Source organism: Ictalurus punctatus, chromosome 10, assembly GCF_001660625.3.
Source record: "Ictalurus punctatus breed USDA103 chromosome 10, Coco_2.0, whole genome shotgun sequence".
Lineage (NCBI taxonomy): Eukaryota > Metazoa > Chordata > Actinopteri > Siluriformes > Ictaluridae > Ictalurus > Ictalurus punctatus.
This window is the reverse complement of record NC_030425.2, coordinates 21,872,630-22,160,987: the sequence shown is the minus strand read 5'-3', so window position 1 is coordinate 22,160,987 and position 288,358 is coordinate 21,872,630. Positions and strand designations below refer to the sequence as shown.

Below are 288,358 nucleotides of genomic sequence, written 5' to 3'. Positions count from 1 at the left end.
CTATAGTAACAACTAACACAATCTAATCCTAACAATTAACTGATTAAAATGCCCTGCTCATTCAATAGAAGAAAAGTGTCTAATCAATGATATGGTGAAGTTTTCTGTAAAAAGATGCTTAGTTAACATTTATGGAAGGAGTCTTCAGTATCAGCACTTTGAAACAGTTTTTTGCCACAGGATGGTCTTCAAGACAGAGGACTATGCACTTTATCTATAACATGACAAACTGCATTTTTGTCTTATTAATTTGAAGGCTGAGAACGCCTTGAACTTTGTCATGTTCCTTAAACATTCCTGAACAATTTTTGCAGTGTGGCAGGGTGCATTATCCTGCTGAAAGAGGACACTGCCATTAGGGAATACCGTAGTGATGAAGGAGTGTACTCGGTCTGCAACAATGTTTAGGAAGGTGGCACGTGTCAACGGTACCGGTTGCTGCTGGTTCACCGGTTGTCCTTCCTTAGACCACTTTTGTTGGGTACTAACCATTACATACCATGAACATCCCACAAGATCGTTTTGGAAATGCTCTGACCCAGTGGTCTAGCCATCACAATTTGACCCTTGTAAAAGTTGCTCCGATCCTTATGCTTGCCTATTTGTCCTGCTTACAACACATTAACTTCAAGAACTGACTGTACTAAATGGTTCCAGAAATTAAAACAAAATCTAAGAAAAAACAGTGTCAACCAGAGTACACACAAAATACAGTTTTTAAATGATAATGTTATTTATTGAAGCAAAAAATTTATCCAATACCAACTGGGCCTGTGTGAAAATGTATTTGCCCCCGTAGTTACTAATTCCCCAAATCTATGAAACTGCATTCGTAATGGGGTTCATCTGGACTAGATGTAACCAGACCTGATTACTACAAACCCTGTTCAATCAAATCAACACTTAAATAGAACTTTTTAACCGCATGAAGTTGGTTAAAAGATCTTACCCAGTAACACACTGTGCCAAAATTGAAAGAAATTATGAGGAACAAGGTGATTGAAATATATCAGTCTGGGAAGGCATACAAAGCTCTGTCAAAGACTCTGGGACTCCAAAGAACCACAGTGAGAGCCATTATCACCAAATGGCACAGTGGTGAACCTTCCCAGAAGTGGCCAGCCTTCCAAAATTCCTCCAAGGGAAGAGCAACTTACTCATCCAGCAAGTCACAAAAGAGCCAAGGACAACATCAAAGGACCTTCAGTCCTCTCTTGCATCAATAAAGGTCACTGTTCATGACTCCACAATCAGAAAGGAACTGGGCAAAAACAGCATCCATGGAAGAGTGGCGAGGTGAAAACCACCGCTAACCCAGAAGAACATTAAGGCTCGTCTGAATTTTGCCAAAACACACCTTGATGATCCTCAAACCTTTTGGGAAAATGTTCTGTGGATTGATGAGTTGAAAGTGGAACCGTTTGGAAGACAGGCATCCCGTTACATCTGGTGTAAACCAAACACAGAAGTCAACAAAAAGACATATCTACGGTCAAAGGTGGTGGAAGTGTGATGGTGTGTGATGGGATGCTTTTTTGCTTCAGGGCCTGGGCAACTTGCAATATTTGAGAAAAACATGTATTCTGCTCTCCACCAGAAAATCCTACCAGAAAATCCTGTAAGTTGAAACTCAAGCGCAACTGAATCATGCAGCAAGAAAATGATCCAAAGCATAGGAGTAAGTTTCGCTGTAAAGCCAGTAGCTAGCAAATCTCTCATGCTAGCAAGGTGTTAATTGCTAAATAATGTACAATTAATTGATAAATTAATGTTGTCATCTATTTGTCAAACAAATGTAAACCATTTGTCTCATAGGTTATTGGTACAGGTAATTGTTCAGTAACATTTTCATATGCTAATACCCAAAATGCACTGCATTTAAAAAACAAAACAACTGGTAGCCTCACAACAAGCATGTGAGTGGAGTATATTGTAAATTATCAATCATGTTCTTGTTCAACAATTAATTTGAGATGTATTTCAATTTGATCAGTTGTAATATCTTAGGTCATTGCTATCAACTTAGCAGGCTACATGAAGGTTGAACCATTATTTGTGGCTTTGTTGTAGCCTTAAGACAAAAGATTTAAAATGTAAGATTCTAAATCTTTTTCGTACATGATGCTACAACATAATTAACTTTCAAAATAATAGCTGGGCTCATGGGAAAATGCCTGGTCCTGAAATGGTACTCCTCCCCTGTGTGTCCTCTGTCCTTTGAAATGACATGAGCTGTTGGCTCTGTTCCTGCATATTTCCTCTATCATGCATTATACGGGGAATTCAGACATGTTCCTGCAGTGGCTCACTTCATGCTCTGATCTGCTCTCACACTCCCATTCTTCTGAGCAGTGAATAGATTTGTCAGCATTAATAATTTCCCTAGACTCATTTCTTTGACTCTTCAGTAATGTCTGCATAGTGACTGCACGGAATCTATCACACAGTAGAAGAAGAAACGGGGAAAAAAACGTTGCCCTGGCGATTCCTGTGACAGATCTGTCAGATTTGCAGTACTTTTTTCATTTCCAGAAAGTCACATTTGTCCTGCTATCTATCATAAATGACAATCTGGCACATATAAGGCATATGGATGAATTATGAATAACACACTCTCTTGTATTATAGTTAGACTTAATACTTTAGACCATCATATACTGCTGCAAAAGATACTTGTTGGTGTTAGTTGCTGGATGACTGATTAGCTTACTGTATAAGGTTCTATGTGGTTATATTATATACATTATGTATATTTGTTATAAACAACCAACTTTGCATTGTCTAAATTTATTCAGGTTTGTTGAGGTCTGAAAATGAGTAAGGGCTTTTAAAGGACTAGAATGGCCAACTTTAGGCATAAAAGAAATCAGACTCCACAGTGACAGGGAAAGCAAGCAGCGAATGAAGGAGCGAGCAAGTACACAAGGGTGTAAACAGAAGTCAGAATGAGAGTGAATACGATACTATATGAGCAGTCAGAAGTTTTAGCATTTTTTCTACTTAACAGGTAAGTCATTTATTTGCTTGCTAATTTGCCGGGAAGCTACTGAATGATGATGCCAAGTTATCCTCATTGTGACATTTGTATCATTCACCGTTTGTGAAATTGTTAAAGTAGAGCAGTCTTTTTCAATTCTGGTCCTGGAGTACCACTGCAGTTTTAAATGAACTGTATCATTGTTTAATCCAATCAAGAACATTGTAAATAAATGGACTTCAGTGTCAAATTATGAGCTTTTAATAGACATAGTAAAGGTAGAAAAGGTAGCGATTATAAGATTATTCCTTAAACACCCACATTGTGTGTTAAAATAATATACTTCTGTTAGAAAAAAGGGGGGCCTGATCTATAGGCTGATCAGAGTCCTCAACACATGATTTCAAAATACTTACAAATAATCTCTGTAGAGGTTTTAAAGGAAATAAATTTCTTCCAGGGGAGGAAATAAGTAAGTCTATTTGAAATTCAGTTTGAGGTGGGTGTGTGATGATTTAAGCATGCAGTCTGAACGAGGTTAGGCCAGGTTTTACAGACTTCCATTACTTGTAAGCAATATTATCCTTGCAGCATCAGTGCAAAACTGAAGAAGCAAAGTTTAGAAAGCAAACATTGACTAAACTTGGGGCTAGGAGAAAACTGTACATTTTCTTTTTAAGACTGAAATATTAATTTAACGGACCAGGATGCTGTCAGCCATGTACAAACAGTAATACAGACAAAATATTGCGGCTGTAATGCTAAGAAGAGTGGATTTTGTTTCTCTCCTCCATCCACTATCTGAATATTGAATGTGTTGAAGAATGAGATTTCTCTGTCTGAAATTTCAGCCCATAAGCCAGGCCTGTCAAAAGCTGAATTGACTTTTGGCATGTTCTAACCTGCAATGGGGAATTTGCTTTTCTTAGTCTAAATTTAAGCACATCCTGCACTTTGCCCTCATCAAATCCATCTTCAGAGAACAAACTGACCATTCCATCTGCAGGCAGCATTGAGCTTACGGCCCACAGAAATAAAAGAGCATTGCTAGAGGGATGATGTAGGCTCTATTGACGGAGCACTATTTTAGTGATCACACAAAAAGAAGGCGTAAGATTTATGCATCGTGAAGTCTTGGATTTTTTGTTGCCACTGCTGAATGAGGTAAGGTGAAGGGGAGCAAATGTAAAAATGATCCTGAACAAATACATTTTAAAAACAAATATAATTAAGTGCCACTTTTGGCTATTTTCATCTGCAATATGGTTGATGTTAACTGTTAACTGAGTATATGGTACCAGATGTTAACCTAATGTTAGCTAAGTTGAACAGAGATACACTATATGGCCAAATGTATGTGGACAACTGACCAATCACACCCATGAGTACTGGTTGAATAACCTATTCCAGATTAAGGCACCCTTTCCTGCAATAACAGCCTCCACACTCTGGGAAGTGTTTCCAGTACACACTCTCCAGTAAATTTTGGAAAGTGGTTGTAGGGTTTTGCCTAATCAGCCATAATCAGCCCAATCAGCATTAGTGAGGTCACGCACTGATGTCTGTAGAGGAGGTCTGGAACAAAGTAATTCCAGTAAATTCCAAAGTTGTTTATTGGGGTTGAGGTCACGGCTCTGAGCAGGCAACTCATGTTTGTCCACAAAACCATGGCAAACCATGTCCACAAAACCTTGTCTACAAAACCTTGTCCACAAAAAATTGTCCACAAAACCTTGGCAAACCATGTCTTCATGGACCTCACTTTGTGCACAGGGACATTGTCATACTGGAACAGGTTTGGGACCTTGAAAGCAAATCTTAACAATACAGCATACAAAGACATTCTAGACAATTGTGTGCTTTTAAATGGATGGCAACAGTGATGAGAGCTTACAGGGGGTCAATTAATATTGGAGTCTTACATAACTGTAAATTTGTGTCATTTGACATTTTTTATTGGGGAAAAAAAGAAGACTCTTTTGGTATATTTTTGAGTCATAACTTACATACAATATATATAAAATGTGGCGTTCCTATGCGAAACAAAATCAAAATGTACTTGCTTTAGCTCAAATTTTAGACAGACCCTAATGACAGGATCTGTCAAACTATAGGTCAATATTAAACCTTCCCTTTAACTCCAAGATCCTAGAAAAGGCTCTAGTTCAGCAGCTGAGCTCATAGTTACATAGGAACTGGGTTTAGGCCTCATCACAGTACTGAGATAGCACTGGGTAAAGTAGTAAATGACCGACTGCTGGCTTCTGATCAGGGTTGTTTCTGCTTGCTTGTTTTTCTCAAACTCAGTGCAGCTTTTCATACCACAGTTCACAATATTCTTCAGAGAAGATTTTTTTTATTGGAGTTAAGGGAAGAGCTACAGGAGTTCCTGGTTCAGGTCTTATCTCACTGACTGTTATCAGCTTGTAAATGTTGATCGTGAATTTATGGCAACACAGAGCGACATCTCTTTTTTTTCTTCTTCCCCAATTGTGTTTCAATACTGATTTTATAAAGACTCTGACTTTTTCCAACAAGTTCAGAGATGTTACATAAGGTTACACAACACTTACAGTATATACAAGGTGAACCATACATTTTTTTTATATAACATTTCAAGTTTTATTGTCATTCCTCCATACACTGTAACTTGTGTATATATATGAAATGAAAAGGTTTTTTTTTGTTGTTTCTTTTTTTTGTTGTTGTTAAAGACAACACAGGACTATGTACACAATCATGTAAGATGAGTACAAAACACACAGTAAGTATGTATAACACACCGAAATTGGACAGTTGAAGATCGAAAAAGCTAAAAAAAAAAATCAAAAAGATGTCCCATTGTAACTCAGATCCCTGTTCTTGGATGACAGCAGTGGAATTCATGAGACCTCCTCAACATCTCAGGTAGGCTACAGATCACGTTCCACCTTCTAAACATTCTTTCAAAAATACCAAAAATCATAAAGATTGTTTGGTTCTTGACATTTCAGACTGGCTGGGAGGTGACAAGGAATTTGGGTACTGCAGTAGATATTAATATATATTGCAGCAAGTATTGTCGTAACTCTGTTTCTTTAAGATACTTTTTTTTTTTTTTTGTATACCCAGTCATGTTATTGACCTATTGCCAATTAACATAATTTGCAAAATGTTCCTCCAGCTGTTTCTATTTAGTGACACTTACTTTTCCAGCCTTTTGTTGCCCCTATCCCAACTTTTTTTGAGACGTGTTGCGGCCATCAAATTCTAAATTACCTTATTTGCTTCCCTTAAAATGGGACATTTACTCAGTTTAAACATTTGATATGTTTTCTATGTTCTCTACTGTGAATATCATATGGGTTTATGAGATTTACAAAACATTGCATTCTCTTTATTTACATTTATTTACATTTTACACAGCGTACCAACTTTTTTTGGAATTGGGGTTGTATCACTGAAAAGAGGAGAAATTAGGCTTATTTCATGAGCTATATAAACCTAATCCTATAATAATTATAATTGAAAAAAGCACCAAATTACTCATGAAGTAGGCTGCCCTCATTATTTTGTATACAACCAAGGTAACCATATTTATCATGTGCTATCATTCTTGTTAAATTAACATAGTGGAGATGTGGGAGTTGCTAAATTATGGTGCACAATGTGACCTACAGAGCAGACTAGTAAAAGCTTGAAATGGGTTTTCTTTACATAGCATTTTTTCTGTGAGCCTGGGTTGCGAAAATCACAGCAATGACTACCTAGAAAACCTACATCAGAAAACAAAGATTCAAAGCAAGCTAGGGCTGAACACTCCAACTGAAAGTTAGGATGAATAGGTAAATGTTACTTGATCCACTAATCGTCATAAATGTGTTATTCCTTTTTTTTTTTTTTTTTAAACCTCTGATATTATAGCGTAACCTATTACCTCCTGAGAGATGGTACATTTGGGAACTGTGAGGTTTTTGAAGAAGACCTTAATGCCTTAAAGAGTCGTGCCAATTAGAGAAGCAGAAGTCGATCTAGTCAATGGGGCTGCAGCTCCAATCAGACTCTTTGACAAATAGAAACTGCAAAAAAGTGCCACATTGTAATCATAATATATCTATTTCTTCACCACCCCCCCCCTGCCTCAATTGCACCTGCTGATTCAAGCTCAGTGTAACCGAAAAAGCAGGAACAGGCTGACTTTCTCTTGATAAACTGCAAAGCAAGAAGTACTCAGGTGTCCTGGCTGCCACATTTTACCCATTTAGCAGTAAAGAACATCATGCTAAGGTTTTCAGTCCAACTGTGATTTTAGTAATAGTTGATCCATATAAAAGATGATACTGCTATACTGATGACGTGCTGAAGCTGAGGGAAAGAATAGGGCATTATAGCTGGACTGCAGATGATTTAGGTATGGAGAGGTGTGGAATGGCATAAAAAATTCATGGTATGATAAATGTATAGCAAAATGTTGCAGTTTTAGTGCATCATGGGATCCTGTTACATCTTCACATTTGCAAAGAAGATGACATTAAACCACACATAACACAACAATAGCACTCCAAATATTGGATCTTTTGATTTGGGAAATTGTTAGTATATAATGATAATGAGTCTTTATTGATCACGTATACCTTACAGCACAGTGAAATTCTTTTCTTCGCATACCTGAGCATGCCAGGAGGTTGGGGTCAGAGCACAGGGTCCGCCATGATACAGCGCCCCTGCAGCAGAGAGGGTTAAGGGCCTTGCAGTGGCAGCCCCGCATTGAATACCCGACCAGTAACCCAGAGCCTTAACCGCTAAGCCTCCACTGCCCTATATATCACATATTTGCAGAGTTTGTTTCAGTATTTTTAGAATTTTAGTCCAAATTTAGTGCAGGAAGATTTAATTGAATCAACCAGTGCGAAGTCTGGACAACTTGGCATAGTGTTGTTTTCCCTTAAATGGCAAAAATGTGGAGAGTCTGATACCAGACTATAAATCAATCTATACTGATATCATAATGTTAATGCACAACTATTTTAGTTGTCATTATTTTATACAGTCACACCACTCTTCTGGGAAGGCTTTCTTTTAGATTTTGGGGTGTGGCTATGGGGATTTGTGTTCATTCAACCACAAGAGCATTACAGAAGTCAGGCACTGATGTTGGGTGAGGAGGCCAGTCGATGTTCCAGTTCATCCCAAAGGTGATCAGTAGGGTTGAGGTTGAGGTCAGGGATCTGTTCAAGAAACTTGAGTACTCTGCACTATTTCAAAACAGATATGTGTCATAGAACTGAATGCAAGGAGTCCATGGATCCCACCTCCTCTGCTGAAACTAGGTATACTCTTTTAAGGGGCTGGGTCTTTCTCTGTGGGTTACTAAGTTCAAGCCTCAAAATATAAACAGAAGTCTGAAATGAAGAAAGAAGCGATTTACCTTGCACTGCACTATTGCAAATCACAGATTTTTATAAGGTGTCTTTGAAGTTATATATATAGTTATTATAGATTTAGAGAAACTTTTAACACTACAAAACTACTGCACTTTTAATTGCCTTTTTTTCTCCTGACAAAATCCTAGTAGCAGGAGTCCATCATCTGGGATTAAGTACTTGACCCTGTCTTCCAGTTCTTTTTTTGTGAGCATCTCTTTGAACGTTTTATTGGTTTGTAAAATGGACTAGGTATTACAGGAAGCCTTTCGATCTCTCATCGCTTGCATTAGGATAACTTTGCTGCTTTCTCACGCCAGTATAGCAGATGAGCTCTGCTGAACAGCAAACCACCTGAACACTATTAAAAACATATTGTAAATCACAGTAATGGCCTTCTAAATGTAATGTACTGTATTTATTACAAGAATATTGTCTCATTTCACTCAGCAAAACACATTACTCACAAATCCAGTCATAGTTGCAAATCCCTCGCCTGTGTTATAGCTGTTGGACATTACAGTGCTTGATAAATAACTTCATCATTTTGTGAACTGAACCAGTAAGCTTGCTAAAAAAATCATTCATTAAGACATGTTGGAATGAAATATACTTGTTTATTGACAAATGAAGCAATTTCTGAACCAAGTAATAGGCTAACTGCTGTTAGGAATTAGCAAAAATGTCATGTAAATACATATATAGATGCCATACTTACATACAGCAAGTAAAACCAACTTAAAGTGCTTTAGTATGGTGTGTGGTGACCATGAGCTGCCAGATCAGCTTTCAGTTAAAATATAAAAGTCTATGGAGCTATGGAGTACTGGATGGATGAACAACTTTATTCCAAAATATGTTCCTTTAAGATTACTGCACATTAATATAATGACTTAAAATCCCTATATTATGCATGAGCTCTAACTTTATAAGGCATAATGCAAAAATATTTTAAAAAATACATCTAAGAAGAAAAATATAAAGAACTATGAACAGCCCAGATAAATGTACATTTATAAGATAATTGAATAATCATTTGACATTATTTCTACTGTAGTTTCTGGACAAAAGACGTAGTTTGCAAATGTAAAATAGGATCTCACAAACCTTGTATCTAAATTAACGTTTTCTATTCCAAATGTTGATAAAAGCAGTTATTAAAACATCTATGATTAGGCTCATATTTATGCTAATCACCTCCTGCTAAAAGAAACATAATGCACGTTTTGTGTTTGTAATTCCACGACAGCTTCCCCGGCCACAGCTTGTATAATGAGTTTCATCGTCTGGGACATTTCATTATGCATTTACCACAAAATCAGCGTCAAGTGACTAAACAAATGAATACAGTTGGGGTTAGTTTTGTAGATATAAACTAAGACTAGGATTTAACGGAAGACATATTTGCATTTACAGTATTCATTTTGCAGATGGCTATATATCAGATATATAGACAACATGTCAGCGCAAATAATCCCAAACATCAAGCAAAAAATCAAAGTGAAATAGCCAAGCAAAGTTCAAAAAGAACTCGGTGCTAAAAAAAGAAGGGAAAAAACACACAGCATCAGTACAAAGGGCCAAAAAACACAAACAAACAAACAAAAAAAACCCACACACAAAAACTGAGACGTAGTGATTGCTGAATGAGGTCCAGCTGAGTGTGATTAGTACATGGGCGAACTTGATAGGAGAGTGTGTCACTCAGATTCTGAAAGTTGGAGTCCCAGAAGATGTAACACTTTGCCAAATATATCGTACCAAAGCAAAACAAGATTTTACAACTGTGTTTCAATGAAGCTATATTAAAACAAAGTTTTTATATTGCTGAAATCATAAAGCTCTTAAAACGGTCTTGGGTTAGTTGATATTTTTCCACACCTATGAAAATGCATAAACCAATTTGATGATTTACAAAACATAAATAGGTAGCCTATTTATTTTTCAATTTTATGTGTTAACTTATTCATACTAATATAGCGCATGCTAATTTAGTACATTTAAATCATAAACACAGTGCACAAAATAGTTTTCACTTACTATTTTCATAAAAAATAAAATTATTCATCTTCATTAAGCAGTTTATCCTGAGACAGGGCAGAGCATATAGAGTGTCCCAAAAGTCTCCATACAAATTGGAAATGAACACTTTTTAACAAAATTTTTCAGAATTTTTCATACTGAGTAAATATATACAAAAAAGATAAATATTCTCTCAGATTCAATTGGTTTTATTTCCATTAAATTTCTTAACATGTGTAAATATTTGTATTAGCATAAAAGCATTCAACAACTGAGACATAAAGTGAACAAGTTTCACAGACATTTAACGAACAGAAATTGAATAATGATTCCTTGAACGGTAACTGGTGTCCTCCAGCTGCTTTAAGTACTACAGTGCATCTCATCCTCATGGACTGCACCAGATTGATCAGTTCTTGCTGTGAGATGTTACCCCACTCTTCCACCAGGGCATTTTCATGTCTCCATCATGTCTGGGGGGGACACATGGTTACATGTAATTTTCCACTTCAAGGACGATCAGCTGTCCTTCCTGTCTCCCTGTAGCACTGTCTTAAGTGTCTTACATTACAGACATTGCAGTTTATTGCTCTGGACACATCTGCAGTCCTCATGCCTCCCTGCAGCAGGTCTATGGCATGTTCACGCAGGTGAGCAGGAACCCTAGGCATCTTTCTTCTGGTGTTTTTCAGAGTCAGTAGAAAGGTCTGTTTAGTGTCCAAGTTATTGTAACTGTGACCTTAATTACCTACCGCCTGTAAACTGTTCGTGTCTTAAGGAAAGGACTGTTCCACAGGTGCATGTGTAATTATTGTTTATAGTTTATTGAACAAGCATGAAAAACAATGTTTCAACCATTTCCAATAAAGATCTTTAAAGTGTTTTTTGATTTTACAAAATTATCTTTAAAATACAGTCTCCTGAAATTTATATATATATATATATATATATATATATATATATATATATATATATATATATATATATATATATATATATATATATAATAAAATGCCTTGGACAAAAGAAGAATGTATTGAAATCACTCTCACAGCTGTCGCAAGGTTGCGACTCTCTCTCTCTCTCTCTCTCTCTCTCTCTCTCTCTCTCTCTCTCTCTCTATATATATATATATATATATATATATATATATATATATATATATATATATATATATGCATATATATATATATATATGCATATATAATGTGCACTTATGCTTCACGATTGTCACTTGGCTGTAAGACATGCAGAAGTCACAATCCACGCCTGTCTTTGCCTTCTGTATGATGAAAGTATGATGTCCAGTAAGGATTGGGGACACATGTGGACTCTGGTGTTCCCTACTTATGGAGTGTGATTCACTGTGGAAGTGCACATAGGATTCTCTGTCCATCCCCCAACACATGCACACCTCCTTTGATGCATATTAACAGCAAGTTCTGCCATCTGCACCAATTTCCCCAGTGAAGGTCTAAGCATATGGCAGACAGAGCTGGCACAAAAGGCTCAAGAGCATATTATCACATCAAACTAGCTCACTTGTCGCTCCAGGGAGTTAACCCTGCCACCTATACCTTCATAAACGGACTCCATTACCATGATCAAACGCTGCTGCAGCACCTTCCACTCACACCATAGACTCTCAGAAGATGGAGAGTTTTGTGAAAAATTGACAACAGGCCATCAGTGAATCTTTCATCTTGTCTCACTTTTTTGGCCCCTTGAGCATGAAATTCAATTGCCTCACTTTTTGCAACATGATCAGAAATGCATGAAAATATCGCATGGATATCATTTACATATGATTTTATTAATGAAATAATTTGGCGAAAAATTAAATTTACACAATTTTCCACTTACCCCAAATGCAGTCAATCAGCCAATATTATTTGCTGTCAGAATTTTGCCTGTTTCATTTTTCACTGAAGACAAAAGCATCTAACAAGTAATTTAAGTCCATGTCAGCAAAAATCTTATAAACATCTGCTTCACACCACATTCAGTTCTTCAGTAATGACACACAAACATGCTGAGGTGGTTCAGTAAGACTGAAGATTGCTGTAGCATTGTGGTACAATCACTTGTGTCTTAGTTTGGGGTCATTTTTTACACTGCTGTTTGAATTCACAGAACAAATCCACACAGTAGGCTGACATACAATACGGTGTAATAATACAATATACAATATGTGACATAAAAGATGGTGTAATAATACACAGAAAAATCAACCAAAATCTATAGTTTAAATTACAGTATTTACACCATTAATAAACCAATGTTAATGTACAAGACAACTTTGTTCTATCATTCCCACAAGTGTGAAGGTGGAACTGTTACTGTATATAGTTGATAATATGATCACTTCGAACATAGATTTGCACATATACAGGGTGTCCCAAAAGTCTCCATACATAGGGGAAATGAATCATTTTAGCAAATTGTAACCTTATTTACAAAACATCCAAATGCCATTTCTTTTTAAACAGAAATGGACCCGACTCTCCCACTAATGATGAACTGGTGTTAACACATCTGGTGTTATGCATGTAATTGCATGTCCATCGCAACCTTGTGACAGCTTCCAGAACCAGCCATGAGAATGATTTCAATACATTCTTCTTTTGCCAAAGGCATTCTTCAAGGCTATCTCCATTCATTTTCTATACCGCTTTATCCTTTTCAGGGTCACGGGGAAACCTGGAGTGTATCCCAGGGAGCACTGGGCACAAGGTGGGGTACACCCTGGACAGGGTGCCAATCTATCGCAGGGCACACATACACATTCACACACCCATTCATACACTACAGACACTTTGGACCTGCCAGTCAGCCTACCATGCATGTCTTTGGACTGGAGGAGGAAACCGGAGTACCCAGAGGAAACCCCCACAGCATGGGGAGAACATGCAAACTCCGCACACGCAGAGCCGCGGTGGGAATCAAACCCCCAACCCTGGAGGTGTGAGGCGAACGTGCTAACTACTAAGCCCCCATGTGCCCTCTTAAAGGCTATCTGAAAAAAAAGAATTATATATATAAACCAAGAATGAAAATTTTTGGAAGACATTTTGCTAAAAAGTGTTAATTTCCACTATGTATGGAGATTTTTGGGTTTCCTGTAGTTTCTCTCTGCTATTTTACAAAAATTTACATTGTGAAAATCTTAACTTACTTGTTAGATACATTAAAAGGAAAATATGAATGCCAGACAACAAACAATTCTTGGCCAGTTAACTGAATTAGGGGAAAGTAAAGTTTTATGTGAAGTTTTTTTTTCATCACTTTTACATTTTTTTCCATTTTGATTTAATGGCTCAGACTTGTGTGTGTGTGTGTATATATATATATATATATATATATATATATATATATATATATATATATATATATATATATATATATTTTTTTTTTTTTTTCAATAACTTTCTTTTTTATCTCTTCCAGAATTTTGCTTGATTGCAGCATAGCCTGCTGCTTGTTTAGACCTTTTAGCCTACGTTACACTGCTGGAAGGTCATATTTAAGTGGTAAAATAAATGGCACACTTATATTAAAGGGTTTTATACTGTGTCTCATTCACACACCAATGGTTGTAAAGCTGCCATGCAAGGTGCTAACTTGCCATCGGGAGCAACTTGGGGTTCAGTGTCTTGCCCAAGACACTTTGGTATGTGGAGTCATTTGGGCTGGAATTGAACCCCAACTCTACGATTTGTGGACAACCCGCTCTACCACCTGAGCCACAACCACCCATGTTTAATGATGTTTAAATTCAACAATGGCTGCCAGTAATCTAGTCTGAACATCAGATAGTCAGGTCACTAGATCACTTCCAGACATTTTACGTTTGATTCAGAGCTTTCATACTGTTAAGTTCAGGGGTGTTCAATCCTATCTGCAAAGGGCCGATGTGGGTGCAAGTTTTCATTCCAATCAAGCAGAAGCCACAGCTGTTTCCACCTGTTTAATCAGTTGAGCTTGGCTTTCAGTAGACTCAGGTGTGGCTTCTGCTTGGTTGGAATGAAAACCTGTACACACACTGGTCCTTTGTGGATCTGATTGGACACCCCTGATCTAGCTAGTCTAGCTCACTCATCTAGCTATTGGCTTATCTGTGCATATTTCCACAGGTTGAATTTTGAGCAGTGAAGTACCAATATCTCCACAGGTTTTGGCTAACATAATTTGCATATCATTATCACTCTGTTTCCTTTGGAGCATTTAAAACTGAAAATACCTGAAAAATTCCATTGTCTCAGACAGTGCTCCAGGGTTAAATTAGGTGTTTTTTGTTGTTGTTGTTTTTTTTTTAAACTCTGTAACAGTGATCGCAAAAATATGTAGTGATGTTGAATATTTTATTGGTTAAAGTAATAGTACTAGTAGGGTTGTCAAGTCGGGTTTTTGCAAGCTCTGGACTAATATATTTCTGTGGAGTGCAGCCCTCTTTGCTTCAGTCACAGACTATATTTTTGGATCAGCTAATTGAGTGGACAACAGGTTTCTTTTCAAGAGAGTCCCTTCTCCAAATGACAGGGTTCTGAAGGATTTGGGAACTGGTCATGCAGAGAGATCAGGGGATTGGGAATGTATTTTCTGGCCTTGATCCACATTATACTTGAACTTGCCCTGAAAGGCACAAGGTACAGCTTCCAGTCATGTTATGCGTAAGTATCTGTTTATTGCCCTTTAAACTACTGTTAGTTCTGGTCCACTAATTTGATTGGTTGAGCGGTGTCCCAAGAGTGCTTATATTTCCTATAACCGCACTGCGACGTTTCACTGTGTATATCACTCCAATTCATATGTGTTCTACATGTAAAATTCCACTTCGTAGTTTTAAACTGTAACTAAAGTAGTGTTAGTGACATCATCTGCAAACGTGACAAACAGTACATTTCAGGAATATAACTTTTGACTTAAAATATGAAAGCTTGTCCGATGCAGATGAAAGGAGGAAGGGATGGCTATTTTACTATAAGCTTCTTTAATAAGAATGTACAAATCATTGTGAGCTAGCTAGCGAGAGTGTAGTTTTTGCAGGATCTGTTTCTGCTAGCGTAGCAAAAATAAACAGAATATTTGCCCATGTTGTATCCAAAATGTCACTTAGTAGATATAAATTTCTTGTTTATAGAACTGTTGTATAAAAGCAATATCACATTCACAATCGTGCGGTCCAGCATGCAGCTTCATTCTGCAAAACCTTGCTAGTGGAATATTGCTTAATTGTATTACTACATAAGTCATTACGCAATATTTCTTGATGTACCTTCTCAAACACAAAGAGAAGCTGTGGCCAGAAAGTGGGGTCAGTCTCTTAAGTGCTTCTGAAAAAGCTAGAGGTTATAAAATTTTCTCTAAAACATCATGTTGCTGAGCTGTTCTGAGCCACCATGGAAATTGTCATGGAAATACCTAATTGTCATTCACAGTAAGAGCTGTTGAGTCAGATATGGTGGGGGGTTCAGATACATACATCTTACACCTTCTCAGATACTGTACATCACCAGTCATTTTGCATCAGCCTTAAATGTCAAGCTTCACACAGAGCTAATAGCCACTCAAACATCAGCTAATTAGCTAAATAACGACAACAACAACAACGACAACAACATATTGTATCTGAATACAAAATATACAGATTACATAACAGAGGTTTGTATATTCGGTTTATTCATTTGTATAGTGCTTTTAACGATGGACTTTGTCCCAAAGCAGCTTTACAGAAATATAAAAATATAAAAATAGATTTTAAATGTATGAATTTATCCCTAATGAGCAAGCCAGAGGCGAAAAAGTCCTTGAGACAGTATGAGGAAGAAACCTTGAGAGGACTCAGACTCAAAGGGAGCCCATCCTTGTCTGGGTGACACCTGATGGGAATTAGTTATTTATAATTGCACTTTCTACAAATGTGCTTATACTATATGGTCAAATAGTGCAATTGTGTGACCAGGAAAATTCCTTCCAGTTTTTACATTAAGTCTGTTTTATTGAACTTCTCCACTATTCACTGATGGAGGCTTGAGTGCAAAACTGCTTGTGGCAATTGCAGTCCTAAAGCTATCATAGCTATTGTAGTCCTAAGCCATCATAGCATAACTGTTCATATCCATTGAGGTCCGAAGCCATCTTTATGGTTTTTAAATGATACCATCCTCAGTAATCTCAGTGATCTTTAGGCTGAACCATGTTATAATGTACAAGCTAGCTAACATTAACCAGCTAGCTCATTATCATTGTCCTCACTGCTGTATGAAATATTGAGGAGTGCAAATAAAATAAGTGTTTAGGTTAAATAGGTAAGTAGCTAGCTTGCTCTGTTGATTCTGTGCTGCTTTGAGATGGCCCTGAAAGAGCAATTTAGCAAAGTGTGAACAGACTGCTGACATCAATAGAAATAAACATTAATTTGCTAGTTAAAAGACAAGCTCTTGTTTGAGATGTGAGAGGCTTTGCTTCTTCACTTAGTACTCAGTAAGTGGAATGGTCACAGTGATGTGCATTAAAGTTGTTTTTCTTTTAAAACTTCTGTACAACAAAGGAGATTACAGCAGCAGCAGAGGTGTCAACATTGCTAAAAAGAACATGATAGCAGACGGGTTAACCTTGTACCACAATATCCCTAGTGTATGTCAGTAGATGAGAAGGCTCAGTGCTCACAGCATTAATGATGAACTGCACTATAGCCCCACCCTCTTATCTTCTGTTGGTTCACAAAACTAAATTTAGCAAATCAAGCCAAAAAAGATTGATTTTGCTGTGGCTTTCTTCAGATTTTGCAATGCAACTATGCTTTTTTTGTTGCAGTTTACTACTTGAATTTGGCGAAAATTGCATTTGCACAAATTTTTTTTGCACAATCTTTCTCAGTGATGTTTGTTGGTAAATGAGACCATTTAGCTGTACTCATGTTCGAAGCACGTGAATCGAAGAGGGCTTTGACTGAATGCACATTGTGATGATGTCACACGATGTGTCTTGGCCCAGATCTGCAGAAAATCTGTGGTGATTTTGAAAAAAATGCAAGCTGCTCCGAATATTGTGGAGTTTGTTTGATTTTGGGTTAATTTATGTGATCGCAAAATAGCAAAATCGCAAAATCTTGCAGGGACTGATAAATGCTAAATGCTAAATCATAAGTCATATGCAACAGATAGCAGGAGCAGGAGAACAGGTGCACCTTTCATGTCCCACATCTTTTCCCCTTCAGTGAATTGCCTTTTCCACTGGGTAAAATTTATTTGTGTTTACTCAGACCAATAATATATTTTATTTATTATTAGTCTGAGTGTTGCAGGTTGTCTTTTTTTCTGAAAATGTATATTTTTCAGATTCCTCCCATATTGTCATAGTAAGGGCTCAAAAATTGTTAAACACTACTGTTAGATCATTTTTACCTTAAGTATCTAGTCTAGCATAATTTTGCACAGAAAAGAGTCAAATAACCTCGGTCAGGATTGAATCCTTTTAATGACAAAAGCTTTTGGTGACAAGAGCAAATTTCCTCATTTGAGTTATCCTAACATAGTCGCAAAGCCATCCCTTATCCTGCAAAGAGCCAGTCCTGAACATAGAAATTGTTTGTCCAGTCAGCAAAAGTCTAAAAAGCGAATATATATATATATATATATATGAGACAGAGAGAGAGAGAGAGAGAGAGAGAGAGAGAGAGAGAGAGAGAGAGAGAGAGAGAGAGTTGTTTTCCACGGAGTCACTCTCTCAAATGAGGAAACTGCTAAAAGGACAAAATGTTGCAGACAGTTTAAACATTGGTTTACAGGAGTTAAAGAAGAACATAAAGTTTTCTAAAAAGGCACAGCATAATAGAAATGTTTCCATCACTACAGTTAAAGCATAGCTCTTGGCACCTCTGCAACAGATAGTTGTATCCGCCAAGTTGTGGATACTTGGGCGGCATCCCAAACGACATACTACTAAATACTGTGTCAGTATACAAATGGTGTCATTACCATTTAGACATAATATTTAGTGTGTATTATGTGGTTTGGGACCAGTTAAATTCTAATTGAACATATTAACTTGTCACTTGCAGCTGTCTGATTAAGCCACGCAGTGCAGCAGAAGGGTGCAGCATAACCCACATTATGAAATTTTTTTGTTTTTGTTTTTGTTTTTATGCTTTTTTTTCTGCAAGCTGCTTGCATCACTAAGGAAGCTAATACTAAAATCTCTCAACCTTACATCCAGAAGATTTTAAGACAGGACACGCTCATCCCTGACATTGATAAGGCTATAAATAAACTGGTTTAGCTGGTCAGGTTTCTCTGAAGTTCAGTCCTCTTTGTTTACTGCAGAGCACTAATTATCTGGACCACAGTACATCTTTCACACAAAAGGATTCTCCGAAGCAATGGTCTGAACTTAGCTCTCTTGAGAATGAAGCAAAGGAAGGGCCAAATCCATTTGTACCCATCAATACAAGCCTCAATCCTCACTCAAGGCTAACTTGAACCTACCTTTTAGTTTTACCTGCAGCAAGGGAGAAAAGCACTGATTCTGTCGCTAAGATGATCTTTTGGGACTTTGCCCACATTAGAGGATGCCACCTTTCCCTAATAAATGATAAGAGGCTTCGATAAGAAGTGCTGCCCCCAAATCACTCCTCAAAGCATTATACCTCCATCTCTGACTGACGTCCTTGTGTGTCCTTTGAGTCTCAGTGAATGACTGCAGAGCTGTTACACTGGAACTGTTGCCAAAAAAAACTTCACATAAGCATCAGAAAATGAGTTTTTAATCTCACTCCAAGGCCTCTGGGTCACTTTTGAACATGCATTTGAAAAAGAAACTGTAGGGTTTAGACAACATTTTGAGCTTTTGCAAATGTCAGAATGGGTATCTCAGATTAGTGCAGGTGCAGGGGGAATAATGAGTTTGCATTTACTTGGTTGCTGCTGAGGCAAAAATATCATAGCTGGATACATGATGGAATATATACTGGGCTTCAGTGCGTTAGATGTTGTTTATTAATGATACAGTGTACTGTATGATAAAATCACATATGGATCTAGTCAGCTAGTCCACTGGGCAAGTCAAAGCTCCAGTGTGCTGCCCAGTCCTGTGTTATGTTTACCCAGAAGTCAAATTAACTATGCTAAAAAGTGTCAAAATAATGTTATTTAACTAAAAAAAAAAACCTGAAGTACTAATTATGGAATTTAATAAAGACTTGAAAATGAGCAGGTACTTGAATTCTTGGTGTGAACCCAAAGTCTTTATCCTTTCTTGATAATGTCCGTGGTGATGAAGCTTTGTGGTTGCATTTTCAACAAAAAGGCAGAAATTCTTTGGCTATCATTTTGGCTATGAGCGGTGTTCTCTCATTGAGGTCATTTGAGTTAGGATATACATTTTTGCTGGATGTGAGGTGATTGTGTTTTTCATAAGCATTAGAGCTACACAAGTTCGTACTGCAGTGTACTGTATTTTACACATTTGTCATTGTTTCTACATCCTGGTAGAAGATTTGATGTGTCTCAATCAGCTCCCTAGGGGGTGAATCAGTATATCGTGTACACGAGTTTGGTCACTGGTTAGAAGTGGCTCATTACACATTGGGACACTGTTAACTGAATTTCTGACAACACGACTACGTACTCGCATTGTAAAATGTCATCCTCGGCATTTATCAACAACAGGTAGGACCGATATCTTCAGACATTATTTGTTTTTACGTTGTTTAAAGTACATTATATGAAAAATACTTTGATTGTTCTGTTACATATACATGCAACATTTCAAATGAATATTAATTATAAATGTTAACTAGATTGTATTCACTACCTATCTAGCAATGTGTTTATGCTCATGTTGAAATATAAAGGTTTGTCTTTTCAAGCAGTCTTCACTTCAAGCAGGATCATAGGCTAGCTAGTGGATTTTTAAAAATCATTAAACACTTAAAAGTCATTAGAATCAAACATACCGTATATAGAATGTCAAAGTTTTAAAAAAATCACTAACATGAGTAATCATTTGAGAGCTCCAACGATAACAAGGCTTCAGAAAACATGGTCATTTCTAGTAAGGGAACATAGTGAGCATCGATGCTCCTTGTTTTTTGTGGTGCATTGAGGGATTTTTTAGGGAGCGAAACATTCCAGTGCACTGAATGGATTTTGTGATTGAGACTGCCCTTAAAATGGCTGACTCCCTAAATAGTGTCCTGACTACTGAACTAGGGAGCTGATAGAGATGCATCCATTGTATAGCATCTGTTCAAGCTAATTAATTTACCTAGTAATAATAGGTCCTACCCACAGCCTGATCACATCCTTGACTTGTTTGTGTAGTACAGCAGGTGGCGATTTCAAGGAAAAAGTAGGTGCTTTTTGCAACACTGAGAAATATGTAACCCAATTGGAGTTTGTTATATTACAAGTCAATAAGAAGAGTTTTCTTTCTCAGGTTGTTGGACCTGTGATTAAAAAAAAAGATGAAATACCGGATTTTAACTGAATCAATACACGCTAAGAAGCACATACTTAGATATTTGTGATGCACTTTCTCTGAGAGGACAACCGCATGACCCATATCCAGTTTTGGCCTCTTGTTTGATGCAATATGCAGTAATGATATTGCCTTAATCTCATGGGACATGACATTATTAGCAGTGGTAATTGGTTGCAGTTGTGCTGTTGCTCTTTCTATGAACACCCCCCCCTTCCCAATTTGGTCTATTGAAATACTAGGACACATAAATAATGAGATCATTTAGCTGTTTTTAGTCATTTCCTGCTAATATTTCCCAGTTGTAAATAAAAGAGAAAGTGTGATAATTGTATGTGATTGGAGTCGCCCTTTGAACTGTTAGTAGTTGGAGAAACACAAACACAAATAGTGTTGATACCAAACCAGAGAGCTCTTGAATACATTTGCATTTGATTTCTTAGACACTGAATTATTTAAATGAATTATTGGTGCTTTTCACTGTCATAAGAAAACATCAAATACTCAACATTTTGATGTAGTTATCAGCTCATGGACACAAATAGCAGAGAAGCTGAATTAACATTTAAAATACAAAACTGGGAACCTGATTTGAATATAATTGTGAGTGCACATTTAAAGAAACAAAAACAGAGGTTGTACAATATATAAGGAATGGAATCCAGAGAATAATTTGTATGTAACCCATCCATCCATCCATGTTCAACCGCTTACTCCTTTTCAGGGTCACAGGGGAACCTGGAGCCTATCCCAGGAAGCATCGGGCACAAGGCGGGGTGCACCCTGGACACGGTGCCAGTCCATCGCAGGGCACAAATTTGTGTAATTTCATTCTGAAATGCAAACTTTTTAAGAAAACTTGAGAACTTCCACAGATACTGTCATAAAAAAAAAGAGGTCGTTAGAAATGATATAATTTTGTATCATCCCTTTGTGCTATTGTAGCTGTTTCAGTAGCTAGATAATAGCAAACTGATCTATATAAATCAGAAGAGCTGACAGTGCACAGAGAACCTTAAAAAATAAATAAAAATATATATCTTTACGGCATCATTTCAATCTATATTTGGTCGCCAACACACTCCATCCATTTTCCAGTGGTAAAACTTGTTGCATTGCATTATGGGTAAAAAATAGTCACTCAGCCAATGAGAATAACAATATTCTCACAAACAATGAAAAAAAAATATTTGATTTATTATTTGAACCTTTTCATTCATGAACATTTGTAACTAAAGTGTAGCAGTGTTAACAAATGCACAAGTGATTGCAAATGGTTCTGTACTTTATTTCCTATTACTTCTAGCTGAAGTGGGTATTTGGAGGTGTCTGAACACTTAGCACAGGGTTGTCTAATCTTCTCTGCAAAGGACCGGTGTGGGTGCAGGCTTTCATTCCAATCAAACAGGAACCACAATAACTGCTGTGGCAACAGTTTGGGGAAGGCTCCCATATGGGTATGAAGGTCAGGTGTCAACATACTTTTGATCATAAAGTATATGAATTCCATTGACAATAACAATGAAAACTTCATCATCTCTTTGTACAAGCTTCAAGCGCTGATTTCGGCTTTATTTTCATAGACATCAGCAAAGAACCAAAACAAATCCCAAAAAACTTTTTTCTGTTTGCTTTTATAGGATGTCTTGTTTATACAGCTGGTTCTCATTTGGACTACATATTCACAACTAAGTTGCCTACTAGGCTTCCTGTGCAGGGTAACCACCCCTGTTTCAGCACAGACAACCATGACAACCATGCACAGACAACCATGGTATTCATTCATTCATTCATTCATTCATTCATTTCGAGTTACCACTTTATCCTGGTCAGGGCCCTGGTGAATCTTCCATGGTGAAACCGAGAACCCCGAGGAAACCCACATGGACACAGGATAACATCCACACAGACAGTAACCTAAACTCATGATCAAACCAGGAAGCTGTGAGGCAGCAATGCTGCAGGTTATATCGCTATGCCACCCCTTTAAAATATTTGGTCCAACATACACTATTTGGCCAAAAGTATGCGGATAAAAGCATTACAAATTCCCTTCACAGGAACTAAGAGACTGTTGTGTGATAGAGAACTAGAAATGTAAGTTCAAGTTGTATACAGTATACTGTATATCATTCGAATGTTAATAGCACTCAAATACAATGAAATATAATGAAATGCTACAGCAGCAGGTGGAGGAGGAGGAGGTATTATACATACTTTTACATATTACACATACAGTGGTGCTGGAAAGTTTGTGAACCCTTTAGAATTTTCTATATTTCTGCATAAATATGACCTAAAACTTCATCAGATTTTCACACAAGTCTTAAAAGTAGATAAAGCGAACCCAATTAAACAAATGAGGAAAGATATTATACTTGGTCATTTATTTATTGACGAAAATTGTCTAATATTACATATCTGTGAGTGCCAAAAGTATGTGCACCTCTAGGATTAGCAGTTAATTTGAAGGTGAAATTAGAGTCAGGTGTTTTCAATCAATGGGATGACCATCAGGTGTGAGTGAGCGCCCTGTTTTATTTAAAGAACAGGGATCTATCAGAGTCTGATCTTCACAAGACATGTTTGTGGAAGTGAATCATGGCACGAATATAGGAGATTTCTGAGGACAGACTCAGAAAAAGAGTTGTTGATGCTCATCAGGCGAGAAAAGGTTACAAAACCATCTCTAAAAAGTTTGGACTTCACCAATCCACATTCAGACAGGCTGTGTACAAATGGAGGAAATTCAACACCATTGTTACCGTTTCCAGGAGTGGTTGGTCAACAGAGATCACTCCAAGAGCAAGATGTGTAATAGTCTGTGAGGTCACAAAATTAACCCAGGGTAACTTCTAAGCAACTAAAGGCCTCTCTCACGTTGGCTAATGTTAATGTTCACAAGTTCACCATCAGGTGAACACTTAACAACAATGGTATGCAAGAAGAAAGCCATTGCTCTCCAAAAAGAACATTGCTGCCGTCTGCAGTTTGCTAAAGATCATGTGGACAAGCCAGAAGGCCACTGGAAAAATGTTTTGTGGACAGATGAGACCAAAATAGAATTTTTTTGGTGTAAATGAGAAGGGTTATGTTTCGAGAAAGGAAACACTACATTCCAGTATAAGAACCCTATCCCATCTGTGAAACATGATGGTGGTAGTATTATGGTTTGGGCCTGTTTTGCTGCATCTGGGTCAGGATGACTTGTCATCATTGATGGAACAATGAATTCTGAATTATACCAGTGAATTCAAAAGTAAAATGTCAGAACATCTGTCTGTGAACTGAATCTCAAGAGAAAGTGGGTCATTCAGCAAGACAAATACCCTAAACACACAGGTTATTCTACCAAAGAATGGCAAAGTTAATGTTTTAGAATGGCCAAGTCAAAGTCCTGACCTTACTTCAATAGAAATGTTGTGGAAGAACCTGAAGCAAGCAGTTCATGTGAGGAAACCCACCAACATCCCAGAGTTGAAGCTGCTCTGTACTGAGGAATGGGCTAAAATTCCTCCAAGCGGATGTGCAGGACTGATCAACAGTTACCAGAAATGTTTAGTTGCAGTTATTGCTGCACAAGGGGGTCACTCCAGATACTGAATGCAAAGGTTCACATACTTTTGCCACTTAGAGATATGTAATATTGTATCATTTTCCTCAATAAGTAAATGACCAAGTATAATATTTTTGTCTTATTTGTTTAATTGGATTCTCTTTATCTATTTTTAGGACTTGTGTAAAGATGACGTTTTAGGTCCTATTTATGCAGAAATATAGAAAATTCTAAAGGGTTCACAAACTTCCAAGCACCACTGTAGTTTAGAACACAACAAGCAACAAATAATTAAGATAATCACCAAACAAAGTCTGATAAGTGGCGCAATGGCGGGTATAGCCTAAACCACACCGCATGCTTTCGATACGACATGTTGAGCATTTTAATTTATGAAACATCTCAATAAAAAAAAACTTCAAATGTAGTAACTATGGTTGACCTAGACTCTAATATTTAGGCTGTATATTGTAACAGGTTTTCAATAGCAATCAATACAAAGAAATAAAACCTAAAGTCTTGTTTTGTAGAGATTAGAGACTAAAAGATTTGCAATAATTCACAGCATGTAGTAAGTAATAGTAGTAAGTAGGTGACTGGTGTGCCATCTCTGTCCTACTCATTATTGTTTTTAATAATGTTTACGTAAATTAAAGATAAAATACAATTTATTTTTAAACCCAAGAAAATCATAATTTACAGCAACCGGTGTGCATATTTCTGACAAATAACTTCAAACATGAATAAAACCTCCACAGCAATTAGAAACATTTTTCCTGCATTAGCCCTCCGTGACTATACTTTACCTTCACACAAAATCATTAAAATATTTTAAAAAATCTTGTTGTGTGAATCCATTTAACACCTCCTTAAACATTCTTTCACACAAGTTATCCATTAAGTTAAGAAAAATGCTTAACATTTCTTGTTTAACATTCACTGTTACATGAATACATTCATCCCTATGAAATATTTACTCAACACATTTAACAGGAGGATAATCATCTGAATTTCCTGAAAATCCTTACAGTCCTCCCATTACCCTGAACCCCCCACCCAAATACATTCATTTGCTAATTATATGCAAAAAGAACCCTCAACCCTGTTATTTTCAACCCTGTAACTCATGTAAGAGCAAAATGCAGCCATTAATAGCAACAAAAAACTTGATGTAAAAATGATATTGTTGTCTGAGATGGGTTAACAGTAAATAATCCATCCATCCATCCATCCATCCATCCATTTTATATGGGGAGCCTGGAGCCTATCCAAGGGAGCATAGGGCACAAGGTGTGGTACACCCTGGACAGGGTTACAGTACATAATAGTTAAATCCATGGTTTAAATTTCAATGTTGAAAAGAGTTACTAGGGATAAATGGCATCCCAATCATAGAATCACCATACAAGTACATACAATAGAGTACAATGCAGTAATAATGAGTCTGGCGGAACCCATTATTAAAATTTACTGTATTAATATTTACCGTAATATACAGTTCTAAGAAGATGGGTGAGTATTTATCTTAAAATTTAGTATTATTCCAAATTCCAATTATATTGATGGAAAAATATTCATTTAGGCTGCCAACCAAACACCTATCTATCCCAGAGCATCGTACACACACACAACCTGGGGCAATTAAATGGTAAATGGCACACTTATATAGCGCTTTTATCCAAAGCACTTTACATTGTGTCTCATTCACCCATTCACACACCAATGGTAGCAGAGCTGCCATGCAAGGTGCTAACTTGCCATCGGGAGCAACTTGGGGTTCAGTGTCTTGCCCAAGGACACTTTGGCATGTGGAGTCATGTGGGCCAGGAATAGAACCACCAACCCTACGATTAGTGGACAACCCTCTCTACCACCTGAGCCACAGCCACCCGCAAGTGCCCTGTGGATTGGCAATTAACATAGCCAATCCACCTATCTGCATGTTTTTCGATAGTGGAAAGAAACTAGTGAACCTGGAGTAAACCCAATGAGCATGGGAGAAACTCTGCAAAGACAGTAATTTCAGTTAAGGATCAAATCAAACCAATTAAATTTTATTTGTAATACACTTATCACAATGGACATTGTCACAAAACAGCTTTACAGAAATAAATACATTCAGGATATACATTTTATATGTATGAATTTATTCCTAATAAGCAAGCCTGATGCGCCGGTGGCAATGAAAAACTCCCTGAGACGATATGAGGAATAAACCTGAAGAGGAACCAGCCTCAAAAGGGAACATGGTCAAAAAATGCAATTGTGTAAACAGGAAATTCATTACAGTTTTCACATGAAGGCTGTTTCATGTGAAAACATGAATCAGGGACCCTGGATCCGTGAGCTGACAATGCAACCAACTGCAAAACTGTGCAAGATAAGATGTATAACCACAAGGCTTGGACAGTAGTTTCTTCAGTAACTTGAACAATAGGTTTATATTAACACGCTCATTCTAATACATTATTGTTTCTATAGTAACAGCTCATACACAGGGACTTGTATGCTGAATGTCCTCCATTTTACGTTGTAAAGTTAACCAGCCTTCAGGACAGAGTTCACACTTTCAAATTTCTGACAAGCTGCGCTTTTTTTTTTGTCTCATTAACGTTAAGAGAGAAAAAGGGAGATGCTGGTGAGAGAACATGGACAGGGGACAAACACACTGCAGGGCACAATCACACACACTACAGACAATTTGGAAATGGCAGCCTACATCAGCCTACAATGCATGTCTTTGGAGTGAGGAAACCAGAGTACCCATAGAAAACCCCCAAAGCACAGGGAGAACATGAAAACTCCACTCACACAGGGTGGAGGTGGGATTTGAACCCCCAACCCCCAAGGTGTAAGGCAAATGTACTAACCACTAAGCCATCATAATGAGACATGATTTTTTTTATCATTTAGAGAAGATGAGACACACAACTTCAGTTCAGTTTGTCTCCTGTGGTCACCATTCTGCTCCAGCCCCCACACTGCACTGTCTTCACTATCACTATGTCTAATCAAAATCGTAATTGCTTTCTACTAACACTCCTTTGAGCAGGTTGGAGAAACTACGACAACTTAATCACGCCTACTGTTGTTCGATGGTTGTCCGATGGTTGTCCGATGAGCCGCAGCCTCAAAGTGCCACTTTGTTCAAGTAGCTCGGTTTTAGAAAACTTCACCATGAATGCAGTATTACAAATGTTAAAGTATAGAGAAAGCCTATACTTTCAAGAAAGCCTGTCCAATACCATATATCACTGTTCTTTAAATGATAATCAAGAGGTGCAAACCCAATAACATCCACTTAGCACAATGCAGAAGGTCGTGCGAACAGACTTCCCGACACGTTCTTCCATCATTAGCTTCATTTGCATGGTTTTTCAATGTACATCTAAAGATAGTCATCTAGCACTTGCAAAAAAAGGTGCTTACAGTGTTAAAAATAAGTCTTCATGTTCCTGCTAATTTAGAGTCACAATCAAGCATTTGCAAGCTCATTACTCTTAAAATTACAGACTGAATCATTTATAATCAATGCAGATTGTTTTGACTTGTTCTGTACAGCTGAAAAAGAAAATGATGCACTTAAAATCGACATGCTCTAGATATGGAAACAACACTGGCATGCAGGCCATCAGGAGGGGAAAAAACCCTCTCACCGTTTTTTTTTAGAATGTGAAGGAATAAAGACATGGTAAAGTGGATAATCATGTTATGTGAGATAGCATTATGTAACAACCTCTTTTCTTTTTTTAAATTCAATCTTAGGTGCATAATGTATAGTAGCAGTTGGCCTGAAAATGGCAGATTAACCTTAGCTTTTAGGTTGAAAATACATGAGTGCTTGTTAGATGTGCAAAGAAAGAAGCAGGACGCTGTCAGTTCATCGCAGGGCGCCGTGCATGTGAACACACACACACACACACATACACACACACACACACACACTTTCACTCTCTCTCTCTCTCTCTCTCTCTCTCTAAATCGTAATTGCTTTTTACTAATGTGACTGTGCATATTAATAGCCAACAACTGGAGGTGACAACAGTGACTTTCTGTTTGCCTTCAAAACATACATCAGCATACAATGTTCCTAATTGTTTTGTGTTTGTTTTTAAAGCTGATCATAAATATACCATAAAGAGTCAATATTCTATCAATACAAGCATCCTCGTAGTGCAAAGCAAGCTCCGAAATATCAAACTAAAGTAGCATTGTGCTTAGTGGCTTTCTGTTCAGATTCTAGCCTGCACTATAGGAGGCCATAACTCAGCCATTACAGTCTTACCCTGGAGCTGCTTACTCTGAAAGCCACACTGCCGCATCTATCTATTTGACCTTACCCATGAGTCAAAAAGCAAAAGAAAGAAAAACACCAGCTGTCCAGATTTCTTTTATTTAGCGCTGGGAGGAGAAATATGACTCAATCGAAGCGCAGGGATCTGGAGAGCTGAGCCGTGCTGAGATGGCACGATGGACTGTGGCCATCCAGCCCGAGACAGTGACACAGTGTCGAGGTCTCAGCAGTCAGAGCCAGGCAGGTGTATGACAAATGGCACAAGCAATCAAGAAACATCTGTTATTCATCATTCCTCCTCACCATAGATCCATCCCTCTGGTTCAGTGCCAGCCAGCTTTAAAGATAGAGGTCAGGTCTGCAGGGGTATAGGGCATGGAGGTTAACACGAGCCATGTCCAAAGAGAAAGTCTGAGTCCCAATGAATAGATTTACATGAAATCTAAAGGAGTATTTCAGTGTTTGAAAATACTGTCTTTACTCTACAGCTAAATATGGCTGTTAATCCATTGTACTTAATACATCAGCATTTTATTTTCTTACAACTATATTCCAAAATAATTTTACACCTATTATAATGGTCAGTAGTATGAGTAAAAATAAAACTATGGCTATTTGTGGATGCTTTAAAAATATGTAAGCATGCAATAAATGAGGCTTTGATTGAGGAGCTTTTGTATGTTGCACCATTTCCCCCAAGTTTAGTTACCAATTTACTCTTAGCATGATCTCCCCTATTGTACAAGCTACCAGCTTAGCAGGGTAAAAACCAAAACAAAACACACAATGCTTTTTACAACACACATGAAGCTTGATGAGCTGCCCATGCAATGGAGAGCACTAACCGCACAAGCTTGTATGCATGAGCTAACAGATGCCTGTGCTAATCTAGCATCTCGTTGATTGACCAAAATACAGCAAGGTCACTAAGAGATCAGGAGCAGTTAGATTTTAATTTTACTAGCTAAACAGTAGCGATACACTATTAAAAACAAACAAACATGTTTTGACAAGGAACACATGAAAAAAAGGCAGTCAACAACATTAAATATAACAATAAATGTATAAAAAGTACAATGTGTTGCTTAATTGATAAATTAAAAAGTGTAATCATTGGCAAATTTCTGTGACATAAAAGAAATGAAGCACTTCGGGATGTGCTGTTACTGGAAAATAACCAACTTTGGCGTGTTAACAGTAACTCAGCTTCGTGTTGGATCTCAGTCGATCATTGATTACGTTCCTTTAACGGCACAGCTTCATTGTGTTTTATTCCAGCATTTGGAAAGCACTTCAGGATTAGGTTTGGTTTCTTACATACATTTGTTACATCTAATCTTCCATGACGCACAAACAGTTTAGAAGCAACTGCTCATAATTTCCTCTGGGAAACCTCAAAAGATGCGACAAATACGAACATGGTGTTTTTTTTTTAACATTTAAAACTGTGCCAAAAGCAATTTCAGCTCTCCACAGAAAGAAACAAAAAGCCCCATGAGCCAGAACACTTTGTTTGTCTGTCACAGTGCAGCACTTCTGCATTAAGCAAAGGTTAAAATCTCTTTATCTTGACTTGAGATCAGTAAGTCAGCAGCTGACATTCAGTACAGCAGTGTCGAGATGTCCTTAACAACATCTGAGGACCACTGCTGATCATGCAATTACAATTACACCCACATGTCCTCGGAGAGCCCCACTGCTACCCATGGATGCATCGTAATTAATTGTATAATAATGTAGGATTATTACTCCAGACAATGAAGGCTCTGTTTATACAAAGAACTACTGTATAAATCCTCACTAGATGGGGTGTAAAGAAAACAATGTGTATTTACAGAAAACTAGTATACAGGAGTTATAGTTTCCTCTCACCTCATGGTGTATAGACTCTTTTCACCTGAAGTCATGCAACTTCCATTCGGACCATTTTTATGTTGTCCAGCCCAGGACAGCGGAGGAGTTAGGATAACGGTAGTTCTTAGCTTTCTCTTGTGCAAATAGAAAGTCTTTAAGTCCTTATTCTTGATTAATTTACTATAATACAGATTGCAACCTCTTGTTGCAATCGTGTTTCCATTTTACTGACGTTACAGGTGCATCAAAACAAGGACTAGTAGATTTAAGAATAGTTTCTTCCCAAAAGCTATTACCATGATAAACAAACACATGTACTGAGTCCACAGCATATTTATATATTGTCTCAAACTGTGCATTTCATAGTACCTCCGCCATCCGCCCTAATATCTATCTATCGTGCATATATCTTGCATATATTGTATATCTTGTTTATTTATTTTGTTTATTTATCTTATTTATTTATCTGTGTATTATCTGTTTATTCTTCTTGTGTATTGAATGTATATGTTTGCACGGAACAAAAAGGAGTGGCTCTTAATTTCATTGTACATGTGTATAGTGACAATAAAAGGCATTCATTCATTCATTACTGATGTTACCTATAGATTGTGTATTGTTAGATAAAAGTCAGTAATGTATTCATGGTTAATGTTGTGCTCTTTCACCAAAACATTGCATTGGAATACAGTTTTGAATGTAGTTGTCGATGAGGTGACAGTGAGAGGACTTTTGTCACAGGTCCATGAGGGAAAATGAGGAGGCTCATTACCTTCAGGTTTTTCTGATTGCTGTGTTCTGCTGTGGATGCAGAGGTGAGCGATTATACATTAATATAAAACGTAAACACTTCACACTTGTTAGTAAACTTGTGGCAACACCGGCTGAGAGCGATGCATATTTTTCTTGTTGCTGCTAGCTAGTCTACTTTCCCATCCAAGGCAGTTATACATTAAAGAATGGTAATCTGGAAATGATCATTAACGTTATTAGAGGGAATCAAAATATCCTGTAAATACATAAACATTATCATTATTCTAAACTTTACCTTTCATGTTGTTAGTTAGCGCGTTCCTGCATTTTCCTGAAATATCCACAGCTTTGCAGAAAGGTGGAAGTTTTCTGAGGTTATTGTGAAAAGGGCCTATTGGCCACTATATATTGCCTTTAGGTATGAATGTTTGTGTGTGAGAGAGAGAGAGAGAGAGAGAGAGAGAGAGAGAGAGAGAGAGAGAGAGAGAGAGAGAGAGAGAGAGAGAGAGAGAGAAGTAATACACCCTCCCAGGGTGTTTTATATGATTACCTTGTTTTATATGATTCACCACAACCCTTAACAGCAGTTAGTAAAGATGAATGGATGGAATAATCTACTTTCTTCAAGTAGAACAAGGATTAAAATCAATTCTTAGTTAAAAATTAAGGCCACTTAAGTCCAAATGGACGATGCATAGACAATGTAGCATAGACAAAGCATAGAACTTTAGCTCATCTCTATGCTTAGATAGATAAAAATATGAAAAAAGAAAGTCCTTATTTAAATAACACAGAGCACAATGCTTTAGCTCTTTGTAAAACAGCATTTTGTTTTTGTGAAAGGGCCCAGTGAACATTAGTTAATTACAAACCATGTGACTGTCAGTGGCGGAGGGGGTCAAAAGACTACTAAAAATTATGAATAAAAAAATATTTTAAAAAATATAGAACAAAATATAGAACAAAATATAAATATATGTGATGAATATTTGCAGTGTTGCGGTTTAATGTGAATGGCAGAAAGAGACATTGTTAATAATTGTCTCTTGACTCGGTCACAGCAGGCAGAATTGGACCCACACTCCTCGGTGGTGGAGTAGCCTCCAGAGACCAGAGTAGCTTTCATCAGTTACAGAAATAGGTATCGTCTAGCTGTCTTATCCCAGGTAGGTTAACTAACAAAAAACTTGAAAGAATAAATGCCATTATTCCGCTAACGTTAGCTGAAGTAATCCAAGTGTTTCCCCCTTAGACTAGTTAAGGCTAGACTAAATAACAGCATTCAGTTATTTACTGTTATACTTAAACAAACAATCATTATCTGATCCACTTACCACTGTCTTGCTTTCTTTTTTCCTCATTCTCTTTTTTTTATCTTTCTTTTTTCACTTCCTGATGGAACAGTCCTCTTCATTTTCCTTCATTGATGCTGTTTTCTGAAAATATTACCGCCAAAAAGTCGAAAGGAATGACATGGCCTCCTTTCAGGAGGTTTCCAACTGTCGTGTCATTGCAAGTCATCCATTGTCACTGCGGATGCCACATTTTGAGACATAACAGTCTGGGGTCTCAAGCAGTTCCCTGCCTTACCTGTTGAAATCCTGTGTGCACAACGTTTGCATGTTCTCCCTGTGCTTCGCAGGTTTCCTCTGGATACTTATAATGTGCACATCAGGCTACTTATCAGTTTAAAATGACAATCATGCTCACCTCTATACGCATCCTTAAAGTTGTGCTTGAACTCTTGGATGTAGTTTTATAATCGAAGTATTGAACGAAGTATTTTAAACTTTGTTTTAACAAAGATTACATGTAAAGGTGTAAGATTTATTATTTGATTCCTTTAAATCACATGAACTTCAACAAATAAGGCCACGGGTAATTGGGTTTCGTATTATCACCATCCACCGCTCCATCATGGATAATATAGATGAGTCAAACTTGATTAACTGACATATCAATAATAATGCATGTAATGATAAATTATTATTATTATTATTTTTATTATTATTATTATCATTATTATTATTATTATTATTATTATTATTATTATTGTTGTTATTGTTATTGTTAGTGGTAGTGGTAGTAGTAGTATTATATATTTTATTATAATTAATGAATCATGGAAATAATATATAATAAATACCATAAGTTAAGATATGAATTTTTTCTCAATCAGATTGTTGTATTTAGAACATAAAATAAATCCCTCTGCATGCACTCTTTGTAAGTAAATGTAAACACTGTGTTGTGGTGCCTATTAACAACAAAGCACCAGTAATATTCTCTATATTATCAGAGAATAAACTCCAGTGCTAATTAATTATGGTATTATCATTTACTTGGTTCCACAAAAATCCCAAACAATCTAAGTTAAGACATTTGTTAACAGCAAATAATCTAATGTTGATGCCAAAAATGACATTAAATTGGTGTCTTTCTATCTTTGAAAAACAGTGAGGGCTAAGCCCTGCTAGGTAATTTATGCTAGCTGTCCCTGAGTTGTTTGTTCGCATAGCTAGATACTCTTAGCTTAGCACTGCACTGCTTATATAGCTCAAAACGTTAGGTAGCTTCAAATAAAAAAGTACTAGTGACTTTTCTTCACAGAGAGAGTACATACTTTTAGCTCATACGTAGGAGTCATATAAGTAGGAGAATTGAGACGCAACATATCAGTCTTGTTGAAATGATTAAACTAATGTTGAAAGAACTACAGCTGTAACATTTGCTCTGAATCAAGGGTTTTGTCCAGAACTATCACGCAGTTCCACACAATAACTTATCTTTGAGATATACCAAAAAAGGAAATTTGGCTCTGGAATGGGAGAAGTAGAAGAGCCATGAGATTGTGTTCTACAGGCATGTGTTCAGCAGTCTAAAGAGGAGCTAATGTCTTTTTGAGCCTGGCAGGCAGTTTTTTTTTCCCTGTTGAAACAGACTGTGCATTTCTGGAGATAGAAACAGGCCATGAAACAGTTTACTGTGAACAAAGAACAAGCCACACAGAGAGGTTTTACATGCCTCAGGTGACAGAGCCTAAGCCAGCCCTAACTGCTGACGCGCATGCACAAAATGAGCAATAAAAAAATCCCACATCTCACATGAAGAGACCTACAGGTAATAGTACAACAGTCGGGCAGTTTAGAAACTGCTGGGTCGAGTTCAGCTGCCTGAAACATGGTCTGGAATCCATATTTGGAAGGACATAATAGCCGTGTCAGTGTATCTACATCAGAGAAGCACATAATTTTCAAGCTACATTATCCTGTGCCAAAACAGCACAATGTTTCAGTATTTTTAAGTAAAAGTGGCAAATGAGCATTGATGAGAAACAAACTGCAGGCTAAACCTAGAAAGCCTACTTTGCATTGCTTCTTCATTAGCAATTGCATTCGCTAGGTGTAACTTCACCAGACTTTATAGTGAGGATTCACAATTCGCCTTGGAAAGTCAGTTTTCCATAAGGCAAAGCTCCAGCCAAATGAGATTCAACTTCTGTCTGTGAAGATGCAGTAAAATAGTTCTATCATGGCATAAGTAGCCCAGCAGTAGAACTGCATTAATCACTCCAAAACAGTCAGCTGAACATTTCATGCAATAACCCGGATTGTATATCAACCAGAAAGGAGGTATGCAATCCAGACCAGATGGTCTCATTATAAAACCATTAAGAACACAGTATGGCTTTTCTGTCTCCAAGTATCTGGCACCCATGCAAATCAGGTTATGTGCATGCGATTTATAATATTCTACGCATTAGCCGTCAATACCTAAAAAATGCTCTGTCACTGCAAAAAGCTTGGTGGTGAGATGAAAAGCAAGCTAATATGTCAGGTCGTTATTATTATATAAAATCAGACATTAGAACAAGACGAATATTTTAGTTTGTCACAATATTACATCTAATAATCATTCACATGCAGTGTAATGGAAGTTTTGGCATGTATAATTCCTATTTAGTTATTTAGTAGGATTTTCAAAGTCAAGAAATTATCCAACTTATAACCTTCTGATTTAAAGAAATTGTGTGGCAAAACAATTTACATTTCCATAACATTGTTAGTGAGTGTAAAACTCAACAGAAGAAGTAACTTTGCCTCTTTAGATGTGGTTTGGGATGCATACCAATTAATTGCAGCTCTGAGAATATAATTATCTGCTGTGTTTCCTTAGTGTTACAGATGCATTACGAGAGTAAAATCTTTAGCATTTTTTGGCATATTTGTACAAGCAAACATTTGATCCTCTTTGAAAGAGTGTCTATTAATAAAGTGGCTACACTCTGTCAAATAACACATAAAATTGACATTTTGTAGTAATTTTCACAATTTAAATTAATAACAACAACAACAACAACAAAAAACAGATCAGACACATGGAAAAAGTAAGTACATGCCTATATTTATCACACTTTCAAATTCATAAAATTAGAATCAGGTGTTGAAGATTGGGTGCCAGTGATTAGAACCTGCTTAAGGGAGTGCAGGTAGAACCTGTCTTGTTTATACCCCTCTCATATCTAGTGTCTGGTGTCTCCTTTGTTAATAAGGTGTGTGGTGTCATCATGCCAAGGTTCTAAAGAGTTCTGTAAGGCCTTCAGAAAAAAGGTTACTTTTCGGGATTGAAAAAGAATTATTTGAAATACAGCATTCCACTATAAAGAAGATAATCTTCAAATGGTACAGATTTCAAATGACTGCCAATTTGTCCAGGACTGACTGTCCCTGCAAATTTAACCCAAGAGCAGACCGAGGGAATCAAATTGAAGTCTCCAAGAACCCAAAATTTCATCACAGAATCTGTTAATAAGTCTTGCAACTTTTTTTTTGTCAAAGTGCATGCTTCTACAATCAGAAAGAGATTGACTTGCATGGAAGGTGTAGCAGGAAAAAAAGCCTTTAAAAAAGTACAGTTTGCCAGTGAGCATATAGGCAAAGACCAGGCCTTTTGGAATAATGCACTCTGGACAGATGAATCAATGATAGACATATAGATGCATATGAAGATCTGAACTTTTTGCTTTCCAGACAGTATTTTTATAAGAGGCTGTTTTCAGTTTATGTAATGTTTTCAGTGTATGTAGTTTATTCATAATGAACAATCAAACTTCCATGCTATTAAGATTTTGTGCAAGCCCCCTCTTTTAAAAATGCAGGCAATTCGGCTTCTTTTATTAAATTATTTGTAATAATGTTATGCCTGTTGTGATTTATTGTGCACTTTTTGCTTCTGCTTATTATTAAATTCTTGACCTTTTACCACTTTTTTTCCTAAATTCTTTTTTGAAGGTCCTGTGCAAAGTTTTCATCCAACAGCAAGCCGAAAGGTGGTCCATAATTGGACGCATAAGGCGTTGGGGTCAAAGCAGGCTCGTATTTATGCATCCCAAAGCATCCATTCTCATTAATGAAGGGATACATGTGTTGTCGCAATCATTACAAATTCCACAGGACAAGCTCATACAGAGACAGCCGAGCCTCCGGATGAGAATATTACCAGGAGTCAGTGGTTGTGGATTGGAATACTAAATGCTTGATTGTCATAATTCTCACAAAAGTATCTGATGAGTGCTTTCATTAGAATTTATCCAGATACAGTCATCACGCTGATGACGTGACTTGCCTGTGTGAGACGGTATGTGGTCGAGCTTTTAGTTTAATTCACAAATAATTCACCTCGGACAATAAAGGTGACTGCAGCCTGCCTTGTTTCATGAATTATGCACTCAAAATGGAAAAAAATATGGCAGCAGTGTTGTGTGTGATGTGCTTGCCATGTTTCCTGTTCAAGTCCATCACAACCTTGCAACAGCTTCCCGATCCAGCCATGAGAATGATTTCAATACCTTCTTCTTTTATCAAAGGCATTCTGAAAGGCTATCTGAGAAAAATATATACAATAATATGATAAATGTTGTGTATGATATGATAAAACTGTATGATAAATGCTGTAAGTATGAAATATTTTATAAGACATTTTGCTAAAAAGTGTTAATTTTTATGGAAATTAAAAATAATTGAATGGAGACTTGCGTTACACCATGTAGTTTAAATAATTGTTGGTAAGTTATAGCCTCATGCTGTTAGTCCGTCCTAATTGGCAGAGCAAATTTGCACCCTGGAAACACCTAAGCCCACTGAGTCTGTGCACCAAAAGTTTGAATTCTTGTCTTGATTTTGTTGGGATCTCGTCTAGTTTTACACACTAGAAAGCGGATAATCAATTCTAACAAGACTTCTTGATGGTCGTTATTTTCAAATGTTCATAGAGTGAATTATTCAGTATACATACATTGTTGAATTATTTATTGAAATTGCAAACATCATTATTCAGACATCATATACAACTGGAATTACAGTCGTAAGTACTACTTGGACAGTTGTGTGGGAAACACATGAAAATAATTTTCATAATCTGAATAGGGCTGTAAGAATATTAGCTCAAGTATGTGTGTAAACTCACTGTGAATATGAGGAACTTTCCCCATGTAAAAACTTGCATAAAATTAACATAACTCTTGAACTGAAATCGCCAACTTTGAATAATGTATGTATCAGTCTATGTATCAGTTTAGTGAGCATGCTGACTGAAAAATGTCTCTTAATTGGTTCACAAATTCAGAGAAACATTCAAATATTGTCCCAAATCGTATTTGTTGCCTTTTAAGAAAAGCCACACTTGCACTTTAAAACATTCAAGATGTGACTATGATAAATGCTATAAATGTAAATATGTAGCAGCATATACAGTATACAGTAAATATTATATAAAATGTTCTCAGAACTATGGGACACTAAATGTAAAAGGTTTAAAACAGTTTTTTTTTCACTGATACATTCAGATAGCGATTTATATAAAATAACAGCTTTAAGTTTCAGTGTAATGTTCTGCTAGAAGGAAAGCACAGATATGTAGTAGATAATATAGATACATGAAAAATACATGTACGAAACAGTGAACTTATTTCCTATTCAGAGGCTGAGAAAAATAAGAAAAATATATCTCCCTTTTCTAATGCCTGATTTTTTGGGCTAGTTTCAGGTCTTTTGTGTGGTTTTTGAATAGTAGGGCTGGAAATTTTGCTGAATCCTGGATAACTTGGGTAATGATATAAGCTTTTCTGTGTGCACCTCGCACACTATAACAATGCAGAGAGGAACACACTTGATGGTAGAATTTAGGTACATCTAAAACCCCGCAATACAGTATGAGCTGCCAGATTCTATGCTGGATGACCATTTGTTATTAACTCTCAAATATGGGTTTACTCGGAAAATTCACTATATAGGAACTTATAGCATCAGTCAAGTGTGATAGCCTATTGGCTTAAGTTTGTTTGAGGCTGCGTTGTTATTAATGTTGTCCTACTTCACCAAAATTTATGGTAATGAGCCACTGTTGAATTCAGCTAAAATGTAATGAATTGCTCTTGCTGCCTTTAAGCCAAGCTTTATGTCCTGTTTTCAGGGCTGATCTGTTCCAGGAATACAGTCCAACCAGGGCTGAAAATGCTCTGCTGCAGACTGAGAGTGAGGAAATGAGTTGAGCCTGGAAGTGCAGCCCAGTGTGTGTCAGAGAACAGAGGGTAGTAAGGCTCCACTGAGCGCTGCCTAAAACACCTGTCAGCGATGACAAATCACCTATAATGTCTGGCTGCGTTTCCAAGGGAGGTACAGACAGAACATTGCCTTCATTTCTAGATGTCAGAAGTGCAGCCGAGGCTTTATTGTGATGGATCTCGTCAAAGAGATGGCAGTCTGAATAGCACAATGGTTGAAAAACTGACATTCGTACATTCATTTGAACAGACAATCACATATTTCTCTGAAACTTTAGGATTCATGTTTTAAAAGACCTTCCTTCTATGGTGTGTTTGAAATATTGGCACCCTAAGCCAGTATGTGTTATGAAATATTAGTATGTAAAGCTAAAAAAAAAGTGTTAAGTTATTGCACATGCTTTTTCGGTTTGATCAGTGTGTCTTAATGTATCTCGTTTTATACCTAGCCTAACACAGCTGACTGATTATACACCTCAAATCCAATATTCCAGCAATATTTCCAAACGGAAATCATGGAATACGTATGTGCTTGAATAATAATGTTGCCGGTTAATATTCACTGCTTGAAGCTAGATTCACAGCACATCTATTCTGCTATAGAGCTAAAGCTGAAAAGCATTGTTCCTTTACAAACAGTCCTGAAGGTTAAGCAGTGTGCAAAGTGTCAGAGTTAATCAGTTCCACTGAGCGCACCCGGCAAAGGTGACACATAATTATCATTCTTTAAGATGACACAAATAGCCCATAGCACAATACTAATTAGATAAAGGGAACTCTTGTGCCCTGCTCTTGTGAGCACCAAGCTGGGGTGATCATTAAGAGATGGGAAAAGAACTATTTTCGTTATTGCGAATAAAATCGCTCTGAATAGCAGCACACACTGTAATTCCATTATACTTATATCCTTAACACTGGTTTTTGTCTGGTTTGGTATTATGTATAAAGTTATTATCTTTGAATTATGGCTTTGTGTTGTGTTAACACTTGTTTTCAGCTGTGACATACTTATATTTAATTTGATAAGCCAACGTCAAGTGTCCACCAGAACAGTTTCTTAATGCTGCAATGTGCAGTGAGTAGAGGTGCGTTTGCTGAAACTCAGAGTGTGGTGTAGAGTCTATAGTGGAGATCAAAATGCAGATAAAGTTAAACAACGATATTGCAACGATGACACACAGAAGATATACAAATGCAAACTAATCCACAGCTAATACAAAACAGGTGAACACAATCAGGCAACACACCAGTGGCAGGACATAGGCAGACAAAGGAGCACAGTCACATGGTATTTGCTGGCAATGGACCCAATATGAGAAGGGGAAAACATGACAGTCATAGATTCTACAAACCTCTGGAACTGTACTGGAGGAATTAACACTGTTCTTCCTAAAGATATTCCCTCAGTTTTGATGATGGTGGTGGAGAGTTCTGTCTACCATATGGGTGGTGGGGTCATCCTAGAAGAGACCACTCCTAGCATGACAGAAATGTTTCATCATAGGATAAAAGTGATTATATATATATATATATATATATATATATATATATATATATATATATATATATATATATATATATATATATATTTTTTTTTTTTTTTAATTGTTCACAGTTTTGAATGGTTACATCTTCAGTGTTGCCAACTAGATTTGGTGATATTTTGCGACTCCTTTAGTGACATTATTTCAAAAACGAGCCTAGTGACTAATCTAGTGATCAACTGTTGTGCAGTCTGTATGGTGAGTTGGGAGATCAGGTTCAGTCAACTCACCACAAGTGTATAAAGGCTGTTTAACAACTTAACAGCTTGTATGAGCCTATGTTTCCAATGACCAATCACTGATCACCATTATTGACGTGGGCCAGACACTGGTCACAACTATTCCCAAGGGCCAATCATTGATCACCATTATTTACAATGACAATGACAATGTTTCCAATGATCACCCACTACCTGCCTTTTGTCCTGAGCAACCTGAGCAAAGTAAAAAGTGATTGTGGTTCTCCAAGATGACTTCCTTCATAACATTAGCATTCGTGGCATGATGATGCTTTGTTCATTTTAACAGATTACAGCAAGTCAAAGTCCTAAGCCACATCTGAAAATTATGACATTAATAAAATGGAGGGCAGAAATTTATGGAAAATATGGCTAACTATGTTAGCAAACATGTCTAGGATAAATAGTTATATTTGTTTTCACCAAAAATAAAATAAAATAAAATAAAATAAATAAAATAAAGTATATGTGTTAGTATAAAGTTCTGTGTCTCATAATATTCCATATTCGGTAGGCATTGCAGACCTTGTGTACACACCATGCGCATGTGTAGTCCACTCCTGTCTGTGGTCACAGGAGCTTTGTTATCTCCAATGCCTCAGGCAGTCCAAAAACTCCATCAACACTACTGACAGTCAAAGGGACCGCTAAAAAAGTGTCAGAAGAGCACCACAGGGATAAATTCAAAGTGTGTAAAAGATTCATTTATCTCTCACTGTGTCTCAGCGCTGGCTAGGGACACTTTCAGTCGTTCATAAATTAACAGCACTGTATAAGCCTTTTTTCATTATTAAACAGTTTACATAAAACAATAATATACTTACTAAACTGGTAGAGTAGCCTGTAGGTCATTTCTCAATATGTACCATTTTCTTACTTGCTACAAAAAGAGTCAATTTGAAGTAAATGTGAGCTGTGAAAGGGATTATTATAAAACCTGGAACAATATGATTACCAAAGAACACAGTAGAAATATATTTACACATATGATATATGTTCAAACAGATCAGGTTCCTATACCTCCATCCTCAGTCAATGCCTTTGTACAGTGTCATCTTGTAGACTGCTAACTTGCCGAGCTGAGTCTCTGCTGTAACACAGCACAACTGCTTTGTATAATTGCATTGCATTCTGGAGTCCAGCATTTGTTGTCTCCACTACTTCTATTTCTCATTAAAATGATGCTGAACAAAATGGTGAGTGAAAAATAAACTCTTACTCTTTCGTTTTTAGTAGCTAAATTTACATTTACATTCATGGCATTTGGCAGACGCCCTGCTTCAGAGCAATTTACAGAAGTGTTTTAAAGTCTTTTTAATAAATACATCCTCATAATGGTTCACGAGGTCATGGACTACCAGCGTACTATCAGTCTAAAAACTCTATTGGAGGGGTTAGTATAGTATGTAGAAACATTTAGACATTTAGATGCTTCATGAAGATGTACTGTAGGTCTTTAGCAGTCATTTGAAGACAGCCAGTGACTCAGGCGCAAGAACAGAGAAGAGCCTTGATGCATGTCTAACTTGTACCCTGAAAGAAGGCAGGTTCCAAGACAGCAGTGCTAGAGGACTGGAGGGAGTGTGGTGCAGTGTGATGTGTGAAAAGTGCTTTAAGGTAGATAGGTCTTGGCCCTTTTTTGGCTTTGTAGGCAAGCATCAGTGTCTGAAGCTACACGAAGCCAGTGGAGGGAATGTAGCAATGGGAGAACTTGGGAAGGTTGAAAACAAGTTGTTAAGTTGCATTCTTGATCAGTTGCAGAGGTTGAATGCTGTACAGAGGCAGATCTGCCAGGAGCAAGTTGCAGTAGTCCAGTCTCAGAATGACAAGTAAATGGCAAACTTATGTAGTGCTTTTATCCAAAGAACTTTACACTGTGTCTCATTCACCCACACACAAATGGTAGCAGAGCCACCATGCAAGGCGCTTGCCATCTTGCCATCGGGAGCTTGGGGTTCAGTGTCTTGCCCAAGGACACTTCGGTATGTTACTTCGGACAATTGATTATCCATGGTTACCCCAAGGTTGTGTGAAAGTAAGAAACTCTACTGGCTTTGCATAGAAATATAGCAAATCACAGTTGAAATTTCGCAATTATTACACTTAAACAAACTTAAAATTACAAACAGCACCTGGCATGATGGATAAGAGTGTGATATCCTCTTGTGGCTTATTGAGAGTACTGGTGATACTGAATATTGATTAAATAACCATTTCATTTACCACATTGCTTTTCAGGATTTGATTCTGATTGGGCAGGAGGTTGTTTCAACAGCATCTCTAACAATAGTTCCAGCTGTAAGGTAAATTACATGTTTATTAAAATGATCGTTGTAATGCATTGTCTCTATACCAGCTCATACACAAGGACTGCTTGATAATCTAAGCCTAAAAATAGCTAATGGATTAAAATGTGTTGTTTAAGGAAGGAAAATTTCTAATTGTTTATATAGTGAAGCTTTCTATAAGGGGATATTTAGATATTTATTTTCCTTTAGAAGGAGTACAGTGTCAGCACTTTGTAACAGCCAGAAGTAAAGCTGTTTTCCACCACAGGAAAGTCTTCAGGACAGACGATGACTTCCCTGTAAGGTTTCTCTGTAACTTGACAATCTGCGATTTTGAACAAACTTGTTTTGTGGATGTTCCACAACAATGAATGTAACTAAACATGGATTAAATTAAAACATGCAATCATTTGCAAATTACCGTTGTTTAAGAGGAATACAAAACTTCAGGATATGGTGTAGGAAATTCTCAGTGACAGCACATAACACCGCACACCCCATCATGTTTTATTCCTTACATGATTATTGAACCACTATGTGCCAACTTGAATGCTATTTTGAACATGAAATGTCTAGCTATAGGCCGAGACCGTCAGCCATCTCGAGAACGCTTTTTTCACAGCTACTCAGACCTTTGGTCTTAAACTGCTGTTCATACAATCTTATCAACGCAATGAGCTCCAATTTGTTTCGACTAAACACAGTCGAGGTTGAAAGTGCCTTAGTTGTCTTCTGAAGAAGTTTAATCTGTGCGATTTCTTGTTGCTCACCCCCGCGGCAATGTCTGCAGGTGTGACACCTCGCTAATGAGACACTCGGAGACTTATTTTGAGGATTCAGTGTGGTGTGAAAACACAATCTGTTTGGGGTACGTCTGGCTATCAGCAGAAAGAGCAGGTTAGTATGTTACTGCTCATTTCAAACCAGAAAGCACACACTTCATCACAATGCATGTATAGTTATGTAAATGTATACATTTTGCCTGTATAATTACATAGGACTGCCTGTGTTGAGGTCTTGAGGAAGGCCTTTAACCTTAACTGCTCAGCTGTGAGTGGGTAAAAAAAAAGTATCTGACTAATGCAAACACAAACTAGACTAGCTTTAAGATGAAGATATATTGATGTAGATAGTCATCTTTGATATACCAAAGTCTGTTACTGTAGATTTTATTTTAAAGTTTGAGTGAAAAGAATTATTTGATCTGTTATCATTTTTTTCGCATGTCACAGTGCTAACAAGAATTGAAGTATATAGCATATAGTGTCAGATGGCTCAAAAGACTATATTTTTAACAAGCCTTTTTCCAGATTCCATCCCCATTTTATTCTCCCAGGAAATTCAGACACTTAGAAAAAAAGAAGCTTTCTCAAATGTGAGTATAGAAGCAATACTTCTAAAAGTTCTAAAAGACATTTTTTTCATCTCTGCAACCACTCTGACATGACTTATTGAAGACTCCCAACCGGAGGCACCATTAATGGTTTACAGCATGAGCTATTTTGAATACTTTTATGTTCACACACTTCCTGACACTGACAAGGTGGCATTACCATCTGAATTTGGAAGAGAAAAATGTGCGTTTCGCATATCAAAATGGATTCAGTTGGGTACCACTGACAACATGCAAAATATATAATATATCCCAAGAGTATTTGCAAAGTCCAGAGTTCTTTCCATTTTCCACAAACAAACATAATAATATACGTCTTCTTTTAGTCCGTAATAAGTTTGGAGTCTTTGTATATTATCAAATCACGTGAACGTCATTTGTATCATGAAATAAGTTCATCATGTAGAGCTACGGTTCTACATATCTGGACAATGTTTTCATTTTCATACTCATTTGGCAGACGCTTACTGGGATGCTCTCGATACAAGTTTATTTTCCACCAATTTACTAGAAACAAGTGTGAAATAGTTAGCAGGAAGAACATAAGGAGCCACAGCTGGTTCGGGTAAGTGCTGGTGCTCAGGAGAGCTACACACACTCAATACAAAGCAGTCGGTCAATCTACACATGTTTCAGTCTTGTGAATTGAAATATAATCATTAAAATATTTCAAAATATTTGTGCGACTCTATTTAACATCTCATGCTTGAAACATTATTTTTCATCATTATATGTTATGAAAAATGCAATACATTTTATTTGCATCCAAGAAAATTCACTTATCACTGTTTCCTGAATTCACGTCTATAAAGTATTTGGAATATTCCACATGTACTGTGTTTGAATGTGTACAGGAATACTTTGTGAAAATTTGGAAATGTACATTATTTGAACATGAATTTTCATGAGAATGTGAAGAAGAAAAGTGCTTTCAAAAGTTCTCTCATTGTTTTTTTTTCCTTATTTCAATGATACTGTGATATCAGTTGATGACAGATGTACAGCCCTCTTGCCCATATTATAGACTGAAACTAAATGCTTAATTAAAAAAAAAAAAAATGTCCTCAATGTCCTCATGCCATCAGCATGGGTGATAACCACATTTTGTATATTTGCTAATTAAATGCTTAAAAAACCAAGCCCTGTTACTTTAAACTTATTTAAGAGCAAAATTAAGCTTTTTTTTTTTTTTTTTTTTTTTTTTTTTTTTTAAATAAAGAAACCTTGTAAAAATTCAGATTGCTGCTTGTTACAACATTTTAAGTGCACCTTTTCTTAGATTCACTGTTAAAAGATCAAAAGAAATAAATTCTTTTTATGAGTTCCAATTGCTAATGGCACACCAACTGTGGAATCAGCCAGTTGTACTAGGTTCATGTCAACCACTGGAGCTACTGACAAGGTCACACAGCACTGCCTTTTCAATAGACCACTGAATCGAGCAACTTCAGATCATATGTCAAATCCAATGCTTTCACATTGTTCTCTCCTCTCTGTTGGAGTTCTTCGTGACAAGTCACACATTCTCCTGTGCGCTTTAATGGTGCAATTTAGAAACCTTTGGGCTGCTGACAAAGCACCTGCAATCCACAGGGCAACATTTAACATGTACACCATTCCAACAACAATGGTTTCCAAATAATTTCATTAATACAGTATGTAGGGTTCTTTTCATTGCGATCATGATAGAGGATAGATCAAAAAGACTGCATTATTTATTATCTACAGAACTTTATTTATAGAAATAGTGAAATATATAGTATATTCCATATTTTTGTAGAAACTGAAATTGCATCATCCATTTTTGGATTACATAAGAAGTGTATTATGGAATATGTAATATTCCTCACTACAGGGTGTAAGATTATGATGAAGAATGGAAAAGATTTTTTTCCCATTCGCAGCTCTGCAAATTTTTTTTCCACATTCGCAGCTCTGTGGCATATAGGTAAGAGCAGAAAGACATCAATATAAAGTTTCATCATTGGTACCCGCGTGAGATTATTTGCTATTAATTGGTGGATTATTCTGGATTTTTTTTGGAACCAATCATGACAGTGGTCATATGAAGTGAGGCTGGGGTTGATTTCCTTTCAGCCCAGATTGTATATTTATGCAGCATCAGTGACTACGTTTACATGGACAGCAATAATCTAATTACTGACCTTATTCTGAATAAGATAATATTGTGAATAAGGTGTTTACATGAGTTCCTTTTAGAATACTCCTTTCATGTTCCCGTTTTACATGTTATAAAACATAGATCGATTAATGGCACAAGTCATTACGTCCCCACGCTACGCCATCTGACGTCCCTCCAGAATTTCACGCATCGACATACAGGTAATCATCTGTACTGTGCACAGTTTTTTGGTGTTTCATTTTTAATTTTACGTAAGATTCAAGTGCAATTAATTATTTGTCATGCTGTATGTGCAAATAGACAACTGCTTGAAGCTATGGGCTGCGCCAGAAACCACGTACTTACCTACTATATAGTAGCCGAAACACATGTATTTTTCCTACTATATATGTGTATTTCACCCACTATATAGTAGGTAAGTACATGGTTTCGGACGCAGCCGTGCTCTCCTGTTTGCCGTAAAACGGTTGAACACTGCCGTGTGTTTACGTGTCCTGTCACAAAATGCGGTGAAAATTCACACACGACGTTAATAATGTGATCACGGTGTGTACCTGTCTGTAACGCACATCGATAATGTGACTAAAACAGGAATACTCCACATGTCTTAATTTGATTTGTGTTTACTTCGAGTATGACTTTAATCGGATTAAGGTTATAAAAAATTGCTGTTTACATGCTAGTTTCTTAATCAGAGTATTGTCTTAATCGGGTTAATATTGGATTATTGTCCATGTAAACGTACTGAGTGACAGTCGTGTCAGGTGATTTCATTGAGTGAAACTCCCCCTACAGAGAGTCAATCTCTGTTTGGGCTGATATTTTTCAGCTCGCTTCACTGACACATCATAACATGTCAGTGACTGAGACATTGCATGTGAAATACAGTCCCATGTGCAATGAACATAAACAAGGTGGATTATTTATTCAGTCATCCTTTTATCCAATGAAAGTAAATGATAATTACAGCAGGGTGCATACACACATTCAGCACTTGCCCAGCTAATAAGTAAATGAACATGACAGGACTGATTACAATCTGGACTTTATAGTCAGCAGATAGAGGAATATCTAATGATGTATAAAGGATGTCCATGCTTTAATCCCCCACAATGCTCTCCATGTCGTTACTGGAAAATAAGTTGTTGGGTAACGTCAAACTTGATAATCAGTTTTTTAGCCCCTTGCAATATTGAAAAAGTTTTTAAAAAAACAGTATTGGAATCTATAAGTGTCTAGGGAGCATTGCAGCAGGGAGTAAGCATGGCCCATGTTTGCTTTGGTGCCAGTTTATTCAAAATAGCATTTTCAGCATCATATCTGTAAAGTGAATTGTGCAAAACAAAAATCCCAGTCTAATTAATCATGTGCTCATCTTAGTGTGAAATTAGTGGGAAAAGTAATCATTTACAAACCTTCCACAGGTCAATTAGTGCAGGTGCCTGCAACACATTAACGGCTTCCAGCAACAATATGAGGTGGATGGAGTGATCGATTGGGTGGCGGCAGATGAGTGATATTCGTCTTTGAGGTGGGGAAATCCAGACGCTTGCCTTGGGTTCTAATTAACAAAGTCAGTCAAGTGTAGTGCGCTAAATACTGATGGCATGGCAAAGAAGCCCAGTGTATTTCCGTTGTCAGAACCTCCTCTCATTAAAGTCATTATGCTGTGAGATGTACACTTGGTAAGTGCAGCTGAGGACTCTGAGCGTATAGGTCAATGAGAGAACTAGTCAAGTGTGCACATTTATTTACCTGTAGGAGTTTTAAGGGAGCACAGTAAAACTTTTGTACATCATCAGCAGGATGGTTGTGAGGCAGGACGTACAAAGTGGGGTTTTGCAAAAAAGTATCTGACTTTCCAGACTTTCAAAAACACTCCGGACTACTTAGTGAGTCATGACACATTAGAAGCACTATGCCTCTGTGAAAAATAGGAATGTAATGTTTTATTAGAAGAAATGCATTTGTGGGGGTATCATTTATTCAGGCTTCTGTCAGTGGAAGAACATGGAAAAGCGCTTTTGCGATCGAGCCCGAGCTAACGGTGTGCTCTACCCATCAGGCCGATAATGAAAAATGACTCGGCCTACAGTGAGGGCTACTCGCACATATAGGGAGGGGCAAGAGACACCGAGTTGCAGTCAAGGCCGATTGCATATTGCTACCTCCTGCTGCATGCTGACACCAGTGTCAAGGTGATGGGTCTCTAAAGAGCCACACCATCTTTTTACCATGCCAAGTTACCTGGTGAAGTTCAGAAAAATGTCAGTGAGCTTCAGAATGCTCAGAAACTGTGTGTATAGAATGAAACAGGACCTAAGCAAAAATAATCAAAAGCTGTGTTGTGGTGTAGTGGTTGTACTATTTTTTTTATAGTGTTGGTCAGTTCACTGAGGTGATCCTGAGGGTACCTTTATTTTAGATGTACGATATATATATCACTGTAATGCTTTAACATCCTGACACCCTGATAAAAAAAAAAAATACTCTTGATAAAACAAAGGCAACCTGAGTAAAGACAAAATACAGTTTTTAAATGATGTTGTTTATTGAAGCAAAAAAAGTCATCCAGTACAAACTGGGCCTTTGTATAAATGTATTTGCCCCTGTAATTATTAAATTCCCAAAATCTATGAAACTCCATTCACAATGGGGTTCAGCTGGACTAGACACAACCAGGCCTGTTTACTGCAAAACCTGTTCAATCAAATCAACACTTAAATAGAACTTGTTAAACCGCATGAAATTGGTTCAAAGGTCTTTATATATAAGTGCACCTTCCCAGAAGTGGCGGACCTTCCATAATTCCTCCAAGAGCACAGCAACTACTTATCCAGGAAGTCACAAAAGAGCCAAGGACAACATTAAAGGAACTACAGGCCTCTCTTGCATCAATAAAGGTCACTGTTCATGACTCCACTATCAGAAAGGAACTGGGCAAAAACAGCATCCATGGAAGTGTGGTGAGATGAAAACCATTACTAACCCAGAAGAACATTAAGGCTCGTCTGAATTTTGCCAAAACACACCTTGATGATCCTCAAACCTTTTGGGAGAATGTTCTTTGGATTGATGAACCAAACACAGAATTCCACAAAAAGAAAATAATGCCTATGATCAAGCATGGTGGTGGGAGTGTGATGGTGTGGGGATGCTTTGCTGATTCAGGGACTGGGCAACTTGCTGTAATTAAGGGAAATTATCATTCAATTACTATTATTAATTACTATTATTAATCGCTCCTCCCATCCTCACCTCCTTCTAAAGAGGGATGATAGAGAGCATCCTGACCAGCTGTCTCACTGTGTGGTACAAGAACTGCAAGACCCTGCAGTGAATTTTGAGGACAGCTGAAAAGATCATTGGAGTCTCTCTACCCACCATTAACACTTCCTCTTTCACCCTCCTGTCATCTGGCAGAAGGTACAGGAGCATCTGTGACACCACCAGCAGACTCCGTAACAGTTTATTCCCTGAGGCAGTCAGATTACTCAACACCCTGCTACCTCCCAACACTCACCTGGGCTAACCGAACACCTAACCCAGTAAGACTCAAACCACTGCACATGCAGTACACATGCAGTGCACATGCAATAACCCAGTAAGACTCACTACTACTGCAGCCAATTATTTGACAGCAGTGCAATGCAGAAAACCATATACTGTAGAAACAGGCCTCGAGCTTTAGTAAATATTCACATGAACATCAGAATGCATTAAAATGTAATCTCTACAACTTTGACCATGGCATGGTAATTGGTGCCAGATGGGTTGGTTTGAGTATTTCAAAAAACTGCTGATCTCCTGGGATTTTCATACCAAACAGAATAGTGCAAAAATAATGATTAAAAAACACACAGTGAGCAGCAGTTCTGTGGGCAGAAATGCATTGTTAATGAGAGAGGTCAGAGGAGAATGTCCAGATTGGTTTGAGCTGACAGGGATGCTACAGTAACTTAAATAACCACTCTTTACAACCATAGTCTACAGAAAAGCTTCTCAGAATGCACCAAATATTGAAGCTTGAGGCAGATGGGCTATAACAGCAGAGGACACATTGGGTTCCACTCCTCCCAGCCAAGAGCAGGAATATGTAGCTACAGTGGGCACAGACTCACACTTGGTATCTGCATGATTTTATGCGTTCTGCTCCTGCCACATGATTGTCTGATTGGAAAATTGCATGAATGTGTAGGTGTACAAGTGTTCCTAATAAACTGGACGGCGATTGTTTACTGAGTGCAGAATTTGGCACTATATAGACTCTGGATCCACAAGCCACCCTGAACAAGATGAATGAATGCAAGATAAAGGTTTAACACAATATTTGTCATGTCACTGTACCTTTTGCACACATCCTGTGCAACGCGACATTAGACACAGACAAAGATCCCTACTGCACACTCATACTCGTCATTCCAATCACGACACACTGACATCTACAACATTACCACATTCCAAAAAACAGACAAGGCAGCTCACCAGGCTTGTGTACTAACCAATTCTGTATTTCTGCTCAGCTGTCTGTTTTCTGAACCTCTGCAGGAAGATGTGACCTTCACAGAGAAGCTTCTGATTGACAGTCAACATAAAGGCAAGGCTGCCTAATTAGATTAGGAAACACGGCTCCGTGGGGGCTGCAGATGTGAACAGCACGCTGATCAGTTGAGCAGGTGCCTTTGTTCGTGTCTGCAGGTATCTGCACTTTCCCACTGCTAAGATACACACACACACACACACACACACACACACACACACACACACACACACACACACACACACTCAGATGCATGAACATATCAGTTGTACTCACAGTATCCATAAATATCTGGTGAGGTTTGCACAGTAGCCTTGTGTGAGAAAGAGAACCATTGTGCCATGCTAAAGATGTACAAAACTAATCATTTCATATTTCCTCTGATTTTAAAAAACGCTATTGATACTGATTGCTATGGAAATACTCATTAACAGAAAAAGCAAAAGCATGAATGCACATCATTAATGTGCAGTGAAACTTAATAGACAATGACAATTTTTAAGCAAATGGTGTTACATTTTGTATGCCTAATTGATGCTGAAATGGACACATTGCCGATAACGATGACGAATGTGATGATGAAATGACGATGTTAAGCTTCGCTTTGATCAAAAGGCCAATTAAGTGATCACAGAGCCACAGTCAGGCTGCGTTGTTTGTATAATGCAGCTTTAAAGGGCACCATGAATCTTCTTGACAACTAATGATGCCATAGTCAAGCCTTGATCAGGTAGGGGGCACCGTACATATTCCTGTGGAGTGGTGCATATAAAGGGCTGGGTGGCTTTTTGTGTGAATGGATTGTGCAATTGACAAAATTTCCCCTACATATCATGTTTGATAAATGTAATCTAATAATCAATAGAATGTATATTACCAAATGGCTCCACAGCTGCTCACTTTTATCACCCTTCATTGGTAAGGAACTGACAAGCACATTGCCCCTATTCCCAACAGGAACAAAATTACTCCCCTGAGACAGCACAGGACAGAGTGGGTAGAGGTGAAAGGCCAATGAGACGCCCTTGCAATCCCCACATGCCCACTTAACTGACACACCGCAAGCACACACAAACTGCCCAGATGAGCTGTCTCACTTACACGCAGCCAGAAAACACACAGCGCGCTTACAGTGAGCTGTCTCACACACACAGCGAGCAGAGACCCCGAGTGCTACAGCCCACCTGTGCAGCTCTCATCTCCAGTGCATTGTGAATTCTAATAAGCTTCCAGCAACAGCGACTCTGCAAGCCAAGGTTAATCTAAGTAGCATCACCTAGTGCTGCAAAATGGATGTTGTGCCGCAGTGACAGCAACAAGCACAACAATCCACATGCAGCTCATCCCACGCACTCTCCCAGCTCAGTGTGTGTGTTCGCTGCATAGTGTGTTTCTTATAATTCAAGTCAGATATGATTTCTTTTTGGGTTGTATTTAATTCATACTGTGAATTTCTTAATGGCATCTTACATTGATAATGCTCCATTCTGTAATTTGGGAAATCTGGGTACGTGAAAATACCTTGTGATTTTTTTTCTGGTGGTCATGTTCATTTTCCAATTCATGCTTTTTATTCCTCAATTTTTCATTAACTAAACAATACAATGTGTCACTTTTTATCCACTGGGTTGTGTGGCCACCTCACAGGGTCCCTGGCTCTATTGTGAGCTTGGGTTACTGTCTCTGTGGAGTTATGTAATATTCTCCTTCTCTCGATTCCTCATGGTTCTTTGGTTTCCTTCCACCTCCCAATAACAAGTAGGTTGCCTATGCAAACCTGGTCAGAATAAAAATGATTACTGAGCAAATATGAAGGAATGAGTTCTGTTTAATGTTGTGGAATGACCATGATATGGGATAAATTCTGTAATAATTGATGTTATTACAGTTACAAACAGATTCTCCAACTAACCTCTCTATTTCTCTCTCTCTTGAAATTGACAAGACAAATAAATGCAGCCAGTTACCAAGAAATTGCAAAGTGTAAAGTTCTCTGTCATGAAGACTCTCCCATGTCATGAAAAAAAAACCCCATAAAAATTACAGCTCACCCTTACCGTTTAACTATTACAAAGCATTGACATTGGAAACTCCTTCCAAAATATGGAAAATAAACCTCACCTCACAGAAAATGTCACCATATCAACAATTATATATATATATTTTTTTTTTAAATAGGATTATTTTAATGAATCTGATTATGTAGAGTCTAAGTTGTTACTATAGAATGTATGTATTAATATACTGTAATCTTGCCTTGCAGCCAGAGCTACTGTCAAAGCTGATGTTAAAGAAAATTAATCAAAACCTTCTGAACAATCACAAATCAAAAACAGCACTGTAGTATAAACCATCCATCCATCCATCATGGACATACAGCTTATCCTACACAGGTTCACAAGGAGCTACAGGGCACAAGGCGAAGGACACCCTGGATGGGGTGCCAACCCATCACAGGGCACAATCACACACACACACACACACACACACACACACACACACACACACACACACACACATATACACACACACACACACACACACACTTTGTAAATGCCTGTCAGCATACAGTGCATGTCTTTGAACCGGAGAAGGAAACTGGATTACCTAGAAGAAACCCCCAAAGCACAGGGAGAACATGCAAACTCTGCACATACAGTGTTACACGCCTTGTGGTATAAACCATTTCAAGGCAGTAGCTCAGCTATGTACGATATGCTAGTGGAGAAATATTGCTATTTTCTATTTCTAAATATTTCTAATATTTTCTAATATTTAGAAATATTCACACAAACTTTCCCCATACTGTTCATTTCATTTACTGAAGCAACAGTACATTCAAGTCATACCTTCCATGCTTGAGCCAGTCAGATGTCACTGACCACATGAATGTAAACTCAGCATAGTGTCCATTCTGACCATTTTCCAGTCCTTTTAATATTATGTCAAAATATTACATAATATTAACTCATCATCAATTCCTAAAATTAATCACAATCATTGGTTACTTCAGTCAGCTTTAGAATCTCTAAATATATCTGTGTTATGAGACTCTTGCAGATCGTCAGCAAGCTTTTTAATCATAATAGCTCCATGAGACAGAAAACATCCTGTTTTGCCTGATGTAGCAGTCTTACTCATTTCCCTTTGAATTTCCGTGACCAAAGACATAAGATTCTGTCGTTTTAAGGAGCATCACAGATGTCATTCAAAAGGGTCATTAAAGAAACATAGGATTCGTGACACTCAAACAAAAATGGTGGCAGAAAATCATTACTGAGAGAAAGCTGCTCCAATTTTGTGTAATTTTCTGCTCGGCATCAAAACTTTCATCAATGCATGTAATACACACAGGTGGCATCTCTCAACTTTTTACCTTTTTATCAAAATTAAATGCATTTTGAATGAGGTCTGATTCATATACACACACACACACACACACACACACACACACACACACACACACACACATATACAGTACTGTGCAAAATTCTTAGGCACATGTGAAGAAATTAAATGTTTCAGAAGAAACCAGCATATTAAGTTTTTGGAATTTGCTGCAAAAATAAGAAGCAATTGCGATAGTTAAAGTCTCCAGAAGAACCGTGGCTGGTTCTGCAAGATGCTCATTTCCTTATAAAACTACGCTAATTCTACCTGAGACTACTTTTTTTTTTCTTTAATGCAAAGGCTTACCACACCAAATATTGCCTTTGTTTCATTTATTACTGTTTACTTCTCTTTATAGTATTTTTTTTTTTTAATGGAGAAACATTTAATTTCATGATTTTTGAAGGCATCTTTAATCTACAGTATTTTATGCTGGAAAAGACATCTAAAATGTTTTTGTACTGACTTTTGTACTGATAATGCCCATCCATCCATCCATCCATTTTCTATCCCGCTTATCCTACAGGGTCGTGTGGAACCTGGTGCTTATCCCAGGGAGCATCGGGCACAAAGCAGGGTACACCCTGGACGACAAAGGCACAAACCAGCAAAAACAAACGAGATTATTTGGGGTGAATTTGGAGCATATGGGGGGCTGAGTAACCTCAGAACGACCAATAAATATTCTTTTAATATCTCAAAAGCTGAAGCAGCACAAAAAAAAAAATTACGGCTAAAACCAACACAAACAGAGCACAAACGATTGAAACTATTTTGCCGATATTTTGCTTTGGGCAGGGGGGCCAACTTCACACAGTGCCAAACCATCACAGGGCTAATGTAGAACTCAAAAGATAAAAATCTTTAACAAAGTTTGTACTAAAAAAAATAAGGTGCCTAACACTTTTGCACAGTACTGTGTATAATGTGTGTGTATATATATATATATATATATATATATATATAGATATATATATATAGATATAGATATAGATATATATAGATATAGATATATATAGATATATATATATATATATATAGATGTGGGTTTGTTTTTTAACATATCTTACATAATGATATGATCTTTCAAACTTGTCACACTCCTTTCTGTTTTCTTCAGTTCATGCTCCAGCTCTGCCCTGACTCTCTCCTGTATATAGGGTAGTTTAGCAGTGACTTGTTCTGTTGTTGTAGTCTTTCTAGTTATTTATATTTCATACGTGTGTCTCTCTTGTGAGTTTGGGCATGAAAAACTTGCTCATACTACAGCTGCAATTCTGAGCCATGTTTCAGATGCAGCTCCAGTTGCCAGTCTTCAATTCACCTAGTTCCATATCTCTAGTCTCTTACTGACCTACTGTTTGGCTTTTTACATATGGATATGTAATCAAATAATCAACAGAAGGCATATAGCAAAAATGGCTCTAGATGCTGCCTGATTTCAACCGTTGTGGGTTAGGAACAGAAAATGGTTTCACTCTTCCGTTTCCAATAGAAACCGCTGAGGGCTAATTGTGCACAATGGCTCTCGATCGGTGGATAGAGGTCAAAGGCCAACAAGATGACCCCTGAAAGGCTCACATATTCACTTAGCTGATACACACTGGGTATTTGGTTGAGCTCACTCAAAAACAGAGCCAGAGTGGAGTATGGATTTACATTTCATAAGCTAATATCTACCCTGTCTGTGGATTCTGTGAGTTTTGGACATAACTAAATAGAGCCTCTTTCCCAAAATCTCACTGTTACATTATATATAAACATATAATTACATACATATGAGGGGCTTTTGCATCAAAAAATATTAAATTATTACATATATTACATCAAATTAATTTATATCTGTAGTTCAGGCATTGGTAAAAATGAGATTTTCAGGAACCAGTGATATTTTTGTCACTGATATGTAGTTTGCAAAATTTAAAGTATTTTCAGAAATGTTGCAAATCCTATCAAATCCTAACAAATTCAAAATAGGTTTGTTCTCATTGAACACTGATTAGCACAAAGCCTTATGGGTAACACTTTACAGTAAGGTTCCTTAATAACTCAGTAACTACGTAAGAGCACATGATATAGTATGGAATATAGAAACTGTTTGAAATGAATGATGTTACACTTCATTACTAATAAAATGAAGGAGAGTTTACCATTTCGCTATGGGAATCAAATTGGACTGTAATAATGAAGTGTTTTAATAAGTCATTATTCCTGTTAATGACTCGTGTACGTATGCTGAGGTTTCACTATTAGTAATTTAACCCCAAAATAAAAATAGCAGTTTTCTGTTTAAGTGGATAACTCTACATGTACAGTTTTTAATAAATAAATAAATAAATAAATAAATAAATAAATAAAGCAGTTTCTTGCCAAAAATCTACAAGGGCAAATGCTTTAGTACAGTAAGCAGTAATGTCTTAGACAGTAGAGGTAAACAAGCATCCCTGGCCCAATTTATCAGGTATCTTCAGTTTCAAATTCTTTAAAGAATACAACATAATAATAATCTGCAATTTGTGCAAGCCAAAACCCATCAGCATTTCACTGCTCAAAATCCAACCTGCGAAAACATGTACAGGTAGGACATTAATTAGCTGAGTGAGCTACAGTAGACTAGCTAGTCAGATCTTTTACAGTATAAAGCTCTATATTAAACTTAAGTTGTCACAGATATTCATTAGTGATTACATATTGTGTTAAATATAAATGTCGCTACGGCCTTTAGGTAAAGCTCAGGATAATGTGGAATGGACAGCTACATATCGAACTATGTAACTCAAAACATGTATAAAATAACATGAGCTAGCTAGCTAGCTAACAAACCTAGCAAGGTACTGAAATCCTAACAATAATTTAGCTAAGTTAGCTAGTGTAAAGTTTCTTTATGTCTTTATATACTGAGGTCATGTTCAGCATTGCGTATGTAATTAGTTAGCATAATTGTGCAAATATGCTATCCTCAGATATAGAACATTTTAGATTAGTTGTGATTATTGTAGACATGTAAAAAGAAACATTACCTGTGCTTTGTTTTGGGCTGCATCATACCACCCCATCATCTTTTCTTCCTTACTTAGTAGCTAGCCTGCTCTGAATTCTTAGTGTATGTTTAGACTTTCTTAACATTTGAACAAACAAACAAACAAACAAAGTTTTACTTTATTGGTAACAATTTGTATGTTGGATGCTCTACATAGGCTAATAAAAAATGGATCTAAAACAAAAAACCAACAAACAAAAAAAATGTTGTTACTTGTGTTTCGCAGACATGCCACAATGTTAAATGAATACATAATGTAGATGGTTATAAAACACAATGTGTCATTTGTTGGTAAGTGAAAAAAAAAAAAATTGCTGTGTTATAAGCAGAATAACACACTTCGGGCCAACAACAATGGAAACATTAACTGTGGTTTGTGTTGGGCTCCATCATACCACCCCATCATCTTTTCTTCCTTACTTAGTATTCTACTTCTACTTAGCCTATTCTGTAATTGAATATTTTCATCATTAGTTACATTGTTACATTTTAGACTTGTTTTATACATTAGTATGGCTGTCTCTGGTTTCTATTTTCTGCATATCTGTTCATTCCTTAAGAATGTCAATGAAGATACAAACAATCTGTTCTTATGTTTAATCATTATTCATTTTAAACAGTTGCTACATTCATTCATGATTTGCTCTTACAAAGTTCCTGGGTTAATAAGGAACCCTATTTTACAGTGCAGGGGTGTTCAACTAAAAATTTGTGAGGCTCCAGCTACATACATTTTCTTACTTACGGAGGTCCAGATAAACAACTGACCTAGCTAGATGGTGACAAGTGTTACCTTTTAATGTGTAACCATTCATGATTAGTTCATGACTGTTTTTAGGAGAATTCGAAGTGGTTATGTTTTGTTTCATAATGGTTGACTAGAGCCACAGACACTGACTGTGGTTTTAACTTGAAGCAGAGAGTAAGCACATACTTCTCTGTCCAGTTGTCTATAAACCTTCTGTTTTCACAGTTTGCTTTATTAAATAAGCTATTTTATCATTTCACTAATCAGACCGGAGAGGCTAAATGAAATGGAAATCTATACTGCCAAAAAAAGAGAGTAATCTTAGCAAGTGAAAATACCTTGAATATAATCAAATTTATCTAGTTTTTCTTATTACAAGAAATAGAAGATCATTAAACCTTTTTCTCATTTCAATCTTGTAATTTTCTTATTCTATTGGCAGATAATTTTACAAATTTAAATGCCGAGAATGAGCAAAAATGATCTGCTAATAGAACAAGACTATTTTAAGCTTGAAATAACAACTATCGTGAAATAGGTTTAATAATCTTATATTTGGTTCGTTGTGATCTTATAATAAGAAATACTAGATAAATTTGACTATATTCAAGGTATTTCCACTTGATAAGATGTCATTTTTTGCAGTATATGAAAGTCTCTGAAAACTCTTTACTTTCTGAATGAGCTGCCTTCAGCTAAATAATTCTGCTACAGTATGATTTGCACTAGTATTTTTTGCAAGATTGGTTTGATCCTATGAAATACTTTGCTGGGTCTGCCAGTTGATGACCCCTGATATAATTACTACCATATGTTTATTAGCATTTAAAAAAAAAAAATCAAAATGCAACTTCTTATTCAATGTACTCACATGACAGCTTTGATAAATCTTTACTCTCTTTGAGCCGAGTCTCTCTGTTAATCCCTTTTGTACTCTTCCTACTGTAATCCTACTATCCGGTGTTCAGTTGATTGTCCATTCCTCCCAGGATTTCTTCCTAATGTTCTTATGGAGTTTTTCCTCACCATTGTCAGCTTCAGGCTCACTCATTAGGGCACAACCGTGGATTTCTGTAAAGCTGCATTGTTAAGAAATGCTGCATAAATATGGAAATGGAAATTATTTAGAAATTAATAACCTCAGGAAATGTCCAAGTTGAAACCAAATGTTGTTCAGCATACAGCATGGCAAGAAATAAAAGTCTTTCCAACTGACCATATTTGAATATTTATTTAATACATCTTCTAAACATACATTTTTCATTTGTGTTTAGCAAACCTTTGCGGGTACTGCAAAGAGGCAAGAGAATCGGACGTTGTCAAAACGGTGACGCTGTGAAAGATTTGGTGTAAAATAACTACAAACACTCCCATTGCAAAAGAACACAGAATTGTTTGGCTACAGACAACAAACACCATGAGATTGTTAACTTCAAAAGCAATGGCACTGATATCACGTACTATGAAGATTCGCAAAAACATTGCTTCGGTCAGTGTCATTATAGAATAGTGACACAAAGCTTGCACTGTAGTTTATGTTTTTGGCAAGTTCGAAAGTAAAGCAGTTTACCATTGAATATGATTCTGCAGAGAGCTGACATTTCCTCCACAAACATTCACTTGCCTTTGACTGTCTTACAGCAGATGTAAATGATTTGACTGTAGAGCGCGCGATTAAAGTGATACAATAGTGGTCACATTGAACAATATTTATGCCCTCTCATGGCTGTGTTTAGAAAATCGGTGCTACCAACCAAAGATCAAAACAAAAACAAACATAAAGAAAAATAATAATAATTTAAGCTGACTGGTATAGAAATTTACAGTATGTACAATCACATACAATTAAAATATACCTATATTTTAGTATTCTAAAGAGTTTTTATCCCACTCAAGCACTCATCACTTACAAATCAAAATGGCAGAGTATAAAAAGAATAAAGGGGGAAAAGCAATAAAACAAAACAAAAAAACAAAACAAAACAAAACAAAACAAAACACATGCTAACCAGAGTAACGGAAATTTAGTAAGGCTTTGCCGACTATGTGCCAGAGAAAACAACATCAGAAGTCCATCTTGAAATGAAGATCTATCAACAGTGCTGAACACAACAGGCACCCATACAACAAGAATGAAACTAAATAAATAAAAAATATATTCATATATGTATATATACGTTTATAAAATGAAACACTGGAAAGCTTTGTTCATTAGATACGTGGTTGCCATATCAAAGGCAACATATCTTTTACACAACTTTGCTGTCTTTTATTGATCAGTTTTTAGGAAAATGTTTAGCTTTGTAGAATTCTGTACACTATATACTGTACGAGTAAAGAAAATGTAAAAGTTTTTCTTTAAATATTTTGTACTTTTTATTCGTATATTGAAAAAAAATGGTGTTGCAGGCACTTAAGTCCATCCCCGATGCGTAGGTGATTTTACAGTGGCGCAGTAAGGTTAGGGGCCGTTTGGTTTCTCCTGGATTGTGTTGGCCTCAGGCCTGATGAAGCGCACCAGTGTTAGCCAAGGATGTCCAAGTAGACCGGGGCGGCTTTGCCCAAGGCATACAGGACTTTCTGAATGTCTTTGATGTTCAGTCGCTGCTGCGGTTCTCTCTGCCAACAGCCTAGCATGAGGTCGTAAACTTCCTTGGGACAAAGACGAGGCCGGTCCAGAACGCGCCCTTGTGTGATGCACTCAATCACCTGTAGGAGGAAAAGGAGTTGGTAAGTTCAGTTTGTACTTATTACTTTCTAAACCACCTAAAATTTTGTAAAGGATACATAAAATTCCTTAGAAAAGTCTGGATAAGTAACTAACTGAATGAATAGTGACAACAGTTACTTTTTAATGCTTAAAATATGCTATAAATAAGACAATTCAAAATGGTTGTTTTGTTTCATAGTGCTTCACGTCACTGCTTTTGACTAATGCCAGGGACTCGGAAGAATAAACTTCTCCACCCATTCTTGTGCAAACATTATGTTTTCATCATCATCATCATATCTTTTTCAAGCCATGTTGTCAATTTGCAGATTAGAGACAGTAAATCAAATGAAAAATCTATCTATAAAAATTCTTGTTTCATGAGCTGTCTTCAGCTAGATAATTTACATAAATGCATGTGACTTGCTTGATAAACCACAATAGAGGATCTGCTAAGGATGCTGGTTCATGTTTAGAAAACTGGAACTGCTGAACTACAGCCAGTTTTTAATACATTCATCAGTTTGGTCTGCTGAAATATTTTGATGGGTCCACCAGTTGACGATCCATAATCTAAACTGTTAAGAATATTATATAAACTATTGCTGTATGAAAAGCTGTATATATTCATCTAAAGACAACTCTTTTAATTTAATGCACATTACACAATAAAGTTGACACAAAGTTGAGCCGACCTTTTTAAAAAAAAAAAAAAAAAAAAAAATTCTTGAGATTTTGAGTATTGTTATAAAACAGTGGTAGTTAAAATTCCCATTAGAGAATCTAAGTTTGTACTGAGCATATGCTATTGTTATTGCATCATCAAATAGATGATCCAATCACATTGCAGTATGCAAATCACTTCTGTTATTACACTGCTTTACCAGGGAAGGATAGTGGGTACAAGTAGGTTTGGGGCCATTTTTAATTTGTATATTCACAGTATCAGGATTTCTTGAAGAGGATCAAAGTGATGCAATTCTGTGCCCTTTTCACTTTTCTAATGATTTAATGTGGAACTGCCATAACTTGAAATGTATTATTCAATAAAACTACAGACTTCAAAAGTTTAGGATGAATTTGAATGACTAAGAATTCTGACGGCCCTGTGGCAGCCTTTAGTTATGTTTGTTCTCGTCTTCTTCAGATGTCACACTCAGGTTCTAAATATGCCTGCATGCGTGAAATTCTCCAGCACCTCGTTATTAGACAGCTGAAACCATGGCTGCTTGCCGTAGGTGAAGATCTCCCACATGATGACGCCGAAGCTCCACACGTCACTCTCTGTGCTGAACTTCCGGTACATGATGCTCTCGGGTGGCATCCAGCGAATGGGCAGCATGGTGTGACCACCCACCTGGAGGAGAACAGATTACACACTCCACGGTTAGTCAGCCAGCACGTGTCACACTCGCTAACAGCATGATAAGCCATGTCCTGGACTGATTGTTGCTGTAAACAACAGATAGAATCTGATACTGGCTGATTAGAGGTGACATTCGAAGGTGCAGCTGAGAGAAGAAGAATGATGAAAGGTTGCGTAAGAATTGCGCTTTTTAGCAAAAGAACTCATTTGAGCCTCATCCATATAAACTCTCTGGACTAAATAAATAAATAAATAACAAATCATCCACCACTGGCAATGCCTTATTGTACAGTGTTGATAGGTTTCACACCTGGATGAATGTAACTTAACACTGACACTTCCAGCCACAAGGGCCGGATCTGTAATGAAACAGCAGGTTCCATACTGCATTAATCACGCTAACACTCTGCTTTCATCAGGCGGGAATATTCTCAAATCTCAAATGGCTATTACTGGACCACGATATGTTTCCGTTCTAATTCCCATCCCTCCAGCTGTCTGTTCGTTACTTCAGGCTACTCAAACTGTTGTGCGGACAAACGTGAACTTGCTTTGTAAATATCTCCCTATGACAGATTTAATTAGGTGCTTTCATCATAATTCTGGAACCATATTGTTCAAACATAGTGTTCATTTACATGCCATCACGCAGCGCTCCCTATAGCACGTCTCCTCACCTTAGTAAAAGTGTGAGCTTTCTTCAGCATGGCGTCTGTGGGTCGTGTCTCACTGAATTAAGCAAACTAATTAAGTTAGGGTGGTGATTTTAAATGACCTTTCGGTGGCACACACACACTAGCATCACCACATGTGCAAACGAATCTGAATCCCTCTTTAAGGAAGGCGAATTAAAACCGGTTAAACAGGCGTGCAAATGATAGCGCTATCACCTAGGGCTTTGTGGCTGAGTCCAAAGCAATTAGCCCAGCAGGGTAGGAAATTAATACAACAACCCCCCCCCCCCCCCCCCCCCACCACCACCACCACCACCTGAAAAAATAAATGATACAAATATATGTTGGGTGGAAAAAAATCATCATCTCACTTGCAATTTCTCATACATTTCCTTTCAGTGACATTCTAGAGTGCTTTCCCTTTCACTGGTGTGTAAACTGGATTACAGGCCAGTCGTGGCTGCATGGTGGAAGGTGAGATTGGATTAGTGGCGTGGAAAGTGGTGCAGCATGGCAGAGGATGGATTACAGTTCCTCAAGGGCTACTCACCAGGCATTTACACTTTTAAGTAAAGATGAAGCAGATTGGATTGAGCCAATAGGCTTTATTTTTTTAATTCCAGAAGAAGGGGGAAAGCAGCAAAACAAGTTTATACGTTGTACAATGCTTGTTCTATAAACACTATAGGACAGGTAGAACATTGGGTCCAGCTTGCAAGATATTTATTGATTTTTCTTTGCAATATGACTGACATGGCTGAGCTGTGAAGTTTGCTTGTTTATCAACAGCCGCCACAGGCAGTCCAAAGCCTGAGCAACAATCATCCAGCCAACATTTGCAAAACTAAACTTGTACTGTCATTTTCTGGGGTCGCTGATTTTGCAAATACAGGACGTGATGCAAGCTTAAATCATGAATGTGCCTGTGTGTGAATTTGTCACAGTAGCTCTCTTTTTACACTCTGTTTTACTGCTTCCTGCCTTTCTGGTTCTTGACAATTTTTGGGTTCTCACTCCTGAGTTCTTAAGTGTGTGCCCCGAAATCAATTTAAGTCCACCACCATCATTATCGTCATCAGTATATATTCTATAAATGCATACTTATGGAGTTGTGTAGTGAGGAATACCGAATACCAAATTTGCATAGATCAATATTCAGTCCACAGATGTATCAACACATAATTGGCAAACTCAAAGTAGCGAATTAAAAGCATAATCCATCCATCCATTTTCTATACTGCCTATCCTACAGGGTCACGGGGAACCTGGAGCCTATCCCAGGGAGCATCGGGCACAAGGCGGGGGACACCCTGGACGGGGTGCCATTCCATCGCAGGGCAAACTCACATACACAGTAACACACCCATTCATACACTACAGACACTTTGGACATGCCAATCAGCCTACCATGCATGTCTTTGGACTGGAGCACCCGGAGGAAATTCTCGCAACACAAGGAGAACAGGCAAACTCCACACATACAGGGAAGTGGCGGGAACCGAACCCCCAATGCTGGCAGTGTGAGGTGAACGTGCTAACTACTAAACTGTGCATCTCAAAAGCATAATAATAGCCTAAATCCTGCACACATATTATGAATTCATGACTTCCTTAAGATGTGTGCAATGAACTATCAGCGCATTCGTTCTAATGCTCTAAATTTTTAATTGATTAATATGATAATTAAAACTAATCCTAGAGCAATATATTGCCAATATAATAGATGTCTGTTAGATATCATTATATTATTTCAATGCTTGTAATCTTTTCATCCTTATATCATTGTATTAAAAGCTATTTTCTTCTTCAGTCTGCATTTTCTATTCGTATTTCTAAGAATTGTTTCAATTTTTTTTCTTCTTCAGTTTAAAGGCAAGTGTTTGCATTTAAAGGTGGTGGCCTAGCTTCTATTGGAAAATCCTGTCTAGGATGATTCGACTCAAGAATATTCTGAATAATTGGAATGGGGCTGCATAAGTCATCTCTGAAAAAGCATGACTTTCCCCACGTATATATTGATGTAACTTTTGGACTTAAGTCTCCGACTGTGAATACAGCCCTATACTTTGATCAAGCAAATTGAACCTGATTCATGGCGTAAAAGCACTGTGCATTATTACTTCAACACTCTAATTATCAAAAGACCTCAGATATTGGATACTTGACACACTGTTAAACAGGAGGGAATCAATGCAGCACAAAAGCGTTTGGATTGTCTGTTGGTGAAAAGGCCACTATCTTTTTCCTCCCTCCGCCTTTCACTAGTTTCTGTTGGCCAGGTGCTCGAGCCCTGCAGGAGCGCCAATGTCAATATGACTAGTGGTGTGTGGATTGTGTGCTTGGCAGAACCCCTGTTTATAATCACTCAATGTAGTGAATATGTCTAGTGTGGTTATGATTTTCTAATCTTTCAGCTGTGTCAATATCGCAGCATGTGTGTGCCGGAGAGATGCTATCGGCTGGTGCAATATGAGCTTTCCACTTCCCGCTTGGCCTACATACAGGCCTACTTCACATAATAAGGACAGAAGGTTTCACAAACATAATATGTGTGCAAGTAAATGAACTCTGAGATTTAAATCCAAATTAATTAGGTATATTAATGCTAATTAAAAACACAAGGTTTGATCTAAGGTTTGAGCAGGTGTATTAATACTAATTGAGAATTCAACACAAAATAATTAGATGTAATAACACAAATTAATTATGCTATTTAATATATAATATAGTAAATTACAATTTAATTATAGGCCAAACATTTGTTCCCCATGTGACTCCTGCTTGGTTTAATAGTCTCACATAAATCATTGCCAGCTGCGATGACAAGCAAACCTGAATGAATTCATTCTAACAACAGATTCCAAAGAAACAGTTTAGATATTTACTCTAAACCTGGCTAAATTCATTTACGTTTTATTTAATCTAAACTAAATTGACACACATGTGAAGAGCAGCATTTTATTTAATGTTACCATGGCATGAGAATCTTACAATTCTGTCATCAGCTAGCTAACACCAGCTCAGTATATTAACCAGATATTTTTTTTAATCTCATTTGAGTTTTAACTCATGACTCAAGTCATGACCTTAGTATTATAACGTTCTATCTCTCATTCTTTTTTAAACCAATCAGAACCTTGTAATACTACGATCACAATGTGGTCTCAGTGAAATGTCCTGCAAATATCCTTACTGAACAGAAGGTGATAGGAAGAATTTGCATTAATTGAAAGGTTCTTGGATGCCCTCCAAATTCTCAAGTAATTTTAAATTATTTAAAATGCGTAACTCGATCTCTCTGACACAGCAACAGTTTTTTCACCTGCTGCAGAATGTATGCCAGGATTCAGGTTTTTGAAGCCATGATTCTTGCATTGAATACATTCACTTGAATGAATTTATTGACATTTACATGAATGTAAATGAATTTATTCCCATTTATTCCCAGTTTCTTGTACTATCAAGATTATTAACACACTATCTGACACTATATGTAAAAGTTGCACCCTCACATAGGTTCATATTCATTAACTTAAGCACAAAATGTATGTCAATATTTATGCATTTACTCATATTCAGACTCAGGTTACACAGCTGCTTAAGTTGACTTTCCCATTCAGTTTACGCAAATCACTTGCATGTAGTTCAAGCCTCCGAGGCTGCCACGTTTTTCTTGAGTATAAGCGTGTGGGAGAGGGTGTATCAATAGCATCTAGAGAACTAGCTTCAGACACAAGCACCTGTTCTATGGACAAAAAAATTGGGGGACAGAAAATGCAGATTGAAAAAGAAACTAGCTGGGGATCACACTGACAGGGGGAAATTATATGCAAGTTATTTTTATCATGCTTTTATTTCACTATTTTGACTTAAATTAATAATGCTTTTGTTATAACATTGGTTTTGTTTATTTGATTAACAAATTATGTCCTGTAAAAAAATTATAATTATAAATCATGCCCATCGTTTGTAGGATAAACTGACCAACACCCATCTAGTACTGTTGCTTTAAACTAATTCATAATTTTATTCATTTAAAAATGGGTCCTTGAGACAAGCAGTGTCTCTGATTAAAGATGCTCCTCTGATGTCCTTCATGCAGGAAAAAAAAATGTTTTTGTTGACTTTAAAAGGAGGGAACTATTCATTAATTCATTCATTATTTACACCTACAAAAAATGCCATACATCAAGAACTGTACACAAATGTGACAAGCCTCTGTTTTCAGCTATCTCCACCCTGTGTGTACAACTCTAGCTTGACTCTGTAAGTAGTGCTTTAGTGAGCTGTTTGGTCTAAGGTCTGAATACTAATGTGCGGTGTAATCTCAGTATCTTCACTGTGCTATCTTCTGAATACAGCCCCTTAAAAGCAGCTGTGAAACTGATACACACCCGATAGTAGTCCATGCTGTAGATGTCCCTGGACATGCCGAAGTCTCCGATCTTCACCAGGAGGCCATTTCCTACCAGGCAGTTGCGTGTGGCCAGGTCACGGTGCACAAAGTGCTGTGACGACAGATACACCATGCCAGCTGCAATCTGTGTGGCAATGTGCAACATCTGAGAGAGACCAAGTTCGCCGTTGCTCTGCATCGGATGGCCATCCACCAAGATGGTGGCATCTGGACCATGAGCCCTGGGGAACCGAGGAAGAAAACAGAAACAGAATGAGTCTCATTCTACTTGGTACAGATTCATCAATGCTGGTGTTTTTTTCGGCTTTTCTATAAAAAGAGTAAGTAAGTGTAAGAAGCTTGTCCTGGATTGCCGCGAAAGGTCAGTCTATGCAAAAAAGTTGCCCTAGAGTCGCTGCAACCCCTTGAATCTGTGGACGTGCTATAACTTTTGAAGTAGCTCAATGTGAAGCAAAATCTCACATTTCATTTCCCTCTTTTTCTTCTAAAGAGAACCCGTGTGTTGTTTAGGGTCTGGGACTTTGTTGATTTGCCGGGCCCTTTTTCATTCTTGCTGAATAGCTCTGATGATTGCAGACGGATTTGCATAAGGTGTCTGCTTAAATGTGCTCCAGTGTAATTTCTGTCTTGCTGATAGCCCTAGTGGGGGAAACGCCCCCTCGCCAATGTGCTGGAGATCTAACAATCAAGCAGTCTTCAAGTCGGAGAAGCTATTTTGCATGTAAAACACACTCCTGCTTGTCTTGTGAGCTGGAAAGTGAATTCTCTTCAGGCTAGCTTTATTCCACACACGCAGCGTCTGGGTAAGACCTAATTGGAGTCAGCGACCAGCATCACACTATTCTTTTACAGTATGCCCAGAAAAACTGACTGAAAAAAAAAAATGCTTATTATTTGGCGAATCGATAGGAAGCCTTTGTGTGAGAGATGAAATGTATCCTGTTTAATTCACAATTGAATTATCTCATTTAACAATAATCATTTAATTCCAAAGAGCAAATCTCTAGATTCGATCAGCTGAGAATTGTAGCATGGATATGTTCACTCCATCGACACAAAGGAATTAGCCTGTACCCTACATGTACAGTGAATATTTATGACTGGATATTTCAGACTTAGCACAGTGTGAGCTGCACAATACCTCACAGTTGAAATATCACGCAAAAGCAAAGTAATAAAAACCTTAATTTTTTTTTTAAAGGATTTCTCCAGACATACTACACAGGATGTGGGCCATGAGTAGCAATTACTCTATGTGTATGCCATATGCAATCTTCCTTACACTTGCATCGTAACCTGGCAAGCTGACATGTCACGGTAAATTACTCAGGACAGATGCAATCATCAAAATGCACTTCTGGCACAAGTGGCAGCATCCCGCTGGTGTGATAAACAGCACTTTGCTTCAGCAATATCGAGCATCTCATTGATGGGAAGTTTCATTGCTGCTTTAGCACTGCCTGTTCCCGATGCTCGTTTACTAAAGGAAGGCATCTCACCTCAGAAACTTATTAAGGTCTCCATGCTTCATATACTCGAACACCATGATGAGCGGGTCGCCGTCCACACACACGCCGTAAAACTTCACGATGTGCTCATGCTGCAGGTTGGTGAGTAGCTCGGCTTCTCTCTGGAAGTCTTTTCTGGCGGCCAGAGTCGGATCTTTCAAGGTCTGTGAAAGAGAAACAACTGAATTAAATTTATGAAAAATGGAACAAAAAACTTCACTCTGATGCCTATCCTCAGGAAACACAGCAGAAGAGGCTGGAAAGCCTACAATAACTGCAGAGATTGTTCCCTGTGATTGTCTACAAACATAACTCACATTTTCACATGATGGGAGGCCAAATGAAAAAAATTAAACAGTATAAAATAATTGTGTTTCGTTGAATGTACATCTATGAGTCTAATTAATCTAATACAATTTTTAAAAATCACAGTAAAATAATTCCCCTTAGGCGAAATGTTCTTGCTCAGACATGCTAGCTAATGAGTTATAATTTTTGTAATAAAGGCATAATTATGTCAGTTTAATTTTGGGCAATTCGTGGGTGCAGAAGGACTGTCAAATGCAATGCTGACTTTGTTCAGACAAGTGGCTCGAATTAGATTTTTTGTCATATCCAATTTCTGTCTAAATAGCAAGAAAACCTATATGAAAAGTGGCGTAGTTAAGGGGTGGATTACAGGCTCCCTGAAATATTTTCCCGTTCCAAATACTCATTCGTGGATACAGTGTACATACAGTGTACAGCATCACTCAGATTCCATATGTAACCTCCCCAAACATCAAACGAACGCATTCCTGAGTTTGTTTAGTCACATTTTATTAGTTACCAGCTACTCTTGTGAGGAAAAGCATTAACCAAACAGAATCATGCATTTTTCCTGTTCCGGTTTGAACACCAGACCAGAACAGAGGGATATTGAGGTGACAGCCGATGAAGTTTGAGGGCTTTACTGCAGAACTAGAAAAAGAATTGCAGTCTGGTTTTATAAGATAAAATGTCATTTTGAATTCGGTCACTTGCAATGTGCAATGCGGACACTCGGTGTATGCATCAGATTTATGAATCAAATCATCTTCTTGTTTCTTGCTCTGCATACCTCACACTGTTTAAGAAAGAGAATGGCACAACCTAACTGTAACAGGAACACTCCACATTATCAACTGTGCATTCAGTTGATAATTTATTGATTACACCAGATTGCAAAGAATCTTTGGACAATAGTCCAGGTCATAGTGCTTTATGGATCCTATACATTTGGGCAGCAATAAATGTAAAAATACATCAGTGTAAGGTTTTATTTTTGGCATCTACATCAGACGATTTGCTTTGAACAAATGTTTTAAGATGGATAAATTTGTAGTTTTGGTATGAAGAAGCGAGACTGGGGCTAATTTCTTTCTAGCTCAGACTGTAGATTCATGAAGCATATCATTAATAGCCATGTCAGGTGATCACACAGAGTCAAACTCCCTCTAGTCTAGATATGACGTCCTCATCATGTCATGATATGAAGGCTGATATTTTTTTATCCCACTTCGCTGACACATCCGTAACACTTCATCAGCAGTGACTGAGAATGCGCATGTGACATACAGTCATGGGTGTAATGGTGTTAATGTAATAGTGCTTTTGTTTGAGCAAAAGGGTTACTTTCCTATTTACTGTGTTTGATATTGGGAGGAAACACAGCAGAACCTAGTAAAACATTAAGAATTTGGAAGATTTTTAAATTAGAACTCATGACTGTATTTGCCGTTAAGTGTGTGTGTGTGTGTGTGTGTGTGTGTGTGTGTGTGTGTGTGTGTGTAATAGTTTGCCCCACATCATTATTATTATTCCATCAGGATACAATGTACTGCGCAATCCTAATACTTTCATTGTTGAGATATTGATAGATATTACATGTAAGCCTTCCCATGTAGCATCATATTACTCCTCACTCACAGATAAACTCAACATTTTAATGTGACCCAACATGTATTCAATCTGGTCATAATCTGCTAAAGTAGGTTTAATATTCAGCACCTTAATACTCAAAGCACATGCATGATGTTATCACAGATCTGTGAAATAGCATCAGACACGGATATGCTGTTTTAATGACGCACCGCTATGCTTAGCATGAGTGCTCTGATTGGCTGCGAAGATCCTTAATAATCACCCAACCCTCCGATTTTCCCACTGCATTGCAGTGCTCATATGAATGAAATCTGAATGTGCCTTTTGAATTCTCTTTAATGACCTTGCAACATGTAGCAGTTACTGCGTAGGTTGATACGATTGCCTGATGAAGATAGGGTCCTCATGCTGCCACAAATGTTCCACCGATCCTCTGCAGACATTTAGTGAGACTCCTCAGTATAGCCTGCAGCTTCCTCCCACGCTCCATTACTCTGGGTATTGGATATTTCTTTCTGAGATATAATCCAATCAATTACACCATCCTTAAAAAATAGCTGGAGCTCAAACAGCACATGGGCCGATCTGACTGCTCGACGAGAAACTCTCTGAAATACGCCACGTGGATGTTCAGATGGAGAGTAGCGCTAACACTACAGATGGCTCACCACCCCCCCTGTCAGCGAATCTGTTAGCTTCCTGTAGCTCAGTGCCATGTCCTTAACAGTGTTCCTGCCCTGCATAACAGACACCCCATCAACGGTGACACTGCGGTGTGTACTGTCTGTCTGTAAATCTGTCTCACCCTCACGCCACAGTAAAGTACCTCGGAGGCAGAAGAGCACTCGTCTGTGAGTTTATCTTCATGCTATAATGGTTTTAATTCACTCAATTGAATCAAAAGAAAGAGTTCAGATACTGAGAGTGTGTGTTCAACATCATTACAGGTCCTAAAAAGCAGCCTGAAACCATATTATTGCTGGCACAACAAAATATAACCGTTAAGAAAACAGGACATCTGATGATATAACTTAGGTAATGGAAAGGATCGGCCCTGAAGGCTTCATTTTGACATGCAACTAAATTCACTGTATGGTCTACAAGACAAAGTAGTGATGCTTGACGAGATACTGTAGACTTGGACAAAGACACATGTCCCCTAAAACATGCAAAAATCAATATGACCAACAGACCTCTGTGCCTTCTAAAAAAGGCTAACGACCCAACATCCATCAAAATGCCTGAGCTATAAATTGGGGTGAAGTCTGACAGAAATGGTCCAGCGTTTCAGATACTCAGCCATTCCACAGTGAAAAATGAATTTGAATAGCTGCCACACAAGCTTTTACAGTCCCAAATTGAGGGCAAAATTGTGACCCACTCCTGAACACTGTAGAGCAAAAGGAAGTGTTCAAGTAAAGTGCCCAAGAGACCTGATATGTCACAACTAAAAACAACAGCCACTTCCTTCAACTGTTCTATTCAAATCTTTTTTAGCACTCACTTTTCATCCAGTCATTGGCTACCAATTCCCAATACCCACTGCTTTCCCAGTATGGAAGGATGAAGGCTAACTCATCCTATACCGAGTCAAGTGAAGCCAGCCAATGCATTTTTTTTTTCATTGATGTATCTCATTCAATGTCATAGAGTGGCTAAACACTCTTGGAGGAGAGTACTCTTTTGAATACATGACCTAATAGATGCCTGTGATTGGTGTTTTTGATTGTGACTCATGCCTACTTCTGTTCTGTATGTTCTGACAATGTTTTTAGATAACATTTGTAAACACTACTGCACCATATGTAAGTATTAATGCTAACATTTCCATTAGGCTTGTTTTTGTCTAACCTTTTTTTTAATATTGAGGGAACATTATTTTTGAATACTTACGGAACACTGTAATAACATTTTCTGTTAGCTGTAAAGAGGGCAAAACCTTAGACTGTGGAATCCCGTAGCAGTCCAACTGTACTATTAAATAATATCAAAATAAACTGTTGAAGATATGATAGAGACACAAAAAGGCTTGTGCTTTAAAAAAGAAAGAAAGAAGGAAGGAAAGAAAGAAACACCAGCTTTAGCATTGCTCCATTCATTAATTCATCTTCAGTGCTTTATCCTGCTCAGGGTCATGGTAGATCTGGAGGACACTGGGTGTAAAGTAGGAAAAGGCTGCTTTATGAATAAATATATTATTAAAAGCACCATGCAAATAAAATTCAAGTCGATATACTATGAGTTCAATGCAGGCAAACATTCACACCTGGGGTCAATTTACAGCCTCTATCTACCGACATGTTTTTGGGAGGTGGATGGAAACTGGAGTACCCAGCAGAAACTCACCCAGACATGGGGAAGTATTTGCTCTACTTTTAGGAAAAAAATAAAATAGCTCATTATAAACTGAGGTGAACAGAACAGGGTTGACTGAATAAGACGCTATGCACCTTGACGGCTACCAGCATCTTCTCCTTGGTAGGACTGAGGTTGTAGCACTCGGCCAGGAAGACTTTGCCAAAAGCACCTTCTCCTAGCTCCCGTTTAAGAACAATGTCCCTCCGCTTTACATGCTGGACATCTAGGAGAGAGAAAAAGTGAGGCAGAGACAATGTTTAATGAAAGATGTGTAGTCTTATGCCAGTAAAGAAACATATAACCTTATGCAGGAAGATAGAGGGACAGACAGACAGACAGAGAGACAAATTCGGATTCCAAGACTGACCATAATACCAAAGAACATTGCAGAATTTTACCAGCTTTGTTATCAATATCCATTTAAGAGCTCTTGCTAAGAATATTCACTGTTTACAAATTAGTAGTTGCCAATTCAAGCATGAGTATCTATGCATGTGTGTGATAGTGAGAATATGATGTATATGTGTGGGTGTGTTTTTCATGGTGTGTGAAAGGTCACTTCCTGTGCAGATGGAGCTCTGGAGGTTTCATTCACTCTTACAACTGGATGTGTTTTCTGCATTCCTCTGAGCTCCCTCAAAAAAAAAACCCTAAATGCAAATGAGAGTCAATTGTAAAAAGCCTCTTTAAACCATCTGTGAAAATTCACTTGGGGCCATTTAAGCATCGGCACTCAGTCATTTTCATCATATTGTTGGATATTAGCATTTCTAAGAAATGCACAACTATCCTCATGCATATGATCGACGCCTCTGGATATAAACATGTCCTCAAATATGACCTTCATTTATGAAACTGAAATGTGATGTCAAATTTTTGTTGTTTATTGTTTTTTTCTTCAGTTTCACCATAAGTAATGTAACTTTTCTCATTTTCTAGAAGTGATCTAAATCTATATTCAGTTGTTTCTAATCTGGAAATACCATGGGCAAGGGGGGCGGGGGCATGGTGGCTTAGTGGTTTGCACATTTGCCTCACAACTCCAGGGTTGGGGGCTCAATTCCCACCTCTGCCCTGTGTGTGTGGAGTTTGCATTTTCTCCCCATGCTTCTGGGATTTCCTCCAGGTACACCATTTTCCTCCCCCAGTGCAAAGACGTGTAGTAAGCTGATTGGCATCTCTAAATAGTCCATAGTGTGTGGGTGTGTGATTGTGCCCTGTGATGGCTTGGCACCCCATCCAGGGTGTTGCCTGCCTTGTGCCCCAAGTCCCCTAGGATAGGCTTCAAGTTCCCTGCAACCCTGTGTAGGAGAAGGAGTATGGAAAATGGATGGATGTATTAAACCACTATATATAATTCACTACACCATTTCCACAAACTGCTCATTTTAAATAACTACAAATCTTTATTTTGTGTGTCCAAAAAGCACAATATGTGCTGTTAAGAGTCTTCACACCAGAGCTGCCCGGCCCATTCACACACCATTTCCAAATTTAGATCAACCCGACAGATGGACTGTTTCCTTATAATATGTAGTATGAAGTACTTTGCCAAAAATCTTGCTCTGCATCTTAAGTCCATCACAAACTCCCTGTCCCTCTACATTATTCATTAAAATTCAATGCAATGTGTGAGTTTCCTGAAACTCTTTGTACGTAACCTTTTAAGCCAGTCATTAAGGCCTTAATTGTTGTCTGTATGACCTATTTCATCTCAGAACCAGCCAGAAGTTTTTCCTATCTGCCAGAAAATACTGTTCTTCACTGTTTTTTTCTGTATCAAAGCCAATAAAAAACATCTGCCACTTTCATGCACATGAATAATACCCATTTTTCCAATAGCGGGGCAATCTAACATAGCAGAAAGCCTCAGAAACAGATCTATATGAAATAACAATACAAACAATGCACCAGACAGCAGGACATAGTTGTTATTTTTATAAATGACTTCTGGAAATTTCTAAAAATTTGGAAGTTTATTGACAAACTGATGTAATGTACTGTAGTTAGCAGATGTCTCTAGAAAACATATCTTTTGAACACAAAGACCATGACCCAGTGATGATCTAAAGACAGCGGTAATCATGTTAAGGGGCTAAAATAGCAAGTTATTTATGTTGTTACAGTATCCGATGAAATGTCATTATAATACATATAGTGTATGACAGTCAGGGAAAACCTGTGGCTGAATTCTGGGAAACAGCTAAAATGTACAAACACAATTAAATACCTCAAATTGAAGAAAACATAAATATCTTTTCACTAAAACAACATGGAAATGTTTTTGCTTTACTTCACATTTGACTCGGCTTTGCTCCTGTAAAGATCATGTTAGGTAAGGAGTCAGTATCTAAAACCTTACTAGCTAAGTGTGATTTCCTTACATAGTGGACCTTCTACATTCTGACTGAGATATGTGCAAAACAAAAAAAAAAAACATACATATTTCAGATCAGGAAAATCATTAGAACTATACTGTATATTTCTACTATATACTGTAGAAGAAAGTGTCAAAATTGGACCAGGTGAAGGGTATTTCCAGGCTGTCACACATATATGATTACCAAGTACATGAATGTAGATGACTTTTGTTAGTTGCTGATTATCTTTGTATGTCTGTGCATCTGTATCCTACACAATATAGCTCATCATTAAAAATTCAGTGTAAGTTCAAACTCCTGAATTGGTAAAAAAAAAAAAAAAAAAGAGTCAGTGTTGTGACCTTCTCAGCTCTGTGCTTAGACTCTATTCTGTCTCACATGTAAAGCACTTTGGATAATAGCCTACTGGTTGCCAAATGCATAAAAATGTAAATGAGGCATTTCACATGAGATAAATGTACAATTGCTTTGTCCAATTCTGTGACAGATAATAAAGGTTATTGTTGTTGCTATTATAATTATAAAATTGATCTGGTTTTTATTAACATTTTAATTACCTTAATGATCGTCATGTCCTCACAAAAGTAACCAAAACTGCCACCAATTTCTTCGTTTTTGAATGTTTTATTAATGTTAATGTTCGCCAATGTTTTTGGCCCAGCAACATGCTGGGAAATTAACAAAGAAGGACTGTGAATTCTTCTGGCTTGTAAAATCAACAGTTACAGAGACTTTTGGAATATGCTCGCAAAAGTAACACATTTTCTTCACACCTCCACCTCCAAGTGGCTCATTAAAGTCTAAAATTGATCAATATTGGAAAATGAGTCTAGTTCAGACTTCAGTGTTAAATTAACACTTACCGAACACTCACAAATAGCTAGTATGGATGAAGATACTGTATAAACATGTACTGTATAGAATATATCATATGTGTGGTGACCTTGGACATTGCTGCATCAGATTTTATAATTCTATCACTACTTCTGGCTAAGACACATGCAAAAGAGAATAATATTTCTGATCAGGATGGATTGTAGTTTTCAGAAAAACAGTCATGTGAAAAAATAAGTACACCCCATGGAAATTGTTGTCTTTTTTGACATATTTGGAAAGCAAACATTTGATACTCTTTGAAACAGTGGCTATTAATAAAGTTGATACACTTTATCAAATGACACATAAAATTGACATTTTGTAGTAATTTTCATAATTTAAATGAACAAAAAACAACAACAAAACAAATCAATCACATGGAAAAAGTAAGTACACCCCTACATTTATCACACCATCATATCCATAAAATTAGAATCAGGTGTTGAAGATTGGGTGCCAGTGATTAGAACCTGCTTAGGGAGTGCAGGTGGAACCTGTCTTATTTATACCCCTCTCATATCTAGTGTCTGGTGTTCCCTTTGCTATTACGGTGTGTGGTGTCATCATATCAAGATCTAAAGAGTTCTATAAGGCCTTCAGAAAAAAAGGTTGTGGATTCCTATTAGTCTGACAAGAGATCTAAAATGATCTCAAATTATTTGAAATATGTCATTCCACTGTAAGGAAAATCATCTACAAGTGGTGCAGATTCCAGGACTGACTGTCCCAGCAAATTCAGCCCAAGAGCAGACCATCTGATGCAAAAAGAAGTCTCCAAGAACCCCAAAGTTTTATCACAGGATCTACTAGTAAGTCTTGCAACTGTTGTTGTCAAAGTGCATGCTTCTACAATCAGAAAGAGATTGCACAAATTTGACCTGTATGGGATGTGTGCCCTGAAAAAGCCTTTGCTGTCTAAAAAAACATTAAAGCAAGACTACAGTTTGCCAACGAGCATATGGGAAAAGACCAGGCCTTTTGGAATAATGTGCTCTGGACAGATGAATAGAGTTGTTTGGCCACAGTAACAGCAGACATGTTTGGTGCAGACCAAAGACAGCTTTTTAGGAGAACCACCTCATACCAACTGTGAAGCACGGTGGAAATGTTATGGTTTGGGGTTGCTTCACTGCCTCAGGGACTGGAGAGCTTGCATTCATTGATTCAACTATGAATTCTGCAACATATCAAAGAGTGCTTGAAGATAATGTGAGGCCATCTGTTCAAAAGTTGAAGTTGAACTGAAAGTGGACCTTTCAACAGGATAATGATCCCAAGCACACTAACAAATCCACCAAGGTATGGCTCAAAAAGAAGAAATGTAGGGTTATGTAATGGCCTAGTCAAAGCGCGGATTTGAATCCCATTGAACTGTTGTAGGGGGGGTTGAAAAGGCAGTACATGCGAGAAAGGCCTCAAACATTTTACAACTGCAATAATGTTGCATGGAAGAGTGGTCAAATATTCCAGCAAGCAGATGTCAGAGACTGGTGGACAATTATGCAAAACACCTACAAGAAGTTATTTCTGCTAAAGGGGGAAATACTAGCTTCTGAGGCCAAGGATGTACTTACCTTTTCCACAGAAGAATATCACATCTATTGATATTTCTGTTGAAGAAATGATTGAAAAAGCCGATTTTCCTTGTGGTTTTGTTCAAGTATATCAACTTAATTAATAGGCACTGTTTCAAAGATGATCAAATGTTTGCTTGTCCAAATATGTATTAAAAAAAAGCCAACAATATCGTTTTTTTTCCACACGACTGTACACATTGTACAAAATTGAAGGCCTCAGATTCCTGTTCTTGGCTAACAGGACTGGAACCCAATGTGGTCCTCTGCTGTTATAGCCCATCTGCCTCAAGGTTTAATGTGTGCATTCGGAAATTCTTTTCCTGCTCAACACAGTTATATAAGTGGGTATTTGAGTTACTATAGTCTTCCAGTCAGCATGAACCTGCTGTGCAACATTCTGTATAAATTCTAGAGAATTTTGTGCATGAAAAGACCATGAGATCATCAGTTTCTGAAATACTCAAACCATCCTGTCTGACACTAACATCCATGCCACGGTTAAAGTCACTGAGATCACATTTTTTCCTAATTCTGATGTTTGATGTGAACGTTAACTGAAGCTCTTGATTTGTATCTGCATGATTTTATGTATTGCACTGATGCCACAAGATTGGCGAATCGGATAATTGCATTCTTAAAAGTGTATAGCAGATGTACTTGTGTTCCTAATAAAGTTATTGGTGAGTGTAATGTGCGTCTATATACATTCACCGTCCACTTTATTAGGAACACCTGTGCACCCGCACATTCATACAATTATTTAAGCGGCCAATCATGTGGTAGCATTGCAATGTATAAAATCATGCAAGTACAGGTCAAGAACTTCAGCTAATGTTCACATCAAACATTAGAATGGGGAAAAAATGTGACTGTCACCATGGCATGGTTGTTGACACCAGACCGGCTGGTTTGACTATTTCAGAAACTGCTGATCTCCTGGGATTTTCACACGCAACAGTCTCTTGATTTTATATGCTAAAATGGCTGATTCCTCAAAACACATAAATTCTTTTCCTATACAGTAAAAAGCCATGCATTATTAATGAGAGAAGACAGAAACGTATCACAGCTGGGATTTTATCACAGCACAAAATCACCAAACTTTTGCACCAGACTAGTCCATCCTCAGCCAGAAACCCTACATGACTCGTCTCTCACGCCACCCTGTCAGAATTCTGACTTCCGCCCACAAATCTTTGACAACAGAGGGCGAACGCACTCGAGCTGTGAATAGCATCTCATAGCCGCTGTTATTGTGTTCATCATTCATGCACGGAGGATGTATGAGTCTAAGCAGAGAGACGCGAGGACGGGTCAAACCTCCACTTCTGCCTCAAATACCTAATTTATATTCACTTATTTGATCATTAAGTGGTCGACTGGCTTTGTCCCGTCCTCTGAAAGAGCCATTTTACAACACACCTGACAGCACAGAGCTGGAATGGTGGCCTTAACCTTCCTTTCTGGCATCCCTGATCCCGTTCAGAACACACACTGCACACTTCCAAAGATTTGAAGGCAATATAATACCCGAATCAGTATAATAATTACACCAAATTAGATGATAAAACACATTTTTTTTGTACTGTATGTGTGCTGTTTATTAAAGAACAACTCATCACAGCACCATTACTGACTGGATGTTATCACTTTCTTATTTTGTTCACTGTGTAGCTGTAATGAGGTCAAGTGCACTCTAGATCATAGCAGTTGTACAATTATAATTCCTAACAGTAGACTTTCTGTGGCGAGGTCCACATTTATTTGGATTCAATTCATCCACATGTACTGATGTCTTTGTCCTCTTGTCTTTACTAATAGTCCTTCTGAAATGTTACCTTGAATAACAGGTTGAGAATAACAGACAGTCCATATGGACAGGCCGGTTATCATGAAAACAAAAATAATCACTGTGTACCAAATTATCTCCATTCAACGATTGGGATGTGGTGAATTTTATTAAGTTTGATTTTTTTTTTTTTAAATTTAAATCATATTCTTCTTATCAGGTCAACTCTGTCTGTAAACTCAGTTTCGCAGAACATGCAGGATTTTCTTTGAGAACTGAGTTTCCGAGTTGTCAGTAAGAAAACATGACGGAATCAAAGTATACAATGTGCGTAATTGAAGGTAAATTTGTTGAAATCGAAAGATTACACATTTCAGAAGCTGATTTCAGTTATTATGTGTTTGGTATATGCAGCAAGTTATTGAAATACAAGCAAATTGCTTAATGTCTTTGTCAGGCATTTTTGTTTACAATAAAACAAGCGAACTTCCTGCACAAAATATGATTGCATTGTACAATTACTATATAATATGTAATTTTTGTAGTTAATTAAGAGAAGATACACCGCCACCAAAGTGACTTGAACGCGTCTGATGTCGTAATTACCGTATGACTTCCCAACTCATAAATACGAACTTCCCATGAGGACTTGAATGCACCATTACTCACAAATATCTTGCGACATAATGCTCAGTTGTGCATACTCTGAACTTACCAAGCCTGTTTGTTCACATTATCACTACTCTGGTTTTTGACTTTGATTGTTTCCTGGGTTCTATATTTTGGTTTTGCTACATTTGTGCTGTTAGCTGATTTCCTGACCTCTGCCTGTTTTGTCTGCTGATTGTTTAATAAACCTCTCTAATTGCATCTGCATCCATCTCAGCCACTTATCTCTGAAACTTCTAGATAAAAGGCAACAAGGATATAAAGAATATAATGAAACAACATTTCCAAAGGTTCCTTTCCAAAACATTCGTTTTTATCTTGGGCTTCAATTAATGGCAGAAAGCCTGTTAGTCTGATTTTAATCCTTTTTTTTTTTTTTTTTTTCTTTTCAAAATTGTCTACTTTTAAAGTGATTTCTGATCTTCAGCCTTCTAATCTTCTTCCAGAATGAAAAGTCCTCCTGGTATTTTTAAACCTACTTGGGCTTTATAGTGTGAGATGGTAAGTGATGTAATTGGATGACTGATTCAGGCAACAGATGGGAGGGGAAAAAAGCCAAGAGAGATACAAGCACTTTACTTGACTGTATAGATGGAGGGTGAGCTTGTGGACCTCTGACAAATGCAAAAATGCTTTCATAATGTAACATGTACAAATGACTACAACTGGAATGACGGAGAAAAGATTCCTGTCTGTTGGCTTCCTCAAGTGTCAGCTAATTGCAATATGTCCAAATGTCTTTGTGTCACATGATAATGACATTTTTTCATTGGCTAGGAGTTAGGGTTGCACAGTATACTGGTATTACGGTAGTATTGAGATACTAAAGCTTCAAAATACCACCGATGCCACTGTATTTTTTAAACGGTAGTATCTTTAATACGGTAGTACCATAAGTAATGTTGCATGTACACTTAATTTAACCTAAATTCTTTACCTTAATCTTTAAAGAAATCCTGTTTGCTAGTAAGTGAGCTAACGTTATGCTAACCATTGTGTGTAAATAATAAAATTAGCCAAAGCGAACTAACATTATGCTAACCACTGCGTGTAAATATTTAAATTAGTCGAAGCAAGCTAGCGTTATTCTAACCGCTGTGTGTAAATACTCAAATTAGACATGTTTGGTAGTAAGCAAGCTAACGTTTACAATTTTATGAATCTTTTTGTAGTTAATTTACAAATTCAGTTATTTATCCCTAATGATGTGTTCATTCTTAGTAATTTGTGGACACTTTCCATGTGCATAATTTCATTGCTCTATGGAACAATATGTAGATGAAATCTGAGGCACATTGAATTAGTTGCTTGCCAATTGTATGATTGTTCTTTCCATTTGCATGAGTTTTTTCCAATAGCCAGTTATTCATTCTCATGTTTATGGTATCGTGACAACCCTGCTAGGAGTAAAACAGCTTAGGATGTATGGACACTTCCAATAAAAAAAATTACATGTGATTAGCTTTGTTTTCAAAATCTGCCATAAAGTTGCATCATGTCTGTTTATACTCCTTGAATAGTCTTATGAAAATCAATCCAGTTTATTTTAATGCTACTTTCTTATAATACGCCCTCAAATGCTGATTGATTCCTAGCAACATTAACAATTAATAATTAACACTTATTAAATATTCGGTCTGTTATAGAAGGTCCCATATGACACACAGTTGAGCCCCTCGGGTCTGGCCTCAGGCAAAACATGAAAAATGAAGCTCCACACAGATGCAGAGAACTCAGTGCCTGGATCTTGGCAGTGCTGTTTCTCTCTCTCTCTCTCTCTCTCTCTCTCTCTCTCACTCTTTCTTTTTTATATTTATTATATTTATTTTCTACAGGTGTGAAATGGAAATGGCTAAAATTAATGGCAAACTTCCATGTTTTTTTAGTACTGTGTTTTTGTAGTATATTTCCCAGAAGCTGTTGTGTCTATATTCCACCTCTGCCTGTTTATGATTTGACCATGAATATAAACATGCCTCTTTTACCCATGTCTGTCTGTGCATTGATGTTTGCAAGGGATCCTGACAATGGTTCTTGGATAAGCCCAAATAAACCAGTTACATTTAGAGAAGTCTATACAAATTTTTCACGTCAGGTGGTATGTTATGTCTGTTCTGAAAACATCAAAGAAAAATTAATGACTGTTTACTGTTTTCTAATTTGTCTGGACTGAAGAGATGAAAACGGCCATATCTGTAATGAGAAAGCTGTGTCTAAGGAAACCAGACATCCAGAACAAAAATTCATTTCAACTTTGTACCATGGAGACTCAGTATGGAGTCAAATAAATGACACCTGACTGACAAGTTGGAAATATTTTTTGCTCAAAGAAGCTTGCTACAGCATATAAGTGTGTTTATGACACATCCTGATGATGTTTTGACTAGTGCATTCATGACAGCTGGGAACTCTATATTTTCAGAACTTCTTATTTCCCACCTCACAGTGTTCCTGAAACCTCACAGTACACTAGTGCTTTTTTGGCCCTTGTATGAATATAAAAAGCTCCTGAGTAGATTTTAAAATGCCAGAAAATACCTGTTAGTACTTTATTTAAGGAATAAAACATGATGGGGTGCGCTGTCATAGGAAAATAATCAATGACAGAGTGGTTTGATGCTGTTTTCACCCTGAAGTTGATTATTTTCAGCACCTATAACAGCACATCTTGATTGGTTTTATTCTTTTTACACCACAGCAATTTTCCAACGCTAAGGTGTTTTTTTTCCTACTTATTAAAGGCCAAAGCATCATACTTTTTTATCCATTTATAGTTACATCGAATGCCATGGAATACCACAAAACAAATTGTTAGCAACCTGTTTTTACTTGTGCTTTACATAGCCTCTCCGTTTTTCTCTTGAAGTGAATACGGGAACAAAAATGCAGCTTGTGTTGTTGTAGAGAAACCACAAACCCCTGCAACCTGAAGAAATTTAGATATCGGAAAAGTTATAGCTTTACAAAAGAATAATGACACATCATACTTTTTATCTATTTATAGTAACATCTAAGTTCCTCTTCCCTCATCAGCCTCTTTTAAAATAATAATAATAATAATAATAATAATAATAATAATAATAATAATAAGACCAAAATGCAGTTTGTTACAAAGAAATCACAAAGCCACCTTGAAGCATTCCTTGTATCAACCCTAAAGTTACAGCTTTCCCTCTGACTGTTTCGACACTAGAGATTCCTTCTAATAATAATGAATAAAATAATAAACATCTCTTTATGTCACCATATAAATTATTGCACATTTAACTCCATTTATACGGAGCGTCCACCATATAAGTCCATGTGTTAGTTGCTGCTATAGAAATGATAATGTTAGAATCAGCAGATTAATATAAACCATGTTAAGCTGTGTTGTTTTAGAAAATTAATTAAAGAGAATCTATTATGGCCCTTTTTTCCAAGATGTAATATAAGTCTCAGGTGTCCCCAGAAAGTGCCTGTGAAGTTTCAGCTCACAGTACACCATGTATCATTTATTATACCATGCTGTAAATGCCCCTTTTTTGGTGGAAGCAAAAACATGCTTTTTTCATGTGTGTCTCTTTAAATGTAAGTGAGCTGCTGCTCCCCGCCCCCTTTCCAGAAGAGGGCTGTGCCTTTACAGCTCGTGCTTCAGATACTAAGGCAACAATATAGTTGGGTCAAAGTACACCTTGTTTGCAAGCAATCAATGAAGACCAGAGACGGGGGTTTGTGCAGGAAGTAAGTCTGGAATTACTGACGACTCATTTCAGGCTGTTCAGAATTGGTTCCTTCATTTGGGAGACAATAACTGTGAACTTTGAGTTTTAAGAATTTGCAGACATTTTACATTCACAAACGGCTATATAACACTACATGAAAGGTAATATTTGAAAAACGCATTAAAGGGGCACTTTTTGACCACATTTGACCACAGAGAATGAAGAATTAAATGGAATTAAATTAGCTGTGCTATAATTATTTTCAAAAAGGGGATGTAGACTGTAGCTTACAGTAATTCCCCATTAATAGCACGTTAATGCTCTGACATCCTGACTAGGAATTATTCTTAGCTGGTGGGCTATTTGGCAGTTGGAAACTTCTGTTTTGACTTTCTCATAAGATTACTTATTAGAAGTCCTTTTTCAAAGCCACAATACATACAACATAGGTGCATACAACTACATCCATAATGTTATTTCTTGCCAAACATGGAATATCACATGGGCAAAATTCTTTGTGAAACTCTTATAAAAGAAGATCTTATTACAAGAAAACCGGAACATGAATTTTAGAACATTAAAACCTAACCTTCTAATAATGAAGAAATTCTAATGATGTTTTCTGTTGGAAAAACATAAGGAGTTTGTGATATGCTGTCAGGTGAACCCTGGAATTGACAAGAAACTCAGCTTCCCAGGACAGCTTCCCAGGAATGCAAATATGGCCACCATGGACTACACTTCCCAATACCCAAGGACTTTGTCACGTTCACATTCATCTGATTTCTAATCACACCCATCTGAACACAATCAACTCCACACAGTATATAAGGACTCCAGTTCCACACTCACACTGCAATTAATGCTTGGTGTGTAGATACTTGAACTTACCAAGCCTTTAAGTCTGTGTACTGTTATTCTGGTTTTGACTGGCTTTTGCCCAAGTATTGATGTTTTGTTTATCTCCTGGCCATTTCCTGTTTTCAGATAACATTTTGAACACCATTTTGGATTTGTTTGCCAGCCCCTATAAAAAAACCTCAAACTGTATTTGCATCTGTCTTCACCTAGATCTCAAGACGTATGCTTTCTACTGGCTTTAGTACTAACAGCTTGGTTAACCAGTTAGATGCTAGCTAGCTAGTTTAATTAACTGGGATTGTATGTACCAAATGACCACCAATGCCTTACCTCTTCTGTTTGGAATAATATTTTAACATGCTGTTTATTTCAAATAAAAGTATTGAAATCTTACAGTTCTCAGGAACTACTGTTATGTTGTTTCAATGAATTATAGCTCATTCAGCAGTGTGTTTATTACATCCATCCATCCATTTTCTGTACCGCCTATCCTTACTGGGTCACGGGAACCTGGAGTCTATCCCAGGAAGCATGGGGCACAAGGTGGGGAACACCCTGTACAGGATGCTAATCCATCACAGGGCACAATCCACAAACATTCACACACCCACTCATGCACTATGGATACTTTTATGGACACGCCAATCAGCCTACAATGCATGTCTTTGGACTTTAGGAGGAAACCGGAGTACCCGTTGGAACCCCCGAAGCACGAGGAGAACATGCCGGGCTGTGGCAGGAATCGAACCCCAACCCTGGAGGTGTGAGGCAAACGTGTTAACCACTAAGCCACTGTGCCCCCAGGTGTTTATTCTTACAAGGTAATTTGGCAAGAGCACTCTCTCTAGGAAAAAACAAACAGCTTTAGTCTAAAAGAATGATCATCATAGATAGAGCTCCAAGTAAAAAAAAAAACTTGTCCCACAAAATCCGGATGAAAATATTGCTTCACAGATAACGCACTTTATCACCATATGAAACATATTGTGTGTTTTGAGCCAAGTCAAAAAACAGATTGAACCAAATGTGTTTCTAATTTTAAACAGCAGTCTAACAGACCTTCTGAAATCAAGAGACAGAAGACTAAAAATGTGTGCATTCCTTTTAAGAAAGTGTCATTGAAATATCACACCCTCATTTTGATGAGGGTTTACATGCAATGGCCAGGAGCCATAAAGTATTTATACAATGTATAATGAATAGTGTGTTAATTTATTCATGAGAGCTTAATCTGAATTTCTCTTCCTTCTCTCCGAGATCTCCACATGGCCATCACAGTGCTCACAGTGAACAGACCGCTGCAGTGTGCTGGGAATATCAATGTGTGTGTGTGTGTGTGTGTGTGTGTGTGTGTGTGTGTGTGTGTGTTGTTTGCAAGAAAAAAGGAATGTGTCTCTGTCAATGAACAGACTTCCTTTTACTGTTTGTATTTGTGACAAACATCAAAAAAGGATTTATGTGGCAATAGGACAACGTGTTCTGATTTATTTGAAAGGATTTAAATGAAGAATCTACATTAGAATCAGGACTACAGATGCGTAGGCCACTGGGACTCAGCAAAGCAAAAAATAAATCTTAGCAACGCCACTGATCAAAAGAGCAGCCAAGAACCTCCATTTGGACAACAATAGGGCGGTATTTGTGTCAGTACAATTTGCACTGAGAGCAGGACTGTGCCATCCATGAGGCATCTATTTTCAATAGGAGAGACTTCAGCTTATCGAAGCCAAGCTTCCTCCATGTCCTACATATGGTAGTTTAGTAATGACACTATACATTGGTGTAATAACTAGGGCAAATGCCCACAAATGTCTACATCGAGGCGTGTTTTTTGACCTTTAGAAAGCCAAATGCAAACAGCAGCTGTGTGCAGATTTTAGTGGAAGGGAATAATGAAGATTAAAGTATTCTCCTACAGTACTGTGCAAAAGACTTGAGTCACATGGAAAGAAATGCTGTAAAGTGAATGTGCCTTCAAAAATAATGAAATGTATTTAAAAAAAAAAAACAAATCAGCAATGAACTGAACGTCAATATTTTTATCTTTAAAAATGCATCAGTAGTCTCAGGTACACCTAATAAAGTTTTATGAAAACATTGCCTGTTATATTTTAAGCACCTTGGAGAACCTTCCATAGTTCTTCTGGAGACTTGCTTCTGGCCATACTTGCTTCTGTTTTTTTTTTTTTTTTTTTTTTTTTTCAGGTAATCCCGGACAGCCAGCATTCCCAGAATAACAAAATAAACAAAGGGACAAATGATAGAAGAGTACATTTTGCATTGTTTGAACAAAAGGTCTAGTTAATGGCAAGTGCAGCAGTTCTGTTTATGATGCTTGCTATTCAGAGAGATGATTACAGTCTTGAAACAACTACAACCCCAATTCCGAAAAGTTGGGACAGTATGGAAAATGCTAATAAAAACAAAGAGGAGTGAGTTGTAAATGTACTTTGACTTGTATTTTAACAACAACAAAAAAAAAACATATAAAGACAAGTTATTTGATATTTTACCTGAGTAACTGCATAATTTTTTGAGGGTAAACATTTATTTTGAAATTGATGCATGCAATATGTTCCACAAAGATGGGACAGGGGCAATTTAGGACTAATAGCAATGTGATAAGTTGAAATAAGAAGTTGGTGTGAAACAGTTGAGGCAATCGTCTAATCATTGTATATAAGGAGCCTCCAAAAAGGCCTAGTCCTTCAAGCGCAAGGATGGGTCCATGCTCATCAATCTGCCAACAGATGAGTCAGAGAATAATCCAACACTTTGAGAACAACATTCCCCAAAGAGAAATCGGTAGGATTTTGGGCATTTCACCTTCTACTGTGTAAAATATCATTAAAAGATTCAAGGAATCCGGTCAAATCTCAGTGCGTAAAGGGCAAGGCCCAAAACCATTTCTGAATGCACGTGATCTCTGATCCCTCAGATGTCACTGTCTTAAAAACCGTCATGAGTCTGTAATGGATATCCTGACATTCGCTCAGGAATACTTTGGTAAACCTTTTTCAGTCAACACCATTCGCCGCTGCATCCACAGATGCAAGTTAAGACTTTACTATGCACAGCAGAAGCCATACATCAACACTGTCCAGAAGCACTGTGTTGCATCTGAGATGGACAGTAGCACAGTGGAATGGTGTTTTGTGGTCTGACGCGTCAACATTTCAAATAGTTTTTGGATAAAACAGCCGTCACATTCTCTGGGCCAAAGAGGAAAAGGACCACCCAAGCTGTTATTAACGTCGGATCCAAAAGCCAGCGTCTGTCATGGTATAGGGCTGTGTCAGTGCCCATGGCATGGGTAACTTGCACATCTGTGAGGGCAGAAAGATATGTACACATTTTGGAACAACATATGCTGCCATCCAGAGCAGGACAATGCCAAACCACATTCTGTCTGGATTAGGAGCACATGGTTGCATAAGCAGAGAGTGCAGGTGCGAGCATGGCCTGCATGCAGTCCTGACCTGTCTCCAATTGAGAATGTGTGGTGCAATATGAAGCTCAAAATAAGGCAATGAAGCCTTACAGTACAGTTGCGCAGCTGAAGAAATGCATAATGGATGAATGGGGGAAAATTCCGCTGGCTAAACTGAACCAACTGGTGTCTTCACTCAGTGACCAAACACTTAATGAGTGTTATTAAAAGTTATTACACAGTGGTAAACAGTCGACTGTCCCAAATTTTTTGGAGAGTGTTGCAGTCCTCAGATTTGATATGAGTGTATATTTTCAAAAATAAATGAAATCCACAAAGTAAAACATTAAATAATGTGTTTGTAATGTGTTTTCAGTATAGTTCCGGGTGAATAGAATTTTCAAATGAGTCTTTATTTATTTATTTTTTTGCATTTTCCATACTGTTCCACCTTTTTCAGAAGTGGGGTTATAAATAAAAATATAGGAAGCATGAATAGTGTTGCCTTAATGTCTTTCAATAAAAGATAAATGAAGTGTGTCTGTTCCTGACATACATACTGTAGTAGTTTTATGAATACACTATGAGACCTCCTGAAGTAGAATTTGTTTTGGCCGCATCATTCAGTATCATGACCAGCCATGACCATCACTTAACAGTAGCAAAAACTTTTAATGACCTGAAGATGTTCTCTGTAATGTGTTTGTACACTGGAAATTTAGCACTTCACTCAGAATTAACTGAGTTATACATTTGGACAGAGAAATGAAATTGCTGTGTAGCTGACTTACGGGTGGTCGGTTTGTTACAGTTGTGTCCATGCCGGAAGTACTGATGGTTCTCCAGCACAGGAATACGGCTCATTCCGATCACCACAGCATCAGGACCAGCGTCCAGAGTACAGGGCGTGATGATTCCATGATTAACGTGATGAAGTGGACTGGCAGAGTCTTCCTCCCCACTGATCACTGCTACAGGACCTGCAGGCAGAAGGCAGAAGAGTTAAAACAAATTTCAGAAGGACACTGAAGACAATAAAGTATGTGATAGTGGCAAGCAAAGAATAAAATATGATGTTGCATGTCTCTATAGGAAAATAATTAACAATGGAATGGAGTGACAGTTTGACACAATTTGACAGTCATTACAATTTTTTATTTATTAATGAAGAACATCATACATGCTGTATTTTCCCTTTATAATTACATTTAATCTTGTGGAATAGCCACGAAATAAATTAGTATCACTTTTTAGTATTACATATTAGTATCAGCAGCTACAAATACCCTAACTAGCCTTTCTTTTCTCTGTCTCGTGTAGTTAATAAGATGAAACACAGCTGGTCATGTTACAAAGAAAACCTCAAAGGAAAATCCTTCATCCTTCCAGCTTCTGCAAACCTAAAGCTACAGCTTTACATTTAACTAGTACAAAGTACTGACACTCGAGACTCTTTCCAAAATGCACCTTCTAAATCCAATACGCACATTTTTAAATCCATTGATTTAGACTTTAGATTTTATTGTCACATCACAATTTACAAAGTTTACCCATTTTTAAAAAAGTACATATAAAAAATGAGTGAAATTCTAATGTTACAAATAAAGCAGTCAGTTAAAATAGATCTAGGTAATATTATGCATGGTAGAGAAGTGTGTATAATAAATAAAATACAATGTGTGTATAATGTATAAAATATAAGATACACACACACACACACACACACACACACACACACACACACACACACATATATATATATATATATATATATATATATATATATATATATATATATATATATATATATATATATTTCAGTATATAATAATAGTAATAATAATAATACAATTTATTATTTTTTATTGTTATTATTACTACTATTATTAATAATAATTATTATTGTTGTTATTATTAACATTAAGTGTGTATTGTAGAAATTATAGAATGAAGACGTTAATATAAAGTCTTTCGGATTAGACATTAAACTGAGGTCCTGTCTCTCTGTGGTCATTAAAAATCCCAGGACACTTATAGTAAAAGAGTAGGCATATAACCCCAGTGTCCTGGCCAAATTCCTTAATTGGCTTTTCTATCATGGTCCCCTAATAATCTCCATCCCTGAATTGGCTATATCACTCTCCTCTCCTCTCCACTAAGAGCTGGTGTGTGGTGGGTGTTCTGGCACACTATGGCTGCTGTCGCATCATCGAGGTGGATGCTACACACTGGAGGTGATTGACAAGATCCCCCCATACAATGTAAAGCATTTTGAGTGCCTAGAAAAGCGCTATATAAATCTAAGGAATTATTATTATTATTATTATTACAAAGCTTGCAGCCAGAACTGCTGACAGGACTGTAAATTAATTTAAATCTTCTGACCAATCAGAATCAAAAATTCAACACTACTGTGATATAATCTGAAATATTCTATGGTTAGGTTATGATGGTACACTCTCTCTCTCTCTCTCTCTCTCTCTCTCTCTCTCTCTCTCTCTCTCTCTCTTACAAATATTCTTCAAGATGGCTGTTTTTTCAGAGAGAAAATCAGAGTTGATTTACAAAAAATGTCCCAGAAGATAAATAATGCAATGCCTGCATACACTGCTGCATATGTTGTTTAACTGTTGTTGATTTTGTTATGTGTTGTGTTTAATGTTGTTGTTTTTCAAAAAAATATGAAATCCCCTGATTTTTTTATTCTCTTCCAGCCTTTTATACAGTAGCTGTTAAGCAGCTTTAACCTCAAGTGAAATTTGGACCTGGTCCTTGTAAGCTGACAGTTTTCCCTCAAAAACATACTGCAGTGATTTGACTGCCTAGTTGGTTGACTATCTTTTTCATGGACCACACTGAGATTGAGAGTGAGTTTAAATGGAAAGTCCTCTACTCCTTTGCCACACTTATTCTGTGGCCTTTATAGCACCAAAAGCCTTCAAACCATTTGAAAGATTTCCATGCAATCTGTAGCCAAGAGGCACATGTTGATTCGTGCAAACCCACTGGTTCTCATCTATGTTTACTGCTAAGCACAACTGTAAATTGCAGCTTCTTCACAGGGGACAATATAACCATGGTGAGGCAAACCAATTACAGAAACATAACTGGAGAATAAAAATTTTTTAATCAATTTTGCCCACTGACTTTTTGTTGCCTGCTTTGCTTTATGAAAAAAAAAGATGGTATAAATTGATACAGATGAAAAAAAAACAACTGGATATTAATAAGTGGTATAAGGCAATATTCAATGGCTCTTACAGTGTACAGTAAGTACTTTTAATTTGTTAGGGATCTTCAGGAACCTCATCTCAGGAAATTGCAAGCCTACCATTTCCTGCTTTGTTTACATTATCCGTGATGCCGCATGGCTGCAGCCTGAGGAATAGAGGATAGTCCAAGTTCTCAAATGGGCTCTACAACACTCTGACCTTGTCCCAGTGAAATGGCAGTTCTACAGCACTTGCCCTCGCACAGGTCACTGCCCTCGAGAAAACCACTTAACCCGGGTAACTCCAGGAGTGAAGTAACTTCGCACTCAATGTTCCTCTCTGCTCTCATCAGGGTGGCCTTAAAATTGAGAATCCAGTTCGCAGTGGACTCACCCTTAATTAAATGGGGGAAGCAAATGACATGTATTGGTATTCATAGCAACTCAGGTCATTAATAAGTAAAAACTCAGTGGTGAATTCCTGGCGTTAATAATGGTGCCAGACAGCAAGGGGAACAAATAAACCATTCTAGTGTTATTAGTTCCATTGTGCTTTAAAATCTATACCATAGGCATTCATGAGAATACTCACTTTTGATTGGAATGTAACTATGCATAAAAAACTACCCAAATAAAACAAAGAACATATTTCTAAAAAGCCTGTTTTGAAAAAGAAAAAAAGAAAAAAATCTGGTAGTAAGTAGCCATAGTATAAGCGAGATCAGAAAGGTCCGCTCTGCAGTGTGTTATTCTTTGGCTCTGCCTCTTCTGTCAATTAGGACACATTGTTGGCCGTTATTTGTTTTGAGTCTCAATTAGCTTGAAAATTTTATAGTAACTTACTACACCAGCTCTAACAAAGTAAAAACAACAAATTAATTTATAGTGTCCTGGTGAATTTGTGGTCATGTTAGAGTACATGCAAGCTAGTGCATTGTATCATTTGTTTCCTAATAGTGCCATCCAATCAAAAGCCTCACCCTTAAATCAATTAAGAAAGTAAATAACCCTTTTCAGTAAATCTGGCCAAAGGTTTGCTTAGAATTGATTCATTCAAGGTTATTTGCATAGTTTATGGGAATCCCATTCTCTAAGGTAACAGAGGTGTTAATTAATTAATTTATTTTTTAATTTAAGTGTTCACAATTGAACTAGTTGGTGGTGTAAATTCACTGCCAGTGGTTTAAACTCATAATTCATAAACTGGGGTCTGTAAAGCATAACCAGGGAGTCTGTGATTTCTTAATGTTGTTACACTGATGGACGCCACAACCCACTATTATTAGAGTTATTATGACTATAAATTAAGGGGATCTGTATTCAGATTATAATCTGAGGTCTGTATGGCCTGACTTGTAAGGATCCTACTGTACCACTATGCCCCCCACTGAACCATGATGTAGTTCGTATTGTTTGTGGAAACACTGCATACTGTCTGATGTGATTGGTTCAATTTAATTTTAATTATATAAGATGAACAGACGGCCCTTGTTGGTCTTCCTAGTAATTATGGATCTTAGTAAACAAAAAGTCATTTGTGACAAAATTATTTTTGTTGGTTTATTCTAGTATTATATTTCCCTGAAGATACAGCACATTCCTTGGCATTGCAGAATCAGGGCAGTTGAGTGTTCTTTCCTACCTGGGATGTAAATATCAAAGTAAACATCTAGGTCATATATTATAGTATACAGTATTTTTCAGTTTACCGTTATACTAACTGTTCCTCTGTTTACGGTTAGACGACTTGGGAGGACATCAATATTTATGATCCTTCATGAAAGAGGCCTCAAAAAATTTATGTTTTGTCCATCAGTGCAATTGTTCAATTGTGTTTATGGGGGTGTAAAATGCATCAGAGACATAAGGGAGGGCAAGGAACACATATCTGTTCATATAAAATCTAAATCTAAATCTGGCATGCATACATTTCAGCTATTACTGGTTTGTCTCAGCAGTGTTGCGCAATCGCCTTATGGGTGCCATGTAAATTAGATGAATAAAACCAAAGGTGAAAATATATATACCTATCATCAGAGGGAATAAGGACAAAAGAATTCACAATGGCATATACATGTGTTACACTACTCAAGTGGCATAGTTAAAAACCGGCTGTAGATCATAATATGATAATGAGAGAGTGAAGTCAAGCAGAAATAAAAGGAGTCGAATGTAACTAAAAATGGTTAAATATAAGTATATACTGTATGCAAAATCACACGCAATGTACAGTAAATTCCATGAAAGTATATCGAGTTGCTAGAAAGCAAGAACTTTTTCTTTGGTAGAAGTGTGACTCGAGTCTTCCGTCTCTGCCGGCATTAAAGTGATGGAGGTTATGTTCAGGTGTCATCAGTCACTCGGCGGCCAGCAGAACAGAAAGGTGCTAGAAACCTGATAATACAGCATCACTCTAGGCAGCTGGGTGGTGTATGCCGATTGAGCTCAGGGCATTAAACATTTACCTTTTATTACCAGCTCGGAGGGAAAGAGAGAGAAAATGAATGAGATAGTTGTGCAGGCCACTGTAAAGCCACCATCGATCAGACCTTGGAAATGCCCTGAAACTCAGCTGCTCCAGCAGAGCGGAGCAAACTCCCTTCACTGAGTCACACTCAAAGGCCACAATACAAGGTCCACAACAATACACGCACAGGTTTAGGAGATTGTGTGCTTAAACTGTAGACAAATATGGTGCCAATGGAGCTATTTCTACAAATAGCAGGGAGGAAATCATGCATCAGGATTTTACATTGCACATTCCAGAGGCATAGTCAGGCTCATTCAATCAGAAAGCTCATTTTCACTGGTATTATCATTGGAATGTGTATTTGATCTGTAGGCAGGAAAGAGCGTCATTTCAAATCAAGAATCATATCCTGTGAAATAATAAGAGGACTTATTATTACAGGAATTTTTATTTTTTTTTTAAGCAGTGATGAGAACAGGATGTATTTAAAAAACCAAAACGGGCACTTTCTCTCTCTTAGCACTAGAGATACTCTGAGTTTATTTGATGATTTGACCAAAAATGATTTCATTCAGTTGATTTCTTTAGTTGCCGCTGCTTCATAAAAGTTTGTTATTGCTTTATCCTTTCAGTAAATCAAATATTTATTCATCACATATCAGGAACTCATGTGTTTATCCAATATACAAATATGCTGTAATAGTAGCATACATGATCTCAGAATTGTTACTGTATGATCCAACTTATTGGTGACAATTGCACACTGGAACTGTCACATTTTTCAAAATGTAGGTACATGATTCCATTGTGAGACAGTGCAAGTGCTGGCAGTTTTCATATTATTTATTGTTTGTTCTTGCATCAGCTCTCTTTATGAATTTTAAGAATGCAAAATGTACAAAAACTCTGTCTTCAGCAGTTCGGAACACTTAGTGCCAGGGGCTGATACTTTGTTTCTCTGAAAATCCAGCAATTTCAAAACCTAGGCAAACTTATTTGCAAGTTTTATTTTTTTATTTTATTTTGCAGGCTGAGAGCTTAAGGCAGGTTCATTCTGCATGTAGCACTCATTTGGCATGAAATAAATCTGACTGCCATGCCAATGCCAATCAAAATGTATTTGGATGCTGTTGTCATCTTTAAAATTGCCATGATCTTGGATGAGGTGCACATCTAAAGCGAGAAGGTGTTGTAATGCTCCATCTGAACCAGCAGGATGGTATGATATGCGCATTTCATGCTGTTATTTCCTCTGACTATAAATATTGCTTGAGGTTTTTAGAAATGTGAGCGTATGTTGCAGTCTTCTGTTGCCATGCAGGCCAAGCAGAGTATTTGTTCACTATGTTTTCTAAATGTTTTAGCTTTGCATTCTGGCTGCTATTTGGGCAAATAATCATCTCTTTAATGATTAGAAAGGGACATCTTGGAACGCTGTGTTTCTAACACCCTCTGAGGAAGGCTGTATGCCGAAAAGCATCAGTGTGGCTTTTAATTTTTGTATGTCCTAATGTGACTATCCAAATAACAATAAAGGCCTTTTAACTTTTGTACCGGAAGAAGTGCCTTGGATTTTTCCTTCTTTGCATTTTTAATCATCTCTTTAATGTTAATTAAGGTAACAATGTAGCAGAATAACAAATGATATACATTTACAGTCCATATGCCGTAGGACTATATAAATAATTCATGTTTCATATAAGACAGATATTCAAATGTGAAAGTGAGTCAGGATTGAGTAGTTTTAAAGCTATTTTCTATACATTAAGTTATAAAACAATCCCATGCATTATTTAATGTTATATCATTAGCTTTGTTAGCTGCACTCTAGGCCATTCAACCGCATAAAACCCAAGTTATAACACTATAAACACGTGAATTTTAGTCTGAAGATTTACACTGAAGACAAATGTTCTGGATTCAAATCCTGTTTTCCCAGTAGCCCATAAACAACAATGTGGACATCAATGTGGACCAGGACCAACCACCATAATCAATGCACCTCTATTTATGGGCTGATATACAGTATGTCAGGCCAGTGTGGATCAGTATTAGACATCTTTGGATAAGTGCTGTGAGATAACTAGTTTAGAGTGGAGTTTTTTGTCCAATCACAGGCAAGAAAGCACGTAACTTATATGACATCCTTTAACAGCTATAGATGCTTGAACATGGATTCAGCGTCTAAGTCGATTTTGATCAAAGTTCTGCTAAATATGTTGTCTGTAGTATGAGATCAGTATCACATCTGGGAGAACATTAAACAGTCTTGTATAACTTCCAGGACTCCATCTCCAACAAAAGCTTAAGTCTGTGGCTTTTTATTGTCCTTACATTGTTTGACTGTTTGGTATTCCACTGGCAATTAACCTTCTGACACAGTTTGGCAGTATTCACTTAATCAAGATCCTCACCAATGTGTAGTTAATTGAATCATGTGCAGTCATGTGAATCATGTCTGTGGTAAAAGAAAATGCTTCAGGTAGGAGGACCTGAAGACACTGGTGCAAATTCCATTGAAGAGATAGGGGAATTTAATTACTTATCATTTAATTGTACTAGGCTTTTTAAACTTTTAGTACTATTAAAATATTCTTTAAAAAAAAATTAAGGGTAAATACTTCTCCTAGGCTATTTAATCCTAGTCAGGTATGCACCCATTCACTCTGATGCTCATACTTGCATATGTGTGAGCCAGTTACACTTTTAATTAAAACTGACTGCAGCAAGTTTCTTCCAGAACTGCAAATATTTCCAGATCAATACCAGGTACCGCAAATTCATTTACCATTTAAACCTGTATTGCACAGAATAAATATGGCATCCATACTTACTCTGTATGTGTATTTTAATTTGCCATGTGCCCACTGTTTCTGGGTGCAGGATCTCACTAGGTTGGCGGCTGAGATGGCTTTTGAATGGTGTGCTATCCTTTATCTGCTATCCAGTTATTTGCATGCTGATTAATTTAGTTCTATGGATGATGTATATTCACACACTACATACAAGCTACATTCCATCAGCCTTGGACCCACACAGAGTTTCAGATGACCTTGGCTAGTGCCACAACCAGGAGTATGTAAGTGGTTTATTTCAATTCAATTATATTATATTTGTTTATATATGTCACTTTTAACAATAGATACTGTAACCAAATAGCTTTATAGAACCCAATCCTTGGTCTTCTTGAAAATGGTGGTCTGTGGCTCACTTCCATGAACCATGACGCAATCCATTGTCTGTGGAAACTATCTGCTCTCAGCACTGCATGCTGTCTAATGTGATTGGTTCAACTTGTCACATTGCTTCCTTGTCACAATGTTTCGTGATGGTGCGGAAAGGGTTGTTATGGTCAGCTTACTGATACATAAAGGTACACTTTCATAGGACTGGAGTGCTGTAATTAGCTGACCATTGTGGTGTCAGTGCTTGCACTGACAATATCACAAAAAAACAACAAAACAAACAAACAACTTTTATCCAGAAAGTGCTGCTCCTCATTGCTTGGGGGCTGGTACCAAATGGAACAGCCAATAGATTAACCTAGTGCCTACTATTTGTCAAATCTGTATCACAAAAGTGACATCTGGATTGTCGATCAATGGTTTGGAAGAAATTCTCCAATGTGAAAACATCCACACTCCAGAATCGGGCCTGGGTTCAGACACCTGTATTCAAGTCAAGTGTAAAAATGCCCTTAGACACACTTCTTCCTCATTTAATGCCCTCTCAAATACAATCATGTTCTATAAATCAGACATACTGTATTAGGTCAATTGAATAGCAGATGAGGGAAACCTAATCACTGCCTTGGTGTGATGAAATAAGATTGTAGGTCTTCCAGACTGAAAGAAAAATCACTCTCTAAGAAAAAAAAACCCACACACAAACACACACAGCACATGCGCACACAGCCAAATAAAATTCCCCAGTACCCACATGGCCAAAAGCTGCATGGAAAGGTCTAAAAATACAGCTGTAGCAGATCCAATCGGCAAGGTGAGCCAGTGTCATGCTGAATCTGGGTTAGGATAATGGGCTCAATCAGTCGTCAAGCCGAAAGCAAATGTAATTATTGTTTGAGTCTACTCAAGTAGCAGTGCAGATGGCTGCAGGAACCATTGTCTCAGCATTTTTTGCCTCAGAGGATGGAGCTGTAGTAAAAGATATGCGGCTAGAACATTGTTAGTCCTTTAACTGGGTTGCACTGAGACTTTGGGAAGCAAACACACACACACACACACACACACACACACACACACTTACTTAAACCCTCATATTTGCAAACTGTACAGAGGTGATAAGCAATTAAAATAAGGGACATGTAAAAGCTCATATAAGCTTGGACATAATCCGAATGTCTCAGATCTTTAAATGGTCACATTACTCAACAGGCAAACAGCAAAGGTTTCCATTTTGCTTAACCAACAAAGCCAGATCTAGCCAGGTCTTTTTGAACTAATTAAGTGCAAGCCTGCTGTCAAGTCAATTTCAGTGAAAGTTTTATCAGTACAGCTTCATTAATTACTTGCTCATATAATACTTTTTACAGATTTGTATATTTAATATTTGAGACATCATGTCCAAAAGATGATTTCATTTCTCTACATCTGGTTATGTAATGGTGGTGGGGGGTGACTGGGTGGCTACTCTATCATTATGGGGTTAACTGTAATTCCAAGACACCACATTATTCAATATGTTGTACAAAAGAGTCAATGGAAAGCATCTTTCAAACACAAATAAGTCATCTTTTAAGCATTAATCTGTAATCGAATGTAATCATCCAGAGGGAGTTGACTGATTTTATTGATATCCCACACAAGCTTTTCCAGAAATCACGGAAAATCATCAATCAGCTTCACACATCCAGATGGTTCTGAAGAAATATGACTGGAGGCAACACTACGGTAGGACGTGATAGTCTAAGTCCATTACTAAGAACAGATTTTTTACCACATAAATGTTTTTTTTTTCCCTAATAATACTCCTCAGGCAAAATCCTACCCATACTTCACTAATGTAGTACAAACACTATTACTGACTGAAAACAATAGCAAAAACAGTATGGAGGAACCTATTAGACCCTCTAAAAATAGATTCCTCCCAGCACCCTTACCTTTAAGAGTTATTTGGTTTATCATGGTCTATCATCTAGGAACTCTGTTGAGCTACGACAGAGGTGTTTCCTTTTACAGGGGATTCTTAGAAGGTAATTTGGTTGATTTGTCTGGGAAACCCTTAAAGGGTCTCTGTAGAAAAGGGGTTCTTAGAGCCATCAACCAATCAAAACCTTCTAGAAACCATTTTAAAAATGCGTAGTTATCAACCCCAAGTGTTAGTTGCTGAGAGAACATGAACAATTAACTCTGTGTGTTAAGAGTATATATGTATTACTGTTATATGTCATCACAATATTTTTTAAAATGAAGCAAATAATATATTCCCAAAGAAAGTTTCCATCGCTCAGGTCTAATCCATCACATGCCTGTTGCCTGACTGGTATTCCACGTGGCCCAGTCACCATCTGAGAATAAGATCCCCAGGCCTGGTTTGAGGGGTGGGTCTTGGTAATCCTAATTCAGCCAGGGAACACTTTGCCTTTTTCATATCTTTCATAGGGGTCTTTAGGATCATTCTTTGTCTAACACCTTCATTTAGATCTGTTCACCAAGGGTGGCCATACTAGGAGGTTTTACATTCATTGATGAGCTGATAACTGAAGAAAGACAAAAAGTAGTTGAATTCTGGACTAATATTAGTAGATCCCAGTTTTACCTCTGACATGCTGCTTATATTAAGCCTTAATGTTCATTTTCAGTGCTTTTGATCTTTGGTGCCTTTAAAACAGCCCTACCTATGCAGTGTCACGCACTCATGCAACCGTGCACTCCCTCTCGTTCAGTAAGGTCTGTGAATGAGCTGTATTTCCTGTATTCCCTGCTGAAAAATCCAACTTGGTCTAGCTAGCTACCATCTACCAAAACAAATGTTTAATTGGTCAATGTAGTAGACCATCAATGCCAGCTATTTTGCAGTTTCCTTTTTTACTTGACTTGTCTAAATATCTCCCTGCCATGTTATTTTTTTTTAAACTATTTGTTGCTGTGGGAAAAGGAAGCCGTCGAGTAATAGATAAGCTGGAAAATAATTAACTAGCTGGCCAAGATGACCATCCAGCTTGACCCTTGGAGCTGATGAGAACAATTTGGTCTTTTTCAGCAGGGAACATGGTTTAATGTCCTTCTAGATTAGTTCTTATACATGGTTCCTGGGAGCTAAAACAAACTCCTGAAACTCCACCCATCTTGTAGAGACTCTTGCAACATTCAAGAATCATGTCAAGACTCATCTGATCTCCCTATCTTACCACATGGTAGTGCCAGAAGTTGCATATTCATGACATTTTAGTTTTTTATCTCCTTCATTATGTTTGTCCTTCAATTGTACAGTCTGAGCTTACTGTATTTTGTTAGCTCGTGGCATTGAAATGGAGTTTCCTCTCTTAACTCATACAGCTGTCTTGTGCTATTTCTGAAAGGCAAGCATAGTCATGTAATTCCTGCATCAATATTGGCTCTTGTCATAGCTCTATATTTGGATTGTACTTACTACATGTGTAAGCTACTTCGAACATAAGCATCTGCTGAATGAATAAATGTAAAAAAAAATATCTAGCAAATAAAGTCACATTTGAATAATCAAAAATGGCAAGTCCTTAAATGCAAACTGGCTTGTCCAAAAGTCCTGAAAAAAAAAACATTCACACCAATTTGTGATTATATAAATATTCAATGTGCAGGCTGCGGAACATTGCCTCGGGCTTATCTGCATTTGAGAGAAAGCAAACAGCTATAGTTTGCTGTTTCAATAAAGCCCTAACCAGCACCCTTTTCTGCATCATATTTTGCATGAACACCTTCCAGCTTTCCTTTACAATCATATTTTTAAAGTTTTTTTTTTTTTGGCTCTTTGGTCTATTTTGCGATGCATAAACCGAGACAAATAACTTCATCATCTGAACTGTAACTAAAAACTGAGTTTTTTGGGGTTTTTAAAATTTTTTCTTTTTCTTTTTTTTAAGCAATGTGGCTTCATTCCTAATGACTCGTGTTTCAATATGAAAGATTTCATATCCACTGTCCTATTACAAGAAAGTATTAAGATAGTTGGGGAAAAAAGGCTTGTTCAATCACATTAAAAAAATAATAATCCAAATATTTTGGGTATTTAAGTGAGAAGAAATAAAATACTCTTTTATTTGTTGCCTACCACTGATTAATGAAAGTCTGGAAACCCTGGCACGATAAACCATATTTGCGCACTAGCAGTTCTCAGTTTTGGGAATTTGTGAGAATTTCTTTTCACATTTTCCAAGTCACAGGATGTCTCCATAGGAGGTGTCTTTTTTTTCTCTCCAACACCAAGAGAATCGACATGTTTCAGCCTGAGAATTGATCAGACTGTCTCACAAGTGGCTCCCTCAGTTCTGAATGTCAGAAGTATACATGATGCACATACCAAATATGTCTGGCTTTTCTATTCCAATTATAGTGAAATCTTAAAATATTGTGTGTGTATATATAAAGATAATAGAGTCCTAACCCTAAGTATTCATTAGAAATTTACGAGATTATGTGTCATGAATCTGCAGAAAATAGCCCATAATATGAAAGTTGAGAGAAAACTCTACAGTCATGTGAAAAAATAAGTGTACCCCATGGATATGTTTTTTTTTTTTTTTTTTTTTTTTTTTTTTTTACATATTTGGATAAGCAAACATTTGATCCTCTTTGAAACAGTGGCTATTAATAAAGTGGATACACTCAATCAAATCAAATGACACATACAATCAACATTTTGTACTAATTTTGACCATTTTAAAAACAGATCAGTCACATGGAAAAAGTAAGTACACCCCTACATTTATCACATCTTCAAATCCATAAAATTAGAATCAGGTGTTGAAGATTGGGTGCCAGTGATTAAACTTGCTTAGGGAGTGCAGGTAGAACCTGTCTTGTTTAAACCCCTCTCATATCTAGTGTCTGGGGTTCCCTTTGCTTTTGAGGTGTCATCATGCCAAGATTTAAAAAGCTCTGTAAGGCCTTCAGAAAAAAGGTTTGTTGATGCCTACAGTATGAGTCTGGTAAGGGATCTAAAAAGATCTCCAAATTATTAGAAATACATTATTCCACTGTAAGGAAGATAATCTACAAATGCCACAATCTACAAATTGCAACTGACAGCCTTTTCTGTCTAAAAAAACTTTAAAGCAAGACTACAGTTTGCCAATGAGCATATAGGCAAAGACCAGGCCTTTTGGAATAATGTGCACTGGACAGATGAATCAAAGATAGAGTTGTTTGGCCACAGTAACAGCAGACATGTTTGGTGCAGCCCAAAGACTGCTTTTTAGGATAAGCACCTCATACCAACTGTGAAGCACAGTGGTGTAAATGTTATGGTTTGCAGTTGCTTCACTGCCTCAGGGACTGGAGAGCTTGCATTCATTAATTCAACTATGAATTCTGCATCATATCAAAGAGTGCTTGAAGATAATGTGAGGCCATCTGTCCAAAAGTTGAAGTTGAACCGAAAGTGGACCTTTCAACAGGATAATGATACTAATCACACTAACAAATCCACCAAGGAATGGCTCAAAAGGAAGAAATGAAGGGTTATGGAATGGCCCGGTTTTGAATCCCATTTAAATGTTGTGGGGGGATTAGAAAGAGGCAGTACACGCAAGAAAACTCTCAAACATCTTGCAAGAATGAATATTGCATGGACGAGTGGTCAAAAATTCCAGCAAGCCGATGCCAGAGACTGGTGGACAATTATGTAAAATGCCTACAATAAGTTATTTCTGCTAAAGGAGACAATAATAGCTTCTGAGGCCAAGCGCGTACTTAGTTTTTCCACAGAAGAATATCACGTCTATTGATATTTCTGTTGAATAAATGGTTGAAAAAGCGATTTTTCCTTGTGGTTTTGTTCAAGTATATCAACTTCATTAATAGGCACTGTTTCAATGATGATCAAATGTTTGTTTGTCCAAATATGTCAAATAAGCCAACAATTTCTATGGGGTGTACTTATTTTTTCACATGAGTGTATGTGGTTTGCAAAATTATTAACAAATAAATGACATAAAAGTTGGGATTGCATAACATCCAGTGAGCATCCGTTCTGCGGATAGAAACACCATTTTGAGGATAGAGGTCAGTGGAGAATGACCAGATGGGTCTAAGCTGACAGAAAATCTACGGTAACTCAAATAAACACTCTTTACAACTGTGGTGAGCAGAAAAGCATTACAGACCACACAGCACCATGAGGTGGATGGACAATAGCAGCAGAAGACCACATCATGGTCCACTCCTGACAACCAAGAAGACTGGAAAAAGGCCAGACAATGTTTTCTTTTGCTTGTCAAGAATTCAGAATACAAGAACTTCTGGATCTCTAAAGAAGATGAATGTAAAGGATATGTATAAGGAACACATCTTGGTCTTTTATATGCTATTGCTCATGATGTAGTCCAAAATCAAAATAGAGTATATAAGAAGAAATGTTGCAGTAGTGCTCTTAATAGCCATAAGCTCATTTACCCGAAACCTCTGTCAAACACTCAGCTATTTCCTTTTCCTCTAAAAAGGGAAAGAATTTCTCAAAGGATTCAGAGGAAGAGGCAACCACCCACGAAAAGCAACCACCCATTTTATATTAACAATTTTGATTATGAAAAACGATTATCCCACCAGTTCTCTTCCTTTCACATCTCATATTTTCGTTGAATTATAATTCAACACCCCCCTGAAGATCAAAATGAGGCAAATGAAAGCGCTTAGACATTAAGAAAAAAAATTGCCTGAATTGTACATGTATTCCCATAGGAAGAGGGGGCTAATCAAAAAGAGGTCGACTAACAATCAGTACAATCCTTTTGTTTGTTCCCTAAGGGAGAAAAGCAGGAGCTGTGAGCCCTCTCTCTCTCTCTCTCTCACACACACACACACACACACACACACACACACACACACACACACACACACACACATACACACACTCGTCGTGCGATGACATCTTTTCTGTGATATAAAAAAAAAAAATTTGACTTCCACCCACATCTGGGATTCAAACAATTAGAGCTATTTTCAGGACGCGTGTTTGGTACAGTAGTGCTCAACAAACACTACAGCATTTGTGTTAAATAAGAGCTGTGATTTGCATCTGCCCCTGTGCCAATGTGTCGTGTTCTTTTTCAGGATCACAGTTTGCGTTCAGAGCCTGCTAGATTTGTAATTTGTGTTTGCACACATACATGGTATGTGTGCAGTATGGACCACTTCTCCTGCAGACTAAAAGTCAATATGCTGTTAACAAAATGTCAATAACTGAAATCAGGAAAAGTGAAAATGGTTGCTATTTGGTAAATACTGCATACATGTGATAAAGAAGTCCAGGAGCGTTAATTTGGAGCATTATTATGTGGCCATGTAAGCTATCTGACGTGTCCTATTTTCCTGTCCCATTTGGGGACTGTTTTCATTTGATCGGACTTCCTTGACTGACATCTCAATTGACCTCTGCTGTGTCACTATTCCTGCTCATATTAGCTTCTTAAATTAACTGGCATCATTTTCTAGGTTGCTTGATTTGGTTACTACTTTTACTACAGGTGCTAATCATAGCTCTAAGTGGGAGCAGAAAGGAAGAACTGCACGTAGGGCTGAATTATAACTAATTAGAACTGAGACTTAAAATGAAAGCAAGAATTAATGAGCAATTAAATTACACTGCCCCTTTTAAAAACCATCTCCCCTGTGCTCTGTAATTCACCAAGTAACAATCCGCTGCCATTTTAATGCAAAGCATCACTAAGGGCCTTTATTGTGAAAGAAAGTACCAGACATTTTGGCACCAGTGAAGTGAAATTATGCTTTATACATCGGCCACAAGTCCAGAACCAAAAGTGTTGTGTCCAGTTGTGTTGAGTTTGATGCCTGGTCAATACTGGCACCAACAGCATATTTTAATACTGGTTGATTGTGCACTGGTTACATACTGGGTACTAGTTGATTGGGTAATTGGTTACATATACTGCGTTGTGAACACCAGGTACATAGGCAAATGTCAAATAATGCTCTGCCAATTCCAGATGCATAGGAAAAGATGAAAAAAATGAAGACTAAATAACAGAAAATGTATTAATTTAGCATAAAATGTAACCTTTGCAAGAAATTATAAAAGTAAAATGTTTTGTGTGTCAGAAATAATGCCTTAACAGAATGAATTTTTTTTTAAATTTGCGTGTTTGTTTGTTTTAAATGAAGCTGCATAAAATGTACATTTTGCAAGACATTATACCACTAAATTGTTGTGTAGCACGAATAATGCAGTAACATATGCGATTTATTTGTTTATTTGATTCTCAACCTGCATAAAATGCAACATTTGCAGGAAATTCTACCAGTACCATGTTCCGCATGGCACAAATCATCTATTAACAAACAGAAAGTTTTTGTTTCTTTCCTGCATAAAATGTGACTTTTGCAAGAAATGATACCATTTTGTGCGGCACACATAATGATAATGAATCTTTATTGATCGAGTATACATTACAGCACAGTGAAGTTCTATTCTTTGCATACACCATCATGCCAGGAAGTTGGGGTCAGAGCACAGGGTCGGCCATGATACAGCACCACTGGAGCAGAGACGGTTAAGGACCTTGCTCAAGGGCCTAACTGTGGCAGCACTGGGACTTGAACCTCGATCTTCCGATCAGTAACCCAGAGAACTGCCAAGCCATCACTGCCCCCCATACTACATACTACATTAATGGACAGAATATTTAATTTTATTTACATTATTTTCATTTCCTCATATTTTCTCCAACAGCTGGTTGAGATTAAAGTCCTTTTCATTTTGTCTTCATGTATATTTTTCACCCTTAGAATGTTTTTGTCATTAGACTCTGTTGTCTGAAGCCTGGGCTAGGGCTGCAATAAACGAGGCTTGTATTGGCTCCATTAAATCAAGTGGCCAGTTGCTGCATGCCAGCCAGGAGTGTGTGGGAGAGTCCTGATGTAGCATGGAAGTAAAAAGAATTTCTCACTCCCTCTAGCACTCTCGTCGGCCGCAGCCACATCTCCTGTGACAGCCGTGACAACACACCATGATGATCACAGAAATTGCCTATTATAGATGACAGTTCCGCTACAGCCCCCACGTTTTTTAATGCAGTGTACAGGTGGCGTCAGCACGCTTTAGGAACCTCTGAGCTTGAGACATAAGTACTCACACGTGCGCTGATTATTAATTGTTTCTTCTTGGCATTGTTTCGATTTCCAAAAAAAAATCTGCTCATATCTCATCTGATCTCCCCGGCCCTTTAGCTAGTTACCGAAGCAGCAAACATGAAAATAAAATCAAATGTGCTCGCATTGAGAATCTTACCCAGAGGGTGTGGGCAAATTAGCCATTACGGGAGCGTTCTGTAACATTTGCCACAATCTTAGCAAGGGGTAGAAGGTATTTTTGCATCATGTGAAAAGGGTGTGAAAAAAATTATTTCCTGACAAACTTGTTCTCAGCATCTGTCACAGAGGCGTAAATCTCCGAAGGGTGGTGTTGAGATGTCTGCATACCATCACGCCCATCATTATCAAAGCATGTGCGCATTACGCTGCTCTAAAACATGTTTAATGGCATTGTGGCAGTGGAGATCAGGCCGTTTTGCAGTCATTAAATTGATTTACTGCGCTTCCTTTGAGCAGCCAGTAATGACCACTCATCTTTACCACAAAACACACCTCAATCTCCATCTCAAACACTTTTAGGATGAAAAGGACGGCCTTGACACCCTCTCGGAGACTGTTTTCTAGTATCCCCTACTCTCAAGTAATGAGGTCAGCTGCAGTACATTCTTAGCAAGATCGGCACCGAAGAGTGGGGTATTGTTAGGAGACCGTGCTGTGTTAGTGAACAGAGAACGTTTATATTGGCTTCACAAGATTATAATGACTGACTGCAGAAAATATAACATTATCTCATTTCCTGGGCGTTTATTAATGCTCACATTTCATTAAGTTCCATTGTAAGCACTGAAATATAGGTGAGCCTGGGAGAACCATTAGAAGCTCCATTGATTGATTTGACTTGTGATCTGTAGCACAGAGACAAAGACACATCTGAGACTGAAGAATAGAACAAAGCCTACATGCAGCTGAACATTTAATAGACTGGTTTTTGGATACAGAATGAGGTTATCACTAGAATGTTGAGGATTTTATAAGCAATTAAAAATCTATTGATGTTTTAATTTAGGTGGAATTCAGGTAATTTAAGTGAGATGTTAAGAAAGTTTTACTTCTTTGTCTGAATGATGTCTGTGAAATACACAATTGAAAGTGTTGCATAAACAGCTTCTGACTAATAAAACATATACTGTATCTAATGATACCAGAGAGGATGGGGCAAACATCAAAGCGTAGAGAGTGTTTAATTTTATTTCATATGTTTGAATTGTATTTATTTAGTATTTTATTTAACAGTGACAATGGACAGTCCATGACTGCCCCAGAATTACCTACAGAGATAAATTTCATCTGTAGTCCCCAGGCAGGAAGTATATAAAAGAGGACAAAGGAAAACATAAATAAATAAATAAATAAATAAATAAATAAATAAATAAATAAATAGATTACTACTACTACTACTACTACTACTAATAATAATAATAATAATAATAATAATAATAATAATAATAATAATAATAATAATAATTAAAGCATTAGTCAATAAACAACAGACATGAAACATGAAAATGAAGTTCATTGCGAAGAAAGGTATACTATAATAAATAAAGTTACATATCTAAGATACATGAGTGTAAGAAAGGCTACTAGATTGGAAAATGCTCAGGAATATAATGGGTTATTAGAGGTGTTCAGTGATTACATATTTGGCTTGTTGTTAACCATGTTTTCAGTTGTGACTTAAATAATGCAAAGGTGGGGCATTGTCTAATTTTAGTTGGTAGTATGTTCCAAGTATTGGCGGCTCTTATAGAGAAAGCTGAACAACCAAATTCTGTGGCCCTGTAGCCACATTCTGTGTGCCTCTATATAAGCATTTTATTTAGTGGTTTGAGCTGACAACTCAAATAACAACTCTTTACAACTATCGTGGGTTGAAACGCATCTCCAGAATGCACAACATGTCAAAACCTGAGGTGGATGGGCAGGAATAGAAAACCATTCCTGAATCTGAGGCTTCAGTGACACAAGCTCACTGAAACCATTACTTGAAGACTGGAGAAAGACTAGGAAACATAATGATAATGTAACATGATATGGGTCAGCAATAATACCTGAATTGGCAGTACTTGAGTGCAGGCATGGTATTTTTTCTTGCACTCCTGACAAGCCACTTCAGCCGTGTCTGAATACCTGACCAATGCCCTTCCCAACTGTTTTTATTGCCATTTCAGAGCAATTTTCTGATCTGGCTAAAAATTCTCACAATGTGTTGTGACTGCAGAAAAGCAGACAGGATCAGGATCAAGAAAGAAGAGGCTCAGTCTAATATCCACCTGCAGCAAAGTGAGGCACTTATCTTTACAAAATTGCAAAATGGAGAGGTACAACACCAAAGAGAAAGCTGTATTTATCCAGTGACGCTGATGTGCCAAATGCAGAATCGTTTCTTTATCCACCATGCAGTCAGTTTATTTTTGCCTCTTTCTTCCAGCCCATCTGTTGATGAAACTACATGTCACGTTAGCCTCAAAAGCGAGCGTCTCTGTGAGCAGCTTGCTATGTTCTGTGTGTACTGTACCAGCAGCTGACAATAAGCCACTTGCAGGCAGGAAATGCTTTGGTTAACTGGTGAGTGCAAAATAGCCTATGGCTTATTTGCAGTTCTATAGTGCAAAGTTGGCTAACCTCGCATGACAGCAGTGATATGATGTTGAAAGGCTGCTTTCACTGGTGACAGTGAAAATATTCTTACAGTATTTGACCAGAGCATGCTTCTCATCATTATAGTTCAGCAACACAGTTTCACCCTTAACCCAAATGTAGTCATGTTCAGTATGTGAAGTTTGCTTCTTTTGTTTTGTACCGGATTTACAAGACTACTGTATAGCTTGCCAAGCAAGTCTTAAATCAACTCACAGTTTTTTCAAAAGGCACAATGTCCATCCATCCATTCATCCATGTTCTGTACAGCTTACCCTACACAGAGTCACAGGGAGCCTGAAGCCTATCCCAGGAGACTCAGGGCACAAGGCGGAGGACACCCTGGACAGGGTGCCATCACATCGTAGGGCACAATCACACACTGTCACACACTATGGACAATTTGTAAATACCAATCATGCTACAACATATGCCTTTGCTGTGGGAGGAAGCCGGAGTACCCAGAGGAAACCCCTGAAGAACGGGATGAACATGCAAACTCCGCACACACAGGAAAGAGGCAAGAATCAAACAAACAAATAAAATAAAATAGAAGAATAAGTGTGCATTTTAAAAAATTATTATAAAACAAAACCTTCTAACTTTGGGCCACACCTCTTACATGAATGTCAGCCAATCAATTGTCCTGTACTAAGAGAGCTAATAGGACTTGTTTTTGCTCCCTGAATTCTGAATTTAAATCTTGGGTGTTGATCTATCCCAAGGTGGTGGTGTTTAACTTTTCTAAAATCAAGTTGACAACATTAGAAGTGTCAGCAGAAGTAGCAGCTAGGCTGCTAGCTGAAGAATGTACTGATAGCCAAGCATTTCAGACTGGCAGCAATATGTTTACGTTTGAGATGTCAGTCATGTTCATTACCGTTTCAGTGACTGGTGATTAGTTATATGTTCTGAGAGATTTGAGACATCACCCAATCATCACTGGAAAATCTTCACCCAATCATAAAGAAAAGCCATGTGTCCAGGTAGGACAAGTGAGGAGTGAACAGTTTTTCTATGGAAACCCACTCATCCATACTTCTATTCATTCCTTGAGATGCACAGCTTCCAGGTGAGATTAAAATAATAAAAACCAGTTGTCCAATAAGTGTTAATTTTTGCTCCCATTAAAATACATTGCACTTAAATCTGCCATACTGTAGATGGCCATAGAAGTATGGCATCTCTGGGTTACTATCGGCACAGTGTCAGTGGCTCCAAAGGAGATTTTCATGCAGGCTGTGCTGTCCACTGAAACCATTTAGCTTTAAATGAATGAACAGTGTAATATTGCATGAAGTATTTGATCATTTGATTTGCTAAAATACTGAATTTAACCAAAAGTGATGAATAACATAGACACCATAGACACTTTGGGAAACATATAATTGCCACATTTTAATGAAATTTTAAGGTAAGCTGGGCTTCCCAAGCCTGTCGATATACATTATAAGCGAGTTTATTTGAGATACTGAACAATGTAACAGGGTTTGAGGCGACTGTTTTTGTTGTAATTGTATATATGTTTTTCAAAGAAATGGCTTAAAGAATCATGATATGACATTTTTGTCATATTGCCAACTCCTAAAAGCTAAACTCTTGCTTCAGTGGTTAAGGCTTTAGGTTACTAATTGGGTTGTGAGTTCAATTCCCAGCATTGCCAAGCTGCCAAGGTCCTTGAGCAAGGCACTTATTCTGTCACTCAGTTGTATCCTGTCTCAGTTGTAAGTTGCTTTATAAAAGTGCCAGCCCAATCTGTAAATGTAAATAGCTATAAGCGTTCCATAATTATTAGCTACGTTACACTTGACGCTCCAATACAAAACTAAAAAAGATACTTCTGACACTAAAGATGTCTTGGCTGATGGAGGACATTTATGCTAAATTTGTACGAGTTTCATTCCTGGACTGTTATTTTAATATTTGGCCACTACATGTTTGAGCAAGTGTGGACAGCTCAACAATACAGATTCAGCATCCTATTCAATTCTCTATCCCATGTCTATAATGACACATTGCACACTGCTCACACTATCCCCTTACAAACAAGCAAAAGAAAAAACAAACAAAAAAAAAACATAGTTGTGAGAAAATAATGGTCTCATCGGGTCAGGAGAGACATCATCTGGCACCCATTAATATTAGCATAGAAAAGCAACATCTATCCAGTACTGAAAAACCATCTCACAGTTTCTAATGTGCTAGCCGTGAGTCACTACTAGATAGTTTCTGCTTCCACATTTATGGGACAAAAAGCTCTGCTTCCTGGGATTGCAATATTACTCCAGGCTTGAGATATTATCTAGACTCAGTTCTGCTAGCTATAAAGGAAACTCTCATGTCTCTTTATGACCACAGCTTCAAAATCATGCAATGATCAAGCAATGAGATTGAATTAAAGAGAAGAAACAGGGCCAAAGGATTGGATTCTAATTCAATTCAACGGCAGCCCACACCAGGCATATAAGGAAGATGTAGCCTGAAGCTCCTTGAAATAAAAATAATAATATCCATCCCTGGTAATGGTAGAATGAATTATATGGAAAGCACTCCAGCAAAGACTTCCATATGGGAGGAAATCAGTGTAATATACTGGAGGGATTGTGCATTAAGATAATTAGCCTGTGTCCTGTTTGAATTAGGTTTTTTTTTTGTTTTTGTTTTTTTACTTATTGCTTTATGTTCTCTCTGGACTCTAGGTGAACGGGATGTAGCCAAGATGAACAAAGGCCAGATTTAAAAATACATTTTTCTATATGAACGAGATACATCAAAATGTAAAATGTGAAATGTTTTTGAATCAAGACCAATGAGTACTGATAATGAGTAAACCAAGTGGGAAAATAAATGAATATCATTACGCCAAACAGTATGAAAATCATACAAGCTTAATACTTGCTTTTTTAGATAAATTTGCTGATACAAATTGGGGGTTAGCACAGTGACCTAGTGGTTAGCACTGTTGCCTCGCATCTCCTGGGTTGCCTCCGGCCTGTGTGTACGGAGTCTGCATGTTGTCCCCATGCCTCAGGGGTTTCTTTTGTGTACGCTGTTTTCCAAGCCCCATGTCCAAATCACATGCTTATTAACATTTCCAAATTGTCCGTAGTGTGTGAATGTGAATGTGCCCTGCAATAGGTTGGCACCTCTTCCAAGGTGACCCCACCCTGTGCCCAGACTTCCCTAGGATAGGCTCCCTCGTGACCCTGTGTAGGATAAGCAGCATAGAAAATGGATGGATAGATGGATTGATTAAATTTGGCTCAAATCTATGTGTTTAAAAAAAAATAAAAAAAAAATAAAAAAAACATTTTTAAACCAATACAAATTTCATCAATAATTTCTGCTATCATTTTGCACATGGAAGACAACTGAGAACTAGCAGCTAGTTGGAAACCTTTTAAAAAATATATATATAAACATTTTAAACTGTAGCACATGGTACTAGCAACATTTTCCTAACAGATTTTTGTAAATATCTGTGACAATGTGACAAAGACAGTCAAAAGTGTAAGCTTAATCTGGACAATCCTGTTGTCTAGCTAAACAAAGCCTTAAATATTCTCTTTATTCTGATACTGAAATGTCTCACATGTACACAAAATCCCATGAAGAAAATGTGTATATAATACTGTTTTAAATACCTATAATGCTTTATAACCGTGACATGGAGGTAATAATACATACATTTCTATTGCTAAGGCTGTTTTCGTATACAAGGTGATGTAGTTAAGATGCTGATTTAAACATTAGTGAGGGAAATATGTATTGGATGCATCAATACTTTTTTCAGTAAATATATATCCAATGAGGCTAGTCACATGAAACTTTCACCAGACATCAGTATTAACTCAAGAAATCTGGAAATATAAAGAATTCACAACATTAAAGTCCATAAATAAAGTTATGTGTAATAAAGTGGAATGACACAGTAAAATAAGCATTGAACACGTTAAGAAAAAGCAGTTCTCTGAGGCAAGGTAAGGCAAAGAACCAGGTGAAATCTGTAAGTAATTATACCCCCTATCTGTGCAAATTAATATCAGCTGGGTTAGTAAATTGATGGTCTATAAAAAGGCTTTTCTTTACCAAGGTATCACACAAGAAACTTCTCATGATGGGTAAAAGCAAAGAGCTCTCCCAAGACCTTTGGAGCCTTATTGTTGCAAAACATATTGATGGAATCGGATACAGACGTATTTCAAAACTTCTGAATCCTCTAGTAAGCACTATTGGGGCCATTATCCACAAGTGGAAGCAACATCACTCTGTCGTCAACCAGTCATGCACATGCACACTCCTCGCAAGATTTCTGACCAGAGAGTTAGAAGAATAGTCAGAAGAGTAGTCCAAGAGTCAAGGACCACTCGGAAAGAGCTCCAGAAAAACTTGGAGGCAGCAGGTACCATCGTCATAGAGAAAACAATAGGAAATGCACTCCACTGCTCACGCTCACCCCGCAAGACTCCATTACTAAAGAAAAGGCATGTTGAAGCGCGTTTAAAGTTTGCTACAACTCATTTGAACAAGCCTATGAAATTCCCGGAGAGAGTGTAGTCTGGTCAGATGAGAGCAAAATGTAACTTTTTGGTTGTTATACTACACACCATGTTTGGAGAAGAAATTGCACTGCACATCAACTGTATAACAATTCTGAGTGAAACATATTTGTGTAACAAAATGTGGCATGTTGTTGTAGGAAAACAATCAATGATGGGGTGATGTGATGCAAAGTAGTTAGCGTTACCTGAAGTTGTTTATTTTCCAAATCCAGGAAACCTGAAGTGTTTTATTATGCTTATACTACAGCAATTTCCCCTGATTAAAATAATTTTAAAAATATATATTTATAGCCTTACATCATGTGAAATTGCTGCCGTATAACTCCCTTTGAAGGAGTGGTTAATATGAACAAACAAACTTGGATTGCAGCCGGCACTGCTGTTATAGAAAATAGACACCATCTAACCAGATGTGAGAATTTAACAGCACTATTCTATTAAAACTAGGAATATTTTGTACAGTATATTCCATCCCCAAGACATTCTTATTGTAATATATCCTGAGAAAAATTACCTTATATCTAATATTAGATAAATAATATGAAAATTGAGTAAGAAATCAATGCTACAACTTGGAAAAAAAAACTAACAAGACTCATTTTCCTGTACTTAGACTTCTAAGCATAATCTTAGTGATCATATTGTTATTGACAAGCATGGACACCTTTTTTCTCTAGTCTCATGATTCACATACAAGCTGTTATTATAATCAAACCCCCAGACACTCAGCACAACAAAATTAAAGCAGCAGCATAATCATTAAAATGGCAGACGTTAGACAGCAGCTATGTTTGAATGGCAGGTAAATCAATCGTATGTAAAGCTGCATGCAACCCTGTAACGTTTTAATTGCAATCTGGGGGTCTCACCAGGAGAAAAAAACACAGCCACACACCCTGTGTACACACTGTGATTATCTTTGGCACCTAGGAATAGGCTGTGATCAAACTCCAGTCGCCAAAAACACGGCCCCAGAGCGCCTGAGACAGGCACAAATCGGCTTCATACAGCCTCGGGTAATGACTGCCTAAGACCTCCAGCTGATGTGAGGAGAAAAAACAGGACAAGTGGGTCTATTATTGGAGTGAGGGGATGCTGAAAAAGGCCCTATATTAACGTCACAGACTGAACGCCGCCTCCTTTATGGCTCTTCAACCTTGTTGATCATGATGAAGTGCGGTGTAATGAGGCGCTGTGTGTTTTCCACTTAAAACACACAGAAGGAGCTCATATTCTGCAGATTGAACAGGAATGCGTCACAACTTATGAAACAATGGTGTCTGATGGGTGCAAAAAATATTTAAGGGCAGTGAAGCTCATTTCGTGCAGTCTTTTTTAAAGGGAGAAAAAAAGATGATGGATGAAGCGTTTGCCAAGATAAACCAAACAACAACTGCAACTTTGCTCAAGATTACTTTTACACTGATCCATTCTTTTTTCAAGATTTATTAAGCAATTTGGGGGGGGGGCATTGTGGCTTAGAGATTAGTGTGTTTGCCTCACACCTCCAGGGTTGGGAGTTCAAATCCAGCCTCAACCCTGCATGTGAAGAGTTTGCATGTTCTCAAGTGCTTCAGGGGTTTCCTCTGGTACCCTAGTTTTCTCCCCAGTACAAAGACATGTGTTGTAGGCTGACTGGCATTTCCAAATTGTCCATAGTGTATGAATGTGTGTGGGGTTGTGCCCTGGGTTGGCACCCCATACAGAGTGTGCCCCGCCTTGTGCCCTGAGTTCCCTTGGACCAGGCTCCCCCGTGACCCTGTGTACGATACCCGGTATGGAAAATGGGTGGAATAAGCAATTAATATTATCACTGGTGAGCAGATTTAAAGGTGACACTGAAATGTCCTCTTGTTCTTTTATGAGAAATCTCAGACAAAGATTGTTGTAAATGACCTCAAGCTCCATAGCTCATATTGAGACTTGGCTATTCAAGATAAAAAGACATGTTGCTAGATACAAAGTAAATATTCTCTGTATTCAGACTTGTTCCAATCACATGCTTAACTTGATATTTATTTATTAATTTTTTTAGACACCTCTCTGAGATTTCTATTTGTATTGAGTAGCACTCTTGGGACATAAGGGTTTTTTTTTTTTAATTACATTTTATTCTCTACTTCAGCCTCAGCCAGCCTACTGTAAATCCACTGTGTACTTATCTGGCCATAAGCTTCAGAATCTTGAAATTTTAATCTGATTGGCTGCCTGCACACACTTTTCTTTACATGCACTTTTGTGCACCTGTTTGTAATGGGAAAATAACTTCTGAACACTACAGCCCTTTGAGCGTTTCAGAACAAGATACAGCCACACAGTATCTTGTCTCTAAAAGCAATTCCAAAGTTTCATTTGAAGCACTTGTGAGTGAACAAAATGTGTTTGCCAAATATAGGTGGTTCTTAGCCACATTTAGTGACAAAAATGAATAGACTCTCCAGCCACAGTCTGGCTGAATAGACTAATTGCATATAGTCTGTCACTTTCAAACAAAAACCTATCTTTTAAGTCTGAAAAAAATAATCTAGTGATTTGAATGCAAATTAGAATCAAGCTTCCACCCACTAGTGCCTTAATTTATACGGCATATGCATAAGACACGTTCCAAGTTACCCTCCTATCCATCTCATGTACATGAAAAACACATTAATTTATGCAGGTGTTGTGATAAACAACAGGTGTGAGCCAATAAAAGGAGGCTATCAAAGATCTCAGGAATAGAAATCTAAGAGTAATCCAAGATCCTAGGAAAGAAGGAAACATGGACAGTAGAAATAAATACATTTCAGTGAAGCCTCAATTAAAAAGACAGATGTGGAAGTGAACTCTATTTTTTAAAAAGCTGTTTACGGTGATAATCTGATAGCAAACAAAACACTCAGACCAGATACGGTAAGTTTGATCAAATAAATAGACCAAAGATAAAACTGATAAATAAAGAAAATCTTGGTGGAATTTGGGTAGATTCACTTTACAATTGGACTTGACCGTACACAAGTTTGATAAATGACGGCCCCTGTCCTGTACATTTTAGTATTTCCCTTCTCCCAACATAACTGATTCACCAAATCAGCTAATAAAAAAAACTTTACTGCATTTAAGGTTGTTTTCACACTGGCCATGTTTACTGCAGTCCAAATCCGAGTGTGATTGTTCCCTCTGCCCCCCGCAGCGGTGGTCTGGTTTCAGACTCACTTGATTCTATCGAACCACGGTGCATTTGCGTCCATTTTACGTCATCACAAGCGTGCATGGAGAACACAATGCAACTCAGCATATTTTTTTATTATTACTTTGGTGCTATTATGTGCAACAAATATTATGCACAGCAATGGACCTTCTCTGTGTCCCACAGCGTTCCCCTGCCACTCATGGCACACGGGTGTTGTGGAAACGAATGATGTTGTCATTGGCGAAAACACATGCGCAGGTTACTTTACTTCCTGAACAAGTGCGGACCCGAGTACGAGTTGCGTTCACACTCATGGGAATCGTGGCTCAGTTCCAGTGCAACCGAACTCAAAGCACCTCCTACAAGTAGTCTCAGGTTCGGTACCACATGTGCTTCCTGGTCCGCATAACAGCTTTCCTGCTCTATTTCTGTTTCGGACTAAACTGCCACTGTGAAAACCCCCTTATTAGAAAACACTAAATTGGTCAGGATAGGGGTAATCCAGGAGAAGGTTCAGCAACCTGTAGTTCAAGACATTCATTTAAGATGAAATACTGTCACAACAATCTTTTAAACAGTGGTACTAGACTTAATAAAGCATCACAAATCCATACATAATTCTGAGGTCTAAATAAGGCCAGAGCCATTTTTCACCAAGCCTCTTAATCCAGCAGTCACTCAGCAATCACTTGGGTGCAAGCTGTGATATTACCATAAGGTCTAAGGTAATCTTAAGGAGATTGGGTAAGGCTGTGCAAGGAGAAGCATTTGCCTTCACCAAACCAGGCCACCGTCTCAACAATGTGTTATACTGCGGATCAAATATGAAGTCTGAGCACAATCTACTGTAAATTTCACATAGCAAAATCAACATTCAGCATCTTCCAAATGGCAACAAAGACTGGAAGGAGAAATCTCTGGTAAGTTTGATTTCTGGGATTTATTTCAAATGAAAGATAACCTATGTCCTTTGATATGTCTAAACGTTTTTCATCTCTGGAAGGCTTTCTTTTTGAGCCATTTAACAAGCCTTGCTTACTTGAACCTCATTACAGAAGGACAAGAATTGAATGTCATTCATTTCAAGAAAAAACACTGAGCTGATTTGGTTTAGAACAAATATGGTAAATGGTCTGCACTAATATAGTGCTTTTTTAATCTTAGCAGTTCCAAACCGCTGTACACTTTGTCTCATTCACACACCAATGGTAGCAGAGCTGCCCTGCAAGGTGCTAACTTGCCATCGGGAGCAACTTGGGGTTCAGTGTCTTGCCCAAGGACACTTCGGTATGTGGAGTCATGGCAGTTCAAGAATTGAACTGCCAACCCTACGATTAGTGAACAACCCGCTCTACCACCTGAGCCACAGCCACCCATATAAACAAAACAAACCAAGTTCCTCATACCTTTCATTCCATACTTGTTGCGTCTGCCATACTTGTTGATCAGCACAAACATCACGATGAGAAACACGCAGCCAAAAGCAGCCAATCCAACAGCTATAGACATCTACAGGAACAGAGGGAGCAGCAGAGCGGGTAATTAAGAACAGCGTGGCGTTAACACAGAGCAGAATATAGAAAATGCTTGGGGTGTGAGTCGGAAAGAACACTGAACAGCGCTGAGCTGTAAATAAATGTAACACATAAATGTAACACATGTCTCACCCCAAATGAGTCCTCATCTGGCCTGTTCACATTGTTCCCAGGTGTAGGCTCTCCTAGAAAAAAAGCAGGCTTTCAAATGGTGTCAAGAAAAAATATGCAAGTGATATCTGGCTTTGTCCTTTTGTTAAAACCTTCATTATATAACACGGAAAATGTCATGGTATTAAGGTGAATAATTTTATGCATATGTGACTTTAAGTGAATTTCGCAGGAAGCTGTAGAAATTAATATGAGCACCTGATTAATTAAAGAGGAGGAAGTACAATGCAATCACAAGCTGGAACCAGGTTCATTTTGGCTCGGGAGAAGTGCATTTTGTAGTCTGGCGACTTCGGCACTTGAGATCAAAGGGTAATTCCAAGCTAATTAATTGTCCAATATGGAATAGGCGCCATGGGTTAAAGTGATATCAATGCAGCTTTAACAGGAAGTGCAGGCCTTCCTCCTCTGGGCTTAAACTATTTGTTCAGTTTCACTCTCCTTTCTATATTCTTGGTGCACCAGTCTTGAATAGCTTTTAATAAGCAGGGATTTAATGGATTTAAGTCATATCAGCATCCTCTGTAGTGGTAAACAGAAGACAGGACAGAGGCAATGACTATTTTACTATTTACTATAACTTTTCTTATTGCTCACTTTCAACATTTGTGAAAGAACAATAGAAAATGTGTCATTTATCAAATTTAGGCAGTTTTAGATTAGTTGCCATCAGGAAGAATTTATATAAAGACTAGAAGATAAAGACTATAGTAACACATGAAGAAGCACTGAATAGCTGGATAATGACTCTCATTTAGTGGTTGAACCATCATACTGATCATTAAAAGTGACTTTAAAAGTATCACATGGGTCAAACACAGTTCACTTCTTAAATTGCTGAGTCACATGATTGTGAAAACGTGCAAAGCCAAAGAAACACTCACCATACTCAATAATTCCTTTTACCACAGAGAAAGAGAAAGAGAAAAAAACATGTTGAATGAGATAACAACCTACATTTACATTTGACATTTACATTTATTCATTTAGCAGACGCTTTTATCCAAAGCGACTTACAAATGAGGAAATACAAGCAAAGCGATATATCAAGCAGAGAACTATACAAGTAGTGATACCATACAAGATCTTTAATTGAGTTCTAGAAAAAGCAGAGTGCGCAGAGTAGAGGTGTAAGAGCCAGAGTAATTTCTTTCTTTCTTTCTTTCTTTTTTTTTTTTTAGGGGTTAGCCACGTGTTCACAGAAGAGGTGGGTCTTTCTAAGTTTTTTGAAGATAGTGACAGATTCTGTGCTCCAGATTGAGGTTGGAAGTTCATTCCACCACTGAGGGACAGGTAGTGTAACTAGAGTATATTTTTGGATTACTACAAGAAGTAATCAATGTATTCACACCCTATCTGAACAACTAACCACTGCCATTGTCAAAAGTACCGTCTAGATTCGAGACTGATTTTCAAAATAAAAAGCCTACCGTCATCCTCCAAAAATGGCGGTGGTGCCAGGAAATGTCCGAAGACGGTTTTGTTGACCGAGCCGAGCGAGTTGGTGGCTACCAGTGTGTAGTTCCCGTTATTGAGGTGTGTAGGGTTTTCAAAATTTAGGCAGCCTTCCAGGTAGTCCTGGTAAAGCTCCATCTCAGTGTGGATGAATGGGGCCTGGATCTCGTGACCTTTGTAGAGCCACTGTAGTGTGGGATGAGGGAAACCTCGCACGGTGAACTCGATGCAAGTGTGGTGTCTGCGTTCAGGCTCCTCCAACTTTATAATCACTGGGGGAACTGATGGAGAGAGAGGAGGAGAATTACTGGGTAAATACAGATGTTCCTTTAGATCAGAGGGTATTCAACTAAAATTTATGAAGGTCCAGCAACACAAAATTTCCAGATTAGCAGCTGGAATTGGTGATGTCAAATACCTTTTAACCATTAAGCATTAGTGATAGGTTCATGACTATGAATAAATCAATTTGCCACATAAATTCAAAGTGGTTTGATTTTCTCAGTGGTGCTTCACATTATCAATTTTGACTACACACTCAGCACAGATGAGACACCTATTTTGAAGTGGAGAATAAATGCATACTTTTCTGTTAAAACTTTATCTTAATAACCTATGTTGTCACATCACTAATTAGACCAGAGAGGGAAAATGAAAGGCTGTGAAAACTATTTCCTTTCTTAGTGAGCTGCCTTCTGTTAAATAAGTTCCATAAATGCATGTGATTGGATGAGACTGCTACAGAAGACATGATGGTTCGTGTGTAGAAAACTAGAGTTGCTGAACTACGAACAGGTTTTGTTTTTGCTTTGAGGTTTTTTTTTTTTTACATGTTTACTGGCTCTGCTCCAATAATTTTTCAAGTACTCAGTTTGGTTCCCTTAAATACTTTACTGGGTCTGCATTTGGACCGCACTCCACAATTTTATGACACCTGTTCTAAGCTATTAATTATATTACATAAACAATTATTATATGGACATTTTACTACATAAAGTATTAGACAATTTGAGTGCTGAGACTGATCAAAGTACAAAACATGTCATGGCAGTGATTTTGCTGGCTTCTTTTAAGAAACAGGAAGCACTAAATATCCCATTGGAAAAATGTTGGCAGGTAATTGTTATTACATCATCAAATAGAAGAACCAATCACATTCTAGCATATTGTTATCTTTGTTGTTGTACTGCTTTACCAGGGGAAAAGAGTAAGGGCATGTAGGTTTGGGGCTGTTTGGGGCATATTCCTAGTATTTGGATTTCTCAAGCTGGTATATCATGATTTTTTTCTGCTGATACTGACCTACCCCTATCTTCCTTTTCTCTGTTTCATTTCCTTTTCCTGTTTCCCAGCAACATCTAATCATGCAACATTACAATTTATTACATTATTTTCGTAAGTGTCCCTTTTGATTATAATCCTCAAGTGATGCTACGAAAAACACTGACTAATCTTCTAAGCCTCCTGAAATATGAGGAAGCATGTTAATGCACCAACACATTTCTAGATTGATCTTCTTTAATATTTCTGCTTAGAATTTTGAAACTTTAAATTAATGGTGCAAACACAAATTAAATTTTAAGCTGGAATTAATATAGTGTACTCGCATATGCAGGTTCTTAACTGCAAGAGAAGAGATGAGGTTAGTCCCAGTGGACTCACAGATCACAGCCATTACTGGATAAAAAAAAAAAAATTATCAAACCTTGAAAGAGTAATAAAATCCACCTTGTATTAAACCTTTCAACATTTTATCAGTCTAGAAAAGGAAAGCTTTTTCGGCTGAATATGCATCACTGAACAACGCTAAATTAGGTCTCCAATGGAAAGGGGTTGTTAAATCTAAGAATGTAATCTTGCTGTCACAAAATATACATTAGTGTTCATTTTTCAGATTAAGGCAGTGTGTGATCTGGCATCAAAATGAGAGAACATCATAGCTGCCAGTCGATCGCTCTCGCCCGCAACTGAATTGATTTGATGTTTTCTTTTTCAGAGGCTTAAACTGATGGGCTGATGATTGATATATGCCTCCTTTTGTGCAGGGATCTGCCCAATACCAACCAAATGATGCTCAGCTTAGGGATTTGAAATCAGTATGCTGCAGAATCCCTCACTCACTTTACACGCCCTCTCGACTATATGGGGTGTTATTTACAGAGTCCTGCTGAAGCTCCCAAATACACAGAGAGAGATCCATTTACCTCGTCCAAATGCACAATAGCTGCAGTATCCTTTTATGGATTTTTTTTTATAGCACAGCTCATCTCAGCTAAAAAGAAAATCTCTGGTTGTTGAGTAGCTGTAAGTGAAGGCAGTATAATGTTCAAGGTGAACTAAAGTGGCCCTTTAGCGGAGAGTTTAAAATGTTTCAAAATTAAAATTACACCATAGATGTAGTGTTCCTGACCTGTTATCAGAAAAATAGTGGAAGGTCAGTAAGACCAAAAAACAACCCCACCCCCCCAAATCCAACCCCACCCCAAATCTTGTTATTGTTTATGATACATAATACTAAGTAGAGCCAGATTCTAAAAAATGATGACATTAGGAAAAGTAGGGGGAAAAAATAAAACCAGCAACAATGTAGTCTATTGGTGTACTGACAACTGGTCCACTAGTGTCCCTACAAACAAAGGCTCTAATTTACAAAAGGGTTGTGAGTATACAATGTGCAAACACCCAGAAAAAAATAGGCAATTTGGATGTTACTACCCAATAAGCGCAAAATAGTACAGGGTCTATACAAATAGATTAACTTGGAACCTTCAGTGTGATTTACTGCAGCCTGAAAGTCACTTTATGAAGGCAAAATAAAACATTCTCAAAATGATGTCTCAGTATCTCAAAATTATGAAATATTACAACGTTAAAGTTGATTTCATATTTGATATTTGCCACATGTTTGCACCTACGTTGCCAACAGCCATCATGCATATTGCCCAGGCCTGGCACAAACCATTTAAGAATGTACCCTAAGGACACACACACACACACACACACACACACACACACACACACACACACACACACACACACACACCTGGAACCCTTAATAGAACTATAACTCATTCTAATGTAATATTCAATATTGCTTACACATACAGACAGTCTTTTTCCCTTTCTTTTCTTTCTTGTGCACCTGACTTATCTTACTGACATTTTAGCAAGCTTGCACAAATGAAAGTAACTAAGATCTAGAGATACTCTACATATGAGAAAATGTCTGTAATTTGCCGTAAATATATGTGAAAACTCAGCAGAAACAAACATTTTACAAAACTGGAAATATTAGCTTAACTGAAAGATGCGTAAGCTTGGGCCATCAGAGTTTGATCAAATAGAGGAATTTCAGATAGTCCTACTAGTCTGCATAATTTGTTCTGGATTACTACACCCCTCCTCAGCCCTAGACAGCTTCTCTGGTTATCCCATAATGACGACAGGGCTGCCAGCAGCATTTAAATAGAGTTTTAAGAAACAGGTTTCTTTACACAGACCTTATGAACAGAACACACTCTTGTCAGCACTCTTTTATTTCGTTCATATCCTATTTTGAATAGTTTCTTAACACCTTGTCACCTTTAATCTGTGTTGTACTTGACAGCACTTATGCAGACATCTGGCAAGTTTCAGTATCTTTGAGAGCAGAACTCAGTATTGCTATTGAGAACCAAAAAGTAATCTCCATGTGGCATCATTTATAGTTATTCATTGTAAAGCACCCATAACGTGATAACATGCCCTCCAATTGCACTAGCAATTGATCAGATTACACATGCAAATTACCGATCATTTAAGATCTGCTCTGTGATGGATTGACATCCTATCCAGGGTGTATTCCTATCTTTCACCCATTGTTCCTGGAATAGGTTCTGGATCCACTGCAGCCCTGATCAGGATAAAGTGGTTACTGAAGATCCATCCATCCATTTTCCGTACCGCTTATCCTACTGTACATAGGGTCATGGGGAGCCTGGGGCCTATCCCAAGGAACTCGGGGCACAAGGCGGGGGACACCCTGGACGGGGTGCCAACCCATCGCAGGGCACAATCGCACACAGATTCATACACTATGGACAACTTGGAAATGCCAATCAGCCTACAATGCATGTCTTTGGACTGGGGGAGGAACCCAGAGTACCTGGAGAAAAACCTCGAAGCATGTCGAGAACATGCAAACTCTGCCCACACAGGGTGGAGGCAGGATTCGAACCCTGGAGGTGCGAAGCAAATGTGCTATCCACTAAGCCACCGTGCATTACTGAAGATGAATGGGAGGTTTCAAGTTTGAATCCCAAGGATTCCTCAAGATAGCATAACTGGCCCTGATCTCTGGCCAAGAAAGATCATTCTCTCTCCTCTGTCAATCAGAGATTATCACGAGAGTGAGATTGTCACTTGATAATTGTGGGAGTCTGCTTATTTATACTGTACTCAGAATTGGTGCTCTACTCCTAGTATGTTTAGCTGCCCTATGTGTCCACAGGAGTAGCAGTTTGAAAAGATGCAGTGGTTGGTCAGGTGACACAGAGTGAAATGCTCCTGAGGTTTGATTTCAATTTGTTGATACATCTGCTTTGTTGATACAACCATAATATGTCATCAGTTATTGAAAAAGGACATGAGAAATACAATCGGCTTTTCATTCGAAGTAGAAATGATGCATAAGGACAGATGACAGAACTATCAATTGTAGTGATTTTGGCTTGAATGAAAAGGTTACAGTTTTTTCTGTTCATCATGTTCGTATTCAGAGGAAACACAGCATGAACCCAGTAGACCATAAGGGACTTGCGGAAAATGAGAAATCATGATTGCCTATCTGTCTTTAAGTGTGTGTGTGTGTAATAGCTTGCCCCACATCATTCTTATTATGCCATCAATGAGACCTCGAGATATAATGCATTGTTCAGACCTAATAGCTTCATTGTCGCACTATTGATAGATAGCCATAACTGCTTAAGATAATTCCTAATTACAGACATCCCAGCACCTTTGGGGGTTGAAGCTGCTGCATGTCATGCAATCATACACTTCAGTCACTCATATCTAACACTGTCATTCCACAATCATTCCTTAACAAGGAAAGCAATAGCACTCTGCATTGTGTTGTCACAGCTAAACATCCTGAGCGCGCCTCCTTGGGTCGGAGCTGTCATTTCATTTTACCGTCAACGTCGTTCATCAGGGTGGCGATTAAACTAAATGGCTTCCTCTATGCCGCGGCTTAAATCCATGTGCTATTTATTAAACATAATGTCTCCTGAGCAGCACATTCTTGCTTTAGTGCCTGAAATGTCTTTGGTGGTGAGAGATACTAGCTCTTATGGAAACTACTGCCAGACTGGACACTCAGTAGGGTCACATCCTGGGCTCAGCTCTCCGGCACACGTAGTGTACAGTGTGTTACTGAAAGCCCGCTACTTATAATGGAGCATTTCCCAAAATGGCACATCTATTTCTGTAATTAAATTCCAACCAGTGTCTTTCTTTTCACCTTCCCTGCCTACTAAGTGTTTCTGATTACACTTACATAAAAGCTTCGGGGTGCTTTCTTGTTAATTGGCTTATCAGTTCATTTGCCATCTTGTCTCCATTTTAAGATAAGATGTACCTTTATTGATCCCCCATAGGGGAAATTAACATTTTGAATAATTCGTTTTTAAACTTCTTGAAGTGGGAACCGTGTGAGGTTTTTTCTATATATACAGTTGGCAAGGTTTGAATCAAAGCATTTCACAGAGTCGGTTCACTCGCAAGGGCGGCATGGTAGCACAGCAGGTAACATTGCTGCCTCACACAGCCATTATATATTTTGCATTAAAATCAGAAAAGGGACGTTTGTTCTTTGCTCAACAATTACTGGTGGTACATAGTAATTGATATATTAAAAGTTTTTCTTTATCTCATATAATATGGCCTATCTAATTTACACTGGAATGGCAAATAATTAATCATTGTGTTTATTCGATTAAAGGCACTTAAACCAATTGATTCCTTACTAATATTTTAAAAAGTCATTAAGAGTATGAAACGGTGATCAGACACTAAGTAGATATTGTAATGCCCATTTCATCTAATCTTGATTTCCACATTATGTGGCAGTGTAGAATAAAGTGAATAATCTCCTGTGCTTTTTATTTGTAAATCTGGTTCCAATCCAGTGTCAGATAGTTGAAAATTGTGGTAGTGGTAATGGTGAGGCAATTTCTTTGCCATTACCTCAATTCAAGCAATTTACATGAGTGCCATAAAAAAAGAAGTAAGCAGCACACAGGTTTAAAATAAAAATGCAAACTCTAGCCAACAAACTGTGGGAAGAGGAAGAAACGAACATTTAACGGGCTAATGCAAGAAACTGAGTAGGAGATGCATTGCTAATCATCATTCATTCATTAACCGCTTTGTAGTAGTCGGGGTCGCAGTGGATCTACCGCCTATCCTGGGCATGTGACAGGAATACACTGTGGATAGGAAGCCAGTCCATGGCAGGGCACCACACATACACACATTCACGACTAGGGGCAATTTGGAGTGTCCAAGCTATCTGCCAGAAGGTGTCAGTGAGGTGAGAGGAAATTGGAGAACCCAGAAAAGTGGCACATGCTCAGGATCAAACAAGGGTAGCTGTTCCAATGATTCCGACAGATATTTAAAACATAGTATGTGCTGCACTGTTGCTATCTACTAGAATACGGCAATGCATCCACCACATTAGCAGCCTGAGATTCAACTGTAAAGTATTTGGTGATCCCTTTCACAAAACCAGCCATGTTACTGTAGTCATAAATTTCTTCATATTGCAGTTGTTGTAGATGTTAGTATACAGTGGTGCTTGAAAGTTTGTGAACCCTTTAGATTTTTTTACACATGTCTGTATAAATATGACCTAAAACATCGTCATAAATCTCCTTTCTTCATGCCATAAAGCACTTCCACAATCACGTGTTGTGAATATCAGACTTGGATAGATCACTGTACTTTAAATAAAACAAGGTGCTCCCTCACACCTGAATGTCATCCCATTGATTGAAAACAATTGACTCTAATTTCACCTTCAAATTAAACTGCTAAAACTAGAGATTCACATATTGTTGCTACTCACAGATATGTAATATTGGATCATTTTCCTGAATAAATAAATGACCAAGAATAATATTTTTGTCTCATTTGTTTAACTACGTCCTCTCAATCTACCTTGAGGAATTTGTGAAAATATGATAATGTTTTAGATCATATTTATGCAGCTATATAGACAATTGTAGCAACACTGTATATGCACTGACAGTATTTTCACTGAGATTAATTCCTATAAACTGCCAGAAAGTCATTTGAATGGGATGCATATACAGATGAACAGAAATATTCATAAACCAATATGAATGTTTTACTGCTACTGACACATTTAATTCCGTAACACAGTGGTTAAAGTAACTATCACAGTAGCCCAATAATGATAAAGCAAAGTAGAGATGGTTATTTAATTTTTCTGTGCTTCCTTTGAGCAGCTACTTATAGTAATTCTTCATCTTCCAAACCAGTGGAAAGGTAACATGGTTCTTGTTTTGCTGTTGTGTTGGTGAAAAATAGGCAATGAAATCTGTATCCAGCACAATTTCCATGAACAAAGAGAACTGGTAGAACTTTGTTTGTGTCTCGAGTGCTTAACTCTGTTTTGTTCTGTTCCAATTTACCGAAATTAAAATGATTTGTCAACTTTAAGTCACTACTGAATTTCTCAAATTCCATGTGTATATTTTGGTAGTATTTCTGGCATGGGCCAATAAGGCATACAATTTCTCAGTAATGAACAGGACATGAGAGTAAGTGTGAATTTCACTGTTACCCTTTAAACCAGACACTTTATCCTGACACATTTCCTGAATCATCTTCTCAGACAGTTTTATTTTACTTTCTAATCCAGTGTATTTATAGTAACTACTGTTATCAGTCTGTGGTACAGATTTTTTTTTTTATCACATTAATTTTAGCCCATAATATCATCACTGTGCCAATGCACCTACCAGTCCTAAGCTTGGATTGTAGTTACAGACCGTTTGCTAAAGATTTCCACCAGCTAATCTCAGATGACTCCGTGGTCTCCTAATGCATGTAATTATACAGCTGCTTGTCACAACAACTGACTCCTGTGCATATCCTCTGCTTTCCCAAATGGACACCATCTTTAGAGATGTGTGTAAAAAAAAATCAGGCTCGGGAATGAAACCACTGTGAATCTAAATTTCTACACTGCAGACTGATAACAGTAGTTACTAAATACACCAGATTAAAAATTAAAAGAAAACTGTTTGAGACGAAGATTTGGAAAGTTACGGAAGGTAGTAAACAAACACATTCAAGCATTGGCCAGGTAAAAAACATCTGCTTTGAGCAGAGGTTTATTGCTGGATGCGTCCCTGAATTTTAAGAGTTTGTGCTATTATGCGGCAGTTATTATGCCGTGTAATTTTATGCTGTCTATTCTTGTGATGGTAAATATTGGACACTGTAATTTATGTCTTTAGCAGTTTAACTGAGATTATATGAATGCAAAACAGTTTTGTAGAATTTTTATGAATTCGCCAAGAGGATGTGTGACGAAAAAAACAAAAACAAAAAAAAAACAGAGCATTTTCTCATTAAGTAGAGAAAAGCACAATGCTAAGTCTGAGTTGATTTCCTATAATAATTACAATCTCTTGGGACTGTTTGAATATAATAATACTTCTAAAGCTTTTAACATTTTGACATCTTGAATTAAATATTATAGTGCCAATAAAATGATTTCCCTGAAGGCACCTAGCTCAGAAATGCTCGATTCATTATGAATACACCAAACGGGAGAGGGGCACTTACATTGCACAGCCAGCTGAAGAGATATGTTGGTCATGCCGACCACGTTCGCAGAGATGCAGGTGAGGACGAAGCCATTGTCGTCCCGGCTTACGTTGACGAGAGTGAGGTTGATGGAGTGAATGTTCGGCCAGTAAACGTTTGACTAGAGGGTGGAGAAAGAAAATGTAAGATAGCACAGTAGGATTATCAATATATGTGTATATGAGCATCTCTGAGCTCTATGAGCATGTAGCAAGTGAGTGGCCTTCACCTGGTGTGTGTTGATAGAGTGAAGTCCTTTCACGGTCCAGTCCACATCAGGTAATGGAGAACCTGAACCATTACAGCTGACTGTGATGTTGTCTCCCTCCATCACCGTCAGGTTACTGTGAGTTACGTTGATATCAGGGGGGTCTGAATTGGAAAGTAGACAAGATCAAGCTCAGTGTTAGGATTCTTGTAAGAATAATCTAGACACTAGGGGATCATGTTCTGCTTCCAAGAGAATGCTAGCACAGTTCAACTGTAGTGACAAACTCTGAATCGACCCAAAAAATGTAGGAAAGTAACCAAACTTCCCGTGTATTTTGGGTTGTGAGTGACATTTATTGTGCAAACGCAACCGTGACTTGCAAACCAAAGAATAGAGCTGTAACCCTGCAGAAATGTCATGTGTTCTGGATATTTGGGCCATCGAACAAAAGGAGAATATAAAAGCTGGATCCAATACACAAAATGATTTAAACTAGCTGTTTATGTAATGATCTCATTATTCTATGTTATCCATGCATGGGTTTTGCCCCAAAGCCATTTTTGCTTTCCACTTGGTTTAATTATGGTCAGTGTGAAACCAAACCAAAATAAACAGCAAACAAAGCAAAAGTATTCATGTCACTCTTATTCAGATTTGGCAAGTAGACTAATAGATGTAAAAGCACCCAGAAATATTAGCTTGTGCACTGCAATGGCACATGAAGGATCTCATATTTATAATGAGCAAGATTTTAGACATGACATGGTTATTGTGGATTAAAGATGTAAACTGGGTTGAGCAAGTGGGTTCTGGCTAAAAATAAATCTTATCTACAATATGGTAATATGATACCATTATGATGATCAATTGTCACAGTATATTTTTCACAGTATTAGCAGTTAATTTATAACAGTTCAACTGTTACTTACTGTGATGTTTCCTTTTTTTGCACATTTCATATATTGTGAAAATACCTTCAATTATTATAATATTGTATTGTATTGTATCACCATATCGCTCACCCCAAATACCACCTATTTAGCAGCTAAGGCCATCTTGGTTAAGAGTTGCACTTAAAACTGCATGAGCATGAACTTTCGGTGGTACACATTGTGTACAGACTGGTACACTTTAAGCCATACCTCAAGGGTGAGATTAAAGCTAGCCAGATTAAGTTTTTTTTTTTTTTTTTTAATCAGTTTCTTTCCACACTGTCTACAGAGTGACTCGTTTTCGATATTCAGTTTTCATATGCAACCACTGTAACAGCTTGCCGACTATTAGAGGTGCCTATAAGGGGTTTATACCACAGTGAGCGATGTTCATTGTACGCAGGCGGATCTTGTTGGCGCCGGTCTTGCAGTAGAGCTGCTGTTTGTGTAAACCTGCCTCCCCTCTCTGCTGCCACAGCTGGATCCAGCGAATCTCACAGCCACAGCTAAACACAATCCCCTCTAGCCGCCTGCACACAGTCAGGCCAAGCAGAGAACAGATAGAAAACATGGTTACATTACACTGTTATTTTATGGTGATAGTGTGCAACATGTTACATAAGTAAGGAATAAAACAAGCTTTGGGGAGTGCTGTTATAGGAAAATAATCAACGACGTGGTGGTGTGATCCAGCCCAGAACGTACTGTTACCGCCCCATAAATAAAGCCTCCTCATAGAAAACTTTACCGTATCTATAATTAACTGTGTTCTTTGTTAAATAACAACAAATTAATTTCATCAGCGTGTCCACCATGCAATTACCTGAGAATGAGCCATTAAAATAGAAATTATAACATGTTAGAATGAGTGCATTTATATAAAACTGGGAATTAATTTGTAGCCAGGACTATTGTCTGAGCCATGCTGTAAAAAAAATAATAATAATCAACACCTTCTGACATTAAATTATCCAACACATGCACACATAAATGTGAATTATGTTTGGGTTTTTCTTTGTTTTGTTTTGTTTTTTTTTGTTTTTTTTTAAGGAAAGAACAAAAAGGTCACACCAGACTACTCAACAATGAGTTGTTCTGAAACCACCCAAACCATTAGAGACTTTGAAGTACTTTGATTTTATGCGCCTGCACTAATAGAAGACAAAACCATTTCATCTTTGGCTTAGAGGTCAACAAAACAAGTGTGAAAAGCAGGACAGAGAATAATTTGGAAATAAAAAGGGTCTAGACACTAATTCAGTTACCTATTACAAGTATGATATTACATTGATAAAGGGTCTGTAAACATAAATATTTTCTTTATTTTACTGGTTATAGTATATTGGCTCCCTTGATGATTTGCAATATTCTATTATCATTCATTCTGCTGTGTCCAATGTTCTATTGTATAGTAAATAAGAGTAATTTCCAAGAAAGCACACTGAACAAATCAACAAGTATTTGGACAGTGACTACATCAGTAATTACTGACCTAGAAATTATTAGCATCACAATAGCAGACTTCAACATTGCGACAACAAACAGTACAAACTGCACTGTATATCATTTTACATGGGCTTTCATCTTAGCATGATGCCCTTCTGATAATCTCTATGCTTGGGACTGAAAACAGTACTTCACTGTATGTTTTCAAACCTTCCATCATTTCACAAACCCTTTCATACAATCTGAACGAATCTGTAGTGTGCCATTTGCTTGATTTAGCCTGCCGACATAGTCTAAAGAACCCAGGCTTTGAAGTGAGCTTGCAGGTTTCTGTGCATTTTCTTTTGTCTTCTTTTGCAACCACTGGAGCAACTCTTAAGACACAATATTTCAATGGTGGGATCAGATTAACATTTCTGCCCCTTCGGTTTTGAACTGGTAATGGGAAAATTAGGCATAATTTTAAATAAAACAGAGGTAAAGGATGAAAAGAGATCACTGGACTAGACAAAAAAAATGGTAAAATTGCAACAATCAATCACCTGTCTTCAAAATAAATGCGTTTTATTAAAGTACAGGCGGGTAATTCTTTGTGTGCTAGAAATTCTTGGTTCGGTACGATAAAATAATTTATTCAAGTAAAACATTTTTAAATGGGAGAGCCAATAAAATTCTTCTACATTTAAAGACAAATGAAAAACTAAGTACAATAGGGCTATACACACAGTGTTCAATAAAAACAAGGGTCCTCTAAGGATAACTGCTTCTCAGACCAGGAACAGATAACTGCACTGAATGACATGTTCTGCTGGGTAAGTCATATTTTTCCAGTGACCACTTTTGGAGACGTGCCCAAGTATAACAGGGGTAATACTGAGAAATGATTTTTCTGGCAGTGCTCCATGCTTCAAGCTGAAGGCACAGACCAGGACAATGGCAATATGGTGATATATTTTCAGTACATTGTGCACATAATGCACACTCCCTGAACACACCTGTACATTTGTACGGTCATGCAATTATCCTATCAGCCAATCATCTGGCTGGAGCACAATGCATAAAATCATGCAGATACAGGTCAATTAATGTTCACATCCAACATCAGAATGGGGAAATAATGTGATCTTATTAACTTTGAAACTGGTATGGTTACTGATGTCAAATGGGCTGGTTTGAGTATTCCAGAAAGTGCTGATCTCCTCGGATTTTCATGCATAGCAGTTTTTAGAGTTGGCGTGAAAAACACCCAGTGAGTGAATTTTGCTGGTGGAAATGCCTTTTTGATGAGAGAGGAGAATGGCTGACAAGAAGGCTACTGTAAGTTGACTCAAATAACCACTCTTTACAACCATGGTGAGTAGAAAAGGATCACAGATTGCAGAACATATTGAACCTTGAAGCAGAAAAGCAGAAGACCACTTTGGGTTCCACTCATGTCAGCCAAAAACAGTAGTCTGATGGGCACAGGCTCAGCAAAACTGGACAGTTGAAGATTGGAAAAATGTTGCTTGGTCTATGTCCTATTTAAGGACATATCTCAGACCTATTTTTCCCCCTCACATATTTTTCTTCAATAATATATTTGGATAAACTCTCACAAACACTAAACACATTGGTCGTTTTTTGTGTGGCATTTGGACTTGGCTATTGAACCTCCTAGAGTGAGCTTGAGTATTCTGATGGCAGTTTTAACCATCGGGGCGCATCATCAAATCCTGCAGATGTGAACGTGCATATAGTGCCTAAGAGCTTAGAGCACTGACAGGGCCTCTTCTGTCAGGAAAGATAAAATGGACTGTGCCGGATTCAGGCGGGGCTAAGAGTGCAGGTGGGCACTTTATCAGCGATTCTCATGCTGAGCTTCACTGAAATAATTACAAACAAACTGCAACACCCACCTGGTAAATAAGCCTAATTCACTGTGACTGATGGCAGCTTCAGGTTGGGCAAAAAAAAAGTTAAAAAATGAATAAATAAAAAAAATATAAAAAAAAAAAAAACCCTACTTTCAACATTTTACTGCAAAGTCTGGCACATATTTTCCACCCAAATGACTTATTTTTAAAAACTGAGGAAATAATACTGCTAATTTTTCAAACAGCCATACTTTCCTGCAAAGAACTGAACGTAAACACACATTTTATTTAAATGTAACCCACCAGCAATAAAAATAAGGCTGTAATTACAGAAGCTATGAGGACACAGAGGTTTGGACCTCAGTAGCTTTAGAAAGGTTTTATCATCTCCAGTTGTCAATTTTAATATTGAAACCCCAACATTCTTATAATGTAGTGGCTATGATATGATAATGTATAGATTACGTAAAACAAAAACCAAAAAAATAAAAGTTGCATTTCAATACTCAATCAGAGCAAATCTGACATGCAGTATATGGACAAAGGTTTTTTGGGAGACTGGACCATCACACCCATACGTTCTTGTTGAACATCCCATTCCACATATTTTCCACCCCCTTTTGCTGTTATAATAACCTCCACTCTTCTGAGAAGGCTTTCCACTAGATTTTGGAGTGTGGCTGTGGGGATTTGTGCTCATTCAGTCACAAGAGCAGTAGTGAGGTCATCCAGTTCCAGTTCATCCAAAATGTGCTCAGTGGGGTTGAGGTCAGGGTTCTGTGCAGGCCACTCAAGTTCTTCCACTCCAACCTTGGCAAACCATGTCTTCATGGGGCTCGCTTTGGGCACTGGGGCATTGTCATGCTGGAACAGGTTTGGCCCCTTTAGTCTCAGTAAAGGGAAAGCTTTAATCTATATCATACGAAGACATTGGTGTTCAATTGTGTGCTTCAAACTTTGTGACAGCAGTTGGGGGTGATGGGGGTGATGGTCAGGTGACTACATACCTTTGGCCATACAGTATAGATTTCAATTCAATTCAATTCAATTCAATTTTATTTGTATAGCGCTTTTTACAGTAGCCATTGTCTCAAAGCAGCTTTACAGAAATATAAACAGAAAGATTTGATATAAACATTTGAGTTTATGCAAGAATATACAATATAAATACGATTGATTATGAGGGCAATTGTCCATTTGTAAAATGCAGACTACTTGTATCATTGCAAGCCAAATCAGCTTGCTAGTTGCAGTAACGTTAATGTGCCCTGTTTTAGCTGCAGGATACGTGGCACTTTTAATATATAATTTTCCAGTAATCAGTGAGGAGAGAAACCGAGGACAAGCACACACAGAGAAAGAAAAGGAGGTAACTGTAAACTAAAACATTTGACTCAATAAAATAATACAGTCTAACTTGAGTCAGAACAGTTTATGTATGGAATGGAAGTAAGCCTGTGCCGAGTGACGGCTAAACAAGTTACCATAGTAACAGCTCTCAGAGCTTAAAAAAAATTAATTAAAATTTGTTGATTTATTATATGCAAATCATAGTAAGACTAGTATTCCCACACTTGAACATGACTGAACTTTTAAACATGTTGGGTTATGTGACCTCCTACATTAATACCATATTTATTGTACCTGGCTTAGATGAGATTGTTCTAGAAATGTGTCTGCTGAGCTGAGTTGGTTGAAACTGTTTGAGTGAGTAAGGCATTGTGTGCTTTTTTGAATAGGCTAGGCATGATATCTGTCCAGCCTATACAAAAAGCATCCTATGTGCTTAAGTAGCCTAGGTTATGCAAACATTAAAAATTTGAAACAAAAAACAAACAAAAAAAAACATTTCACAATATTGCCTAGGCTATGGCAACACTATGGCTGACCTGAGTGCACAACAGCTATTAAAAATTAGCAAAAGGTGCCGTGAATTGTGCTCACACAAAGGTATTTGCTAGCATAAAGAGTCTGTCATGAGTGAGAGTGAGCACTTTATGTCTGCAAGCACTGAGCACTGTCACTCGCAATCTTTATTTTATTATTATTATGACCATTTGTGTTTAAATAAAAAGTCAAACAAGTTACTTAAAAATGACATGAAACCTGTGTTTTTGCAATGATTTTGTACCACCAAAAATTTATATTTTTATAGTAATTTGCTATTATTATTGTTGCTGTTGTTTGTTGTATTGTTATTGTTGTTGTTGTTGTTATTATTATTTATTTATTTATTTATCTATTTATTTATTTATTTTCTGGAAATTAAAAAAATCACAAAATAAGATGATTCTTTTACCTTCAAAGGCCTAAATGGAAGTCTAAGATGATAGCTAATTAAGTAGTAATTGGTGTAGTACACATTCAGCATTGTGGTATAATAAATATTATTATAATTATTATTATCACAATAACAATAAAAGTAGATCACGTTTGTGCAATGTTGACCTCGGTCACGTTTCTGCAAAGTGGACCTCGCTAAAATTTTGATCCTTGTTCCAGCCCTGAATACATAGAAGAAATTTTGTAATTATCATGTTGTGACTGCCTTGCATGAGAATGTTAATTCACCAGGAGCTGCATTGTCTTACTAATTCCGGCATGGCACGATGACAGCGCCTCCCTCAATGATCTACGAACAAACTGCATGCTTTATTTAACCACAGAGTGCACAAATATTCATGACAAACAAGAAAATGAGGTCAGGCTCTCACCAGACAAAACCAATACATTTCACTGCCACGTCTTAATTAAGTAGCTCAAATGCATCGCTTGCTTATGGCCGTGTGATGAAGCTCTAAGATCTGACGCAAATACACATTTATATGGGTGAGCTATAGTGCTGATGGTGCTTGTACAACCAGCAAATTGCCTGTGTTGTAATCATGCATAGTAAATTGTCCTTAATCAGCAAGCTGTTGGGCTAGAAATCTAAGGATGACCACTGCAATATGACTAAGGAAAAGTATATGAAATTAATTACAGACTGAAGCAATGTCTGCATCTGCAGAAAGGCTACGTAATAAATTGCAGACAGCAATTGAAACTGCAGTTGTCCCCTATGCTGTTAGTTAATGGAAGAGTTATATTTAGACATATGGACGCTGCGGTACAATCAAACATCTCTAATTGGAAAACGCACTATTCGTCAAATGCTAAACAATCACAGTAATTTGTGGGACATGTGCTGCTCAGCATCCTGACCTCTGATATCTGTCTCGAATGTTCTGCAAAAGATATGACACATTGCAGGTTCACACATCCTGACCAAATCACAGGATCTTCCAAGGACTACATGGTGACTGCGAAGTCAAACGTGTTAATTGCTGCAAATCCCGCCAACTGTTTTACTCATCATGATTGTCTAAAGTTCTTACAGTAGTGTATGAGAAAGATGTTTGATGCTGTATGATAGAAACCTGATAAAAACACAAGTCAGAGACCTAAAGAACTTACAGTTCGACCAGCTGAAGGTTCTTGAAGAGCTGCCAGGAGAGCGTTGCAAGTGGGTTCTTGGACAGATTTCTGTAAGAGAAGAGAAACAATAATAATTAGAGTATGCTCGACAGTGGGGTGTTGAGATGGAGCCCAACATAAAGTGGAGTTACTGTTGTGTGTTATTCCTCAGCAATCTTTACAATTTCACCCCCTTTTATATTCCCTATCATACAACAGTTACCAATCAGGGATTGTAAAGACTGACATGCTTCTTCCAAGACACATAAATCCAGCCAACCACATCTTTTCTAACTGTTGCTCATGTTGCATCACAGTGTAGAGAAAACTGCTATCCCTTTTCTGCATACATGATCTCACAGATGTCCACGATTGGATATTGTCACTTTGATTGACAGGGGAGAGAGCTTATGCCATCCCCCCCAGAGACCATAGCCAATTTTGCTCCATTGGAGTGGTGAAAAAGAACGCATATCTGTTGTTTCATTCCGTAGCCCCACCATTATGGTTTTTAATTTACTAAAGAACGACACATCAAGCACATCATGACAACTATACTATATATATTAGTACTAATAAATTCATCATATCCTTGAATTATTATACACACATACACACTTATAAGAGTGTTTTTATGAAAGTGAAAATTGTATGTGCTACAGCCTTAGTCCAAGTGCTACTAAAGGAGTGTTAACAAAAGCCAGGCAGGCTTTATGCAACAGGAAGTCAGGGAGAGGCTCCATCACTGCCAAGAAGAGCTGAGAGAAAAGGAACACAGCTGCGAGGGACGAAGCCGCTCCGCCAACTCAACAAGGAGAACTCAGGCGCTTCACAGTCGGCAAATTCAAGAGGCAATCAAAAGCTAGGGGTTATAAAAGCCAAAAAGCTTGCCGGGAACTCATAACGGTTTCTAACCAATGACACCGGGGTCATGCTTTGTGTAAAGGGGCATTAGTAAATGGATGTTCACGGTACGGAGTGAAAGTTTCTCCTTTCAACAAAAATGGAAGTTATTTACTTGGTTATCTATGCCTGGTGTACCATGGGATATTGGATAGATAGCTATGAATAACATTTGTCTAGATCCTGCTTTTCTCAGATGCTTTTACCTTTAGTCATCAGTCAACTGTCCAAATAGTTTTGGACTATATAAAATATATGTTAGAAGTAAACAGATATTCTGTGATTTAACCTCAAATGATGCTGTAAAAAATGATAGCTTAGCAAGAAAATCCTTTTTTATATTATTAACTAAATATACGATTGCTTTCGCTAATTTCAGGCTTAAATATTCTTATTCTATTGGCAGATCTTTCTAGAACTAATTGATTTAAATAAACAAAAGGAGGGATCAATGGAATAAGACAATTTTGTATATATATATATTTTGTATATATATATTTGAAACATTTTCACTTGCTAAAATATATTTTCATTGCAGGGATTTGAGTCTTTTGGCTTCGATTCACAGTTCAGTGGGTTTCCATTCAATTAGTACATTAGGGACTATTTCATTCAATTCAATACACTCAGAAATTTGATTCAGTGCTTCAACCTTCTTGGAAAAATTTGTATATGCAATGTCTGCACATTGCTGATGATTTGTTTGGGTGACTCTAAAAACCCCAGACATTTGACTTCATACTGGGAAGTCATTCACGAAGCACTTGTTCTGCTTTAGCTGCCATTCATTCTTCCTGAATTTATGGCTAGTTCTAGTAAGGGCACTGACATCATTAGATTAATTTTATTTTTGACCAATGTGCTATTATTTTTATTTCTATTGAGATTGATATAGTTGCAGGAATTGTGATTGGTGCATCAAAAAAAGGAATGAGTTGGCCTTACCTCGCTTTTATTGTGTTGTTGTAAATCCCAATGAGTATTCCCATAGATAATACTTAAATACAGTGCTAAAACTGCAAAAATTCACCACCACAAAACAAGCAATTAACATCCTTGTACTAATTTGCTAAACATGCATTTTCTTCCTGTGAATACAAAGAAAATGTACGTGTTCCTACCTAACAGACAGGTCTTCCTGCAACATGCAATTATGCAATTAATCCTATTAAATCCAGCACATGAAGCTAATTGTTCTTTGTCGTGTTGGCCTGCGCTTACAAACGCTAAATCCAAACTTATTCTGGTACCACTGAAATGGCTCTCTAATGCCAACAGTCAATCCAGAGCCAGTGGGTTGGGTTACACGTGTGTAAATGTTAGTTCATCATATCGGAAGTGATTCTGTATGGTGCCACAGAGGTTGAGGAAGGAAGAGGTGGCGAGGCTGCCTTTAGAAAGCCTATTTTGACTACATGACCAGCTCATTTTCAGGGTCGTTGGGAACTCTTATGAGTTTTATAACAAGCACGGCTCGCTGCTGAGACCCATCACCATAGCAACAAGCTCAGCCGATGCAAGCTGATGCAGTGGGAGGAGTTTGCTTGGCTCTGTGCTGGTCTCTGGTGTCATCACCCCCTACACACACACACACACACACACACACACACACACACACACACACACACACACACACACACTTTCTCACTCCTCAGGAAGTCTGGGTTGTACCTTTTTTGTATTCTGACGCTTTTTACTGACTAAAGAATTTCTGACGGAGGTTATCAAAGCATGTTACATAAATCCCAACATGCAATCGATTTTTCTCTTTTCTAGAACCTCCTAAAGGGAAATGTCAAGCTGTATTTATCAGTAGTGTATTAACAAGTGGGCACTCATGATGGTGGGATTATTCCAAGGTTAGGTTGATGTCTTTAGTCACATATATGCACCCTAGTTTTAAATATATAAATATATATCTACAACACAATAAAACCAAATCATTTCTAACAGTAGAGCTATCAAGAAGTCAGTTTTTCTTTCCGATCAACTCATCACACCCACATCATGAACAGGTAGCCTTTTATTTTTGTAGGTTCACTGAATCAGCGCCTTTCAGAGATCAAGGCCAGTTTCTCAGAGCAAAGCAGGTGACTAAGCGGCGAGAATCATCTGCAGTGTATTCTTGAGCCTCAAGCTAGCAGATCAGCCAAGTGATGGAAACATCAGCACTGTAATCAGACAATTGCCTGGTGAAATTAATATTTTATTACAGGGCTGAGAGAAGAAACATGCTTGCGACAGATGTGAAGCCCATGGTATTTACAGAATTTCCTTTCAGGTGGATGCTCGAGTGCCCTGCTGACCATTAATGTTGTGAAAAATTGTCAATCTTGTCTCGTTTTTGGTTTATTTGTCCAAACCACCTACATATTTAAGGAGATGCTCTTTAAAAAGGTCACCTCTCACCACTGTGAAGAAAAAATGTCAACAAAAAAAAAGAAAAAGAATAATTTGCTGGATGGAAGTTAATAAATTAGGAAATAAATTAATTAGCCATCTGGTGTAAAAAAAAAAAAAAAAAAAAAAAAAAAAAAAAAAAAAAAAAACCTAATGTGAATTTAGAGACCCAGTAAATACTGAAATGGAAAAACTGACAGTGTAGCAGAGGGATAATCGGATAATCAGGTCAGAGATCTCCGAGTCTAAGTGCTACCAACCTGTTGCTCTTGCTCTTGGAATTCTAATTAAAGCATATTTAGGCACTGAGGGTTTCAAAAGAATTGGCCTTATTGCAACAGCTCACATTGTAATTTGCAGAAAATTCACCATTCAATATAAAGAACAAATATAGAAAAAGAAATATTAGTAATAATTGAAGAGAGGCCATTTTAGTCACTTTTGTATAACAGATTCAGTGCATGGTAATTTGCAACAGCTACTAGAACACTCAAGAAAACAGCTTTTATACGAAGCTTGAGTAGGCACAAAAATATGCTTCATTCTTGTAATCATTACCTCATTATGGGCCACTGGTTTTGAGCAGAACAGAGGGAGTCATTAATCCCCTTGTGCTATAGGAGAACTATACGAAGTCTGAATGAATGATTCTGTATGGGAGTTGTTTACTTTACTGACTCAATATACCTGATTTAGTGGAGGCAGTGCTTTGGTATTACTCTTTACTCATAGCTAAATGTGTCAGCTAGGGACATCTGTTGATTCAGTGCTAATTATAGGAATCAGATAGCATGGCAGAGGTGCACTATCGGATGCTTCTGGGTGGATGGATGGATGGATGGACCAAACATACAGTTCTAATGCTTTATTTCTGCTACAGTAGGAGCTTTCAGTGATTGTGACTCACCTTCTGCAGTTGTGGATAATCCCAAAATCATACCCCTTTGGGAAGACTGCATTTACCAAAACCAGTACATGCCCAAGTCAAACTTTTGCTTCAGTAGATAATCACGTCTGCATACCTTAAATTTGCACCTATGAGCTCCTGCTCTAATCATAAAGACTGCCCTCTGCTCATCCCAGGAATCTTATTCACAATATGCTCATCCTGAACATCCTTCAATAAACATAATATCATCTGCCTTTACGCTTCTACACCTCGATACTGTAATGATTTATAATTTCACTATCCACTGTCAGACTGCACAAAATTGCAAAAAATAATACTGAAAAAGCCCAGGGTACCTAATACTCAACATTAGCTCAGTGTTGAAACTTTGGTTAAAATGGTTGCCCACTTGGTGTCCCACATCTAAAAACATTTAGAAACATGTCAGGTGCTGGACTGTTAGCTTTTCTTCTTTCCTAAGATTGTCCCATTCTACTTTCAGAGCCTAAGGTATTGGTGCTAATCAACTGAATAGGAAATATGATAAAAATGATAATAATAACAATGGTCTTATATTATGGCTCACAAAAATGCTGATGTGGCCCAGGATTAACCCTCTGTTTGAGAGTCTGGTTCGACTCAAGGTTTATTCCTAATGTCATTTTAAGAACAGTGAATTTTTCCTTGCCACTCTCGCTTACTTGCTAACAACCCTGAACAGTCTAGAAACCCACTGATCCTGATATTGTCCAAGTCTAGCTTCAGTAGAGTTGTACAGTCTGATACCTGTCAGCAGGAATGACTTCCTCTTGCAGTCATTCTTATCATCTTTACTAAAAGGTACTCCACAAACTGACAAGTATGCCCTGGAGGAGGTGGAGATATTATCTGTAATAGTTATCAATTTGGACACCATTCTCAACTCCACCACCACTTCCGAAACTTGCCTTATTGATGAGTTTATCTAGCCTGTTAACCTTTGTCATTTTTATTGCACTACCCCAGCAGACCAGAGCATAGGATATGACACTCCTGGCACCCTAAAGTCAAGAGATTGCACGTTGAAATCATGACAATGCCACAGATGTGTCTCGCTGGGGTCTAAGAATACACAAAGAGCTCTGTCTGTCTGGTTAAGCCAAGTATACAGAATTGGGAAAATTAAACAAGGGTAAGTTCAGATGGAAATCCAATTCACTTGATTCACAGTAAAAGGTGCATTTTCTTATGGTAGCAGTTAATTTTTAAAACAAGAGAATAGGCTGTTGACTATGTAGACTTCCATCCATCTCTCCCTTTCCTATCCCACTTATCCTACACAAGATCATGGAGGAACGTGGGGCCTATCCCAGGGGACTCGGGGCACAAGGCGTGGGACACCCTGGATGGGGTGCCAACCCACTGCAAGGCACAATGGGGGTGGCTGTGGCTCAGGTGGTAGAGCGGGTTGTCCACTAATCGTAGGGTTGGCGGTTCGATTCCTGGCCCACAAGACTCCACATGCTGAAGTGTTCTTGGGCAAGACACTGAACCCCAAATTGCTCGCGATGGCAAGTTAGCGCCTTGAATGACAGCTGTGCTACCATTGGTGTGTGTGTGAGTGAGTGAATGAGACACAGTGTAAAACACTTTGGAACCACTAAGGTTAAAAAAGCACTATATAAGTGCAGACCATTTACCACAATCGTACACAATCGCTACGGACAATTTAGAGATGTCAATCAGGCAACCACAACGCATGTCTTCAAACTGGGGTAGGAAACCAGAGTACCTGGAGGAAACCCCTGAAGCATGGGGAGAAGTATGGTGTTCTTGGGATCATTCACATAATCTTTCTTTCTTTTAAATGTGATGAGCTTAATTATTGCCAAATAGTTCTATTTTTGTTTAATCTGAAGTATATTGTTCCAAAAGAATTCTGATTTGTCTATTTGACTTGTCTATGCTTTTTTTCTAGTAGAAAAGTTTTGTGTTAGGTGTAGGAATGGACATGACTGTGGTGCAGTTTATTGCTTATTGTTCCCTCTGTAACTGTTGTTGCTGCTGCTTTGTGAAATATTCTGTTGTTCATGCGCAAGGACGAGGAGCTGTGGTTCCATGAACTTTCCACCTGCATATTATAAAACCAGGTGCAATGGCAGAGATGTTTAAGGTCTTTGCTATGGCTCTGCAGCTTTTTCTATCCGAGTGTTGTTTAATGAGCTTGTTGCTGAGAACTTTAGGAAGCTTCATCTCCTTCACTTGAATGCTACATTGCCAGTAAACATTTTATTTTTATATAGATATACACAGTGTTGAAAAGTCAGGAACCAATGAGAGTAATACCACATATATTTAATTTTGTATTTATTATTCACAAAATATGCTCCATATGTTCACCCTTACACTCTATGTATTTTCTATATCATGTTTTTGCTTAACATATTCCCATTTCTTCCTGACTTTTTGGACAACTTGTATTTATTATAGTGTTGGAATTCTTTTTTCCCCAATCAATTTTTTTAAATTAAATATATATTTGATTATACTTATGAATATACACTTTTGTGTCCATATTTCTAAGTACAAAGTCAAAGGACGTTACATGTGTAGATTTGAAATATATCTATGGACTGGAAGTATATCGAATAACACAAAAATATGTCTGAATGTTTGTTTCCTCTCACTGCATACTGTAGATTGATACGTTAGGCATGTAACAGTAAACCACATTACATGGCCATTTATGACAAAATGTATATGTAAGGACAGCTCTGAATGTATCAGGGCTACCGAAATCAACTATAAGAGAACTCATAAAACACTGGAGAAATGAAACTGTCACTTTAAAAAAAAATTCTGCAAGAAAGCTAATCATGTCAGATTGCACTTAGACTTGATAAGTGAGAACCCACATCTTCATTACAAGCTGCATTATCTAACAGTTATTATTCAAACAAATAGATGTTAGATATGCTGCAATCTATTAGTGCTTAATAGTTGTTTATTCACCCATGCATACTAATAAGGTCTTAGAAGTATTAGAGAAGAGTCCTTTTGATCCATGCTAAGGACAATGACTAGCCCTGCATTTGCATGCCAAATAGGGAGGAAAAAAAAGAACTGAGACACTGCTCAGTGCCACAGTAAAGGCCATGGCGGCTACACTGTGTATTTCAATAACCTGATGCAATACCACTCCTTGCGCCATCTGTGCTGTCCCATTTTCACTAACTGACTACTATATTATTCAGTCTTTATGTCTGCCCATATTGACTATACAGAGTGTGTAGTCTGTGTGTTAAAGATATAATATATATAGTACTGTCCAAAAGTCTTAGGCATACTGGAAAGTCTTAGAAATGCTGTAAAGCAAAGCTGAGTTCAAAAATAATGAAATTGAATATTTTGTACATAAAAAAAAATCTATTAAGAACAATAAGCCACACTAATCTAAACAAAGTCAGTATCTATTGTGACAACGCTTTTGTCTGTAAAAATGCATCAGTATGCTCGAGTACATTTTGTACAGATTTATAAGGAAACTGGAAATAAGATTTTCTCAGCATTTTGGAGAATCTGCAACAGTTTTTCTAAAGAATTTGGCTGTTGCATTTGCTTCTATTCTTATATGTAAAACCTTTGCTTCTTTACTGAAATACAAATATTTTTCTTTAATATTTAATTTTTGTTGGAAAAATACTCTTTAAAACTGTAACCCCATAACGCCGAAGTCATAAAAAAAAATTAGGGCACCTAATACTTTTGCACAGTACTGTATAATATTATGCTTTATACCGCAGTGCTGTTTAATTCTTGAATGTGATTAGTCAGAAGATATTAAATAATTATCTATAACAGCACAACACTGACAGTAATTCAAATCACAAGTTTCCATTAATGCTAAACATGTTTGTTCTAATATGTTTCGCATTTCCATAGTAACAATTCATACACAAGGACTTATATAGCAGACACTCCACATGATCAAAGCCTAATCAGAAACAGATTTAAAAACATGTTGTTGTATAATTGTTGACATGGTGAAGATTTCTGAAGGAGACATTTATTTAACATTTATGGAAGGAGTTTCTAGTGTTAGCGCTTCATAATTGTCAGTAAGTTTTCCACCATGAGAGTTTCTGCTTTCCGGTAGAACTGCTGAATTTTTCTGTCTTAATAACTTCAAGAGGAAAAAAAACTGGCTAGTGAGGAAATGACTATTTATAGCTGTTGTAATGTAAGACATAATAGGAACTTGTCTTGTGGATTTTCCACAACATTAAATGTACTGTTTTTACCATGCAAAATCTCAATGGGTGATTTATTTAGCGTAATCTAAGTGTCATCGTCAAAGTTCATAGTGTGGATCAGCGCACAGAGCACAGGTATGTAAACAAATCAAAACAAGATCATTCATATTCAAAAATGGGGAAAACAGGCAAGAGTCAAAGCAATAAGTTAACGGAACTAAGAAACAAGACACTGGAAAACAAGAATCGGGTGTAATGCCAGAAATGCACAAGAGGTCATCACAATGAGAAAATGTAACAGCAGGGTCTACATTGACAAAGATGGACACAACTGGGTAACCCACCAATGACAGGACAGGGGCAGAGACAAATTTAGAACAGGAACAAGTACATATGGTATTGTAGGCAAAAAAAAAAAAAAAAAAAAAAAAAAGCATGTCATTAAGCCAAAAACATTAGCATGAAAGCAGTTGGATATGTCATGCCCTGAGAAGGGAAATTTGTGACAATGTAATTTTAAACAATTAAAAATCACGATGTGTTTTGTTTATTATCATTGGCAAACTGCTGTGGTATAAAAGGAATAAAACATTTCTGGACATGATGTTATAGCAAAATAATCACCTTTGGGATGGTAACAGTATCTCCATTTCACATTGCGGCACCACACCACCCTCTTGATTATTTTCCTACAACATCATCATCATTTTCCATCATGTCTTATTCCTTAAATAATAAGTACTATAATAAGGACACATTGAGAAAAATAATCTTGTTCCATCTGTACTTGCACAGGTGTAACAAAACTCATTAGCGAATCTGTTTGTGGATAAAAAGAATTACTGCCAAGTGATTTAGAGTTGCTACTACAGTTCAACAGCTTGGCGCAGGTTCAAGTTAGGATGTACTCACGCACTTGAAATCATTTTCGTCATGAATGAGAAATTCATCTGAAAAGATCCCTTTGAACTTAACCTTTGAATGAACCATTTCAATTTGCAGTTCAGATTGTTTCACCCCTTTCCAACGTGAGACGCAAATGCATCCTTTTGCCCATTCATACATGATCAGGCACAGAATTATGTACAAGGCCTCTTCAAACAATTCTCCAAAAGGATGAGACTGTGCCATGAATCAGCCAAAGTGAAACTGCCCACACTGAATGAAATGTCGTCTTTCTGTCATACCATAAGAGCACAAAAATCCTACCAGATAACCTTGGAAAAAGGTAAACACAAAGATGCTGAATAATTGCCTATCTAGGGTTCAAGGGCTGCAAAGATTTCTTCAGAACGGTTACAGCTAAGTTTCAAAAGAAGCTTTGGTGCAGGTGCAGTGCCTCCCATCCCACTGATGCCTCTCAATGCACCCAGGCTGAGTCATACAGCTGTCTATTATTCATAGGTGCAGATACCTGCTTTAAATTTAAAAACATAGAAAGTCCTAAAAGGTTTGCCATCATGGCTGAAGGATGAAGGGAAACAGTATTCTGATGTTGAGCACATGCTTATCTGAACTAATGGGTTATTAAAAGCATTTTAGCACTTCTGGTTCCTTCGTCCCAAAGTCAGTGGGCTTTTTGAATGGGTTTATGGTTAAATGCATGAAATAAGGTCATTGGTTAACACAAGCTAAAGATATTTACATGTTTTATTCTACAACATAAAATACATCTGTAATGGCAGCTTCAGGGCCGTTTCTAGGCATAGACAAACTAGGCGGTCACCTAGGGCGCCACCAGCTTGGTGTCACCAACAGGAATTTCACCTAGAGCACCACTCATGATTTTGTTAAGCTTTTACGTGTCTTGAAAAAGATGATTGCTTACAAGTGGCTTAAAGGGACTACAGAGGTTGCCAGGGACATTAAACGTCATCACACCGACCAGGAAAAATCATCTACTACAGCTTCATTCTGTTTATGCTCTTACTTTTGCAAACTATTTCAAAGCAAATGTTCCAACTTGTAGATTTTTTAATATATGGTATTTTCCGATTGTAGTGTTTTTAAAATAAAGATTGAAAGAGTTGTCATAAACTTAGTGGTGGTGATGTTGAAGTCATGCGACCATGATGTAGTTCATTTATAGCCTAACTTTAGCCTTTTACTTCTGGCAGTTGTACAGTTGTGCTCATAAATTTACATACGCCTTGCAGAATCTGAAAAATGTTATCAATTATATATATATATATATATATTAGAATAATACTTGACTGCTTGATATCTTGGTTCCAGAAAAAAAAAACACACACACACATTGCACAGCAGGAAAAGTTACAGAAGCACCGACAACGTTATCCGCATCAAGAACTCTACATTCTTTTACTATGCTAATTATAAATGCCCCTACCCTGCCACACCCACATCCTGCCCCTGGTAAACCAGTGTTGCTTGAGATGCATCTGCATACTGGAACATGATTGGATCTTATTTTTTATGATGCAGTAACGTCGCCTGGCTTTTCACATTGAGGAGTCTGTGCAGCCAAATGAATGTCCCTAAAAGGATTAATACTGAATAGCATGTTTTATATTTTAAGTTTAGGTTGCCTTTGAAACAAGGATGATAGCAAATTATTTTCCATAATGTTTTCTAATGATGTACTCTGTTCGCTGTTAGGTGATTGATTTTTTAACTGATTGACCATGCCCTTTATTACACCAAATTATTGTTTTACAGGATGCACAGAGTATGTCTCTTGGAATAGTTTTGCTTTATCGCAGCCTGAGAAATCTACGATAAATTAAGTCACACATGGTAGATATAATTTTGCTCTTTCTGCTGGAAAATGGCAAGAAATGGGAAGCATTTTCCAAAGGGCACACCAGCAAGCAACTCACTATTCAAATGCTCGTTCCTTTGATTGCCTGGCTTTGATAGAACTGGATTTCAATGATTGCAAAACGTCTGAAAGAGATGAATTTAGGACGTTGGACATCACACTTTGAGATATAATCCTGGCAAGAGATTTTTAAAAAGATAGAAAGTGGCAGTGCTGGTGGTGGTGGATGGTGGTAGTGGAGTAATGGAACCCTGGAGGGAACAAAGAATAAAAACATTTCAGATATGAATGATCTGTAGCTTTCAGAGTCTGGGTAAAATGAAGGCTTATCTAAGGTCCTGTTCCACCAGCTGGTCTCTCTCAGCAGGTTGTCTCTCCACCAGCTCCTCCATATTAAACTCACGGATCAATTCAAACTCTCATCTGTTAATATTGCTGCACCAATAACAGAAGCCCTTAGCTATTGGTCACATATGGTCGTAGGATTGAGAATCTGCAGCTGAATTGTTATTTCCCATTGCTTTTTTAGTCTGCATCATCAAAGGCGTTGATTGCAAAACCAAAGCCCAAAGAGATTGTCACCATGCACAGTGAAGGTGTGAGAGGGCAATAATGAACGAAGAACTGTTACTGTGAGCTCAATCTGGCAGAGGGCCAGCACCTCTCAGCAGCAGCTCAAAACTGTCATCTGCCGAGTCGCTATGCCCTGGCACCTGGGCCTGCCATCTTGAGCTGTTCTGATGAACTGGAAGAGGAGGGCAGATGGCAGCAGGAACTGGCAGAGTTCTCTCTTTGGAGAGAAAAGCAGCACACCCGTGCGAAATTCAAACCAGCAGGCTATCTTGACCTTACAGAGCTGCTCTTAATGCTCTCACCTAATGGAAGGCACCAGCCAAGGATCCCATGGAACCTGAGCATGGGTCAAGAAGAGCTAATCATATTCTCCTCTGGAACCATGTGCTTAAATGGCTATAACAATAGACTAATTTAGTTCTCTGAAGAAAGGAGTTTTTCTTTTGTTGATGGAGAAATGTATCACACTCTATTAAGTAGTGCAAGTTTGTTAGGTTTTTATACTAGCATGGTTAAAGAAAAGAGCTCTTACAGACAGCGGATACAGGAAGCTGACCGTATATGTGCAGCATGTGCTTGTGATATTGCACAGGACAAAGATTTGCCTCCTCCGTGTCTCTGGCACTGCCTCTGTGGTGTTGGCTGAAATGTCTCAAGAGCTCATCAGAGTCTCCACAAGCACAGCAGACCCGAGCAGATGTCACTCTGGCTACTAAAATATTATGGTTCTCTTTTAAAACTTCCAGAACTCTGAATTAGATTTCATTATAGGATGCACTGATCAAGTAAGGAATAAAGCAGAACAGGGTGTGCTGTTATAGGAAAATAAACAACGACTTCATCGTGTGATGCAGACAGACACTGTTACCACCCCAGCAGAGTTACTGTTAGCACCCCAGAGTTGATTCTTTTTCAATACAAGCACACCCCAAAGAGTTTTATTCCTCTTAGACCACAGTAATTTGCTAATGGTTGCCATTTTAATTTATTAATGGATGATTCATCATACTTTTTATCCAGATGCTGTTAAAGTAAATGAATCAGCACCTTCTATCCAGTCTCATTCAAGAAACAGTGCTCTGGTATCATTTACATTAAACTGGATTCTAATTTATTCAACATGCATGACCAGATTCCATGAGGGAGGAAATACTTAAGGTTCCACAGAATGACACAGATGCATAAAGATGTAAGAATCATATATCAGTGCAATCCCTAATCAACCCAAGCAATTTTAGTTTACTTAGTTTAAATCCTACCTAATTACTAACGAACAGGTACCATATATGCCTCGTTTGCTAATCATACCTATTCTATACTAGTCTTAGCTTAAACCGTAGTGGTTTTTCAGTGATTTTTTTTGGTCATCAATAAAAAGTGAAATGAACCACAAGGGAAACCGCTGCATTCAAATGAAATCCTTGATTGTTGCCTAAATAGGAAACCTTATTACTAGGTAAACACTCACAAAAGGCATTCATACAGTAGATGAAGCCAGCATATTAACGGAAAGGATTTTTGAAGGGAGGAAAATCATGATGCTCCAGTCATAATTATATTCAGACAGACAATTACAAAGGACAATATATGACAGAAAAACATAGTGTACCTGTCTACTGAGTGATCTGTATCCCAGTTAGACCATGCATCCTCAAAGGCTAAAGGTCCTTAAGACAACAACAATAGCGTTTCCACTCATGGGGCTTTGATGATCTTTTGCATAATTGGCAATGCTGTGTGTCTTGTAGTTGATTTAATGATAGTTAGCTCATGGGACAACAAAAGATTCATTAAAATGAACATGCAGTGCTGAGTGATACACTCACAACATCCTTAAACCTACATGGTCAGTATCATGGTTTAAATTAAGCTACAGTTTGTTTATATTTTGGGAAATATAAATTACTAAAATTGTTTTTTTTTTTTTTTTTTTTAAATAGCATGGCCAGATAAATAAAAATAATAACTCTGTGAACAGGATTAGAGAAAACAGTCCTCTAAAGCATGTCTCTAACACACCAATTATGTTACACAACTAGAACAATATAGCTGAGGTTGAGGAACTGCTGAGAGTGCTGGTATTTCTACACCTGATGTGTTTCCAGTGTTTCCAGTGTTTCCAGTGTTTCCAGGGGCATATTGGTAGGGTTCATATTTTAAATCCAAATACTTATAAAGATACTTATATTTGGAGTCACTGCACATATATAGATAGTGTAAATCTTTTTTCCACACAATCCACATCGAATTCTGCAAGAACTGTGGACAGGAACAGAACAACAGTGCACTCCAATTTTAGTATTTCTTGTAATTAAGCATACTTTATCCATGACAGTGCCACCACTGATGAGGGGCTAAATTATCAAATATTGCTCAGGACTGTAAGAGCTGTGGTATTAGCTAAGGCAATGCTTTTACAAGTTAATGTGCATTCTGTGGTAGGTTTATGGAGCAACCAGGAATGCTGATTCAACAGAAGATTTAATTTCCCACATGTACAACAAACTGAATGGAACATTAGAGGGAGATGTTTATTCTGGTTCCTCGTGTTGGTGCAATAAATATCATTATGGGACAAACACAATCAAGGCATTGTGGGATATTATGGGTGATCATTGTGTAAGGTTATAGTTAAAGTTCTGACCAACTACTCAGAGTTCAAATCCCAGTACCACCAAGCTACCACTGTTAGACCCTTGAGCACGGGTTTTCAATCAGGGGCACCTTGCACCCTGACCCCAGCCCCCTAACAAGCTAGGACATGTGAAGAAAACAATTTCAATGTGCTGTACTTGTTATACTTGGAAGTCATATCGCATAGAAACTGTGGTTGTGTAATTTGAATGTACAGGCATTGATATGAATCAATACATTGGTTAAAATGGAAGTCAGTCTATGCTGTAACATCGGTATAGACAATTCAGAAAAACCTGCAGTGTCAATTGGCCATAATACACTACAGGACCCATATTATCTTTTATCCCAGACTGGTTTTCTAATGCATGACTGGGGACAGTATGTTAAGAACAATTGGCAAAAATGGGTAAACAACTGCTTGTGTCGACTCATGTACTCAATCAAGCTAATTACTGGAAGGTTGAGTTTCCCCTTAGGGTGCTGACAAAGTTCTTGCGCCTAGACTGAAAGGGAAAGAGAGATGTCCATTATTGACAGAAAGAAGAAAAAGCACACAGGATGCAAGCAGGAGGCACATTGCTCCCTGCACCGCAAAAAAATCGACTCCCAGCCAGAGTCTGATGAACAGGCTGGAACAAGGCCCACCTCACTGGTAATCAGACAAGGTGTGAATGGAAGACATCTTTGCTAGCAACTCCCCAAGGGCTGAGAAAATCTTTTTCCCAGTCTCAGAGTTGAGCTGCAGTATTCTTGCCATCGCCTTCTCCAAGCTGTGTACACAGAGCTCCAGCGGCCGTCTGTCAAAGGCAACCTGCCTTCATCTCATCTAGACCTTCAAACGGCACATTGTTATTTCAGCCGACGCTGCCACAAGCAGAATGGGATCTGGAGGGATTGATTCATCTGTCAATTACAGCACGACTGTCGCTGTTCAGTCGGCAGCTAAGCGTGCTGAAAGCTTTCAAACTGGAAAAAAAGCAGGAATGCGTCACCTCGACATGACAAAGAGGGAGAAGTAAATTCACAGGGGATTCCTCGTGCGTAGACGTCTCAGGGTTTATCAGCTCCAGGGAATAAGCATGTCCCCAGAGGCTTGTGCATGGTTCAGTGAATGGGTGTAACACGTGTAAAAGATGCTATTGATCCAAGCACACTGTCAAAGCAGGGAGACGCGTCTTCCTGTGGGAGAGCGGTCTCTTGCTCCTGCAGTTGCAGCTATTAGCCCATCACCCTGCAGCAGCTAAACACAGACTGTGTGTTTACACATTGGGGTGTTTTGATGATGGCCTAGAACACACTTGCTTTCTTCCGCTTAACTGCCTGCCGGAGGCTTGATATGAAACCAGTTCAAACAACAGCAATTTGAACGGACCGGGAGTCTGTAGTAAGAAGGTCTCAAGTGTAAAACATACCATCAGTGTCATTTGAAGAAGATAAAAACAGAATAAATTTTTTTAGCCATTAACCATAAGACCTTCTATATTTTCTGAAATGTCAAACTACTTTACTTTTGTTTTGTGCCCATTCCCAGAACTTTAGAAGTGACATAATTGGTCAAATCTGCTTAAATAGACCCCATGCATCAATTATCAATTGGACACACTGAAACCCCAAACTCTTTTGCTTCCGTTGTCAATGGACGAGACACAGAGCCTCCCAGATGGTGTCTGGAGTCTGTCAAAAACACTTAGGAGCAGAAAATAAGGTCATTGAAATCCTTTCCCCTGCAGATTTATCACCTCGTAGAGTTCAAGTTGATGTGAGACAAACGTATTACAGTTATATTCTCTCACATCCTTAGTATTTCTCCTATTGATGTGCAGAACGATAACTGCATTGCCATAAAAATGACTCAGTAGCCGTCACTGCGTGTTAAGTTACTGTCCGACCACTGGCCTAAAATGACCACATTTCCTCTGACACAATCCAGATGGTTGGGCTGTGTTCAAGACTTATAATGCCATAGAATCTCACATTATAAGGTCTACTAAACTCTTATTAAAGGAGATACAAATAGATATTAGTGTTTTGCCTGTTATTGCATGTATTTCCACATGACAAAATAAGTTTAACTTAGGGTATACACAGTTGATTGGTGATACTGCATGATTGCTCATTTGCAACAAAAAACTTTTTCAAAAGGAAATTCAATTAAAAAATTCTTGGATACTATTCTGCTAATAAGGTATATGTGAATGAAAACCTTTACAACCTCTCTGTGAATGCTGTTTTCATCAGAGGTACAAATGTCATACTTTTGAGAATCTGTGATTATCAAAATGATCCCTTAGTATCTCAAAATAAAGTTTCTCATTATTAAGATATTGCATAAGTCATAATTTGGTCTTCAACTGGCTGAAGTATCTGCAATTTGTGTTGTTAAATTTGCTTCATCTTCAGCTGTCTAACAGAGACCTGCAGGTTTTGTGCCAAAATAGATTGGTGTTTGGAGATATCCAATGGTTCTCTCTATCTTGACTAGAGTCCCAGTCCCAGCTGAAGAGAAGAAGCCACATAGCGATGCTGCCACTATCATGCTTTACTGTGGGTATGGCATTCTTTGGGTGAGGAGCTGTCTTAGTTTTGCACCAAGCTTATCTTTTAGAAATATGCCCAAAAATATTATACCTTGGTCTCATCAGACCATAACACATTTTGCAACATGGTTCAAAGTAATTAAGGGAGACTTGGATGTTGTTGAGGTTGTTTTTTGTGTGAAGAATATGAGAAATTGTTGTCATATGCAGTGAGTGACCAGTACTTGCCAGATATTGCTGCAGCTCCTTGAATGGCAGCCTTGGCAGGGTGCCCTGTTCTTGGTAATGTCACTGTGTTACCCCATTTTCTCCACTTGTAGATGATGGCTTTCACAGTGTTCCATGGTACATCTAATGATTCGGAAATTCTTTTGTATCCCCCTCCTGATCGATACCTTTCAACAATGAGATCTCATACATGCTTTGTAAGCTCTTTCAGGATCATGGCTTCAGCAGTCCGATAAAACCAAGAAGATGTCAAGAAAATCCTATAAACAACTGATCTATATTTGGGGTTCATCAGAATCCCTTCCCTGATGACAGGTGTATGATGATTAATTGTGAACATGAGTTTGAATGTGAAACATATGTGTTACATTGCTCGTGTGAGAAATTATCCTCCAATAGACCCCAATAGTAAATCAGAGTGCATGTTTTTTTTCCAGGAGTTATAAAGATTGCACAGGTTTTATGCACGCAAACCTTTAGTAACTCAGGGAAGTGGTGATGCTTTTTAGTTTTGTGCCCTGAGTCTCTGATTGTGTTATGGCAGGTGTCATAGTGTATTAAGCTCATTGCTACATGTCACTGTCAGCGCAACAACAACAACAATGCCAAGTAGAATATTTTCCCCATTGTACATTATAGATGTCATCATACTTTAAAACCTAATCTAAATTCAGTGAAATTGCTTGGAAATCCTTCTCATGGGGAATAATGTCGCAGGGGAGTAGGGTGGCAGAGTCAGGTGGGGGTAAACACTTTATAATTGGCCCTGACTGAACGAGGTGACATTGAAAAGGAGTTTCGCTAAAGTGACATTTTCAGACAAAGCATTATGTAGGCTGGGACTGAGTTAATGAGGGACAGACTTTTCAGTCCCCCCAGAAGGACCTGACCTTTCCTCTTCCCCTAAGACAACAGGCCCTTATACTGCCTTAGTGTGAGATGGAAGTATGGAGCATAAAAGCTGAAAGAAGTATTTGAATATGAATTTCATATATTTAAATGATATATTTCAAATTTCACATTAAAAAAGTCTTTTTTATCTGTGATGTAGTTAATAAATAAATATTTTTGGCAATGTTTTTTTTTATGTTTTGTTTTGAACTTGCTAGGAGTAAGATTTGTTTTTAAGAACAACAAAATTCAAAATTACAGGGTTTTTTTTTGAGGTTTTTAAACTTAAATCAGATTTTTAGGAAATTAGGACAAGGTGCTGCTTCGAGGATTCCCAGGGAAAAGTACCTTTTAGGTTCTACTTAAATAGCTAGTTTTCTATGGTGGTTGATCACCAGTTATGCTCATTCTTAGTATATGCCCAATATACAGTAACTATTTAGGCAACCTTCTAGCTAATTAGTCTATGCTAAAGTTATTTAGCAAAAGCTTGCTGGCAGTTATCAGCAGCTAACAGTCACATTCAGAATTGAAATTATTATTGAAATATTATCATTCATTCATTTTCAGTAAATGTTATTTTTAAGTAGAACATAAAAAAACTTTAGATGCATAACTGTGGGCAAAACCACTCTGAGTTTGACCACACTGAAAGTGTCTACTTATCCCTGGAAATCATTTGGCCTAATTTACATAAAATCTTTATTCTGAGATTTGAAATTTTGAGATTTGTATTTATTTAAAAAAAAAAAAAAAACATTTAAAAAGTCGAATCTTACCCCTACAAAATAAAACATAGCCAAAAATGTAAATATATTAAATACATCACAGAAAAATAAATGTATTTAATGTACTGAACATATAATTCAAATATAGTTATTCTTTTGTCCATTTCCAAGCTCCATAGGGAAGGAGATGGAAGGGTTTTAGCAAGAGCCAAGAAACCCATGACAGAGCAACAACTATCAGACTGTTTGTACACCAAAGGATTCAAGTACAAGAGGAATCCTGAGTAGACATGAAGGCTAAAAATTGTTATTGAAACACCATCAACTAATCCACTGATCCATGAAGGTGTGTGCAAGCACAGTTAAAACCATTGATTTTGGGATTGATTGAAAGTCTAAAGCACTGTCAGTGAGCTCAATCATTGCAGTTTAAAGATATATTAGCAGCAAATTAAGCAGTAAGCATATATGTGTTAATAAAATGGTCAAACATAAAGTTAAATGTGTTACCACATTCTGTCTTTTAGTACAATAAATTAACTATGACTGTACTTTTCTTAGAAACAATATGTACCTAAAAATTTCACATAGTTCAGAGCGTAACATTTCATGATCCTTATTGTCCTCATTGGCGCCTATTAACTGTGACTCTGACACTTTTGTGCATTTTAAGTGTGCAACTTCAGATGGCATTTCATAGTCCCTTTAAATCTGTATCGATGAAGCTCCCATCCTTATCCTTAACGACTCCACAATTAGCATGTCCATCTGCTCCATTTGTGACTCAAGTGAAGACAGCCTCTAAATTACCTTTATCCCATTCATTAAATGCTGATGAGCTACTCCAACTCAGCCCGTCCGATTGCTTATAATGGAGGCTGTTACCGCCCACTTGGCGCATAGACATGAACCAGAGAACCAATTAGAATGTGACAGACCAAATGGATCGCCACTATGTACAATCCAGCTCTGCTTGATTTCAATTAACAACCAAAGTTTTGTCATGCTTCCTTTAATCTGAAATGAAAAACAGGGAATTTGAGATAATACTCACATGTAACGGAGATGAGGGTTTTGTGCAAACGCACGTGCTTGAATCGTTCGTAGATTGCAGTTCGTGATAGTCCTGGGGAATATAAACACAACTGGCATCAAAGAAAGAACTTCATATTCATGTCAAATAAGATGTGTAAACAGGTTTCAATTAGATTTCCAAAGATAAAAGGAACGCAGATAGAGTATTCATGTTTTTCATGCTCATATCGCCGTCAACACAGCTGTCTGTTCCATCGTTTCATCCGAAGGCCTCTGTTATTGATCATTTGCAGAGGGTACTGCAGGTTAAACATTCAGAAATGAGAATGCCACCAGTTCATTAGGAGCTGCCAGGCTGATTTTCAGGGAATCATTAGAATAATGGTATCATCAGGGGCCACAATTTCACCTTGATGATTTCCTGCAGCAGCTGCAATGAATAGTGGCTCCTGGAGAGCGATAAATTGGCAGTCATGCCGGTGCTTTCATTACAGAAATATCATGGAGAAATTGACTACACTTAACAAGTGATCGGTAGTCGTTACAGGATTACCCTTATTACCATGGCTGTAATGTCTTATAATAATATAATGTATTATAATGTCCACTTGTGTAGAACATGGTGGATAAGATTTAAAAAGAAGACTTTGCAAACAAGAATGTACTGTAAATCCTAGTTAAAGTGCAGGAATCTCATCAGAAATGGGTACTGAGTGAACAACAGGCATGTGTTATGATGTCATAAATTATAATATCCTACTGTACCATTTTAGAGGATGCAAATGTTGGAATTGCAAAACATTGCCTCTTCCTGTTATTACCAGGGGCATGAAGGGTTGGTGGTAGTTTCATTTCTTTTTTCTGTCATTCTAGAATCTGTAAATTTTTCTGTTGTTCTAATGACATTTTTTTGTGGATCTACCATATGAAACAATTTATCAAAGAAAACGAGTCTTCATAATTAGTTCTGGTTGACTGTAAAAGTTTTGAAGGCCTCTTAACAATGTTCCCATTACATATGTGCCACAACGTATAAGACCTTGTGAAGATCTCATTTGTCAGAACAGCTTGTTTTTTCAGTCTTTTAGTGGTCTGTACCAAATTTCCACCGGTCTACATCTGAAATGGATCGATCAGGCTGATCTGTGATGTAAAACTATGCTGTCACAGCCTGTCCTAATACAGAAATAATCACATCTCTGTCTGTCTTGGAATAATCTAATGAAAGCTTGGAGATTGAATATGATGCAGTGACCTCAAGTGGGTTTGGTGGTTGACTCAGATGCAGAAGTGTGAGTCACCCCATGACGTAGGATGCACTAGGAGAGCCCAACAGGGGCAGGTGAAGAGTGCAACGCTAATGAGAAAAATGGAAATCAGAGTGGGGATCCATCACTTGTATTTCCTTGTGAGGGATTAGCAAGAAAAGGGAGGACTGCACCGTTTTTGAGGTGAGGAAAAAACAAGAGAAAAAAGGGAATTGGTGAGGAGGAAGTGGGAGAAGTTGATGGCCGGATGTTGATGACCAGTTGTGGGATTAAATGGAGGGATAGGAGGGCTCTGCAAAAGGTGTATCATAATGATGTCTGGTCCATTAAAGTTGTCATAATGTCTTTGTATATACTGGTTATTTTCTAAATCAGTTCTCAATTTCTCAAACTTTTTGCACCCAGGAACTATAAAAATCAATTCCCCATCAATATTTATTTTATGAACATATTCCAACTATTCAATTAATTATGAAGCACATTACTCAAACAGAGTTTTCTATTCACATTATATACATGTGATTATTTACAGGCTTGTTTTTGAGTGATTCATTTGGATAAATTCCCATAAAACCAAGCTAATAACTATAAAGACTTTGATAATAATTGGCTGTGATTTCCACCATTGTAACAACATAAACATGACGGACCCCTGAGGGTCCTCAGACCCCACTTTAAGAACCACTGTTTTAAATGACCTGATTAATAAGACCTTGGCATTTCTTAATACAGTACATAACCCACTCAGCCTTAATCAGCCCTTAACTTCTGTAACTGAGGCTAGATCAAATGAGTCCAATCAGTTTTTAAAAGCCATTAGAGTTTTTCCACAATTGAGCTATTTCTGGATGCTATGCCATTTGCACAGCAGGTTCAGTATGCTTGGTTGAGTGTGAAAGCTGTTTTCAAACCCGGATGCTGTCCAGAATAGCAATCTCCCGGCAGCGGCCTGGGGTTCAAAAGAATGGGCTGGAAGTCGAATCATGTGATTGGTCCACCCTGTCATATTATTTCCTGTTTCACAGTGGTGGGTATCTTGAGAGGAAATTTAATGACTTCCAGATATATGGGGTGAAGCACACATTTAAGAACAACAAGTAATAATGATAAATTTTGGATACAAGCCAGCATTTCTGACAGACAAGCATAGAAATAAAAGCTTGTTTCAAAGATAAAAATACATGATTACAACAGTTGTTTGTCATGGATTATTTTGGACTTTTGTCGAATCAAGTGCAACAGCATTTCCAATGATTTTAAGAAAAGTCCACAGAATGGTAAAGAAGAGAGGCTGAATTCTTTCTATCAGAGACTGTACATACATAATAATCTCTCTCTCTCTCTCTCTCTCTCTCTCTCTCTCTCTCTCTCTCTCTCTCTCTCTCTCTCTCTACACATGCATGTACAGTTGAGGTCATAAGGTAACATACGACTTGCAAAATCTGAAAAATGTTTATAAGTTGTTGGGTTTTTTAAATAAGGGGATCATAAAAATTGTGTTTTGTTTTTTATTTAGTACTGCCCTGAATAAGCCATTTATAATAAGATGCTATATGTAAGATATTTATATATAAGTCCACAAGTCACAATAATAACTAAATTTACACAAATGAACCAGTTCAAAAGTTTACATATGCTTGATTCTGATGTTGAGATCCATCTTTTCACACCGAGAACAACTGAGGGATTCATACACATCTATTACAAAAGAGGCAAGCATCCATTGATGCTCAAGTAAGCAACATGACACATTAAGAGCCAAGGGGATGTAAACTTTTGAACAAGATGATCAATGCAAATATCTTATGTAGCTTCTGAAGGGCAACACTAAATGAAAAAAAATCTTTACACAAAATAATAGTGAATTACACCAATCATCCTGTTCAAAAGGTTTATATCCCTCTGGCTCTTAACATATTGTGTTGCCTTCTTGAGCATCAGTGAATGTTTACACCTTTGTTTAATAGTTGTGTACGAGTCCCACAGTTGTCCTCAGTGTGAAAAGATAGATCTCAACATCATATAGCCACTGTTGGAAAGGGGTCAAATATGCAAAAGATGCTGGAAAACTAAATAATGTGCAGGACCTGGAGGATTTTTCTGAAGAACAGTGGGCAGTTTAACTGCTCAGGACAAACAAGGGACTCATGAACAACTTTTACAAAACATAAAACAGGCGCTGATCATACAGGTAACGACACACATTATTAATAATCAATCGTATTTAAACTTTTGAACTGGTTCATTTGTGTAAATTCAGTTATTATTGTGTCTTGTGGACTATATGAGATGTCCCTCAAGGCTCTGTTCTTGGACCACTTCTGTTCAATATTTGTTTATTTGTTACCTCTTGGTCACATTATCCGTAGTCATGGTCTCAGCTATCATTGTTATGCCGATGACTTACAAATTTATATATCAGCTCGCTCCGTCTCTGCTCTTCCTCTGGACTCATTGAATGCCTGGATTGCTGACATTAAAATCTGGTCACATAGCAACTTCCTAAAATTTAATAATGATAAAACTCAGGTTATTGTGTTTGGTTCATCATCCTTTTTTTTAAAAAAAAGTGTGAACTGAGTTTATCTATTGATGGGGCTACATTAATTCCATCTCATACTATTAAAAAGTTAGGTGTAACTTTTGATTCGTCACTTAAATTTCAATCTCATCTAAGTTCTATTACCAAGACTGCATTTTACCAGCTTCTCAATATTGCCCGACTGCGACCTGCACTAAAGACACTGAAACGTTAATTCATGCTTTGATAATCTCTCGTCTCGACTACTGTAACTCACTTCTTATTGGGCTGCCCACTAAAACAATCACTAGATTACAATATGTTCAAAATTCTGCTGCCAGAGTCATCAATCAATTCAAGAAATCTGATCACATTACTCCTTTGCCCTACAATCTACACTGGTTATCTGTTTCTGTCCGCATTCAGTATAAAATTCTCTTGTTAACTTTTAAATGTCTTCATGGACTTGCTCCACATTATTTATCTGAATTGCTGCACTATTATTCACCTCCTCGCTCTCTGTACCTCGTTTTCGTCTTTCATCATAGGGGTAGATCATTCAGTGCTATGACTCTGGAAATCTCTTCCGCTAACTCTTCGTGACACCTCTACCATATCTTCATTCAAATCACAACTAAAAACCTATCTTTTCTTACAGTATTTCCAGCCTTCCTCTGTATCGTGTTTTGCGGTTTAGTTATTGTGTATATGTATGTGTGTGTATATGTATGTATGCACTGTATGATGCATGTATTTATGTTTGATGCTGTGTTTATGTATTATCTCCTTGTACAGCGACCTTGAGCTTGGGAAAGGCGCCTTATAAATAAAACTGCAAGGCGTTTGCAAAATTACGACCTGTATGAACTGTAGTAGACAGTTATAGAAGGGAACTATTTATAATTGCACTATTCGTCTCTGAGATGAAGATGGGTTCCCTTTTGAGTCTGGGTCCTGGTTTATTCCTCATATCATCTCAGGAAGTTTTTCCTTGCCAGTCACCTCTGGCTTGCACATTGGGGAAAAATGTATAAATTTAACATTTATCTCCTGAATTTATATATTTCTGTGAAGCTGCTTTGTGGCAATGTCCATTGTTAAAAGCACTACACAAAATAAAATCGAATTAAACTGAAAAGATTTTGTGTGTATTTGGGCTGAAATTTTCAGCCTGCTTCACTGACATCCATAACACATCCTCTGCAGTGACGGAAGAGGAGCATGTGAAATACAGCCAAATTAAAGCACTAAGCAAACACTGTCCAATTAAAGTACAAATTACATAAAAGGACACAAGACAGAGGTCTAACAACTAGTCTTGGGTACAGACATGACTACTTGGCTACTTGGCTCATCACTCGGCATTCAACTGTAAAAACAAAATTAAATACGATTTTGTAATAGTATACAGTATAGTATACAAGGACTGATCTTGTTGTACTAATGAATTTCAGTTAGTGGTATACTCACAGCCGCTGTAGTCCCGTATACAGCTCCATGTCAACATCCTTCAGGATTTGCAGTCCTGTCCAGTTCTCTATGTGTCTGCAAAAGGAACAGAGAAAGAAAAAACAGCATTGGATGCCATCGACACCAATTTATTCAGCAGGGGATGGAAATATTTGTGTGCATGTTCCAGCAATGCTTGGTGCATTTCTCCAGTGGATGGTCCCTGTGGTTTTGAATAATGCAAAAAAATATAAAAGCCTCAGGAACACCTGTGAAATATATATACAGAATAGAGAACAACAGCTGCAATTCTTCCTGGGTGAAGTACACAGCCTAAGGGAGTGATTGCTGGCAAACCACACAACCACACAAGTAATTAGAGCAAATCAATCAGTTTCCCAGGCACACTGTGAACACTAAGGTCACAATCAAAGCAACAACAAATGCTATATGTTATCAACTGCAGAAAAATTATTGTATTGATTCTTATTCTTTATAAACAACATCTTAAAATGTGCTACTAGATCCAGTGAATGTCAGAGGACATAAATGGCTTGACGTTCCAATCGAGTTAAAAGAAACACAACCTAGGCGGGAGCGGAAGTCGTTCCTACAGAGATATCACATATTTTGCTGACAGACGGACTCCACATACCGAATAAAAACCTTCTCAGTTGCATGCACGTGCACACTGCTGTGCTCATCCACTCCCTGGCAAGCCTACGAGCCCCAGAAAGCAGACTCCAGCACAGTGGATCTGGCAGATTTAATGTTTCTGTTTACAGCAGGGAAGAGGGTGACACTTTACAAATGAGTTGCACTGCGGTTAATGTAATACAGGAGAGGCCACCGCGCTTTACTGGCCCTCAGTTTCAGACAGCCTCCTTAGGCCTGTAATTTCCCCAAAGAGCCTTGATGGCAGGCTCACTCTAATATGAGCTCAGCAGTACACTAAGCCACCTGCCTTAAAACCAAATTGCAGTCGATTGCTTGGTCCTTTTTAACAACACACCGTGGTGTATGCGGCTCATCCGAGATGCTCTGGAGATCTGAGTTGGTAAGAAAAGGTCAGTCCGTCACAAAACAGGAAAATCATGATAAATATTCAATTGTTCCCTGAACCTTACAATGATTTCAGAATGAGCTTAGCTCAGCATGTAACTATTCCTGTAAGACAGTGCGGTAAGTACAAATAAAGCTGCATTTGTTCTTCACATGAAAATGCTTTCGCTAACCCAATGGTAGCTAGTCCACTGAGGCAGAAGCCCCACCATATATGTCAGCCAGTCATAAAGTTCTCATTCACAAATCCATGCATTTGAATTCAGTTGAAATACTAACGTGACCAAGAGAACAACTTTTTTTTTAATGTTGCTATTTGACAGATTTACATTTACAGCATTCATCAGACACTCTTATCCAGGGTGACCTTTATCTCATTTATTAACTGAGTGGTGGAGGGTTAAGGGGCTTGCTCAAGGGCCCAACAGTGTCAGCTTGGCATTGCTGGGATTTGAACTCACAACTCACAATCAGAATTCCAACATCTTAACCACTGAGCTACCGCTTTGAGCAGATATAAGCTGATGCTCCATTAATAAGCTCACCTTTCTATATGTTGCGCAATCATGGTGCAGCATGCTCAGCACACCATCTAGGTACTAGGGGTGTTTCTCATTTCTTATTTGTGCATCCTCTTTTCCTTTCCTTGCTTCCTTTTTTTTTTTGTGTCTTAGCTCCACCCCCTTAGGATGTGGGGGAAGGACACAAGGATGAGATGTGAGGAGAGAGGATTCAAAGCAAGTCAAATGGAATATCCTCATTGTCTCAAGAGTCACGTCACAGCGATGTCAATTAATGATGACTGTGCTCAGCTGGATTACTGCACTGATAGTATGTGAAATGTCTGCATTATTCCACAATGAATTAATGAACAATACATAATTTATTGCAGCTTTTGTGCAGCTTTGCATATCCAAACATGCAAGGATCAATTAATTATAATACTCATTGTAAGCATATTATTATTTAATTATATTTCACACAAAATGCCATCACATCATCAAAGGACTTTTTGTTTGAGATTGTGGCAGACGTAAAAGAGGAGGAGAATTTATTCATACGTCAGGTTTTTTGACAAGAAACACTTCCGCACAAGATACACCTGTGTAGTCTCACTCCTAGCTCCTCTGGAAGCTTCCTCACTCTTTGTTCCATGCCTCCTCATGGTGCAATTAGAGATCTTATATGTCCTTTAAGATGGCTGACTTCAATCGATTCCCAGGTCACAGGCTGGAGGACAGAGGAGTGAGGAACCGAGGAAGCATCAATCTGAGTATTAAGAAGCACACAATGAATTATTATAGCAATGGTCAAAATGGGAAATGCAACAAGTGCTAAAAGGGATCCATTGGGGAAGGAACCACGTTGCCCCATGCTCACTCTTTAAACATTTTAGTGGAAAAGTTGTTGATTACAGAACAGTTGCCAGGGTTACAGTTTTTACACCAAATTGGGTTAGTTTACTAAAAATCCTCCACTGCCACCAAAATCTTGTTTTATAGCAAACAATGTGAATTAAAGCTAACACATTTCCACAAACAAAGGCAAAGTGTAAGTGGCAACACTGTATCTATGATTTACATGACCATTTCTGTTACATTTCTGTAAGATATATTGCAAAGATTGGGAGAGGGAAAAATGGAGTACAGCATGGATAATGTCCTTATATTAGAAATACATGTGCACCACGGTGACCATGTTTCCCATGCAAAGGCTAAGAAAAGGAAGAAAAACATGTCTCCCTTTTCCAAAGTCCCTTTTCCAAGGTCTTTTGTGTGGTTCTTGAGATTCTTGGGCTGAAACCTGGTTCATGATATTACCTCTTCAGTGCTTATTTCACACCCTGTGACGATGACAACAGGAACACAGTTGAACTTCTAAAACAGACGAACTTCTAAAACAGTTCAAGACAAGCTGCTAGATTGTATGCCAAAAGACTCTATATTGTCAACTCTCATCTGTCTATTATAGGGTTACTCTAAATATTCACTAGATAGTAGATAGTTTTTAGCATAAGTGTGATAGCCTCTCGACTTAATTTTGTTTGTTTAATGTCGTTATTAAAGTTGTCCTCACACACCAATATCTATGGACACAAGCTGCTACTGCACTAACCTCCATATTGACTTCCTCACAACACAAGACCACACACAATCCAAGAGTGAAACTAAATGATCAAACCACCCCAATCCAGTTTAATCCCATCTATGATTGTGGTAAAGTATGTCTTCTAGTTCATAACTTCACGTTGTTTGTACCCTGTTATCTTTTCCAATACTCATGTCTGAACATGATTAACGGCTTTGTTTAAATGATCTATGGCCCAGGTACATGTAATTTGATGGGAGAACATTTAATAAAAACAAACTGTCTGAGAAGCGCTCTGCTGGCATTGATCTATGTTCTTTTCAATCTGAAGCTTGGCATTGTGCAGCGCTCTTCCAGGGAGAGAAATTCCCGGATGCTTTGGGGACTGGATGAATTTAGTCTGGAAACATCAGAGTCACTTAGCGGACAAGTATTGTGAAGTGTTTGACATTTTTCCTTGTACTTTTCTACTATAAGAGCCAAGGGTTTAAAATAGAAACTCTGCTCTGTGAAACACTGAAGGACTCAGTACCTGTTCCTAAGGCAGGTTTCATAATTTTCCCATTGCTCAGTCCTGAAACACCATCTAAAGCAGCATACCGACATGACTTTTACCATTAAAGCAATAGTGTGAGCAAACCATGACATTTACGCAAACTTTAATTAACCCCAAATGCAGTAAATCAGACAAAGTATGTGTTGAACTTTGTATCTTTCTGCAGTCAAGCTACAAGATTTCAGAGCAAAGAACTATTACTAGAAAAACTACAAAAATGTTGCAGAGTAAAATACTACTCCTTGCTGAAAGTAAGTCTAAGAAATTTGATAACATACCTCCTAAGACTTGTGAACTGTATTTTAAGTAATATTAAAACTCCAGGGTTGGGGGTTTGATTCCCCCCGTATGAGCTTGCATGTTCTCCCCATTCTTTGGGGTATCCTCTTAGTACTCAGGTTTCCTTCCCCAGTCGAAAGTCATGCAAATTCGCATCTCTAAATTGTCCGTAGTGTGCGAATGTGTGTGTGATTGTGCCCTGCAGTGGGTTGGCACTCCGTCCAAGGTGTCCCCCACCTTGTGCCCCAAGACCCCTGGGGTGGGCTCCAGGCTCCTCTGCGGCCATGTGTAGGATATGCGTTACGGAAAATGGATGGATGGATGAATTGAAAGAACAACAAAGCCTTTCCATTATATGGAGCGTAATATGTCCTGGAACATTTATGGCATTCAGACACTTCTCCCATTCTCTGATGACAACCACACCCAGGGTACAACTTATGGCTGTGATTGGACAGTGATTGCATTTCAGTGTGGTACAACTGCAGTGCACTGAAAGTGAAGTGCAATGCAATGCAGGATTACATTCACTTCTGATGCAAAGTCAGCATTTTATTTTTTGAAGAAAAGAAAGTGAAGTATGAACAACGCAATGAAGGTTTTGCTTTTCAGGTTTGATTTTTTTATGTCCCCACATCACAAATGAAAATCAATACCATCTGTGTATTGCAGCTCATGCTTTTCCTTTACTGTGATTGCCTTTCTATCGGGAATCTTCTCGGTATATATACAGAGTGTCTGATATCTTTTCTACACTTTTCTGGCCACAAGCTTCAGAATATTGGTCTCTGCTCTTCCATATTTGTGCACTTCCTTGCGCCAGATTCGATCAGGAAAACAAACCTTTGAACCCTGTGGCACAATGAGCTTTTTATTTAGTCACTGGACTGAAAAAAGTTCACAGAATCTATAAAAGTTATTAAAGAGTTTGGTTTGAAGAAGTTAATGGTGAGTAAACAAGCTAATCTGAAACATACCAGACTCTCCAGCAAATGCGAAACACCTGGCTTGCAATACTAGCTGCCACTTTGAAGCCAGAATCACTTTCTTCCTTAGCACCTAGTTTAGTTTATTTTATTTGGTTTGGTCTAAGCATAGGACTCGGGTAATCTGTGTAGCCCAAAGTTTGAAGGCTGAATTCACAGATGATAATATAGTTCCACTTTCCTCCAGACATAATCCGTACTGTTTCTTTTCTGGTATGTAACTTGAACTATCCTTATAATTTCTTTTCTATCTTTAATGTAAGTATATAAAACCAAGCTGTACAAACATGTCTGATACATGCATAATTTCTCAAGAATTACTTCATGAAATTGCATCTGCCTTCCATCTGTTCAAGGACTCATGTTCTGGGACATGTTTTACATTTTCCAAGCAAACAGAGGTAATCTGATAGGCAGTGTTCTAGGTCAGGCTGGTCTCTGTATAATTCATATTAATACATACAGATACAGTATACATCTGTACAATTTATACACATATGCACATTCATGATTAGTGCAAATTTGTAAAGATATTTGCATTTACTAAAAGAAGACAGCGTTTTAAAACTTTGATAAACCATTGAGGTATATGATACATTCAAATTATAATTGTTTAAAATTAATAGATATATTCTAAACAGATACAAATACAGATACAAATATGAGGCACACAGGTTTTTTGTTTGTTTGTTTGTTTGTTTGTTTATTGCCAGAAAGGTTCATTAGTTCATTCATCAAAGGTTCATCCATCCCATCATCCATCTGGTTAAGACTACAGGTGTGCGTTGGTACTGAAATCCCATGAGACACACAAGTAGGAGGTTTCATTTTATTGCAGGTGCGAGCAAGCAGTCAGAAGCCTCTGGCTTTCTCATTAAGGATAAATTCATACATTTTAAATTTATATCCTGAATTAATATTTCTGTGAAGCTGCTTTGTGACAATAGACAATGGACAAAGCAGCACATTGTATTTACATTATTGCTTCATTCATCCTTAGTTACTGCCTGGTCAGGGTTGTGGCAGTTTAAATTAAGCCATTAGTTTGTTTATATTTTGGGAAATAGCATAAACTAAATTTGTTAGAGATAGGAACAAACAAATATAATGAGTAGGATTTTTTTTAAAAAAACAGTCTCATGCATATCTGAGTCTCATGCATATATGAGTTGAGACCAATTCTGAACTCAAGTGATGCAGCCGAGGTTGAGGAACAGTCAGAGACAGAATTCACAGTCCATGCTGAAAGTCCTGGCATTTATGTCACTGGGGGTTTTCCCCATTGTTTTCCAATGTTTCTGAGGGCATAGTGGTAAAAAATAAATAAATAAATAAATAAATAAATAAAAAGAATCCTTCCATTTAGGCCATGTCCAGTTTTGGTATAAATCTGAATATATATACAGGTATGGGTATGTGGAGCACTAAACAGATACAAATGCACATAGTGCCACTGCATTACACTCCTTACAATGTTAAGTTCCCGAAGGAAAATTCACCAACAAGTTGCCAGAGAGCCCTCTCCCAAGTATTTCCGACTTTCCTCCTCTGTTGTCCCACTCATTTCCTGTGTTTATGCACACCTGTCTTGTGTTCTCCTTAATTAGGTTTTCTATATAAGTTCTGTCTTTCCCGTCCTTCCTTATGCTGCCCTGTGTGTGCGCGCAGAGTTCGCATGTTCTGCAGGGGTTTCCTCCGGGTACTCCGGTTTCCTCCCCCAAGTCTAAAGACATGCATGGTAGGCTGATTGGCATGTCCACAGTGTCCATATTGTATGAATGGGTGAATGTGTATGTGATTGTGCCCTTCAATGGATTGGCACCCCATCCAGAGTGTACCCCGCCTTGTGCCTGATGCTCCCTGGGATAGGTTCCAAGTTCCCTGTGACCCAGTAGGATAAGCGGTATAGAAAATAGAAAATGGATGGATGCTTTTTTTGTTTCTCTACCTAGTCCTTTACTATGTTTATGTTTACTCAGTTTATGTATCTTGTATTGACTTTGTTTGTATAGTTGGTATTTTGGTCTGCACTTGCATCTACCTCCAAATCATTGCATGCATATTCTAGCAGCACTACCACTGCAGTGTTAGGATAGCCAATTGGTGCATTTTTAATCATTTATGAGTTACTCTGTGTGGAAGCCTTACCTGTGCAGCACCACACACATTTATCTCACAACAGTGAAGTATAAAGAATGTTTGTATCAGATTTTGCAACTTTTATAGAGTTCGGTCACAAGTCAATAAATTTTGGACCTGAATATGGCTTTCCTTGTAAGGGCTTTAAAAATGTGAAGCTGATCTTGTTATATCCTAAAAACTTATATTGGCTTGTACAGTTATGATACTGTGAATTCTTCCATACTATATGGCTTCTACAGTATATCTTATCATATAATTTGTTGGGTTCTACCTTAGTATTTTGTGCTTTACTGCCTTTCTAAATCTATTTCTTTTAAAAAAAAAAAAAAAGTAAAAGAAGCAGAATGAAAGACTGTGGGACAAAAAAATAAATAAATAGAGAACATGAGTTTTCCATTATCTCCACTAGGTGCATGTGATGATAAAATGTCAGCATGACATTGTTCAGTAACTCAGTCACTCTCTCAGTCTCTAGTTTTTCTGACTTCTCTCTCGTCTACTAGAGTTAAAACAAGACTAAATAAATAAATAAACTTGGAGCATAGAAAAAAGGTTTCTTTGAAGGAGCAGTCAAAGAGGTGAGAGTTACTGTAAAATGCCAAAAGGTGAGTTTTTGCTCAAAATACTTGATACGGTGTTGTGTAGCCAAAGCTAGGATGGCCGTTCATGGCAGTCCACTGAGGGTGTGAATTGGTGGCTTGGTGGTTAAGGCTCTGGGTTACTGATCGGAAGGTCAAGAGTTCAAGCACTGCCAAGCTGCCACTATTGGGCCCTTGAGCAAGGCCCTTAACCCTCTCTGTTCCAGGGGCGCTGTATCATGGCTGACCCCAGCTTCCTGACATGCTGGGGTATGCGAAGAAAAGAATTTCACTGTGCATATGTATATGTGATAAATAAAGACTCATTATCATTAAATGAAAGCCTCCAAAAGGCCCTAACCCTTTATAGACTAACTGGTTGACCTTAGCCTCATATTACAGTACATAATGTATGTATTAGTCTGGGGGGCATGGTGGCTTAATGGTTAGCATGTTTGTCTCACACCTCTAGGGTTGGGGGTTTGATTCCCTCCTCTGCCCCGGGTGTGGAGTTTGCATGTCCTCTCCATGTTTCTGAGGTTTCCTCTGGGTACTCCAGTTTCTCAGGCCAAAGACATGTGTTGTAGGCTAATTGTAATCTCTAAATTGTCCATAGTGTGTGAGTGTGTTTGTGATTGTGCCCTGCAGTGGGTTGGCACCCAGTTTTTTTCCCCTGCCTTGTGCTCTGAGTCCTCTGGGATAGGCTCCCTGTGACCCTGTGCAGGATAAATGCTACAGAAAATGGATGGATAGGTACCCAAATATTACCAGCTATCTACATCAATGACTTGCTTTTCCTGTACAGTAGCAATGACAGTTCTATTAATTCTAGTCTCCAGCAGTAGAACTGCTTAGTTTGTCGTTTTCAGTGATGCTCATTAGAAATCAACAGAAAATAACAGCTAAGTATCTGTATTATTCTAAATATATTATTATGAATGATACAGTTTGCAAATATGCTTATTTTAATTCAGATGCAACAAATGTGCAAAAATTGCAGAAACATTTTTGCTTGCTTGACACGTCAGGGACAGACACATTGTGTGTCGAGTGAGCGTGCTCAATAGGTCACATATCTAATTAATGATTGCAGATACATCTTCCACATTCTGCATCCCCCGCAGTCCTTTTTAATGCAATTACCTGAAGGGTCATCGACCCAGAAAGGCAGGTGGTAAAATATTTTTTGTCATGGTCAGCTTTCTGTTGAGGAAAACCATAATTCTTAATGTTTCTGTAATACGGCATAATAAGTTAAAAATTATTAAGACTGGCAAGAACTCACAGCAGGCCTTGATAGCTCCTAACAGTCCGACGTTGTGTAATGTACACTGTATATATTCTGTGACCAGCAATACAAGGGGGCCTGCAGCTGGCGATGTTCCCAGCCTCACTCTTTGTGGAGGAAATGATTTAATCAGCTGGCTTGATAGTCGATCTGAGATCTAGATTGTAGATCTGAGGCCTCACGGGTCTCTTTGTGTATTTAGTCTTCGCTCCCATACCCTGATGCTACTGTCAGATGAGAATTACCTGCATAGAATAACAAGGCTTGGAACCTGGAGACAACTACAAAACACAACATGACATCTCACTTGCACCTGATAATCCCACAAGAGTAAGGATATACAGCATATACAGCCTACTTTACCATAGTACCTTTGTTACAACTATAAATGAGAAGAGCACTACAGAACACAGCACAAAAACCTCAGCAACACTATAAATGGTAAATGGTCTGCATTAATACAGCGCTTTTTCACCTTATAAGTTCTACAACGTGCTTTACACTGTTTCTCGTTCACTTATTCACACACACACTCACAGACACACTCACACACCAATGGCAGCAGAGCTACCATGCAAGGTGTTAGCTTGCCATCGTGAGCAACTTGGGGTTCAGTGTCCTGCCCAAGGGTACTTGGGCATGTGGAGTCATGTGGCCGGAAATCGAACCACCGACCCTATGATTAATGGACAACCTGCTCTACCACCTGAGCCACAGCTGCCAAAACAAGACCAGAAACCAGGAAGTTTCATCATAATGAGATGTCAAGTCAAGTGGATTTTTCTTGTCATTTCAACTATACACAGCTTGTACAGTACACAGTGAAATGAAACAACGTTCCTCCAGGACCAGGGTGTACATAAAACACACTAACCACATGTGATGAAACAGAACTAAATAAAGACCTACACATTCCACATAATGAGCACGTGCAAATGTATGCAAACACAAGACAGTACAGTAACTATTAAAACAGGACAATGGGCACAGTAAGTGGCCATTTTTAATTAAAATATTTTAAAATAATTATAAATAAAGAAAGAAATAATGTTGTGAACATAAACATAACATACTGTGACTGTGACATAGTATTCAGCAGATTAGCGTATACCATATGCCAGACCACAATGATCTTCTCAGCTGTCCTCACTATCTACTGCAGGGTCTTGCAATCCGATACGATGCAATTTGCAAACCAGGCAGTGATGCAGCTGCTCAGGATGCTCTCAGTGGTTCCTCTGTAAAATGTGGTGGGGATGAGGGGTGGGAGATGGGCTTTTTTCAGCCTTCGAAGAAAGTAGAGATACTGCTGGGTTGAGGGACCAGGTGAGGTTCTCTGCCAGGTGAGCACTAAGGAATTTGGTGCTCTTGTCAATCTCCATGGAGGAGCTGTCAGTGTTCAGCAAAGAGTGGTTGCTCCATGCTCTCCTGAAGTCAACAACCATCTCTTTTGTTTTTTCCACATTCAAAGATAGGTTGTTGGCTCAACACCAGTCCGTTAACCGCCACACCTCCTCTCTGTATGCCGACTCGTCGTTCTTGCTGATGAGGCCCACTACGGTCGTGAGTCAGCAGAGCGAACAGCAGTGGACTGGGCACACAGCCTTGCCGGGCCCCAGTGCTCAGTGTGGTGGTGCTGGAGATGCTGTTCCTGATCCAAACTGACTGAGGATTCCCAGTCAGGAAATCCACGGTCCAGTTGTAGAGGGAGGTGTTCAAGTCCAGCAGGTTCAGCTTTCCAATCAGGTGCTGAGGAATGATTATTTTGAATGCTGAACTGAAGTCTATAAACAGCAATCTAACGTAGGTGTCCTTTTTGTCCAGGTGGGTGAGGGCCAGATGTAGGGTGGTGGTGATGGCATCATCTGCTGAGCGAATGGGACGATATGCAAACTGCAGGGGGTCCAGTGATGGGGGCAGCAGGGTCTTGATGTGTCTCATGACGAGCATCTCGAAGCACTTCATGATGATGGGTGTGAGTGCAAAGGGACGGTAGTCATTGAGGCAGGACATTGAAGACTTCTTCAACATGGGGACAATGGCAGTGGCTTGAAGCCCGTTGGAACAATGACACTGAACATGGAGATATCAATGAGAACATCTGCCAGCTGGTCTGCACATCCTCTGAGCAGTCTGCCAGGAATGTTGTCTGGCCCAGTGGCTTTCTGTGGGTTAACTCTGCGTAGAGTTTTCCTCATATCAGCCATGGTTAAACACAGCACTTGGTCATTGGGAGGAGGGGTGGTCTTCCTCGCTGTCACATAATTTTGGCCTCAAACAGAGTGTAGAAGTTGTTCAGCACATCTGGAAGGGATGCATCACTGTCACAGGCATGTGATGTCCTGTAGTTGCTGATGGCCTGAATGCCCTGCCACATGCACCACATGTTGCAGTTGTCCATGAAGTGACTGTGGATTTTCTGGGAGTGTGCATGCTTTGCCTCTCTGATGGCCTGTTTGGCTCTTGCTGTTCTTAGGGCCACCTTGTTACATGCCCTGAAGGCAGAGCCTTGCATCATTGTGTATAGTACTCTTTCTACGTCATCATCCACTATTCAAAGTTCAATTCGCAAGTACTGGGGACCCATGAAATTACCTGGATGTGTTCTTGATATGGAGGATGCATCAGATGCAAACTTGAGTGCACCAAAAACCCACTTGAAGTCTCATTAGTCATTGTGGCAAAACAATGACAGATGGCAGAAGCCTGACCCATAACTAAGTTTGAACATTTTTTTAATGTCAATAATCTAAATATGCATCTAAAAAGCATGATTTTGATATATGATTTTGATTCAGGTATAAATGAGGTTGTTGAAAAGTCAAATTTATCCCTCAGAAGTATTTTAATTAAACAACACTAGCTTCCATTCTGAGTTAACGGTAAACTCGTTACCTTCGTTTTTAGTTAACGTGAGTTTCAGCCAGAGAGCTCGCTACATTAAAACATGGTTAATTAACTTTTGGTTAATCAGCCAGTTAACAGTAAATCTATTAACCAGCTGAAACATATTACTAAAGGAGCACTGAAGAGATGTGTCCTGTGCTGTGTAGAAGGTTCCACTGCTACTGTGCTGGGATGGTCCATTGCACAACCGGAAGATCACAGCACATCTCAATTCTTGCAAAGATATGTCCTCCTGTCCTTCCGAGTTCGTTCTTCAAGATCGGTCTCCACGAGAACACAAGTCCGTTCATTGCGTTCTTAGAATTGTGAAACAGCCATAGACTGTATCTAGATGCTAGTCTTTGATACAAAAGGTATTGCTAAAATTAGGAAAACTTAAAAGATCAAGTAGCTTGGGACAGTGTATACACTCTTTAAAAAGAAGAAAAATATTAAGGATTGATTAAGAATATTAGAATTGTTGTACGATGATGCGACGTCTATCGGTGGCCAGAGATCCCAGAGAGCAAAATTGGCCATGGGTGGTATTCTCTCTCCTGTCAATCAGAGGAACACTAGCCAATCATCTGTGAGCTCATGTATAGGGAAGAGGGCAGTTAGCTCTTTTGCAATAATAAAAGAATGTAAAGAATGTTAGAATTGTTAACTATTTTTTCAGCTTTCTGCCTTTTCCCAGTGGCTATATATACAGATAAGAAATCTAGATTAGCTGCTTTTGCAAACTACATTCATTAACAGGGGAGAAAATTACTCATAAGTCAGTGCGAGTCTACCTGAGAGATAGATTCAAGTTCTGAGAGATGCAGCAACACTCTGATAAAATCTGCTGTAACTTGCTTAATATACAACTGGGGGTTTTTTTACAGTTCAGATGTCAAACATTTTGCAGGTGATGTAAATGAAAATAAAGATGCACTGCTAATAATTTGATTGCTGGAAACTTTGAGTTGTCGTGAGATGTAGGTTATCATAAACCAACACCTTCCCCCAAGCAAGCTGTTTACTGCTAAAGATACTTTTAACTCTACTACAGATACATTAAAAACAAGTATTATAATAATAGCCTAATAATATGTAATCAGACTAGATATTTTAAATTCATGTAACAGGAATTAGCAATAACAAGATTGCCTAACACTACAAACCTAATAACTAAAGTAATCTTACTGATCCTCACATGAGCCACAAAATAACGTGAGTTAAGAGAGCTGACTTTGAATTAAAGAGAAGCTAAACAGTACTAAACACCAATAAGCTGTAAATCCTGCCTCACCAGCCTGCCTTAACCCCTGCATAAAGTCCCTCATAAAATAAAATAAAAAATAAAAAAAACACATACTCTGAGCCTTCTCCTGTGAAAAGTAATCCATTGTTCTCTTGCTTTGAGGTGTTAATGATTCTTACATCCTATTGCTCCATAGTGTTGGAAAAATATTCAATTTATCTGGAAAGTCGGCCATGCCAAGAAGGCAGCACATTTGATGTGCCGTACTTACATACATCTATCTAGGTTTCCTATATCTATGGATACAGCAGGTTAGCAGTGCATTATGGGTTAGTTATTCTGAGAATAACACCTTATAACACCTTATAAGCTAGCGGCTTATAAGAAATCTTGTTATAATGGATAAAGTTTGGGATAGTTTGGGAAGTATCCTATCTCATTAAACAAATCTGATCAGTTTTGCAAGCATTCAGTTCTTCCTGTTAAGCATGTCCGGACAAACTGCTGTTCTAACAGCAGAAAGTAATCTGAATAAAATCTAAATCACTATATCGGCATGCTAGACTTTCTCATGATTTTGTGTCATATCCACAATCAAGCATCTGAATATTAACATACATTGAACCAAACAATTCTAGCATTTCCTTGTGTATCCTGTCATTCAAGTTTCCTGATCTAATTTTTTTGTATTATTTTAGATTTTGGCTCATGGTTTTAAGCAAAGATCTCACTGTTTGGATTTCCTGAAATAAAACCAGCAGTTTGATCCTTCGTTCAAGCTCACTGCTTTGTCACATTGTGGTGGTTCGGAGAAGTTTCATTGAAAAAAATGCAAAATAATTAGTTGGTCATGTGATTTGCTGCTTTAGAACAGCAAAACAAATACCATTGTTTTACTAATGAATTTAAATATTTTTAAACATGCTATATCAAATCTAACTAGGGTTAGCCACGGCATATACGTTGTATATTCATGAATACTAAAGAGAGAAAGCTGAACCTACAGAATGTTGTTAATTTCATGTTGCCTTCTTACAGAAACGTTTCTCTTTCTGCTGCATTGGTGGATTCAAATTAGACAAGAAATACTTCTTGTCTAATTTACAGCATGGCTGTTGTGTTACAAGGCTTTTGACAGACAAATCAATCATTGCTAAGTGCTTTCTCCACTTGCATCTTTCCAAAGATAGGCATGGTATCAGCAAAAATATTGAATAGAATATAATCAAGGGCAGCATCAGAGCTCTAGAGTCCCCGTTTCAATCACGAACTTGGTTTACTGTTTGTCACGTTTTCCCTGTTTACTCTGGGTTCTTCAGTTTCCTCCTACCTCAATAAAACATGCAGCAAATGAATAGGTAACTCTGAATTGCTACTAGGTGTGAATGAGTATGTGAATGTGTGTGTAGATGGTGCGCAGAGACGGACCAGCATCTTTTTCAGTGTATTCCTGCCTGTCACCTAGTGTTTCCAGGATAGGCTCCGGATTCACCGTGACCCTGAACAGGATAAATGGTTTATTAAAGATGAATGAATAGAGAATAGAAGAGAGACTTTACTGGGTGTTTCCAGAAATATATCCCATATCCCATAATCCAGTCCATGAAAGAGGCATTACCAAAGTGAGGGATATGTTTGTGTACTAATAAAGGTACAATTTGTTATGTATTAATGTTTGATTTTACGAGACTGAATCTTTGTTCTATTATCCCCCATAGTATTGTATTTCATCTAGTGTAACTTTTATGGTTGGCAACATTAGCATAAGTCAGTATCAGAGTTGGGTGTAACGTGTTACTTTGTACTGTAATCTAATGACTTTTTATGATAACACTGTAATGTAATGCATTACATTTTCAATTTATGCAATTTAATGTCAATAAAATTATGTTACTTGGGTCACAATTAAGTAAAATGTATTTTTAAAATGAATCACATTTTGCCCCGAATAATTCTCCACTTGGACCGGTTTGTCACTATGTAACTGAATGTCAGTGAAAGAAGACCGCCTGTAATTTTATATATTCAGTGAATGGAGGCGAGACCTATCAGACAGGGTTTACAGGAAAATATGTGGAAACACTCGTGTCTTATTGGTCACGAGTTGAAACTCAAGTTGACTTAAAGGGTTGAAACTGAAACAATAACACCCTCTCATGCTGAACATGATGTGATCAGAGCAGAAGGAAGGACAATGTACTTTGTATGGCACCGTAGCAGCTAGTAATAGCATGATAAATTAGTTGTGCCTCCCCCTGGCTAGCGACACCAAACTAGCCTCGTTAGAAAAGTTTGATATTTTATCGGTATAGTAGTCCTACAAACACTAACAACACCTGATGCATGCTTTATGATAAATAAAACTTTTTTCTGATCATATTATGATATTGACATTGACGTGCACTAAAATTACCGAAAGAACTATGAGTTTCACTTTGTAGTGTATTTTTGTAGGTCTGATAGGTTGAAAGTAACATGAAAATAAAGTCATTAGTAATCTGATTACTTTTTACATGCAGTAATCAGTAATGTAATCAGATTACAATTACAAAGTAGTAATTAGTTATCTGTAGTGGATTACTTTTTTTGAGTAACTTACCCAACACTGGTCAGTATCCAGGCAAGGACGCGATGAATCACTGCATTTGAAGCATGTTTTAAACATTTCCTTACAAGTACATTTACAACTCACAAAACACTGCCTTCTAGGACACTGGCTTATGAGATAGTGAAGGCTGCAAGGCAGCGAGCCAGCTGTTTCAAAGATAACCATTGTTCAGTTATGTTGGAAATTTATGTTTGGTCTTACTGCGGAAAACCATATAAACAGACAACACAAATTGTATGCCGTTACACAAAACATGCATAGCACAGAGTTCAATGACCTTATGATCAAAGGACCTTGTAAATGTTTTTTTCCCCTATCAAATATATGCAGCCAAAACATCAATTATATAATACAGAGGATATGCATTGATGTCACTTTCCCGTCAGAGCATGCCCCCTCGGCCGGACTGAGTGACAAAACATCCAGCAAAATGGCTGGTTTTAATAGGGGAAGCTGCGAAAACGTTCGTATAACTAACGATTATCAGCTTAAATTAAAGGCAGTTGGACTCGACAGTGACCCTTACAACTTGCCCAAGGACCTGTGGTCCATGGACATTGGCACGTGGCCAGAAATCGGTTTTCCAGACATTTATATGTACCTGAAGTCTGAAGGCATACAAATGCCTTGACGATTGGTCCTACTTCAAGGCGGGATTTGTTGGAGAAATTAAAATGATGAGAACAACAATAGAGATTCTGGTTTTATGTACAAATGTTTTTATTTTATTCTATAATTTTATCAGGTAAGCTAGCTAATCCTAGATTGTTTGTAGCTAACACTGCTTCCACTTACTAATGTTATATAATTATGAAGGTAAAACATAGTCATTGAATGAATGAGCCCCCATTATTCATCAATTTACATACATATCCTCTATATGAGGGCTACAATTTAGGGTGAGATCAAATTTATAGTGACAGGGACGTACAAGCCTTGAACATCAAATCAAACTGCTTTTCCTGCTTGCCTATAAACCTTTCTGGTAAAGTGTGCTTTTGTTTTTGATATTCAGGTTTCAAAACCCAGGTGTAATAATAAAAAAAGATGCATTCCACATTGCTGATATAAACCTTTTTTCTTTATGCATTGTGACACACCAAAAACTTTAAGCTTCCTAATTAAATCAACCTCTGGCTGGCCTTCTTAAAAATGCTTTCTGTATTATCCGTGAAGGTGAGGTTGTCATCTAAAAGCATTGGAGTAATTCACAATTTCCTTTTGTTGGATATAGAGGAGGAAAAGGTCTAACAAGGTTAACTCAATTCCATAAAATACATAGCAGACATTCATATATGTTCAGGAACACGCCTTTATGAATACACATGCACATGCATGTACTAACCAGTATTTTAATTTATTAATAGATAATTGATCCAAATATTGGGGCCAACTCACATGGTTGCCTCGCACCTTTGGGGTGTTTAGGGGGATTCGTCCGGGTACTCGAGCTTCCTCCCCAGTCCAAAGACATGTGTTGTAGCCTGATTGGCATTTCCAGATTTTCCATAGTGTGTGAATGGGTGTGTGTGATTGCGCCCTGTGATGGGTTGGTACCCTGTCTAGGCTGTCCCCGCTTTGTTACCTGAATTCCCCTAGGCTCCCCTGCAACCCAGTGTAGGACAAGCGGTATGAAAAATGGATACATAGACTTGGGTCCAACTCAATCCATGAAATAGCCCTGCTATGAACACTAACATAACTGCACCTCTGAAAATTAACTCCTTGATTCATAAAGTCACAGTTTACAGTTTAAGTCCTCTGATGTGGCCTATTTACTGTTTCATTACAATAATAGCTCTAGGTATGAGTCACTAGGTTTGCTGTGGGTGTCAAACTTGTGCAATAACACTTCATGTTGCATGTACAGTGGCTGGGTATTGTCCATCCTACGTATTAAGAACAGCAGACCATTTCTATCATACATAGTAATGGTCATCACATAGGAAAGCCTGTATTTGGAGCTTAAATACATCACTCAAAATGGAAGTGTTGAGGTTGAAGTAGTAGGAGTGAGTCAATTGAGTAGTGAGCTATTGAGCAAAAAGGTGATGGATTAAAGGGATCAATCTACAGGAAATATTTAATTTAGAATTGAAGTTTGGTAAGAATTGAAAAGAATTCCTCCAGCATGATAATGTAGTTACTTCTGCAGTGTGGTTGCATATGGCGCACGGTAATATATTTTATTTGTCAAATTAGCACCTGCAGCCAGAATAAAACAAAGCACAACACCTTTACCGCCTGCTTGTGCACTGAATTTGTTAATAAGAAATTAAATGCTTATTTTAGTCATTTGTCTTATGAGCCTAAGTAAATGCTGGGTAAATATATGATATGCAGAGCTATGAGATGTGATGACACGTCTGCCAGATATAGCTAACTGTGGACCAGGAGTGTTAATCTCAGATCTAGCAGTGCCACAGCCCTACAGAGATTTGTGATTTGCCTCTGATTTACAGAGTAAATTCAGCTCTCCATAATTAGCTGATGAACAGAATTATATATGGAATTGTGGCTCTGTCACCAAGTCTTCATATGGAAATCAGAGAAGCTTTGGTCATGTCATGAAGGCATGCTTTGGCAAAAGTTATATTATATATATTAAAAGTTGCAATCTATTCACAAATGCTCTTGACTATAGCCTTAGTATGTTAGCATGTACTTAGTATGTTCAAGCTGTGAAGAAGGGATGAAATCCCTGGCTGAAATTGAATCCCAGGCTAAAAACCAAAACCAAAAATTTTTTTTTTTCTTTTCTTTTATTTGCCTGTATGAAACTAATGAAAAAAATGATAGTCAGCCTTTTCAATAGGACAATAGGACAGGTTTTGTGTTTCTCTTTCTTTGTCACATTATGCTTTCATGTCTCATGTTTATTGTCTTATGATTATGTTTCTTAGTCCTTGTGTTTTGCCACGAGTTCATAGTTCTTTCTTTGTGTGTGTTTTTTCACCTTTATTAAATTTGAATCTGCATTTTCATCCAAATCGTCTCTCGTTAGCTGACACAATTATTACAAAAAAGAATTTTATTTATTACTATGTTCTACTAATTTACGAATTTGGCCTACAAAACTCGCTTTTGAGCCTATTTTTATTCATACCATAGGCAATTCAACAAGATAATTATATAAAGCACTCCTTACCTTAGCCAAAACAGCAATGTAGCACATGTGCCATATTAGCCTACGATAACCAACATCCAGTGAAGGTCATGAATTTCAGCGCAATACTCAGTATGTAGGTCAATACTCTGAGCTTCGGCACATTTGTGAATTTTCTATCTTAAAAAAAAACAACAACAACAACAAAAAACACTGTGGCTACAGATGAATTAACAGAATTAACATAATTTAAATTATTTAAAGAAAATAAATTATTTGTAGTGTCAGATTGGACACGTTGTTATGTGTCTTTTTCTCAGACAAAATCTTGGGCATATTTTATGCTTACTGTTTTATTGTGTCAGTAGAAAAGAAAAAAAATATTTCCACACGCTATTTTTTTCAGCGAAAAAGTTCAATGTTACAGAGAACATCCATCCATCCATCGAGCCATCCATCCATTTTCTGTACTGCTTATCCTACACAGGGTCATAGAGAGCCTGGAGCCTGTCCCAGGGAACTCGGGGCACAAGGTGGTGTGCACCCTGGACAGGTGGCCAGCCCATTGCAGTAGAGAGAACATTTTGTACTTTACTAAGTAATGGACCACACTTGTGATAGTCTGTTTGGGATTTTACCTGCAGAAAAAGAAGAACTATAGAAAGTTCGCCAAGATGTCTGGAACTTTTTAAAAAATCTTTATAATCTTCACCACCAATGCTAGTTAGATGACTAAAATAAGCTAAGTTGATGGGCTAGCAGAGAAAACCTTGCTTCTTTGAGTGTAAGTGTACCGTACAGTCATAAAACTACTTTTGAGCTCTGGATGCTACTCAGAAACGTTACTCAATGCTGAATGCCAACAAGTCCTCGTCCAAGTTTGCAGCGTTGTGGCCCGCCTGGACTGGAGTCTGACACCTACGCTGATTGTCTGTCCAAATTTGATGTCCCATCTGGCCCTCTGGAACACCTACACTTTGATTTCCTGAGCATCCAAGGAAATTGATCTTGGTTTGTGAATACTTCCTGCTGAGAAAAGCTCTTTCCAGAGAGCATAGTGAGGCCCAGTGGTCACCTGTTATGCTCTTTGTGCTCTGGAAAGCTTTCATGTTTATATGAATAAGTCAACGAATCCAGCTGTAACGATTTCTCAGCCATTACTCCTTCAGTCTGTGAATGCACCAGCTTCAGTCTGTAAGTTTACATTTGTCGAGCTTATCAGGACCCTTACGTATATACACATGAATGGACTGTTTTATAAGATAAGCCTTCATATTTTCATCAGTGTGATTTTTCTGCCACTTAACTCTGATTAAAACTTTAAAGTCATTCATACTCTGCGACGTCACACCTAATTGCAACATGATAATGAAAACTTGCTTTGAACTTTTCTGCGTCTATATTTTGAGTAATGGGTAATATATCTTAGCTGACAGTTCTATCATGTATGGTGTCATCCCAAATCAGGGCGTATCATATCACAGAATCACATCTGTGGAAATCAGAGCTAAAATTAAAAATATTACTTCATTGGTTAGATGTACGCTGCTTAGCTATGGTTTTCTTGCTCTGTGATATAAGAAGAAGCTGACAAATCTATTAATTTGCACCTCAGCAAAACCTCACACCTTTTTTTTTTTTTTAAAGGCTCCTCTTGTGTAAATTCATTTTGACCATGTTGTGGTCCAGCACCCTCAGACTGAGGCTAAACCCCCATGACTTCCAGAAAGAGTAATGACCGAGATATGATTACGCCTGGATACACTGACTTATTCATGTAAACACGAAAGCTTTCCAGAGCACAAAGAGCATAACAGATGACCACTGGGCCTCACTGTGCTCTCTGGAAAGAGCTTTTCTCTGCATGAAGTATTCACAATCCAAACTGCTGCTAGCATGGTCATCAAAGGCAACATATGCAGGCACTTTACCTTGCACGTTCAAGCTCTTCAAGGGGCACATTCTCTTTTTTCTCTCATGTATCAGTAATCAGCAGTGTGAGGAATCAAACTAAGTCTCCCTGCTGTGCTTATGAGCGCTCTTTGGCTGTGGCTTGAATTGGCACTTTAAACGCAGGCACACAGAAGGCCATCCTGAACTGTATCTTCATTTTGTATTCTACGTTCTCTTCCTTCCGCACCCACCATCACATGCCAGAAGTGGAGGCGAGCGTCTGTTTCAAAACCTGCTCCTGCAGGTAAATTAAATATCAGTTTTCAAATCATTTGTGTAGGCACCAGAGGTGGTAAAGCACCGAAATGCTTTACTCAAATAAAAGTGTAATTACTCATCCAATAAATCCTCTGTTAAAAGTTGAAGTACAGCGTCAAGTTAAATTAAGTAAAAGTAAAAGAAATTCACAAAAAAATCTCTGCCTCAAATCACACTGATTTTAAATTAACTTAAAGCATGAAAGTAAAAGTACAAGAAATTTACACAAAAAATAATTTATGACTCTAATCACACTGATTTTAGTTACTGATGGTAAATTAGTGCTTCTTTTTAATGAACCAAGGAGCGTCTGAAAAACATTAGCTCAAGCTAAACAGCTTTATTCCTAATCTCTGAAATATCAGCTAGCATGAAAATAACTTTGACGATTCACACTATTGAATGCTAAGAGTTAGCTTCCACAATACAAACTGTCATGATAAGTAAAAAGTGTACACAGCAACAATTTGCAGTGATCAGTAATACAGTATTACAGTATTACTCCAGACTTAAGTACAGTAACAAAGTCATTGCACTTTGTTACGTCCTACCTCTAAGAGTCATCTACCTTCTATCAACATAATGGCTTTTGATTGTCCTAAAGAAATGCAAGGTATCACAGAGTCATAGGCAGCTTGTAATTAACATCAGCACTTTCTCAGAGGTTAAATAATTCCAGCAGCAACAGTCAGCGAGAAATTTGTTTGTCTTCCCAAGCTGTTGTTAGCTAGTGGAGCCCTGTCAAACATTCAGTAACTGAGCATTCACTTCAAAAATCTCTTTTGATCTCATGCTGCATAGTGTTCTCTTTATAATGCTGTGTGCGCATGTCCTTCAATTTAGAGTGCGGATCAGCAGATTTAAGATTTTTGCAATGTAAACAAGAGATGCCTGCAAGGCACATCAGTTTTCAAAGGAATCAATTAATAACACTCTATTAAGCTTGCTTATGTGTGACAAATTATAATTGATACTACAATCAAGTGGATCCATGAGCATATAAGATGGGCTTATAGAAAAATCTTTAACATGGGTTGCTCAAGCAGAGTGTATCCTAGGGCCGTCTGGTATAAATGAGCTAGCATGACAAAGCCCTTCCTTTCCTGAAAGGAAAGCAACAGATAAAAACAAACCAACTTTGTATTATTTGCTGTTTACAAATAGTTTATCATGGATTATTCTAACTTTTTTTTTACAACCAAGAACAGCGCCACCAAGGGTTGTAAGTAAAAATACACAGAATGGCATGAAATAGATGCTGGGGCTGATTTCTTTCTAGTACAGAATGTAGAATTGCACAGCCTATGAGTGGCAGTCATGTCAGGTAACAGTGAACAGACCAAGTAAACATGTTCAGAATTAAAATACGAAAAAGCAAACATGCCAAACACAAAATTACACAAAGAGACAGACAACAGTAGTATAAGTTTTGTGTGTGTAACAGTTGGCTAATGGCAAATGAAGCCATTATTAGAGACTTGACTTAATATATCAAATATATAATCACAAATGGTGCTGCCTGTATATCTTTCAATGAGAGTGTTCCAGTTAATTTTGTGCCTATGATGAGACATTAATGCTAAAAGGCTTAACCATAATGGTTTCATACTAGTAATTCTGAGTTACCGAAAGTACTCGTAGTACAATATTTGTCACTCTCTTTCAATATCATGACCGTATATTAGTCCTAGAACACTAAGACTTCAAATATTTCAACAGATTCTATTCCTGTGATTAAATCTATGGAGAAAAAAAAAATATTTTGTCTCCACAGAGCAAGTAAAGAATCGACACATGCTGTGTAAAGCATTTTTGTATATGACAAACAATCACATTCAGCCCGTCCTTCTGTTGTGCTGCGTATTTTCATGTCAGATCTCCTTCACAACAGGCCCTGTGCTGCGTTGAAGTTTTTAATTAAATAAATGGTCATATTGCGCTGGCGCAAGCCCAAAAAGCCTATATAGTATGCAAATCTGTGAAGGGTTAGGGAGTAGAGTGTGGTTAATGCGCTTCCCATCTGGAAGCCTTATGCAAACATGCAGCGGCATCATCATTTGTACACCAGTGACTACTTCGCAAGCTGCTATACAGTGTAAAGGAGGAAATGCTTAAACATGTGTGACAGAGAGAAATCTAGTAGCCTCTAATGGTACTAATGGTGGGAGGACACCTTCTGATTTTAAACAAGGTGCATTAAAGACACACTTGAAAAATCTTTTGTTAACAACAAAGGAAAGCTAGCAAGGAGCAGTTTGAATTACATACAGGTGCATCTCAAAAAATTTGAATATCATGGAAAAGTTAATTTTTTCCCATAATTTAATTCAAAAAGTGGAACTTGCATATATTCTAGATTCATTACACATAGTGTAAAGTGAAATATTTCAAGCCTTTTTTTTGTTTTAATCTTGATGATTATGGCTTACGGCTCATGGAAATCAGAAATCCAGTATCACAAAATATTAGAATAAAAAATGTATAATACAGAAATGTCGCCCTTCTGAAAAGTATGTTAATTTATGCACTCAACAGATGCTCGGGGCTCCTTTTGCATGAATTGTTGCATCAATGTTGCGTGGCATGGAGGCAATCAGCCTGTGGCACTGCTGAGGTGTTTTGGAAGCCCAGGTTGCTTTGATAATGGCCCTCAGCTCGTCTGCATTGTTGGGTCTGGTGTCTCTCATAGATTCTCTATGGGGTTCAGGTCAGGCGAGTTGTCTGGCCGATCAAGCACAGTAATACCATGGTCAGCAAACTAGTTACTAGTAGTTTTGGCACTGTGGGCAGGTGCCAAGTCCTGATGGAAAAGGAAATCAGCATCTCCATAAAGCTCATCAGCAGATGGAAGCATGAAGTGCTCTAAAATCTCCTGACGCTGCATTGACTCTCGACTTGAGAAAACACAGTGGACCAACACCAGCAGATGACATGGCACCCCAAATCATCACTGACTGTGGAAACTTCACACTGGACTTCAAGCAACTTGGATTCTGTGCCTCTCCACTCTTCCTCCACACTCTGGGACCTTGATTTCCAAATGAAATGCAAAATTTACTTTCATCTGAAAAGAGGACTTTGGACCACTTTGGTCCAGTTCTTTTTCTCCTTAGACCAGGTAAGACACTTCTAACGTTGTCTCTGGTTCAGGAGTGGCTTGACACTAGGAATGTGACACTGCGACATTCCTGTATTATAGATTCTTTATTCTAATATTTTGAGATACTGGATTTTTGATTTCCATGAGCTGTAAGCCGTAATCATCGAGATTAAAGCAAAAAAAAGGCTTGAAATATTTCACTTTATGTGTAATGAATCTAGAATATATGAAAGTTCCACTTTTTGAATTAAATTATGGGAAAAAAATGAACTTTTCCAAGATAATCAAATTTTTTGAGCTGTACCTGTAGATGTGACCTTGCTAAATGGTCCTCAGTGGTGTTTATGTAGTGTTAGCCTCACACATAGGGCTACATTACACCAAGAAACATATATCTTATCAAATCAAATCTTATTACAACAGACATCCATTATCCAACCATTCATCCATTTTCTATACTGCTTACCCTACACAGGGTTCGGGGGAGCCTGGAGCTTATCCCACGGAACTCGTGGCACAAGGCAGGACACCCTGGACAGGGTGTTAACCCATCAAATGTCACAATCACACACCCATCACATACCCACTCACACACTACAGACAATTTGGAAATGCCAATCAGTCTACAATGCATGTCTTTGGACCTGGGGATGAAACCAGAGTACCTGGAGGAAATCCCCGAAACACCGGAGAACATCATAAAGATAACATGCACTATCATAAAGATTCATTTTCATGTCAAGTTAACATAAGTGACATGATGTTCTATTATGACACTTACTTTAGGACATCTTCACAACTGACTTTATCACTCAGTTTACTTCTAGTAGTTTAATTTGACTGTTTTATATGATTTTTTTTATGAACATCTATGACAAGATCATGACACACTAATGACAGTGTTATGTTTATTTTCCCTTACTCAAGGAAAATGAGTTGAATTTTTAGGCAGTGGTAGCTAAGTGGTTAAGGCTTACTGGTTGGAAGGTCATGAGTTCAAATCCCAGAACTGCCAAGTTCTATACAACCGTTCAGTTGTATAAGTGAGATAAGTGTAAGTCGCTCTGGATAAGGGCGTCTGCCAAATGCCGTAAATATAAATACATGTACTGTTTGTAAAATGTATGTATATGGTTTGGTCCTTAAGCAGAGCTGAATTTATATGGCTTTCTAAAGTGATTTAATGACAATGACAATAATAAACCTATGACAATTCCATGACACCATAATGATATAGTTATGTGTATTTCTTCTGACACAGTAAATTAAAGTGGGTGTGATTTTGTGTGGTCAATACCATGATGAAACTGTCATATCATAGTACTGTACCAAATCAGCTGTCATGACAATCCATTGTAAGTCAGGCCAATCATAACAGAACCTTTTCTCAAGATAAAATTGAGATCAAAAGCAGCCTTTATGACATCTTGGAATAAGCTTTAATAAATGTCCAATGTAGGCTTTATGACAGCTTGAAATAAGCTTTAATAAATGTCCAATGTAGGCTTTATGTCAGTTGTGAGGGCATCCTGATATAGGTCATGCAGCCTTATAAATGCAGCTTTAATTAAAGTATTACCCAGAGCTTTAAAATCTTTATTATTGGAGACTGGGAATTTTTATCACTTAGTAACGGTTCAGATGGTTCGGGCACTTCACAAGGATGCGCCAGGTCTTCTCCCGCTAGAGCTGTATTCGGTGCATCTTACTAGATGTGCAGACCCAGGCCCTGCTGGAGAAAATATATCTCATGGTTGGACTGGGAATGTCAGAGGAAACTGGAATCTACAGCTCCGGATAGAGAACTCTAACCTTCTCAGCCTTTGCAGAGACCCTGAACCCTGGGGCATTTTCCTTCTTGGTACACATCTATCACACTCCAATAAAGACCAAAAACAACCATCCTGAGATGGCTTGCAAAAGCTGGTCTTGGAACACTTCCAAATCCTACACTTTTTCAGAAAAAATCTTTTTCACATTCTTTAGATTGGTAGTTTTTGATATTAGTTAGCTTCTGTGCTTCTTAGCTTCAAAAATACCCTATTTCCAGACACACCTGACAGGGAAAAACTCAGTTGTAAGGTTCTTCTAAGAACCTTATGTGTCCTCCAGGATGCTGTGAACCTCAAAAACTTTTTTTATTTGTTTTTTTTTTATTTCCATCATGCACAATAATGATTTGGAGATGGGATTTTGAACAAGCTGTACAGTGGTGCTGTATTGATCAGTGGTAACATCAATAGAAATTGTGCCTGCGATGACTAAGAGAATGTTATAGATTTATAGAGTATAGTGCAGCTCAATTGTAGGGGGAACACGATTTAACCCTGACTGCAAGGAAGTGAGCAATGACTAAAAGGATTTTTATTCCAGGCCAGTATCAACTGCGCTTTGATTCAGACTAGGAAAATGGACTAATACTTGAAAAAGTGCCCTAAGACAGTTTCTTCATTTTAACATGGCCTCTGTTTAATGCTGAAGCTCAAACTCTATAAACGAACACTAAAAAAAGTGTTATTCACATATGCAGTGACATTCAAATGTGTGTGGGAAAAAAACAGCCTGGCTTATCTGGCTAGCAAAAAGCTTGCCTGGGGGAAATAAATGAAAGGTTGAAGAGAGTTCCCAATACACTGCAGTAGCACCTGAGTACCTAGGATTGGAGTAAAGGCAATAATGGATTAGCATATTTATACCATCCATGAGAAATTTGGAGATGGGATTTTGAACAAGTTGTGCAGCTGTTTCACACTCATCCGTTTAGCACTGTTATTATAGAAATTATGTACATGATGACTTTTAAGATTCAGTCTGTAAGAGTGAGGTGGAACGTTCACTGTCCTAAAATGCAAATCAAAGGCAAGCATTAAATCTTCAAAATATAACTATCATTCAATTATCTGTTAGAGCCTGTATGCTACACTTGATAATAATATATTCATCTCGAGTACACAAAAGGAAGCAAAACATATTATTTCACACGTATAATGTTAAAAAAGGAAACCATTTCAAGCATGTCTAATAGAAATCATAACTTTTTTTTTTCATTTAACACTTTTATCACTGTCGATATCTACTAAAGGTTTTCTACTCCAAATGGTCTGACATTTCATTTCATGGTCTCAGCACCTACGCACATGCACAGTGTGGGCTGCTACTGTAGTCGATTCATACAAGAACACACTTCCCCAGAAGGAGGAGGAGTAGGAGGGGGAGGAAGAGGAGGAAGGTGCTCAGTCCGCTCAGGGAACGTTTCATAATAGACTATCGACTGTAGTTTTTAAATTACAGCCCTTGAGTGATTAGTTGGGGGGTTTTTTTTCGTTTTTTTAAATTGTGCTGCCAGCAGTGTGAGCACAAATTAGAGAAAAAAATGAGGGGGGGAAATGTGTTTGCATAAGGAGTTTACGTCACACTTGTCTTTTACATGACCTAGAAAAGGAAGATAAAAGGAATTTTGTTCATGGACCCAAAGAGTTCAATATTTTATGGTGGGGGAAAAAAGTTCACTTGAAAGGGGGCTGCAGTGGCTCACTGCAAAAGCCTTGTTTATTACTATTATACATAACTATATGTCTTTTGTATTTTATTATATATATATATATATATCATTATTATTATTATTTTAAATCTCATATTTATGCTTGTTTTCATTCATTCATTTTGAATGATCCTAATTGGTTTTCAGCAATTGCTGAGTAGCAAGATTAAAATTATATGTTTTTTTTTTTTTAAATGATGGCGAGAGTGAGAGTGATGGTAAATTAGGAAGACATGGCAGCTGAAAAAATCTGCAGGATGGCTTTTTGGGTGATAAAAAGCACCCATATCACCCAAAATGTATGTTCTTCATATGTTGATCCCAGCTTTATCATATGTTTTATAAAACAGGATAAGGGTCCAGACTACACATCCACCAGATAATAGCCTGTAGAATCTCCTACCCTACTCTGTTCATGCTGCATATTTGGATCCATGAACTTTGTGGGGTAGAACAAGAAGAAACAATAAAAAATATTTTCAATAATTTTTCATTCTAAAAAAATATTCCAAAATACATTTTTCAGAAATGAAAATATAAAGTCAGTATTTTAATTTTTAAAAATATTTTTATGAAAAAATATTTACTTCCTAGTTTACTGTGTGCCAAGAAAAACAAAGATAAAATACAGAAAAATGCTGTTTCGTTATTTTGCCATTCTCATTTCAGTGCAACACACACTGTCTTTGTGCAAGTCTTGTGACAAACCTATAAAGTAAGACTCTCATGGCTGTCATTTAGAGTTTATTGTTGTTATGTGAGTTAATCATATACGTACATGATAATGTCTTTCCGGTCATTTCCACCTGATAAACAAGCCCACAGAGAAACGCTCCGATGTAATATGGATGTCCTCACTCTCTCCTGGCTCCTCTGTCCCTCTCACTCCATGCATAAACAATTAACCGATGATTATTTCCTGATGTGACCTTTTTATTAGATGTTCTGCACACTTATTTCCATTTTAACTGTCAAATGCTAGCAAAATACATTTTCCTGTTCACTGCCTATGCTCTTCTTATATTGCCAGAATTATTCAGAACAACATGACAAGAACAAAAAAAACATTGATACTACAGGGTGCTGATCAGGCAACATGCTGTTGCTCCTAATTGCGAGTGCATGTTGCGTTGTGAATGCTGTTACATGCTATCAGTGCCAATAATGCACCTCCCTGTTCTTTTGAAACCTAGTATTCCTCGATAGAGGTAATGAAACATGGTGGGGACACCATTATGCACCTGTAATCTGGTAGACAGTGCCTAAGGGCTCTTTGAAATCAACCATGAGTTCAGGAGTCACAAAGTATTAACAGTTATCTCCTTTAAAAAAGAGTCATGCTATATGACACTATTTACCACTTTTGTTTCCTCATGTAGTAAACAAAATTTGAGCTTTGAATTAGTAACACCAGTTGTTGTTGTTGTTGTTGTTGTTGTTGTTGCAACCATGGTGCAACATTCCAATATTGTCACGGACATCCGACAGCATGGCATACTCTTCCTGCGTCCTTGTGGGTTTCCTCTGGTTATTCCAGTTTCTCATATAAACATGATGGTTGGTGGATTGGCTACTCTAAATTGGCCCTAGCTGTGAATGACTGTGAATGTTTGTGTGCAAGGTGCCCTGCAATGAACCAGCGTTCCATCCTCGGTGTGTTCCTGCCTTGTGTTCAATGTTTCTGCAATAGGCTCTGTATCTATAATGATCCTGACCATGAATGATGAATGAATGTATCCAGCATCACAGTGGCTCTTGAGCAAACCTGCTATTTAAACTTTTAACCTTTCTATCATTGGAACTCAGCAACCCTTAAACACTTCCAATATATATAAAAAGAGGCCCATAGTTAAAGGGACAATTTGTAATATTTATCTGCTTATGATGTAAATTCCAATAGCTCTCTAATTGACCCACTGCTCCACCTCTGTCGAAACTACATAGACCTTGAGAGTTGTCATTTTAAGGAAAACAGGCTGAGTTCAGTTCTGTTATAACTGGACTAGAGTCTGTTTCTGGGTCAGAAAAATATAAGCAGAAGGACCCACTGTATGGCAAAAATGACAAATTGCCCCTTTAATCTTCCTTGCCTATTTGTAGTACACAACATATGGTACCTCTGCGCCACTCATGCCATGTGATGACCCTTACCATGGAAAGTGAGTATACTGCTTCTTTTCTCTGTGAGCAATTAAAGAAGTAGTTATGGCACACAGGAAACATCTGGTAGGGGCATGGGTGTTGACCTAGCTGTCTAGATCATCAGCGAGAATAAGGTAGATGTAGCTTCTCTTTTATACCTACACATATTTAAGACGTCATGTAACATGACCACGTGCTGATCTTTCATCAGGTATCATCTCTCCTTTTTTGTGTTGACTAAGGGAAAATCTGTTGCCTTGTAAGTCAAATATGAAGGCTTTTGAACTCTACAGTATGTTTAAGCCAATTGAATACTGAAACTGCAGTTAACAGAGGACATTGTGCTGTGTATATTGTAGGGAGTTAAGACAAGACACCGTGTGGTTAAAAATAAAACTCCTCAGCTTATGTAACATTTTTCAAATTCATTTGGAACAGATTAGTGTGTTTCCTTGTGCACTGACAGTTTGTGCTTTTTTTTGTACTCCCACCCTGTCTTGCAATAACCCTCACCAAGTTATTATTACTTTGGGGTGGCTTAGTAGTGTCGAGGCTAACCAAACTAGAATGTGTAATTAAAAAGTGGCCTGTCACACCTATTTGTAGTCCACAATATACAGTATATTACTTTTGCAACATGAAGAGATTTATTTCCTGAATATTGGGTGAAGGTTGCTTAGATATACAGGATTTTTTTGGTTGTCATCTGTGCTTCTGAGATAAAGTGTGCACCATTTCCTGATTTTGGAAAAATATAAAGGCACGACCAATTATGCTTTCTTGGACTCCCAGTCACTAGTGACAAACGCTTCTGTTGCATCACTCACAAGCCCATCTACAGTTTATTCTTACATGCTGCTATCAGGTGAAATGAAACAAACCTAACTGAATGAAACAACCTGATGAATAAAGCTGAAAAAGGGCAATGTGGTTGGATTTTGTTTGAAATCATATGAAAGTCTAATTCATCTAAACCTAACATGAAACTATGTAGGTTTTTATGTGACTGGAGTCACACCTTTATGAGTGTCAGACCATGTTGAATCATGCTTATAGAGATAACATAGAAACACCAACCAGAAGTAATCACAGTAAGGAGCATTAACAAATTGTGCAGGTGGACATGTACCATAGACATGTTTTAAAAGGTTTCCTGCTATGTACCATAGTTAGATATATCTTCTTTTTTTGTTCTTCTTCTGTCCAGTGTGTCTGGACACGGCTCTATACTATTGAATGAACAATTGAGAGTCCAAATTCTTGAAATGCCAGATGGCCACTGTACAGTTGAAGTGACTCCAGTGGCTTACTCATTATTTCAATGAAATGAAAGCATTCTGTTGTACTGCACATACAGTAAATATAAAAAGTCTACACAATCAGGTTAAAATGGCAGGTTGTTTGTGATGTAAAAAAAAAAAATGAAACCAAGATAAATCACGTCAGATCTTTTTTCACCCTTAATGTGATATATAGCGACCAACAAAATTCAAGTGAAAAGAAACGAGACAAAATATGTCTTAGGGAAAAAAGAAAAAATGACAACAACTGGGTTGCACAAGTGTGAATATCCAATAACCAATACTTTGTTAAAGCACCTTTTGCTTGTAATACAGTGCTCATTCTTTTTGGGTAAGAGTCTACCAACTTAGCACATCTTCCTTTGGAAATTGTATTTCACTCTTCCTTGCAAAAATGCTCTAAACCAATCAAATTGACCCATAAAATGATGCTGCTATCACCATGCTTTACCATAAGTATGGTGTTCTTTGGGTGATAAGCTGTCTTGGTTTTGCAGCAAATGTATCTTTTAGAATTATGCCCTAAATGTTATACCTTGGTCTCATCAAACCATAACACATTTTGCCAGATGGTTTGGGGTCTTGGATTTTTTTTTTTTCACAAGACTCCTGTCTAGCCACCCTACCCCTTTGCCCACATATGTGAAGACAATTAGAGATTGTTGTCACATGCAGGGAGTGACCAGCACTTGCCAGATATTCCTGCAGCTCCTTTAACGTTGCTGTAGGACTCTATGTGTTCTTCTTGTCTTTCCATCAATTTGGCACTGGCGTCCTGTTTTTAGAAATGGCGCTTTTATTAGTGCCCCCTTTTCTCCATTTGTTGAAGAGGCATTCACTGTGTTCTGTGGTACATCTAATGTTTTGGACATTCTTTTGTACCCCTCTCCTAATTAATACCTTTTGAAAATAAAATCCTGCATATGCTTTCTTTTTAGATCATGGCCTCAGCAGTCGGATAAAACCAAGACGATGTAAGAAAATCCTACAGAAACAGCTTTCTTTGGGGTTAATCAGAATTACTTAATTGATTACAGTTGTACGATGATTACTTTTGTACATGAGTTTCAACATGATTGGTTAATTCTGATGGTGGTCACATGATCCTTTATAAATGAGTGTGTACACTTATGGAGCCAGGTTATTGTAATTAATTTTTCTTTTCCATAAATGTGTTTATCATTTGAATTTTGTTGGTTGCTATTTCACATTAAAGGTGGAAAAAGATCTGACATGATTTAGCTTAGTTTAATGTTTTACAGCACAAAAACCTGCAGTTTAAACGGTGGAGTATAGACTTTTTATATCTTCTCTATGTATATAATGACAACCATTTGAAACACAGTGACATTACTTCAAAAGTGCCAGCCTCATTCTCTGACCATAACCCCTTCCCTCTCAGATTGTGGTTGCTTCCCCTCTGCACAGGTTATCAATGTGTCTTTTGATTGTTGCCTAAGAAGGTTCTTCATTTATATTCCTGAGTAAAAGTGGAGCCTCTGCAGATGGCTCATAGAAGGTCTTTCATACTGACGTAGCACCAGCTTCCACCAGCCACGCTTTTACTTCAGTCAGTATAGCTGAAAATGGTGCTAGGCCAAGTTCATGAAGGCAACTTCTACCAGCACTTTGCAGATGTGTGTGTTTGTGTGTTTGTGTTTGTGTTTTTGTGTGTGTGTGTGTGTGTGTGTGTGTGTGTGTGTGTGTGTGTGTGTGATGATGCATGGGATAAGCAGGGTCACATGCACAGCCAGTTTTTGCTGCAGCTTGGCTTGACAGGGAGTTGAGCCCCAATGCTCCTCCTAATTCTCAGATGGCAGCCCTGACCTAGTTAGCAAGATAACACAAAGATCGACTTGAACAAACTTTTACTTCTACAGGCAGTAGCAAGAGCAGTAATTACTGCACTTGGGTCTGGCTTTCTTTTTGAATTTGACTGTGCTTGTCTCCTAAATTGAATAGTTGATTAACCCCTTAAACTCTGAGCTGATTTCTGTAAAGCTGCTTTTGTGACAATGTGTATTTGTTAAAAGTGCTATTTAAATAAACTTTAATTGAATTATTTAGCTATTCATGTCAGGCATATTATTGGTAATTACTACCAGTGACAATGAAACTAATAATAAATGTATATTAAGGTTTGGGGAACGTACTGTAAGTCTGGACCCACCAAGTTGTAAAGATAGGAAAATGCATGTGTTACTTCCAAAGTATGAAGTAAAAATAAATGCTTGGATGTATCTTCTTCAATCTGAATCATGAGAGCAGCCATATTTGGGTTGGTGTCAATAACAGTGGAATTTTGGTTCTATACACTGTTAAGCACTGAATGCAAGATACTGCAACAATGAGATCTAATTTGGGACTAAAGATGCCGCATAAAGAGTTTATTTTCCAACAGAAGTGTTCTAAAAGTTTTATTTCTTCAAACATTTCAATGTCTAAAGAGCCTCGTCATGAATTAACACATCAATAGGCGAAAGTGTAGACATCTGGGGATGGTGACATACTTGCAGTTTTACAAATTGTTTTATAACTCGCAGGCTGTTGCGTACGATTCCACTCAGCCGTGCCAATACGCCAGACTCTATCATTCTAACACATCATTCTTTATTCTCAAATTCAGCATGGTAGTCCAAACAAAGTGTGTTCACAAGTCACAAGTACATCACTTTCATCATGAAATACTGTACAGCAAGGCACAGTATAGATAGATAGATAGATAGACAGTGTCAGTAGAGGGGAGCTGTCCATGGTGTTGAAAGTACAGACAAGCTCTGATTCTAACTCAGGATAATGTGGCCATTTATTAAAAGATGATTTATTAACAGACAGATTTTCAATGTTCCTTTGACATGTTCATATTAAAAGGCCTAAATTACTCAGGAGCCATTTTGGTGATTTGTCATGACATTCATCAAACCTCTCAGGGAATGACACCCACACAAGAGAACAGCTTTGGAGTTAGTCTTAACATTGCTGTAGATTGTTTTGAACTTAGTAAACACTTTCTGTGCTGAAAGGTGAATTAGTTTCCCATTTGCCATCTAAATAATCAGCAAACTCCAAAGGCACTTTGTTAGATTTAAACCCATTCCAGTGACTTTGTTGATGAATAGATTACTGTTACTTTTTGATAATAATTTACAATAATGAATTAGGCATGCTAGTGGATAGCACTGGAGCACCCAGATTAATTATATGGCTAACAAGCAACAGCACTAACATCATTCATGTTAACATGCCTGGAGATTGTACTGTATTTGGAGCTCAGTTTTCAACCCAAAGTCACTTAACGTGTAACATGCACAATCAAAGCTGGTCTGGTGAGAATTATATCTTGACTAAGTCATGTTGAATTAGGAAAGTGTTCTTTGACACAGCTGCAGCCCATTACTTCAATGAAATAGCCATTTAAATAAAGGCTTTTTAAATCATTTCAATTGGAAGTGTGCCATGAATTACCTTTTGTGGATTCAACATTTGGTTAACATTTTGGGTATTAACTTAGTTGTTCAACTCAATTCAATTTTATTTGTTTAGCACTTTTAGGTTTTGTTAGTGTTTCCACACATCACTGTGTGCATTCAAAGCTATAGTTAGCTAGCTAGTAGTACATTTGTGACCAAGAATACTGGGCTTCAGTGATACACTTTCTAACTCAGAAATAAGTGCCATCTCTGTAGTGTCTGTAGATCATCCAGTCGCACTCGTAATGCCTTTGTGACCAGTTGTACCACAGTTTTCACCCTTAATGCTACAATAAACTAATCACAAAAAATTAAATGAAGCTTATGGGAGGATTTACAGTTTGTTGTATAGTATTGGACTTCTACAGATGATGAGTGTATTTTATGAAGTTGTGATAAATGTTCATTTACATATAGTGTATTGTGAAGGTTATATTTTATTGCATACAGTTATGACAGACCATAGCTATCACTTATCTTTACTGGATGTAGGAATTTTCTAAATACCTCTTAGTACTGCTGTACTAAAACAAGTGTTGTAAGATGTATTTTAAAATGTTGAAAGTTCCTTATTTTCCTTGTTTTACTTCCCTAAGTAACTAATTCTTCTGTTTTTAGTTCAAGACATTAGATTTGACCTTTTCCTTCCTGCTGTGATGGCGATTAGGACTTTCTGTCATCCTGTGTTTTGACCCCAGCCATGCATTATGGCTATGTCTAAAAAAAATGCTTCCCAAATGGCTCAGAGCACCTTATTTAAGTGCATTACCCCAGGAATGAAGTAATGGCTTCTACACCATATGTAGCTGACAATATGTCTAGCAGGGAGCCATTTGGGGAGCTATTTCCTTTACCACAGTGGAGAGAAGGACAAAAACAAAAAACGTAAAACAGCCCTATACTGCATGGTATTGCTGACTGACCAAAATGTTCTGCTTATTTGAAAAGTACTCTTGGATAAACCCTAATAAAGAGACTTAGCATTTATGTCTATGCAAGTGTTACAGGTAGACATCCTAACAGAATACACTCAGGCTCCTTTTGTTCTCATGTGGAACTGCACTGACACTGCACATTTAATCAAAATCATTTCAACCTACACCAACAACGTCACAGGCTCTTTCATGACTTATTAGGTATTCACTATTCAGACTTGCCATGTCTCACACTAGAAAGGTATGTATTTTGCATTCCTTGTCTTCTAATGTTGGTCACAATCCTTCAAGACAGCATGCAAATTAAGATGCAGCTGAGAGTCCTGAATACATGTGCTGCTTTCTGCTTTCTTGCTGGAGATATATGGGACTTGTTGCTGATTGGAAGAAAAGCAATGTCTACGTGCGGACAATGAACATTATGTAATGCAGTGCAATTTAACCATCTCAAAGCACATATCATTCAGCAGATGGTTCTGTTGCTTTAGTGGATTTTTTTTTTAAAGAGGCTGCATAGAGAAGTTATGGGCTACCATTAAAACAGACATTAACTAATAAAAAGAAGTGACGTGGGATATTTTAGCACATTGTAAAGATTATATACATCTTGGGACATATTCTTGGCTGTGTGGACACCACTGTGCTGCTTTTAACATTAAAACAAAATACCTAAATTAATCTAATTTGGGTTGGATATTGGAGTTACAGGAATGGAGAAGATCTCTTTTGTGTCCTGGATTGATGCACATAAAAAAGAATAATAATAATAATAATAGTAGTAATAATAATAAATCACTTTTAGAAAAAAAAAAGGGGGGGGGGGGGGGGTAAAAATGTAGTACGTGCCTATTTGTTTTGTGACATTGACATTAAACATAACCGAAAGCAGCAAAGATAATGCTGTGAACATACTGTGGTCAACTGGGAATACACAGCAAAAAGCCCAGTGTTAATTTAACACCTACTACTCCCAGCTTGACCCAGACCTTTGTGCAGCAATTACTACCGAATTAACACATTAAATAGCCTAAATTATGGTCAATATTTACTTAATCTCTCACATCTTATCTTTTTCATACAACATTTCGTACCCGAATCTAAAATAGCTCCTTCCTTTCTATATTTGAGTGCAGTAAACAGGGTACGAAATAATAGTTTCTACATCATACCTAGTGCTTTATACGTGCAACAGACAGACATTTTTGGATTCAGCCCGTGAAATCACTCGGGGTTAGCTATCAGAAGGGATGAGTATTTTTCCGCAGTGGAGAGAAATATAAATAAATAAATAAATAAATAAATAAATAAATAAAAGAAGTAACGGCACGTAGCGTTTATCGTTACCACAAAAAAAAAAAAACCTGTTTTTGTGTGTCAAACTGTTCAGTTTAGACGCTGAATGGTAAGAAATTGAACCTAGCAATAGGATATACTGATAAAATAATGAGCTAGCCAATAACACACTTATGTTTAACAAGTAGTTATTATTTGTTTCATTAATAAATTGTTATAATGGTGCTACATTGTTTAACATTTGCTTGGCTAGATGTTAGCGAATAATGATGCTGCTGTTTTTATTCCCCTCAAACACCGCCAAGCTACACGGTATCGATAACCGACCAAAACTCGCTGACGGTTTAACTACTGTATTTTATTTCTCTGGTACTTTCTTTTTTTAACATTTCACTAAAAAAAATCTATATTTCAGCATAAATATAAATATATAACTACTTTATGTAAGTAATTCCCCTTGTTGTAGCCCGCAGCAGCAGCCTAAATGTGTTGCTATAGTGACCAACCTATCAGAAAAAGGACGGAAGAGAAGTTAGCACGCGCGGCCAGAGGAGCCGTTATAACGCCAGTGGAGTTAGTTCTGGTTAGGGCTGGAAAAGAGAATTTCCGTGGAAATGAAATGAAAAGGAGAGCATAATTACATGGTGGTGATGTTTCTGAACAGGTCTTCGATGTCTCCGCCGCCGCTGCTGCCGTTGCTGCTGTCCTGCAGAGCGAGCAGAGGGAAGAAATTCCCCCCGTCCGATTTATTGCAGTAAATGTCGGTGGAGGAACAGGTGCAGGCCGGTGGGCAGTCGAGCACCGAGAACACACTGCCATGAAAGACGCTGGAAAGCAGCAAAATCCTCAAAAGCGGCACGAAACACAGCCCAACATCCATGGTCCAAAACCGAGTTAACGAATCCGGGGGGAAAAAATAGGGGAAAATGTGTGGCGTGTCTGAATGCGGTTTGGGCTACATAAGAGCGCCTGTGTACATGATGAGATGGGGTGAGAAAGATTAGTGGAAGGGGGGAAAAAATCCTTGATGTTAAAAAAAATGTCTTTTGGAAAGTATTCCGTTATGAAGACAAGGTGAAAGAATAGCACCGGCTTTTCTCTCCACAGTCCATGACAGGAGGAGGCTGAGGAGCGCAGTGATGCTGAGAGTACTGACAGCAAGCAAGAGCATGAAGACCCACCTCCTGGACAGAGAGAGAGAGAGAGAGAGAGAGAGAGACGGGGTGGAGAGAGAGAGAGTGAGAGAAAAGAGGAAGAGAGAGATGGAGGAAGAGTGAGAGAAAGGAGGAAGAGAGATGGAAGGAAAGGAAAGGAGGAAGAGAGAGAAACAGGTGGAGAGTGAGAGCTGGAAGGAGAGGAATGGAGAAAGAGAGGGGGAGAGAGAGATGTACAAAGAGAGAGAGAAAGGAGGAAGCGAGAGATGGAAGGAGAGGAAAGGACAAAGAGAGAAATGGAAACAGGATGGAGAGTAAATGAGGAAGAGAGAGAGAAACGGGGTGGAGAGAGGGAGACAAAGAGAGAGAGATGGAGGAAGAGAGCGAGAGAAAAGCGGAAAAAGCATGAGAGATGGAAGGAGAGGAAAGGAGGAAGGGGGAGAGAGAGATGGAGGAAGAGAATGAGAGAGATCACGACTGACGCCGTGAAGGTCTAAAATAAGCACCAAAGAAAAGAAAAAAAAACTCTTTTGTTGAATCAACACCTGCTGTGTATAGAAGTTATAATTTCATATAAGAACATCCACAACCAAGCATAGACTAAACAGAGTTCAGATATAATCAAGTATTTGGTTTCATTTCCCTCCATCATTTGGTTTTAAACATGGCATAACAAATTATTGATCATGAACTTGGATCAAAATTGTAGCATCTGATTAAAATCTGTGATTATTAAAGCAACATTTTTACGTTTGAGATCATTTTTTCTAACATAAAAATGGTTCCACGTTATTTATTTAAACTTCAGTTTGAAGCAGTGATTTGAAGAGGGCTGGTGGTCTCACAATTTTCCTCCATATCTCAATTGTCCTACCAAAGGTTTCGGCACATAAACACCTCACTACTGCTCTATTGCATAAATTCATAAATTCATAAATATTTTTTATAATTTTAGAGTAAAGAGTTAAATAGATCATTAAGGTCCAATTACTATACGTACCTTGAATTGATGTTAATTAAAGGTATAAGATACTGTAAATGCTGAAGGTACAAAAAAAACTAACTCTTGACGATATTACCCTAGCAACAAGGACAAGGATAATTTGGTACCTTTTTTTCTGAGAGTGTATTAACACCAGGCTTAAACGATGCTTTAATGCAATCTTGATCATAAGGTTTAATATTTGGTGCAACCCTGTATATAACAGTAAATTCCTCAAGCTTGCTGCCTCAACTCTAACCTCACACTGCATATTGAGGTCTTGGAAAGTTCAGTTACTCCCAGGGGCGTAACCTGGCCTGGGCATTTGGGGTTGTAGCCCGAATAATTATCCACTTGGAGCGGTTTTTCACTATGTAACTGAATGTCAGTAAAAGAAGAGGCGGTGTTGTAATTTTATATCTCCACTGAACGGAGGTGAGACCAATTAGACAGGGTTTACAGGAAAATACGTGGAAACACGTATATGCGTCTTATTGTCTGACAGCTCTCAATTCTGCCAAACGCTACCTCACACAGTCAGTGTGAGGAAAAAGGGATATACACTGATTAGTAAAAGGGTTTAAACTAAAACACTAACACCCTCTGATGCTGAGCAGGAAAACAAGGTGTGTAAATGTCTATATGAGTTCCAGTTTACGTGAAGATGATATGAGCAGAGCATAAGGAAAGATAATGTACTTTGCATGGGTCTGTAACAGCTAAACCCATACAGTGATAGCTTAGTTGTCCCTCCTCTTGGCTAGTGACACCAAACTAGCCTAGTTAGAATAGTTTTATATTTTATCAGTCTGGTAGGTCTACAATTAGTGACAACACCCGAGGCAAGTTTTACGATAAATCAAATGCTTTCTGATCATGTCATACATTGACAGTTAAGTTACCTCAGCATCCATAAAACAAAACTTAGGTTACTAGCTGAGCTGGGAAAAAAATGCATGGAGAAGAGTGCAATTCAGCCAAATAATGTCTTTATGTGGTTATTCATTTTATACCAAATAATGCAACACTGTCCTATACATAACTAGGCGATGCCACCTCAAGTGTACTCTTATACTTTGCCACCCCATGTCTAAAAACTTGAACCAGCCACTTACAGTGCTCTGCATCTCGCATCATGTCCCCTAAATACTGTGTATTGTATGCTTGCTGTATTTGAAATAAAAATATAAATTAAGAAATTTACCTCTCATTACTCACATCTCAATATACACAAAAGTTTGTGGACACCTGAACATCTACCCACATATGCTTTTTGAACATCCCATTCTAGAGTTAGTCCACCCATTGCTGTTATAATTACTTCCACTCTTCTGAGAAGGCTTTCCAATAGATTTTGGAATGTGGCTGTTGGGATTTGTGTTCATTCGGCCACAACAGCAATAGTGAGGTCGGGTACTGATGTTGGGTGAGGAGGTCTGGGGTATCATCAGCATTCCAGTTAATCTCAATGGTGTTCAGTGGGGTTGAGGTCAGAGTTCTGTGCAGACCACTCGACTTCTTCCACTCCACCCACAGTCCAACAACTTCCACTGTTTTTATGGACCTTTTTATGCACAGGGGCACGGTCTTGCTGGCACATGATTGGGTTCGGCCCCTTAGTTCCAGTGAAGGGAAATTGTAAAGCTACAGTATACAAAGACATCTTATACAATTCTGTGCTTCAAACTTTGTGGCAACAGATTGGGGAAGAACCACATATGGGTGTGATGGTCAGTTGTTCACATGCATTTGGTCATATAGTATATGCACACATCTCAATTAATAGACTCAATAGTTTGGATATATTATTTTGATATATTATGGATTATTATAGTAGAAAAGCTTCCCAATGGTGTCATGAAACTTAGATGTTACAGAAATTGATTAATTAAAATGAAATCTCTGGTATCTCTGATGAAGATAAGCTAATTTAGATACTTTTGATAGTGATCCTGTATTGCAGTCCTGGATCACAGACTATACATGTATATCAGGTTTAATAGGTTAAATGTTTAGTATTATTTTTCTGTTATGTAAAATTTGGAATTGATTCAGTTTTACTCTGGATATATTTTTATGCTTGAATATTGAAATGCATGTGGGCTTTGTGCTGATTCCTGTGTTTGGTATTTATATATAATGTGTTCAGTAAGAATTGATTATATTTAATATGCATGTAACACTTAAAAATGTGTGTGTGTGTGTGTGTGTGTGTGTGTGTGTGTGTGTGTGTGTGTGTGTGTGTGTGTGTGTGTGTGTGTGTGTATTCTCATGTTGCCTTTTCCATATGTTTTTCCTATGTCCCTGAACTGAATACTGTAGGTGTTATATCATGTTTGTAATTGTTAATTGGGTATTTGGGGATTAGAGATTTTGTTGTGTAAGGCAGGGTGAAAGAAAAAAAATCTAGCACTATATTAAAATAGAAGAATTTCCATAGTAGCTTGACAATGAAATTGTAGCCAGCATGGTGTCTTGCAGACTCCTACACACAGTGGGATTTTTTTTTTCCAGTCCTTTTCTGCAATCCACAAGTTGGGCCTGTCGGACTGACACCGCGGTTGTCTATCCAGCCTATAAATAAATCATCATGAATACATTTGCTGCTTTTAGGATAGTCACACTCTGACTTACAGTGGAGATGCAAAATCTGTGCAGAAAGGAATCCAAAGTTGTCAAAAGCTATAGGACATATTTCAAGATTGATAACTGCACACAATATAATGCTTACACGGTATTATGTCACTTATTTAGACTTTTCATGACAAATGAATGCATTTGCATCTCTCTTTTGCTATCAATCAAACAACTGGGACCTCCCAATATGAGGCTGAAAAGATTATCAGGATTATTAATGTTCAATATCGAAATTACAGCTACTAATAACCTCCAAATGATATATTATAAGCTTGTAGTGTTTTACATGGATAAATCTATGACTCAAAAGCAGACTGGCACATTCAACAAAATGTCATTTTATTTTATTTTATTTTATTTGTATACCACTTTGATACAAAGCAGTGTTACAGAAATCCCTAACGATCCCTAATGAACACGCCAGAGGCAACAGTGGGAAAGAATGAACTCCCTGAGATGGAAGAAAGAAGTGCCCTTGAGAGAAACCAGACTCAAAAGGAAACCCATGCTCTTCTGGGAAGTGCCAGATGGTGAGATTTTAATAACTACAGCAAACAGTCCTACAGATAGTCAAGTACAAAATTCACTGAACAGACAAAAAAGTATGAAGCACATTAAAACGAGTCATCTTTTGAATGCTAAATAGAAACACAATTGGGAAGCATGTGATTAATGCACCAGAGTCAATTTAAAAAATAAATAAATAAATAAATAAAAATTTAAAAAAAGGATTATTTATTAGCCACTAGCCAATGATATAACCCTAAATGATATCACCAATTCATCCAAAAAGAAAAAAAAAGGGGGGGGGGGAACATGGTCATTATTACAATATGATTAATTGTGCTGCCTTAACTATATTTTGGTAGCTGCACATGGAATTAGCTGAAAGAGCTGATAACTGCTAAAGAAATGTGTGGTTATAATACATTATTCAAAATCTGTTCACATGTAATTGATCAAAGAAAGCATTTGACCTGAGCACAGCTACACAGTGGTAGAAAGTAGGAATTGAGAGCATCAGACCACACAACGACAGCCCACAGTGCAAAACATACATCCTGTTTTTGAGTTTGACATAAGACCAGGCCCAGAAAGCGTTGAACTCTGAACCATTCTGTTTTCTTTATAATTTTATGCAAAGCTTGAATTCATCTTCGATTTGACTTTCCAGCACGTCTTCCAATGCAGCAATACCTGGTGTACAAGTCGATTTCAAAATGGCAATCACAAAATAGCAGGTAGGCTGATGCAATCTCTTGATAAGAACGTGAAAATAGCGAAGACTGTATCAGCCAGTGTGCCAGCTTGCTGAGAATGACATTGCACTTCTGGAGACAAAGGTAAAAGTGCTATTTCAGGTACAATTCTGCAGGAAACCTCACTTCACATAAAGAAAACATGGTGGCTTTTGCAGGTTAGAATCAGTAGTGTCAATATTTTTTGTTATCGACCTTCTGACACCTTCTGACACCTTCTTTGTTCTGTAGAGAGGTTTGGAATCCAGAAGACCCCCCAACCCCCACATTAGCTTGAATTGGAGTTATGACCATTGTGAAATATTCAGGCTTTATCAACCAAGCCTTTAGGCACACAGTGATAGCTTGGTCCTGGCTGCAGTCTATCACACCTGCCAAACACAGGCAATAAGGTACGCATGCATGACATGGCAGCTGCTAACAACATGGCCTGGAGGTACTGTTCACACTTGGAAGAATCCCTTGCTGCTTATTTGGCACCCTCCATTAACTTGACTAACACTCCCGATGGTGCTGCCCATGTGCACGACTCACTAACCTGACTGAATTCATAAACCCTTGTTGGTTTTTACCATGCTGTAGACTCAGTAAAATGGTTTATATTGCATTACTGTAAATATAGGAATGCAATCATAAGCCAATATGGATAATTATAGAAAAAATGAACAAATAAGGATGGTTTTTAACCATCAACAGAAGCAGGTATATTGTATCCAATTACATTTGCACTATATTTATTCTATAATTGTTTTATACCTACCCATAAGTGTTGCTATTTGTAATTAAGCCAACGTACATAATAAGGCTAAGATGAAAACTTTCTTTTCCTAGAAGTCTTAGTATGGCTCTGGCAGCAAAACACAGAAAAGCACAATACTTCACAATACACAATACATTTGAACAAAGACACATGAGGGGTTTAAATAATTAACGAAATCAAGGTGGGAACCAAGAACAGCTGAGACATTTAGGAAATAACCAATAACACAAGAGGGGCGGAGACAGGACAGAAATCAAAACAAAACACACAAAAGTAAACAGTCACTGAAAACCCGGAAGCAAGCGCTGACATGCTACAGGCTGTTCTGGCTGCTCGCACCAGCGCTCAGTACGAGGGGAAATCTGTGACCCGTATATATTTTTTCCCCAGTGGTACAATGTAATCTGGAGTAAAAAACTGCTGATGTCTTAGTGAATAACACATAGTGCACACACTGGCAATTGGGTGTTGCTTATGTGATAAGCAGAGGATGGTATTAAGACGTTTAATTTCTTCTTTACATACCTGAGGCAACAGAACACCTCATGGTAATTACAGGAAATTGTCAAAACATCCACGGAAACACGGGCAAGGTTAACTTCTTGTTAAAGCATGCTTAATTAGACAAAATTTATTAGACAAAAGGGTCAAGCCGAGAATGGAAATTTGGAGTAAGTGATAGAAAATCATATTAGCCAATTACAGGGTGTATGCAATTTATACACCTTGAAAAAATGGGACTTTTTTCCAATCTTCAAATGCCCAGTTTCGGAAAGCCTGTGCAACCTTAAGGTTCAACATGTTTTCCATACTCAGATGCTTTTACTGTATTCTTGCTCAGCTCCAACAGCCTAGCCATTCTCCTCAGACCTATCTAATCAACAAGGTAGTTACTGCAACTCACTGGATTTTTTTATTGCACCATTCTGTGTAAACTCTCGAGACTGTTGCATGTGAAAATCCCAGGAGGTCAGCGGTTTCTCAAATACCCAAACCAACCTGTCTGGCACCAACAACCATGCTACAGTCAATGTAACTGATATCACTTTCCTCCTTCTAATGTTTAATGTGAACATTAACTAAAGCTCCTGTAATAATTAAATGGATAATACTGCTGCTATCTAATTAACTGATTGTACAGTTAATACGGCACAGGTGTTCCTAATAAAGTGGACAGTGTCTTTTGGTTTCACTAACTAAGCGTAAAGTGAATTTGATGTCAACCAAATAAATCATTATTTTAGACTTGTTTATTTCTTTTCCTCTCCTGTGCTAAGTTTGTTTTCATTACAATCACTGTTTAGTTTGTCAGTTTCATTTCGTATTGTTCAGTCAATTATTACAGCATTTAATTATTCCTGTAAACATTTTTTTATTTATCACAATGCACAAAGGCACTCAACAGCATAACACTGATCTCAGCTTTTTCTACATATGTATACTATAGATCGTTCGTAATATATAGAGGGGAACATAACTCAGAAACTGTAGTAAAACCAGGCAATAGCAATACACAAAGCCCCACAACAATATATCATTGATCTCAGATTCTTGCTGAAACTCTGTAACTAGATCCTATTTGTGCCTTTATGTGGTAGAGTTCTCATTCCTCACTGTAAATGTATCACACAACTAGTGTCAATTGCATTTTAAGGGCAACACTATTTGGATGGTGCAATGTAGAACATTTACAAACAGTCAACAAATCTATAGACTGTTAACATCCAGTCTGGTGGTTGACATCAGTTAGATGATCTATTCTTTCTGAGCAATATGTTAAAAGTTAATGATTGTTGATGTTTAGTGAACAATGTATTCACACTCTACAGACTATCAACATCTATTTTCCTTTTATTTTAATGGTATATTCTAGTTTAATAGCTCTTGAGGCTATAAAATTCCACTGATTTTACTTAAGCCTTTGGAGGAAAGTTGTACATCCCATGCCACAGAGCCACTATTGTATACAGATGGGGATAATGTCAAATTAAAGGGGGAAAAACTGTTTCAGTGAACATTGGCATGGATTCAAAAAGTCTCTGGAATTATGCTGGAAGAAAAACATCTTCTTCCAAAAGACATTCCATCAGTTGTCTAAAGGTGTCTAGGTGTCTAAAATGGCTGTCCAAAATCTCCCATATTGGGAGATCCAAATTGGAGCATGGGGATGGGGTCATTTTGGAAGGACCTCTCCATCAGGATAGACATGTTTCATCATAGAATAAAGTGAAACCAGAGAACAACAATAAAATGCTTCCCACAGCACAGCAAATAAATAAATAAATAAATAAATAAATAAATAAAAAGGTTTTTCTTTGGTTTCCCATCTGTACAGTATGTATATATACTCTCAAGTCACTTTATTAGGAACACCATACTATAACTGGGTAGGACCCCCTTTTCTCTCAGAACATCCGCAATACTTCATGAACAATGAACAGTTCACTGGCTACATGTATTAACACATTGAATAGTATACCACAGGTATACTAATGACATTTTTGGCATTGTTACCTGCTCACTTGAAGATCTCTTGGACACATATGTGAATTCAGAAGATTCCTCTTTGATAAGCTCCACAGCTACTGAGACTTAAACAGATTTACTTTGAAACCAATGACTTCCCCAGAAAAGTGAGCAAATGCATGGTTTATATATAAGCATGGCCCAATATTGAGATAATGGATGCACAAACCTATAAACAATCCATAGGGAGAATTCCTATGAATTGCTCTCTTATCATCCTACTAATAAAACAGTGGTTTATAACAATTATATTGTGGTATATAACAGTGGTATATACCAATTATAACAATAACATTATACTTATAAACTGCATAATCCTCCAGGCTCTTCTGTATACAACCATTCAAGATGTTTCACCTACAAATATATGAACACAGCCACCAAAATCATAGGCCCTATGGGGCCTGAAATATTTCAGTTTGAAATGCTTATTTGTGGCTGGTTGACACAAATACTACAGATGATTATATACATGTCAAATGAAGTTCATAAATTGTCACTGAAGGCATCATTAGGATTCCTCCATATTTAATCACCCAGACAACAAATGATCACATTCAGTGTTCAGTCAGATTTATTGACCACCAGCTGCTATGATGATATGGATTAGCCAATCAGGGTTGTGCATTTTTTCCCCCATTTTTGTTTGAAAGCTACTTTATCAGCGAACTACGTTAGTGATGGAAGTTCTGCCAAATACAGAAAAACAAGTGACTTCTTCAGTTTGGCTCTGATGAAGAAAAATTAATTGACAGTTCTGCTTCTAAATCACCAGTGTATTCTGAAAAACTCAAAAGTTAATGCGTGGTCATTAATCGAGAGGAGATGAGAACGGAAACTTTCGTGTGTCCTATGTAATATCAATCGAAAATGACTCCATATGCAATAATATTTCTGAGCAATATTTAACTTTCTTCTTCTTTTTTATGTATAATAATAATAATAATAATAATAATAATAATAATAACAATAATAATAATAATAATAATAATAATTCCTTATATTTATATAGCGCTTTTCTAGACACTCAGAGTTTTACATTGTATGGGGGAAATCTCCTCAACCACCACCAGTGTGTAGCATCTCCCTGGATGATGCAGCAGAAGCAGTGCACCAGAACACCCACCACACAGTAGCTATTGGTGGAGAGAAGAGGAGCGTGATGTAGCCAATTCAGGAATCGAGATTATTAGCGGGCCATGATAGAGAAGGCCAGAGGAGGAATTTCACCAGGACACTCTTTAACAATAAGCATCCTGAGATTTTTCATGGCCACAGAGAATCAGGATCTCGGTGTAACTTCTCATCTGAAAGATGGTGCTGTTTTTACAATATAGTGTCCCCGTCACTATACTGGGGCATTAGGTCCAACACAGACCACAGGGTGAGCACCCCCTGCTGGCCTCACTAATACCACTTCTAGCAGCAACCTTAGTTTTCCCCAGGAGGTCTCCCATCTAGGTACTGGCCAGATTCAACCCTGCTTAGCCTTAGTGGGAAACCAAGTGAGAGCTGCAAGGTGATATGGCTCTTGAAATAACCATTATAGTGCAATAGTTGTATTTAGTATCCACTTCTGTTCATAGCAAACATGATATATTACCAGTGTTGTCTATGTCCTTGCCTTTGTTACTTTAATCTGTAAAGTTTGTCAGCACAACAAGTGCTCAACAACCTTGTATACACTAGTGCACTTGTCATGATCAGGCATTGATTCTGAACACCAGCACTACAGATGCTTGTGTGGCATGTCACACTGATCAACTTAATTTTAGAGATCACCCATTGATTTTATTTAGCATATTTCCTAATCCCACTGAAATGAATTCTTGGCTATGCCACTGCCATGCATCACAGCAGGAGTTGTTTATTGTCTCTTCTGCAAGAGATGCAATCAACTGTACACTGGAGAAACCAAAAGATGACTGGCTGATTGTGTTGCCAAGCACCTTTATCCCATTACAATGAAGGATTTCTCCTTTCCAGTGGCAAGACACTTCAGTGGACATAACGTTAATGATATCTCTGTTTGCTTTGCTGAGCAAAGTTAAGGAAAAAGAGCTCATTTACAGTCTCTGTATGTTGGAAGGCCATGGATTGAATGTCATGCCTTGACAACAACCAGTACATCGTCAACCATTTTGAATATCCACTGGTTTTACCTCCTACAGCCTACTTAACTCTGGCATACTTTGCTGGCACAGCTAGTGGACAATTTTTTGTCCAAAACATTTTTCTTTTCTTTTTTTTTGTCCAAAACATTTAAATTTTAACTTTATAAGCATTTTCAAAAGATATTTGATGCTTTATGCAGGCCAAGACTATCTCTCTTCGGCTCTGGCTCTTTTGATGACTGAGACCAAGATACATGCTCATATCTTTCATTTATATAGTCTTAAAATTGTATTATCTAATAAATCACTAGCAGACATGTTAAAAGGGAATTCAGATGAAGAAAATATCACTGTGAATATCTAATTCCTTTCCCCACAGAGGCATTGAGAGCTTATCAGTTCTTAAATGAACATTTCTCTTAGTGTTCAGGTATCTGTCACTCCTACATACAACTGCAGACTATATATAGAATGTCGTTTGATGTGCAGATCAAGCAGTGTATCACAATATGTTTTTCCCATCGTTGGTTGGAATGACAGTGTTCTGCACACACCTACCCTTTGTGAAACTCTTTATGTGAGATCTGTCCATCTCTCTGTCACTTCAGACTGTCTTCCTTCATCTACAGGGCTTTATTCTACATCTGAATGATCTGCTGGAATGGCAGAAAGTGAAGAGTACCACTCAAAAAAGTATTTATTTATTTACTTACTTACTTATTCATTTCATTTTTTACTAAATAGGGACATTTCAGTTTATTTAGGTTAGCCCTTTCCTGTGGGATGTGGAAAGGGATGAACTGGACTAATAAAACTAGGGAAATAAAAACTGTAACATGCAACTTTACATAAAAAATGGCTTGCATACTTAATGAATGGGAATGTGATATTTGTCCAAGCCATAGATCATACAGACTTAAATAAGATACTTCATTATGTATGGGGACATCAATTACAAAATAAAACCTGACAAAATCAGATCGTTAAATCATGTTCTGTTATTTTCTATATATTGTTCCTTGTGGAAAACGAGGCCTATACTTGAACTGTATTTTACATTGTATATTTACAATACATGTAATATACTTAATATATTTTAACACCCAAATGCATCTAGAATATGCTTTTGTGTGTATTTTTCAAATCATTTTTAAATGATTTCCTAATATAAAGTAGTGAACTTATCTAATATACCAAAACACAATTATACAAAAGTATGAAATTATAGCTGAAATAGTTAAGTTATTAAGCAATTATATTATAATAATTTATAATATAATATAATTACATATAATATAATATTATATTAATATAATTATCCATCCATCCATCTTCTATCGCTTACTCCTTCTTCAGGGTCGCGGGGGAACCTGGAGCCAATCCCAGGGAGCATCGGGCACAAGGCGGGATGGATGGATGGATTAATATCATATATATATATATATATATATATATATATATATATATATATATATATATATATATATATATATATATATATATATATATATATTTATATATATATATATATATATATTATAATTTATAATATAAATTATAACTATGATATATTATAATGTATTTCAATGAACACATCTTATAAAATATTTAAATTTACCAATAGATGTATACATTTATACATTACTAAAAGCATATGGTAAAAAACTATATGAGTTATATATTGATATATATTAAATATATAACTATATTTGAGGTAAGTTTCCATTTCCCAGTGTCTGATGACAAAGGAAATAGACCTATTGATTTTTTTTTTCTCAGTATTTAAATCCTTGCAACCAGTTTTTTGCTCTATTCCTGTTAAATGGAATGTTCAGCTTTCAAACTGGCCTATGCTTGCTTTCATTCAAAATCAAATCAATCCTGCCCTCTTAATGTAATATAAGACAGATCTATTTTAATTAGAGATAGGAATTTACACTGAACATTCCTCAAAGCGCATACCTGTCTCCTGTGCCAGTGTGTCTACTAAATCTAATTTCCTGCATTATTGGCCTATGAGTCATTATAGTACAGCTCATCATCAGTGTTATCTATACAACCCCTTGCAAAAATTATGGAATCCCCACACTTAGAGGATGTTCACCCAGTTTTTTACTCCATAGCAAATAAACAAATCACAGATATGACACAGAAAATTTTTGTTTAATAGCTGTACATTCTGGCTTCATGAAACATACCTCAAACAAGATAAATTAAATTATTTTAATTAATGGTATATTTTTTTTGAAGAGAAAAAAGTAGAGGATAAAATTATGTAATCACTCAATGCTGAGAAAAATGTTATGCAATCACCTATATATATATATATATATATATATATATATATATATATATATATATATATATATATATATATATATATATATATATATATCTGTGGTTTGTTTATTTGCTTACAAAGTAAAAAAGCCAGGTGAGCATCCTCTAAGTGTGGTGATTCCGTAATTTTTGCCAGGGGTTGTAGAAATAGAAATAGCCAGTGGCATCCTCTTCATACCCATGTCAATGTTCTGAACAAAAAACATGGGTTAATGCCTGTGTGGAGCTTTGCATGTTCTCCTCATGTCTATGTGAGTTTCCTCTGGGTTCTCTGGTTTCCTCCAACCTCCCAAAAAGCATGCTGGTAGGTGGATTAGCTACCCTAAATTGCCCTTAGGTGTAAATAATTATGTAAATGTATCCACACCTCATGCCCAGTGATCCCCAGGATAGGCTCTCGATTCACCATGACCCTGACGAAAGCGGCTACTGAGGATGAATGAATATATAATGCATACAATAAAAGTGGAATAATGCATTGTAAAAGGAATAGTCATATCACCTTCATGCAAATAAACAGAAGATTTTTCTGTGGACCTCTGCAGCTCTGACAGTAGTGATGGCTGCAAGGCAAATCACAGGTTTATATTTATGTGATCTTTCTAATCTGTTAACACTTCTATAGTAACAGCTAATAAAAAGGGATTTGTACAGACACTCAGTGTAGTTTAAGCCTAATTTTAAATGGATTAAAACATAATCATTTAATAATTATTCAAATCATTTCATGATAATACAATATTTCAAACGTTGGCAAACTGCTTCAGATTGCATCACATCATCCTGACATTATTTTCCTCTAACAACATGCCCTTGTTGTGTTTTATTCCTTACATGACAAGTGCAGTAGTGTAGTGGTTTAAAATTACATGATTCAATTTAAGTACAACTTAAGTACTTACAAATGTACTTCAATGCACAACTAAAAGCATTTAAGATATACAGGATGTCCCAAAAGTCTCCATACATCGAGGACAATGTTTGCCATCACCACTTCAGTTATGCCTTCGTCAGTGGATGTTCATGGATGTCCACTTCTCGGTTGGGCCACAACACTTCCAGTCTTTTTGAATTAGTTAATAAGTTTGGCAGCAGTGTTGTATGTGATTTGCTTGCCATGTTTCCTGCTATGTTTTTCTGTGATCCAGCCATGAGAATGCTTTCAATACGTTCTCCTTCTGGAAGACTTGTGTTAATTTCTGCCAAGTGTGGAGACTTTTGAGAGAACCCTATATGTCAGCATTACTTAAGTATAGCTTAAATATGTTAAAGTTGTAATTATTAGTTCCAAAATAATAAATATTGCACATATATACTTAGATGTGTGAAATATTAAGACTGAAATTATACGCTTTTATAAATAAATAAGAAAACTTATTAAGTAACGTAAATGCACTTTTTAATCACAATTGAAGGAAGCTTTTATCAGCATACACAAATCTGTCTTTATTTTTGTGCTGTTGGAAAGAGAAGTCTATATTAGCACAGAAGCATGTATTAATGTCTATCACTGGAGATGAAGGAAAAGAAATGTGTGTTCAGCTGCCGGATGCCTCAATAATTGAAATATCCCATTCATAATTCAATACCAAATAACAGTTACAGCATCCAATAAGGGAGCAGTGATGTGACATAAATTCCTCAAATTGTGTTTGAAGACATATCAAAAAGTTCTTGAAAACAGGTGTTGTGTGTCTCAAGAATTGCAGCAAGTCTCCTTTTGTGCTGATTTCAAGGTACCTGAACATTGAAGCCCTGCAACTCAGTAACCCTGAGTCTGAGTCATGCTGCAATGACACCTTATGATCTGAGAGCACTATTACTGAAGCACTGGAAAAAGAAGGTTGCTGGAAACAAAATTACAACTGAGTATCTTTAAAGTGTTTGTGGTTATGCCCTTCCAGCTGGTGACCCATTTTACAGAGAGAGAGGGAGAGAGAAAGAGAGAGTGAAAGAGAGAGAGAGTAGGAAGAGTAGTGTTGGATGAAACGTCCAGATTTTCAATGTGTCAGCCTTAATTAAAAATGGATTAATCAGAACTAGGTGTGGAATGAGTCCGAGGGGAAAGAAGAACTGAGATATTCAATTCATCATCCCAGTCTGTCTGATAAGTAATTATGTAACGGTTCTCTTGTTCACCCAGAGGTCTGGGACTTCACATAACTGAAATGAGCTCCAGAGAGAAGCGGACCTTTCAGTGTGCCTGTGCTTTTTTACAAAGAAAAAAATACAAACATTTTTTTATCAGCCATTCAGGGTTTTCATTTCATTTCATGCATCCTCAGAACCACTGAGTTGAAAGCATAAGCTTGTGCAGCCTTTTTGCTAAACTTAGAAAAGTGCAGGCTCTTATGTAATGCTTGTTGTTAGAGATTGCAGTATTGCAGTATCTTATGCTTAGAATATTCATTTTTGTTGATGTTAACTATTGTTTCGATAAAAGTGCTCCAGGGAGGTCTGGCAGCAGATATGGGGCTGCTCAGTAGCAGCTTCACATATCTGCTCCCACACAGTGGTTTAGAGAGCAGTGCTTTCTGGGAGTGGGTGTAGGGCTCGCTGCCGGAGGTTGCCGATTGCCGTGCCAGGAAGTACAGAATGCACTGAATGCTCACAGGCGCATGTCAGAGGAAAGGATGTACAGATATGGCAATGTCATATCATAGACAAAGTCTCAAGTGGTCACCTCACATGTTTTCTGCTGGTTGTGGTCACAAGTACATAAGTGCATAGGGAAGGTGGGGAAGATTATCAGTTCATAAACTCCTCATAAACAAATGCAAACATTTTAAATTCAGCTGAAGTACTAATTGTCACTTTAGGATGACCAATGATTTGAAGAAAAAAAAAAAAAAAAAGCAGGTGTTCTTTCTAGATGTTGAGCAATTATTGGGCAAGATGATCAGTGCCCCATTTAGCTCTATAGAGTTAGTATTGCACCTAGTGGTCGAAATGAGAACTGCAACAAGTGGCCCATTGCTGAAACTTGGGAACCCTGGTTAATGATATTATCTCTTTGGGAAACCCACATGCAAATGCATTTGAACAAAGGTGCTTTATTAAAACTGCTCAAAACAGGCTGCTCAGCTGTATGCTGCATGACTCTATGCTGGATGAGTCTCAGCTGCCTATTACAGGAGTTACTCTTAAAATTACTCTAAAATTCATTAGAAATTCATTAGCCTATAGTATAAGTCAAGTGTTAATAGCCTTAACTTCATTTTGTTTAAAACAATGTTGTCCTGCCCCACTAAATTCATGTCCCAGTTTTTTGTTGTTGTTTTTTTAAACCAAAAAACCCAAAATTTTAGTTTTTCATCAATTGTGTTATTCACCGGGGTGGCTGTGGCTCAGGTGGTAGAGCGAGTTGTCCACTAATCGTAGGGTTGGCGGTTCAATTTCCGGCCCACGTGACTCCACATGCCGAAATGTCCTTGGGCAAGACACTGAACCCCAAGTTGCTCCCAGTGGCAAGCTAGCGCCTTGCATGGCAGCTCTGCTATCATTGGTGTGTGTGTGTGTGTGTGTGGGTGTGTGTGTGTGTGTGTGTGTGTGTGTGTGTGTGTGTGTGTGTGTGTGTGTGTGTGAATGAGACACAGTGTAAAGCGCTTTGGATAAAAGCACTATATAAGTGCAGACCATTTACCATTTACCAAGACTCTTAATTACAGAATGGAAAGAGATGAAACCAGGAATGCCTATCATGATCAGATATGTTTGCTAAGTCTCAAATCATGTACTTTTTGTCCAAGCAGCATGGTCACGACAAGAAACATTGTGATGCTATTCATACCCAAATTAAATACTTGAAGCATCTAGAGGGGGATGGAATGTGTTTTTTTTTGTTTGTTTTTTTTGCCAATTGAGAATGCTGCTTCAGCGCAGATTCATATTATATACAAAATCTGCTTTTTAAATAGGCACTTGCTTCTGGGGAAGCTGTTCCGGTACATTTGAATGACATGAGGTACAGTATGGCAATTTTTTGTTTCCCTCTTGTTAAAAATTCACATCTTTGAACCACATGCACTTGCCTTTTAGCACAAAAAAACTCTGAATACAGCCCTATTTAAAAATGTATTATTGCTTTAAGTATGAATTTTGTGATATCTGTAAAATGAAAATTTTGAAAATTAAAGAAGAAAAAAACTCTGAACATGTACCTACATCTTGAGTCCTAGCATTAGAGACAGCCGGATTGTAGCGGATCAGCAGTTGAACCATTTGCGACAGCTAAAGGTCACTTACAGTACTTGTCACAATTGAGAACGTCAGGCTTCATTTGTTAAGTCTCTCTCAAACCATGCCCTGCAGAAAGCCACAGAGGAAAGACAACAAAGTTCCATGAAGAAGATCCTAAGTGCAGCTGGAGAGTCTTCCTCGATTTCTCTCAGCTTTTAAACCAACCACAATTTGTGCCACTTCAGCCAATTGAGAAGAGAGGTGCAAATGTTCCACCTATATTCCACTCTGAGATAAGCTGATCAAAGTGGGTATAAGATCGCCCTTGAAATGAGGGCTAGGACGTGTTCTGGTTTTAAAACACAAGCTGCGACCAGCTGACTCTCTGATTTAAAGAATTGCCAGGTTCTCTTAGTCATTACCTCCAGCAGCTCTCATTCATTTGCAGCAGGAACTGTTGAAGCGTTCAGAATGAGTTTGTTCATTTGTTAAAAGGAAACCTAAAGTAAATACTGTTTTCAGTTTGCAGAAAATGATTACTATGCTAAGTACATTTTTTAAATATATATATATATATATATAAATATATATATATATCCTTGACTTATTTAAAAAGATTACTCATTTCCATTTTCCTGCTGTTGTAGGAAAATAAAACTTAGTTTCTTTTTCTTACAGACAGAATGCTTTCTAAGAGGTTTTTCCAGGATGATTGGCTCCACTTGTGTTAGGAGGGAGTTTATGTGAGTGTTATTTTCCACTACTCTATTTCCACACATGCACTTTCAGTGTGACTCACGGGCCAGCAGGGCAGGTAGAGGAGAAGATGAAAGCCTCAATCCCATTCTGGAAACTTTACAGATATATATATATATATATATATATATATATATATATATATATATATATATATATATATATATATATATACTTATATACAGTACCTTTTAGCGATGAACCAGACAACACAGTGCTGAACTCAAGAAGGTTAAGAAATGAGGGAACTCGCACACAGAACATATGAGTGCTAGAACAGAATTTGTTCATCTAAACATACTGTTATTGTAATTTTTGCTATACGAAATACAAAATAAACCAATGAGTAAAAGTTTTATTCAGTTTTCGGTCATTATATCAAGGCTTGTTGGAATTACACTTCTAGAAAAAAGGATCCTTAAATGTTTTTAGCTTCCTAAAGGAGTTCTACTTGAAATCGTCTCTGATGCCAGCTAAATGCCCAACATGCATATATACCATTGTCACACATTTTAGCCATCATTTAACCATCAACCACAGTTTAAATCCCCAACATTCATAAATATCCCTCCAGCTGCAAATACACCATATACTTAAATGCCCCACATTCAAAATTCCCACTTCTAAATTCCTCCACACCCAAATGCCTCTCTACAGCTATATGTCCCAACACTCATAAATCCCCTTCAACAACTAAATGCCTCTTTTCCATGTCCATGTCTGTCTTTCTGTCTACTTTACCTTCTTTTTTCTTTCTTTCTTTCAATTATTTGTTAAAGGTTTCTATGATGTTGGTGATATAATGTGTTATGAACACTACTTGTACTGTATATGCATTATAACTATTGCTCTACAATGTAATTCTTTGTCATAAGTCATTTTACCATTGTGTAAAATGTCTTATAGAATTATTATAACATGTTATGAATGTATTCATAGGTCATCATACTGCCCTCATAAAAAAAAATTATTATTATTATTAGCTATTATTAAAAGCATTATTAGCAATTTACTTTATATAATATTATTTAATATAACTCTAAAGTCATACAGAAGTCAGCTAACTGTTTTCATTTCTATGTCAACATAACTGTTTTTATTTCCATTTGAAATGCAAAACCAATGATGCTTTTTTCAATTTTATAAAACTAGGACTTTCTATGAACTTTATCCAACCAAATCAAGATCAGATACTTTTCCTGTATCAGAGATGGCATTTGAATCAGTAGCCTTTAAGTTGGCAATGCCAGGATCTTTTTCATCAAATTGGGTATCAAACAGAGACTTCAAGTTGTCAGTTAATTGTTTCCCCTCAGTTTTCAATTTATTTTTACTTTCCCACTTGGGTGGAAATTGCAGAAGCCCCAGCAATAATAGGAAGAAAATTGTTTCTAATATCAGATGATTTCGGTGTTGACATTGTTAGTGGCCCATGAGGAACACTATTCCATGTGGGATTATTTATCCAGTATCTGTGCAACATTATAGAAAAGGTTTAGCATATTAATTACAGTAAAGGTTAAAGGTTAAATTTGAATACTGACATATGAATACAATACAAAGCTGAAGCACTAGACTCCATGAAGCAACGTACCTTTGAAAAGCAGTGACAATGGGAGATTTGGGAAGAATTTCCATTTTTGAATAGATGACTGATATACCATTTTATCTGCTGATATGAAGACAATTATGTATTCACCAACAAATTCTTTACCCAATAATCTTCACCATAATGAACAGGTACATAACTCTTAATCAAAGGGAGGCCACATTTTTTATCCTCCTGCACTGAGCCCTATCTTCAGCATTATCAGTGCTAGTGTTGCATAACTCTGGATGACTCAGAGGCCCAAGGCTGGTGTTTAATTCCTCTCTCAGACAGATCTCTCACTGGATCTCAAATCTGTGATCAAAACTTAATACAGGCAGGTTGTGTTGGTGAACGCTACATTTCCACCTTTCATTCATTCTGAGTCTTTCAGCCTGAACAGTTCCAAGGACAGCATCCAAGTCTGCCACATTTATTGCATCAGTCTTGAGAAATTAGGCACTGAGGAATTTCATGACCATAAAAGCAGAATGCTCCTTTGATTTGGCAAGGAAATGTGACATAATGACTAAATCAGTAAAATAGAGGAAACAACCATATGAGTGCACCGGAAAACCTATTTTAGGTAGGATGAAGTAAATAACTCATTTAATTAATACATATACTATATTAATAGCATCTACTATATATAATATTAACTTAAAATGAAAGAATATAATGATTTCCTGGCATGGTAAACTGGTGTCAAAGAGACTACTACTAGAGACTGGAGTCAACTAATAACTGCCTCATTTTCTGTGAAAAGCATTACAACACACGGCTCATGCATGTAAATACTCCCACTATGTGAAAAGAAATAACTTTCTACCAATAAGTGCAGTAGTCTGTGATTTAGCGATTTAGTCGAATAAATGGGAGCTGAGAAAGGCTTACTTGTGCCACTGGAGAGGAAATGCTGCAAAAATGATGCTGCTTGGTGCTTGGAGTCAAGCACTTATATGCGGTCCATAGTCCTGACATGAAGGAAAACTAATTTAGTATGTAATTTAAGTCTTCATCTGAAAAAGGCACACAGAGAGTTTCCAGGTATACTGAAGCAAAAAAAAAAAAAGTGCTACACTGATGTGACATATTCCCAGTCTTCCGGATGCTATCTTCTGTTCATTTTTGTGTTTGACCCATCTATCAGATCTCATCTTGGTTATAACATTATTAGATGAATCTACTGTTTTGGAGCAGAAGATGGGGTCATCAGTGCTGGGATTGAAAAATACTACTCTAAATTCCATTCGATCAAAACCAAATTACTAATACGATTGGTAAAAAAAAAAAAAAAAAAAAAGTAGCTAAAAAGTCAGTATAACCCTATGTTTAAAGAAAGTACAGGAGGGAAATTGAGCTATAAAGAATGAACATTATTAGAGGCAATGGGAAATAAAGTCATGGCAGTCACTGGTGCCATGCCTGTTTAGAAGGATTTCCTTCGTACTTTTTCATTTTTGTGGTATAACTGTATATTATCTCCAGGCTCGCGGTAAGTCCTCACCGTCTGCCTTCCTCCATTAGAGCATATAGGCTGCACCTCCAGAGGAAACTGAGGAGAAATTCTCCTTTACAGCAATAACAGTGGAGTTCAATTAGAACTGTATACTATATGCAAGTAAGGTCAGAACCTTGGCAGAGATTAGCGCGTACAGGCAAACCGCAGTTCATCAGTGTCAAGCAGCTGAGTGGGATTAGGACGGAGGAAATGCTGAGTAGACAGAAATAACCCTCTGTCATTTAGGTGTCAGGGAGCAGCCCGTTTCAAATACATCATCTGCTCAGGGAGATATTAAGAAGCAAGGGTGGGTGCTGAGCCAGTCGAGAGATGATTATCATATTTCTGCTTTAAGAGCTGCATTCTTACTTTGCTAAATATGTCATTTCTGCAAGGCTTTTGACACAAGGATGCTCTGTAGGTATAGGCTAAAAAGGAATAAGCATGAAAAGGTCTATTTAAATTATTTTTACACTCCTTATATCTGAATTAAGGAAAAGTGCTAGTTCCAGAAAGCCCAATTTCCAGCGTGCATTAGGAATGGTGCATTAATACATTCCTGAGCAAGGTGTATATATTCCTACCCAAACTATGTTACATACCAGGACAGACTTAAATGGCACATTGTTTGAATCTCCTCGTCTAAGCCAGTTTTAGATGCAATTACAGCAGTCATTTAAGATTATTACTTGTTACTCTATATAAAGTGATGCCAATAAAACCTCGCCCGAATTCTGTTACAACCTAGGCGATAAAACATGTTCTCTATGTCAAATTATATAATGAAGAAATTTAGTAGATCCTGCTTATGTCATCAATCAGCACAATCCAGGTTTGTGAGGTCGTATAAGTTGAAACATTCTTTTGATTATGTTTTGCCATTGCAACAAGCATATTTGTTGCTGTTCCATGAGATCCATCTATCCCCATCCATTTTCTGTACCACTTATCCTACACAGCGTCATGGGGAGCCTAGAGCCTATCCCAGGGAACTCGGGGCACAAGGCAGGGGACACCCTTGATAGAGGGCCAGATCTGAGATTTTAATAAAAAAAATTCTGACACTGCCAGAAGTCTTTGGCTATTTTTGGTTGCAGTGGTACTAAACCAGCTGCCTGTGAGCATGTCACATTATGTGTTCAAATACCACCGATTTCATGAGGAAAGAAATCTTGAAACATTGTATGTGATTTCTGCCTGAAAAATTGTAGAGTGTAAACCCGGCTGTAGCATATTGTGTAGGGCTTTGAAATTTATTTGAGGCTCATGCAAGAGAACACCCATGTCATGCACATGTATGTACAATACAGGAAATTACATTAAAAGTACATTAAAAACTAACCACCTATTCTACTTCCATCTAGTTATCAGTTAAAATCATTTTTATGTGCAGGGCTGAGTCAGAAACCCAAGGTTGGTGCTTATTTCCTCCCTCAGCCAGATCTCTCTTTGGATCTCAAATCTGTTATCAAAACTTAATACAGACAGGTTGAACTGGCAAGGCATCTCCCACTTATTTGTTCCTAGTCTTTCATTCAGGAAGGACAGCAGTCCTTCAAGGACAGCAGTCAACTCTGCCACATTTATCTAATGTACCTAATGAGAAAAAATAAGCATTGAGGCATTTCTGGAAGGTTAGATCCACACCATTGATGGTTTTCCAAAGTTTGCACTTAACTTTATTCCTGACTTCTCTGTTCTAATTCTGCCAGATACCTTGGCCAATAGTTGCCTGTCCTTCCTAAATTATCTGTTATAACTGCCAAGTCTCAAAAATGCCTTGTTTAACTTAAGTCTGGAGATTGGAAAGATCATGGCAAAACTTCAGACTATTTTCTGCTGATTTCTGGATTGTTGTCTGGTTGCAGTATATATAATCAACACTGAAATTCAGATTCGAAACTCTGCACAGTAAATAAATGTACACTCTCAGAAAAAAAGAGTACTAAATGTACCATTCCTTGTCTCTGGGGTGGTATCTTTTGTACCTTTACAGTATATGAATATGAATCTTGCACCTGGAAAGCATCTGAAAGATTTAAGGTACATTATTGAACTTTAATTACTTTTAAGAGTAAAGCTACATTAAATGTACGTTTCAAGGTAGAAAAAAAAACATACTAAAGGTAAAAAATATGTACCTATAAATTTTTCTCCAAAAAAACTCTCATTTCTTGATTATTGTTTGAATTCACTGTTATTTGGAAGCAGGTTACTGTTAACAGCAAAATTACCAGTGTTGATTTAACACCCACGGTGTTGAATTTACACCCTACAGTGTTTATATAAGTCCACTGGACTCAAATAAACATTCTGGGTGTTAATTCAACACTAGGGATTTTACTGTGTTAATAGTATTCATTTTAATCCATAAACAACCTGGTCTATTTTTCAAAGCTCTTCATTAAACTAAATAATAACATTAATAATAATAATAATAATAATAATAATAATTATTATTATTATTATTATTATTATTATTATTATTATTATTATTATTATTATTATTATTATTATTATTATATTTTAATTTACATAGCGCCTTTCCAGAGCTCAAGGACGCGTTACAATAGCAATACAATGAAACATATACAATGAACAATCATGGACAGACACAAAATGTGAAAAGCAATGAACAATCAAACACCAAAAGTGAAAAACACACTTTCTTTAAATATAAATGGTGCACTTATATAGCGCTTTTATCCAAAGCGCTTTACATTGTGTCTCATTCACCCACTCACACATAGACTCACACACCAATGGTAGCAGAGCTGCCATGCAAGGCGCTAACTTGCCATTGGGAGCAACTTGGGGTTCAGTGTCTTACCCAAGGACACTTCGGTATGTGGAGTCATGTGGGCCGGGAATCGAACCACCAACCCTACGATTAGTGGACAACCTGCTCTACCACCTGAGCCACAGCCGCCCCAATATAAATATATTATGTGGCGTTTTAAAATGAAACGTGCTTTTCTACAATGAAAGTTGTTGTTGGTACTAATTGCAAGCATAAAGGGATCAAATCCACTTCAAGAGTAATTATGAGCACCAGAATGTACAACAACAGCATGTTGTGTGTGTGTGTGTGTGTGTGCATCATAATGACAGATGACTCCATGGGTCAGAAACTTGTGTTGGTTGCTATAGTAAGTGGAAAACAAGACAATGTTGAGGCTAAAGAAGGTCAAACTTAGCTTCACACACATCAGCTGGGTTTGGCCTTAGGTGTGACTTCCACATGGTCAGAATTTAATCCTGCTCTCCTGATTTCTCTCTCTCTCTCTCTCTCACTCACTCACACACACACACACACGCGCACACACACACACACACACACACACACACACACTTTGAGGCCCTGCCAAGTTCCTGGGGTTTGTTTATTCCCTCCTGCTTCAACCCCTCTGACCACCTGCACTCTTTATTGGAGAAAACAATGTTTACACAGGAAGAAAGTAAAAACCTCTTCATTGAGCATCAATTATAAAAGATTCAATTAACAAATGTGGTGCTGAGATCACCGATGCATGCATCACATGCATGTCTAATTAGCCCAACTGCTTAGAGAACTCCTCCTTATAATGCAGTGTCTCATTATGGAATAATATTCAATGCTTAATAGTCGCCTATTAGGCTACATCAATGAATATGACACTCTCAATATAGCATGCTTTTATTATAGTGCAGCAAGCCATTTCCCCAGAGCACTATACAACCAATGAGGAAGATTTAAAATCTTAAATGCTTTCTTTATGAAAATTAAAGGTCATTTAGGAAACACAGCTCTCTAATTCCCTCCCTAATGGATTAAGCAATCTTTAGGAACTGCAGCTTGAAGAATGTGAGCAGAGCAAAATAGCATTTCTACTTCTGACAGTACTTATGACCTCTCACAACCTGTAGCAGTGATGCACTACAGGAGAAACAGCATGAGTATGTGGGAAGTAGTACACTAATGAGACATCACATGGCGTAGGAGCCTGAGGGTGGAAATTACGCTGTAAGGGTACATGGGAATGCTATAAATACAAGCCCAGTTTCCAGATCCAGCACCCTTGCCAGAGCCGGGGCCTTTTTTCCACAGCTGAGTCATCTACGGTACTAAGAATAAAGCCATGTTAATGCATTTTAATCATTGTAATATAATAACATGGATTACTTGTGTTAGAAGAGGATGTGAATTAATCATCTCTATTCCAGCTTATAAATTTGAATCATGGCAGAATGATTAGGATCTAGGACTGTTTGTAAACATTATTATAAACAGACACCCAGGATTTTTTCGAAAACACTTAGACAACTTAAATGGGTTGGGACAAAATGGCCTCATAAAACCATGCAAATAATATTACCAATCCTGTAACACCAAAGCTAAGACATGGAAGGAAATTTTGAATTAATCCAGGCCTGTAAGGAGAAAGAGAGAAATAGACCATAGGCCAGGTGAACGGTGCGGCAGATAATTAGCGCTGAATTGCCTTGTCAGAATGTGACCCAAGAGGTCGAGCACATGATGTGTTGAAAAACACCCAACAGCGCACTAAATCTGGGCAGACAGGGGCCAAGAGCTGAATCACGGGAGTTCCCGTAAGCTCCCTGCCACCGTGGGCAGCAAGAAATGAAAACCCAAGATGAATTCTAACACTAATTGCTTTGCCTCACGAGATGTTCTCGGTGGTGGTCACACCAAACTGATAATGCGTTAAAAGCACCCTCGTCAGCGCTTTTTCAGTCTAATCAAATGTAGTATTCAGAGTATTTTGCATTTCGATTTATCGAGCACGCCAGGAAGGAAGAGACTTTATCAGATTATCTTGTAAAATCTATTTGCTGCTTGTTTATTTTCCCCGTCTAACATGGCACGGCCAGAATAATGCACTTTGAAGTGCTGAGTCTGTGTTTTAAGTTGACGCTTAAACCTATTATAAATGTATTTCCTTGCTCTTTAGCAATTAGTGGTCATTCATAATAGTCAAGCTGGTCAGCCAGCCTCTAATGATGCATCTATCCCAAGTCCCAAACTTTGTCTACATCACCTTTATATGCTGTCCAACAAGTTTAACAAGCTAATGTCATGAAATATGAATCCTGAAGTTATAACGACATTAGGATGGGATACATTTCTGGTAATGGACCCTTGCGATTTTAAAAACAACTTAGCAACCTGGTGTGTTTGTCATAAAGCTTAGTAAAGTGCTAAGTATTCAGTGTTAGGATTGTAGAAAGAATGTAACACTACCAAGACATTAATACTGACCTCAGAATGTGTGTCTGAAATGTGCTAATGCCATTAATTCTCTGTATTTGTTAAACACTATAAGTACCCATTTTCAGAGCTTTAGTGTGCTTTTCAGTTAATCAGATAAAATGCACCAATTCTCTCTGTTTTGGCTAGAACATAGTGAGTGAATGGAAATTGCTCATTCACAGCACACACACCCTTACTGGCACTGGAGAATCAATCTTGCATAGGACAAAATTGGAATTCAGATTATTGCTCTCTGAATTATTTGACTTTATGTCTGCGCCAGATCACAAAGGCCCATATACATTGATCAGGATACTGTGTTGAGTAGATTACTGATGAAATATAATCCTTTACTGATTATACATATACACACACACATATATACATATATATATATATATATATATATATATATATATATATATATATATATATATATATATATATATATATAGATAGATAGATAGATAGATAGATAGATATAATGTGTGTGTGATAATCTGTACAAACAAATGTCTGAACGTGCGTCTCATAAGCAGAAAATCAATTGAATTTTTACAAATATGAACTTTGCCATAGCTTGTATAAAAATTTTAAAATATAAGTTTCCAGATTCCTTAAACGACTGTAAGGACAGTGGTAGCTTAGTTGTTAAGATGTTGGAATGTTGTTGAGTTTAAATCCCAGCACTGCCCAGCTGCCACTTCTGGGCCCTTAACCCTCAACTGCTCAAATGTGTAAATGAGATGAATGTAAGTCACTCTGGACAGGGGCAATTGCCAAATGCCATAAGATAAAATAAAAAACATAAAGACCTTCTCATGTCTAAAAACTGGTTTGGCTTTTTTTCATTCTGGGACTTTTTGTGAGGCTTTTGCTGCTCTGATTAATCTGTTGGGTTTTTTTTTTTTTATTTAATTTATTCATCAGGCCTTCTTTATTGAGAAAACAAATGGAAAAGAACATTATGGACAAATGGCAGACACAATGCCAGAATTGCGGTGTAGTATTTTGTACAAGAAATAAAACAAAGAATAAAAACAAATTTAATGCTTGTCTTTCATGTCAACATAATGGTTAAGATGACTTCTGTGGGGGGAAACCATGGGGCTCAGCAAGTGCACATGCATTATCTCCCAAAAGTCATACACAAAGGTTATATTAAGTACTGTAATGAGAAAAGGGTGGGGTAGCAGCTGGGTAGTGTCAATATCTATTAAAATATTATGTACATGACTGGTATACAGTGAAAAACAATATAAAGTGCAAAATTAAAAATTTTGTGAAGTTTAATTGGGTTTTATATTTATACCAGTCAACCACCACAATTGAAGTTCAGCGTGTCTTCATTGGGATAGCTGATTATCTATATTTTCATTCAATGACAGCAGTGACAACAAAAGCAACAGAAGTGCAATTTTTATGTATTTATTTTACTTTTTAATCTTTCCTGTAGAGCCAGGCTGGGTAAGACTGCTGTCTAATTTTAAACAGTTATCATAAAGCAACATTAGCAATAGCCTACATGTTATACTGAAACAAATATAAACCTAATGATTACAGTTTGTCATCAGATCCTAGCTGTCAAAATGTCAGTTCTATCAAACTGACATTTGGCAAAGGAAAGTTGAAACTGAATCTTTAAATGTGATTTTCTCTTTTGGCGGTAAACATATTTTAATATGCTATATCTTTACATGTGGTTGAGACACAAAAGAAAAATACAACCCCAATTCCGAAAAAAGTTGGGACAGTATGGAAAATGCAAAAAAAACAACCAAAAAGAGTCATTTGAAAATTCAGTTTACCCTGTACTATATTGAAAACACACTATTTGATGTTTTACTTTGTGAATTTAATTTATTTTTGAAAATATTTACACATTTTAAATCTGATGACTGCAACACACTACAAAAAAGTTGGGAGAGTCGACTTTTTACCCCTGTGTAACATTACCTTTTCTTTTAATAACAATCATTAAGTGTTTGGTCGCTGAGTGAAGACACCAGTTGGTTAAGTTTAGCAAGTGGAATTTTCCCCCATTCATCCATTATGCATTTCTTCAGCTGTGCAACTGTACGGGGCTTCATTAACTTATTTTGCGCTTCATAATGCGCCACACATTCGCAATCGGAGACAGGTCAGGACCATGCTAGCAGCTTGAATGGTCCTTTTCCTCTTTGTCCCGGAGAATACGACAGCTGTTTTGTCCAAAAACTATTTGAAATGTTGACTCGTCGGACCACAAAAAACCATTCCACTGTGCTACTGTTCATCGCAGATGAGACCGAGCCCAGAGAAGTCGGCGGTGCTTCTTGACAGTGTTGATGTATGGCTTCTACTTTGCATAGTAAAGCCTTAACTTGCCTCTGTGGATGCAGTGGCGAATGGTGTTGACTGACAAAGGTTTACCAAAGTATTCCTGAGCCCATGTCAGGATATCCATTGCAGACTCATGACAGTTTTTAAGACAGTGACATCTGAGGGATCGGAGATCACACGCATTCAGAAGTGGTTTTCAGTTTTGCCCTTTACGCACCAAGATTTGGCCGGATTCCTTGAATCTTTTAATTATATTGTGCACGGTAGAAGTTGAAATGCCCCAAATCCTACCGATTTGTCTTTGGGGAATGTTGTTCTCAAAGTGTTGGATTATTCGCTAATGCATCTGTTGGCAGATTGGCGAGCCTCGACCCATCTTTGCTCTTGAAAGACTGGGACCTTTTTTGGAGGCTCCTTTTATACTATGTTTAGACGATTGCCTCACCTGTTTCACATCACCTTCTTATTTCAACTTGTCACGTTGCTATTAGTCCTAAATTGCCCCGTCCCAATTTTTTTTGGAACGTGTTGTGCATCAATTTCAAAATAAATGTCCATCTTCAAAAAAGCAGTTTATTAGGTAAAACATCAAATACCTTGTATTTATATATACAGTCAACACAAAGTACATTTACAAATTACTCCTCTTTATTTTTATTAGCATTTTCCATACTGTCCCAACTTTTGGTTTTCAGAATTATAAATAGTAGAAAATTTTCACTATGTATATGGTTTCCCAGACCATCATATACATAGTACTGTCACTTCAGGCTATCAGCAGCTATAGACTATTAAAGTTACCAAATTAATGCAATAAAACCAGTAAAAGTACAATCTTAAGCCTAGATAAAACATAAAACACTATGAATTTAATGGTACAGCTGACAGCCAAATAGACAGCCCTTTAAGATTATATTAAGTAATAACAGGTACAGATATGTTAGGATATGAAATCTCTGCGCACTAGGCTCATTTTCAACAACCTGAAAGGACCTTGAGATTTATTAGTTTGTAACTTTTTTTTGCAGTGGACATGTCAGTCTTTGGATTCACCCATGTTTAATTGAGGAGAGCAGTTGAGAGGCGCAAAACATAAGAATAAAGACATTACAGAAAGAACCTCAGTGCTTTCCAGGGGAGGCATTACCCAATATTAATTGTAGGTTTGTCGATAATTTTGAAACTGACATTGTGCATCCAATTTGCACTATTCAGATGCCTTATGTTTAAACTAAACAAATATGATCCATTTTCCTTTATATTCAGAGATTTCTGCAATTTGGAGAAGAATTTCACCAAGTAAAGATATAAGTAACAAAACACAACAGGGTGTGCTATTATCTAAGGGCTTTGGATGAATGTGCGTTTTGATGACATCACATGTCGCATTGTGACGATGTCACACAATGCGTCTTGGCCCAAATCTGGGGAAAAAAAAAAAATCGGTGTCAATTTTGAAAAATTGCAAGCTCCACCAAATATTGTGAAGTTTCCTTGATTTTGCATTTATTTATGCGACTGCAAAAATCGCTAAATCCTTGAGGGACTGGTTAAAGCACAGCATGCTTTTTAATTCGGTTATTATTAGCCTTAGATTGTGTAAAGTGTCTGGTATACAAATCCCTGTGAATGAGCTGTTACTATAGAAACAATAACATATTAGAAAAAGCACATTAATACAAACCTGTCATTTGAATCACAGCCAGCACTGGAACATTCATCAACACCTTCTGAGCAATCAGAATTTCAAATTGTATTTCAGTATTATGGTTTAATAACATTTAGCAAGCATGATGTCGGTGGTACCTCAAACCCATAAGTGCAAGGTCACTGGATCAAATGTTTGCACAATGACCAAATAAATGCCAGAGATGATGAGGTTATAAGATTCCTGTCCTTCTACTGTACTCTGTTATTGTATGCAATGAAAGCTTGAGTTATGATAGGAAATAAGGTTGCTCCCTGGCAAGGACAAAGCAAAGAATATTCTTTCCACTGAAGATTTCATTGAAAACAGATTAAATATCCGGAAGATATCCATAATTTGATCATTCCATTGGTGCTATAGATGACTCATTTGAATTTATGAGTAATAACGAACTCTTCTGCAGCAATGACACCCAACAATGACATGCTTCCGTTATGGGAATTTAGCATTTGCATAATATCCTTCATCATGGTATGCTGGTGTCAGTCCAGGCGTCTAACAGGGACAAGAGGTGATGTCAAACTGACACTTGAAAAGCCTTTAGAGTTTTACTCAACATGGCTGGTGTGTGCACCAGATGAAGTCAGCAGACTTTGACATTTAAGTGAAATTCTTGAACAAGTGAAAACACCCCACGGAATTCTTGTGAGGTAAAAATAATCCGTCTGGAGTGTTAAGACAATAATTACAGTGCCAACTCAGAAGAGGCAGAGGAACTGAGAAGGAAACGGAACCTGTGACACTTGCATTAACTGCTTCATTAATTATTATTTCACGGGATACAGAATGTGATGGCGGGGTTGTGCTTTGCAAACACGCATTAGGTGAAATTTATTTGTTCACATATTTTTCATACACTAATGGGGGCTACATTATTGCCTTTTCTTGATTTTGCTGAGCTTTTTTTTTTAAATGAATGCGTCAACTTGTTCATACACTATATTAGTTATTCCAGTGTCACACAACATTAAAGTTTATTTTAAGGTCCATTACAAATTAGGGAGTCTTCACTCATCCTTGCATTTTGTACTGCAAAGTTAATTGGCCTGTTCTTTCCACTCAATGGCTTAGTCATTGGTATATACTGTTATTTGCAAAGCAATTTTATGCAGATTCTCATTTAGGAAAAATTTGTAATGACCTAAAGATGTTCTGACTGTGTTGTGTTTAAAGAATTTGAAATCAGCGTAAAGTCTATGGGATATGAATCAATGTACTGTACATGTTTTGACTGAAATGATTGGCAAGCAGGTAGCGGCTGTAAATAATATTTATAGCATTCATACTGTAATGTTTGTTTACACTAATGTACCATTAATACATTGCACTGTATTTTTAATTAAAGTGCAAAACTGTATAATTGCAATTCTACATATTGATAACAGTATATTAATATAAAAAAATATTTAAAAAAAATAAAAAAAAACAAAAGAACTCCACTCCAATTTATTTATTAATTCCCAAATCTACAGTAGTAGAACAATCTGAGTTTTTTGGGGGCACATTGGCTTAGTGGTTAGCACGGTTGCCTTCCACCTCTGGGATTGGGGGTTTGAATCCTGCCTCCACCACATGTGCACAGAGTTTGCATGTTCTTGTTGTGCTTCAGAGTTTCCTCAGGGTACTCTGGTTTCCTCCCCCAATCCAATGTGCTGGCATTCCCAAATTGTCTGTAATGAGCAAATGGGTTGGCACCCCATCCAGGTTGTCACCCACCTTCTGCCCCAAGTACCCTGGGATAGTCTCCAGGCTTCCTGCAACCCTGTGTATGATTAAGCCGTATCATAAGTGGATGGATGGACAATAGTTTTCATTACAAATTATATAATCTGCAATAACTTCAGTGAGTAGAATCTTAGAAATATTTACATGAATTTCAGATTTTCCTAGTATTTGGTATGTCCCCTTTTTTTGTTTGACAGTGTATACTCAAGCTGGCTCACAGACTCCACAAGTTTGTGTAAAACCTAAGGATAGATAATAGATTAAAATAATATAATAGATAGATTAAAATAATAGATTAAAATCCAAGTGAGTGTCGACAATGGAAGGGAAAAGACTCAAGAAAAAAAAAGAGTTAACATGGTCAATATCACAAATTTACTTAAATTTAAATGGTGACCTAGAAATGACCCCGTCCTGTCATTGGTGCATTATCCTACTGTGTCCAATGTTCTGTTAACTCATTGATTAGTTTGTCGATGTACAGTATACCATGCTGCTGTGTATCTTTGTCTCTTAACCATGTCTTATTGTCCATTCATGATGTTAAGTCTAAGTCATAACTCCTTAGTGCTTGAGGTTGTTGATACTTGTGTAGCGTTTCCAGGGTTTAACCCTCACCTGTGTTCTCCATCTTATGACTATGGATCATTCTAGTTTGTTGCTGTCTGCCTGTGCCCTGAACTCTGCTTAGATTTTTGACAACGTTTAAAGGATTGCCTTTAATAAAACGCATCCTGCATCCCGCTTCTATACATTACACAAATATTTCATTCAGTTTACAAAAAATAAAAATAAAAAATCTAATTTCAAACTGCACAATAGGAAAGCTACTAAAACGAATGAGCGTAATAAGAAATGTGGCATAATCAATGGGTCAAAGACCTGAATAACACAGAGGGCAAAACAGGAAGTAAGTAAGCTAGTCTAACTTTGCTCATTTGGATTTACCTTGCTGTACTAAAATAACTAGATGAAAAAATTATGAAAGCATGAAAAATAATTGGGGGACAAAATGAAAGTGGTTCCTTTACTGTTTCAGGTAAATGCTTTTGGTGTCTAGTTTTATAGTCATGCTAATGGTACTGCATGTTTTACTGTGCTATTACATTACAGCCACCACAGTATACAGTGGGGGACATAAGTATTGAACATGTCGACATTTTTTTCAGTAAATATATTTCCAATGAGGCTACTCACATGAAATTTTCACCAGACATCAGTATTAACTCAAGAAATCTGGAAAGAATTCACAACATTAAAGTTATGTGTAATAAAGTGGAATGACACAGGAAAAAAGTGTTGAACATGCTAACTGAAATTTATTTAATACTTAGCAGAGAAGCCTTTGTTTGTAATGACAGCTTCAAGACACTTCTGTATGAAGAAATTAAACTGCTACAGTATTCAGGTGTGATTTTGGCCCATTCTTCTAAACATATTGTCTTTAAACCTTGTTCAGTTGATTTAAAGTCAGGTGACTGACTGGGCCATTCTAGCACCTTGATTTTTTTCTCTGAAACCAATTGAGAGTTTCCTTTGCTGTATGCTTTGGATCATTGTCCTGCTGGAAGGTCCACCCACATCTCATCTTCATCCTGGTGGATGGCAGCAGATTCTTCTCAAGAATCTTCCGGTAAAGGGCTCCGTTCATTGTTTCTTCAATTATATGAATTCTGCCAGTACCATGTGATGAAAAACAGCCCTACACCATGATGCTTTCACCTCCACACTTCACTGTTGGTATAGTGTTTTAAGGTGATGTGGAGTGCCATTTCTTCTCCAAACATGGTGTGTAGTATGATAGCCAAAAAGTTCCATTTTGCTATCATGTGACCAGACTACACTCTCCCCGTATTTCATAGGCTTATTCAAATGAGTTGCAGCAAACTTTAAACAAGCTTCGACATGCCTTTTCTTTAGTAATGGAGTCTTGTGAGGTGAGCGTGAGCAGTAGAGTGCATTGCCTGTTGTTTTTTCTGTGACCATGGCACCTGCTGATTTCAAGTGGAGCTCTTTCTGAGTGGTCCTTGGCTATTGGGCGACCCTTCTGCCTACTCTTCTAACTCTCTGGTCAGAAACCTTGCGAGGAGTTCCTGTGCGTGGCCGGTTGATGGCAGAGTGACGTTGCTTCCACTTGTGGATAATGGCCCCAATAGTGCTTACTAGAGGATTCAGAAGTTTTGAAATACGTCAGTATCTGATTCCATCGATGTGTTTTGCAACAATAAGGTTCTGAAGGCCTTGGGAGAGCTCTTTGCTTTTATTCATCATGAGATGTTTCTTGTGTGACACCTTGGTAACAAAAACGCCTTTTTATAGCCCATCAATTTACTAACCCAGCTGATATTTATTTGCACAGATAGGTGGTATAATTACTTATGGATTTCAGCTGGTTCCTTGCCTTACCTTGCTTTACCTTACCTTGCCTTACCCTGCTTTCTCTTAGCGTGTTGAATACTTTATTCCTGTGTCATTCCACTTTATTACACATTAATTCTTTATATTTCCGGATTTCTTGAGTTAATACTGATGTCCAAATTACATGTGAATCACCTCATTGGAAATATATTTACTGAAAAAAATGTTGATGCATTCAATACTTATTTCCCCAACTGTAACTGTAATCAATAAAATTTTTCCTAGAATACAAAAGAGGCTGTACTGAACAGTAAAACACAGTACTAAAGTATTATATTGGTTTGAACACAGCATTTATTGCAGAAATTACAGCAATTATTTCAAATGTACTACTAAATTCTTTGCCAGGTCTCCTTTGCAGAAGAGATATATATGTACAGGGGACTAATAAAAATGATTAACAAAAAAGTTTAATTTAATGAATAATGTGTTAATTATAATTCTCAAACTAGAATAAGCTCCCTCTCCAATGCCATATTTTATTCTAATAATATTCGGTTATGCACTACCCCTGCACTCCATTATTCTGTCCTTTATTCAGGACATTTTTAATATTCAGGATAAAAGCATTATACAAAAATCTAAGATTGCTTAAAATGTTCCCTGCTTCACTAATTCATGCACCCATAGAAAAATGGGTACTTCCAAGAGTTATTTGAATAATTAAGTGTTCACAGCTTTCTAAAGGAATAGAGTTTGGAGCACTCTAGTGTAGATCTTTCATGGGTCAAACCAAAGAACCAGTATAGAGTTGTAGATTTGACCTGTTACTGTCCATAACAGTGTGTGTGTGTGTGTGTGTGTGTGTGTGTGTGTGTGTGTGTGTGTGTGTGTGTGTGTGTGTGTGTGTGTGTGTGTTTTAGTTCTGTCCTTTTATATCTTTCACTATGCCTTTTTTTCTGATTTTACTGGTGTTCATATAGAACCCAGTCCACCGTCCAGTGGTCAATTGGACGCACTAGTGTATTTCTTGTGTATTGACAAGGTGAAAAGTGTTTTAGGGGAAAATGTAACACACGGGGTCCAACTCAAATGTTTTATTCTCCGCAGAAATCATTCCCCTCTTATGTGGGGATCTTTCCTTCATATGTACTACATAACACTGAGTGTCAAGAGGCTGTGTTTGTACATCTCTTTGTCAGCATATTGGAGGAGATCTTTTACCTACACAGCATTTTGAAAGATTTTGATGGTAGCTGGTAGTCTGGAGGCAGTAATCTTAAGTACCACTTGACTGGACTCATGTACCACATAGTAAGGCAATTCCTCAAATCTATTGATTCACAAAGCTATCTAAAGCTTTCTAATGAGAACAAGATTGGGGAAAAGAGAGAAAAACAACATTAGCAAATGAAATTGAGGACAGAACAAGGAGAAAAGACAAAGATTATGTGTTAATTCTGGACCCAATACTCCTCCTCCTCCTACTACTACTACTACTACTACTAATAATAATAATAATAGGCCTTAAGCTGTCCTTGAAAATGACCTTAACTGCCACGTGTCATGACAAGTCTATAAGTCTAATAATGCAGCATATTATCCCATACCTTCAGAGAAGCAAAGTTCAATTTAGTCATCTTCTCCCACAGCCTCCAGTTTTGCATCATTAAAATGAATCCTCTCCCATGAAATATTGCAATATTGCACTGCTTAAGGTTAGAAACATTATGTGCTTTGATGTCTAATGATCCATGAAGTGCCCATAATATCACCCTGCCCAGGAAAATGCATTAACATTTGTGAGCCTACAAAGGCTTTAAAGGGAAAAAAAACTTTTATTAATATCCACTGTCATACTGTTGATTATGTGATACCTTTGTTAATAGCCTGCTCATTTGAAAGGAGAATTAAATCATTATTTTATTCCTTTTTTCATCCTTTCTGAGGCTGTGAGAGACCGTCACTTACCATAATATGATTATATTTCTCTCTGTTTAAAAATATGATCCAAAAATGAGCCTCTATTTCTTATACCGAGAAGGAACAAACAGATTGTGCTGACAGATGTGGGTATGTTTATTCAGTGCCATGGAATAATGTTAAGAGGCGGAAGGAGAACCAGAGAAATGAAGGATTACAGCTAAATCAGTCACAGCTCAAGCCCGCTGCCACTCAAACCTATAGGAGAATTTCTCTCTGTCAGATCCAAAGAAAAGAGTGATATTTAGTGTACTTTAATAAACACTTATGCATCAGTGATGGAAATGTCACACACATTTCTAAATCTGAATATATTTTGTAGGTTGTGGCTGTGTAACAGTGTATAAGTTTTGTACTATGAGACAGTCTTCAGGATGAAGCAATTTCTGTCAATTATTTGTCTTATTAACGTCAAGAGAAAGGGGAAATAAGAACCTGGTGAAGGAATGACTGTTTATTGCTGCTATAATGTAAGCGATCACAGGAACTTACTTGTTTTGTGGATATTCTACAACATTAAAAGTAACTATAAACTTTACTGTAGTAAGGCTTTCAGTGGGGCTGTTGCTAGAATTGGAATTTCACGTGGCAAACACATGCAAGTAGAGTGATATGCAGAGTAAAATGTCCCAGTGACATCATACTATACATAAGCACTCTCGTCCAATCAGATTAGTGAACTGGAACTAACTGTTGTATAAAAGAATAGTTAAGAAAACAAAAAGAGACAATTTTCCACATCTGGCCAAATGTTTATTGTTTGACTACTGTTATATTCTACACTCATTTTTAGTCATGCACTGGAAATATGAGGCTAATGTATGGATGTTTTTAAATTACAGTCATACTGTGTGTACTAAACCTAAATCATATTTAGATAATTTTACATACAGTATTTGTTTGAGATATACTTCTCTTCCTTCTTAGACTTATTAGACTTACAGCTCTGGTGCAAAATGAAAGCAATATCAGACACCAAACATGTCTCAGCTAGTTAAAACATTTAGGGTAGGTGGAAAATTGTGTATATTTTAATTTTCAGTACATGATTCCTTTAAAGCTGTAAAATGTTGTAACACTGCTGTGTGTTTGTGAGCTGAACAGATTAGCATCAGGTAAACTATTTTGAGAAAGTGTTTTGAATCAAGCCTTCTAAACTTCTAAACTTATTCTAAGTGATAGACCCTCAGACTTTTGTTCTCATTAGTCATATTCCCTCAGTAGTTCTCTCCAGCTGTCATCTCAAAGATTGATGCCTAGACTCCCATCTCTCTGTGTTCACCAATAAGATCCGACCTCCCGGCAAACTCCCGGGTCAGGTGGTCCTGGGGAAGGATCCACAGCACCTCTGCTACTGCAAACAGGTGTGGATTTCACACACTATTTCATCTCCATGTTTTCCAGCATGGTGCATGGTCGTCATTAATAATAACCATCTCCATGGATGCTTGGCGTCCCTCAGTTGGGGTGGCCCCGGGTGAGGGGCTATACAGATGGCAGCAGGTGAAAAAGCTATGGATCATGAGGGATTCATGGCACAGTGCTGACATCTACATCAGTCACATCCCGAGCCCACTACCCACTGTGGCTCACGCTGAGGACATTTTTTCACTGTCAGGCGTAAAGGGAAGCACAATGTATCACACTTTTATATTAAGTGGCCTATTGTTATGACTACAACATCCATGCTGGGAATAACACACATTTATAATACTAAACTTTATGTCCTAATTGCCTTTTAAATGTTACACCAAAAAACAAAAAACATGAAGGATTGGTACATAATCTTGTCTGTGAGGTATTTCTTGAATCCAACCTAAATTTGTGTCATTCCAGTTACATAAAATTCCTTACTTGACTTGCTTAACATGAATTAACGGTGACAACAGTTACTTTTTTTAATAAAATATATATATATAAAACATGTGGATGTTAACTGGACACGTACCACATACCTAAATATTGTTGCAGACCAAGTACATCCCTTCATAGCAATGATATTCCCTAATGGCAGTGGCCTCTTTCAGCAGGATAATGCCTCCTGCCACACTGCAAAAATTGTTCAGGAATGGTTTGATGAACATAAAGAACATGTTCATGGTGTTGACTCAGCCTCTACATTCCTGGGATGTGCTGGACAAACAAGTCCGATCCATGAAGCTACCACCTCGCAACTTACAAGACTTAAAGGATCTGCTGCTAACATCTTGGTGCCAGGTACCACAGAACACCTTCAGTGGTCTTGTGGAGTCCATGCCTCAACAAGTCAGAGCTGTTTTGGTGGCACAAAGGGGATCTAGACAATATTAGACAGGTGGTTTTAATCTTATGGCTTATCGGTTTATATACACTCCTATGAGTAAGACAATCTGACGGTTTTTTTTGTTGTTGTTGTGTAGTAATGTGCCACTTTTGACTAACATCATAGAATATGACACTGAGAGAATAAACTTTGAAAAAAAGAAATAAATTAAAAACATATATAAATAAAAAATATTATTTGTCCAATCAACTTTAAATATCACATCAACCTTTCTGTAATCTACAGGGTAAATAAAATGGAAAGTCTTTAAAAACTCTAAATTTTCTGACAAAATGTGTCTACCCCTATAAATAGTCTCTGGTCTGATGAGCTACCTTCAGCAAAATAATTTACATAAAGGCATGTGATTGGATGCAACATAGATTGAAAATATGAAAATTGTTTTCATACATTCAGCAGCTCTGCTACAGGATTTCCAAAGTATTCCTTTCCAACTGCAGTCTGCCAGTTGATGACCCCTGCTCTAATAGTTGCAGAGGGATCAATGGAAAGGCAGGTGTTGTTGGGAATAAACAGTACATTCTCACAAATAAAAAGAAGTATCCCCAAAGCCATTATAACTCATATAATACACCTTTCCTAACACAGATACTCTAAAACATGTCTAATGCCTAAGTCCCTACACCACCCAGAGATTTCAGTGTCCATGTAGCCTACTCCAGGTCAGCCAAGGGGCTTGGTCCCCTGGCCCCTCACAGTGGCATGCAATAAGTGTAATTATGATAGATGGGACAATTTCTGCTGGCCCTTTTTTTGCCAAGAGCGTCATACTCATCTTGCTTCCCTGCAGCTGTAATGGCTTTTTGATGGACTTTTTAACTCACAAAAGCATGGCAAGAGCAGAGCAGACCTGTGGGGCTTCTAATATAATAGGTAATAGCACCCAGTGACACTTCCAGCTTTGTACTAAAGTAGTCAACTCTGCTTATGTTTGGATTTTTTTTTATGTATTTACTTAGAATGGTGTAACATGTTGCTTTAATGGCTCTCTATATAGCACTGACACTTTTGTGTGAGACAATAATATCTCTTCTGACATCAGTATATGAGCAGCACTGTCCTAAATATAGCTGTGCAAAAAGCAATAAAACCACATGCTCGCATCTGAAAATAGAAATATGTGAAGTTCAGACATCAGACTAAGGTTTGAAAACCTCATCTTGAGTGCTAAAAGACACTGATAAATGTTTTATATATGTAAAATAAAAAAATGTAAAAGTTTCAATTAAGTCATAGGTTAATTTGGACTGATTCTATAAGTATTAAAGGTTAAATAAGGACAAAAAAAACCTAATTGAACATACTTGTGATAGGAGTGTATTGGAACGGCACAATTACGCTGATTGTATTGAGAAATACATACGCTGTGTAACAACCAAAAAAAGAAAATATGAAAACGTATACCTTGACCACTAAAAGTTTGAGTTTGCAAAGTTGTCATCTGTCTTCAATCCCCTTATGGTGTGTCTGATAGACCTGCACCATTTGTAACCATAAATCCACGATGGAGACCAAACAAGTATTTGCCGAACATCCAGAAAAGCCTCATTGGGATAAAAGGGCAACACTCTTGGACTGAGTCAATATATTTTTTAAAAAATATATACAACTCATTTGTCATTTGGAAGAATTTCTAACCTTTAACAAAAGGTTACCCATCTGAGACTAACACTTCAGCGCTACACGGTCCTGGAGTTTTAATGGAATGCTTATTTAAGAGACAGGTTGTCATTTTCAGAGCTATTTGGAGCCATGTTTAAAAAAATTCTAATGTCTAAAACAGTTTGTTTCCACCCATGTGTTAGACATAAACAGGCAAGGCTGAAAATGATTGTTTTAAACCTGTACAGATTATATCACCCATTGCAAGTGTTATTCATTTTTGGTCATTTTCATGAAGGGTACAAATAATTCCAGAGTCAACTTTATTGAAGGGAAAAACTTAAATTTAAACTTATTGAGGGAAAAATTAACTGTTGCAATTATATATCATTGATTTTCCATTATGTGATACTGAGTGACATGAAAGTATTCAATTCAATTAATTTTGTATAAAGCTACGTAGTGTTGTGGTACTCGAAACCAGTCTTGGGTTTGAGACCAGTCTTGAGACTACAAATGGTCTCTGACCTGTCATAAACTTTTACTTGTCTTGTTTTGGTCTCAGCCTATGAAGAATATTTTTCCAACACCACCCAAGACCGTAACATCATTTCGTTCTGTGCATCTGCATGTGGAGTTATATAAGCACCTATAAATTTCAAAATACTTCATCTTCCTATATTCAAAATAATATAATAATGTACAGCTGTATTTGGTCTCAGAAAGTTGGTGTGTTGGTGTGTGTGTTGGTGTGTGTGTGTGTGTGTTGGTGTGTGTGTGTTTGTGTTTGTGTGTGTTTGTGTTTGTGTGTGTGTGTGTGTGTCTAAGCTGAATTGGTGGAATACAGGCTATCCAAGGTGTATTCCCACCTCACACCACAGTGTTCCCAGGATAAGCTGAAGATCCACATGAACCCTGCCCAGGATACAGCAGTTACTGAAAATGAATGAATGAACAAATATTGTAAATATTTAATGAGTCTTAACAAGACATAAGCATGAAATGGACAAAAGGTTTTTAATCATGGCAGTGTAAATATTACTTCTAAAACATAAACAGTTATTTCTCTTTTAAGTGAATCAAGACACTTATCTGAATGAAGAATTTGATTATGCTCCTATTGTGTTTATAATATGCTGAATGGATAATGATGTTGTGAAAAAACATACTGTTCTCAGACACAATTGCAAGGGACATAAGGATGATACTGGATTGTGTTACCAGTCAGCAAAGTGATGTAGTCTCACAGTAGCCCCACTTGATCTCATCCTGCTGATTTCAGCACCTGTGGTTTTTAAAGTGCAGAATGGTGCATCCTCATAGCTCATTTATTACATTCAGGGTGCCATTTACTTGCCTCTTAAGACCTATAAGGCCTTGGTTTACCTCTCAATTAGAATGCAAGCTTCCAGGCTTTACCGTGTTTATGAGCCGAGACCATCATTGAATTTAATTTGAAATGGGATTCAGGTCAAAGTACATAGTGCTTACATCTCTAACACAGTGCTACAACAATGATAGACTGCACAGTTTTTCTTTATGTAAACAACTTGATTGATTTCATCGATGGACATGGCGACACTAAATTGTCCCCTAAACTGGTATGAATGTGTGCATGGTGCCTTGCAGTTGACTGTCGTCCCATCCAAGGTGTATTCCCTTACACCTTACACCCAGCGTTCCCAGGATAGTCTCCAGATAGCCTGTGACCCTGACTAGATGGATGAATGAAGGTTGTGGTCTTGGAATCTCAAGGACATCATAGGACTAGAAATGATTTTTTTTACTCCAGACCACATCAAAGATACATATATGTCAAGTATATGGTGACTGATGGATGGTCTAGAAGGAAGCTGAAAAATGTGCATAGGAACAGTAAACAATTGTATAACTACAAAATGTACTGTATAGTAGCTGTAACTAATAAATTGGCAGTTTTATTGAGTATATTGTGTTTAATCTAACTTAATCACTAAGTAATTTCATACACTGAATTGCATTAAACATCAGAATTCTACCGGGGTAATGTCAAAGCTCATAGCACCACTGATAAAGATCTTATACCTTCCTAGTACATCAGATTGTAAAGATGAAATCTTTAGTTGCATGCAAACCACAACAGAGCTGCTTTGTCTCTACAAACCGAGAGGGGCCAGTCATAAACCTGCTGTGTGTAATGCTACAGCCATCTGTGACCAGGAAACCATGAGGGTACACTTGGCTATGGTCTTATTAGATGGAAAGGATGGCTTCCTGTTGAGTACAGACTGGCCTGAGACTTCCATTACTGAGTCAGTCTGGCCTATAAAAGATATTGTTACCACTGTGTTTTAAAGTGATATTTTGGACAAGAAATAAATGTTTGCTTCAACGTAAATTGTCAGTTGTTACATGTTTGGTGTCTGAGATTTGTGCTGGAGTTCTGATATTAATGCTGTCAGAAATTAAGGGAAGCTTATGCAAGCTATGAAAATCATTTCATAATAATAGAATAAGTTAATATTAAAAATATGCAAATCAAATTAAGAATCCAGATCACTTTGTTGGATTTTTACCATATTTTGACCCAATTTGCCAGTTCCCTCCCACTAGCTAGCTCTCCCCTATCACATAGCAGCTACTAACTGGGGAAATCATGCTATGACATGCTGATCATGCTATGTTTCAGGACAGCTAAACACACTCAAAGGAAAGCACTAACTGACCTCTTCTGCATACATGAGTTTACAGATGTCCACTTTTGGCCAGTGTTGTTGGGATTGACAGGGGGTGGCACCTACACTATATGGACAAACATAATTTGTGGATAACTGGCCATCACACCCATATGTGGTTCTTCCCCAAACCGTTGCCACAAATTTGGAAGCAAATAATTGTATAGGATGTCTTTTTTGCATGCCGTAGCATTACAATTTCTCTTCACTGGAACTAAGGGGTCTAGACCAAACATGTTCCAGCAGGACAACGCCACAGTGCACAAAGAGAGGTAAATAAAGACAAGGTTTGCCAAGGCTGCAATGGAAGAACGCGAGTGGCCTGCACAGAGCCGTGACCTCAAACCAGCTGAAAACCTTTGGGATGAACTGGAATGCTGACTGCAGTCCAGGCCTCCTCATCAAACATCAGACATCACTAATGCTCTTGTAGATGAAGAAGAAAATGCTCACAGCCACACTCCAAAATCTAGTGGAAAGCCTTCCCAGACTAGTGGAGGTTATTATAACAACAAAGTGGGGGACTACATATGGAAAGGGATGTTCAAAAAGCACATATGAGTATAATGGTCAGGTGTCCACAGACTTTTGGCCATACAGTGGCTATTACTGCCAGAGCAAGGAAAGTTTTTTTTTATCTAAGAAATTGTCATTGCGTTCACCAGATAAACCACTCTGATGTTCCCACTTTGTAACAGAATGCCAAGGTCTTCCTTAACAACATGCCCTAGATACGAATTCACGTAAAAATGAAAAACTGGATTTACTTTAAACAAGGTCAGTGCTGAGCTCTTCCCAATTGAAGGGCATGAGCTGATTAAAAAGCAGCAAAGTGGGTAGACAAGGAGAAGATGGAGAAGCTGTGTGGATAAAACCGGAGATGTGTTATATATAAGATACTGACATACTTATAACAGGTCCGATCTTACTTAGGAAAGAAAGAAGACAACCTCTGCACTCTGACACAGAGGTGTGAATTCAATCCCTTCATCGAAGAATAAGCTAAACCAAGGCATTTGGCTTTTACAGATTTTTTCCCCCCATCTTAAAGCAAGGTTACAGTGTGATGTGCTTTCAATTACCAAATCTCTTCAACTACTTACAACCCCTATTCCAAAAAAGTTGTGAAGCTGTGTGAAATGTAAATAAAAACAGAATGCAATGATTTGCAAATCTCATAAACCCATATGTTATTCGCAATAGAACATAGAAATCATATCAAATGTTTAAACTGCGGAAATGTACCATTTTAGGGAAAAAATATGGTAATTTTAAATTTGATGGCCGGAACACGCCACAAAAAAAGTTGGGACGGGGGCAACAAAAGGCTGGAAAAGTAAGTGTTACTAAAAAGAAACAGCTGGAGGTTAATTGGCAACAGGTCAGTAACATGATTGGGTATAAAAAGAGTATCTTAGAGAGGCAGAGTCTTTCAGAAGTAAAGATGGGATGGAATCTGGATGCAAGCATATGTTGCTCTAAAACCTGTATATGCCTTTCAGCATTGATGGTGCCTTTATAGATGTGCAAGCTACCCAATTCCATAGGTACTAATGCACCCCCATACCATCAGAGTTGGTTTTTGAACTGAGCACTGATAAAAAGCCAGATGGTACCTCTCCTCTTTAGTTTAGAGGACGCGGTGTCCATGGTTTCCAAAAAGAGTTTCCAATTTCTACTGGTCTGACCACAGAACAGGTTTCCCATTTGCCATTTTAAATGAGCTTTGGCCCAGAGAAGACAGCGGCATTTCTGGATCACGTTCACATATGGCTTCTTCTTTGCATGATAGAGCTTTAACTACCATTTGCGGATGTTCACAGACAATGAGTTCTGGAGGTGTTTGGGCCCATGCAATGATGTACATTATAGAATCATGCCTGTTTTTAATGCAGTGCTGTCTGAGGGCCCGAAGATCATGCACATGCAATATTTATTTTCACCCTTATCCCTTGTGCACAGAGAGTTCTACAGATTCTCGGAATCTTTTTATGATATTATGTACTGTAGATGATGAGATATTCATAGACTTCACAATTTTTCCTTGAGGAACATTATTCTGAAATTGTTCCACAAAATTGTACATATTTTTTCGCAGATTGGTGAACCTCTGCTCATCTTTACTTCTGAGAGACGCTGCCTCTCTAAGATACTCTTTTTATACCCAATCATGTTACTGACCTTTTGCCAATTAAGATAATTAGTAGCAAAATGTTTCTCCAGCTGTTTCTTTTTAGTGACACTTACTTTTCCAGCCTTTTGTTACCGTCCCAACTTTTTTGAGACGTGTTGCTGCCATCAAATTCAAAATTACCTTATTTTCCCTTTAAAATGGTACATTTCCTCAGTTTAAACAATTGTTATGTCTTCTATGTTCTATTGTGAATAACATGGGTTTATGAGATTTGCAAATCATTGCATTGTGTTTTTAATTTACATTTTACATAGCGTCCCAACTTTTTTGGAATTGGGGTTGTACATTATATGGACAGTGTACAAGAATAGCAAGCCATCTAGCCAGCTAGAGGGCAAGCAAACATATGGACCCTCCATCAAACAGGGGCCCCAGGTAATGGATGTCAACCGGAGGATGAACTTTATTCGCTTAAGAATTGTTAATGTAAACTTGACTGGCACTGATGTAGGTTTTTTTTTTCTCCAATATAGCCACAATAATGTCACAATGAAATACACCTATCCTCTCTGTCTATTGAAGCATTTTCTAAGGTTTTTGGCTGAATTATCTTAATGTAGAAAAATTACTGAAAAAGACATTTTATGGCATATAATATTTTCATATTTTATTTAGGTATCAGCTTTCTAATCAAACTTGCAGGCCAGCAAAGTTTCCTGTATGCCTCTGGAAAATACAGTTATACTGTATGGTACTGAATACATGCTTTGTATTTAAGATTCCAATTATTATGAGTCCTTGGCTAAATTTACGAGTCCTTGGCAGAGGTTATGAGTTCTTGTAGCTTGTTTAATGCTGATCTTCCATTAAAATGTTTGATTAAAATCAAAATGCTGCAGTTTGGCAACTCATTTGGCAATTAACCAAGAGCAGAGCTAAGCAGTTCAGGGTCCTTGTTTAAGCGTCCAGCAGTGGCTCTCTGGCAGTTCTGAAAGTCAAACTTAAAGCCTTTCCAGATGCTAGCACAGAACCATAATGAACTAGGTCTATACATGGCTGACAGATGAGTTCCTGTTGCCTCACCACAGAAGACAACAGTGGGTCATCAGTTACGCAACAGGAGCTTCACAAAGACTTCAGCTGATGATGTATGATCTGTACCAGTCATGAAAAAAAATTACTCCACACCAAGGGGTGGCATTAGTCTGTATTCATAATGTAAAAAAGAACTGTGAAAGACCCTATGGGAACAGTCTACTTCTCGATTCACACACTACAGCACTATATATCTATCCATTATCTGTACCGCTTATCCTACACAGGGTCGCAGGAAGCCTGGAGTCTATCCCAGGAGACTCGGGGCACAAGGCAGGGACACCCTGGACAGGGAGCCAACCCACTGCAGGGCACAATCGCATACACACTCCCAGCCATTCACACACTATGGACAATTTAGAGATGCCAATCAGCCTAGAACCTACAACGCATGTCTTTGGACTGGGGGAGGAAACCCCCAAAGCATGAGAGAACATGCAAACACAGGTGAACACACAGATGGAGGCAAGAATTGAACCCCCAACCCCAGAGCTATGAGGCAAACATGCAAACCACTAAGCCAGTATTATGTCAAAATAGAATACCACCTAAGGTTTACCAGTATCAGTGCCTATAGTGATCATAGGTATGTAACAATATTTAGTGAAGTAGTATGGGGCTTGGGAGGTACAAGCCAGCCAACCTACCCTTCATTCAGCTAACCACATAGTCAGAATATTTCTCAACACTGGCCTCTGATGCTGATTCAATTGGTGCTAAAGTGCACCGACATGGACAATTACTGTCACTGGTATGGGGCTCACTATCACAAACACTAAGGGCGACAATCAACTTGGTGTGTCTGGGACCCAGAGTGAAAACAAGTACAAGGTGGAACTGGAACATATCATTTATACTTTTAATATTTCAGAAAGAAAACCACAGGTACTTAACTTCGGGTATTCATAGTACCTTCAATGCTACCTCTACCTAGTACTGGACATAAAATTTTTTATTAAAATCAGTCTGTTAATGTAAGAATTTAACAAATATAAAAATTAGTCAAAGAATCATGATCCCTTCCAAGCCAAAAATGTGATATTCCTATTTTCATCAAGAATCGTTCAGCCCTCCTCTTCCTGAATTCTTACAATAGCCTGCAGTTGATTTTATTGACCAAGTTTTTGACCTTGGGCTTGTCTATTTAATTCTCGAATATTGCTGCATTAAAGCCTGAGTGCACTCTCGTATGTTTGCTGTTGACTGTCTGCTCTGTTGTGGTTTTGGTAATTCATGAGTGAAAAACCTCAGTGGAAAATTGAGATATTGGAGTTTGGAACGATGTTTGTACACACAGGTGATATGTCAAACTTATCTGTCATACACACACTCGCGCACACACACAAAAGCTGTCACAAATCATAATCATACTGTTTTATTGTTTGTGTGTGGTTTTGAAAATGAATACTTAATATATACTAGAACAGCCTGTCCCGAAATGCTGACTAAAATATGTCAAGCTCCAATTTTCTGACACCTACACAATCGAATAGTCCAATAAGTCATAGTTTCACTAATCCCTGTTTGTGCACATTCAGCACAAAACGCCATTGAGTGTTTGATGCTTTGGAGTGAGCTATATTAAAAGCGTGTACTGTAGGTGTTTGACGAGGGAAGAATTTACCGTCTGGGTGGTAAGGCATAATAGAACATCACTCTTACTTCCTCAAAACTGCCTTTTCTCAATTCAACAACTCACTACTGCCTCCCAGTGGGGTTTTGTAGAGGAAGTTGCTCAGTAAATCAGTGGTATCTTCAAGAACATCCAGCTCTTGCTATGTGGGAGAGGGCCTAGAATTTGAAAAACACAAAGCATTATTTTTCACCATGAACATTTGTATGGATACCTGGTAAAATCCTTTCTATGCTGAACATCTGACACTTTGACAACTACAGTACAAGTTACTCTTTTGTGTTTATCTCAACCATGAGTAAAAGTTTGTAAAAATGTTCAATTCTGGATAACTCGAAAAGTGAAAAGAGAACATAATGCATTTAAAGATTTTGTTCTGACTGCGGTGCAGGAGAATCACTGACATTTTGACAACTAGTATCTGATTTCAAACTGAACAGGCTACTTTTGTTACATTCACTGTGAGGGGAAATCACAATTAGCTAGCAAAGTTTTAAAGTCATCATTAGACAGACATATACATATATATATATATATATACACATACATACATATACACACACACACACACAATATATATATATATATATATATATATATATATATATATATATATATATATATATATATATATATATATATATATATATATATATATATATATATATATATATATATATATAGGTCTATAAATTAGTTGGACACAACAAAGTTGTTGTTATTTTAGGTGTCAAACCGCAGTATACTGGAGTCTCAGTTACCATGGTATGATTATTGGTGCTAGACAGGCATGTTTTAGTATTTTCAGAAAATTCTAATCTCTCAGGGATTTTCACACACCAATGTCTCTAAAGTTACACAGGATGCTGTGGGGGAAAAAATCTAGTGAGTGATGTGGAAACACCTTGTCTCCAAGGAGCATGGCCAGACTGACCTGACAGGAAGGTTACAGGAAACTCAAATAACCACTCTTTCCAACCATGCTAAGCAGAAAAGCATCACGGAATCACAGAACGTACCATGAATTGAAGCTTGAAGTGGCTGGACAACAAAAGCAGAAGACTATCAGATTCCACCCCTGTCAGCCACTTCCACACAAACCCTATCAATCCTCATGAACATCACTTTGCCATGCCCAGGGGTATCGTCACATTTGGTAAGCTCATTAGTTCCATCGAAGAGAAATTGTAATGCTATACCATACAAACACAATGCAATTGTGTGCTTCCAACTTTGTGGCGAGAATTCGGAGAAAACTGATATACAGTTGAGATAGTGAGGTGTCCACAAACTTTCAGTCATATATTGTACAAGTGTTTATATCAAACATCAATGTACATTATAGGCAAAAAAAAACCACACTGTTGCCCAACCTGTTTTTTCATCGTTTTCCCCTATATTACTGTTGTCCAGAATTCAAGCACAGGGACACCTGGCATGTTTAACATGACAAATTGTTATGAATTCACATTTGCATTGCAGAGATGATGTTAAGTATTGAGTTGAGAAAAGCAAGGTGAAATTAAATTATTTCAGAGACACGACTGATTTTAGTCAGCATTCCATTACTTCATCCTCCTATTTACATAACCATAACTGTCGTTAAGAGAACCCCCCCAAGCATGGAAGGGTTACAGGGGCTCCATTTCCATCAGTATTATTAATATTGATCAGTGACACAAAAATGACAAAGCATATTACTGCATACGGTTGAGGGTTAACTTAATGTGGGTTGGGCTCTATATATATATATATAAATATATATAAAAGGCATTCAATTCAATTTTCACAACATGACAAAGAAACACAAGTGAACAAGTTTCAAACACTAGAAAAGACTATCGTTATCTTTAATACATTGTACATGTATAATATAAAAATGTTACACTTCTGTCTCATCTGTGGTTTTGGAACTGGAACAGAATTCAATCAAGCTCAAGACCCCTGCCACACTTCAACACACACTGCCCACCACACCTGATTCATTTAATCAATTCATCTGGAAATCTGGCTTTATTTAGTCAGCCATGTTACGCTTGGTCACAGAGCTGTAACTGATTACGGCATGGAAATGGAGCTCCAAAAAAAAAAAAAAAAAAAAAAAAAAAAAAAAAAAAAAAACAAAGAAGAAGAACATTTTATTTCTGATCAGCAGAGATGAGACATCTGATTTGTGACAATCCCAGGACACAGAGTCAGAGCAAGTGTCTTACATAAGTGTGCATGGCAATTCTACATGGGGTCCAGTTTCTCGGCATGTCACAGATTCAAAATAAATCGCTTGACCTGTTTCAGGTATTCTGGCTTGAGATAATCCTGGAGCTCATCCTTTCTCGCCCACACGAAGGAGTCTTTCTCCAGTGGCAGATTGTCGCTACCAGAGAGCAGGGCTTTGAAGAAAAACACCTTGGCTCCTATTCGGTTCTCGGTCCGGATGCTTTTGGGGAATTTGTATTTGTAAAATCCACAAGGCGCATTGCCGAGGAAGGTTGTGCTCAATTTTGCGCCTAAGTACAGAAACAAACAACAGATAAAACAATAAACACAGACCTTTTAGTTTATTAAGTATACTTAAACACATTGGCCATTTTCAAAGTAGTCTTGATAAAAGTACATTATACAGGGTGTCCCAAAAGTCTCCATATATAGGGGACGCTTTGTATTTACCAAATTATTCATATTTAGTTTATATTATATTTTTTCATTTAGCCTTTACGAATGCCTCTGACAAAAGTAGAATGTATTGAAATCATTCTCATGGCCGGATCGGAAGCTATCGCAAGGGTGTAACATACTTTATCAGGAAACATGGCAAGCACAACACACGACACTGTCGCTAAACTTAATAATTAATTCAAAAAGAATGGAAGTGTTGCAGCCCAACCGAGAAATGGATGTCCACCAACATCCAATGATATATTGGATCAATTTCCATGGAGTGTGCTTCTTTTTTTTCAAAGTACACTGGCTACATCCCAAACAGTATACATTTTAAATTCTAGAAAAAAAAATAATAAAAAGTGAATTCACAAGGCATGTGATTCTCTCACATCAACTAATTAGTAACTGTACCTATAAAGTGACTAAGGCCAATGAGTTTAGTTGCAAGCTAACAAATAAACTGACAAGTCGGTGTATGCTTAAATTTTGCATTAGCCTAAAGTACTAATGTATATAAAGTGCGAACTGTATAAAGTACAAAGTTTATATACTAACTGAAACATGTGTTTATTACACACTCAGTAAACACATACATTAAAAAAAGTAATAAATGAAATCATGCACTTAATTATCAAAACATGTTTCCATGTGAAGGTGAATCACCTCCTACACATCACCTGCTGCTGGTAAATAGGTTACTGTTGCATCAGGCCAACAGAAAGTATTTACATAGCTGAAGAGTAAAATGTGCGTATAAATATTGTGTAGTTAGCAGGTAATTGTGAAAGTTATATAAAGAAGCAGCATTGATTATTTCCCATAACCCGATAGAATTTAATAGGGTGTATCATGTGTACACAGGAGCGACTAATAAAAAAATATGTTATTTGCATAAATAAATAAATAAATAAATAAATTTATCGACGTATATATTACAGAATCCGAGAAAACTGCGCTAGTGTGATTAACCACCTACATCCAGCTCCTTTGTGCACCTGTTTAGTCTTCACTGCCATTATAAAGCAGCTCACGTGTATCGGATTATTTTTTTGCCTTCTTGTTTTAATCCAATACAAATGTCTGTACTCTCATCTGAATATTTTATCTGAATGTTATTTTGCTCTTGGAATGAGTAAAACCCATTATAAAGTTCATATCAAAATGACTGAGTTAAATATTCCTCTTGGCGCACACACATGGTGTAAAGGGAAGCGGGCACATTACCTGGCAGACTGGTGAGGGCACGCTCTGCAGTCTGCCTCAGCGTCTCTCCCGCCTCCCACGGCAACTGAGGCAGAAGCCAAACCTTCTGAGAGCCAACATCCTGCTTCACCAGCAGCACCACGCTGTCTCCCAGGCAGCGCTCAGCCGAGCTCACATCTGTGGTGTCAGAAGCTACAAAATGTTTGGAGATCACTGACTCAGTATGACACACTTAGCGCGAGTTGTACTCGCTAATATTTATCCTCTGAATAGCTGCAGTGTGGGAAGAACAATTCCATCTGTGGCCCGTGACATCACTGTTGTAGTTCAAATTATATCAGGAAGAAAACAATTGCAGCATAGCTATTTTTTTTACTTATCAAGACACACACTGCTGACAGATTAAATAAGGCCTTGGCTGCATTTCAACATTTAGACAACTCTATTAACGTAAGAAAGGTGAAAGACTCCAGTATGCTTGTACTAAACGATAATTTAAATCATCTCTACATGATTTTACATTGCTACAATATCACTGATTATATTTCCAGACTTCCCAACCTTTATGCTTTTCGCAATTTAACAACATAGTACACTAGTAGGACTTATTACACAAAAATACACCAAAAGAGCAGTCTTTTTCTCTCCAATAAAACAGGAGATGATGATTAGTCTGGAATGATTTGCACATATTAGTTGACACCACTTGGAAACCCCACCTCCATCCTCCCATCTCACATGATGGGAGCAGTCTTTTTCACCCCAATAAAATGGGAGCTATGCAAATTGACTGGACTAGACATGCAAGGCACCTTCGCTTTCTGTCCCTCACTTTCTGTCTTTGGAAATGGAGAATGTTTTGAGTTCAATAATGTGAAATAAAATCTATTATCGTATCTTCGACTTGGTTAATCTGAGTCAAGTATATACAGTACTAGTATAATTGTCAATTAACAACATTTATTAGGGAAAACAGAATAAAAAAAAATAAATTGGCATTTTTAGTTTTCAGCTGAAAGAGAAAAAACGATAAAGTTTTTGACCTATAGAGATTAAATATGCCCACAATGAATTGTCAAATCTAACACTTTACAAATAAAGTTAATGGAAATTAAAATTATAAAGTGGTTAAAAATACTGAGTGTTCTATTTGCTCTCAGTTCAAAGACTTTGAGCAGCAGATCGGTGAAAAATATCAGCCATTTGTACATTAGAAACTTGTGAAAGAATTATTCTTTTTATATATACACACACCACATTTTTTATATATATATATATATATATATATATATATATATATATATATATATATATTTTATATATATATATATATATATATATATATATATATATATATTATATATATATATATATATATATATATATTATATATATATATATATATATATATATATATATATATATATATATATATATATATATTATATATATATATATATATATATATATATATATATATATATATATATATATATATATATATATATATATAAAAACACTGCAAAAAAGAAACATCCCTTTTCTCAGGAGACTGTATTTTAAAGATCATTTTGTAAAATCCAAATAAGCTTTACAGATCTTTAATGGAAAGGGTTTAAACAATGTTTTTCATGCTTGTTCACTGAACCATAAACAATTATTACACATGCACCGGTGGAACAGTCCTTAAGATACAAACAGTTTACAGGCGGTAGGTAATTAAGGTCACAGTTACAGTAACTTGGACACTAAAGAGACCTTTCTACTGACTCTGAAAAACAATGCAATGTCTAATGTAAGACACCTAAAACAGTGCTACAGGGAGACAGGAAGGACAGCTGATCGTCCTTGCAGTGGAAAATTACATGTAACCATGTGTCCCCCCATACATGATGGAGAACTTGTAAATGCCTTGGGGGAGGAGTGGAGTAACATCTCACAGCAAGAACTGACAAATCTGGTGCAGTCCATGAGGTTGAGATGCACTGTAGTACTTAAAGCAGCTGGAGGACACCACATACTGACTTACTTTTTATATTGACCCCCCCACCCCCCGTTCAGGGACTCATTATTCTGTTCATCAAATGTCTGTGAAACTTGTTCAGTTTATGTCTCAGTTGTTGAATGTTTTTACGTTAACACAAATCTTTACACATGTTAAGAAATTTGCTGGAAATAAAAGCAGTTGAATGTGAGAGGACGTTTCTTTTTTGCTGTGATATACACATACACACACACAGCCCTCCACCAGGAACATCACTACAGATTTATGGTCTGGGCATACTCCCCCGCAAAAAAATTTAAAGCCACCTTTCTAGTCATGTACATTTTAGAGTAACAATGGGTGTACAGTCTATAGAAATAAGATTATTTTTGGCTAATTTTTGACTTGTCTTAATTTGTGTTAGAGACTGATCTAAAAAGACTTACTTAAATATCAAAATATAGAAATTAAATTATATCAAAATAAAGAAATTAAAGTCCCCATCCATCCAACACCAACAAGACAAAAATGGCTGTACTACTGTATGTAGCCAAAATACCTTTTGGATTTTATTTAAACTGTGAGAGTGTGAGTGAGTGAGAGATGGCAATCAACACTACATCACTGCACACTGTCTTTGTTAATTACATTAACTATGTTTACAGGGGCAGTTATAATCAAGCTACTGTGTAGTCCAGCTACAGTCTTATTTCTCTCTCCGAGTACACATGACATAATGTGTGATCGAATGATTGATACGGTTTGGTGATCCCTTGTGTTGCACTTCACAGCTTGTAATGATCTGGGAGTATTTCCCTTTAAGACCACAAGGGGCACATGACCGCGTCATTCTGCACTCTCGCTGCCTGCGTGTGAATCTGCAGCAAGTGTAACCTTGATAATGCTCAGCATAATTTATAAACCCAAAGTAAAATGTTCAAACAGTAAACTGTTGTGTGTGGATCGCTCCCCCAGGTCCTAGTGCCAACCCAGGAACAGGTTTAAGATGCGATGGAATCGAACTGTTGATGAAAAAAAAATCAAATATTGGCTGATCTAGTCTATTGATTTGCTTGTCTTTATTGTTTAACCTTTTGATATTTTGTTCATAATATTCACAAAAATACTCTCATTGATATCAAACAATTGCAAACACAGGTTTATCAAAAAAATGTTAAATGTAGGTGTGCAACAATTATTGGCAGCCCTATGAATTCATAAGAGGAAAATATATTTTAACTATATTACAATTGATATTTTACATTTTTTTAGTACACCTGGGTGACTAGGAACAGGAAATTGTTCAACTATGATTTCCTGTTTCAAAGGAGTCTAAATATGAGGTAACACATAGGTCAAATTCCCTTTTAGTCAATCATAACAATGGGTAAGACCAAGGAATATAGCTGTGATGTGCGGAAAAAGGTTGTTGAGCTTCACAGAATGGCAAGTACATAAGAAAATAAACACTGAACCCCAAGTTGCTCCTGATGTCACCTTGCATGTGTGTGAGTGTATGTCTGTGTGTGAATGGGTGAATGAGAAACAGTGTAAAGCGCTTTGTAAAACCACCATGATTAAGAGACACTACCGTAATTTCCGGACTATAAGCCGCTACTTTTGTCACACGCTTTGAACACTGCGGCTTAAACAATGACGCGGCTAATTTATGGATTTTTATGGGCTAACGAGCTTCATGCCGCCAAAACATTTAGCCTCGTCACATCGGACCAATGAAATTACCGAACAGGTCACAGTGGACCAATGAAACTGTTCGAATTAAATCAAACGCACTCAGTCATTTTGAGCTTCATGCACACACCCTCATCACGGAAAACACACGAAGAAATGCATATGATGCAGCTATCAAGTTAAAGGCAATCGATCTGGCTGTCGAAGAAGGAAATAGCATGCGAAGAGCAACTTTTGCTCAGGTTTGCCAGTGGATCCTAACAGCGTGGAGCAGTGTCAAAAAATCTACTATCACCAACGGGTTTCGAAAGGCTGGACTGCTGCGTGATGAAGAGGACAGCACAAGCTCAAGGCTGAATTTGCCTCGAGATGTAAGTGACATTGAGAGCGACAACGAAAGAGAGACTGAGGAAGTGTGTGACGAAGTGCCGGTAATTCTGAGGCTGTTCAATTCCGACACTGAAGAAGACGACTTTAGTGGTTTTAGTGCGCAGGAGGAAGATGAAGATAGCGATCAATGACTTTTCCTGGTAGGCAACTGTATTTTTTTTTTTTTTTAACCAGCTGTGTTACAGGCACTGTTCGGAAAAAAACATTTACGGTACGTATTTAATTAAAAGTTAAAAATAAATCTTTGTGTAACATCTTTCTGTGTAAATATCTCATGTTACAACGTGGACACCTGCGGCTTATAGACAAGTGCGGCCTATATATGTACAAAAAAAAATTTCTTTTTAAAGTTAGTCGGTGCGGCTTATATTCAGGTGCGCTCAATAGTCCGAAAATTACGGTATATAAGTGCAGACCATTTACATTGTGTCTTGTGGACTACACAAATATCTGTTATGTGAAATAGCTCATTCAGAGCAGTATTAAATAAAAAAACAAAATGTAATTACTAATAATTAATGTAATTTTTATGATCCCTCTTTAATTATTAACATTTTGGAAGGTATATGTAAACTTATGACCTCAACTATGGCGACATTAACAGTGAAAATGATGGCCATGTGAACATTAGACAACCGATCTGTAAAAGGATTATACTGAAAATGCGTTGGGGTTTTTTTTTTACTGTTTGTTGTGCATTACTGAAGAATCGCATAAGAATCCACCTTCCACATGAATTTCTGCAACTGCCACATTTCCCGACTTCACAGTCGGTTGTAATATTATTATACATTCCCCTACTCTCCGTAAACAGGAAATAAAACATCTCAATACTTTAAAAATGGGAAATCACGAACAGGAAAATTTAATATCACATAAGCCTACTGGAAAGCCTTAATTAATTTATATTAGACACAAAATGTCCGTGGTTGTCTCCAGTTCAACACTTTAAATTAAAATAAAAATCAAACCACCAATTCCTTAATTATCTCTAAATTTCATTTAATCCTTGTCTATGAGACCCAAATTGTTTCTTTAAGTTCATCAGTACCTGAAAGAGAATAATGGCAAACAGTGCGTTCTCACTGCATAGGAGTGGACACATCTCAGGAGGTTCAGTCTAGCTTGTGTAATTAGATATCAGGTTTCAGAAGATATTTACCATTATATCAGTAATTTACAAATCGAGATCAGTGCATGTGTATTTCACTCCTACTCTGAATTACTTATTGAATACAATAAATAATGAATCCCTTTAATTTCATTAGAGAGTCTCCATACCTTTCATTCTTGGAGCAGGTTGGAATAGCTTGAGTTTCTGTTCCCATGTGTCCTCCAAATCCTGGGCAGTGACGATCTCTTGACCTCCGTAGCCTTCTTCATCATCCGAGTCATAATCGGCATCCTGTTTGCGGCTCATGCGTTCGGCATCCTCCAACAGCCGCAGTTCGTGGTCCGAGAGCAGGCTTCTCTCCAGCTCCATCTACAACAAGACCCACAGCACAAGGTTCAAACTTTTTACAACAAAGAGAAACGGTAGGTTGAGGTCTGGACAGAGCTATGCAGCGTTGCTGGAGGTCTTTTAAACTTTTTTTAAACATAAATATCATTCATGCATACAGTAAACATATACATGACAAATCCCTGAAAAATACTCTTTTAAAGTGAAGGGGGGAAAAGCGTGATGTACAACACGAGCAGAAATTTGTGTACAATCTCACATCCATCAAGTCTCTGGTGTTTCACATAAATGATCAACTAGGGTCTGCTCTGTTACTATTAGATAAATATTATATAGACTAACAATAAGAGCCTTGATATCTCTGTGTGTATTGTATCAAAAATGGACAAGGTATAATTCCAGTGTTCATTACACAGTGGTTCTTGATCTGAAAGGCTGAATCCCAGGATTATGGTTTAATGAATTATAAACACATGTAACCCAATTTAGGTCGAACAGGGAGTCATGGAGGCTTCAGCATCCCTTTCACTACATAACTGCACTATAATAGGGTTAGAAATAACAAACTTCACGCTTTATACAGTACAATATATGTCTGAAAAGACATGGGGATACAGACAAAAATGTAAACAGTTGCCACATTATAAATAAAGTCAAGCTGCTCATGCTGTCACTATGTTTTTTTGTTTTTTCTAAGATGACCTGGCGCATGAGCTCCATGAACTTCTCCTCAACCGGGCTCAGGTCCTGAGAGATGACCGGAAGTCTCTGTAAGCACACGGCTCCATGTAGAACCCAGGGCGACTGTGAATTTGCGGTTTTGATTTTCTGGACGCTGGAAGAAACATATCGCACTGCAGCTTTTAACCTCCCTGGTCCTGAAGTAATTTGCCATAGCGGTCGCCAAGCATACCTCCAACAGGCCGCCGCCATTTTTTAAAGTACCCACAATGCAACGGTGAGCGAACCCTTAGGGAAGTAGTGTCTAACACTTACGGAGATGGTGGGGGAGACTATTCATACAATGTAGTTTTAAGCTTATATGTTAAAGGCAGAACTTACTGTGTTTATAAAACGTAACAGCATTTTAATTAACTAGTAATGTAAATGTAAAGTGTTCTTGCTGTATGCATTTGTAAAATATACTAATGTACGTGACTTGGTATAACGACCACCCCTCTAATTTTACCCAACTGGGACATTCCAGGTACATGCGACCCCACAATGTCATGCCGTTATTTTATTTCCAACCGAATTCAGACAAACCCAGTCTACTCGACTATGATTGGTTGATACAGATAGACTTCCTCTAAATACCGGATACTAACTAATGACTGTCCACAAACCAGGAGCGTACTAGCCAATCATAGGCAGGGAGGCGGTACTTGTCGGAAAACGGGTAGAGAAAACTGAAGTGTCCTGTTAGTCGTAACTAGTTTTAAGAGTCAATAAATGGCATAAAAGCAAAATGTATCAAATAAAATTTGCGTTATCGTCGCTTGTAAGAGGGGCATGTCAGCAGCTTATTAAGCCTTTGAATTTATCTGGAAGAAAGACGTAAGTTGTGAGAGAGAGAGTGTGTGTGTGTATGTGTTTGGCTAACTAGCATCAGATATAAACTGCATGTGTATTTGCTAGTTTTATTACGGCGTTAGATTATGTGTGTAGTTTTAGCAAAGCAAACATACAGTGATGTGAAATGACTTGAATTAACTTAATGTAGGAGCCCAGAAATTCACGCACTTGGACTTTTTGGTCAATAAAATAATAATTTACATTAGTTGGCCATGTAATATAAATGCGTTTTATTCTTTTTCACATTACAAGCCTTTATGAGATTTACTTTAAAATTTGAGTAGATTAGTAGTAAGAGAACCTCTATAGACAGTGTTGCTAACTATTTTCAGGGGGGGAAGTAGTTAATGCAAGCTCGGAAGGTACAAACCACCAATGACCTCATACGTTAATTTGCATATTTATTAACTGGTCACGATTTGCTTTTCAAAAACGTGTTACATGAAGAATGAAGATTTTCTGAAGACACAAGCTGTAAGGTGGCAGCACTACCTGCCTTGCCACCATTACGTGCATTCTCTTAATATACAATATTTGTCCAAAAGATTGTGGACACCTGACTATCACACCCATGTGTGGTTCTTCACCAAACTGTTACCACAAAGTTGGAAGCACACAATTGTATAGAATGTCTTTGTATACTGTAGCATTACAATTTCCCTTTACTGGAACTAAGAGGCCCAAACCTGTTCCAGCATGACAATGCTCCTGTACATAAAGCGAGCTCCATGACGACCTTGAGTATCCCGCACAGAGTCCTCAACCACACTGAACCCCGTTGGGATGAACTGGAACACTGACTGCACCACAGACCTCCTCACCCAACATCAGTGCCTGACCTCACTTATGCTCTTGTGGCTGAATGAGCACAACTTCCCACAGCCACGCTCCAAAATCTAGTGGAAAGTCTTCCCAGAATACTGGAGGTTATTATAACAGCAAAGGGTAGGGACTAAATCTGAAATGAGATATTCAAAAAGCACAAATGGATGTTATGGTCAGGTGTCCTACAAACGTTTGGCCATATATTGTATAAGCTCAGGCTGTCATGATTAGCGTTGAGGCCAGATTTTAAACGGTCTACAAAAATGAACTGGTCAGTATTAATTGTTTGCTTGTTTTTAATACAGAGGAGGAAATGTCCTGCGCACACTTTACTCAAGTTCTGTCCGATTGCAAGAAGCTGAAGCGCCATCGCAAGAGCTCACATTCAGCACGACTTCTCCGAAAAGCTCCAAAGAGTTCAGGTAGGTCCTCAAACCAGGGCAGAGTTGCCTTCTTTGACTCCTGATGTTACCACAATGACACTACGTTATAAAAAACAAAAGTTAGAATGACTAGAAGGATCCAAAAGCTGTTCTTTTTGAGGATATAAAAGAGGCTGGAAGTGGTTAAAAGACAAACAATGTACATACAAGAGAAATAAATATCAGTTCTCAAGTCTGATTGGTCAGTGTGTTATTGATTAACTTGGATTGCAGACACTCCACATAAACATATTTGTAAAATGTGTGTAATGGTTAATATGGTGAAGTTATCCATAAGATGATGTTTATTTGACATTTTTTGCCAGGAGTTTCCAGTGTCCTCACGACACACACTTTGTGTAACAGATATGGTGTCATCAGGCAGGCATGACCTATGCAGATTCTCAAAATAGGCCAACGATCATTCACAGTTTGGGAAGAAAAGCCATTTGCTGCAGATAGTTGTCTATCCGTGATCACATGGGTTTTACATTCATTCTACTATAACTTCAGATACCTGTCCATGATCGCAGGGGTTTCATGTTTGAAAAATACTATTCAGTTATGAAATGCTTGTTTCACTTAAATAAGCTCAAAGTCTTACTGACTTTATATCAATTCACCATGTGTCCTATCATGTAAGACTAAAACCTCAGTTTTGTTTCCACTGCTGTTGCTGCATTCTAAAAACACAAACACATAATTATTCATGCTTTCATACTCAACTTTATTTACACAGAAAAATTTACAAAAATTTGTTACCGGTATGACTGTTTTGTCCTTTCTCATACCACGCTGATCCTGGGAATGTCGCCGAAAAATTAAGTGTTCTGCACATGTCACAGTCTTGGTACTGAAACAATGCTGAAATTATTAGAATTTTTTGGAAAATAACATTTTTAGTTTAAAAAAAAAAATGGGGGGGGGGGGGGGGGGGAGTTAGCATCTTTGTTGCTAACTCATTTTAACTTTACTTGGCTAAATAAAGTTAGGTGTAAAGATGTAAACTGTACTTGTTTAATTTCAAAATTACCAGTTGCTTACAGACTACATGGAATATGTTTGATGAATTTAAATAAATAATTCATGTTAATTTATAAGCAATATTGCATGTCTGATTTTAATAATGTGCATCATTTTTGTTCTTGAATGCATAAATAAACACAGCTTACTAACATATTCTTTTTTTTTTTTCTCCCATCAGTGCTTATCCTCCCTTTCCAGGCCAGGACAGTGGTTTAAGTTGGGCTGGCAAAAAGTTTGAAGAATTACCAATAGTTCACATAAAAGCCACCTATAACAAGTAAGTTACTGCATTTTCAGCACTTAAGGATTTGGTAATGTGTGATTCCACTGAACATTTGCAAACTTGTTCAGGTTTAGCGGTGTCATGATGTACTGTAATACAAGTAGAAATGACACTGCAAAACACAATGAGATATACTTCCTATTGAAACTGTAGATTATTTGGCTGGGAAAAATGTCATTTATACACTGGGATTTGATTTGCTCGTAAAAACAAAATGTGGAGTCAGAAATCATTATCCCTTTCGAGCCTGACAAACGTCTCTGCAGTTTAGCATTATATTAATGACAAAGAAGAATTTTGTCATTCAAAGCTACAGTATGTAATATTTTTAAAATGTTCCCACTTTGGTAGAAAAATGTTCATGCAAGCTGCCTGAAGAACATTTTATAATAACATGGGTTGTCCGTCATTTTCCACATTAATCTCCTAGCTGTTAGTGTGTATATTCAGGTAGAATTCACGGCTGTGTCCCAAACCACATAATGCACACTGAGTAGTATTAGTGACAGAGTAGCATTTTGTTTTTCTAACTTTTTTGTGCTTAAATCAGGTGGAGCGTGATGACGTTTAACCTATCTGAACTGCTGTGTGATGTACAAAATTCCAATCTGATATCCCTTATTAACATATTAAAGGAACATCGTATTTATTTATTCAATAATATATATTTTTAAAAAGCCAACTGTAGCTATAAGTTAATACAGATCATCTGACCATGGACCTAACTTACAAAAGGCTGTTTTTTTAATTTGAGGCGCTCTTTTAACCATTCTAAGGCAAAATAAGAGAATGTTTATATAAAGACAAAGTGAAGCATATCAGTGTAAGACATAGGGCTGCACGATTATGGCCAAAATCATAATTACGTTTATTTTGTTCAATATTGAGATAATGATTATTTATCACGATTATTCATTGATTTTAGGGACAACATAATTTTATTGCACTTTCACATTTAAATAAACAGACCGCTGCTTACACCTCTGCTATGTACAAATCTTTGCATCAAATTACACTGATCTTTAAAGTGCATCATCTCATAGAAGCAAAATATGAATAAAATTGTACCCAAAATATAGGATAAGTAAAAAAATAAACATGCCATCAACCAAATGAAAATATGCAATCAAATATAACAATATGCAACCAAATGAAAACAAATTCAGACCTATGCAGAAAAGGCAATAACAGTGTTTACAGGAGGAGAGACACAGCCAAATCACCCAATAGAGAGGTGCAGGGATGATGTCATTTTGTACTGGAACAAAAACCCAATAGGATTTTCACATAGCCTGTGGATTATTGCAAAAAATAAGCTCTGTGATCAACAAAAGTTTACAATGCTAACATGTTTTGTCCATCCAGATAATTTTCACAAATGAACACAACTTTTATGAAGTCTGAAGCCTAAATACAATTGCCAGAAATAAACAGCTAACCACGAACAGTCACTCGATTTCAACGTCACCATCACCAAGCTTTCGACAACTTTTCCAAACTTGATTTAAAACATTTTCCATAATACGGATTTGCTGTGTGGATGATTCTTCATCCATGTTTTTTGGGGGTTTTTTTTTTTTTTTTTTGGGGGGGGGGGGGGGGGGGGGGGATTGTGCACAGCACACCTGAACCAGTTTATCTGCAAAGTTTTTTCCTGTTCGCGTGATGACGTTTAATGTCCCCGACAACATCTGTAATCCCATTTAGCATCATGTTAGTGTCATGATTTCCACTCGTGCAAGTGCTGGAGCTCGCAGCGCATTCTTTTAGTGACATTGAATTTGTTTACATTCTACATGTGCATTTGTTATGATTTCTGTAAGGTCTCTGATCCTGTATTCTCATTGGTTGTTCCCTTATGTGCCATCATTAGTCTCAGCTGTTTTGTGTTCACCCTTAATTACGTTTGTCATTTAAACCCCTCGTGTCTCTTTGTTCGACGCAAAGTATTGCGTGTACCAAGCCTTTGTTCATAGTTTCACGGCTCATGGTTTTGATCCTGTTCTCGACCTTGTTGTTTGATTTATGGTTAGCCTTGTTTATGCCCGTTTGCCGATCACCTGACCTTTTGCTTGTTTCTGACCACGCTATTGTCCCACGTTTTCATTTGTCTGCCTCGCTTCAATAAAGCTCCTATCTGCACTTGCATCCATCCTAAACCCTCATTACGTGACAGTTAGCAACCGCCTTTTTCAATACTCGTAAAAGCTTTTTTTTTTAAAACTCATGAGTGGGATTTTATGTCATAGAATAAAACGTGAAAATATTTTGAGCTTGTGTTCACCACAGACCTTATTTCAGGCTTTTAACCAAAATCACATTCAAAAAACCCATTGACGAGGGATCAAATGCTAACTCGTTTCCGGGTTTTGGCGTACAAAATAACGTCATCCCTGCGCCGCTCTATGGTGACTGGCTATAAGTTTAGGAAGTGCTTGATTTGATATGCAGCGGAGTTTTCTACGTATGGAGGACGAACTTATTCATGTAATCGTGGGCAGTCAAAATCGTAATTGAGATCAGTATTCAATTAATTATGCAGCCCCAGTAAGACCGGAACAACTCCATAGATGGTTTTCAGGAAGTCCTAGGAATACGAGATGATGTTATTCGGGAAGGTATGTAAATGCACACAAATGGTATTTGGGGAGACAAAGGAATTCGCAAATGGCAAGAGACTTTATCTGTCTGTACCTGAGTTAACAGTGGAACAAAGAGAAAAAGGTGTTAACACAGGAACAAAGAAAGTGTTAACAAGGGAACAGATAGAGGGGAGTGTTCACAGTAAACTTATCACTAAGAGTAATATGTGTATAAGAAGATGAAATAAATAGTTTAATTTATTAAACTATTTGTAGGGGCCAGGGGTGTTCACAGGTAACTTATCAATGACCTCTTGGGCAATTTATATCACTAAATAGTATAATAATAATAATAATAATTATTATTATTATTATTATTATTATTATTATATTATAATTATTTACATATATAATTTTATGGGCTTAAATTAAATACAAACCTAAATAGAAAAAAATTAAACAAGGCTTTACTTTAGCTCTTCCGTCACTAAAACAACTCAATACAGCCTTGTTGTCATGTTGTTGCAATGAGAAACAGCCTGAGGGTGCTGTGGGATACAGTATTATGATTGACCTACAGAGGAGAGAAGAAGTGAAATGCCCACATTTCTCTGAGGAATACTTTATTTCTTTTACAAGTGTAGTATACCACAAGCCTAAATAACCTAAATAATATGTAACCTAAATAATATGTTAAAAATCAAAATATAAAATAAAATAAATGTGGCTAGGTGTCATGCCTGGAGATGGATCCTGAGATTTGTAGGCTAATGTTTGCCCGTTTAACATTAATTTTTTCAGACAAAGCCGACATATGGCTTCATCCAAATTTATTGGTTCACCTCTCTCATTAGGCCCAAAGCCAACATGTTCCCAGATCGCCGATGTAATATTTTGGTTCCCAACAAGATCCATCGCAGCAGCAGAACCCAAAGTGAAATGGCAGAATTCGCCTGACTGGATTTTACCTCGCTCAAACAAACCCGTGCCAAACCAACAGCCAACACCATATAAGGCATTTGATTATGATTATGTAATTTGTGTATTGATATAAAATCTCCCGCTATATGGTAGGCTATAAATACAAATTGATATTGCAACTGTTATTATTATTATTATTATTATTATTATTATTATTACATTATTACACTTCTATACGAAACGTTGTACTTTGTACTTTTCATAGTGCCCACTCAAGCAGAATGACTCAAGTCATGGCCACCATCACAGTCCTAGTGTTCTCAGGGCTGATGCATGAAAATGTGTATGTGTTAAGGTGAGATGAGAAGAGGCCCCCTAAGGGCTGCTTGATTGTGAATTTTCACCTTTCTCGAGTAAGCTTGTTCTGGTCAGGCACCGTTTCCGTCTACTAGCATGAATTCAATGGGGTTGAGTCAGTGTTGGAAGGTCCAAAGGCAGCTTCTCCCACCTTCCGGGGGTTGAGGCTTTTTACTAGTATTTTTACTTTTTACTGTATCACATGTGGAGAAGGAGAGTAGGTTTCTCTGCAGGTAAAGGGACAGAAGCAAAGGCATTACCGTGCACATTGTTCCATTTTTTTTAAATTAACAATTGAGTGTAATCGCCAGCAATCACTGCGTGATGGTGAAGTGTGCTCAAACGGCAAGAGGAACAGAGAAAAAGAAAGCAATAGAGCAGGTGACCAAGACTGACTCGGTTTATCTTGGTATTTCAAAATCCTTTGAAAATAGGGTTATATTATTTATAATACAGTAACTTACAATAAAGCCAGGAGAAAATACTACCCAGCGGCCAGAGTCAAATAAACCTTAAGCATGAAAAAAACACAATAAAGCCATTTTTTACAATACAATAAAGATTCAATTAACGGTTACTTCCAATTGCTTCAGTAGAACACCACCGAATATTTACTCAACACATGTAGTACAATTAGGATACATGAGAGATCTACTTCAAGGCAGAGGAAACAAATTAAAATTATTATTACCTCTCATTAGACGTCCCAGACAAGCCCCCGTAAAACTGTTAGGATTTGTGAAGAGAGGGTTGCAATGTTGGGAAAAGAGAAAGTACACAAAAAGACAGCGCTCTTGCCCCGCCACACACTTCCCACAACAAGGCCTTGGCGAGTTTGTCAAATGACACACAGACACGCAAAATTCAAATGGCAAGATCTCTGATGTATTCAAAGAAAGGCAGAGTATATATCTTGCTTTACAGAACAGAGACAATGGTTTAACTATTGATTGGCTAGGCGGAAGGGCATATCTGCATAAAACAGGAAGCATATCAATGTAAGACATGAGCAACTCCATGTATGGTTTTCAGGAAGTCCTAGGAATACGAGATGTTATTTGGGAAGGTATATAAATGTGCGCAAATGGTATTTGGGGAGACAAAGGAATGCGCAAATTGGCGAGAAAATTTATGTCTGTACCTGAGTTAACAGAGGAACAAAGAGAAAAAGGTGTTAACACGAGAACGAAGAAAGTGTTAACAAGGGAACAGGGGGGTGTTCACAGTAAACTTATCACTAAGAGCAATATGTGTATAAGAAGATGAAATAAATAGTTTAATCTTACAATATACCCGAAATCTTTGCGCTCCTGTTGAATGTGAGCTCGAGGACACGGGCGTTGAAATTGAGCTCATAATCAGAAGAGTAAGTTCAAATCCCAGAGCTGTCAGAAAGCCCCTTGAGCAAGACCCACAACTTAACCCCCTTAACCCACAACTGCTCAGCTGTATCCTCGTCTCAGTTTCCAAATCGCTTCGGATGAAAGCATCTGTTTAATTAATAAATGTAACCTGGATAAGTGTATGATGCTATCTAGAGAGAGGACCTCTGATTAAATTCTCCTTCTTTTCTGCAGCACTCACATCCAGGTGACAGACAGCGAGGGTCAGTCCATGGCCAGGACCTCGTGTGGGACAGAGGGCTTCCGTAATATAAAAAAGTCCACGCCCATTGCTGCCCAGACCACCGGTATCTCAGCTGCTGCGGTAAGATGTGTTCAATCAAGACGAAATTGCCCCTGTTAGTTTGATCTAGTTTCCTAAACCACAGTTAGCATCCAGTTTAATTAGGACAACGTGCAAATCAAGTGCAAGATCTCAAGCAGGTCAGAGAGCTTTAAAAGGTGATGAACATGCAGGGGGGAAAAGTGAGCAAGGAAATGTAGATGTAGGAAATGTAGATGTAGCAGATGTAGATCTTTTTTAATTTGCTGTTGAGAGTTTGAGTAAATGTCTGCTATCTAAGTCAGTCAGGCTTGTTTTAATTGGTTAGTTAGGCACCAGAAAAAACTCTTCTAGAAGGCCTGGTGTAGCACTACCTACATTTGCATACTGAAAAATAATAGGGTCTTGTTAATGCTTGTGTTTAATTCTAACTTCAGTTTACAGTGATTTTTTTTTTTAAGCTGTCTTGTTTCTTGAAAAAATGCAGGAAGTTGCACATCTTTAAACCATTCTTCTAATTCTGATTAACACTCCCAAAAGATTTAATACAAAGAATACATTTTTCATAACATGTAAGTGACTTTAAATATGTACGCTGTCCACTGGATGGCACCACTGTTCCTTTTAGTAATGTATTGAGGCCATATGCTTTTTATAGTTACTTAAGATTTCAATTTAAAAAAAAATTTTAAAAAGCGAGAGAAATAAATTTCACACAGTTTATCTGAATTACTTGTTTATGGTTGGTTATTAGCCAAGCTCTATATTAAAATCACAGTAGGTGTTGTATAGGGTTGCATAATTTGGATGCTCTGTATGGCAGGCACAATATTAATAAGAGTAAAGGTCATGGTAGAAGCGGGGAGGGAAACAAAGGAGAAAAGAGATAGAAAGACAGAAAAATGAAGAGGGAGAATGAGAGAGAGAGAGAGAGAAGCAGAATAGGTGAAAAATGAGGAAAATCAAAAAGAAAGAGGAAAAAGAAATTGTGTGAAATAAGCAGGTTGGAAGGAAACGAGGGAAAAAAACAAAGTGAGAAAGAAGGTGGGGAGAATAATGTAGAGGAGAGAATGGGTGAGAGAGGGGGCCCTACAGTGTGTGTCTGTGCTGTGTGTGAGTGTAAATCAGAGCTGCTGTTTGGTCAGATTTGGAGCTCATGTGGACATCAGCAGTGGCAGCTGGAGTTCAAACTGACTTATATTCTGTTCATTTATTTCAACGGGAAACTCTCAAACAATTTCTAAAATTGATCAAAACCAAATTCTTGCTGGAAAAATGTCTGGATTGCAGTTTACGCTGAGCATTTGAAGCTGTCGAAGCTGAATAAATTCTCAAAAAGTTTTAAGTGAATTAAAACAGTAAGAAGAAGTATAAAAAGCATGAGGAATAAAAGAAGGAAAATAATCCAGATCTTCATTCCTCTTAGAGCGCAATCAACATTAACAGTTCTTTTTTTGTTTTATTAAAAATGACCTGTCCTTATGTTTACCGTATTGTAGGTATATTTATTGCTGTTCCATCACTTACGTTATAGCAGCTGTAAACATTCGATCCATCACCAGCCTCTCTTTATTTCTTTCTAATAAGACAATAATGCAGCTTGTAATTTTACTGAGAAAGTAGAAAATGTCAAATCCTGTCCTGGAGACTTTTACTGTGCGACATCAGCGACTCCTTCCATAAATGCTGACTATACCAGGGTCTGTCTGAGTACTCGATTCTGATTGGCTGGAAGGTGTGCGTTCAAATCGTTGAATGTCCAGGTAATTCTAGTCAGTTTAATGACTGTTCTAAAGTAAAATACTGCTTATAAACAACTGTAACTGTAGTAAAATACAGTTTCAGTTACATTATTACTAGAGACATGGCAGAGATGCAGGTAATTCACTCTCTCTCTATCTCTAATAATTATATATTCTAATTCATTCAAATAAATGTAGTCACACTATTTTATCTCTGTGGATAATTTAGAGTGGGCATAATTCTAGATCTAACGACTCGTATATAAAATAACTAACTAAAATTAACCATTATTTTCATTACTTTCAGTCAGATTTTGCACTGCAAACATCAATGACAGCTTTAACTTGTCAGCGCTGGCAAGTGGCCATGGTATAAACGTGATAAAGTAACGCACACCTAGCCATGGATTATCCCTTATATAAATGTCTCCTCAAGGAAAACATCACCATATCAACCGTTACACAAGTTGTTTTGTTTTTTTTATCCGTATGTATGTGGTGTGTGTGCCATACAAGTCCCTGTGTTAGTTGTTACCATGTAAGCGATAATGTATTAGAATGAGCACATTAATATAAACCACTGTTGTCAAAGCTACTGTTACAGAAAATCGATCAACATCTTCTGACCAATCATAACTGAGAACTAAACAGCTCTGTGGTGTAAATAACAATTAGGCAACAATATATTGCGTAGCGATGGCACGGGACTTTCTGATTAAGGCTTGTTTTTCTCTTTGGCCTCCTTCTGAGAGAATGTGCTTCTCCATCTATTATTGCCAGTATGACAGAAGTACCTCAGACAACTTTTACAAATGCGCATGTTATTTCTATTGAGATATTTCCTGTACAATGAGTTTATTCAATCATAAATTAGACAATTACACAGATGGACAGAAATATCATTCTATATATGTTATATTTATCCTTCATCTTCTAAGCTACCTCAGTGGTGTGATCGTAATTTTATCAGCGTCTGCGGTGGGGGAGTTAATGAGAACCCCACACTGCAGCTCCACAGATAATAACTGCATGACTTTATTCTTATAGCCCTTCATTTACTGTGCAGACACAAGGAGCATTTTCTAAATCAGTCTTTTTATCCCAAGCCCTCACAACACACCCCCCCATGGTTTTGTTTTGCTCCTGTCATTTATTAGCCTTTAATAGAACAAGTGCCTTACTTTGTGATTGTTTCCTTGTAACAGAAGGCACAGGCGAAGGGGGTGACATTTGTGCGTGTGCTCGTCAAAGGACTTGGTCCAGGGCGCTTGGTGAGTATTGCTAATTCTGGACTTTATTGAGAGGTGTATGTACAGGTTAACTGTGTATGTCATTTTCATATAACTCAATGAATACACTGATCAGCCATAACATTAACGCCACTGACAGGTGAAATGAATAACATTGGTTAACTCATTACAATGGTATCCGCCAAGTGGTGGGATATATTAGGCAGCAAGTGTAGAGTCAGTTCTCCAAGTTGATGTGTTGGAAGCAGGAACTATGAGCAAGTGTCAGTTTCTGAGCAATTTTAACAAGGACCAAATTGTGATGGCTAGATGACTGGGTCAGAGCATCTCCAGAACAGCAGATCTTGTGGGGTGTTCCTGGTATGCAGTGGTTGGTACCTACCAGTGAACCAGCGACAGGGTCATGGGCGCACAAGGCTCATTGATCTGCGTGGGGAGTAAAGGCTAGCCCGTCTGGTCTGACCACACAGAAGAGCTACTGTAGAACAAATTGCTGAAAAAGTTTCATGCTGGCTATAATGGAAAGGTGTCGGAACACAGTGCATCGCAGCTTGCTGCATATGTGGCGTAGACCGGTCAGAGTACCCATGCTGATCCCTGTCCACCACCGAAAGAGTGGGGCCTCCAAATTCCCCAATTCCCCAGATTTCAATCCAATCGAGCATCTGTGGTATGGGATGGACAAACAAGTCTGATCCATGAAGGTCCCACCAGCAGAACGTACAGGACTTAAATGATCTGCTGCTAATGCCTTGGTGCCAGATACCACAGCACACCTTCAGAGGTTTTGTGGAGTCCGTGCTTCAACGGGTCAGAGCTGTTTTGGCGGCACAATATTAGACCGGTGGTTTTAATGTTATGGCTGATCGGTGTATGTTTCTATATATGTTAAAACATAGTTTGGTTAACTGTCATTTGTAAATTAACTGTAATTTGTAATATGTTGATTTTATCTATATGAAAATGGCTAACCATCATTAATAAGTGGTTGAAGAGAGAGGACATATTTTAATCTACAGGGTGTCTGAAAAGTCAGGAACCAATGGGAGTATGTCAAATAAATATGTTGAGCAACAAACATGATGCATGACTTTTTGGACAGTCTGTATGTACCTGCATTTGAAACGGCACCTAGCATATGAACTGAGTGTAGAAAAATAAGGACCACACTTTAGCTTAAAACCAAAAGCAATTCAACTATAAGGGACAGAATCAAGGTGTAGAAATAAGCATCATACTGTCTAGCACACCAGCATGGTAGCAGTTGCCTGAGAATGGAAGGACATGGTGAGGGGAAAACTGGTTTCATTTGGTGGATAGAAGAAAAGAAACCATACAGCAGTCACAGCATCAGCTAAAACATGGCATTAGTTACATTAGTTATGGCCTCAAAGATGAAAGGAGAGCTCTATAGTAGTAAGATGCTTTAACTGAGTGGGGACCATTTGTGGAGAGGTGGGATAGGGGTGAGGTGTTTTGGGTAAAAGTAATGAGTAAACAGAGGGAATGAGGAGAAACAAGCTAAATGTGCATTATTCTGTATTAACTTGACCAATATTTGGACAATAATGCTTTCAACAGGTTTGCAAAACTGGAATTATGCAATGACATTCAGGCTTAAAATGACCTAACCCCTTTAAATTAAAGTACTTATGTTCATATTGAATGAACCTTTTAGAAGCATTTAGAAATTATTCATGTTCATGGCTGTTTTTATCAGTCAGGTGTGTTTTACTGCAGTTGGCATTCACAGTGTGCATAAGTCAGTACTAACCACAAGCACGTTTCTGGCTCTGTTGTTGATGTCCAACATCAGATAATGTTTTCCGTATTTTGCTGCCAGTAACTCATTTCCATTAAAATGACTTTTTCAAAAACCTGCCAATTGTGAGGTCAAAAACATGTTTCTGAGGGCCCAGCAGAACATCATTATAATCCGAATAAATTAATTGCAGAAATCGTGGTAACACAACAGGTTTTCAGAACTGACTGTTAAATAAAAGAGGAAGAATCCACTTTGACCTCAGTAATTAATCTTGTAGAGCAGGAGTCATTAAGTAGGTTTGACCTGAGTCAAATAATAATGTACTTAAAAGGAGTACTAACATTCAGTGGAAGGTTATTACATTGCTTGCATTTTTATTTTTTTATTTTTTTTGAAAGAAAGAAAAAGAAAAAAAACTTTTTAAAAAATAAATAATCCTCTACCTTGGGTATCGCATATGTCTTATCTACTTGAGTAAGATGTAAATGTAATCCGAATTAAAACCACTCTTACACTGTATTTTTTTTTTTTTTAAGAAGCCGCTGATGATCAACCTGTTTTCCAAATAATGTAGGATAACTGCGATCTGCATCAAACTACAGATATGCCATCATCACCAATTACTCCTCCCTTTCATTCTCACGCCTTGCTGTTTTTGTGAAATGTTGTCGGGTTGTCTGTCTGTCCGTCCTTCCAAGATTCTCATTAGTGTGAAATCTCAAGACCTAGTAGTTGAATGTTTATAGGATTTGTATGGAATGATGAACTGATTACATTTTGGAATTGATCCAAACAGGTCAAATGTCTGAAATAGTTTTTCTTCAATAGCTTCCACCCTGTTAGAAATATATTTTAATGGTATTTCTGGTATAAAAATTAGTAACAATACGGACAAGACTTGTTCCCAGTGGAGTCAAGTTCTACTTGTTCTATCTTTTTTTTTTTCCCCTGTAACTTCACTTTAACAGCACTCATCCATTCCAGTCTAATAGCTGGAGCTAACATTTTTGACTGTTCACGTTTCACATGAGTATGTTGTCATCAGTGCACACAAATGGCAGGTATTGGAGAAAAAAGAATGAATTTAATATGGTCCTGTAACAAATGGAAAAGATTGGAATTGGATTTTTAAAAGATTATAATTTTTTTTTTTTTTTTTTTTAAACTGGCACTGAAAATGTTTACATTTTACATTTAAAGTAAGTAAAATACATATAATGTATTTTTGTTAGAGTTGATTATTATATTTATACTTTCATTATAATATATAATGTTTACAATGTAATATTTTACTGTATAATTTTTAGGGCCGCAACTAACAATTATTTTCATAATCGAATAGTTGGCCGATTTATTTTTCCGATTTATCGGTGGGGGGGGGGCTTTCAGTACCTTTTTTTTGTTTGTTTATTTAAAATAAAATCCACAAACTGAGTGTTACAAATATAAACTTCAGACTAAAACTTTACACAACTGTTTGTCCAAAACAGAAAAGAACCCAATGCACACACCAGAATATATATTATTAATATAGGACTATAGTTTAATTCGGTGCTTTTAGTGCATCCATAAAAAAATTATGCATACAATACTTGTATACAATATAAACTAAAATAAATGACTAGGAAGCAGCTTATACTTCCGGTTAGTACAAAAAACCGCTAGTGTTCTATTTGAGATGATATTACTTTTCTAAAATCCACACACTAAATGGTAGATTACACAGTGCATAGTGTAAGTGTACAGTACTTCATTTGGGGTACAACTTTAGTATTTACTCTCCGAAGCGTGTTTTCTGAACAGAAGTAACGTAATAAGGAAATCTCCCCCGTGCCACGCACAGACCAACTAATCGATAATGAGATTCATTGACCATGATTTTCATAATTGATTATTATTGATTTTATCGATTAGTTGTTGCAGCTCTAATAATTTTTAGCACTTTTTATTTTTAAAATAAAAAATGTCGGATGGGTATTGATATCGGCTGATGCTCAACAATACTGTATCTAAGTGGTATCATACAATCTGTAGGGGTCTAACAAAGACTACTGTAGCAAAGAAAAAGCTCCTTCAAATCATCATCTGATGCATCAGGAACTGAGCTGGTGCACCACTTTCATAAATCACAGCAGCCTGATTACAGTCTCATAAAAAGACCCCTGTTTAGGATCCAGAAACTTATGGATGCATTAGGATGATGGGGAAACTGAAGGTTTTAGGCAGGGGAACAAAGTGAACTCCCCCTGATCCAAAGCGTACCACCATCTGTGAACCATTGCTTGGGCATGTGTAGCTGCCAGTGGAGTTGGCTTGTGACAGTGACAGCAGGGTGAATTCTGTAGTGTATGGAAAAAAGCTTGTCTGCTCATGCAACAAGACTGTGATCCAAGAACCTTAGGTGTGCATCACTGTGTAATGACAAATGTCATTACATCCTTCTGCATGCTGTAGATGCTCATTTGTTTTTGTCTTTAATTTTATCAATAAATTAGTTGACTCTTCACATATTATTTAATTTGATTAAAGATGTTTGTGCATTAATTGAGTTTTTAGCTGTTAAATATTTGGGATGCATTAAATGCAGTGAGTGTTTTTTGGTGGTGGTGAAAGGAATTATCTGAAACTTTTAAGTGGTCTGCATGTTGAATGAGAAATTAGCATGATACAAAGGCGCCTATTAGAGATAGAGCATTTATTATTGACATATTTTCTGTGCTGACTGCTGCTTTCTAACTAAAGCTCGTGGGTGAGAAAACATTTAAGGGTGGAAAAAATTGAGCTACTGAGCTATTGGAAAATCCCTAGCAATCAACGTACTAACTATACGAATGTGGTGATTGATAGAAACATCGTAGATGTTGTCCACAATAGCTACATACAGGCCCCTCTGAAAGTATTGGAACAGCTTGGCTAATTCTATTGTTTATATATAATGACGTTTGAGATTAAAAGATGAATATGAGACGACAGATCAGAATTTCAGTTTTCATTTCCTCATATTTACACCTATGTGTTAAACAACTTAGAACATGGCGCCTTTTGTTTGAACCCACCAATTCTTTCTTTCTTTTTTCCAGTGATCAAAAATATTGGAACATGTGACTGAGGTGTTTCTTGCTGCCCAGGCTTGCCCTGTTAGATTGATTTTTACAACAATTAGTAGCTCTGATAGTCAACTCTCAGTTTGTGCCCTAGGTTTTGGCTGTGAAGACTGCATTCGTTGTTAAAAAGGATAAACCAACATAAAGTCCAGAGAGCTGCCTATGGGAGAAAAGCAAGCCATTTCGAAGCTGAGAAAAAAGGGAAAATCTATCAAAGCCTCTTGGGCATACCACAAGACGCAAAACACTTATGAGCAGTAATAATCAGAAAGCCAGATTGGCGTTTGCAAAGAAATACAGAGATAAGCCACAAAATTTCTGGAACCAATTTTAACCTCTACCAAAGTGATAGAAAGGCCAAAGTGTGGAGAAAGAAAGGATCTGCTGATGATGCATAAATTAGAATCTTATCAGTCAAGCATGGTGGAGGTAGTGTCATGGCTTTGGCTTGCATGGTTGCTTCTGGAATTAATTAATATTAATTATTAATATTATTGATGATGTAACTCACGATGGTAGCAGCAGAAAGAATTTAGAAGTCTACAGAAACAATCTGTCTTCCAACTTACAGAGAAATGCATCCAATCTAATTGGGAGGAAATTAATCATGCAACAAGACAATGAACCAAAAAGCACTGAAAATACAAAAAAGGACTACTAGGGGGAAACATTGGAAGGTTTTAGACTGGCCAAGTCAGTCAACAGTCCTTAAACCAGTCAAGCAGCATTTCACCTCCTGAAGAGGAGACTGAAGGGAGAAAATCCCGAAACAAACAATAACTGAAAGAAGATACAGTATAAGCCTGAAAAAGTAACACAAAATAAAAATGCAACAGTTTGGTAATGTCAGTGGGTCACCAGTTTGATGCAGTTATAGCAAGCAAGGGACACATTGAGCACTGAGTTACTGACACAAAACTTGATAATTATCTATAGATTCTTTATTGTTCAGCATAAGTTGGGTAGAACAGGCCCCTGGGGCAATATTTGCAAAGAATGCTTGGACCCACGCAGATTGCCATTTGCAGCTATATTTATTATTTGTTGATATTATTAGTAGTAATATTACTTTATACATCCCCTTAGTAATGATAGCAAAACCATATATTATCTGGTGTTCATACAACTGCAAGCCAAACTTGTAGTTTGTCTTTTGTGGGCATTAAACTGTATTTACATTTGCTCTATATATTACATGCCAGATTCCCACTAGCTTTTTTTCAGCAGATTTGCTATAAAATAGCAAGCTGTACTATCGTCATACACTTACCAAAGGCACCAATGATCTCTGCTACTTCCTTCCAAGTTTTATTTTTCTTCGTAATGTCTCTATACACATTGAATTTGAGGTCATATATGACAGGATAAAATGAAAACATAAGTATAATTTTTCTTTTTCCTTTTCTTTTTGTGCGGCAAATGGTAAATAGGAACTAGTTGCAAGTAAGAGCTAAAGCTGTGAGTAGAAAAATTTGTACCATACACTTCATACAATTGGTGCAAGAAATCATTCGAGCCAGTTATTTGGATTGGTCGCTTTACTGCGCCATACCTAATTTGTATAGATTTGAGAAAAAAAGTAACACTTTGTTGTTTGCCACTATTGCTGAAATTGCATCTGCATGTCGCTACGCATACATAGAAATCGGTCGCCTGTAGCTTTGTCATTTGCTAGTGAACATTAAACCAAAGCATTATTTTTATAACCAAAAGACAAATCAGTCACATGGAAAAAGTAAGTATAGCCCTAAATTTATCATGCCTTCAGATCCATCCAATTTACACTCAGGTGTTCAAGATTGGGTGCCAGTGACTAGAACCTGCTTAGGGAGTGCAGGTTGAGCCTGTCTTAATTTAACCGTTCACATCTAGTATCTGGTGTTCCTTTTGTTATTGAGGTATGTGGGGTCATCAATCCAAGATCTAAAGCGTTCTATGAGGCTTTCAGAAAAAAGGTTGTGGATATCTGAGTTTGGCATGGGATTTAAAAAGATCTCCAAATTATTTGAAATAAATCATTCCACTGTAAAGAAGATAATCTACAAATGGCACAGATTTCAAACGACTGCCAATTTGTCCAGGACTGACTGTCCCAGCAAATTCAGCCCAAGAGCTGACCCATCTGATGGAAAAAGAAGTCTCCAAGAACCCCAAAATTTTATCACAGGATCTGCTAGTAAATTTTGCAACTGTTTGTGTCAAAGTGCATGATTTTACAATCAGAAAGACATTGCACAAATTTGACCTGCGTGGGAGGCGTGCCAGGAAAAAGCCTTTGTGAGACTACATTTTGCCAGTGAGCATATAGGCAAAGACCAGGCCTTTTGGAATAATGTTCTCTGGACAGATGAATCAAAGATAGAGTTGTTTGGCCACAGTAACAGCAGACATGTTTGGCACAGACCAAAGACAGCTGTTCAGGAGAAGCACCTCATACCAACTGTGGTGGAAATGTTATGGTTTGGGGTTGCTTCGCTGCCTTAAGGACTGGACAGCTTGCATTCATTGATTCAACTATGAATTCTGCATCATATCAAAGTGTTTGAAGATAATGTGTCCGAAATTTGAGGTTAAACTGAAAGTGGACCTTTCAACAGGATAATGATCCCAAGGACACTAGCAAATCCACAAAGGAAAGGCTCAAAAAGAAAAAATGGAGGGTTATGGAATGTCCCAGTCAAAGCCTGGATTTGAACCCCATTGAAATGTTGTGGGGGATTTAAAACGGGCAGTACATGCAAGAAAACCTTCAAATATCTTGCAACTGAAAGAATGTTGTATGGACGATTGGTCAAAAATTCCAACAAGCCTGGTGGACAATTATGCAAAATGCCTAAAAGAAGTTATTTCTGCTAAAGGGGGCAATACTAGCTTCTGAGGCCAGTGGTTTACTTGCTTTTTCCACAGAAGAATATCACATCTATTGATTTCTGTTGGGGAAAAAAGGTATATTTCCTTGTGGTTTTGTTTAAGTACATCAACTGTATTAATAGACACTGTTTCAAAGATGAGCAAATGTTTGCTTGTCCAAATATGTCAACAAAAACAAACCATTTCCATGGGGTGTACTTGTTTTTTCACATGACTGTACATGGTCGACAGGTGAGTAGAGATGTCTTGTCCTAAGCTTCTTCTCTAAACATATATTTTACTTCACCACATATTGCCAGAAGTATTTTGACCTAAAAAATCTGGAGCCCACAATTAATTCTTGAACATATAAAATGATACTAGTAGGTGTGAAAGTAACAACAAAATATAAAAATGGATTTGATGAAATATATTTTTAAAAATATATAAAAATGGAGAAGTAAAAATCAAGCTAGTGAAAATGCAAGTGAATTAAATAAATAAGTGATAAACAACCTTTTGATTTGATGCATTTGATTAAAACAGTGCAAATTTGATCAAAAAATGAGCTGTAATCATTTATCACCACTTTCTGTCTATCAGAGTTTAGCATTCAAACCACAAAACTAGAAGTCACACAGAAGGATGGAAGTAATAAAAAGGTGTTTTTAGAATTTTGATTTGATTATTTATGATTTGAGTTAGTTTTGTTATCTCTGCATTATTTTATCAAATAAGTATCTGTCCACGTTGTTAATCGTTTCCCTCGGGTAGTTTTTTTACTTCTACCTTGTTCATCAGTTGACCTAGATAATAATGTTTATATTAAATCAACACTCATCTAATCATATCTCTTCTGTGTCGAAAGTTTTTTAAAAATGTGGAGGAAGTAACAAGATGCAATATCACACGATAAACAAGACAGACCAAAAGGATAAAATGACACAAAGGAAATAGAAATGTAAATAAATTTACACTGTGTGTATGTTAGGGGTAGTTTTATGGTTTTGAATAATTGAATGAAAGATAAAATAATGATGATAATCACTGCTCATATTTTATAACATTCTGCTCTGATTTAATCAAATTATTTTGATTTATGAAATCAATTGGCACTTTTTTTTTATTTTTTATTCCTTCTCATGTTATCAGATTCATTTTTACTTCACATCCATTTATAAATACATTTTAATTAGCCAATTTTTTGCTACTTTTACCCCCTTATAAAATACACCTAAAGCTTTACACTGTCAAGTTTGATTGTTGAAAGAAAAAAATAATAGCGATGGGACCAGTCTAGAAAATTACCTGTTGGGGGGAAAAATGGATTAAGCAAAGGTGATGATTGACTCATTGACTCAACTGTACCAGCATCTCAATTCAACATGTTTTGATGCATTGTGCACCCGACACCAACACTGTTCACCTAATGAGTTTTATCAACCAAAATCTTGTTTTGTTTGGAATAATCTGTCCCTGACATCAATGCCTGTCATTTTCTTTTTTACCCTCATGCCCTGTAAGGCGAAGCGGTTTTTATGAATGCTAATTTTCCAATAAATAATATGAGCCTGACCGTCGACCTGATTGCCTGCAGCAGGTTCCCTGGCTGTCGAGTGTAAGCTGGGGGGGTGGGGGGGGGGGGGGGGGGTTGGACATTAAGGCAGGGCGAGAATATAATGAGCTCCTTCAGAGCCACAGGCAACCGCAGGCTTTTAAGACCTCCATGCCTCCCTTTTTTCACCCCAGAATCAAGAAGCATCTAGAATCGCAATGTATTAAAGCTAATGTTAGTCTGGACATGTCAGTGTGGGGCCTACAGTAATGGCTAATGTGGACTCGAACCTCAGGGGGGTTTGTGATAAGTGTGATGATGGTTATCTGGTAGGTAAAATGTAAAAAGGATGATGCTTGAGATCAACCAGTGAATGAACGCCCATTCATTCAATTTCAGTAACTGTTTTGTTGTGGTTAGGGTTGCGGTGGATCTGGCACATATCCCAAGAACATAAGGTTTGAGGCAGGAATACAGCTGGGATGGGACACCATTCACACACAGGGCCAATTTAGAGTTGCCAATCCACAGCAGAGGTTTTTGGCAGGTTGGAGGATACCAGAGAACCGAGAGGAAACCTGGGGGAGAACATGCAAAGCACTGCATAGAGAGTAACTGGAGATCGGGATTGAACCAGAGACCCTGTTGCCGTAAGATGCAATATTGACCAATGCGCCACCTTCTCATCCACAAGAGATATTATTATTATTATTATTATTATTATTATTATATAATTTTTATTTAGTTTTTAATTGTTTTGTCGAGTTTTTTGGCACTGTCTATTTACATTCATTACACACTCTAAGAGTAGCTCCAAGTAGCATTCTTACCTAGTCAAGAGCTAATATGTGATGGCAATTTCTGAAGGCAGCGATTGTTCAACAGGCATCAACACTTATGTTCAGGCAGTTAATTAAAAGGTTGAGAATTTAATTCCCAGCACCTGTTGGTCTCAAGTCATTTAACCCTCAAATTGACCCCCAATCCTGTCCGTTCTTGCATATTTAACTAGTTTTTTTTTTTTTTTTACTCTCTACGTGTGTGTGTGTGTGTGTGTGTGTGTGTGTGTATGTATGTGTGTGTGTGTGTGTGTGTGTGTGTGTATATATATATATATATATATATATATATATATATATATATATATATATATATATATATATATATATATATATAGATAGATATATAGATAGATAGATAGATAGATAGATATAGATATAGATATATATATATATATATATATATATATATATATATATAGAGAGAGAGAGAGAGAGAGGATTTCTTAAAATATTTCCAGCCAGAGACCCCTCCACACCCCTTATCGCCACAGCAAAGATTTAATTAGCGGAACAACTATTCATCTAATTGTGTCATTAGAGCTTTTTATTCCAGAACATTTTATGATACACAAACACTGTGCATCATATTAACATCACTTTCTGGTTAAAATTTTCTAATTGCAGTTGGGAGTGAAGTTAAGATTATTTATACATGTTTTGTAGTTGAGATTAACCTCTTTCATACAACTGTTGCTTACAACTGTGATAATTACATAATAACCATAACAGCTAATAACTAGTTGATGCTAATATCATGTGATTCACTCTCATACATCACAGACCCTTGGGGGTCCTCAGGCCTCGCATTGAGAACCGTGTGTGTAGAGGATTACAGCCATTAGGGACATTTTTTTTTTCATCTTACTATGATTCTAATGTAATCCTGCATTCAACGATTCAAGGAAAAATTAATCGGTTATTTTAATGTAGCCCGGTATTCAAGGAAAAGGCTTTTTAAATGCTTAATTCTTCTTGGATGTCTGATAGTGATTAGATTGGTGTTTAAGGAAATTTTCTATGAAATGGGGAAAAAAGTATATGCAAAAAATTTTAATGAGTTGGGGAGAATAATGTATGAGCTAGTTTTAGAGATCACGAAAAATATTCAGACATACAGCTCATCACAGTATGAATGGTTTAATTAATATTTGTAATGGTTTCAATTTGCAGGTATAATGTACAAGGAGTCAGCTTACTGATGTTACTGATAAGGTTGTTTCAACAAATTTGATTAAGAAATGTGGCCTGAACAGTATTTTGCAGACTTTGAATACTTGTTGGTGTTTCCGAATGAGTACCTGAATAATATTCGTATATCAAAATCAACCAAATTTTTATGCATGTTTAGTTCTGCAGTTGAAAACATATCCAGTAAGTGGTAACACTGTATTAGTAGTGTAAAACAGTGATGGTGCAAATAAACTGAAATCAGCCATGCATATAAAAACTATTACTGTTAATAATCTGTTGCACAAAACAACAATAACAAATGTGTCTTAACAAATAATAAGCCAAGATCCCGCATCTGACAAGATGGAACATAAGTTCCAAAAAACGTACATCAAGAATAGCTTGTTTACTTTCAGTGAACTTTAAAAAAACGAATAGCATAAAGTGTAAAAATTGTATATGGAGTAGGAGGGTAAAGACTGAACTTCCAAATGCTAAATCAAGAAGTAAGCAACAGCATCACAAATTAATATTCCAGTAATCGACTAATTTAGGTTGGCCCTACTTGATAGAAAATAAAGTAGCAAGGTTGTGGTTTATTACAAAAGCAGTGTGTTACTGTAAACCACAAATTCAGTATGAAAAGCGTTGTGTTACTGTAAATGTTTAACGGGTGGTTCAATCTGTTCTGTTTCTGTGTTCAGTCTGCCATTAAAGGGTTAACTATGGGAGGATTGGAGATTGTGTCCATCACCGACAACACGCCGGTTCCACACAATGGCTGTCGGCCTCGTAAAGCTCGGAGGATGTAAACCCCAGTAATCCAGTCCGTCTGTGCCGAAAGTATCAACAGCTGAGCCTGCATTCTGAGCGGAGGAGCTGAACACATTGCTCATTTCCTTTGCACAGTATGACGTATCACACTTCATGTAACTATTTGGGGTATTTTGGTCGATTTTTTTTTTTTGTGGCTTCTTTGTTTCTTTGTGTGCTTTTTTTAATTGTATTAAACTGATGGAATGAAAGAGTTAAGTTTTGTCTTTCCTTTTACATCGTCACATATCTTCAGCAGCTGTTATTTTGTGCATGATAAAGACAGTCATCACTGCCATATGAAGGTGCTAGTTATAGAAAATGGGCGAAAGGCACCTTTTGATGCTTGTTCAGTTCGAACAATGGTACCCATCAGTCTAATGCACACTTAAGAATGTCATTTTTTTTTGCCATCACTGGTATTAGATATGTCAGATCCGCCTCCCAAGTCCGTTTTCCCCGTTCTGAGTGAGAGGCACAGTGCAGAATAGCTCCCTATAAATAAATGGACTGTTGTAAGGTTATTGCCCTTTCCTAGTGTTACATCAGGTGCTTCGTTGCCATAGCGACAGCAATTAGCAAGGACTCGGGCGGGCGGTTGAATACGAGCCTGTCCCTCGTACCCATGGCAACCAAGGTCAGGCCCGCAACACACATCTGCTTTTCATTGCTAACCCGCTTTCAGTGTGCAGTAAAGCTAGAGGGTTAAGGGAGCATTAGGCTGTGTGGGAGGCCATTTCCAAAATGTTGTGGCACAGTGAGGCTTATGGCTTCTATTTAGACCCTGATTAAAGCGGTAATTAGAAAACAAAGTGGTAGTCTTACTATCATTGAAGGAAGGGCCTTAAGCGCATACTGCCATCTTCAAATTAATAGCATTCTTAGGAAGGTAAGAACCAATTGCCAGTGACCTAAAGAACCACAGTCACTGTTGTTACAGGCTGTTGATTTCTAACCTGTTGAATCCAACCTTGTGATATTTTGGCTAGAATTCATAGGAGCACTGTATTCTGATCATTAAATCAAAATGTCTGCGACTTGAAGAGGAAGAAGAATTAGTCAAGACATTGATTGTCGCATTTGACCTAAATGGTCAAGTCCAGAGATTACTTTCTTTCAGTGGTTACATTTGAGGGTTTTAGAGCTTTATAATTCAGATCATTATTATTGCATTTACAGGCTTCTGCCATCTTCAAACTAATAATGTTTATAGCAGAGCAATAAAGAAATAAGAGCATTTGGTCAAAACATTAAGTGTCAACTTTGACCTAAGTAGCAAATGCAGTTTCATTATGTCAATTAGTATTATTATCTGTTTTTGAGGTGTTTAGTCAAATTAAGCAAGTAAAGCATCGTTTGAAAAATGTACAGGCTGCTGTCTAATTAATACTGTCTATAAGAACAAGGCAAGAACCAACAGCATAAAGAAACAAAAAGTTGTACAAACATTCTGGGTTTTTTTTGTTTTGTTTTGTTTTGTTTTTTTTGTTATAGGTTAACTTTTTTACATCAGTAAGTATTCAAGCTGCAAGTACATATGGATTTATTAATGAACAATGGCCAGGGCTTTAGGCACAATAATTGGTATGTACATTATACTGCTTGTTTTTTACTTCCAGTGGCTATGGCTAAGGTTTTACTTTGTCTCCTATAACTGAAATATGAAACAAGCCATATTCTGGATGCAGTCACAGGCTACCATTTTATGTCTTCAAATTCATTGCTTACACAACAAGGCAAGAACCAACAGTCAATAATCTTTACTATATTTAAATGTATTTTTTTTTCTGACAAAAACTATCAAAAGTGTGGTATTTTGGTGTGATATTAACGAAAAAAATCTCACAGCTCCACTCAAAAAATTAATTCATTACTCTTACTTATCTTAATTGAAGTTTTTACACACAATTTAATTTAGTTCATTCAAAATAAATCAGTTTACTTGGGTCAACACCATTTAGTTGATTTAGGTCAAATTGATTTACTCTAGTATGTTCAATTAACTTTATTACATTTGTCAAACAAAATTTTCCTATGTTCGTCCAACTTAATTTTTTTTTATTAATTTACTAAGGTTTAATTCAGTTTCATTCATAATTATACATGTTGTGTATAATGATGAACGACACGGTTTGTTTAAACATAAATGACTGGTGTCAGTACTGACATTAGTATAGATCACAGAGTGCCTACAGCCTAAGCACAAACGCCAATCTTCAGCAAAATCGTAACCACAAAATTCAAAAACATTACAGAAACTTCAAATGTCCAACATAACTGAGCATTAAACACTAACATGTCTTTCCCTTTACTGAAAAACACATAACACTTAATCCCTAAATTTACTCTCTTAATGCAGACCCTTGCAAAGCATGCTGGGAACTACAGATCCACTGCCCAGTTAGTTATGTCAACAAAAATGATTCACGTAGTTTTGACACAAATTAAATAAACTTCAGTCTTAAATATATTAGGTGGATTCAACACAATGAAATTAAGTTGCCACAAAATGTTCAAAAACTATGTTACTGTAGCTCATTCTAATTAATTAAACTAAACAAGAAGCCTAAAATCAATTTTTGAGTGCATGACCTCCCTGTGTCTGAGTGGGTTTCTTTTGGGTTCTCTGGTTGTTTTTACACCTGCCAAAAACCTTCTGAGAGGGGGGTTAGCTATGCCAAATTGCCCTAGGTGTGAATGAGAGTGTCAATATGTATGCGAATGTGTACGTATGGTGCCCTGAAAAGGACTAGCGTCCTATCTGGGGTGTTTTCCCGTCTCATTCTCTATTTTCTCATGATGTGTAAAGTACATACATCTTAATAAATAAATATTAATAAATCCCTGATCAAGACTTTGAGTAATAATAACTTAATAAGCCAGGATGATGTTTTTGTCTCTTATTTCCTTTCAGTTCTTGTTAAGGCTTTTACTGAACCTAAAATATGGGTCTGGCCAATATTTGAATGCACTTATGAGATCTTCAAATTAATAATGTTCATAAACCATATTTAGGAGCTATACTACTAGTGATGTTACCTAGTAGGTTGTTATAGGTTTACTCTTGTAAATGTGTGCTTAAGGTGACCCAGATGATCCTTGAATGCGGTTTTCAGAATAATTTATCGTCTATTGTCAATTTTATCTGATTTTCCTGACAGTGATTATCGTTGGAATTTTGTTTGAACATATGCGCAAGCTATAATTTTATGCCTTGCATTATCTCAATCTCCATTGCTGGCAAAATTGCAGTATTGCTGCTAGACAGTAGGAAAAAATGTAGTTAGGATATTTAACTAACAGGTGTCTTCTTTAATCATCAGTAGAAACGTGTGCTTAAACATAAAAGTACATATGACTTTATATAACTCAGATTTCGAAAATAATAACTGGTGGAAAGCCTATGAATGTCAGTAGACAGAATAAAGAAAATGTGGAGTATTCTTTCTTCTCGTATTTATGCGCATGATTTTGGGCTGTTTGCCAAAACTAGGATGCAAAACCATTATTTGAACACATTTATAGCCTACAAATCCTGCATCTAGCATTACTTCCTTCCACTGCTGGCAGAATATCAGTATCGTTATTAAGCAGAAGGCAGTTGTGTTCTTGCCGCTTATGTGGCATTCGACACTTAATGTCACTGTATTCTTCATTGTGATTCATTGAAAGCAGTAGTGTGTCAGCACAGCTGCTGTGTCCTCATCCTCATAATTACAGCTTTCACACACACATACACACGTCTCTTTTTCAACCAACATGTAATGACCTTTTTTCCCCCTCATAAACTTAGAAACTCCTCACTTCTCAGCGGATTGCTTGATGCCCTTATAGTGTTTCACGCTTTCATATCAGCGTAGTGTGAAAATCACAATAGTCAATATATGCAATATATGAAAATATATTATGTGTTTGTTAGATTGATGATTGTGATATCCAGAATGAGACATTTGAATTTGAACACAATTCTGTGTAAAGTGAATATATAATAATGCTCTTGGATAAGCAGATCTAGTGTGAAAGTATTAGCAATTCTATACAAGACGGAGGGAGAGATGGATCACGGAATATGCAGCATCCTGGTGTTTGGGAAAAGGAAATTAGTGCAGACAATATTATGTATTTCAGATTAGGTTTAAGAATATGCACAAAGATGACCAAATATGTAGTTAATTCATTCATAGTAACCATGACGACAATGACAGAAGATATAGATTCCGGATGGAGGCAGAAAAGCTGCATGAACACCATGTTGCTGGTTCCATGCATTCTAGCACAAAGAAATTAAATTAATTAAAGAGAATTACCCAGAAGGAAAACCTTCCCCAAACTAAATTTCAGGCTGATGGGGCAGATTCCCAGTCACTGTTCTAAGGTCAGCCTCTTTGTAACCTCATCTATTCGGGGCAGAAACAACAGAGCCGCTCTTCGATCAGCATCCAGGAGCATCGAGTGTTTCACCCAGATGGCCAGGCGTCTCACATGTCCTCAGTTAGCCTTTTACATGCAGAGGCAGAACACAAGTGGAACCTGAGAACGCCTGCTGGGGCTTTGTGCTCTGCTGGATTATAAAAATCCTTTAAAATACCCCAAAAGACTGAAATTGAACGTTCATTATGTTCATTAATGTATGCTTATATAGACAGAAACTGACTTCAACACATCATATACTGTACAAATAATCCATGATAAACTAACACTGCTTTATGAGTGTTTTCTCGGTTCATTTTTCTATACGTTTCTTGGTAATACATCTGAAATGGGTTACTATTAAACCAATTTCACTAATAAACCAATGTAGAAAAAGAAAAAAAAAAGTGTAGCGACTTGAGTTTGTTTAGAAAAACAAATTTAAGCATGTTGAGAAAGACAATTCTGAAAATGGCTGAACCTTTTAAAAGGCTATTTATGTAATTACAACTCAAAGTCTTCTTTTGTGCCGATATTCTGTGCCTGCACAAATTTTGGGATAAGTGCACTGAAATTACAACTCCTTCAGTCTTTTATTTCATTTTTTTATGTATTTAGTGGAACGGTAAAATCAATGTGACCAAGATGTTATATATCCAGATGTCCAGTTTTCATACAAACATGCCAGATTGTTTTCCCATCAAAAGATCAGTACACATCAGTACACATCGGATTTGTAATCGGTACACATCTTATTTCCTTTTCATTTCAGAATCATGCAGTGTGACATTTCATTACAGGTTCACGGCCCTGTCTCTGGGATCATGCTTGTCGTTCTCGCTTGCTTGCTGGAAAAGTCAAGGTTCCAAATGATTGCTGTAAATAATACTGATGCTTTGACTCTGGTAAGGGCATCGAAACATGTTTTGACCTCAGACCTCAGTAATCCTTGGACATATAATGAGAGCTGTTCAGGAATCCATTTGCACTATTATAATCAAACATATTCATACTGCTAAGTACACCCTGCAGTGTTGAATATGGATTTTGCAACCATTATGAGCATTTTCTGTTTAATTGCATCTGCTTATTTAAAGGAGGTCATCATATGGAAGGCACATATTTTCCTCCAACCAAAATTTTAAATTGCAAGTAATTCTGTGAGCAATTATGTGTTCTGTTTCTCCCTCTTATGACATTTTGCTATTAATGCCACATCCTTATCCTCTGGTTCAGCTTAGTTTGTTGTGGGGGTAAGGGGGGGGGGGGTCCGGCTGATTGGTGTTTCTCTCATGAGACATACTGCATGTTCTGGAAAAGCCTAAATGAAACTAACAAGCAATGATGGAGAGGTGGCTGTGGGGTGGCTGGAGCTGTTCCTGCTGCCTTTTTGCCCAATGTATGTTTTTTTGTTTGTTTGTTTGTTTTGGGTTGTTGATGTTTTTTTTGTTTGTTTTTTTTGTTGTTTTTTTACAGCAAGCATGTTTGGGGGTATTTTTCTTTAAATCCAAAAAATAAAGGTAAAGAGCACAGAACTAACACATTAAAAGCAGGAAAGAAGGCTCTGTGTTTGGCCATGAGTGCTGGATAATGGCCTTCCAATTATCCCTGTTCGAAGAATCTAGACTTAGTTGTAATTTACTGTAATAGCAGGCTTGGAACATGGACGGGGAGCTGTAGTTTTACAAAAATGTGTGAGAAGACTAGGAGTTGTGCTAAGTGGATTCAAAGAATGTTTTCTGGTTGGTGGTTTTTAAGCAGCAGCCGTTTGGTCCTTAATGTTCTGCCCTTTTTTATACCTGTCTCAACCAGGAGGATCCTAAAGACAACAGCTTCGCTTTTTTTTTTTTTTGCCTAATATTCCTCTTATTCCACGCCCAAGCTTTTAGCAGCTGCCAGTGATGGTACATTTTAAAAATGTAATGGGGGCAGAGACAGATAGACAGAGGGAGAGAATGAATGGAGAGATTTGAATGCTCATTGGCTATTCAGTCAAGAAGGCCAGAACCCACTTGAGCTCCATTTGGGTGCTCTTAACTGCTCTGCTGCATTCAATAGCACCTTTGTTCTTAACTAAGAGAGACTGGAAGGACTTGTCTCCGCATTGGCCAGCATGCCTAAGGCTTTTGGGATACAGTATAAGATGTTCTGAAGATATACAATGGCGTTATTAAACCCATGAGCACAAACTGCTAATTGGTCATGCCCTGGCATTACTGGGCAGTTTGTTTACCTGCATACTCTCAGTGCACAATCAGTTTCAGGTTTTGATATATGCTTTAGTTACTGATAGCTTTTTAAATTATTTTGACCGATTTATAATAATTGCTAATATTTTTAATTAATTCAGTATATGTAGTAATTAGTAACTAAGTTATATATGAGTTTGGTGGGTTAATGGGCTTGGGCTGGGTTGATTGTTGGAGGTTGAGTGTTGAGAGTTTTTTTAACCCTTCGTCATGATCATATCAAAAACACATGATGCCAGTAGTCATGTGCCATT

The 288,358-nt window shown here is 37.5% G+C and overlaps 3 protein-coding genes across 5 annotated transcripts; 1 reads left to right on the top strand and 2 right to left on the bottom strand.

Annotated features, from left to right (window-relative positions):
• Positions 1–59,447: 59,447 nt before the first annotated feature.
• On the bottom strand, positions 59,448–200,406 carry ntrk3b (neurotrophic tyrosine kinase, receptor, type 3b). 2 transcript variants are annotated; one of them, XM_047157999.2, is made up of 18 exons: positions 199,304–200,406; positions 161,866–161,940; positions 156,626–156,697; positions 136,772–136,840; positions 130,389–130,543; positions 129,100–129,242; positions 128,850–128,991; positions 119,966–120,271; positions 119,420–119,434; positions 118,497–118,549; positions 118,236–118,338; positions 89,237–89,425; positions 87,135–87,188; positions 73,251–73,381; positions 68,890–69,062; positions 67,368–67,611; positions 62,132–62,290; positions 59,448–60,932 (listed from the first exon to the last, which is right to left on the bottom strand). In XM_047157999.2, the coding sequence occupies exons 1-18, from the start codon at positions 199,540–199,542 to the stop codon at positions 60,747–60,749; spliced, it is 2,508 nt and encodes an 835-aa protein (XP_047013955.1). In that variant the 5' UTR covers positions 199,543–200,406; the 3' UTR covers positions 59,448–60,746. The 2 variants fall into 2 exon arrangements, with proteins under 2 accessions (XP_047013955.1, XP_017332849.1); XM_017477360.3 differs by lacking the exon at positions 87,135–87,188 and having other exon boundaries at positions 199,304–200,404.
• A 44,468-nt stretch (positions 200,407–244,874) lies between these two features.
• Positions 244,875–257,653, bottom strand: mrpl46 (mitochondrial ribosomal protein L46). 2 transcript variants are annotated; one of them, XM_017478954.3, is made up of 5 exons: positions 257,401–257,652; positions 256,518–256,719; positions 251,192–251,362; positions 249,593–249,813; positions 244,880–247,464 (listed from the first exon to the last, which is right to left on the bottom strand). In XM_017478954.3, the coding sequence occupies exons 1-5, from the start codon at positions 257,629–257,631 to the stop codon at positions 247,429–247,431; spliced, it is 861 nt and encodes a 286-aa protein (XP_017334443.2). In that variant the 5' UTR covers positions 257,632–257,652; the 3' UTR covers positions 244,880–247,428. The 2 variants fall into 2 exon arrangements, with proteins under 2 accessions (XP_053539189.1, XP_017334443.2); XM_053683214.1 differs by lacking the exon at positions 251,192–251,362 and having other exon boundaries at positions 244,875–247,464; positions 257,401–257,653.
• A 403-nt stretch (positions 257,654–258,056) lies between these two features.
• mrps11 (mitochondrial ribosomal protein S11) lies at positions 258,057–281,657 on the top strand. Its single transcript, XM_017479031.3, has 6 exons — positions 258,057–258,255; positions 259,404–259,520; positions 260,725–260,823; positions 266,267–266,396; positions 269,302–269,367; positions 281,337–281,657. The coding sequence occupies exons 1-6, from the start codon at positions 258,167–258,169 to the stop codon at positions 281,442–281,444; spliced, it is 609 nt and encodes a 202-aa protein (XP_017334520.1). The 5' UTR covers positions 258,057–258,166; the 3' UTR covers positions 281,445–281,657.
• Positions 281,658–288,358: the final 6,701 nt, after the last annotated feature.

Coding starts and splice junctions, on each gene's coding strand:
- ntrk3b (XM_047157999.2), bottom strand. CDS start 199,542: ATGGATGTTGGGCTGTGTTTCGTGCCGCTTTTGAGGATTTTGCTGCTT. Junction 156,698..161,865: donor TATACGGGACTACAGCGGCT/GTGAGTATACCA, acceptor TATATTCCCCAG/GACTATCACGAACTGCAATC. Junction 130,544..136,771: donor AACCTTCAGCTGGTCGAACT/GTAAGTTCTTTA, acceptor GACTGTGTGCAG/GCGGCTAGAGGGGATTGTGT.
- mrpl46 (XM_017478954.3), bottom strand. CDS start 257,631: ATGGCGGCGGCCTGTTGGAGGTATGCTTGGCGACCGCTATGGCAAATT. Junction 256,720..257,400: donor TCATGGAGCTCATGCGCCAG/GTCATCTTAGAA, acceptor GTCTTGTTGTAG/ATGGAGCTGGAGAGAAGCCT. Junction 249,814..251,191: donor TGCCCTCACCAGTCTGCCAG/GTAATGTGCCCG, acceptor TTCTGTACTTAG/GCGCAAAATTGAGCACAACC.
- mrps11 (XM_017479031.3), top strand. CDS start 258,167: ATGTATCAAATAAAATTTGCGTTATCGTCGCTTGTAAGAGGGGCATGT. Junction 259,521..260,724: donor AAAAGCTCCAAAGAGTTCAG/GTAGGTCCTCAA, acceptor TTCTCCCATCAG/TGCTTATCCTCCCTTTCCAG. Junction 269,368..281,336: donor GACTTGGTCCAGGGCGCTTG/GTGAGTATTGCT, acceptor TTCTGTGTTCAG/TCTGCCATTAAAGGGTTAAC.